This window comes from Mustela nivalis (assembly GCF_964662115.1).
Source record: "Mustela nivalis genome assembly, chromosome: 12".
Classification (NCBI taxonomy): domain Eukaryota; kingdom Metazoa; phylum Chordata; class Mammalia; order Carnivora; family Mustelidae; genus Mustela; species Mustela nivalis.
This window is the reverse complement of record NC_139031.1, coordinates 13,684,117-13,972,474: the sequence shown is the minus strand read 5'-3', so window position 1 is coordinate 13,972,474 and position 288,358 is coordinate 13,684,117. Positions and strand designations below refer to the sequence as shown.

Sequence of the window (288,358 nt, the reverse complement as noted above, 5' to 3'; positions counted from 1 at the left end):
GTTTCCTGAAGGAATACAGCTTCGCATTGGTTTTTACAGCTGGCTGATTAGACATTCAATGGTAGCAGTAGCTATATTTTGGTAAATGACCATCCATCCTGTTAGGTTTTTGTATCATCTCCATCTCTGCCATCATGGTTTCTCTGTTCAGGGGCCAATATGCAACAGTGAGGGTAGAGGGGCTCCGAAAAAGGTGACCTAGATTAACTGGCCAAATAATTTTATCTAGTTGGCCCATCTTCTGTATAGATACTTACCTATGGGCCTCAACATGTGATACAAACAACTTCCCATTTGTGTCCACTCCTACATGTTCATCCACATACCTCTATTCCAGGTTTTCTTGTCTCAGATTTTCCAAGGTCTGTCTTTTTTTTTTTTTTTAAGACTTTTTTTTATTCATTTGACAGCAAGAGAGGGAACACAAGCAGGGGGATTGGGAGAGGAAGAAGCAGACTCCCCACGGAGCAGAGAGCCTGATGCAGGGCTCGATCCCAGGATCCTGAGATCATGACCCAAGCCACAGGCAGATGCTTAAGGACTGAGCCACCCAGGCACCCCTTCAATGTCTTTCATTGTGATGCTCCACCCACCAGCCAGGTGGGTGGACTCATGACCACACACCTGTTCTAACCTTGGGCTATTTTCCTGCCACACAAAGTGAATGACTAGGCGCACATCTCAAAGCTCCTCCCACTGGAGAGAATTTCCTTCACCGCTATTTCTCAAGACCTCCCCCAAAGCGAGACAACACCACAGCCACCATTTCCAGCTTGTACTGAATCCTGAGATGATTCATTCATAACCTCCAACTTGGGCTTTTCCCCTCTTCCTTTAGCTGGTTATGTGGGACCTCCTCATGTGATCACAGGTGTAAGCTAGGAGTGGGGTGCCGGGCCAGGCACAGCGAGCAACTGGACAGGAGGGCTATGAGGGCTATGGACTCATGCAGCTCGCCTGTGCCCTCTGGTCCTGCTTGAGCTCAGTCCCAGAGAGGCCAGCTTTCTCTGATGATGGCTTCAATGCTAGGCCTGCCTGACTTTATGACTCGTCGTGTCCATGAGGACCTAGCTGGTGACAATGCCCTCTGAACCCATGATCATTTCTTATCTCTTCCAGGGCCCAGTGCCAAACTAGGAGCTGCTTTTCTGAAGGAGTGTAATTCTTCACCGCAGCTGGTATGAGCTTGTTCCATAACCCAAGGGCTCTACCTGGTGATTCTTCTACTGGGACTTTATAAATGCCACACTTACTCCATCACGGACCCCTCCAACATTACAGGCTATGCTAGATGATACAGTTCAAATCGAAGAGATGTTTGTATCACAGCCTGGATCTACTGTGGGGCTTCTTCCTGCTCTGGGTCCACTTAGAGCCAACGGCTTTTCATGGAACCCAGCATGTGGGCAGCAAGAGTTTTCTTAGGTGTGGAACGTGTTTCCTCAAGAATTCAAACATTCCTAAGAGGCTTTGGGCTTCCTCCCTTCCAGGAAGGGATAGGAGAGGCAGCAACTTGTCTTTGACTTAGGACATGTCCCAGCATGCTGCTGACCGTCAGGCTTCTAGAATCTTTGGGGAAGTGGCAGGTCACCAAATCTTGTAGGATCATCCTGCCTGAGCAGCATGGTATCATCTATGTAATCTGTCAACATGATGTTACATGGGAAGTCCAAATGCTCTAGTTCTCTTCAGGCTGTATCACAACAGAGGTCTGAAGAGTGAACGCAGCTCCATGGCAAACTGCAAATGCTTGTTAATCCATTCTGAGGGAATGGGAACTATTTTTTTTTAATATATATATATTATTTATTTATTTGAGTGAGAGAGAGAACACACGTGAGCAGGGGGAGGGGCAGAAGGAGAGAGAATCTTCAAGCAGACTCCATGCAGAGTGCAGAGCCCCACAAGGGGCTCGATCTCACCACCCTGAGATCACAACCTGAGCCGAAACTAGGGAGTTGGAAGCTTAACTGACTGAGCTACCCAGGGGTCCTGGGAACAGGAACTATTACTGATCCTCTCCCCCTGAATGGGATGGAAAGAAGACATTTGCCATATCAATGGCCACAAACCATGTATCTGAGGCTGCAAAGCTCTGCTCCAGTTAAGACCCCACACCTGGCACAGCTGGTATGGACTGGGATTTCTTCCTCCCAGTAGCCTGCAGTCATTCTCTGGGGTCCGTCTGGTTGCTGCAGGGTCAACACTGGGCAGCTAAATAGAGATAAGAGAGCAACAACATTTCTTCATCTTAGCAATATTTAAGAGTGGCCCTAATCTCTGCCGCCCCCCACTCCTGGAATGCAGGCTATTTTGTAGATACCATATTAACCTGGTGTGGGAGAGGTGTTGAGCGAGGTGTGGTGTCAGCTGCTTCCTCTTCACCTTCCCTTCTGTGATAACTCTTAAGCTACATGACAAGGAAGTAATGTGAGGGTTAGTCCAACTTCCAGGAATATCAATCCCAACTACACATTTAGGGATGAGGGAAATGGCAACCAATGAGTCTAGGGGCCCAGAGAACTCATCACGAGTTGGTTCTTTTCAGGAATCCATTTGCTCCCATTCTAACAGAGGGGCCTTGAGGTCCCCAGGTATCAGTCGACCTCTGATCTTGTGCACAAAAGTCATCCCAGTGTTGGGCGCCTGGGTGGCTCAGTGGGTTAAGCCTCTGCCTTGGGCTCAGATCATGATCTCAGGGTCCTGAGATCGAGCCCCACATCGGGCTCTCTGCTCGGCGGTGAGCCTGCTTCCCTTTCTCTCTTTCTCTCTGCCTACTTGTGATCTTTGTCAAGTAAATAAAATCTTTAAAAAAGAAGGGAAAAAAAAGTCATCCCAGTGTCTGCTATGGCCAGAGTGACTCTACCTTTGGCCTGTGATCTTAACTAGGCCAGTTCAATGGCCACTCCAGCACCCCTTGTTTCTGGCCCTCTACAGAATGATGTACATTATGTGATCACATCCTGCCGGAGAGCACTGGGATATCTGTCATGGTCCCCTGCTCATTAACAGAGATACAAACTTCGATAACCTAATTCCCCCCTCTTGAAGCGCAGAAGATGCCAGGAGCATAATTACTGTAAGCAGTTAATCATCTTCATGTATTCAATTTGATCTTACTGCTATGCTTTCCCTCACATCCTCTCTCTTTATAAAACCTGTGAATTAAACCTCAACTTCACAGAGAACAGCTGCTCAGCCTCGGATCCCCAGCAGCCCGACCCCTCGTCTGCAAGTTAGCATGCATGCTACTCTGTGAACCATACGGGGTTGCCTGCTTCATGTTTTGGTCTTAAAGTTTGGAGGTCACTTCAGGGTTCCTCCACTCTTCACAGTCTCCCCCAGTGTTCTGTCACCCACATAAATGTTGAGATCTCTTTGGGGAAGGATTGGATTATAGTTCATCCTTGCCGTAGTTTTTATAGGTTCTTCTCCCTGGGGATGGGGCCACGTCTTTAGTCACTGGCTCCTGTGTGTGAACACCATTCAGGGATGGAAACTGGGCAAGGAATTGTTACCTTTTATTGGGATGACTGTCTTCCTCCCTGTCTTGCTTATTAATCCTTGTCATCAGAAATTCCATTCTGTTCAAAGTCTCTGAAGTTCTCCACCAGTCGGGGCCACTGGATGCCACTCTGAATTTATAAACCTTTGGCTTCTGCCATTAAAGGCCATCAAGTGGGGGTATTTTATATCAAGGTCATATCATCCCCATTACTATCAGTAAGCCAAGTCCTAGAACAGCCCCTCCTTCCATCACTCATGTCCTATGGGGAAAGCACCACTGAGCTTCTTAGTGATGTTAGTGTCCCTCTCACCAGTGCATTCCCAGTAGCCCTGATAAATGGGATTCCACCGCAATGTCCTCTGAGTCTAATCATCTGCTGGGTCTTCTGCTGACCTAACACAATGGATCTATTCTGGAATGTCTATTTCTCTGAATTTTTTTAAAGATTTTATTTAAAGTAATCTTTACTTTTATTTAAGTAATCTTTTATTTAACTAATCTTTACATTCAACGTGGGACTCTAACTCACAACCCTGAGATCAAGAGTCACATGCTTCACCAGCCGAGCCAGCCAGATGCCCCACTTTTCTGACTCTTTCAATCCTTTTATCTATTGTATGCCACGAAAATTTAGGCATGTCAACATCACTCTTCATGGGCTATCACTTTCCTCCCTGCAAGCTTGCAAGTGCATGCTCTCTAAAAAAAAAAAAAAAAAACAAAAAACAGGGGCGCCTGGGTGGCTCAGTGGATTAAGCCGCTGCCTTCGGCTCAGGTCATGATCTCAGTGTCCTGGAGTCGAGCCCCGCATCGGGCTCTTTGCTCTGTGGGGAGCCTGCTTCTCTCTCTCTCTCTGCCTACTTGTGATCTCTGTCAAATAAATAAAAATCTTTATTTTAAAAAAAACAGAGACAGAGAGCTCATTTTATTAGTTATTTAAAGATTTATTTATTTGATTATTTATTTAGAGTGCAAGTGGGTGGAAGGCCAGAGGGAGCGGGAGAGAGAATCTCTGGTAGACCATGCTAAGTACAGAGCCCGTACAGGGCTTGATCCCAGATACCAGAGCAAAAACCAAGAGTTGGACGCTCTACCAACTGAGCCACGCAGGCACCCCTAGATAGCTCTTTTTAGAGGATTGACAGGAAAGAAGAAAGAAGTTGGGAGGAGATGGGGGGGGAGTGAGAAATCACTCAGGTAGCCCGAGAGAGAGATTTTTTGTTTGTCTATTGACTTGTTTATTGCTGCTGTCTTCCTGGAAGATCTGGGTAGATGTGAACATTTCAAAGAACTAAATCTGGGGAGAGTGCAAAGCTGCAGTTGCCGGGGCATATTAGCGTGATATCAGGCTACGTGAAGCATTTGAACACCAAGCAGAGAGGGAAGCAAAACATACACCAGGCAGCGATGAGTCAGCTGTGCTAAGTCATAGAAATGAAAAGTGCATAAACATCAGAGGGCTGAGTCAGGTGGAATGTCCAAAGTCCATGGCAAACAGATGTTCTCTAGGAGATGTAGGAAGTCAAGGGAGGCATTAGTCAGCCAGACAGGGGAGGGCAAAGGTATGGAGCAAGCAGAGGGGAGTTCCCTGAACTGGGAGGGATGGGCTGTAGGTACAGGTGGACGGGTCAACCTGAGGTTTCTGAGACCCACGTACAGAAGTTCAAGGCAGGACTGTGCATGGCAGGCAAAGAGAGGCCCAGCACTAGGCTGTATGTGGGTACCTTTAATGGCCTGGCTTCTTCCTTGGGTACAAGTCCACCAGGGATGGAACATGATTGAGGCAATGCCCTGAATCCCAAGGCACTGAGTGATAAGACCACCAGGTTCTAAGCCTTTATTATGTGTTATGTGCTTGAAATAATATGAAGGCTTAAACAAATGTGGCAAGTCCATACAAAGGAATATTATTCAGCTGTCAGGAGGAGTGAAGTACTACTACATGTTATAATATGGATGAGCCTTGAAAACATGCTACATGAAAGGGCGCCTGGCTGGCTCAGTTGCTAGAGCGTGCAGCTCTTGATCTTGGGGTCATAAGTTCAAGCCCCATGTTAGGTGCAGAGTTTAATTTAAAAATAAAAAGTAAAAGGCTGGGCACCTGGGTGGCTCAGTGGGTTGGGGCCTCTGCCTTCGGCTCAGGTCATGATCCCAGGGTTCTGGGATCAAGCCCCACATTGGGCTCTCTGCTCAGTGGGAAGCCTGCTTCCTTTCTTCTCTCTCTGCCTACTTGTGATCTCTGTCAAATAAATGAATAAAATCTTTAAAAAATAAAATAAATTAAATTTTTTAAAAAAGTAAAAGGTAAAAACAGACTTTAAAAAAAAAAGTGCTAGGGCGCCTGGGTGGCTCAGTGGGTTAAGCCACTGCCTTTGGCTCAGGTCATGATCTCAGGGTCTCTCCCTCTAAAATAAATAAATCTAAAATATGAAAAAGCAATTACTATTAATTTATATGGGAAAATTTTGAGTTCTGCCAGATCCAAATAATCACCTCTCAGGCCTTTCTGATACTTTGCTAACAGATGCACAGAATAAATCTAGATAAAGCACAGATGCTTATAGACACAATTCAAAGCTCAGATGGCTTATTGCTGGGATGCTGAGTGTGGTTCCCAGGAAAGGAAACTGACAGTGCCACTCTTCACTGCTCAAGCGTGAGCTGCCCCTCTAGATGCAAAATAAATGCTGCATGCTAGTTCCCCTTTTCTTTGTAAAAGTGAAAACACTCTTCAGATTTCTTTCAGTTGGCAAAAGCAACTACTAATGCAGCTTTTCCATAAAAGCAAAGGAGCCAAACTTCAACTTCCAAAAAGCAGGGAATATTTGTGCTTAAAGTCAGGGAATTATGTGCTTTAAAAGGATGAGTTCAATATTTGAATGACAGTGGAATAAAGCAATTACAAAAATATGTAGACTTCTTTAAAGAAGAGCTTAAAAATAATTTTGCTTCAGGGGCACCTGGGTGGCTCAGCGGGTTAAAGCCTCTGTCTTCCGCTCAGGTCATGATCCCAGGGTTCTAGGATCAAGCCCCACATCGTGCCCTTTGCTGGGCAGGGAGCCTGCTTCCCCCTCTCTCTCTGCCTGCCTCTCTGCCTACATGTGATCTCTGTCTGTCAAAAAAATAAATAAATTCTTTTAAAAAAATAATTAAAAAAATAATAATTTTGCTTTAAATCAACCAAAAGTAGACATATTTCTAACATTTGGAACCAAAAGAAATATAAGTATAGTGCTGGTGAATTTGTGCATTTCTTAAATCTACGCATGTTCCTATCTCTGAATATAAGGACCTATACAAGAGTGTATGTATCAGTGAATTATGGCATGTAGTCATTTACTTATTCTCCAAGTGATGTGTGGTAGGAGACAAGGGCTGGAGCATGAGGAGGATGCAAAAAAATCTAGGAAACCCCATGTGGCCTTTTTGAGCTTAAGGTATATAGGAGTCTCCACAGGGCCAGTTGTATAGAGTGGTCTGTGATGTAATTCAGCTATGCCACAACAACCTATACACTTGGGAGAATACTCCAGATGTTAGTTCCTTAGTCTGCTAATTTTCAGGGTGAAACGTGGGATGCAAGCGCTGACAGACCCCACAGTTCAGACATATTGCTCCCAGCTGCCTCTGACTAGAGTCATGTAGTCCTTAGGCACTGTAAAATTGCCTCAGGAAATAATGTAAAGTTGCCTCCCAAAAGGTCAGTGGGATACTGCTCTGCCTGAGATAACAAACATAATGTGACATGTATGCAAGAAGAAAAACAATAATTTGCAGCTTAGCCGAAGTTACGGGATGTAGAACTTTCGCCTTTGTACTCTAGAGATGACATCACCAATGCAATCTGCTCAGAATGTCTCGCAGTTCCAAGCCCCTAAAGCAGAACGACCAGGCCCCTGAAGCAGAACGACCACCTCGCTACAATCACACCGAAACCAGACTGGGAGACGCCAGAAGGGATAAGATGATCAAGAAGGGAAATATTAGGGCGCCTGGGTGGCTCAGTGGGTTAAGCCGCTGCCTTCGGCTCAGGTCATGATCTCAGGGTCCTGGGATCGAGTCCCGCGTCGGGCTCTCTGCTCAGCAGGGAGCCTGCTTCCCTCTCTCTCTCTCTGCCTGCCTCTCTGCCTACTTGTGATCTCTCTCTGTCAAATAAATAAATAAAATCTTTAAAAAAAAAAAAAAAAGAAGGGAAATATTATAGCTGGCCTAACCCGTAATCAACCACCATGACCCAAGGCCCTGAGACCCTTACCCTGGATTCTCGCCCTTTAAAAAACCCCTGCTTGTAAACTACTGTGGAGTTGGGGACTTTTGAGCATCAATTCCCTCCTTCTCCGGGGTGGCGCCCCATCAATAAATAGCCTTTCTTCACTTCTGCAGAAGCTCCGTGTCCGTTGTTCCTGGCTTGCTGCAGGTCGGGTGGACGAGCTCTCGTTCGGTCGCGTTACAAAGTTCGCACTGCAGGTCCTTTAAGATTCCTTCCAGCTCTGGCATTCCACGATGCGATGGTTTCGTCCTCCTGCAACCGTATGAACGCGGTTCAGGAATAAAGCCGATAAATTAAGTCGTCCAATCAACATGTATTTACTACAGTTCCTTATTATGTTTACGTAGGTAGATAAGGAATTGCATTTTGGTGAACTCCCGCCTATAAACGCCAACTCCTCGGTTCAGCGATACTTTCTAAGCTGCTCCGAGTCCCGACGCCCAGGATCACGTGCCAGTCAGCGCCGGGTGTTGCTATGGAGCCCAACGCGGTCCAAATCGGAAGTGGTCTTTCAAAATAACTTTCCCCGGGAACTCGTATTTGAAAAAAGGAATGCCGTTCGAATTCGTTTTTTCTTAAAGTAAACCCGTAAGTAGAGAAACAAACTTTCCCTCCCAGAACCCAGAAAGACGCCTCTCCTCCTTCATGAGAAGAACTTCCACTGCTTCAGCGACGGAGTCGGGCGGAACCAAATAGCCGCGGGCACCGGTTCTCCTGAGAGTGCTTCTCGTCGACGAACCAAACCCCACCCTCGCAGGGTTGCCGTGGAGACGAGGAGAGCTGTGTGCCTGCCATGAGGCGCTGAGGCTGGGCCTCTCCTGTCTGTCGGTCCCGGGAAGGGGCTCCCCGAACCAACGCCAAGATGGTTAGTGGCTCTGAACAGTGAGGGAGAACCTTGAGTGGAACCTAGGACCGGAGATCGGAGGTTCCCAGCACACGTCTGGGTGAAGTCTAGGAGTGTCAGCGGAGGATGCTTTCCCCGCCTTGCCCCGGTTCTCACGGGAGACCGGGATGCAACTGTAAACACCTCGCAGCTTTCTTCCCTCTGCTTCTCGGTCTCCGCGCGGGGGTGGAAAGCAGATCGAGGAAGGGCGGAGATGACAGAAGCTGCGCGAAAGCCTCGCTTGGCCCGCGCGAATGAATTGGTCAAGAAGATTAGGTGTGGTAGCCGTTGGGTTCCGCTCGAGCGCAGGGTGACGGCCCTTTTCGGTAAAATACGTGATCCCGAGAGCTTGAACGGGTTTCCCTGGGGTTCCGTTGGTAAAAGTTTGACTTGCAGATTCTGGGGCTGTCGCTCCAAGTTTAAAACTGACGGTCGGAGTTCGATGTCACAGCTGTCTTCGTTGCTTCCTTCACAGATGCTCTCAAGGGCCAAACCGGCTGTAGGCGGGGACCTACCGCACACCGACAAAAGAAAGAAGAAAGGGAGGAAGATTCCGAAACTAGAGGAACTACTTTCGCAAAGAGATTTCACTGGAGCTATTACCCTACTGGAGGTAATGTGCAAAGAAGGTTGCTTCTTAAAAGGGGGTGAATGCTCGGGCGAATGCCGCTTGTTGTGCTCTTGGAACAGGTGGGCGCTTTGGAGGGGGTGGGGGGTGGGCTTCCTGTAAATTTAGTCAGGCACAGACTGCTGATTCCGTGTTAATGATAGACCTGATTAAAGATGAACTAAGAAGGGGCGCCTGGGTGGCTCAGTGGGTTAAAGCCTCTGCCTTTGGCTCAGGTCATGATCCCAGGGTCCTTGGATCGAGTCCCGCATCGGGCTCTCTGCTCAGCGGGGAGCCTGCTTCCTCCTCTCTCTCTCTGCCTGCCTCTCTGCCTACTTGTGATCTCTCTCTGTCAAATAAATAAATAAAATCTTTAAAAAAAAATAAGTAAATAAAATCTTAAAAAAAAAAAAAAAAGATGGGGCGCCTGGGTGGCTCAGTGGGTTAAGCCTCTGCCTTCGGCTCAGGTCATGATCTCAGGGTCCTGGGATCGAGCCCCACATCTGGCTCTCTGCTCAGCAGTGAGCCTGCTTCCCCCTCTCTCTGCCTGCCTCTCTGCCTACTTGTGATTTCTCTCTCTCTGTCAAATAAATAAATAAAATCTTTAAAGAAAAAAAAAAAAAGATGAACTAAGAAGACAGACTTACTTCTTGAAGGACACTTTGGGTTACCTCTAGTCCCACTATGGTGAATTCAGCTAAAACTATGGCCGGACTGATGCTATCCCGAGTGCTGACCAACTTTTGTTTATTCCTATTATATGTTATAAAGTCTGGATCATTTATATAATACCACCATGCTTCATGCTTCTTGTCTAGAGCACTGTTTCTTCAGAAAATACTTCAAATCTCTATGGCAGTAGTTCTCAACTTCTGATACACATCAGGACCACCTAGGCTGCTTATTAAAATGTATATTCCCGGACTCCTGCCTTAGGGATTCTCATTCTTTCCAAATCGGTCTGCAGTGGTGCTCAGGAACCTGCATTTTTGACAAGTGGCCCAAGGGCTTCTGATGTAGGTGATCCAAGGATACTACGCTTTGAGAAGCTGCCTTGTGGGAATCACACGTTGTTGGAGGATGAAGGGGCACACCAAGGAATGAAGAGAAGAGTTTTGACAGGACAGTCTGGTTGTGTGGTGCCAGTCATTTCTCCAAAGCACTACTCTGGCTATATGTAATCTCAGTACTTGTAATCTATCAATAATAATTGTTTTAATTAGTTTTATATATTCCTCAGTCTTCCATGTACAGTCTTCTGTTTCTCATTAGCTCTGCTATCGAGAACTTTGTTTGACTTTTTTGGTGTCAGCATTCTCATCTTCAAAGTGGGGAAGTTGGGGGCACCTGGGTGGCTCAGTCGGTTAAGAGTCTGCCTTTGGCTCAGGTCATGATCTCAGGGTCCTGGGATGGAACCCCATGTCGGACTTCGTGCTTGACAGGGTGTTTTCTTCTCCCTCTCCCTCTTTCCCCTCCTTTGCCCCCTCCCAACTCATGCTCGCGTGCGCACGCTCCCTCACTCTCTCAAATAAATAAATAAATAAATAAAATCTTAAAGAAATAAATAAAGTGGGGAAGTTGACTTGGAAAGACCTTCTAGCTCTGTAAATCAGTGGACTAAGTGGTCGTTATATATCTAATTTGTATCAGTCCCCTTTCTCTTCTCTCTTGTCTTTGAGACGATGACCACATTTTCCTTACTGTGTAATCCCACACTGCTTTTAAGTTATCAGGGAGGCTCTGTTCTATGCTTATTCTTAGGTGAGTGGTTAAAGAGCCATGGTGTACAGGAGTAGGAATGGGTACTACTGTGCTTTGGGGGAGGGGGGCCTCATGAGCTTTCCTGTGGTTCCAGGCAATTCCTGAAGCAAATTCAGGGAGACTTTGAATAAGAATTTCTTCAGACTTAAGGCACTGTCCTCAGATCCACAGCGTTTTGTGTAAGGAAGTCTTGTAATGTTACGGTGTTAACTTTAGGAGTAAGTTCTTATCCTAGAGCAGGAAGTATTAATGGTTGTCTTCATCTTGTAACAGTCAAGGCACCAGTGTTCTGTAGGAATGCTCTATAAATAGGTGTTCACTCCCTATTTAATTTTTTTTAAAGATTTTATTTATTTATTTGACAGAGAGAGAGATAGTGAGAGAGGAAACACAAGCAGGGGGCGTGGGAGAGGGAGAAGCAGGCTTCCTGCCAAGCAGGGAGCCCGATGTGGGCCTCGATCCCAGGACCCTGGGCTCATGACCTGAGCAGATGCTTAATAACCGCGCCACCTAGGCACCCTCCCACTTAATTTTCTTTTTAACCAGTTTTTTGTGTATCAGCCTGTAGAATGGAAAACTCTCACCTTATCATGGGAGTTCAAACTCGTCCTTCAAGGCCTCATCGCTTTCCTCCAAAACAGGACTTCCGTTGGCTGGGATATTTTTTCACAATGCACATAAATGAGGCCAGTCTTCTCAATATCCTTAATTCTTATAGGCCCTGGTAAGCCTCTTTAAGAGTAACAGAATGATTTAATGGCTTATTCTCAGTGAAAGGTACCTATGAGTAAATGTATGTGTGCGCTAATGGGACAGGTGTGATGTGTGCGTTGGAAGGCAGTAGAGCATGGAGGGTGAGAACACAGGTGATGGAGTCAGTGGACTGTGGTGGTCCCTGCTACTGCCCTCCCTGGCTGTGGTGGTCTTGAGTTCATTGCTTAATCTCTCTAACCTTCAGGTATTTGGCATCAGAAACTTTGCATAAATCTTGAGTTTCTTAATAGCCCCCGGAATTGTTATGGGGATAACTCTTAAATACTTTCTGGAATAAGATGTCCGTTAATCCAGGAAAACAAAGGTGAAATATTTGAAAATATATGTTTCTTTCAACTGGAAATATTAAGTGAACTAGATTTTTCATCTTGTGAATATCTAAGAAATAATCTGTCTGTGCTATAGTTTTCTTGAGTAATGTACAAAGCAAACATTGAAATTCTTTTCATTCCTAACATTGAAAAGAATTGAGACCATCGGTACAGTTACACACATTGTTTCAGTATAGCCTGTTTCAGTTGCTCTTCAGCAGCCATTCTTCTAGCATTTGATGATACTTCCTGGAATAAGTGGAATGTATATTCTGTTAGTTTTTGCAGCATTCAAAAAAAATAAACGTTTCTGTGACCATTAGAAGGAAATTGTGCTGGGGCGCCTGATGACTCAGTCAGTTAAACATCAGACTCGATCTCAGGCCAGGTCTTGATTGCAGGGTCATGATTTCAAGCCCCGTGAGTTCAAGTTGGGCTCCATACTGCGTGTGGAGTCTACTTAAAAAAAAGTTTGGGAGGGGTAGTAATTGTGCTGAGTTCCCTAGGTATAGGCTTAATTAAACAGTATTGTTTTACTTCTGTTACTTGCAATTTCCTTGCTGATTTATCGGTAGTTTAACATAGCAGTGTTATTTGTTTGTTTTTAATTTTTTAAAAAATTTTATTTTTAAGTAATCTCTACACCCAGTGTGGGATGCAAACTCACAACTCCAAGATCAAGAGTCACACACGCCACTGACTGAGCCAACCAGGTGCCCCAACATAGCAGTTTTTTAAATAGATGGTTTATTCAACGTCTGTCTGTCTTTCCCTCCCTCCCGTCCTCGCTCGCTCCTTCCTTCTTTTTTCCTTCCCTCCTTCTTTCTTTCTGTCTTTCTTCCTTTCCTCCCGCCCTCCCTTTCTACCCCCCCTTCCTTCTTTCTTTCTTTCTTTCCTTCTTTCTTTCTTTCTTCCTCCTCTCTCTCTCACTCTTTTTCTTTCTGAAATTTTAACCTGAAGTTCAAACGTCACGTTGGGGAACAAGAAGAGGATACTAATCTGTGGATCGGATACTGTGCTTTTCACCTGGGTGACTACAAGAGAGCTTTGGAGGTTAGTTAAAAAAAAAAAAAAAAAATTGCAACACAAGGATTTTGAAAGTTATTAAGCTTTGTATTATAATGATACGTGCTCCTGGTAAAATTCAAACAATGCAGAAGGGAACAAAGTAAAAAGTAAAACATCCCCTCTTTGCCTTCCACAATCCTATTTCTTTGTTAACAGAGGCAACCACTGGCTCTTGTTTGATGTCTTGCTTCAGAAATCTTCTCTATAAGTTCAAATATATATATAGATATATACATATATATCAATATCTTATATATCTTGTTTACTCTTTGCTTTTAGATATATACTAATGAGATTGTTCAAAATATATATATTAGCATTTCTTAGGGAAATTTTCAGAAGAATAGAAATAAACCCTCTTGATAAAATTTCCATGATGCTTCTCTCAAAAGAAGTTCATTTTCATTTTGCTTGATTAATTTTATGCATAGGAAATGTTATCTTTATGTTTGTGCAAGTTGAGTTTTGAAAGTTGTTTTTCTTTGTTGTTGTAAACAGCACCTATGTAATGAGCAACCTATAGGAATATGAATCTAGATAAAATTATAGTTCCCTTTTGTCCAACAGTTTTTAAAGCATGGATGAAGTTGTTTAAACATTTCCACGTATCCTTACCCCCAACTGTAATCCAAGGATATTTATAGAGCATGCATAACCAAAATGAAAGTGTCCAAGATCACGTAATGAGGAGGTATGACGAAGAGCAAAAACAGCAAAATCTGTGAGGGCAAAGAGAAGATGTGAGGACAGAATAGAAGCTGGTAGAATTTGTGAAAGATATAGAGGAGAGAGCCCCAATGTAGTAAGAAAAAGAAACAAAGCTATTTGGTATGGACTGGTAAATAATAAGAGTATATGGAAAACATAGTTGACAAAGGGAATCTCAGAAGGTGTTCTTGGCAGGAAGAAAATGTCTTTTTAAAATGTAAAGCCAAATAAATAAAGCCAGAAAACAATTAGAATGAAGTGATATTTATAGTATATTAAGGTTATTAGATTTTAAGTTAACTGAACCTATGCATTTCTTGTGAGGTATCCTGCTTTCCTTTTTTTCTTTAATTAAAAAAAATTTTTTTAAAGATTTTGTTTATGGGGTGCCTGGGTGGCTCAGTCACTTAAGCGTCTGCCTTCAGCTCAGGTCATGGTCCCAGGGTCTTGGGATGGAGCCCCGCATGGGACTCCTGGCTCCATAGGGAGCCTGCTTCTCCCTCTTCCTCTACCTGCACCCTCACTCTCTTTGTCAAATAAATAAATAAAATCTTTTAAAAACTTTAAGAAGTAAAGATTTTGTGGGACACCTGGGTGGCTCAGTTGGTTAAGCAGCTGCCTTCGGCTCAGGTCATGATCCCAGCGTCCTGGGATCAAGTCCCACATCAGGCTCCTTGCTCGGCAGGGAGCCTGCTTCTGCCTCTGCCTGCCATTCTGTCTGCCTGTGCTCACTCTCTCCCCCCCCCTCTCTGATAAATAAATAAAATCTTAAAAAAAAAAAAAAGAAGTAAAGATTTTGTTTATTTATCTGAGAGAGAGAGAAATAGCGAGAGAGAGCACCAACAGGGAGGAGAGGGAGAAGGAAGCAAACTCCCTGTGAGCCGGGAGCCCAACCTGGGGCTCCATCCTAGGATCCTGGGGTCATGACCCCAGCCCAAGGCAGACGCTTAACAACTGAGCCACCCAGGCATCCCTCCTTTTATTTATTTATTTTTTAAGATTTTATTTATTTATTTGAGGGGATGGGGTGGAGAGGGAGAAGGAGAGAGAATCCTAAGCAGGCTCCATACTGAGCTCAAAGACAGATGCGGGGCTCCATCCCAAAACCAAAAATGGAGGTTTAACTGACTGAGCCACTCAGGCACCCCTTGTTTATCTCTTTAAGTTAGCAAAAATAAAATATTTCAGTTACTTTTCATTTCTGCAGTTTATTAGCCCATATCACTGTTAAAAGGAGGGTGCGGGAACAAGTTCAGCGTGGAAAACAGGTGCCTGGGTGGCGCAGTCAGTTAAGGGTCAGGCTGTGTTTCAGGTCATGATCTCAGGGTTGTGAGATCGAGCCCAGCGTCCAAGTCTGCACTCAGCTTGCTGTCTGCTTGATTCTCTTCTCCTTTTGCCCTTCCCCCTGGGTGTGCATTGCGCGCTCTCTCTCTCTCTCTCTCTTTCTCAAATAAATAAGTAAATCATAAGGAAAAAAAAAAAAGGTTTTGTGGACAACAGCCCCACTCCCCCACCCACCATGGGTAGAATTGATTTGTAACTTTAGTATTTAACCTTAAAGGTACAGGATAGTGGAGCTTACAGGATTCCCTAAATGTGAAGTTGCCCAATCTCGGTAAGAAATTCTGTTCCATTATAGAGGAATGGGTCCTTGATTGCTTTACTGCGGAAGTGAGATCCCTGCTTAATATATATTTCAGGAATATGAAAATGCGACCAAAGAGGAAAATTGCAATCCTGAAGTCTGGGTGAACCTAGCCTGTACCTACTTTTTTCTTGGAATGTATAAACAAGCTGAAGCCGCTGGATTTAAAGGTAAAATGGCCCCTTTAATATCCAGGATTTGTCACTAATGGTATGAGTTATTTCGTAGATTTTAAAACATATTTAATTCCTTTTTTTTACTGAGGAAAAACCAAGTATAATTAGAAAACTAGAAAATAGGGACACCTGGCTGGCTCACTCGGTAGAGCATGTGACTTTTGATCTTGGGGTTTGTAAGTTCAAGCCCCATGTTGGGTGTAGAAATTACTTTAAAATAAAATTTTTTAAAAAACTAAAAAATAGCCTGGGTGGCTCAGTGGGTTGAGCCTCTACCTTCGGCTCAGGTCATGATCCCAGGGGCCTGGGATCGAGTCCCGCATTGGGCTCTCTGCTCAGCAGGGAGCCTGCTTCTCCTCATCTCTCTCTCTGTCTGTCTCTCTGCCTATTTGTGATCTCTCTCTCTGTCAAATAAATAAATAAAATCTTAAAAAAAAAAAAAACTAAAAAATAGATTTAATCTTCAAAGAACATTGAATCTGAGCAATTTTACATTTAAAGAGAGTGTTAATCTCTGTGCTGCTTTCTGTCCCCACCCCGCCTTCCCAGAAGCTACAGCAGATAAGCAGAATGAAAGAAGCAAAAGAGCAAGTTCTCTTTCTTAGGCCCCCTCATGGTGTAGGATATTCATGCTGTTGTAGGAGTTGGAGGTAGCTGTCTAAGCCCTAGGGATGTGGATGTTATAGCTGTTTCCCCTGCTTCTGAATGAGAAACCAAGTAATTTCGGCTTGAAAAATCCAGACTAGTTGTCGTTTGCTTTTCTTGTCCTGACAGCTGTCTAAGAACTGGACATCAACTTGCAAATAAGAACAGGGCAAAGAGAAACAGGGGAGGAAGGATTAAAAATAATGAGAGTGTGCATCAAATTAAATTCACAGAAATGTAGAGAAACTGGCAAGGGACTGTTTGTTAGGAAATTTGTTAGTGAAGAATATATTCCAGGATAGAATTCTTAGAGAATTAACAGATTCATACATATTTAGGAACTATTCCAGTTCAAATTCAGGGATCACATGAAACTTGGACCCTTTCTTTTTTTTTTTTTTTTAAAGATTTTATTTATTTATTTGACAGAGAGAGATCACAAGTAGGCAGAGAGGCAGGCAGAGAGAGAGAGAGGAGGAAGCAGGCTCCCTGCTGAGCAGAGAGCCCGATGCAGGACTCGATCCCAGGACCCTGAGATCATGACCTGAGCCGAAGGCAGTGGCTTAACCCACTGAGCCACCCAGGCGCCCCCTTTCTTGATTTGTACCCAAACTGTGTCCATGTTCTGATACAGTTTTTCTTAATGTAGTTATATAGGCCTGTAAGTTACTTATTTTTCTTATGTTTCTAGACTGTGTCTGTGCCTATGAAATTGTCAGACACACAGAAAGTGATCACAGTAGCTACCTATCTTGCCATATAATTTTTTTTTCTTTTTTATGCTTTGAAGTATGAGTTTTTTCTGTAAGAAAAAATAAATAAATAAATGGGGGCGCCTGGGTGGCTCAGTGGGTTAAAGCCTCTGCCTTCTGCTCAGGTCATGATCCCAGGGTCCTGGGATCAAGCCCCATGTTGGGCTCTCTGCTCAGCGCGGGAAGGGGAAGGGGGGCTGCTTCCTCCTTTCTCTCTGCCTGCCTCTCTGCCTGCTTGTGATCTCTGTCCCTCAAATAAATGAATCAATAAATAAAATCTTTAAAAAAATGTAAGGTTAGGCATCCAGAAAATTCTTTAGCAGTTCAAACGGGATTTGGAACTTGAAGTGTTAACCTTTTCACCTGGTTGAGTGTTTAACTGTGGCCGATGATCATGCTCGAAGATCTGTGGAGTAGAGATTGAGCTAGTATCTAAGGAAATATGGCTGTGTAACTGTAGAAAAGGAGATTTCAGAAGGAATTGACAAAGAATACTTGGAAGAATAGCTAATGACAGGGATTTCTACATGAATTGGGATAAATATAACTTTATTTTCAGTGTTTGGTCAGTGTGTGAGTAGCATGGTGGTGGGCCGCTACCAGAACTGTGTGTGTGGCGTCCTGTGCTGTGGGTCACCATGATAGAAGCTAGTAGAACAAGTGCTGGGGAAGGAGCGAACTTTTTTTTTCTGGTTCCTGATGCAGTTGCTGCTTCTGCAGGTAGAGACCAGATGAAAATAATATATATTATAGTCGGGACATATCAGGGTCACATAGATAAGGATTTGGGAACATTATCTGAGTCTCATATTATTCTTGTAAAGGACTAAGTGCCTTAGACAATTAATAAGCAGCTTGAACGTCTTTTTTACAGCTCCAAAAAGCCGACTTCAAAACCGCCTCCTTTTCCACTTGGCTCATAAGGTATTTATGTTCTCATATCACATTTTTTGTTTTAAAATATTTTTTCATACTTCTTATTAAGAACAATGGTGAAAGATAATGAACTAGAAATGCTTATTAATAGTATTTCTAGAACAAGTAGAATATAGGTATTGACTTTATAGGATTTTCTTTTCTGAGTGTTCTTTACTAATAAGAGATGTTAGATTTTAGGTTTTTTTTAAGTAGTAGTCATTTCAGATTAGTTTGTTTCAATGATCCTATTGTCTCTTGGAAGCAGACTCTAAGACACCTTAACTCCTAGAAACACACACTTTTCAGAATTGCCTTATAGCAGCAAGTTTTGTTTTGTTTTGTTTTTAAGAGAGAGAACACACTAGCGTAGGGTGGGGGAGTGAGAGAGAGCATCTCGAGCAGGCTCCATATCTGGTGTGGAGCCTGATGCAGGGCTCGATCTCACAACCCTAAGGTCATGACCTGAGCTAAAATCAAGAGTCAGATGCTTAACTGACTGAGCCACTCAGGTACCCCCTTTTTAAGTTTTTGTTTATTCATTTAAGTAAATCTCTGTACCCAACAGGAGACTCGAACTCACAACCCTGTGATCAAGAGTCACAGGTTCTTCCAACTGAGCCAGCAAGGCACCCCAAATTTTCTTTTCTTTTTTTATAGTAAGCTCTACACTCAATGGGGCTTGAACTCATGATCTCAAGATCAAGAGTCACATTCTGTACCTTCTGAACCAATCAGGCACCCCGGCTTATAAAATGGTTTCTTAAAAATAATTTTCCATATTATAGAAGTTACACATTAATTCTATTAAATAAAATATAAGTAAGCAAAAGTTGAAAGAGAAAATAAAATCTATACCCACTAAAAAGGAGAATTACAGGCCAATATCCCTAATGAACATAAATGCAAAAATTCTCAATAAAATACTAATAAATTGAATTCAATACTACATTAAAAGAATTATTCACCACCATCCAGTGGGATTTATTCCTGGGCTACAAGGGTGGAATTTGTAAATCAATCAATGTGATACGATTTATTAATAAAAGGATAAAAACCATATGATCCTGTCAATAGATACAAAAAAAGCATTTGACAAAATATAGCATCCTTTATTGATTAAAAAAAAAAAAAACTTAACAAAGTAGGAATAGATAGAACATACCTCAACATCATAAAAGCCATATACAAAAGACCCACAGCTAATACTATCCTCAGTAAGGAAAAATTGAGACCCTTTCCTCTATGGTCAGGAAGAAGACAAGGATGTCCACTCTTACCATTACTAATTAACATGGTACTGGAAGTCTTAGCCTCAGCAGTTAGACAACAAAAAGAATAAAAGACCTCCACATTGGCAAGGGAGAAGAGAAACTTTCACTATTTGCAGATGACATTATACTCTACATAAAAGAAAACCTGAAAGACTCTGCCAAACAATTGCTAGAACTGATACATGAGTTCAGCAAAATCATAAGATATAAAGTCAATGTGCAAAAATCTGTTGGCATTTCTATACACCAAAGAAATTAAGGAATCCATCCCATTTGCAATTATATCAAAAACAATAAGATACCTAGGAGTAAATCTAACTAAAGAAATAAAACATCTGTACTCTGGAAACTATAGAGCACTTACGAAAGAAATTGAAGAGGGCACAAAGAAGTGGAAGAGCATTCTATGCTCATGGATTGGAAGAACAAACATTGTTAAAGTGTCTGTACTACCCAAAGTCATCTACACATTTGATGTAATCCCCATCAAAATACCACCAGCATTTTTCACAGAGCTAGAACAAATAGTCCTAAAATTTGTATGGAGCCACAAAACACCCTGAATAGCCAAAGCAATTCTGAAAAAGAAGAACAAACTTGAAGGCATCATGATTCCAGATTTCAAGCTTTATTACAAAGCTATGGTGATCAAGACAGTATGGTATGGGAACAAAAACAGACACACAGATCAGTGGAACAGAATAGAGAACCCAGAAATGGACCCATAATTGTATGGTCAACTAATATTTGACAAAGCAGGAAAGAATATCCAATGGAAAAAAATCATTCTCTTCAAATGGTGTTGGGAAAACTGGACAGCATCATGCAGAAGAATGAAACTAGACCACTTTCTTACATCATACACAAAAATAAATTCAAAATGGGTGAAAGACCTTAATGTAAGGGACGCCTGGGTGGCTCAGTTGGTTGGACGACTGCCTTTGGCTCAGGTCATGATCCTGGAGTCCCGGGATCGAGTCCCGCATTGGCCTCCCAGCTCCATGGGGAGTCTGCTTCTCTCTCTGACCTTCTCCTCGTTCATGCTCTCTCTCAAGTAAATAAATAAAATCTTTAAAAAAAAAAAAAAAAAAAGAACTTAATGTGAGACAGGAAACCATCGTGATCCTTGAGAATATAGGCAGCAACCTTTTTTACCTCAGCCATAGCAACTTCTTGCTAGATTCCTCTCCTGAAGCAAGGAAAACAAAAGCCAAAGTGAACTATTGGGACTTCATCAAGATAAAAAAGTTTCTACAGCAAAGAAAACAGTCAACGAAACTAAAAGGCAGCCTACAGTATGGGAGAAAATATTTGCAAAATCTACAAAGAGCTTAATCGAACTCCATACCCAAAAAACAACCCAATTGAGAAATGGGCAGAAGACATGAGTAGACACTTTCCAGAAAAGATACCCAAATGGCTAACAGACACATGAAAAGATGCTCAGTATCACTCATCATCAAGGAAATATATTTCAAAACCATGATGAGATACTATCTCACATGTCAGGATGGCTAAAATTAACAACATAAGAAGCAACAGGGGTTGGTGAGGATGCAAAGAAAGGGGAATTCTCGGGGCGCCTGGGTGGCTCAGTGGGTTGGAGCCTCTGCCTTCGGCTCAGGTCATGATCCCAGGATCCTGGGATCGAGCCCTGCATCAGGCTCTCTGCTTAGCAGGGAGCCCACTTCCTCCTCTCTCTCTCTGCCTGCCTCTCTGCCTACTTGTGATCTCTGTCTGTCAAATAAATAAATAAAATCTTTTAAAAAAAGGGGGGGGGATTCTCTTGCACTGTTGGTGGAAATGCAAACTGGTGCAACCACTCTGGAGAATGGCATGCTGGTTCCTCAAAATGTTACAAATTGAACTGCCCAACGGCACCTGGGTGGCTCAGTTGCTTAGGCATCTGACTTTGGCTCAGGTCATGATCTCAGGGTTCTGGGGTAGAGCCTAGAGTCAGGCTCCTCCCTCAATGGAGAGTCTGCTTTTCCCCCTCTCACAGCCCCTCCCCCGCTCATGCTCGCTCTCCCCTCTCAAATCAATACATAAAATCTTTTTAAAAATACAAATAGAACTACCCTATGATCCAGCAGTTGCACCACTAGATATTTACCCAAAGGATATAAAAATATAGATTCAAAGGAATATTTGCACCCCAGTGTTTATAGCAGCATTATCAAGAGTAGCCAAACTATGAAGAGAGCCCAAATGTCCATCGACTGAGGCATGGATAAAGAACATGTGGTGTATATGTACAGTGGGCTATAACTCAGCCATAAAAATAGAGTGAAATCTTGCCATTTGTAATGACATGGATGGAGCTAGAGTCTATTATGCTAAGTGAAATAGAGAAAGACAAATACCATATGATCTCACTCATATGTGGAATTTAAGAAAGAAAACAGATGAACATATGGGAAGGGGGAAGAGGGGAAAAAAGGAGAGAGGGAAATAAGTCATAAGAAACTCTTAACCATAGTGAACAAACAGGGTTGATGGAGGGAGGTGGGTGGGGGATGGGCTAGATGGGTGATGGTCCTTAAAGGGGGCACTTGTTACGATGAGCACTGGGTGTTTTAAGTAAGTGATGAATCACTGAATTCTGCTTCAGAAACCAATATTGCACTGTATGTTAACTACCTAAAATTTAAATTAAAAAAATAAATAATAAAGGAAACTGCATTTCAGTCTTTTGTTATCTTATATCTCCATTTATTTTTTTTTTAAGATTTTGTTTATTTATTTGTCCGAGACAGAGGGAGAGAGAGCGAGAGAGCACAGGCAGACAGAGAGGCAGGCAGAGGCTGAGGGAGAAGCAGGCTCCCTGCCGAGCAAGGAGCCCGATGTGGGACTCAATCCCAGGACCCTGGGATCATGACCTGAGCCGAAGGCAGCTGCTTAACCAACTGAGCCACCCAGGTGTCCCTTATATCTCCATTTAAGATAATTATTTTTAAGGGGTGCTTGGGTAGCTCCATTGGTTAAACATCTGCCTTCAGTTCAGGTCGTGATCCCGGGGTCCTGGGATCGAGCCCCATATCAAGTTCTCTGGTCAAGTTCTCTGCTTCTCTTTCTGCTTCTCCCCCTGCTTGTGCTCTCTCTCTCTCAAATAAATAAAGATAATTATTTTTATACACATATTTATATTTTGTTCATTTTTCTGTTTTGAAGAATGAGCCTTATGCCAAATATATGTTTTTGTATTCTGCCTTTTTTTTTAAACTTAACCTTTATACAATGAGCATATCCCTGAGTCACTAAATAGTCTTTAAGACTGTGCCTTTTTTTTTTTTTAAGATTTTATTTATTTTTTTGACAGAGAAAGCGATCACAAGCAGGCAGAGAGGCAGGCAGAGGAGGAGGGGGAAGCACGCTCCCTGCCAAGCAAAGAGCCCAATTCGGGGCTCAATCCCAGGAGTGTGAGATCATGACCTGAGCTGAAGGCAGAGGCTTAACCCACTGAGCCACCCAGGTGCCCCAAGACTGTGACATCTTAAAATGGCATTTATAACATTTCATTGTATGCGTGTATCATAATTTAATGTTTCCTAGTTATTTGACTTTCAGATTGTACATATGTATGTATATGTCTATTTGTTTATTTTTAATTTTTTAATACTTACGATACTTAAAAATACTTAAAATACTTAAAAATATTTTTAAAAATAAATATTATTTTTAAAGCTTTTAATTGATATTTCTAAATTATTTTATGGAAACTTTATCAAATCATCTATAGGCAGTATATGAAAATGATCATTCTTAGTACATTTAAAAGTTTCATAGTGTAATTATCCATCTCTGTTTGCTTCTTTCAGTTTTTGCATTACATGTATTTAATCCATCCCCCTACCCACCTCCCCTCTGGTACCATCATTAAGAGTTTGTTTCTTGGTTTGCCTGTCTCTCTCTCCTTATTTGTTTTATTTATTAAATTCTACATACGAGTGGGCGCCTGGGTGTCTCAGTGGGTTAAGCCTCTGCTTTTGGCTCAGGTCATAATCCCACGGTCCCGGGATCAAGGCCATCGGGCTCTCTGCCAGCTTCCTCCTTTCTCTCTGCCTGCCTCTCTGCCTACTTGTGATCTCTGTGTGTCTCTGTCAAATAAATAAATAAAATCTTAAAAAAAGAGATTTTGAAAATAAAATTCCACATATGAGTGAAATCATATGGTATTTGACTTTCTCTAACTGATTTATTTCACTTGGCATTTTACTCTCTAGATCCATCCTTTTGTCCCAAATGGCAAGATTTCATTCTTTTTCATGGTTGAGTTATATTCCATATATATAACATACATACATATATATATATCCATATGTATACACACACATTTTTACACATGCACAGATTCCCTCTCACTCTAAATAAATAAATAAATATTTTTAAAAAATTATTTGAAATTAAATTAAATATTTTAAATTAAAATATTTTTTAAATTATTTTTAAAAATATTTTTAAAAATAAATGTTATTTTTAAAGCTTTTAATTGATATTTCTAAATTATTTTATGGAAACTTTATCAAATCATCTATAGGCAGTATATGAAAATGATCATTCTTAGTACATTTAAAAGTTTCATAGTGTAATTATCCATCTCTGTTTGCTTCTTTCAGTTTTTGCATTACATGTTTTTCAGACTCTATCAATAAGTACATACAAATTTAGAATTGTTCTATCCACCAGTGGACTGAAACATCATTGTGCAATGTCTCTATCTCTAAAAATTTCTCTTCACATAAAGTCTGCTTCGTTATGTTTGTATACCTACACCACTCTCTTTTGTTTGGTGTTTGTCTATTATATCTCCTTATATACTTAAGATGAGATGCCCTAGTGCCCCTCTCTTCACATACTTTTAAACTTTCTACCTTAATGTGTCTTTATTTTTTAAAATGTGTCTCTTAAAAACAGCATATAAGAATGATAAAAAGACATAGGGGAAAATATAGAAAGGAAGGGGGGGTCAAGTAATTAATATTAGCTGTGACTCAAAGGCTTTGCCTCCAGAGGCTGTTTTCATTCTTACTCTGAAGGCGAGACAGGAGAGAAGACAAGGAACTGAAGGAAAATAGGGAGAACTGAGAGACCAAAACGGCTAAAAGAGGAGTTAAAATCTCTGTACCGTCGGTGGTGATTAACTGTACTCTCATGAATCTTTACATGTCTTTTTCCCTCTGTCAATTTTAGTTTAATGATGAGAAGAAGTTGATGAACTTTCATCAGAATCTTCAGGATATCACAGAAGATCAACTCAGTTTGGCCTCAATCCACTATATGCGATCTCACTACCAAGAAGCTATTGATATTTATAAGCGAATACTGCTAGATAACAGGTCTGTGTCCTTTCATGGCTACTCCAGATCTCATTTTGTTAGCTTTTTCTGTATCTGATTTGGCTGAGGACCTAGTGTTCTTTCAACCTATTATCACCATGTGTTCAAATCTGGTTAGCTAATAATGTGATCCAGTTAAGAACTCCTTATTCTCTAGATCAGGGTTTCTCCACTTTTATTTCACTATCACCCTTCCAAGGAGTCTTTTTGGTCTTCCCCCCACCCTGTGAAATTTTAAAACCACAGATACACTGTATGTCCATGTATATACTGAATGTATATCTATGCTTTATACTTAAAATGAATACAGTTTTCTACTTCTTCATAAGGATCTTTACCCCTTTGAGGATGATATGGCCCCTGTTGAAAATGCATGGTCTAAATTTGTCATTTCCGCATTGTATTAGGTTGCAGGGAACTTGCCGACAAAATTAGAAATAAAACATTCTGAAGAACTAACATTCCAACTTTATCACTGACCACTGGGTATCTCTCCCACTTCCCAAAAATATCTCATCCACCTGCCTTGTCCCCTTTTGCTTACCTGCACCCCACCCATTCCCCTTCCTAGTCATTGAGTCTGCTTGCTTTGTGTGTCTGTCCTTTGTCTGGTACATACTTATTTACAGTTTCGCCCAGTTAGAGCATGCGTTAGTTTGGTCTTTTTAACATGAACTGGTAGGAGTTGAAAGCTTCCCTTTCTCCTTTAGCTGTCATCTCTCTGTCTACTTAAATCACAACATCAACATACTATAATACAAAAGAAAAATATTGCACTGATGATACCTTGCCTTCTTTATTCAAAAGGCAAGTTCATGTCCTCCTCACCTGGCTGTCAGTTTGAGCCATTAAAGATGTCTTTGTAGTTTGACAACCTTACTATGAAGTAGATTTAAACTGTTAACCTTAATTCTTTATCTAATAGGGAATACCTTGCCCTCAATGTATACGTGGCCCTATGTTACTACAAGTTGGATTACTATGATGTGTCTCAAGAAGTTCTGGCAGTTTACCTTCAGCAAATTCCTGATAGCACCATCGCACTCAATCTTAAGGCCTGTAATCATTTTCGCCTTTACAATGGCAAAGCAGCTGAGGTAGTGATGGAAATGTGTTTTTTAATTTATTTAATTCCACTTTGAATAATCCTATACTTTTTGGGTTATTCATAAGACTCTATTATTTGTATCTCCTAATTAATACAATATCCCTTTGTTATTGCCAGGGTGATTCTGTAAGAACCAACCATATATGAATATTTATATTGATTAGATATTCTTAAAAAATGTTGATTTCTGAATTCTGTGTGTCTAATGTATTGGAGACGATCTTTACCTAGATGCTTTACGTTACCTTAAATATGTTGAAAGTGGACAGTTGTTCTTTTTCCTCTAAAATAGGTTTGTGGCTCTGTAGTTCATTGTCACCAGCATGTAAATCCCATCACAAACCTAAGATTTCCATCTGTCTTTTTCTTCAGTGCCCCATCTAAACATCTACCAGTTCCTCTCAGTTCTGCATCTTAGCTATCTCTTCTTCTCTACCACTGCTCTAGTCTGGGCACTCCTCATCTTTTATTTTGGTTCTTTAAATAATTTCCCTGCCCTAGTCTGCCCTCTCCCGTCTAGCCATTGATGTTATTCCACACACCATGCTTTCCTGCTATCGTGGCTTTGTGTATACCATTCTCATTTCCTGGAATGCCTCATTCTGCTTGGTACAATTCAGCATCTCTTTAGGGTTACCCCATGAGGCAATAGTGGTAAACGTTTTATAAATACTTAGAAATTAGCTAACTTCTAGGCATATGCAGAATGGTTTGTATCTATTATTTAGTTTCTCTGGCAATTCTGTGGATAAATTCTGCTACAGCTCTCTTTATATAGGAAACTGAGAGTGCATAGTAGGCCATACAAGGGACCCCCTTTTATTTAATGTTATACACACACACACACATACATAAGCATATATAGAGAGAGGAAAAAAAGGAGGGCATATTCTATACTATATGTATTTATAGCTATTTATTTATTTATGTGATAAACAGGTGATTTTTTAGAAGGTTTTATTAAGTACTATCTGCACCCGACATGGGGCTCAATCTTATAACCCCAAGATCAAGAGTCACCCACACCACCAACTGAGCCAACCAGGTGCCCTATGTAGGCTATTTTTAGATTAACAGTGTGAGAGGGGCCGTGGAAATTACTTCCTCAACCATTATTTTAGTTGATGTCAGAAACCATCAAAATTTGATGTAAAATTTGTGCATGTGTCAAAATTTTAAAATCCCACCCTTGTCCAAAAAACAGTTTCAGCTGGTATCATGCCACTGGGGGAGGAGGGAAAGGAACTGAAACCAGCAAACTAACTCTATCAAAGCAAAATTCACTATGTAAATGCCATAGCAAGGGACATTATTTCCATATTTTAGCTGACAGCAGACTCAGCTCCTGAGTGAAACAGTGTTTATTAATTGTGGGAGGGGTGGCATGGAAAGCATGTGCCCTTAGCATAGGCCCAGATTGACTTTTTGTGGCTTATGTTGATAAAAGTGATCTGTTGTGGCAATACAAATGCCCACCACTTCAATTGCTTAGTATGCAATCAAGCAGTCCATTTATATGTTATGTACAATACATTCTTGGGTGTACTCACTGCAACTACAAAGTCCCCCGGGTCTGCCTAATTGGCTAGTTTCTAGCTCCAGCAGTTTAATAGTAAACTGGTAGAGTTTATGGCCTTTGGTAAGAACAAATAAAAGAAATATATTCTTGCCTTTCTATCTTGAGTTAATCTTGGGAGTTCTTCCAAATTTTTTCCAGTCTATTAAATGTTTACATTTTGTCTGCACATGTTCTTTCCATAGTCTAATATGGGTAGCATGGTTAACCATATTCTGGAGGTCTAGCATGATGCAAGTTAGGGCACCAAACTGTATTACCTGTCACCCAAAAGACATGCTTTTTCATTTGAAATGGTGTCTGTGCAGGTTGCATATTAATTTTATGATGTATTTTAGCAGTCAACAACAATGTCAAATGTACCCTGACAAACTTTTTTTTGGGGGGGGAGGGTGTTAGCAATAGAATATAGTTTGTGTTTGCCCATAATTTTATTAAGCCACTTAAAAGTCAGGCATTCCTCCAGGAATTTGTATAATACATCCAATATTCTATGGCTCCTTCTCTCCATAAACACCAGTAGCACTCTGCCCTTCTGTAGTAAGCATGACATAATGTGTAATGATTCACTTAATTCTTGAGGTAATTTAAATAACTTGCCCAAAGCTTTACACCTAACAAGTGACAAATTCAGATCTCAAACCCTTGTCTATGTGACCTTATGTCCACAGACTTGACTGCAAATTTAGGGCTACTTTCTTCTTTTCTCTTATGTCTGATTATATATAAATAGATGAATGGATAGATAGATACATATAGGTATATATATATAGGTATATATACATACATAAAATAGCATGCGTACTATTTGATAGTTGCCTAATTATCTTTCATCTAGACAAGCTCATTGAGTATTGAAACTGTGTCTTTTGACATGTGTATCCTGGTACCTGGCACAGTGCACACACAAAGCTCTCATTCTTTTCACAGATATGTGCAATCATCAGCTCAGTTTTAGAGCATTTGCATTACCTCAAAAAGAAACCCCATGCTCCTTAGGAACTCCATCAACCCCCGGCCCCCTATCCCCCCAGCCCAAGCAATTGCATATCTGCTTTTTGACTCTAGATTTGCCAGTTCTGGATATTTCATATAAAAGTAATATACAACGTGTGAACTTTTATGACTGTCTTCTTTTACTTAGCATGTTTATAAATTTCATCATGTTGTAGCCTATATTGTACTTCATTCGTTTTTATGACCAAATAATATTCTATTATGCAGATACAGTACATTTTGTTTTTCCATTCATCAGCTGATGGACATTGGGTCATTTTCACTTTGGGCCTATTATGAATAATGCTGTTATAAGCGTTTGTGTACATGTTCTTGGGCATGAGTTGAACATGTTTCCATTTCTCTTGGTCTTATGCCTAGGAGTGGAATCAGTGGGTTATATAGAGTTCTGTATTTAATTGAGGAACTGCCAGGCTGTTTTACAGAGTAGCTACACCAGTTTACATTCCCACCAGCAGTGTATAAGAGTTTTGATTTCTCTACATCCTTGCCAGCAGTTATTATCTGACATTTTTTATTGTGGCCATCCCGTTGGATGTGCAGTGGAATCTCATTGTGGTTTTGATTTGCATTTCTCTGATGACTAATGATGCTGAACATCTTTTCATGTACAGTGAGTGCTGCTTTCAGTTCTGTGCCCTAGGCTTCTCACTTGGCCAGCCCTAGTTCCGGCTGGCCCTGCCTTAAATAAGAATTGTCCTTATGATATAAAAGATTTTGCCTTTTCACTTTCCTTTGCTCAAGTGTGCAGTGAAGCTTTCCAGAGATAGCATATTTCAAAATACATCAAATGCAGATAGAGACATGCTAATCTAGCTGTCCTCTTTTAAGCCAGACATTAAAGAGATTTGCAAAAATATAAAACAGTACTATTCGGGTGCCTGGGTGGCTCAGTGGGTTAAGCCGCTGCCTTCGCTCAGGTCATGATCTCAGGTTCCTGGGATCGAGACCCGCATCGGGTTCTCTGCTCAGCAGGGAGCCTGCTTCCCTCTCTCTCTCTGCCTACCTCTCTCTACTTGTGATCTCTCTCTGTCAAATAAATAAATAAAATCTTAAAAAAAAAAAAAATTTTTTTTAAACAGTACTATTCTTCTCACTAAGTTTTTGTTCCATAAATGCAGTTTTCTTAAATGAAAAATATTTATGTTAATGTGTAGTGGGCTTCTTATGTTTGATTAATTGAATACTTTAAAATTTCTTTTTTAACTTCTAATACAATATATATTATACTATGGGCTATTTATGTGGGCTGTAAGCCACGTAAACAAAAGCTCTTTGGGATCCTTAACAATTTTTTTTGTTTGTTTGTTTTTGTTTTTGTTTTTTTTGACAGAAATCACAAGTAGGCGGAGAGGCAGGCAGAGAGAGAGAGAGAGGAAGAAGCAGGCTCCCTGCCGAACAGAGAGCCCGATGCGGGGCTTGATCCCAGAACTCTGGGATCATGACCTGAGCCGAAGATAGAGGCTTTAACCCTCTGAGCCACCAGGCGCCCCGGGATCCTTAACAGTTTTTAAGATTGTAAAAGATATCCTGAGATCTAAAAGCTTGCAAACTGCTGATCTAGCCTAATATTTCCAAACACTTTGGAACTGCTGCTGTGGACAAGAGAAGGGATTAATGAAAATTTTGCTGAGGGGGCGCCTAGGTGGCTCAGAGTTAAGCCTCTGCCTTCAGCTCCATTCATAATCTCAGGGTCCTGGGATCGAGCCCCACATCAGGCTCTCTGCTCAGCGGGGAGACTGCTTCCCCCACCCCCACCTGCCTCTGCCTACTTGTGATCTCTCTCTCCCTGTCAAATAAATAAATAAAATCTTAAAAAAAAAAAAAAGAAATTTAAAAAATAAAAAGTTTGCTGAGGTAGATGCTCAATTCCATATGTGATCAAATAGAACACCTTTGTAGTGGTTAGTGAGAACAATCAAGAATTTAATTATTTTATCCTGAAAAACTTAGCTACCTAACTGATGGAAGTAGAAAAAGGAGGAAAGGAAGATAACTCAAAATTATAGATTGGCAGGTAGGAATAACAAAAAGCTGAGGGAGGATAGGTGAGTCTAGGGTATTAGCGAAGATGCTGGAAATGGCTGGCCATTTGTTCTACAGGGAGTGAAGGGGGTGAGAGAATACAGAAGAGATCTGATAGGTCTAATAAATGATAGAAGCTATTTTAATTGTGCTATATAACAGTGCAACTGAAAAGAAGTACTAAGAGAATTTGGGAGATGGGTGGAATGGTCAGATTGAAGAATCAGCCCGTTTTAAAAGTTTAGCTCCTTAATCACCTTTGACTCTGCAAGAAAAAATTAAGTGGAAGTCTTTAGACATGAGCTCACGCATTTCAAACTTGCTGCTTTGTGTAAGTTTCAAGTCATTTATTGTTTATAAACCTCAATGTTCTCATCTGTAAAATGAGGTTAACAATCACATGACTCTTCGAGTCCTGAGGAACAAATGAAATACGAATGAAATGGCATGTTAAATTCTGTGTAAACTATAAAACATTGTGCAAATATGTGGTATAAGTACTATACACTTGTCATTTTCCTAAGCCTTTCCTTTTTTAATTTCAGGCAGAACTCAAAAGCTTGATGGACAACGCTTCTTCTTCCTTTGAGTTTGCTAAAGAACTCATCAGGCACAATCTGGTGAATAGCAGTTTCCTGTCTTGACTGAATTGAGTCTTATAGTCTGTTTTGGTATATCTCAGCAGTTAGAAGGGGGAATGAAGGGAGATATTGCAAGAAATACTTCTCTACTCCAAGTGAACTCTTGCTATGGAGAAAAGAAAAATAAGTTTCAGATATCAGGTTCTTAGCTCAAGGAAACCCTTACTGGGAGGGCAGTAACACATGCATAATGTTTAGAAGTGCAAGGCAGTGCAGGGCCCAGGTATTCATTTTGTTGGCAAAGACCAAGAAACATGTATGCTTGTAGGCTACAATAAATGGGAAGGATTTTTCTGGTGAGGTCCAACTCGGGTTCACCTTTGAAGGATGGCTGAGATTTAGAGGGTTCACGGAAAACAAGGATATGGAATTAGAACAAAAATGACATAAAAGAAAAGTCATGAGCAGGCTAAGTTTACTAGAACAGGAAGTGTGCCTGCAGTATAGTGAAAAGGAAAATCTTAATGGAGAAGTAAAAAGGCGGTCAGGTTGAAAGCTGGACTGTGATGACCATTGATTAAAAAAAAAAGTGTTCATATTCAAGTTCAATTTAATTGATCATGCAATATTGTGGATACGGAGCCCCTTCTTTCAACTCGGACACCTGGGGACACTGGGAAAATGCCATGATATTGCTGAGTTTCAGATCCCTCATGTGAGAATGGCATCAATAATAGCTACACCTGCTCCTTCTGATTTCTCTGTTCTTTTTTTAGCACCAGTTCTGCTTTAGGCTCTCTCCTCCCCTTTCCCTCTGATTTCTGCTTGGTCACTTAATCCTGTTGATTCTTTCTTGGCAAAGTCTTATATTTATTCCATTCTTTCTCTAATTCAGGCCTCTATCACAGATATAATTTTTTCTGGATAATTTCTATTATGAGCTTCTGCCTCCTTTCACTTCTCATCTAGTTTATCAACTTAAATTTTTGTGGAGAGTGATGTGTTAGAGATAGTAGTCTGGAAATCAAGCTTGGAGAGAGATCAAGAATGGAGAGCAGATTTAGGAGTTTTATAAGAGAAATGATAGCTACAGTCCTGACAACTAAACATGGAAGAAAGCGAGTAAGTTGACTAGTGTGCTGGGAATAGGAGTTAAGCAGTGAGAGAATAATAAGCCACAAAATTTTGAAGTGTGGCATTAAAAGGAAAGAGAAAAATAGGGCACTCTCCAGGGGGAACAGTACACCAAGAGAAAGATTTTTCAAGAAAGCAAAAACGCTTGTGTATGTTTAAAGCTGAGAAGTAGGACCAGGACTAATGAAGATAGAATAATTAATAGAGAAACAAGATCCAGATTGAGTTAAAAGTTATGAGATCCATGGACTGGGAGAACAAACATTGTCAAAACGTTTGTATTACTCAAAGCAATTGGGTAGTACAAGCCCAATATCCAATTAATTAATTAATTAATTAACCCAATTAATACCCAATTAAATCCCAAATAGGGATTTAATGCAATGCCTATAAAAATACCAACAGCATTTTTCACAGAACTAGAGCAAACATTCCTAAATTTGTATGGAACTATAAGAGACCCCAGATAGCTAAAGCAATTTTGAAAAAGAAAAAAGAACAAAACTGGAGATAGCACAATCCCAGATTTCAAGATAGAATACAGAGCTATAGTAATCAAAATACTGTGGTAGTGGCATAAGAACAGACAGAACATAATAGAGAACCCAGAAATAAACACACAATTATATGGTCAATTAGGAAGCAAGAATATGCAATGGGGAAAATTCTCTTCAACAAATTGTCTTGGGCGGACTAGACAACAACATGCAGAAGAATGAAACTGAAACACTTTCTTATAACATACACAAAAATAAATACCAAATGGATTAAGAACCTAAATGTGAGACCTGAACCATAAATATCCTAGAAGAGAGCACAGGTAGTAATCTTTCTGACATCAGCCATGAAACATTTTTCTAGATCTGTCTTCTGAGTCAAGCACAACAAAAGCAAAAATAATATTGGGGCTACATCAAAATTAAAAACTTCTGCACAGCCAATGAAACAGTCAACAAAACAAAAAGACAACCTATTAAGTGGGAGAAGATATTTGCAAATGACACATCCCATAAGTGGTTAGGATCCAAGATGTATAAAGAACTTAAACAGGGTGCCTGGGTGGCTCAGTGGGTTAAGCCACTGCCTTTGGCTCGGGTCATGATCTCAGGGTCCTGGGATCGAGTCCCGCATCGGGCTCTCTGCTCAGCGGGGATCCTGATTCCTCCTCTCTCTCTTTCTCTGCCTGCCTCTCTGCCTACTTGTGATCTCTCTCTGTCAAATAAATAAATAAAATCTTAAAAAAAAAAAAAAAAAGAACTTAAACAACTCAGGGTGCCTGGGTGGCTCAGCTGATTAAGCGTCTGGCTCTTGATCTCAGTTCAGGTCTGGATCTCAGAGTCATGAGTTCAATCCCTGCCCTGCGCTCTACACTGGGTGTGGAGAAAAAAAAAGGGGAAAAAGAACTTCTACAACTCAACACCAAAACTCCTGAATAATCTAATTTAAAAATGATCAGAAGACATGAACATTCTCCAAAGAAGACAGACATAGAGATAGCCAACAGACTATGTAAAAATGTGCAACATCACTGATCATCAGGGAAATGCAAATCAAAACCACAATGAGGTATACCTCACACCTGTCAGAATGGCTAAAGTCAAAAACACAAGAAACAACAAGTGTTGGCAAGGATGTGGAAATAAAGGAACCCTTGTGCACGATTGGTGGGAATGTAAACTGGTGCAGCCATTCTGGGAAAACAGTAAGGAGGTTCCTCAGAAAATTAAAAATGGAATTACCATGTGATACACTAATTCCACTACTGGGTAATTACCTGAAGAACTTGAAAACACTAATGCAAAAAAATACATACATCCTTATGTTTTTTGCAGCATTATTTACAATAGCCAAATATGGAAGCAACCCAGTGTCCATCAATAGATGAATGGATACAATAGAGTCCAATGGCTACCTTGGAATACTATTCACCCATAAAAATGAATGAAATCTTGCCATTTGGGACAGCATGGATGGATCTAGAGAGTATAATGCCAAGTGAAATAAGTCCGTTAGACAAAGACAAATACCATATGATTTCACTCATACATGGAATTTAAGAAACAAAATTAAAAAAGACAAACCAAGAAACAGACTCTTAACTATAGAGAACAAGCTGGTGATTAGCAGAAGGGAGGCGGATGGGGGTAGGGGGAAGTCGGTAATGGGGATGAAGATTACACTTAGCATGATGAGCGCTGAGTAATGGATAGGATTGTTGATTACTATATTGTACATCTGAAATTAATAGAGCACTGTATATTAATTTGTACTGGAATTAATTTTTTCTAAGTCTGGAGATCAAGAAGACAAAAAAATTAACCTTAGCAAACGAAGGAAACATCTCAGACAAAGAAGAATCAAGAAAGCTGACCAAGTGGATATTTTTTAGTTAGAAAGGAGAGATTAGGTAGTTCATATCTGATGGCCTTGATTTCTGTATATTTACTTGTGAAAAAACTTGCTATGTGCTAGACACTGTCCTAGGTTCTGGGTATACAAGAGCACACAAACCTGCTTTACTGAATGGTATTTTGTTTTAGCTTTTCTCTATAGCATTTACTGTCAAATGAAGTAATACTTATGTGTTTGCTGTTTGAGGCTGTCTCCCCACTTGAGTGTAACCTATATAGTGACAGGAGTGATTATTCCTGCTGTAACCCCAATGCTTACTACAATCCCATGCATACAGTAGGTGCTAATGAGTGTTTACTGTGTTAATTAAATATTACCTACTATGTACCACACATTTAGCCCACTTTAACTCATTCAACCCTCATTAATAATCCTGATAGGTAGGCATCATTAATGCCATTTAGAGATGAGGAAACAGGCTCAGAAAGGCTATATAAATTCCTTCATAGAGTTTGTTCATTTGTCTTTAGAAAAAAAGAGACAAGAGAGAAGGGAGTGCCAGAGGGAGAGGGAGAGAGAGAATCCTTGGACTCCATGCCAGGCGGAGTCTGACGTCGGGCTTGATCCTACAACCTTGAAATCATGACCTGAGGCAAAATCAAGAGTTAGATACATGGGGAGCCTGGGTGGTTCAGTTGGTTAAACCTCTGCCTTTGGCTCAGGTCATGATCTAAAGGTGCTGGAATCAGGCTCTCTGCTCAGCAGGGAGTCTGCTTCTGCCTCTTCTTCCTCTGCCTCTAACCCTGCTTGTGCATGCACGGGCACATTCTCTCAGATAAATAAAGCCATTTTAAAAAAAAGAAGAATTAGATGTTTGACTGAGCCACCCAGGTGCCCCATTCTTGGAGCTTTTGATACAAAATATCTGTCTAGAAAAATGTTTTATTAATTTTGGGGTACTTTAAAGAGTTTTCTGCAGTTCTTATGAAAAGGAAATGTATACAGTAGGCTTATGCCTTTGTTCTGTTTTTTACACTTACTATAATTAAGATAATAGCCTGCTTTCAATGGGGTCAAGGTGGTGTGTATACTGAGAGCTTCAAAAATATATTGAAAATATAACTGAGTACCCAGTTATAAGTGGCAATTCCTTAATTAAACTTTTCCACCAATTAATATATTCATACTTACTGCCACAATAACTGACTTTCTCTATCTTTAGGTTGTTTTCCGAGGAGGTGAAGGGGCTTTGCAGGTTTTGCCTCCCCTGGTTGATGTCATTCCTGAAGCTCGGTTAAACTTAGTGATTTACTACCTTCGTCAAGGTACGAAAAATTTGTCTTGGTCTTGCTTATAATGAGATATTTTAGAGCATTTAACCTCTAACTGAACTACTTGCTTAACTTAAAATCCATAATACTTCCAAAAATATATTTGCAACAGGTTCGTAGGAGAGAACAAATTTATTGGTGCTTATTTGTTATGTCTTTTCTCTTTATCCTCTCTCTCCTCTTCTTTTGCTTCCAACCTTCTCCCTCATTGTTTTTCTTTCTTCCTCTTCTTTTTCTGTCCTTTGTTCTCTACCCATTCTATTTCAGTTTTTCTACTGTTTTTCCTTCCCCTTCCTTGTGGTTCTTTTTCTTTGTATAATGCATATCCACATTTTCTTGAGTTTTTGTTTTTGTTTTTTAATGGTGTTTGCTCTAATTGTCTGCCTTTCTGTTTCTTTTTTTTTTTTTTTAAGATTTTATTTATTTATTTGTCAGAGAGAGAGCGAGAGCGAGCACAGGCAGACAGAGTGGAAGGCAGAGTCAGAGGGAGAGGGAGAAGCAGGCTGCCTGCGGAGCAAGGAGCCTGATGTGGGACTCGATCCCAGGACGCTGGGATCATGACCTGAGCCAAAAGCAGCTGCTTAACCAACTGAGCCACCCAGGCGTCCCAAGCCTTTCTGTTTCTTTGTACTTCTGGCTTCTTATGAGAAATACTCTGATTCAAAGAGACTGGGATATTTACTCCCCCCAAGTAAGGTTAAAATTGTTAGACATGCACCTAAACAGTCTTGGCTCTAACAGTGTTGAGTACAGGATAGGAGCTAACATGCATTGGTGGTGGCACTGTGTTGTGGGCCCTGGACTAAGAGTGTGGGCCTTTTTAGGTGCCCTCATTGAGGAAAATGTAAGTGTATATTAAAATAACATGAACTTGCAAAGAGTTCTATTTGATATGTAAGCACAAAGAAATAGGCATTTGGACCAGAGTTAAATATTTTATATATTTCAGAAATTAATTATTATAAAAAATTTTTCAAACTAAGCAAAATACTATGAACACACAAAATAAATCATTCCAGATTCAGCAGTCTTCACAATATTGCCATTCTCTCATCCATCCTGCCTGTCCCTTTTTACTGCTGAAATGTCTTAGAGCAAATCCCAAACTTCATGTCATTTCACTTCTGCATTCTTCATATATATTGTCTTTTTTAAAAATCAATAGTTTTACTTATATAACTACAACACCATTGCTTTATAATACTCAGACCGTATTCTTAGCTTGAACATTTTTTTAGGTACTTCATGACTTACAGTTTTCCTAAGATACTTGGTTATCTTTAGGATAATTATTCCACATTGACCTTGATGGAAAGTTAGAGGACAGATAAAACAAATCATACCTCCCATGAATGTTTGAATGCTGAAGGATCTTTTCAGGACTGTTTCAGAAGGGTTTGCTGTGGAATACAGACTAGTATAGCTACTTATTTCTTGCATTTCAGATGATGTACAAGAAGCTTATAACTTAATTAAGGATCTGGAACCTACTACTCCTCAGGTAATTGAAAATGTGTTACCATGTTGCTAACCAACTTCTGTTGAAAGTACAATTTCAGAAGGACATCAGGAAGGCATGTTAGAGAAGATTCTGACTTGTAGAATCTCAAGAAAGACCATATATATTGATTTAGGAATGTCCTGTGAGACTTTCAATATGAGAATGAACATTCTGCACTTTTTCATGTTTTTAAATTCCCTTATATGTGGTCATTTCCTCTGAAGCGTTGAGGTTTGAAAAAACTGAAATCTAAAATGCTGATGGAACCAACAAGATATCAAAGCTTATCTCATTGGTATAATTGCAGCTTCTCTTTCTCTCCTACTAGATTGTTAGTCTTTGCAGTCAGGGCCTGTGTCTGTATTTCCAACACTGTGTACACTAAGCATGTAACAGACATTGCACTTACTAAATGAAAGACTGAAAATTTTCCAGACCCCATGAAATCTAAACAGATATATTTCTCAAGTGTATTAAAAGCTTCAGCATCTTTTGTACTGCTCTTTTTATGAAACCTCTTACATAAAAACAGTACCTACATAAAAAATTTATAAAGCTGCTAAGGAAGGTGTCTGTTAAAGAATAGAGCCAAGTCTGAAAGCAATAAAGGTGAGACTCCAGGGCTCCAAAAGAGATAATATCTTACAAATGGAGATCAGAGGATACTTTTTTTCTTTAGGAAAAGGATTATTAACAAATCAAAGTTATTATATGATTAGAAGTGGAAAATGATATATATGATGTGGTTATAAAGAATGGCAGTGGCTAATAAAGTGATAAAAATTATTACATAAATATTTTATTGTTAATTTTTTCCATTGAGTTGAAATAAAACTTAACTTCTCGAGGTTTCCATTGAGTTTTTCTGCTTAAGACTTTACAAATTTACCAGTGTGGTGAATTTACAAATATGGCGAATTCTGTTATATGGACACTTTCCTGAAAACCAAATGAAATTCTCCTCATTCTTTCATTCAAGCCAGGGATGGATCAGAGAAAAGTGACTCTGGGTAACTTTTGATAATATATGTAAAGCAGCAAGTTGAAATTTATTTGAAAAAGATTTCATAACTACATATTCTTTGGGAATTAATTAGTGTTATTCTATGTTGGCAGGAGTATATCCTCAAAGGAGTGGTCAATGCGGCCCTTGGCCAGGAAATGGGTTCGGTGAGTATGAAATCACTGGTAATCTATAGTTGCAGTTATAATGTATGGAAAATATCAAGATAAATGTTAAAATTTAATCAGCAGTGAGCTTACAAATAGGCTTATCTGCAGTTCCTTTCCTTCCTTCATATTCCCCAACCCAGGTTCCATTATAAAAAGAATTATGGGGGCGCCTGGGTGGCTCAGTGGGTTAAGCCGCTGCCTTCAGCTCAGGTCATGATCTCGGGGTCCTGAGATCGAGTCCCGCATCGGGCTCACTGCTCAGCGGGGAGCCTGCTTCCCTCTCTCTCTGCCTGCCTCTCCCTCTACTTGTGATTTCTCTCTGTCAAATAAATAAATAAAATCTTTAAAAAAAAAAAAAAGAATTATGTTATTTAAAGACAAAAAAGAGAGAGAGAGAGAGAGAAAGCTTTAACCCTAAGAATTGCTGCTTCATCTTTTAAAAGCCCAAATTTTAAGCAGCATTTATATCTAATAATAGTTGAAAATCGTTGCATAGCTTCATTCTTATTTTTAGTGAGTTTGGTTAACCTTGCAGATCCCTGAGCTATAATTTTGGCATCTGTAAAATGGAGATAATTGTTTCTTTGGCAAATACTTTATAAATATTTTAAAACGCTGTTTAAAATTAAGTTCTTATCCATCTGACTATGGCACATTAAGTCCTTTTGGGAACAAAGTAGATATAAATAAATATTTTTATGTTTTGCTCACTCTGCAGTGCCTCATATAATGGATAGGCACTAAATAGTTACTGAATAAGTGAATGAGTGTATTGAATTAATAGTCCTTGTTACAACCATGGCTCCTACCACAAGATCTGATGTATGATCAGATCATACATACATACAAAGAACAGTAAGTAAAAAAAAAAAAAAAAAGCAATAAGTATCTGTTGAATGTGTGAATGAATGACTAAATGACTGAGTCCTTTAATGAAGTTACTTTTTGGGATAGAGTTTGGGGAATCACATATTTTTTTCTTCTTTTTTTTAATCTGACCCCGGGTAGGTTTTAATTTAGTTTCAGGTTATGATTCTCTAGTTCTTATGCTAATAAGAGTTTATTTGGGAGAGGATGTAAGACAAGGATGTATCTTAAATCCTGGCACATATTTTAAAACTATAATGTGTGATACAAATAAAACATTTTCAGCTTCTGTCAGCTATCTCAGCTCTGCTTTGTTTTTCAGAGGGACCATATGAAAATTGCCCAGCAATTCTTCCAGCTGGTGGGAGGGTCAGCGAGTGAGTGTGGTATGTCTGAAATCAATACTCATTCACATGATTCATAATTGGAGTTGGTCATATATTGACTGGTGAAGTCTGAATCTCTGTTCAGGGTTACATGTGTCAGCCTTGAAAGCAAAGTATCAAAGTATCAAGTAGGAAATTCTGTGGGAGAGACAGAGGAGAGAAAATTGGGTTAGCTCTTCTCAACATCTCAGCTCAAGTGGGATGAGAGATTATATAAATAGAAGAGAATAAATGTAATCTTTACTTCATGTGGGTTTTTAAAATTTGATTCTGTTTTTTATTTGAAATTTTTTTACTTTTATTGATTTTTCAAGAGCTCTTTATATATTCAACTTTCATCATGTCATGAATATTTTTTCGTGGGTCATTTGCCTTTTAATTTTGCCTATGCTATCTTTTCAGATATAAAATATTTAAATCTTATTGAAGCTTATCTTTTTTTTTTTTTTTAAAGATTTTATTCATTTATTTGACAGACTGAGATCACAAGTAGGCAGAGAGGCAGGCAGAGAGAGAGAGGAGGAAGCAGGCTCCCCGTGGAGCAGAGAGCCCGATGTGGGGCTCAATCCCAGGACCCTGGGATCATGACCTGAGCCGAAGGCAGAGGCTTTAACCCACTGAGCCACCCAGGCGCCCCAAAGCTTATCTTTTTAAAATGATATTTTACATTGGTATCTATTTTAGAAAGTGCTTTCATGCCCCCACAGTTATATAATCTTCTCTTATATTTTCCATCAGTAGTTTGTTGCTTTATTTTATTATTAAAGTATTGATTTAATCAGTCAAGATTGAGTGTAAGATTTCAGGAAAGGCTATTAAAAGGGCTGATAGTGGGGCGCCTGGGTGGCTCAGTGGGTTAAGCCGCTGCCTTCGGCTCAGGTCATGATCTCAGGGTCCTGGGATCGAGTCCCACATCGGGCTCTCTGCTCAGCAGGGAGCCTGCTTCCTTCTCTCTCTCTCTGCCTGCCTCTCAGTGTACTTGTAATTTCTCTCTGTCAAATAAATAAATAAAATCTTTAAAAAAAAAAAAAAGGGGCTGATAGTTAGCCAGTATGAACTGGTATGACTGTTTGTACCAGTTGTCTAGGGCCAGCATCTATTCTGATGAACAGTATTTGTGGTGAACTAGTTGTGAAACATTTTTATCACCCCTGGATATTCATTTTCTTTCAGATGTTTCACCAAAACCATTTATTGAATAATACTTCCTTCTTCATTTGACTCATTCATACAACAAAAATTTATTGAAGTGTTGGGAATATAGTAAACAAAATAAGTCTTCCATCCTTGTAGACATACAGTCCAGTTGGACAGACAATAAATACAATAAAGAAAGCGGTTATATAGTATATCTGACTGTGATAAGTGCTACGGGGGGAAAATTGAACAGAGCAAGAATGAATAGGAGTGCCAGTGCCAAGGGTGAGGGGCTATACTCATTCTCTACTATCTGAAACAGTAATCTAATAACAGACAGGAAGTTGGACCAGATGGTTCCGTGACAAATGATTTCTCCATTTGAGACTGGAAGTGCTAGGTTGTCTTAGATGAGTGATGATGGAGACGAAGACATGATAGTTGAATGTGCATGTGTCAGAGTGGGTGGGAGACTCAAAGCCTTGGAAGAACATCTGAGGAATACTGTAGCCTGCATGGTGTATGTTCATTCTGGAGTCTGTGAGTTAGCCCCGAGAGAGATTATTGGTTACTCTCAAGTACAGTAACCTCCATTATATTGAGGTTTTGTCCCCTGAATAGAATCTATAATTTCAGAATCTGGAAAGATGTCTTGTAGTACATTCCTATCTCTAAATTATAAAGTAACCAAAATTTCAGCCAAAGAGAACTTTAAATTTCATGAATATACCTGAGTAAGTTTAATAATAAGTTTCTTTTCCCATTCCATTTCAGATACAATACCTGGGAGGCAGTGCATGGCTTCCTGTTTCTTTCTGCTGAAGCAATTTGATGATGTCTTGATTTACCTCAACTCATTTAAGGTCAGTATAGAATTTTTTAGATGAGTTTGTCTACAAAATACTATATATAATGTGTCAGAAGTAAGACATTTTTAGAGGGGGGGGCGCCTGGGTGGCTCAGTGGGTTAAGCCGCTGCCTTCAGCTCAGGTCATGATCTCAGGGTCCTGGGATCGAGTCCCGTGTCGGGCTCTCTGCTCAGTGGGGAGCCTGCTTCCCTCTCTTTCTCTCTCTCTGTCTGCCTCTCCATCTACTGTCAAATAAATAAATAAAATCTTTAAAAAAAAAAAAAAGATATTTTTAGAGGGATGCCAGGGTGATTCAGCTGGTTAAGAGTCTGCTTTCGGCTCAGGTCATTATTAGTCCTGGGATCAAGTCCCACATTTAGGATCCTTGCTTAGCAGGGAGCTTACTTCTCCCTCTGCCTGCCGCTCCCCCTGCTTTGTGCTCTCTCTCTCTCCCTCTGATAAATAAAAATCTTAAAAAATAAATAAATAAATAGGGGCGGCTGGGTGGCTCAGTGGGTTAAAGCCTCTGCCTTCAGCTCAGGTCGTGGTCTCAGGGTCCTGGGATCGAGCCCCACATCGGGCTCTCTGCTCAGTGGGGAGCCTGCTTCCCTCTCTCTCTCTGCCTGCCTCTCTGCCTACTTGTGATCTCTTTCAAATAAATAAATGAAATCTTTAAAATAAATAAATAAATAAATAAAATCTTAAACTTTTAGAGATGGCACTTTTACTTCAGTGGCATCAATGGTGTTAGCTAATTCCTTAAAATTATTTTTGAGTTTGTCTAGTATAACTGATATGTTATATTGGTATGTTAATATTCAATGTGACCTATTCTTGGGATGTTTTTCAGAGTTACTTCTACAACGATGACATCTTTAACTTTAATTATGCCCAAGCCAAAGCTGCCACAGGCAACACAAGTGAGGGTGAAGAGGTGGGTACATGCTTTTGATGCATTCAAATGTTTCTATTTAAAAACATGATTATCCTTTAACTTTTTGAGGAATTCCCATACTGTTTTCCAGAGTGAAACAAAATAGATGAACATAGAGGAAAGAAGAAAAAAGAGAGGCAAACCATAAAACAGTCTTAACAATAAAGAACAAACTGGGGATTGCTGGAGGGGAGGGGTGAGGGATGGGCTAAATGGGTGATGGGAATTACGGAGTGTACTTGTGCTGAGCACTGAGTGTTGTAAAGTGTTGAATCACTAAATTCTACAACTGAAAGTAATATTATACCACATATTAGCTAACTGGAATTTAAATAAAAACTTGAAAAAATATAAAAACATTTTTATCTTTTTCTCACTGAAATAAAATGTTCAGGGGCAAAGGATTATGAAAAGTTCCTTTGTCCTTAGGTTACATTAAGAAATACAGTGTGAGGGACATATAGATTTTTTAACCATATTACTATTTTCCTTTTTCTGCTATATTTTATAAAAGCATAACATACATTGAGAAAAGTATCCAAATCAAAGTATACAGTTTGATGAATTTTTAAAGTGAACATACCCAAATAATCCATCCTTAGATCATGAAACAGTATTACCTTAACCCTGTAAAAACCCTGTCATCTTACTGTTTGAGTCCATCCCTTTCTCCCAAGGCTAATCACTATGACTTCTAACTCCATGAATTGATTTTCCTGAATCATTCAAAGCAATTCCATTGAATTATTCAATTAGATTTTGTTATTATTTAGCAAGTTGTTCCTTTTATTATTCAAATTCTAATTTTTACCTTACATTATGTCTTCTTTGTGATTTATTTTAAAATGTGTGTCATAATTTTCAAATGTGTCCCAGACTATTTCATTTTGATTTATAAGTTAATCATATTGTGGTCATCCAGTGTGCTCTGTATTACACCAGTCCTTCAAAATTTGTTGAGACTTGCTTTACTGCCCAGTAACATGATTATGTGTCCTTGAACAAAGTAGGTGTTATGTGGTTGTTAATTATTCTGTTCATATCTTCTTTATCCTTACCAAATTTCTTCAGCCAGCTTCTGAGATCAGTAACTGAGAGTGGTGTGTCAACATCACCACAGTTTTGTCCTTTTCTTAGCAGCGTGAGGAGAATTTGACCATCTGGAAGGCAACACTAAGTATTAACCTAAGGCAAGCCGATAAGGTATTTTTACGACAAAAATATCTTCATATTTATTTCTTTTCTTTCTTCTTCTTGCAGGTTTTCCTTTTAATCCAAAGTGAGAAGATGAAAAATGATTACATTTACCTCAGTTGGTTGGCTCGGTGCTGTGAGTCTTCTTTTAAATGTTACAGAGGAATCCTCTTTTTCTTCTCTGTTGCATAATCTTCTGGATGGAAATTACAGTGAAGAGTTCTAATTTTGTTTTGTAGAATGAGTAAACACTGAAATTGAGCATTGTTCATGCTGCTCTGTGAGGATGGTCCTGTTCATGTATTATGTACATTTACCTTGTGATTAGTTCTACCATACGATGTTGAGCTAGCATGAACAGTCCTGAAAGATGCCAAGTTTTTCTATCAGCCCTGTTAAAGTTTCCAGAATGTCAGTTTACAGGGTTCTTTGTTAAGTGATCCTGTTGCTAATTTTACCTTTTCGTTATGAAGCAGGCCTGATAAGTGATAAAATGTCAAAAACATAATATTTTGTATATTATGGAACCTACGATCTCTTTCCCTCTCCCTTCATTATCTTTTCTTGCTTCTTTTTTTCCCCTTGCATTTCAAATGTTCACAGAGTGTTTAAAATCAGGAGCAAGCAGCAATTGGTGTTCTAAGTGAGGCTGAAACTAAATAAGTAGGATTGAATGAATGATACATGACTGTTAAGCAGATGAGCAAAGGGACCAACTGGAAATCAACCCAGTCTAGAAAGATATAATTATGTAAATCCTAACTTAAGTATTGTACATATGGTAGAGTTCTGGTGGAGAATCAGCTTCATGCTAACATTGCAAACTTTCTACGTGAGTGATGTTTACCATTTCTTTGTCTGTTTGGAAACTAAAACCAAAGCCAAAGAATAGCAAGATGCAGAATTAGATTTCCTATACATTTAAGAGGCAAAAATCTTTCCGTCCTTTTGTAGATATCATGAACAAGAAACCAAGACTAGCCTGGGAACTTTATCTTAAGATGGAAACCTCTGGCGAGTCGTTTAGCCTCTTACAGCTCATTGCTAATGACTGCTACAAGGTGAGTCTGAGTGAGAGCTAAAGGGAAAACTGAAGATCAGTGTCACATACTACACTAATTAATTATTAGGGAGAAGTGTCCTAGAGATTAAATGGCCATTGGTAAGAGGATTCACATAGAACTACCAGAAATGTCATCCCTGGGCTCCTAGCTGGCTCAGTTGGAAGAACATGGGACTCTTGATCTCAGGGTTGTGAGTTCAAGCCCCACGTTGGGTGTAGAGATTACTTAAAAATAAAATCTTTGGGGGTGGTTGAGTGGTTGAGTGGTTCAGTGGGTTAAAGCCTCTGTCTTCAGCTCAGGTCATGATCCTGGGGTCCTGGGATCGAGCCCCGCATCAGGGTCTCTGCTCAGCAGGGATCCTGCTTCCCCCCCACCCAGCCCCACCACCTGCCTGCCTCTCTGCCTACTTGTGATCTCTGTCTGTCAAATAAATAAATACAATCTTTAAAATAAAGTATTAAAAAATAATAAAATAAAATCTTTAGGGGCACCTGGGTGGTTCAGTTGGTTTGGTAGCTGGCTCATGATCTCAGCTCAGGTCATGATCTCATGGTCATGAGCTCAGGCCCGTTTTGGGCTCCATGTTGGGACCTTAAATAAATAAATAAAATTTTTTAAAAAATGGAATGTCATCCCTTTTATGAACAAAATGAGCTCAGAGATAGCATTTCAGGGTTTTACATGTATATCAAGTATGTATACATAAAAATGAAATATGAAACAATATATATGAAAATGATTTAGAGAGGTGGTTTTAGATTTCTAAAGGTCGTGTGTGAGTCTTTAGATACCATCCAAGTAGAGATATTCATCTGGTAGTTGGAAACTTGGTTCTGAAGCTCAAGAAGGATGTCTCCTGACATCTAGAGACTTAGATTTGGAGAACTCATCAGCATTTCAATAGTAATTAAAGCCCTGGAAAAAAGATTACCCAGGTAGGGTAGGAAAGTGAGAAGAGTATAGAGTTGCAAACCAAACCTTGGGGAATACTTAAGTGCGAATTATAGACAGGAGAGACAAAGGAACTAGAAAAAGAATAAAAAAGCAATCAGATTTAGTAAAGGACTGGGACTCTATGTGTGTATGCGGGAGTGGGTCTGTGTATGTGTGTGTGGCGGTGGGGGTGAAGTTGGCAAGGAAGGGAGAAGGAGGGAGGACTTTTGGGTCCTAACCTATAGATAAAAAGCTTTTTGACAAATTAGCCTCAAATTCTGGAGCTCAGGTATTCATGTGAAAGGTCAGGGTTAGAAATGTAGTTTTAGAAGTTAATAGGGGCACCTGGATTGCTCAGTCAGTTAAGCATCCAATTCCTGATTTTGGCACAGGTCATGATCCCAGGGTCGTGGAATTGGCTCCGCATGCTGGGCATGGATCCTGCTTAGGATTCTCTCCTCTCCTCTCCTCTCCTCTCCTCTCCGCCCTCCTCTCTGCCCCTCCCCTTTCCCCACCCATGTGTATGCGCTCTCTCTTAAAAAACAAAGAAAGAAAGAAAGAGAGAGAGAGAGAGGAAAAAGTTAGCAGTAGTTAATGGTGGAAGTGGTGATAGTACTAGAAGTAATAGGAGTAGCAGAAGCAGCAGAGGATGGGAGAGAATGGAGGTTAACCAGTAAATGGGATGAGGAACTACATGGACACCAGTACTTAAAGGATAGGTAGAGTGACAGAGACAGAGGGTGAAGATGGACATAAAAGAAAAAAAAGAACCAGGAGGGGGAGAAAAGTACTCTTTATTCCTGTTTTTCTTATTCCTGTTATATCAAAAGCCAAGGAAAGAGGATGTCAAATATGCAACCTGATGGAGCTGTATGAGATTTGAGAAAACAATAGTGGGTAGAGAAGAGAATGAGATTAGAAAGCAGATTCAGTGAGTATAGACCACAGTAAGGGAGAAATGTGTTGCTAACTTAAAAGGGAAAACAAGGTTATGGGTTTGGGGTTGGGAAGTATTTTTGCAGGTGGAGGGAGAGTTTTTTTCTTTTAGAATATAAGTTCAGAGTGTATCTTTATGCAGAGGAGCTGTTGAACAGTGAGTTTAAAGATCCAATAGAGTAGGAACATTTCTGATGGAGGAAGACCCTAAAAGAGATGAGAGGAAGATGAGGTAAAGATCAAAGGAAGATAACGACCTTGAAAAACAATTTAGCATAACCTACTGTCTCGGTGGTCCCATGGCCACCCACTGCTTTGGTGAGTCACTGGAAGGGTTCACATGACTCAAAGTTACACTTGTGGCTAAGACTTATTATAATACAGAAAAAGCAGGAAAAAGACATGTATAGGAGAAGACTGGAGAGGTCAAGCCTAGACTTTTTTGCCCTTCCTCTTTGCTAATTGCACAATCACATCTTTCTCCAGTTGCAAACTACAGAGACATGTGCAAGATATCTAGGAAAAACAGAAAAAGCAAATAGGAAAAAAAAAAGGCAGAATTAAGTCCTAACATGGCAATAATTGCATTAAATGTAAATGGTCTAAATATACCAATTAAAAGACAGACATTGACAGAGTGGATAAAAAACCATAACTAATCTATGTTCTTTTTACAGAAACTCACTTCAAATACAATGACATAGGTAGGTTGAAAGTAAAAAGATGAAAAAGATAATATACTGTGAAATAGGTGGTTTTGTTAACAAACAAACATATGCTTAACATAACAAACATATGCTTAACATACGATCCAGCAATCACTTTCCTGGGCATTTATCCCAAAGAAATGAAACCCTGTGTCTGCACAAATACCTATTCCCAATGTCAACAGCAGCTCTATTTGTAATAACCAAAAACTGGAAGTAATCCAAGTGTCCTACAGTAGTGAATGGTTAAACAAACTGGTTTGGCATGGACTACTATTCATTAATAAACAGGAATGGTGATGATAAGCCTGACTCCATTTCTCGATGTTTGACTGTTGACAGCTTTTAAGCCTCACCCTTTCCTCTTCCTCTTGTGCCCCACATCTGGACAAAGTGATAAGAAATGCTAGTCCCTTCTCTGATGACATCAAGTGGTTCAAACCACACAAGCCCCTGTTCCTGCTTGGGAACCTCATCCCAGCCCCACCCCCAACCACAATAAAAACCCAGCCAGTCTTCTTGCTTGCTCTCTCAGGCCATTTTGGACCTGCTTGAGAGGCCTGGCCTACTTTCCCCCACGGGCCTCAATTATATAAGTAATAAATCTTTCCATGCTCTCTGGGTGTGGCAATATCGCTCTTGGCATACAAACCAAACTTTAGGTGGAGGTCCCACCTGCTTTTTCAGAGTTATATAATAGGAGCAAACTATTGGTACACACAGTAACTCGGATTTATTTTTTAAAGATTTTATTTATTTATTTGAGAAAGAGAGCACCAGTCAGGGAGCAGCAGAGGGACATGGAGAAGCAGACTACCCACTGAGCAGGGAGCCCAATGCAGGGCTTGATCCCAGGACCCTGGGACCATGACCTGACCTGAAGGCATATACTTAACCAACTGAGCCACCAAGGCAACCCCAACTATCTTTTTTTTTTTTTTAAAGACTTTATTTGTCAGAGGGAGAGAGAGCGCACAAGCAGGGGAAGCAGTGGGTCGAGGGAGAAGCAGGCTCCCTGCTGAGCCTTATGTTGGACTCTATCCCAGGACCCTGGGATCATGAGCTTAGCTGAAAGCAGACACTTAACTGACTGAGCCACCCAGGCATTCCGTAACTCAGATTTTTCTTAACTGAAGTATAGTTATACACAATAGCACGTTAGTTTCAGGTGTACAACATAGTGATTCAACAACACTATGCTCACAAGTCTAGCTACTATCTGTCATCATACACTCTTATAAACCATTGACTATATTTCCTATGCTGTGCCAAAATAACCTGGATTAACAAGGAATAACAAGGACATTATGCTGAGTGAAAAAGCCAATCTCAAAGGGTCCTGTACTGCTTGATTTCATATATATACATATATATGACATTTGTGAAATTATAGAATTTTAGAGATGTAGAACAAATTGGTGATTGCCGGGAGTTAGGGCTGGTGAGCAGGGAGGGGAGCACACATGACTGACTATTTACAGGTAGCACAGCCTTGTGGTGATGGAATAGTTCTGTATCTTGATAGCAATGCTAGTTACATGAGTCTGCACATTTGAAAAAATGACAGAACTATATGCACGCACTGTAGCAATGTCAGCTTCCTGGTTTTGATCCTGTGATATTGCACTAATGTAAGCTATAACTGGGGGAATTGGGTGAAAGGAACATGGGACTTCTTTGTACTATCTTCATAATTTCCTGTAAATCTAGAATTGTTTCAAAATACAATGTTCTAAGAAATGAACCAACCAGAGTTATATCCAGCAATATAGATGCATATATATGTTAAGATATTACATCTTAACATATGTAAGACAAAAAAGAATATTTATGGTATTCTTAGAGATAAAATTTTGAGAGGCAAAATTTAATTATATTGTCTAAAGGTATATACATAAAATTGTAAAAAAAAAAAAACAACAACAACAAAGATTTTGACAGTCAAAAACTGATGACTATAAACGTTGGAATAGTAGTTGCTTCTGGAAGGAAGGAGAAGGTTGTGGTCTGGAAGGGAAACACAGAGCTTCTGTTTTGCTGTCAAAGTCTTGTTTCTTGACCTAGGTGATGGTTACATTTGCATTCAGGTTATAGGCACTGAACTGTACATTTGTGTTTCATACACCGTTCACATTGTTATTTTACCAAAAGTAATTTGAATAGATCATAGGAAGAAACCTTGAAAAGTAAAAAGAACACTTCTTCCTGTGAAATGGGCAGAAATGAGGGAAGGATCAGTGAGAATACAAATATAACTTGAATTGGAGGGAGGAAAGTTGTGTTTTCCCTGAAAGACAGAAAAACGCTAAGAGTGCAATAGAGATTTTCAGGAAATTGGCAAAGGTTTAGAACAACAGTTTACAGGAATGGAGAGGTGATTCAGCCACCCTGAACAAGAGGGATGGCCCAGTAGTTTGAAGCCTTCAGTGAAATGGCAACACTACATTTATAATGGCTGGTCAACAAAACTCATCTAGGGGCGCCTGGGTGGCTCAATTAAGCATCTGCCTTTGGCTCAGGTCATGATCCCAGAGTGATCCCAGAAACCCTGCATCTGGCTCCCTGCTCAGCAGGGAATCTGCTTCTCCCTCTCCCTCTGCCTGTCACTCCCCTTGTTTGTGCTCTCTCAATCTCTGTCAAATAAATAAATAAAATCTTTTTTAAAAAAGAAAGGAGGAAAGAAAACTCATCTAAAGAGAATTTAGTGGTATTAGACATGCACTATGAGGCCAAGGAAATGTGTTATGTATTTGGGAAAGAGGTCTGTCAAAATGAATTAAACATTTAGAAGATTTGGTGTTTAGTAGTATCCATCTAGGCATTTTGAGAATTTAGGAACAAGGTCAGGGAAAATAATGTTCTCTTGGGTTGAACATGATCAGATTAGCATAAAATGAATGATAGTAGTCATCTACAGAATGTATGAAGGAAACTGGAATGATACCCTGCTCAAGTCACAATTATCACTTTATCAAGATTATACTATAATTAGAAGAAATGATACATGTGTTGATTACAGCATAATTTGACTGTATGTAGAAAAAAATGTTATATTGTTGAAAACTGGATAAAGGTAAGTTGGTGTAAATCGAACCATGTCTCAAATTGTGAGTTTCCTTTTTGTTTTAATAAGAAATTGAAGTTCTATCTAGTTTGCTAACTGATGTTATCACTAACCATACACTTTTTTATACTGTTCTGTTTAACAGTATCTTTATATTTAGTTTCATTCCATGCAATCTTTTGAATATAAGTATTATCACAATATTTTCTTTTAATCAGATGGGCCAGTTCTACTATTCAGCCAAAGCTTTTGATGTCCTAGAGAGGCTGGATCCCAACCCTGAATACTGGGAAGGCAAGAGGGGTGCCTGTGTGGGTATTTTCCAGATGATCTTAGCTGGGAGAGAACCCAAGTAAGTAATCAGACAAGAGACACTACCTCTGTTCTTTTGCAGGTTTGTGAAGGAAAAGAATTGCTTTCTTGGATGCCATCCTCTAAAAACCCAAAGCTATAATGATGTTTATGATGAACAGAAGATTAAGATGTTTTATATTTCTATATGACCTTTTTGCTCCAGAAATTTTTCATGTTGTAAAATCGGGTCATTCTTAATCATATGTACTAGGGACATTGAACATACTATGGCTTTCAGATATAAAAGCAATATCTATATTTGGATCCAAATGAATTGTCATTTTCATAGAAGTCTTTTTCAATCTCTTCTATTCTTTCCTTTACCTATTGGCTTTTTCATGTCTTTTAATTTAAGCTTCAAAGAATTAGGGATGGAGTGGGTATGGTTGATAATTCTTTTTTCTTTCACCTTCCCATATTCCAGGAAGTACCAAGACAGTAGATTATATAAAATTAAATAGCATACAGCTCCATTTGTAACAAAAATGAAAATACTTAAAACTAAATTTGGTTTTCTTTTTTTTTTTTTTTTAAGATTTCATTTATTTATTTGACAGAGATCACAAGTAGGCAGAGATGCAGGCAGAGAGAGATGGGGGAGGAGCAGGCTTCCCTCATCGGGCTCTCTGCTCAGCGGGGAGCCTGCTTCCCTTTCTATCTCTGCCTGCTGCTCTGCCTACTTGTGATCTCTCACTCTCTCTGTCAAATAAATAAATAAAATCTTAAAAAAAAAAAAAAAAGAATTTCTGTTTTACTATGCCACCATAAAAATGGAAGGCTTGGAAGTTCATCACTGGCTTGTGAATATGTAGTGACATAGTCTATCATCGAAGACGTCCTGCTGGAAGTATGTGAGGAACAAGTACGAGTTCATTTTTCCTCTTAGTTCACACGCTGTATTGACACACTTTGTCCTTTCAAATCTTTTCCTCAGAGAGACCCTTCGAGAAGTGCTCCATTTACTGAGAAGCACGGGTAACACCCAGGTGGAGTACATCATCCGGATCATGAAGAAATGGGCCAAAGAAAACAGAGTGCCTGTCTAAAATAGCTCCAGAGTCTGAGGGAACCAGTCACCACTTGGATGTGTAAATGGAAAGCATTTTCCTCACGTTTAATATGAAACGCAGGGCTGTTCTCTGACATTTTCTTCCTTGCCCCTCGACCTTCAAGATCAGTGACTGACTTGCTTAGAACTAGCCTCCTGGCTGAACTAGCCACAGGTCTGCCCTGTGGCTCCTGTATGATCCGACTAGCAATAAGACTTTGGACTTGTCTGGTGCCTTTCTTTCAAAAATACTCAGAGAACTCTTACATAATTAACTGACTTTAAGGAGAATGGAATAATTTTTTTTTTAATATTGGCATTCTGGCATTTTCCTCTGGCTGCAAGGACAAATGCCTTTAATGCTCAAGAGTCACCATCATTCTGTCGTCTTCATCTTAGCCATTTGTACATTATCCCATTTTACTGGGGAATTCCATTAAGAATTTCATGATGCATTTTTGAATTGGGAGAGCAAAGGTTATAAATAGCGCTATGATTCTAAGAGGGCCAGTAAGATCCTTTATCAAACTCGTTAATAGATAATGGATTCTGGGGATTACTCTTGCAGTAATTCTGATGATAAATAACATGTTACAGTGGTAACAGGAGTAGTGGAGTTTTTTAAAAGGTGAGTACTATGAAAACAGTCTGTGTGGTACATTGAAAGGTATTCAAGAAATAGTATACAAATTGCATTAGTCACTTCTCCATTATATTTTAGGGAACAAAATAGGGACTTTTTTCATATATTGTGCTGAATAAATATCAATTTTGAAAGGAGGGCTACATAGATTATATGTATGCAGTGTGGCTGTTTATTAATGTAACGATAACAAAGCGTGAACTCTGCAGAGCTCTATGAGGAAGGTCCTCATGGCCGGACTCTGTCCTAAGTCATGGCATGTTCCAGCCCCATGTTTCGGAGCTCTCGCAACATATACCTATTATACAGCTGAGCAGTTTTAGACTCAACAACTGATTTTTCAGAAAATAGACATACATGTTTTTCTGTACCGGATTACCTTTATTCCTACACCATGTATTTTGTTCCTATGAGTTTAAGGTCCGCAGAGTTACAGGTGTACCAAGTATAGAGCCATCCCTATCCACCGTGGAACTGAAAGTCCGTCCTAGTTCCTGGAGCACAACAGACAGCTTCGAGACCTCACGTAAGCATTGCCTCGGTTGTTGGACCCACGCCGCGGCATGCTCTGTGGCTGAGCTGTACAGAATGGGGCCAGGGACAGGGCCAGGGGCGGCTCAGGAGACATCAGTGACTGCAGGTAGCCTCTACCTTCTGGACATTTGCAAGGGGTCCATTCAGTTCCTGTCTTTTGTCTTAGACCCAGTTCTAATCAGTTTAGAGCACAAGTCAAAACAAACTGGCGTGAATAACTGAATTTTAGAAAACAAAATTACATTATTTTTTGTATGCCAAAGCTTCTACTTTCTCATTAATGTTGTTCCTACTTTTTCAGTAGTTGGTTCTCGGCATCTAAGGTACTTGGTGGATCAGAGCTGGGCAGAACCTGCTCTAATTTTTGAATTATCTTGTGATTCTTACTTAACGCTCACTTAAAATACTAGTAAACATAGTAGTGGAAAAAGATAGAACACCTCTGTGGCTTTTGGCAATGAAATTTGTCTTCTGGTTAATTGCGATTATTTTCAAATCTCCTATACTTGATAAGCTTTTCTACTGATGGTGATTTACTTTTAAATGAGCTTTTGTTGAATTTAACACTCTAGCATCTCCCAGCCATTTCCCAGTCTTTTGAGAAAAGCAGATACTCCAAACATAGCAATTCCTGGAATTTTAAACTGATTTTTAGAAAGTGTTTAATCTATAGAAGTGAGCCAAAAAAGCATAAGGACTAGTTTAAGAGGGATACCATCCAATTCTGTAGTAAGGATAGCTACTCCTGAAACATGTCGGCAGAGTCTCAAGATTGCAGAGCCGTGTTGCCTGGCGGTTTTATTCTGATACGTGATGACTGGGCAGAGAAGAGGGTGAGGCTGAGGAATGTAGCGTCATGTGTACAGTTCAAGACATCCATGTACTATTTATAGTTGGTAGCAAAGATGAATTGCAAATGGAAAAACATTTTTAATTATTTTTGTACTTTAAAAGAATTATTATATTGTACTGTAATATACTCAAATTAAAGTTTATTATTTGGTCTTCTTACGGTATCCTGTGGAGTGCGTTGAATGCAGGTCCTGGGTGTGTCATGTGCCTTCTCCCCTTTCTTGACCCCAGACTGGAAGGAAAAAAAAAAAATAAAGTCTGGGGCTCCACAGATACTCCTTAAGAGAGAGGAAAGTAGGTATTTTTTTAGGAGCTTTCCACTAAGGCTGTGGTTCCTGCTGGGTCATATTAGGTTTGGCTGACTGCTGAGTCATAGCTCATTTCAAAAGTGTTATAGACAGTGCGTGGTACGACACCTCACACAAGAAAGCTCGCTGATACTTGGTCACTGAATAATCAAGCATACCGTAGCTGGTGGAACAAAGGACTTGTGAGACCTGACCTCATGTAATTCTGACTCATCTAATTATTGCTTTATTGTGTGCCAAGCATATCCTGGGAGTCAGGAATGCAGAGATAGATAATGAAAGTCCTGACTTAAGGAACTCAGTCCAACTGGACTATATACAACTAAACACAATAGTGTGTGCTTGTTGTCGGCAATAGGAACAAAGCTTTGAGAGAAAATAAGGCAGTGGATTGGGGCTCCTGGGCGGGCCAGTCCGTTAAGCATCCAACTCTTGATTTCGGCTCAGATCATAATCTCGGGGTTGTGGGCACATCAAGCTCTGTGCTCAGTGCGGAGTCTGTCCTTCCTCTGCTGTTCACTCTTGCTCGCTCTCTCTAAAATAAATAAATAAAATCTTTAAAAAAAAGAAGAAGAAGGTGGCAATGGAATGTTTGTGTCCCTTATAAAGCGACACCTCCTGCCTCACTGGGGAGCAGCAATCAGAATGGATCCTGAACCACTGCAACTGGCAAGATGCCCCGGCTTCCAGCACACATGCAGTGTGTGCAACATATATCCAAGCACATGGCAGCCCAAGGACCCGCTATCCCCCGCTAAGGCTTGGCACACTTAGGGGAGAGCAAACGGGCATTACCGGATCACAGTATTTATATCTACTTTTCTAGTGGCAAAATGAATTCGTGATCTACTACTTCCTCTATTTAGGAGGAATGATTTAGAGAAATGGTCATCTCTGCTTCTTCACCCTCTAAAATACTTCTGAGGTTTGTAGGTATCTGATGATAGTGTTCAAGCAGCGTTCTGCCTCTTTAGAGATGCCGTCAGAGAAGCAACAGTAGAGACCTCCTGACGTGCCTGGATCCCGAACCCTGGGCTGCAGGACTAAGTGAAGAGTGGAGACCCCACACCGTCACTGGACGAGTATGACCAGCTGATGCTTGTGTATTGAGTGTGTAGTGTACAGCCTGATTGATGCTTTTTGTTGCAACAAAACCATTCCTTGAAATAAAATCTGGATGCCATATACAACTAGGAGGGACCACCTTGGTGGTTGGGGCAAAGCAGGGGAAAGAAGCAGATGTAGCAGGGCCCCCACTCAGGCTGCCCCTCTCAGGGTGACACACAGACCATTTATGGAGTGAGGCACCTAAAATGTGCCTAAACTATGGCTACATCTAATTTTATTCATCATAGTTTTTGTATATCCATTTATGTATTCATGTATTTATTTGGTAAATTACTTACATCCCACTGTGTTCCAGGAAAGGTTGGTGATAAATTACCAAAATACATGCTACAGAGTATAAATAGAAGGCATTTGAGAGTAAAAGAAGCCAAGACTAGAGTTCATACACAAAAGGCATACTAGAATCACTAGAGATGGGCCAGAAGTTCACCTTTAGGGTTCCTACTGACTAAAGCAAAGAGTGAAATATAACCACATAAAAAACTCACAGTCCACCTATATGAATGAACTCCCTATTGGGAAGAAAAAGTTGGATTCTCAGTGATCTCTGATTGTTTATGGGATTCTAATTAGGGTTTCTGCACTCTGAGACATGACTACATACTTCACAAAAATTTCAAGGGAGTCCTATTGCTTCCTGAAATGTACGAGTCATTCCTACTATGTACAATTAAATAATTACACTTGCCCTTGTTTTTTATTTCCTCTAGAAACATATAATTATACTCTCCTTTGCCATTTTTTTTCACCAAGGAGTAGTTATTAATATGGTGGAGCTGAGACATGTTATTCACGTTTTTAAAATTACAAGTTGGAGTGCCTGGCTGGCTCAGTTGGTAGAACATGTAACTCTTGATCTCAGGGTCGTGAGTTCAAGCCCCATGTTGGGTGTGGCGCCTACTCGAAAAAAGAAGAAATTACAAGTGTGTTGGGGTGAAAATGTGGGTAACAGTGACCTAAAGAATAATTGCAAGGTACTGTAGAAGCAGTGGAATGATGGGATAGTGTAGCTTATACATTTACTGAGGGGATTCAATAAAGAAATTTAGGGGGGCGCCTGGGTGGCTCAGTGGGTTAAGCCGCTGCCTTCGGCTTAGGTCATGATCTCAGGGTCCTGGGATCAAGTCCTCCATCGGGCTCCCTGCTCAGCAGGGAGCCTGCTTCCCTCTCTCTCTGCCTGCCTCTCCATCCCTCTCCATCTACTTGTGATTTCTGTCAAATAATAATTAAAATCTTAAAAAATCTTAAAAAAAAAGAAATTTAGGGATATTTGTTTTCCCTCTTGTCATGTAAATAGCTACATAATATTCTCAACTTTGCCTCTTGGCCTGCAATGCTTAAAATATTTATGATCTGGACCTTTTCAGAAGAGGTTTTCAGTTGAGATCTGCTCTAGAATATTGCCTTATGAGCCTCAAGTGAAACTTCTTGCAGTGGAACATTTAAGAAGACAAATTGTTGGGACATAACTGAGCTGCCACACTCTATGTGCCCACTGACATGAAGTATCTAAAGTGTCAAATTAAGGTTGCCTGGGTGGCTCAGTGGGTTAAAGCCTTTGCCTTCATCCCGGGTCATGATCCTGGGATCGAGCCCCACATCAGGCTCTCTGATCAGCGGGGAGCCTTCTTTCCCCCTCTCTCTGCCTCCCTCTCTGCCTGATTGTGAACTCTCTTTCAAATAAAATCTTTAAAAATAAAGTGTCAAATTCACAGAAGCAAAAAGTAGAATGGTGCTCCCCAGGGACTGAAGAGAAAAGGAAAAGAGAAGTGGTTTAAGGGGTATAGTTTGAGCCCTCCAAGATGCAGAAGTTCTAGAAATCTGTTTCACAACAATATGAAGATTGATTAAAACATGATTAAGAGTGGCGCCTGGGTGGCTCAGTGGGTTAAGCCGCTGCCTTTGGCTCGGGTCATGATCTCGGAGTCCTGGGATGGAGCCCCGCATCAGGCGCTCTGCTCAGCAGGGAGCCTGCTTCCCCCTCTCTCTGCCTGCCTCTCTGCCTACTTGTGATCTCTCTCTGTCAAATAAATAAATAAAATATTTTTTTAAAGAAATGATTAAGATGCTAAGTCTTTTAAGTTATGGGGTTTTTTCAATCACAGTGAAAAAGTAAAGTTATGTAAAAATCTATGCCCTACAAATACTAGTTTTCCAGAACAAAGGTGGAGTGACTGGCTAGCTGAAGAAACAGACAAAGACGACTTCAGAACAAAGAGCCCAGGAAACCACCTGAATCGTTCGCCTCGGTTTTCAAGTATCAATGTTACTCCCAATATCCCCGGCTCTTTGAACAACTTTTCTTGCCAAAGGCTAATTTATTTTCTTTGGATACTTTCATCAGCTGCTGCAAGCCAACAGAATTTAATTAACTCACCATTAGTAAAAGGCTTTCCTTGCTTGTTTAACAAAGGAACTACTCAGAACCGGACTTTGCTTGAAGCCTTGGTCTCATTTATTCTTGTGAAGCAATTCCGTTGTGATTTTTTTGACCTTTGTTTTCCTGTGAGTTGGGATGGCTGTAATGAATGCTTTGTCTAGTCACGTGGCCTGTACTGCATTCTCTCCCCACTACCACGGTGTCATTACCTAGTAAGTAAGATGGGTCGCCTCCTAATTTGATACAAAAATACTTCACACCCCACAGTGCCTTAAAGGTTCTACTACCACAAGATGATTACTGGAGTTTCTCTAATTATCAAGTGTGTGGATCCTAATTATATATTAAATGAAGGGAAAATGTCCACTAGAGAGATCTGGGGACCCATGAGGGGTTGGCCTTTGGCCAGAACTGTATTTATTACCTGGGGCCCCCACTCCAACAGTGGGGTCATGGCACATTCTAGGACCCTGTATCTCGGAGTCCTCAAAAGAGCTGGGGATTCCTTAGTGTCCTGTCACCTGAGTAAATGGCCAAAAGTCCTCTGGGGGAAAGGACTGGAGAAATCGTGAAATATACATGTATATATGAACTAACAGTTCTATGAGTTTTAGCAAATGCATACAGTCATGTAACAAGCACCAGATAGATAGATAAATGATTTGGTGTTGTACAATAAAGTTATTTTTAATAAAGAAACCCAGATTTAAGTTTATGCTCACTCTCTAAGGTCACACACTATTCGGAGACTGGGATTTGACCTGGGCATCTTTCCAGGGTGGCAGAGGAACTAAAAACGAAAATTAAAGGAACGCTGATGACAAAGAGAACTAAAGCTGGGGCAGGTGGGGGAGGTGGAGACAAGTTGAGAACAGTCAAAACTCCAATCGATTAGAAAAAAAATCTGATCGATAAATGGCATTGGACTTCTCAGCAGCAGCTCTGGAAGCTATGAAACAAAGCTGCAGTGCCTTAAGAATTCAGAGGGAAAATTATTTCCAACTAGAAATTGTCATTTAAATATGTAGCAGAGGGGTGGCTCAGTGGGTTAAGCTGATGCCTTCGGCTCAGGTCATGATCTCAGGGTCCTGGGATTGAGTCCCACATCGGGCTCTCTGCTCAGCAGGGGGCCTGCTTCCCTTCCTCTCTCTCTGTGATCTCTTCCCTTCCTCTCTCCTACTGTGATCTCTCTCTGTCAAATAAAATAAAAATTAGGGGCGCCTGGGTGGCTCAGTGGGTTAGGCCACTGCCTTCAGCTCGGGTCATGATCCCGGGGTCCTGGGATCGAGTCCCACATCGGGCTCTCTGCTCAGCGGGGAGCCTGCTTCCTCCTCTCTCTCTCTGCCTGCCTGTCTGTCTACTTGTGATCTCTCTCTGTCAAATAAATAAATAAATTCTTTAAAATAAAATAATAAAATAATAAAATAAAATAAAAATTAAAAATAAATAAATAAATATGTAGCAGAACAAATTTCTTTTCAGACATTTTTTTCAGACAAAAATTATCTCCTGAATTATGTGCTAGACCAAGCACATGCGGGGAAAAAAAACAACTAAGGAAACAAGAAGACACAGCGTGTAAAGAAGTGAGGACCCCAGGTTAAGAGCTGGTGAAGGGAATGTCCAGGGTAAAGACGGAGACATACTTCAAGATGCTGGGCAACAGTCTCAGAGGTCAACCAGTACAGACCGGAGCAGGTCAGAGGCTCCAAAAAAGACTCATTCAGGATTAGGGGGTGCCCGGGTGGCTCAGGTGGTTGGGTGTCCTCCTTCAGCTCAAGTCATGATCTCCAGGTCCTAGGATCGAGCCCCACATCAGGCCCACCCACCCCATCAGTCCCCCACCCCCCGACCCCCCACCACCCCGGCTGGCTCAGCAGGGAGCTTGTTTCTCTCTCTCCCTCTGCTTCTCCCCCTGCTTTTATGTTCTGTCAGTCTCTCTCGCAAATGAATAAATAAAGTCTTTCCAAAAAAAATACCTCATTTATTACCATAGTGAGAAGAGAGTTTGGAAATCAGCTCCATAGAAAACAAAGCAAATGAGACAATCATTATTCAAATATGCAGGGAAGGAAAAGTAATCATAACCGACTTCATGGGTCAGCTGTAAAAAGCATTTATAGGTCATAAAACTATAAGCACTGAACACCGATCCAACAAAAAAATAGATCCAACAGTTTTAGGAGGAGAGGGAATAGAAAGTGACCATGTATGGGGAGGGGTGGGGGCGGGTGTGAGGAAAAGCTGGCTTCATATCTCATTGCACAAAGATAAAAGGGAAAAAAAGGCTATAATTTAGATCTAACAAGCAGGGGAAGTCAAGCAAACCAAAGATTCGCAGAGATGAGTCATATTTGCAGGAAACACCGTGTAATTTTACGGTGTAGCTGAGAAGATATCATTGAGAACTGAGCCACAGCTGGTCATGAAGGAGAAGAGTAAATCCAACCCTCCGGGTTATGTGCTTAATACCTGCCAGACGGACACATAGCCCTGGGGTCCCCGAATATACATACATATTCACCAAAATAGCGGGTCCAGGAAAACGCATCTTCTTCAAAGACCAGTAACTCATTGGGCACCTCAGTTGTTAAGCATCTGCCTGCAGCTCAGGTTATGGTCCCAAGGTCCTGGGATGGAGCCCCGCATCGGGCTCCTGGCTCAGTGGGGCATCTGCTTCTCCCTTTGTCTCTCCCCGCTGTTCATGCTCTCTATCTCTCTGTCTCAAATAAATAAAATCCTTTAAAAAGTTGTTAAAAAGAAAAAAGATGAGTAATTCAAATGAATGAATGGACAACACTGCTAAGGGTCTACAGAAAAATAACACAAAAGAAAAGGAAGGAAGGAAGTCAAATGGTAAACAAAAAATATCACCAGAAAATTGGTGAAATGTACATGAAAGCTGTAACCAAATACTTCGCTCTGACAGAAAGGTAGAAAGTAGTAGTAATTCACTGATATTTCATCTTTAAGGCATCATTAAAGGGAATAGATCAAATGTTACGTAACTGTAGTTTACAGTTCCAAACCAAACAAAGTATAGGGGCACCGGGTGGCTCAGTCGGTTAAGCATCTGCCTTTGGCTCAGGCTATGATCCTAGAGTCCTGGGATCAAGCCCCCCATCAAGCTCCCTGCTCAGTAGGGAAGTCTGCTTCTCCCTCTCTCTCTGTGATCTCTCTGGCTTTCACTCTCTCTCAAATAAATCAAGTCTTTAAAAAAAAAAAAATTAAAATAAACATAAAGTGGAACAAAGAGAAAATACTGGGGTACCTGGCTGGCTCAGCAGTTAGCGCATGTGACTCTTGATCTTGAACTCCATGTTGGATGTGGTGATTACTTAAAAAGTAAAATCTTAAAAAAGGGAGAGAGTGGGGGTGCCTGGGTGGCTCAGTCGTTAAGCATCTGTCTTTGGCTCAGGCTGTGATCCCAGGGTCCTGGGATCAGGCTCCCTGGTTGGCACAAAGCCTGCTTCTTCCTCTCTGACTCCCCTGATATGTTCCCTCACTCTCTGTGTCTCTGTCTGTCAAATAAATAAAATCTTTAAAAAGAGAGAAAGAGAAAATATTAAATTTCATCCTTGGTCATAGTATGGAATTAGAGACAATGTCAAAAAGAAATTGAGGATTAAGCGTATTATAAAATGACCTTACTAGAATAAAAATACAAACCTTCCAAATTATCAGAAGTAACATACACTAAACAAAGCAAACAGATCACTTTAAGGGGGATTTTTGAAGAGGCTTAAAGGAGAAAGCATGATAGAAAATAATGTGTCAGATCTATGCTCAAACATACCTCTCGTGTGGAAAATGTTAATGGGCTGCCCTCACCTATTATAGGAAAACGATTGGCAGATTAGATCACAAAGCAAAACCTAATGCTGCTGTTTACACATAAACATTGATAATAAAAAGATGGGCAATAGCATAATTGGGCAAATGCAAATAAAAGAGAGCAGGTGTCACAACCAAACAGGGTTGAATCCAGGTCACAATCATTAAGCAAGTCAAAGAAACACACAAATACACTTTGAATGACAAAAGGCCCGTTTCTCAATGAAGATATAACAGTTACGAATAAGCAATGAAAGAAATAGCATCAAAAAAAAAAAAAAAATAAGGGGCTTCTGGGTGACTTAAGTCAGTTAAGCCTCTGATTCTTGGTTTCGGCTCAGGTCATGAGCTCAGGGTCCTCATCTGAGCCCCAGAGCGGACCCCCCACTCCGCAGGGAGTCTGTCTCCCTCCCCCTCTGCCCTTCCACCGTTCACGCACATGCTCTGTCTCTCTGTCTCTCTCACTCACTCACTCGCTTAAATCAATCAACCTTTAAACAAACAAAAATGATAAGAGCTAAAGATTCCATTTGTTGTAAAAGATTCCATTTCACAGCAGTTGAAAAGGAAAAAAATGTGAATAAACCATATAGGTGGGGCGCCTGGGTGGCTCAGTAGGTCCTTCCGCTCAGGTCATGATCTCTGCTCAGCGGGGAGCCTGCTTCCCTTCCTCTCTCTCTGCCTGCCTCTCTGCCCACTTGTGATCTCTGTCAAATAAATAAACAAAATCTTAAAAAAAAAAATAAATAAAAGCATATAGGTAACTTATGTGTCACAACTAATAAAGAATATTGTTAATATAGCTCATGCCTTGAAAACAGAACCACTTCCTTTTCAGGGAACCCTAGAACATTCAGTAAAGCTGACTGTAAATTAGGCCACAAAGCAAATAACATCCATCAGTTACGTAAGGGCTTACCATGTTGCAGTTACCCATCAAGTCATGTCACATATATTAACTCATGTAATTTCGAGAACTTTAAAAAGTATGTACATCATCATTTCCATTTTACAAACTACCGCATGGAATGCTGAAGTTGCTTGCACCAAAGTCACGGAGTTAGTAAGCACGTGTCTGGAGAATAGAACCAATGCAGAGGTTTTAAATCACAATGTTTTAAGTAGAAGTTACCCGCAGAACTAAGAACCCTGCCACCTAAACATCAAAAAGGAAAAGAAAAAACAATTAAACCAACCAACTGGGGGGTGGGGGGGAACCCAAATAGCAAATTAAAAACCTAGACAAAAAACCCTCTCTTCATTTTGGGGTGAGACTCTCCAGACTGTTTTCATTAGAGATAAAGCTCAGAGGACAGGTGAAGGTCTTGAATCCGTATTATTAATAAACAGAAAAATAAAAAATAAAAACAAGTGACTTAGCATCTTATCAAGGAGTAGGAGCACCTGGGTGGCTCAGCCATTTTAGCATCAGACTCTCGGTTTTGGCTCGGGTCATGATCTCAGGGTGCTGGGATGGAGACTCACATCTGGCTCCCTGCTCATTGGAGAGCCTGTTTCTCGCCCCTCTGCCTGCCGCCCCCCCAGCTTGTGCTCTCTTTCTCTATGTCAATCAAATAAAATCCTTAAAAAGTCAGGGGGGGGGGCACCTGGGTGGCTCATCGGGTTAAAGAGCCTCTGCCTTAGACTTGGTTTGGGGTCCCAAGGTCCTGGGATTGAGCCCCACATCAGTCTTTCTGCCCGGCGGGGATCCTTCTTCCCCCCGACTCTCTCTGCCTACTTGTGATCTCTGTCTGTCAAGTAAATACATAAAATCTTTAAAAAAGAAGAAAAAGAAAAAGAAGAAGCAACATTGAAGTAAACATAAGGACTCCACAAGAAAAAACTAGTCAACTCTGAAATTAATTTAAAACTAGAAAAATGGCTACCACTAATAAGTAAAGGAGTTGGTTGGTTGAAAAAAAAGATTTATGTTTATCTAATGAATCAAAGTGAGGGTTGGGGTGGTGAACCACATACATACAAAATATTACAGGTCTTGTATAAACTCATAGAAGTGTAAACACGAGGGTGAAAACAGTGTATACTAGTATTTTCTCACAGACGCTGCTGAATTGCCAACCGCGGACGTTTTGGGGACTCTGGTCTCCGCTAGCAATGAGTGAAAGTGATCATCTCCCTGTTCCACAGAAGTGCAGTTTGGTATTATCCATTCTGTTTCAAGTGTGTCATCCTGAGAGATGGAAAACAGTATCCCTGCTTAGATTGTTAGTGTTTTTTTTTCTTTCTTTCTTTCTTTCTTTCTTTCTTTTTAAGAGATTTTATTTATTTATTTATTTTTAAAGATTTTATTTATTTATTTGACAGAGATCACAAGTAGGCAGAGAGGCAGGCAGAGAGAGGAGAAAGCAGGCTCCCCGCCGAGCAGAGAGCCCGATGCAGAGGCTTTAAGCCACTGAACCACCCAGGCGCCCCTTTTTTTTTTTTTTTTTTTTGACAGAGAGATCACAAGTAGGCTGAGAGGCAGGCAGAGAAAGAGAGAGGAGGAAGCAGGCTCCCTGATGAGCAGAGCCTGATGTGGGGCACGATCCCAGGACGCTGAGATCATGACCTGAGCCAAAGGCAGAGGCTTAACCCACTGAGCCACCCAGGCGCCCCAGTGCTTTTTTCTTTTGTGGGTTGGGTCTTTGCAGGATGTGGAATCAGTTTTGCTCCAGTCCTGAGAAGGAGCAGGAAGCTTTTCTCTTGTTCTCTACATTGTACCACTTTAAGTAACAGCAAACTTGTTGTTCTACAAATGCGTGGGTAGAGTTCCCCTGGGAAACTGGCTGGTCCTAGGCTGTTTGTGTTTTTGAAGTGAGGGTTAGTTCTTTGGGGATGTTCTTGGTTTCTTCTATGGCAATGGAAGTGTCTGGATTTTTGTCATTTCTGGAATTACTTTTGTTATACGTGACACTTTTTTTTTTCTCTCTCTCTCTCTAGGAAGCCATCACTATGATTCGTGGTGATTTTACCACAAAGCATCATCCACAGTTTTGGTCCGCGGCTTCATGACGTGGACATCACCTGGACTCCCGACAGCCTCCTTACCCTTTCCCAGAGCAGTGTCCTGTCTCCCTTCTCCATCTCCAGCTACCTCATCGCGAGTTCCTGGTAACCGCACCTTCTTCACAGTTGATTGATCTGGCGGTGGGCACCTGACCCAAACGAGGCCAGTCAGAGAATCCTCTCTACAATTTTGGAATCAAGTGGAAAGTTTTCCTGTCTTAGTCTGGGCTGGTCTCTCAAACAACAACAACAACAAAACTGGGGGAAGTATAACGAGGCCATATTTTTAATGAGATACCTTGGGGAGAGGAAGGCAGAGTGAACAGATCTGAGAGGGAAGCAGAAAGGAGACAGACTATGACCCAGGAGTCCATGCAGCTTTTCTAGTCCCTGGAACTAGCATCCTGGTTCCAGCTTCTTGGGGCCTGATTGCATTCCTTCCTGTGGGTTCTAGGAGATATTCTCCCATTGGCTTTACAAACTTCTCTGTGTATTCAGCTCACCTAGGCTGATTTCTTTCATGAAACTATAAAATGAAAGTTCTCTTATTATTCAGTTCTGATCCCCAATGTCCTGCTTTTAAGCTTGTTGGGGCAAGACAGCTCGTTCCATCCTCCCAGGGCATTTTAGTCTGCCTTGAAGGCTATGGTCGTGCCTTCCCTTGTCCTATGTATCCACATCCTCATCATCCTTAAGAAGTAAATCCCTGTTCCTGCCATAAAATTTTCCTAACTATTCCAGAGCTCCTTGATTTCTCCTTTCTTTGGATGTCCGTGTACCATTTGTAAATTTGGGGCAAAACTAAAAAAAAGGCTGGGCTGTGCCAAATAACACCTAAAGTCTTTTCCAACTCAAGTATCTGACTTTCACGCAGAATTGTATGGTTTTCCTGCTTCTGCAGTGTGAAATTTCCACAGCCCAGCCTCGTGGTTACGAGCTCGTGTGTTCGAGACTACATCTGCTATTAGTTTAGTATTTCATTATTTAAAGCACAGTTTGCAACAAAACCGATTCTGCCCAAGGGAAGCTTGCAACATAAATTCCATGACACTTCCCTTAAAATTGGAAAAAGAAAATGATTATACTTTATAAGCATAAAAGCTGAGCATACAGAAAGTTCATCAATACATTCACTGGGTAACAAGTTGTGGTATATTCTTAACTGAACATCTGACAACAAGAAAAAAAAGAGTAAACTATTGATAATATGCAATAACATGGGTGAATTTCAAAACCATTATGTTGATTGAAAGAAGTCGGTCATAATATATATGAGTACGTATTGTGTCATTCTGCATAATGTTCAAAGACAGAAAAAAGTAAATCTATGACGGGTAGAAATCAGAATGGGAATTACTTCTAGAGGATACTGAATGGCAAGGGACATGAAGTACCTTTCTGGGGTGAAGGAAATCTTAGGACTCTTCAGTGAGTACTAGGGCAAAGGGCTGTATACAAAAGGAAAAGTTCATCAAGTTGTATACATTTTCCTGTATGTTAAGAATTTCTTAATTTAAAAAAAGATGCAAATTTTTAGTTACCAGAGGTGGCTTCAAATCACAACAGGCACACACAGACTGTCTTCAGCTTCTGTAAACCTCTTCTGTTTCTAAAACTGGCCATACAGTGTCTCTCCTCCTATTGCTTTTTAGTTTTGTGAATATACACCCAGGGATATATTATGTATATATAAATAATACATTATTTCTTCCTTTTAACACAATGTTCTTCTTTTTACACAAATGGTAGTACACTGAAGGTTGTTTTACATATTGCTTTTCTCACTTAAGAGTAGATCTTAGTAATGAGATTTTTGGAAGAATTCCACTGTATGGCTTAACTCATCATAAGGGAGATGTATGCCAAAATCAAATAAATATATCAGTTTAGGGTCACCTGGGTGGTTCAATGGGTTAAAGCTCAGTGGGCTAGAGCCTCTGCGTGAAAGACTCGGTCATGATCTCAGCGTCCGGGGATCGAGCCCCACATTGGGCTCTGCTCAGCAGGGAGCCTGCTTCCTCCTCTCTCTCTGCTGCCTCTCTGCCTACTTGTGATCTCTCTCTGTCAAATAAATAAAAAAAATCTTTGAATAAAAATAAATATATCAGCTTGGCAAACAAAGATCAAAAAGTCTGATAACATAATATATTGCCAAGGGTACTGGGAAATAGGAACCCTCATACGGGGGCGCCTTTGTGGCTCAGTCGATTACCTTTGGCTCAGGTTATGATCCTGGAGTCCCGGGATCAAGTCCCATGTCAGCTCCTTGCTCACGGGGATTCTGCTTCTCCTTCTCCCTCTGCTCTTCCTCCCTTTCTCCCAGTTACCCTTCCCCATCCACTCATGTGTGCGCCCTCAAAATATCTTTTAAAAAGAACAAAAAATCCTCATACATTGCTAGCAGAATATACATTGACACTTCCCATGGAGGGCAATTATCCAATTCAAAAGACACATATTCTTTGATTCAGCAGTTGAGTCAGGTTGAGCACATTGCATTTGCTGAACAGTTGCTTCAATTTCCTTTCCTGTGAGCTAACTGTTGATATCTTTCTCCACTTTTCTATTAGGTTATTATTGTTGTTTCTCCTTGATCTGTAGGCGTTCTTTATAGATTAGGGAAATACACCCTGGGTGAAATATGTTGCAAAATTGTTTCCATTTTGTCATTTGTTTTTGACTAGTGCTGTTTTTCTGTCCTGCAGCAATTTATTTTAAATAGTTGAAATTATCAATCGTACTTGGACTTTCCCTAGCATGAGATTATTTTTTTCAGTCTTGGCAGATTTCTTCTTAAAGTGTTTAGGATTTCATTTTTTACCTTTAAGACTTTGATTCACTAGAAATGTATCCTTTCGTAAGGTGTGAGATACAATTATCTTCTTCTGTGGATGGCTGCCCAGTCGCCTTAAACTCTTCTTTCCTTACTGATTTGAAATTATTGTACATTCAAGAGACAGGAAATGGAAAATGCACAAGTGGAAAATGATTACAAAGAGGTAATTTACAGGAAACTTAAAAAATAGGTTATATGAAGCAGTGCTCAACTCCCTTAGCCAAGAGAGGGATGCAAATCAGAATAATAATGACTGGTTGGAGCACCTGGGTGGCTCAGTCAGTTGGGCATCTGCCTTGGGCTCAGGTCACGATCCCGGAGTCCAGGAGTCCCAGGATCCAGTCCTGCATTGGGCTCCCTGCTCAGTGGGGAGTCTGCTTCTCCCTTTATCCCTCAACCTGCTCGTGCTCTCTCACTTTCTCTCAAGTAAATAAATACAACTTAAAAAAATAATGACTGGCAAAAATTAAACTGGATTTGATGGTGGTGGTGGAGTAGAGGGCTGATATAACATAGGAAGTCACATGGACTCATGCAGCCATTCTAGAAAGCAGTCCCTTGATGTGTGTGTCCTAGGACTCAGTGGTTCTCACCTGAGCATATGTCTCCCAGGAATTTTCACACAGATCCAAAAGGGGATATGAGTGTGTTCATAGTTGCACTGTGGGGTGGGAGGTGAGGGAGCAAGAGGTATTATGAGTGTTCATCATTAAGAGAATAGGAAAAGTGCTACTATAGATTAGTACTCTAAAGTTGTAAACCAGTGGGGCACCTGGATGGCTCAGTTGGTTGAGCAACCAACTCTTGATTTCAGCTGAGTTCATGATCTCAGGGTCAGGAGACTGAGCCCCTCGAGTTAAGCTCTGTGCTTAACAGGGAGTTTGCTTGAGATACTCTCTCTCCCTCTGCCCTCCCCCTGCTCTCTCTCTCAAATAAATAAATCTTTAAAAAAAAGTTATAAACTGGTGTATTATTACAGACAGCAAACATGGGTGGATCTTAAAAATATGGTGTTGAGTGAAAAAGAAACAGAATGAGATGTATAATAATAAATTTACTGGGGCGCCTGGGTGGCTCAGTGGTTTGGGCTGCTGCCTTCGGCTCAGGTCATGATCTCAGGGTCCTGGGATCAAGCCCCGCATCGGGCTCTCTGCTCTGCAGGAAGCCTGCTTCCCTCTTTCTCTCTCTCTCTCTCTCTCTGTGCCTGCCTCTCTGCCTACTTGTGATCTCTGTCTGTCAAATAAATAAATAAAATCTTTAAAAAAAACAATAATAATAAATTTACTATTAAAAATATTTGCATATAAAAACCACATATTTACAAAGTCACATAGAAACAAAAAATGAAACTTTATAATTCTGTCACTGGAGATAAGGAATGATGATAAGGTGAAATTTCAGAGAGAGGCAGGGGAGAGAGAGAGAGAGAGGAGTCATCAAGGATGACAATGGGCCACAAACCAAGTATGAGTAATTCAATCTTCTTTGCCCAAACCAAACCAAACCAAACTCAAGGTTACCAATAATCCCTGTTTTGCCAAGTTTTGCCAAGTGCGGGAATCATCTCCCTGTTCTCATCATGTTAGACTTGGTAGCATTCAACAGATAGTTGACAAGCCACTTTCTAAGATCGTATTACTCTTCTACTTAAAATTTTCCAATGGCTCTGGTTTCAAGTATAATAAAATCCCAACTGGTTACAACATTCCATGTAAGCTGACTCCTATCTCCCTCTCAGATTTGTCTCTTCTATCTGTCCCCCTATTCACTCTGACCTTTCTTCTAACTCACCAAGTTTGTTCCCTTCACAAACTTTGCACTTGCTTTTCTTTCTCTGTTATATTCTTCCTTTGGATCTTCCCAAAATATTCTGGTCTTGACTCAAATGTGCCTTCCTCTGACAAGACTAACATAAGAAGGATTAACATAACATTGAACTGTGGTCCATTTTACCTTTCTATGTTTTCACTGTTATTGCCAATTGTTCAACTCCAAAAGGCAACCATCTTACTGCATTCATTTTGAGGAAGATGGGAAACAAGAAACTGGGGACAGCCCTGCTGTTCTGTCTCTAGGATAAAACATTAAAGGAGAAGCATTAAACAGCGGGGTTGTTTTTTACCTTTTCTATAAGTATATGTCTCCACAGGTGCAAGATTACCATACCCTGGGTTGAACATTAATCTTCAGCACAAGATTTGAGAGTCTGTAAAATTATAAAATTGTTGTGCTGAAGATGATGTGGATAGTAATTTTTCATGAAAAGGGTATGGAGCAGCTTGATCTCACAGGAGTTTTATATTTGTTGTATGTTTTATATAAGAAAACAAAATGGCTGACCTTATAGAATTATAGTTAAATAATGTGACTATCTTAGATATCTTTGATAATCTAAAATTTAAGGGATGCCTGGGTAGCTCAGTTGGTTAAGCAGCTGCCTTCGGCTCAGGTCATGATCCCATCGTCCTGGGATCGAGTTCCACATTAGGCTCCTTGCTCAGCAGGAGCCTCTGCCTCTGCTGCCACTCTGCCTGCCTGTGCTCTCTCTCTGACAAATAAATAAATAAAATCTTTTTAAAAAATCTAAGATTTAAGACAAAGATATTCTGACTTCGCACTCAAGAGGAGTTGACTTTGACCTCTTCACATCCTCCTCAAAGGCCCTTAATATTGAACAAGAGTATTTAGGATTCTCGAATTCCCAAGGTACAGCATAGATAGATATGCTGTACCCCTAAAAAGTCCCTAAAGCAACAGAATTAATTTTTCCTCACCTATTCAGTCTCTAACTGTTATGGTGGCTATCCATTCAATCTGGTGATTGCAACCAGTGAGAAGCTGAAATCAATTTTTTTTTTAAAGATTTTATTTATTTATTTGACAGACAGAGAGAGATCACAAGTAGGCAGAGTCAGGCAGAGAGAGAAGGGGAAGCAGGCTCCCCACTGAGCAGAGAGCCCGATGCGGGGCTTGATCCCAGGACACTGAGATCATGACCCGAGCCAAAGGCAGCAGCTTAATCCACTGAGCCACCCAGGCGCCCCTGAAATCAATTTTAAAGATCTAAGCAGCATTTTTTAAAAAATGAAATAGGCTACAACAGAATTTAATTGGGTTGAAAGTATCAGGGCACCTCCCTAATTCTTATTCAAGGCTCAAGTCCAGGAGGGAGAGCTAATATACTGGAATTTCTGGGTAGAATTTTTGGGCAGATAACATTGTACAGTCTAATTTTATTTCTCACAACTACTTCTACTTGTGATTTATGAAATTATGTACAGGGGAACTTTATTGCTGATAGAAAAATCCAGACTTTTCAACTGAGTTCCAATGAAGGACTTAAAGTATGTTTGGGGGAAAGGCGTGTCATCATTTATGATGTATGTATGCACTAAACTTATGGTGTGTGTGTTTGTGTGTGTGTGTGTGTTCTATTTATTAATCAAATCAGTGTAAATTGTTCCAAAGAAGTTGCTTTGTTATTAGAAGGAAAAGAAATAATAAAGTGAAAAATACAGGAACTGTGTTCAGGTGTATCTGCTAGATTTGGAAGTGCAGTGAAAAGACTGAGAAAAAAAATCTTCCTTTAATAATCGGAAAATAGGCTTTACATTTCAAAGAAGGAAAAGGTAACGCATTTCTGGCAAAGGAAAGATGAATATCTTCAAAATTAGAGGACATTTGAAAATATAACATTTAAGTCCCTAAACTAAGTTCTTAAAGAAAAAGGCATAAAGTTACTGGCACAATTTCTCAGTTGCTTCACAAATATTAATGAAAAAGACAATCTTTATGTTTAGTTGTGGCAGAAGAAAAATGATTCGCACTAAGTGCTAAGAAACTGCTTCCTCCAATATGTTGGTGCATATGTTTTTGGTGGCAAAGAGGCTGATAAATTCAAAGCTATGATTCCTGGCAATAGCATAGTATCAACTCAATTATCACAGAACACTGAGAAGAATCAATGATTATCATGCAGTTACAGTCCAACTTGATGGGAGTACTAATACTACGAGTTGTACTTTTACACCAGATATGTGTAGCAAGCCAATTTTATAGAGGAGTTATTTTCTGTATGGAGAAAAACATATTCACAATAAGAGAACAGCACTTAAGTCAATAAAAAAACCTTTGTACAGTTTATAATGGATAAAATATGTTATTCATTATATTAACGGATAATAATATAATGCACAAAAACCTTTATAAAATTTGTAATAGAATTGCAAGTGATAGGACTACAAATATGGTCAGGAAATTGTAGAGATACAAAAGAATTATTAAAAACTACTAAAAACAGAAGATAATTTGAAATATGAAATGAAAATCATAGTAAGATTCACTTGGTTTTCAAAACCTTAAGTAATTGAATTAAAGTTGATGTTCTATGAAGAGAATAAATTGTTGTGGTTTAGCACCTCATTTACACAGAAAAATGATTGCCATACATGAAATTTATCATTATGTTGGATTAAGATTAAAGATATTACCGCTAAGAAGAAAGTGGATTCATGTTACTATCCACAATGCCTATGTGAACTAGGATGTTCAATTTGACCCATTTTAAAAATAAAACAAGATCAGGCTCAAGAGTAGACCAGATGTACATGCGGCATTGTCCTCATGCATTCTAGACTGGAATAAACCTATGAACAGGCAGAGACTTCCATGGCTTTAAATAAAATCTTTACTAATTTGCTTCTGTACCACTTATATTAAGATTGGTTTCCAAATTGTATTATAAAATACCTTTACATTGTATTAATTTTGTTCTTACTTTATTTTACACAGAACGTTTTGTATAGCTTGTATTTCAAGACATGTATGTGTGTGTATACCGGGTTTCAGTGTAGAATCTATCTCTCACTGTGAGTTGTGGTTTAAAAGTCAGAAAAACACTCAATGCTTCAGAAGTTCGAAGAGGACTTTGGAAGAGTAACACACCTGCAGAAGGATCTGGTCCACAGACCACCTCTTTGCTGTCTGAGCTAAACTGTGGGTGATACTGACTATGCATTCTATATGAAGTACAGAATTTATTTTGTAGGTAAGTTACAGCTAGGACAAATACTGACATGATAAAAAGTGTTTTAGGGACACCTGGGTGGCTCAGTCAGTTAAGTGTCCCACTCCTGATTTCCGCTCAGGTCATGGTCTCAGGACTGTGGGATTGAGCTCGCCGCTTCACACCCCCACCCCAGCTCTGTGCTCAGTGCAGTTTGCTTCAAATTCTCTCGCTGTCTCCCTCCCTCTCAAACAAAATCTTAAAACATAAACAAAAAACGTGTTTTAGAAGCATTAATATAGACCCACTGCAAGACTGGCAGGAAGAGAATGGGGACAGAAAGTTTACTTAAATGCTGCTAAAACAACCTAGAAATGAGGCCACTAGTGCAGAAGCAAAATGGGAGCAACTGCAGAGAAGATAAGGGAGATAAAGCGGCGCGCCAAGGAAAAATGATACCAATTCAGAGCTGGGAGGGACCTTTGGAGACATCCATCCCATCGGTATCTTCATACAATTAGTAAAAGTAACAGTAAAAAATTTTGAGAATTTGTCTATGACGTCATACTGACCTAATCAAATAGTCCTCAGTAGGTGTTAAACACTGTTAATCCGGTTAATGAAATCAGCAGAAGGCATGGGTTCTCTTCAGGATGCAGAGCGCGGGCCCTCGAATTTGCTTTCTATTTAATGGATTAAAATGGGCAATAACTCCGGTCCTTTAAAATCTGAATTCCAATTAGTTTGCCACGGGTGTGCCTACAAGGCTTCCCCCGTCAAGGCTCCCCTCCAGCCCGAAATGGGTCGTGAAAGTTCTACTTTCATAGAGTATGTTCCCTAAAGTACCACCTAATCCTCCTGAGACGTTTTCCGCTAATTTCGGCAGTTTATGGACGAGCCCAGAACTATTCATTTACTGTACTCGTTCAATCACCCAACTTCAAAACGGTATTGTGCCTTTTACGACCGCGCCCCACACCGTCCCCACCGCGGCCGGGCGAGAAGAACAGGAGCCGGGCTAGGACAGGGAGGCCTGTGGGCGTCAGTGCGGCGCTCTGCGGAGAGAAGCCGCAGGGCGAGTCCGGCTGCAGTTAGCCATTTCCTTTCTTTCCCCGACACTTCACCGGCTGCGGGGCGCCGGGCCGGCAGGCACCGCGGCTGGTCCTCGCGTCCGTCACCCCTTTCTCCGTATCCGCCTCGCATAACCCGCTTGACAACCCCGATTCTCTAGAGCCGAGGGCGGCAGGCGTGAGATCCAGCGCCATGATTAGGTCAGTCCCAGGCACATCCAGACGCTCGCTCCTAGCTGAGCCCCACATGCGTCGCCGGTTTCCGGGTGCTAGTGGGAAGCTCGGGAAACCCCAGACCCCTCCCTTTTAGGAAGGGCTCAGACGGCGTCTCCGTTTCCAAGGAAACTGGCCCTGCCACAACGTCACTTCCGCTGACCTGTCTGGACTCCAGACTGTTGAGAGGAAAAGAGGAAAACTGAGCCACAGCCACGACGGTGGACGCGAGCGTCTCCTGTCTGCGCATGCGCCCGCTCAGCGGCCTGCTTCTATTTATGTGGGGGATCCAACATGGCGGCTGCGGCGACCCTGGCGATGGCGGTGGAGCCCATCAGAACATAGTGGCGGGGAAGGGGGCACGGTCCGCACTCACGGTGGCGTCGGCAGAGACGACTGAGGGCGGTGGAGGGAAGAAAAGCGACGGAAAGCGAAAGGAAGGGCGGGCAGGCAGACAACTCGGCGTAGAACCGAGCGCCGGCTCGAGCGAAGGCAGAGGGCCAGAACAGTGGGGATGGCGGAGCCACGCAGAGTAGCGTTTATTAGCCTGTCACCGGTGAGGCGGCGCGAGGCCGACTACCCGGGGGTCGAACGCGAGCCCGAATACCCTCGCGAGCCCCCCCGGCTGGAGCCGCAGCCGTACCGCGAGCCGGCCCGGGTGGAGCAGCCGGCCCCGCGGGAGGCTGCCCCCCGGTCGGACGCGCAGCCCCCGCCGCGGGAGAAGCCGCTCCCCCAGCGCGAGGTCAGCCGCGCCGAGCCGCCCATGTCGCTGCAGCGGGAGCCCCCGCGGCCCGAGCCGCCGCCGCCGCCGCTCCCTCAGCTGCACTTGCAGCCGCCCCCGCCACGAGAGTCGGCTTCCCGGGCCGAGCCGCAGCAGAGGCCGCCGAGGGAGACAGTGCGCCTGGAGCTAGTGCTCAAGGATCCCACCGACGAGAGCTGCGTGGAGTTCAGTTACCCGGAGCTGCTGCTGTGCGGAGAACAACGGGTACAGAAGATTCTCCCTCACCCCCCAGACCCTGGGAGCCTCAGGACGCGTCCGTTTCTCCCAGTGGTTCGCACCTTCCGACGCCGGCTTTGCGCGTCTCGGGTCGCCTGGGAGGGTGGGCTGGAGGGGGCAGGGGCCGGACGGGTGGACCAGTGGTTGGTGCTGCTTTTCCCCTGCTCCCCTGGGTTGGCCAAGGCTCCCACCCGGCTCTACACCCCTCGCCCTCCCCCCTACCCCGCCCGCCTCGTGCGCCCGCTCCAGTTGCCGCTCGGAGCCGGTTTTCCTCTGCACCTTTCGAGACCTCAGAATTTACACCTTTCTGCTCCCCGCACAGAATTTGGGGGCTCTGCAAGTTACGTGGCTGGGTTTTCCTTGTGGAGCTCCCGCAGTCGTTCCAGTAGAAAGGAAGAGAAAACCTTGGGGGACACGCCCCCCATCCGAAGCAGGGAGATAGTGTAACCCCTCCATATCCTCCTCCTCTTCATCACTATATGTTATGCTTGGCGCTGAGATGTGCTTATGAGCATAGGGTATTTCTCTTAATTTAGAAGTGTATTTGAAAGTAATCTTAAAATTTTCAGACTAAGGATTCGACTCTAGGAATGAAGAAGAAGCGGCTTGGTTATTTGGTTACTTATTTTTCTCTCTCACCTTGGTATTGGTACACCTACTTAGCTTTGTTTTCTCTAGAATTTGTTTTTACTGTAATTGAATGGGAAGGTGTCTCCTGTTTTATTTGGCGCCTGCTGTCATACTGTCTTATTTGAGTGTATACCATTAGTTTATAAGTCTAGGTTGGAGGATGTTGGACTAGCCATTGTAATTTTTGGAGACCGATGAAACACAGCTTTGAATTTTTAGGAACTGGTTGAAAATATATAAGTATGCCTTTGGTGGAACCGGTGAACAACAGTGATAGGAGAGAGGTTTGTTAGTAATTGTAATTTTTATTGTAGGTTTGGTGATCTTTAGAAGTAAACTAGAGAGGGAAATGATAGAGTAACTAATAAAAGAACAGTTTCCTCTGTTGTTTAGAGATTACGCTCTTAGGTTTTGCTCTAGCACAGGTCTAATGGACTCCAGAAGTCATTTGTTTTGTTTTCATTCTCAACTATCTTTGTACTTGGATGATTCTTAAGTTTAAAAATAATCATATTAAACAAGTCACTGGATTTTGTTTATTTTAAGGCCAATTAATCTTTTGATCATTATTTACAAATACTGCTGTGTGGCCAAATCACTACTATATGTTTGCAGCCACAATGAATTGTTAAGGGTAGAGATCATTTTGGCCATTTTCACAAACATTTTGTCCTTCAGACTCACTTTAGTGCCACTACTATTTATAAATGTGATGTTAGTTTTTTTTCCAAAAGCATTTTGAAAATACTAGATTGGAGCATTTTTCAGATTTGATCTAATCCAAGTGAGTGTGCAGTTTTACTCCCTAACTTTCTTTATAAATTACAGATGAAAAGTATCATATTTGGGTAAAAGTACATTATGGTAGCCAACATCTACTAAATTCTTCCTATATGTGTGCTAGACACAGTACTAAGTAAGGTGTATGGCTTATATAATTTAGTTCAGCAGTGCTCCTTGAGATTGGAACCATTATATTTCTACTTTACAGATGAGGAGTCTAAGGCACAAAGTGCTTGTACGTAATTTTATTAGTACTTCTTCCTGTACCAGTACCAATTCTTAGTAAAACAAAATTTCTTAAAATTGTATAGTTTAAATTTGGAGGATCCTGCCAAAATGGACAAAATTAGAGTTACAGTAGAAATACAGAGATTTCTATTATCCTCCTAATGCTATGATATTCATGCCGTGTTTAAGAATAGATATGTACCTTTTAATTATGGCAAAAAACTTAAATTTGACACCCTTGCTTGCTAATCTGATAATATCAGAACTACTAGTTTCATATAATAGGAGAAAAATAATTCAGTTTCGTTTTTCTGTTTATACTATCAACTTAGAGGTATATTGGTTGAATTTTCTTGTATATTTAGCTATATATCACTTGTATTCTGAACAAAAAAAAACCCCATTGTTTATACAATGCATCTTTGCGACCGAGTTTTGCCAGATTTACTAATGATTACTCCCAGTGAACATATTACATGAGGAATTGTAGAAGATATTTCTCTAAATGAAGTTGTATTTCCATGAAAGGAAATCCTAGTAGTAGAAACCAACAAAAAGCTAAATGAGATCAACAGAATTGATCTGCAGCGTGGCAATTCCCAAATTTGGTTTTTCTTCCCCTGAAGGAAAGTCTAGTTATTTTTAAGGATGTTATAATATTTTCAAAATAGTCTAAACTTTGAGTTGTTGTAATTGAACAACGTGTTACAGAGTTTGAGTAGAAAGGGGAGAGAAGGAGATGGTATAAAATGAAAGCAAAAAGATTCTGAATTTTGAAATAGCCATCTGTCACTGAATTAAGATTTTAGTTGATAGGTATAAGTATAAATCTGTCGCATGTGAATACCACCTATATTGGGGTGCATTTAAATCACCCCCTTCATAAATATGAGTAGTAAAACCCAGGTTAACTGAATGCAATCAGAATTTTTTGTATACTCTTATTATTTTTTTAATGAGGAAAAGCACAGTTAAGTAAGTGTATGCTGGCAAGAACAAAACCCATTCTTGTCAGTTTGTAAGGACACAGGTTAGCTAAACTTTTAATCTTGTTATCTCTCTAAGCTACTAAGCTCTGATTGAGGTAGTTCAAGATGATGACTGGGGCACTGCCATCCTCTCTATCCTCAAAGATTAATTTGTTCACCATTTCTGGCTAAAGAGAAATAGCACAGTTTAGTAATAAGTTCTGGCAGTAATTGATATGCAAATAATTTTTGTTTGACTCATAGTAAATCAGAGAATCAGTTAACCAGAACCTGCACTTGGGAATGTGATTAATTGAGCATTTACTATAAAAAGAATAAGTGATTATAGTGTCAATGTAGTTACACTGTTCGAGAATTCTGTGTTATTCCATTGTTTGTCATACTGCATATTTTTGATAACATCTGAAAGATCTGAAGATGGTGTTAATGAGTTAATATCAAAGGACAAAATTACAATAATGTTATTGCCTATGGGTAGTTGGCAATTTTGATATTTACTGATTTGCAGATTATCTTTTCACATGGAAAACATAAAGCTCACTTAGAGCCTTGATTGTGGGTAGGAGTTTATTTCTTAACTATGAGAGAAAAGTGAGTCATTTTTCTTAACTCTGTTTTTATAGACTGTGAAGAGTAAGAGATTTACTCTTGATTCCTCTATAAAGTCTATACAGAATGTTATATAATGACATTTAAGGTAATTGTTATTAAAAAATATATGTCCGTGTGTTTACACTTCACATATAAAATGGGACAGCTCAGTAATAAGACTTCACAGTGACATGAAGTAACAGTTGATAATGTCAAGGCATGGGGGTTGCACACTGTCCTTTAGTCTTAAGTTAAGGCGATCTCTTGAACATGCCTAGTATTTATTTCATTATCGATCTCTTCCCCCTGATTTATTTATTCCTTTCATGTCATATATATTCATTCCAAGGGTAACTCCAACTGGGACAAAGGATTTTGTAAATACATTACTTATTACAGTAGTTAATTTAAAACATTTATTCTAAGATTAATTTTTTTAAGCTTTAAGAATATCCCTTTAGGGTGCCTCGGTGGCTCAGTTGGTTGAGCAACTGCTTTCAGCTCAGGTCATGATCGTGGAGTCCTAGGATGAGTCTTGAGTCCTGCATCGGGCTCCCTGCTCAGCAGGGGGTCTGCTTCTCCCTCTGACCTTCCCTCTCTCATGCTCATTCTCATGCTCTCTCTCTCAAATAAATCAATAAAATCTTCAAAAAAAAGAGTATCCCTTTATTCTAATACTTTAGGTCTGATGAATTGTTTTGTATTCATTCAGTTCATATTTTTCTGTCATATTTTTAGACTAATTGTATCTCAGCTTTCATATCCAGGATGAAGTGTGTCATTTCCAAAGTGTGCCGATCTTTGTCCCCTCTGCATTTTTTTTCTTCAGGTTCAGCCAAACCTTTATCCAGTATTTCAGTTTTTTTTTTTTTTTTTAAAGATTTTATTTATTTATTTGACAGAGAGAGATCACAAGTAGGCAGAGAGGCAGGCGGGGGGGGGGGGGGGGGGCAGGAAGCAGACCCCCTGCTGAGCAGAGAGCCCGATGCCAGACTCGATCCCAGGACCCTGAGATCATGACCCGAGCCGAAGGCAATGGCTTAACCCACTGAGCCACCTAGGCGCCCCAGTATTTCAGTTTTAATATTCTTTATTTTTAATTACTTGAAGAAGCTACTTTATAAAAACACCTAGCCAAGATTAACTTTCTAGTCAGTTGTCCATAATTAGATACAGGTAGCATTTTTATTCATATGCAGCTCCTTGTTTTCCCTTTTTTTGTATTGAAAACCTGTGTGTGTATGAAAGGTGTCTGCTAAAATAGTAAACTTGAATAAAGGTTGTGATTTATCTTTTTGTTTGTTTTAGTAAATAGATGGTAAATGTGGGATCCTAGCTGTGTGTGTGGTTTTTTAAAACCATGTATTATGATAAACTTTCATTCTCCCCTGCTAGAAGGAAGCCATGGGAATGTAGTCTATTTGCAACTTTCAGTTTTCTAGCTTTGTTTAAAAGAAGTATGTACTCCCTGAAGGAATACTGATGGACAAAAAGGAGGTTATGTAGACTGAGGTGTTGATGCTGGGCCTCAGCAGAAGGCTATAGCAGCTGCAGATACCCTCATGGTAGCTAGGGCATATGGTTCAGGGTTGATGTCGGTTAATAACCTGGAGAGCCTTTGAGAAGCATTTCCTGACCAAAGCAGTTATTTTGAGGGGAAAGATCTCAAACGAGAGTTATAAGTGGGATTTTCATTTTTACCTAATTTTTCTTGGGGCATTTTTGGCCTTTTTATTTTGGATGGGGTGACCATAGATCATTTTGTAGGAGGAGACAATTTGATTTGTTGAGTTATGAACCAACGAAAACCTTGAGAGTGTGTAAAAATCCATTGAAACTGCAAGTATTTTTGCTACGAACCAACATTTCTTTCTAGTTTTAATGTGTCTAACTTATTTGGTTGTTTGTTTTTTTTTTTTTAGATTTTATTTATTTATTTGACAGACAGAGATCACATGTAGGCAGAGAGGCAGGTAGAGAGAGGGGGAAGCAGGCTCCCTGCTGAGCAGAGAGCCTGATGTGGGGCTTGATCCTAGGACCCTAGGATCATGACCTGAGCTGAAGGCAGAGGCTTTAACCCACTGAGCCACCCAGGTGCCCACTAACTTATTTGTTAATATTTGGAAAATTTGACTCTAATTATTAAATTTAAGGATGCATTCAACTCTGGTTAAAGTAATATTAATACTCACATTTCTTTTCCTATTTACTTTGAATCAGAAGAAGCCCATTCACACAGAAGACCCATTTAATGATGAGCATCAAGAGAGGCAAGAAGTGGAAATGTTGGCTAAGAAGTTTGAAATGAAATATGTGAGTATAATATATTCTTCATTTAGATAATTTTACCTTACTGACTTTTGTTTTTCCCCCCTCTTGGTGACTGGTTGGGAAGGCTTATAATATGCATTGCCCACCTTGTTTTGCTCTCATAAATTGAACCCAAATAAATGGTTAGACAAAGATTTTGATAGGTTTGTGGTGGCTAAAATAGTAACCGTCATTTATTGTACCCCTTCTAGAGCCCAGGAAGCTTGCTTAACATATGTTATCTTCCATCCTTCCTTCCTAAAACTACATAGTAAGTAATACTGACCACATTTTACAAATGAAGAAACTGAGGCTCTGAGCTCAAGGTCACACAGTGGCAGGAACCAGGCTGCATAGCCAGGTCTGTCTGCCTCTAATCCTTTGCCTTTTCTGCCTTTGAGAAGGCTGCTTTAATTCCTTTGATGTAGTATTTCTTAAGCCTTCCTGCCTCTTTTGAGTTTAAGAAAATGAACATGTATATTTCTAGCATACACATTCTGGGATCGGAATCAATCCGCAGCAGCATGAAATTTCTTTGACAGTATCTTGTTTACCTTAAACATTCATGTACATTTTATACCCTATGCCATAAGTAGATTGATACTTGTTTTAATACAAAAGTGAATTCTAATTACCTGATTGTGAAGTTGCTTAACATTTTTCTCACATTTTCTAGCATAATTGAGTTTATAGGAAAGCTCCCTCTTTCCCCATCTTTATCCTATGGCTTTATTCCGTGGCACTTTACTAAAATACAGCTCATGAAAAGAAAGACAACTTCTGCTTCCTGTCTGAGTAATGCGGAGTATCTCACAGAGATAGGAGGTCAGCTCACACTAGCCCTGTCATTCTTTTTATCTTCCCTGTGCAACTGGGATCTTGGTTGATAGGTGTTGGCTCCTGGTGCTAATGAATCTGTTTGGGGTCGGGGAAATGTATGAGAATACTTTGGAATGGAGGTCAGGTTGTAGGCCATACTTTGCCATCTACAAATTGTTCTTTGGTAAAGTGATTTAACCTTTTTGGGCCCCAGTTTTCTTTTTTTGAAGATGTTTCAAGTCTCCTTCTGCCTTTATATTCTGTGACTATATAAAAATTTTAGGGATGGATTGGTGGGTGTTTTGATGGAAAGAGTAGCAAAAGTTGTTACTTAAATTGTAGTGTTTAATTACAATAAAATGTTTGCAATTTCTAAATCCTAACGTACTATGGCTTTTTCTTTTTTTTTAAGGACTTTATTTATTTGACAGAGAGAGAGATCACAAGTAGGCAGAGAGGCAGGCAGAGAGAGAGGGAAGCAGGCTCCCCGCCAAGCAGAGAGCCCAATATGGGGCTCAATCCCCCTGAGATCATGACCTGAGCCAAAGGCAGAGGCTTTAACCCACTGAGCCACCCAGGTGCCCCACCCGGCTTTTTCTTTTTTAAGATATTTGTTTTTAAGTAATCTGTACACCCAGTGTGGGGTTTGAACTTATGAGCCCAAGATGAAGAGTCACATGTTCTATTAACTGAGCCAGCCAGGCACCCCTATAGCTTTTTTATATAAGTTAATAAATACATTGGTTAAATTTAATGTTTTAAGCAGGCAATATATTTACGTGGTTCAGAACTCAAAAATTAGAGAGGGAAAAATCTTTCATTCTGTTGTTCACCCACATAATCTCACTTCCTAGAGGCATGTAATGTTTTGGGGATCCTTTTGGAAATGTTTAGGTATATCTATGTATATCTCTGTGTATACATGTATTAACCCAAACCCCATATCTCTTTACACATTACAGAAGATGCAGTTCTGGTCTTTGCTTTTTTTCTGTTACTATAACTTGGAGAGTTTTTCACATCAGTACAAAGAGAGCTTTCTTATCTCTCTCTCTCTCTCTCTTTTTAGGGCTTCATGGTATTCCATAATATGGACATACCATAATTTATTTAACCAGTCCCCAGATGATCCAAGTTTCTAAAAATTGGCTTTTATAAGTAGTGCCACAGTAAATTACTTAGTAGCATGGCATTTCACATATTTGCAAGTTTATCTCTTGGACAGATTCCTAGAAGTGGAATTTTTAGGTCAAAATATTTATGCATTTATTTAGTTTATTTAGTTTGGTTATATTTTGCCAAATTACCAGTTCCTAAGTCACCAGTTTCCATTCCCTCCCGCAGTGCATCAGAGTGCATATTTTTCTATAGGTTTTAAAACTAAGGATTAGGATTGCCCTTTGCAAATGGAAAAATTCCTATCATATGATCCTATAAGTAATGTGATTCAGTATGTGATCTACTGCCTCAGAGTTAGCATTAAATCATCTTGGGGAGCCCTGGAATCATTCTTGGCATGGAAAAACCAATGTTCTGAAGAAGTTGGTTGATGTGTAAAATGGAGCTCCAAATAACTGGGATATCTCCAGGCATTGCCATTGTGCAGGGAAAGGTGTTGTTCTTGTTATAATTTAAATTAATGGGCTGTAATTCTTCTGTAGATTTTTATTTTGGCTACTCTCTTATTTCCATTCTAAGCAGAGATTTTAGATGTCCTGTGTCATGAAGTCTTTATATGCCATGAGTATTATAGGCATTAAGTGTGTATATTATAACAATTATAGGCATTATATGTAACAAATGATTTGGATCCTTGTAAGAAGGCCATCCAGCTAAAAGTGACTGGGAGACAGATGATGCTTCATCCAGCTCTAGGCTCTGGGGTGTCACAAAAGACAACTCCTAAACAACTAAGGGTTTTTTGGTGTTCTATATGTTTATTTATATTTATGCATATATTATATGTATATTTATATTTTAAGTAAATAGGCTTTTAAATGCTGCATTTAAAATCTTGCAAAATGTGGGATGCCTAGGTGGCTCAGTTGGTTAAGCAGCTGCCTTCGGCTCAGGTCATGATCCCAGCGTCCTGGGATCGAGTCCCACATCGGGCTCCTTGCTCAGCAGGGAGCCTGCTTCTGCCTCTGCCTCTGCCTGCCATTCTGTCTGCCTGTGCTCGCTCTCTCCCCCGCCCCTGATAAATAAATAAAACCTTTAAAAAAAAAAAAAAATCTTGCAAAATGTTAACGCACCAAGGTTACATTTCCCTTAGAAATTTTTTTTTGGCAGTGATAAAAAGAGGACTTCATTCTTGGAGACTTATAAAACATAAAACTAGCCACCTTTTCCTCTTGCTTTTGTTTCCTTCATATTATACTTTAGATGTTCTTATCATTATTTCTGAAAATCACTTAAGGTTGCTTCTAAGTCATTGTTTCTTAGAACAAGAGGTGCAGTTTTTGGTTAAGTTTTGTGTATAAAAAAGGATTTTGAGCATTTACATTGGACACACAAAGGGGCATGATAGTCGCTCTCTCCTGGAACTTTCCAATTAATTGGGAAAATGAGACATACATATGACTCACAAATGTAGTACCAAGCAGTGTCTATGGAATTGAAAGACTCTGGGGATTTGAAAGTGCATAGAAGGGCCAGTTGAGTCTTGAAATTTGAAGGAATTTTGGAGACTTTGGTGCAGAATCGTTGAATGGATTCTTCCAATCTCCTGTGGAACCACATTTCTCTGTAATCCCTGGAATAGTTTTTCTACCCTTTGTAGGCTATCCAGTGGATAAGAGGCAGCAACAGTGTATTGTAGTGGAAGGAGCACAGGATTATGAGTTAATATAGCTGGATTCTAATCCTGTCTTTGCCATATTAACTAGCTGGGTGACCTTAGTACAGGCTCTTGGCTTTTTTATGCTTTGGTATCTGAGGGGAGAACACTATCTGCTTAGCCAACTTTATATTTATAGCACAGGGGTTTTGTCAACATCAGATGAAAAAATAGATTTTTAATGTCGGAAATATTTAAAGTGCTATCTGAATATGAAATACTGTTTATTTAAACATATTACTATTGTAGAGAACTGCTTGTATTCTATACATGTCATAAATTCTTTTTTTTTTTTAAAGATTTTATTTATTTATTTATTCGACTGACAGAGATCACAAGTAGGCAGAGAGGCAGGCAGAGAGAGAGTGAGAAGCAGGCTCCCTGCCAAGGAGAGAGCCCGATGCGGGGCTTGATCCCAGGACCCTAGGATCATGACCTGAGCCGAAGGCAGAGGCTTTAACCCACTGAGCCACCCAGGCGCCCCTCATAAATTCTTTTTAACATAAACATGTATGGGATTTTTTTAACCTCTATTAATTGACCAGCCCCTTAATTTTGATCTTTTAGTTTAGTTCAGGCATTCTGTTCCAAATGGCCTTTTTTTTTTAGTCCTTCAATCACTATTTACAGGTTCTTCTTAATTATTAGGGTCTTCTTAAAGACCACAGTAAATTACTTGGAATCCTTTAAGAAACTCGTTGGGCCAAAAGTGATGTGGGAGAGTACACTTTGTTCAGTGCTACGCTCTCACAAAAGATCACTCGTAAATAATCATTGACGATACTTTACTGTCTAATAGTTCCTTTAGTGTTCTCTAGTTCAGGAGTAGCAAAGTCAGATGACCCCAAGATGCCCACCAAACTACCAGTGAAGCAGGCCAGTTGAACAGTAAAGTTGGGGATTTATTTGAACTAGGGGACAGCTGCTGCCCAGCTCCAGCCTTTGTCACTTCTCAGGGACCGGGCTAGGGTTGCCAAATCTTTACATTTCTCAAAAGAAGGCTGAAATATGGATTTTCTTCTTTCTTTTCTTACTTAGAAATGTTGGCTTCTAGGGAGCCACATCCAGCTCTCAAGGTCTAGTTGGAGACATTGGTATACTTGCTTCACTATTTTTTTTCTTAACTCATCAGTCCATCTGTGCCATTCTCTCTCTCTCTCTCTCTTTTTTTAAATTAATATTTATTTATTTATTTAATAAACATGTAATGTATTTTTAGCCCCAGGGGTACAGGTCTGTGAATTGCCAGGTTTACACACTGCACAGCACTCATTATAGCACATACCTTCCCCAATGTCCATAACCCCACCCCTCCTTCCCCCCTCCCCCCCAGCAACCCTCAGTTTGTTTTCTGAGATTAAGAGTCATTTATGGTTTGTCTCCCTCCCTATCCCATCTTGTTTCATTTATTCTTCTCCTACCCCCTAACCCCCCACGTTGCATCTCCACTTCCTCATATCAGGGAGATCATGTGATAGTTGTCCTTCTCCGATTGACTTATTTCACTAAGCATGATACCTTCTAGTTCCATCCACGTCGTCGTAAATGGCAAGATTTCATTTCTTTTTATGGCTGCATAGTATTCCATTGTATATATATATACCACATCTTCTTTATCCATTCATCTGTTCATGGACATCTAGGTTCTTTCCGTAGTTTGGCTATTGTGGACATTGCCGCTATAAACATTTGGGTGCACGTACCCCTTCGAATCACTATGTTTGTATCTTTAGGGTAAATACCCAGTAGTGCAATTGCTGGGTCCTAGGGTAGTTTTTTTTTTTTTTTTTTTTTTTTTTTGAGGAACCTCCAAGGTGTTTTCCAGAGTGGTTGCACCAGCTTGCATTCCCACCAACAGTGTAGGAGGGTTCCCCTTTCTCCACATCCTCGCCAGCATCTGTCATTTCTTGACTTGTTAATTTTAGCCATGCTGACTGGTGTGAGGTGGTATCTTATTGTGGTTTTGATTTGTATTTCCCTGATGCCGAGTGGATGTGGAGCACTTTTTCATGTGTCTGTTGGCCATTTGGATGTCTTCTTTGCAGAAATGTCTGTTCATGTCTTCTACCCATTTCTTAATTGGAATATTTGTTCTTTGGGTGTTGAGTTTGCTAAGTTTGTTACAGATTTTGGACACTAGCCCTTTATCTGATATTTCGTTTGTAAATATGTTCTCCCATTCTGTCAGTTGTCTTTTGGTTTTGTTAACTGTTTCCTCTGCTGTGCAAAAGCTTTTGATCTTGATGAAATCCCAATAGTTCATTTTTGCCCTTGCTTCGGTTGCCTTTGGCGGTGTCCTAGGAAGGCACTGCTGCGGCTGAGGTCGAAGAGGCTGCTGCCTGTGTTCTCCTCAAGGATTTTGATGGATTCCTTTCTCACATTGAGGTCCTTCATCTATTTTGAGTCTATTTTTGTGTGTGGTGTAAGGAAATGGTCCAATTTCATTTTTCTGCATGTGGCTGTCCAATTTTCCCAACACCATTTATTGAAGAGGCTGTCTTTTTTCCATTGGACATTCTTTCCTGCTTTGTCGAAGATTAGTTGACCATAGAGTTGAGGGTCTATTTCTGGGCTCTATTCTGTTCCATTGATCTATGTGTCTGTTTTTGTGCCAGTACCATGCTGTCTTGATGATGACAGCTTTGTAATAGAGCTTGAAGTCCGGAATTATGATGCCACCAACTTTGGCTTTCTTTTTCAATATTCCTTTGTCTATTCGAGGTCTTTTCTGGTTCCATATAAATTATAGGATTATTTGTTCCATTTCTTTGAAAAAAATGGGTGGGATTTTGATAGGGATTGCATTAAATGTGTAGATTGCTTTAGGTAGCATAGACATTTTCACAATATTTGTTCTTCCAATCCAGGAGCATGGAACATTTTTCCATTTCTTTTTGTCTTCCTCTGTTTCTTTCATGAGTACTTTATAGTTTTCTGAGTATAGATTCTTAGCCTCTTTGGTTAGGTTTATTCCTAGGTATCTCATAGTTTTGAGTGCAGTTGTAAATTCGATTGACTCCTTAATTTCTGTTTCTTCTGTCTTGTTGGTGGTGTAGAGAAATGCAACTGATTTCTGTGCATTGATTTTATATCCTGCCACTTTACTAAATTCCTGTACAAGTTCTAGCAGTTTTGGAGTGGAGTCTTTTGGGTTTTCCACATACAGTATCATATCATCTGCGAAGAGTGATAGTTTGACTTCTTCTTTGCCGATTTGGATGCCTTTAATTTCCTTTTGTGATTGTCTGATTACTGAGGCTAGGACTTCTAGTACTATGTTGAATAGCAGTGGTGATAATGGACATCCCTGCCGCGTTCCTGACCTTAGCGGAAAAGCTTTCAGCTTTTCCTCCATTGCGAATGATATTTGCAATATTTCATAGATGGCTTTGATAATATTGTGCCTTCTATTTGATAATATGTGCCTTCTATCCCTACACTTTGAAGAGTTTTGATCAGGAAGGGATGCTGTACTTTGTCAAATGCTTTTTCAGCATCTATTGAGAGTATCATATGGTTCTTGTTCTTTCTTTTATTAATGTGTTGTATCACATTGATTGATTTGCAGATGTTGAACCAACCTTGCAGACCTGAATAAATCCCACTTGGTCAAGGTGAATAATGCTTTTAATGTACTGTTGAATCCTATTGGCTAGTATTTTGGTGAGAATTTTCGCATCTGTGTTCATTAAGGATATTGGTCTGTACTTTTTTTTTTTTTTTAAGATTTTATTTTTATTTATTTGACAAAGATCACAAGTAGGCAGAGAGGCAGGCAGAGAGAGAGGAGGAAGCAGCCTCCCTGGCTGAGCAGAGAGCCCGATGCGGGGCTCGATCCCAGGACCCTGGGATCATGACCTGAGCCGAAAGCAGAGGCTTTAACCCACTGAGCCACCCAGGCGCCCCTGGTCTGTACTTTTTTGATCGGATTCTTGTCTGGTTTTGGGATCAAGGTGATGCTGGCCTCATAAAATGAGTTTGGAAGTTTTCCTTCCATTTCTATTTTTTGGAACAGTTTCAGGAGAATAGGAATTAGTTCTTCTTTAAATGTTTGGTAGGATTCCCCTGGGAAACCATCTGGCCTGGGCTTTTGTTTGTTTGGAGATTTTTGATGACTGTTTCAATCTCCTTGCTGGTGAGGGTCTGTTCAGGTTTTCTGTTTCTTCCTAGTTCAGTTGTAGTAGTTTATATGTCTCTAGGAATGCATCCATTTCTTCCAGACTGTCTAATTTGTTTGCGTAGAGTTGCTCATAGTATGTTCTATAGTTGTTTGTATTTCTTTGGTGTTTGTTGTGGTCTTTCCTCTTTCATTCATGATTTTATTTATTTGGGTCCTTTCTCTTTTCTTTTTGATAAGTCTGGCCAGGGGTTTATCAATCTTAGTAATTCTTTCAAAGAACCAGCTCCTAGTTTCATTGATTTGTTCTATTGTTTTTTTGGTTTCTATTTCATTGATTTCTGCTCTGATCTTTATTATTTCTCTTCTCCTGCTGGGTTTAGGGTTTCTTTCTTGTTCTTTCTCCAGCTCCTTTAGGTGTAGGGTTAGGTTCTGTATTTGACACTTTCTTGTTTCTTGAGAAAGGCTTGTACTGCTATATATTTTCCTCCCAGGAATGCCTTTGCTGTGTCCCACAGATTTTGAACCGTTGTGTTTTCATTATCATTTGTTTCCATGAATTTTTTCAATTCTTTTTTAATTTCCTTGGTGACTCATTCATTCTTTAGAAGGATGCTGTTTAGTCTCCATGTATTTGGGTTCTTTCCAAATTTCTTCTTGTGATTGAGTTCTAGCTTCAGATAATTGTGGTCTGAAAATATGCAGGGTATGATCCCAATCTTTTGATACCAGTTGAGACCTGATTTAGGACCCAGGATGTGATCTATTCTGGAGAATGTTCCATGTGCACTAGAGAAGAATGTGTATTCTGTTGCTTTGGGATGAAATGTTCTGAATATATCTGTGATGTTCATCTGGTCCAGTGTGTCATTTAAAGCCTTTATTTCCTTGTTGATCTTTTGCTTGGATGATCTGTCCATTTCAGTGAGGGGAGTGTTAAAATCCCCTACTATTATTGTATTATTATCGATGTGTTTCTTTGATTTTGTTATTAATTGGTTTATATAGTTGTCTGCTCCCATATTAGGGGCATAGATATTTAAAATTGTTAGATCTTCTTGTTGGACAGACCCTTTGAATATGATATAGTGTCCTTCCTGATCTCTTATTATAGTCTTTGGCTTAAAATCTAATTGATCTGATATAAGGATTACCACCCCAGCTTTCTTGTGATGTCCATCAGCATGGTAAATTGTTTTCCACTCCCTCACTTTAAATCTGGAGGTGTCTTTGGGTCTAAAATGAATTTCTTGTAGGCAACATATAGATGGGTTTTGTTTTTTTATCCATTCTGATACCCTGTGTCTTTTGATTGGAGCCTTTAGCCCATTAATTTTCAGGGTAACTATTGAGAGATAGAAATTTAGTGCCATTGTATTGCCTGTAAGGTGAATGTTACTGTATATTGTCTCTGTTCCTTTCTGATCTACTACTTTCAGGCTCTCTCTTTGCTTAGAGGACCCCTTCCAATATTTCCTGTAGAGCTGGTTTGGTGTTTGCAAATTCTTTCAGTTTTTGTTTGTCCTGGAAGCTTTTTATCTCTCCTTCTATTTTCAATGATAGCCCATTTGGATATAGTATTCTTGGCTGCATGTTTTTCTCGTTTAGTGCTCTGAATGTATCATGCCAGTTCTTTCTGGCCTGCCAGGTCTCTGTGGATAAGTCCGCTGCCAATCTAATATTTTTACCATTGTATGTTACAGACTTCTTTTCCCAGGCTGCTTTCAGGATTTTCTCTTTGTTGCTAAGACTTGTAAATTTTACTATTAGGTGACAGTGTGGACCTATTCTTGTTGATTTTGAGGGGGGTTCTCTGCACCTCTGGATTTTGATGCTTGTTCCCTTTGCCATATTAGGGAAATTCTCTCCAATAATTCTTTCCAATATACCTTCTGCTCCCCTATTTCTTCTTCTTCTAGAATCCCAATTATTCTAATGTTGTTTCGTCTTACGGTGTCACTTATCTCTCGAATTCTCCCCTCTTGGTCCAGTAGCTGTTTGTTCCTCTTTTGCTCAGCTTCTTTATTCTCTGTCATTTGGTCTTCTATATCACTAATTCTTTCTTCTGCCTCATTTATCCTAGCAGTAAGAGCCTCCATATTTTATTGCACCTCATTAATAACTTTCTTGTTTCAACTTGGTTAGATTTTAGTTCTTTTATTTCTCCAGAAAGGGCTTTTATCTCTCCAGAGAGGGTTTCTCTAATATCTTCCATGCCTTTTTCAAGCCCTGCTAGAACCTTGAGAATCATCATTCTGAACTCCATATCTGACATATTACCAATGTCTGTATTGATTAGGTCCCTAGCCTTTGGTACTGCCTCTTGTTATTTTTTTTTGTGGTGAGTTTTTCTGCCTTGTCATTTTGTCCAGATAAGAATATATGATGGTGCAAATAAAATACTGAAAGGATGGCAAAGACCCCAGGAAAATGCGCTTTAACCAAATCAGAAGAGACCCCAAATCGTGGGAGGGAGAAAGGGGATAAAAAGAAGTTCAAGGGGAGAAAAAAAAATTTAAAAAAGGAAACAGATAAAGAAAAAAATATAAAAAAGAAAAAAATATATATATATTAGATAAATTAGTTTAAAAACGTTAAAAAAGAAAAGGGTATAAGTTTAAAAAAATTAAGCAGAAGAAAAAAATTAAAATAATTAAATTAACCACAAGACTAAAAAATCATGGGGAGAAAGCCATGAGTTCTGTGCTTTGTTTTCTCCTCCATTGGAATTCTGCTGCTCTCCTTGGTAGGTGAACTTTGTCTTGGGTGGATTTCTTGTTGATCTTCTGGGGGAGGGACCTGTTATAGTGATTCTCAAGTGTCTTTGCACCAGGCGGAATTGCACCGCCCTTACCAGGGGCCTGGCTAAGTCATCTGCTCGCGTTCCCTTTCGGGAGCTTTTGTTCCATGAACGCTTTCTGTAGAGTTCAGGAGGACGGGAATGAAAATGGCTGCTTCCCATTCTCTGGCCTAGAGGGGCCGAGAGCTCAGGTCCCCACTCCTCAGTGCACCCTCAGAGAAAAGAGCCTAATCACTCCCGTCTCCCTGGCTTCTGGCCGCACTCTGAGCTCACCCAGCCTGCGACCGGTTCAAGGTAATCCCGAGCTGAGAGCTCACTCCTCGGCTCTGTTTCTGTAGCCGGCTTCCCCACTCTAATACTTGCGACCCCTGCGACACTCAGACACCCCCAATCTTTCTGTGACCCTGCGGGACCTAGGGCCACACTCACCCCACGTGGGCTTCACCTCTGTTTAGCTTCTGGAGCGATGTCCCTCAGTGGAGCAGACTTTTGAAAGTCTGGATTTTGTGCTCCATTGCTCTGCCGTTTGTTGGGAGCCGGTCCCTCCCCCTGTGGTCTATCTTCCCCTCGCTTTGGATTCACTTCTCCGCCAGTCCTACCTTTCAGAAAGTGGTCAATTTTCTGTTTCTAGAATTGCTGTTCTTCTTCTCTTTGATCTCCCGTTGAATTTGTAGGTGTTTGCAATGGTTTGATAAGCTATCTAGCTGATCTCCTGCTACCTGATGTAGTCTCAGTCTGCTACTTCTCCGCCATCTTGACTCCTCCCTGTGCCGTTCTCTTCTGTGAGCAGGGTGGTTGGTACAAGTGGGAGGGCATGCCATTTCCAATGTGGAGAAGAATGCATTTGCAGGAAGTTTCAGAGAACTGAGCAAGTTAAACTCCATTGGGGGTTTCCAGATACGGGGACAGATAAGGTGCAGTGAGGGGAGCCTGGGTCTATAAGTGATGTTAGCAATGAATTGAGTAGTTTGTTAGAGGGCTGGGAGGCCAGTTTATGGGCTTCTTGTGGTCCCGAGTATGTGTAGCCATTGCTTGTGCTGGAGAGGATGTGTGTGAAGTGGAACAGCCTCCACTTGCAGAGAAGGAAGGAGAACCGTGGAGCTTAGGACATGTCCTTTCTCTTGCAGCAATTGCATGGGGGAGAAGGATTTAGACAGTCCTGGTAGTTGAAATGCAGTAATAGAAATTATTAAAAATAACACCCTGTATCGAATGGGGTTTTTTTTGTTTTTGTTTTTGTTTTTTTCTCCCCTCTATCCTGTCCTGTTTTTATTGCCTGTGCCTTGTTTCCTCTTATGTTACTGTTCAGGTAATGTGACAGTACATGTTCACCATCAGTTGCTACATTTTTTCTTGGGAAAAGAGCAATGTAACTATTTGGTACTTAATTTTACCTGGAGCATACTAAATTGGTTTGGGTACATAAATCTTATTACAGAACTAAGTCCAACTTTGGACACTTCTCCATAGGCTCCAAATTGTTCTTGTTGGTTACTGTAGAAAGGAAGCAGGATACAGTTTGTAGAAGCTTGTGTTCTTTTCCTCATTGGCAATTTTAAGGCTCCAAATGTTTAGGCTAAATATTCTACTTTCCTGGATAGCCTGAATTTTCAGCTCAGTTTTTAGGTGATTTCTAGGTTGTGTACCCTTTTTCTGAGGCCGTATATACCATAGCTCAGTGTAACAAAAGCTGTTCGCACTTGTTCTCAGCCTTCTAGAGCATAGGGTAACCTGTGGTGGGTGGAAGATTTTTTTTTTTTTTACTGATTTTTCTCACTGTTGCCCAGCCATCTTGAAACCTCATGCTATTCTGGAATTGGATTTAAATTCAGTAATCTCGGGACGCCTGGGTGGCTCAGTTGGTTAGGCGGCTGCCTTCGGCTCAGGTCATGATCCCAGCGTCCTGGGATCGAGTCCCACATCGGGCTCCTTGCTTGGCAGGGAGCCTGCTTCTCCCTCTGCCTCTGCCTGCCACTCTGTCTGCCTGTGCTTGCTCTCGCTTCTCTCTCTATGTCAAAAAAAAAAAATAAAATAAATCAGTAATCTCAATGAAAGTGCTTAGCATAGTATCTGGTGCCTAGCAGTGGCTCAGCTAAGACTGTTTGAATCTGAATGACCTATGGTATAGGAAGACATGTGTTCTGCCAAGCATTTATTAGCATTTCTGAAATCATATTATGACTTTAAAATTCACTTACTTTACCATATAGACTTTGAATACCACATTTAATGCTTAATTCTATGTGATTTTAAACTCTTAGAGCCCTAATAGTTTCATATTTATTTTAAAAGAGAGGGTAAAAGGTATATTTGATGGTATAAAGTAATTCTGAGCAGTCTTCTAAATAAAGCAGTTCAAATGGAGTTATTACTGTTTTAAATCAGAAACAAAGTATATTTATAAAACGTCGATTTTCTTGTTTTTCGGCTTTTAAACTTGATTTTGTCCTGATAATGTTTTAAAGAATGGCAATATTTTTAAATTTGATTTTATTTCCAGTATAATTAACAGACAGTGTTATGTTAGTTTCAGATGCACAAAAAGTGATTCAACAATTCTGTACTTTACTAGGTGCTCATTTTGATAAGTTAATCCCCTTCACCTGTTTCACCCATCTTCCCTCCATCCCCACCTCTGCTCTGGTAATCATTAGTTTGTTCCTTTATGGTTAAGAATCTCTTGGTTTGCCTCTTTTTTCCTTTGTTCATTTCTTTTGTTTCTTAAATTGCACATATGAGTGAAATCATACAGTATTTGTCTTTCTCTAACTGACTTTATGTCCTCTAGATCCATCCATGTTGTCCCAAATGGCAAATTTCATTCTTTTTTTATGGCTAAGTAATATTCCTCTGTGTGTGTGTGTGTGTGTGTGTGTGTGTACATACACCACATCATCTTTATTCATTCATCTACTGATGGACACTTGGGTTTCTTCCATAATTTGGTCATTGTAAATAATATTGCAATAAGAAAATAGCAATATTTGGAATAACTGATAATTTCCAATGAGTGACTTCTTCAAACTAAATACTACTCAATTGAGTGGAAAGGAAATATGCTTTTACACTTGAAATAATTCTGGGTTGTTTAAAAAGTGTCCTCAAATATGAGACTGACACAAGTGGATGTGAGAAAACATTTATGCGATCTTCCTGGGAGGTTTAAGAATTCTCTGGTTATTCATATTAGATGATCATCTACAGTTGGTGAGGGGTCAGTGCTTCCTTGGGAACTTCCTTGGCTGGTTTTCCTCTGTATGTTTTGGCCTTACGTTAGGTCTGGTCCATAAAGATCAACATGGTAGGACTTCGAGTAAAACAGGTTGGATAAATAGTTGTTAACACCCCCACAAAGTAAATTCTACTTAATGAAGCACAAGTACCAGTGTACTTAGCTTTTATAGGGCAACTACATTACTATATATAGAGTGATACTACACATTCAGCAAAAACATCATGACCTTTTCAAACAAACTGAGGTTAGAGGGTTCTTAAATACAGTACAGGGGAAAATTCTTAAGTAATAGCTTTCTCTTTTGCAGTTATCAGTTGTAATCGCTTGCCATGACATGCCCTTTCAGTTCCTTGCCCTCTTTGAGTTGAATAAATTCTCTTCAACTTCCTTAAATCCATTAGGAACAATCGAGAATCAGCAGTTTTAGAGTATTTGGAAGGAAGGCCCTATATCCTAACGGGTGATTAAAGAAATCTGTTTATTCTTTATCTGTGCTGTTAAGTCAGCTCTTGGCGCTCTTTACACTGACTTAAATTTGTCCGCTTTTCCATCAGTAGGTTAAGGAAATCAGCGGAAATGGAGGATAAGGTTGTCACTGGGTTGGGACAAATAAGGAATCTTGATGACCAGGAGATGTTTTCTTCTCAGTTATAGGACTGGAGTCTTAGCATTCAGTATCATGTTTCCCCTGTCTTCCATAGGTGATCAATGAACATTGCTTATTAGTTAGGTTTCTTATTACCTGGAGGCATCTGCTGGGGGAGGGGGTGTCCTATACTAGGAACATCTTGTTTTTCTTTCTCTCCTTCTCTCTTTTCTTCCTTTCTAGATTATTTATTTATTTTAGAGAGAGAGAGAGAGCAGTGAGTGGGGAAAAGGAAAGAATATTCAAGTGGACTTCAGTGAGCATAGGGCGATGGGGGCTCAGTCTAACAACCCATGAAATCATGACCTGAGCCTAAATCAAGAGTCGGATGTCTGACTGATTGAACCACTAAGGTGCCCCTTGTTTGTTTTCCAGCTTAGTGTTATAGTGCAATCAGGCAGCATTGGCTTGAAACACTGATTATCAGGTTAAACAGGTACTAATGAGTCAGTAAGTCATTTTCTTTTGAGTCATAGTAAACCAGTACCCTAGGGGAATAGATTTAAAGGGGGTTGTTTTAGGTGTAGCAAAACTCAAGGTTTTCTTTTTTAATTTGGAAAATAAGCTTTGTGTTTTTATCAGAGGCATTTATCATGTAAACTGTGGAACATCAACAACTGCATTGGTCCAGGGAATTTATCAAGTAAGACTGTGATTCTACTGCAGGCGGTCTCCTTGCTAAGGCTGCTGGAAAAGAGAGCAGTCCAAAACAGGCCTAGTGGGGAGGACACTATAATACGATCCTTTGCCAGTCCATCTTGAGTTCCTTTAGGTGAAATTTTAATATTTGTGAATAGTCTTTTGGGCAACTCTCCAGCATCTGGTTCCAGTTCATACCATTTGCATATCACTGGACTTGAGCATAATTGGGGAGCTATAGGGTGGAGAATAGAAAAGAGGAGGTGTGGCAAAAAGAGCAAGCCAAGGCAGAAGTGTTTTCAAGATGGCCAGGAGATGAGAAGTAAATTGAGGCCAGAAAACTCTACTCTGCTGGCCTCTGTGATGAAGGAAGGGACTGTAATGTGCCTGACAGTAAATGCTTTGGCAGAAAGCCATTGATAGGTAGAGGAAAGGCTATTTAACCCTGGCTCTTGGGGAGGAAATTAAGAACAAGCTACTCAGGAATGAGTGTGTCAAGTACAGCTTGTCCAAACCTTTTTCCTCCACCATTGGACTAGGAAGCAGAACCTAATTTGGAGTAGGGACTAGTAAATCCCCAACATGGGTCTAGGAAGCGGAACCTATTTGGGAGTAAAAACCCGAATGGTATTGAACATTTGGTGATCCAGACCTAAGAAAATAAAACCCTTGAATAGGTGATATGTACTTAACAACAACTCAAAAGGTACAGAGGGAAGATGATGTGAAATAAATCTCCCTCCTGTTTTCAATTCCCAGCTAACCAATTCTGTCCTCAGAGATAATAATCACTGTTGGAGTTTATTTTCCTAGAGATAGATTTATGTAAGGATTTACATATTTCAAAGATTTTGTTCAATATAAAAGAATATATAAATACAGATAAATGGAAGGAAATAAAAATCACCTAATCTGTAATCCCACTGCCGGCCGTTAACCACTATTAATGGTTGGATGTATATCCTTTCAGGGTTTTTAAAAATGATTGTATGCTGGGGCGCCTGGGTGGCTCAGTGGGTTAAAGCCTCTGCTTTCAGCTTGGGTCATGATCCCAGGGTCCTGGGATCAAGTCCTGCATCGGGCTCTCTGCTCAGCGGGGAGCCTGCTTCCCTTCCTCTCCCTCTGCCTGTCTCTCTGCCTACTTGTGATCTCTGTCTTTCAAATAAATAAAATCTTTAAAAAAAAAAAATGATTGTATGCTTACAGATGTGCTCTCTTGAACTTAAAAAAATTATTTTTAAACATCCCAGTAATACATGGATACATTCCTGTTATTTAAAATGAATTCAAAGTGTTACAGCTCTTTTACAGTTTGTCTAGGAGGTTTCCAGTTCCTGAACCAAAGGGGAAAAAAATCCAAATAATACATATTAAGACAAAATCTTCCTTTACCACTGCCTCCAATTGTATCCCCTTCCCTATTGGTAATAACCATGGTGATCTGCTTGTTAGAATTCATTGAGCATTTTATATACATTTATAGGCACATATTGCTATGTTGTGTTTCTCATAAATGAGATCCTTCTGTTTGTATGAGAATTAAAAAAGCAAGATCTTACTATTTTAATATCATCTCCACAATTACCAGTTAAGTTGAACACTGTCAAATGCTTATTGAATATTACCTTTTCTGTGTCTAGGCTAACTGTACATAGAATTTGGTAATCTGCTTTTGTTGCCTTCTGTATTATTGAATATTCCTCTTCCGCCTTATTTTTAAATGGCTATTAACGTTGAATGCATGTGTCATAGTATATGTAATTTATACCTTCATTATTGTTATGATGCTATAATTGATAGGATGCTTGGTAAAGATCTTAGACCTGTAAGATCTTTTTGAAAGAATTATTATTGAGAGTAATACTGTTACTATTAAGTGAAGCTTTAGCCATTTTGTTTACTATCATTGATTCACATTTACTTAATTAGCCATTTCATTGCATATACTAGATTATGGACTCATAACTAACTGTTAATAGCAGCTACACTTTCCAGTGGTAACTGCTGATCACCTTGACTAGACTTAAATGTTCCTGAATCTCTTTAGTTTTGCATTAAGTTATTTGTACTTCTGCGTATGTGTGATTGTGCCCATTCCGAGAGAACCTGTTTGCATTTTAGTTTTCCCTAAGTAAGTCTTACAGGCAGCTAGTTATGCCTAGAAAAAAAAATATATTAGGAGAGCAGAAAAAGATCATTTTGATTTTAAGTAGAAAGCATCAAGGAGAAAAGGTTTAAAACTTACTAGCTAGGAAAGGTGGGAGAATTCAAAGAGGAGTAAGAAATTATTCACAGTAAGGGGAAGGCAGAGGAAAGATAAGCATAAGTGTGTTTAGGAGGAGAATGGACAGAGAGATTGAATGGATCAAAGTGTTCAAGTTGGAAAATTGTAAGAAAAAGTTGGAAAGGTAGTTTAAATCAATATGTAGAAGGCATTTAATTAATGCCATATTAAGTGTTTTGGATTTATTTTCTAGTTGAGATGCTTCTGAAGCATTTTGAGCAGGGGAATGATAGGAACTGGTATTTTATGATTATATTATGCAGGATAAGTTAGGATAAATGAAGGAAGAGAGGCTGATTAAGGCATTCATTGCATTTAAGTGAAAAACAATGGCTGACATAGCAATGACAGATGGAATGGAAAGGAAGTTTTAGATGTGAATGTTTACGTGAACAAAGGTTTGTGGGGAGAGAGTTGAAGTAGAAATCATTTTGAGGGGTTCTAAAAATCAGAACTATGGAAGATAATTTAAGTACATACAATTAATTCATTTTAATTGTACAATTTTATGGATTTTGACAAATGACAGTCGTATAACCACGGCTAGAAACATGTAGTACGATTTCATCTTCCCATAAAGTTCCCTTTTGCCTCTCTACAAATAGTTCTCTCCCTTTACCCCTGGTCCCTGGCAATCTTAGATCTCCTTTGTGTCTGTATAGGTTTTTGTTTTCGTTTTGCTGTTTCCAGAGTTTTCTAAAAATGTGAATCTTAAAGTCTTTTGTGCCTGGCCCCTTACACTTAGCATGAATTCAGCCTTGTGTTGCATGTTACCAGCAGTTCCTTCCCTTGTATTGCTGCGTAGTAATCCTTTTAAATGGATGTGGCACAGTTTATCTGTTCACTGGATGATGGATATTGGGTTGTTTCTAGTTCTTGGGTGCTATGAATAAAGGTGCTCTGAACATAAGCATACAGGTCTTTGTGTGAACATATGTTGTCATTTTTCTTGACTAAATAATAAGAGTGGAATTGTTAGGTCATATGGGAAGTGTATGTTTAACTTTTAAGAAACTGCCAAACTGTTTTCCAGAATGGCTATTTCCATTTTGCACCAGCCATGTAGGAGAGCTTATTAGCTCCACATCCTTGTTAACATTTGGTATCATCAGTCTTTTTAAATTTTAGCTAATAGTGGAGTAGTAAGGCAGAAAAATAGGATGAATAAAGTTGGAATGTCAAGTGGGAGAAGCTAATTTGGAGGTGACTTATAGTGGGGACACCAGTTTCAGTTTTTGGTATTGAGTTCAGGTGTCTCCAAGTGGGAAAATGACCCCAGAGGTGCTATAACTTCTCTTATAGAACTTAAAAAAAAAAAAAAAAAAGATTGATTTAGAGAGAACAAGTACGAGTGGGGGTGAGGAACACAGGAAGAATCTCAAGCAGACTCCCCATTGACTGCAGAGCTCCCTGCTTGGTGCTCGATCCCATCACCCTGAGATCATGACTTGAGTCAACATCAAGAGTCTGACACTCAGCTGACAGAACCACCCAAATACCCTTCTTTTGTAGAACTTTTAATAGAATGACACTTTGAAGTCAGATAGTCATGAGCTTGAAGATTGGCTCAGTTACTGTCCCTATGGTCTTAGGTTATTTGCCCTTTCCACGCTTTAGCTTTTCCCATTTGCCAAATATGAAATAATAGGTAGTTACACTTAGAATAGGTGCTAATGCGGGGCGCGTAGGTGGCTCAGTTGGTTAAGCATTTGCCTTCAGCTCAGATCATGATCACAGAGTCCTGGGATCAAGCCCCGGTTGGGCTCCTGGCTCAGCAGGGAGCCTCCTTCTCCCCTCTCCCTGCATTCTTTCTTTCTCTTTCTCTCTCTCTCTCTCTCCCTCTCTCAAATAAATAAATAAATAAAATCTTAAAAAAAATAGGTGCTAATGCAAAGTTAGCACTTGGTGAGTAGTAGCTGGCAGCATCATCATCATCGTCATCACTGGTACTTAAGTATACTTTTAATCCCCCTGTAACTTAGGATTTTCTTGCAAATCTCTTGAATCTTTTCCCTGCCTTACTGATTTCCTTCCTGTCTGTGTTCATTCCCCACCACAACAGTGGGATTCATTTTGTCAAGCACAGACCTTGTCAGGTTACTTCGCTGTTCTAATCCTTTCAGTGGCTTCCTCAAGTGATTACTTCCGTTCATCTTTATCTGGGCATCAGCATCTCAGGAAAGCCTTGGTTAAGTCCTCTGTTAAAAAGATCAGTACTAGCTATATTTTCCTTTCTACTATTTATCATTACAGTAATTATTTGTTTAATCTTTCTCCTGTCTGCAATAATATAAAATCCATGAAGAGTGGCACTTGGTAGGCACTTAGTTAATTTGTTGAGTAGGTTGTCTTATTTTAAGTTTCTTCAGGATGGGAATTTCATACTTAAATTTCAATTCTTTTTTCTATCGATATATTATATTTTATTTTTATTTTTCAAATTTGAATTCTCATTAGTTAACATACAGAGTAATATTGATTTCAGCAGTAGAATGTAGTAATTCATCATTTACATACAATACCCAGTGCTCATCACCAGTTCCCTCCTTAATGCCCATCACCCTTTAGCCCACTTCCTACCCACCTCCCTCCATCAACCTGCAGTTTCTCTGTCGTTAAGAGGTTCTTACAGTTTGCTTCCCTACATCTTTTTATCTTAAATTTAAATACTTTCTGATATTTAATATATTACTTTTTTTCTTTTAATTTTAGTTATTTAAGTAATCTCTACACTCAGCGTGATGCTCGAACTCATGGCCCCAAGATCAAGAGCCATATACTCGGGCGCCTGGATGGCTCAGTGGGTTAAGCCGCTGCCTTCGGCTCAGGTCATGATCTCAGGGTCCTGGGATCGAGGCCCGCATCGGGCTCTCTGCTCAGCAGGGAGCCTGCTTCCCCCTCTCTCTCTCTCTCTGCCTGCCTCTCTGCCTACTTGTGATCTCTGTCTGTCAAATAAATAAATTAAAAAAAAAAAAAAAAAACCATATACTCTTCTGGCTAAGCTAGCCAGGCACCCCAACATACGACTTTCTGTAGCATAAGTTCTTAACAAATATTCTTGGATCTAAGTAGTGGTTCAAAATAAGCTTACATAGAATTAATCAGGTCAAATAAGGTAAAAGGTTTTAAAAATTATTTTAGTATATTTCCATTATGACGTTAGTACTTCATAGGAAGTTTGGAAAATAAAGAAGCAAAAGAAGAACATGTGAGAGTATGGCAGAATTCTTGGCAGATTCTTTCAGATTGCTTTCCAGAAGAGTTTCTGGTATAATGTTACTAGCAGTACTTGAGCAGCCCTATTTCTTCTCCATTTTACCAGAATTTAAAAAGTTTATAATTTGTTAGATGATATAAATATCTTTAATTCCATTTATTTGATCTATTAATTACTCTGCACTGAGTTGTAATGTTGCCTTTCTCATGTTAAATTCTTACATACTAGCGTAAGTTTCTGAACATTGTTGTGCATCTATGTTTATTCTTATATTCTTGGTATAATGATTTTAACTCCCATAATTTATTTTTAATTTAATTTTTAAATTTTAATTCCAGTATAGTTAACTATATAGTGTTACATTAGTTTCAGGTATACAATATAATGATTCAATAATTCTGTTTACTGTTCAGTGCTCATCAAGATAAGTGTACTCTTAACCCCCTTCACCTATTTCACACCCCTCCCAACTCTTCTCTGGTAACCATCTGTTTGTTTTCTATAGTTAAAAGTCTATTTTTTGGTTTGTCTCTCTCTTTTTTTTTTTTACCCCTTTGTTCATTTCTGTTGTTTCTTAAATTCACATACATGTGAAATCTTATGGTTTTCGTCTTTCTCTGACTTATTTCACTTAACATTTTGCTCTCTAGATCCATCCATGTTGTTACAAATGGCAAGATTTCATGCTTTTTTATGGGTGAATAATATCCCTCTGTGTGTGTGTGTGTGTGTGTGTGTGTGTGTGTGTGTGTACACACACACGTACGTATACACTACATCTTCTTTATCCATTCATCTACTGATGGACTCTTGGGCTGCTTCCATAATTTGGCTATTATAAATAATGCTGCATCAAACATAGGGGTGCATATATCTTTTTGAATTACAGTTTTCATGTTCTTCGGGTAAATACCCCGTAGTGGAATTACTGCATCAAATGGTAATCCTATTATTAATATTTTGAGGAACTTCCATACTGTTTTCCAGAGCGGCTGTAGCAGTTTACATTCCCACCAACAGCGCACAAGGGTTCCTTTTTCTCCACACCCTTGTCAACACTTGTTGTTTCTCATGTTTTTTATTTTAGCCATTCTGACGGGTGTGAGATATACGTCATTGTGGTTTTGATTTGCATTTCCCTGAAGATACATGATGTTGAGCATCTTTTCACATGTCTGTTGGCCATCCCTATGTCTTCATTGGAGAAATGTCTGTTCATGTCTTATGCCCTTTTTTTTTTCTTATGCCCATTTTTAAATTGGATTATTTGTTTTTTTGGTGTCAGGGTATATGAGTTCTTCATACATTTTGGATAGTAACCCCTTATTGGGTATGTCATTGCAAATATTTTCTCCCACTCAGTAGGTTTTCTTTTGGTTTTGTTGGTTGTTTCCTTGGCCTTGCAGAAGCTTTCCATTTGGTTGTAATCCCGATAGTTTGTTTTTGCTTTTGTTTTTCTTGCCTCAGGGGACACATCTAGAAAAATGCTGCAGTGGCTGATGTCAGAGAGAATATTGCCTGTGCTCTCTTCTAAGATGTTTATGGTTTTACATCTCAACACTGTCTAATCCATTTTGAGTGTTTGTGTGTGGTATAAGAAATTGGTCCAGTTTCATTCTTTTGCATATTGCTGTCGAGTTTTCCCAGCACTGTTTGTTGAAGAGATTGTTTCCCACTGTATATTCTTGCCTCCTTTGTTGACGATTGACCTTATAACAATGGGGTTTTTTCCTGAGATTTCTATCCTGTTCCATTGATCTATATGTATGTTTTTGTGCCAATACCATACTGTCTTGATCACTAGCAGTACACAGCTTTGTAATATAACTTGAGATCTGGGACTGTGATACCACCAGCTTTGTTTTTCTTTTTCAAGTTTGCTTTGGGGTCTTTTTGGGCTTCCGTACAAATTTTAGAATTATTTTTTCTAGTTCTGTGAAAAATGCTGTTGGTGTTTTGGTAGGGTTTACATTAAATCTGTAGATTGTTTTGGGTAGTATAGATCTTCTAACAGTATTTGTTCTTCCAGTCCATTGTTTATCTTTCCATTTGTATCATCTTCAATTTCTTTCATCAGTGTTTCATAGTTTTCAGAGTACAGGCCTTTCACTTCCTTGGTTAAGTTTATTCCCTGGTATTTTATTATTATTGGTGCAATTGCAAATGAGACTGTTCTCTTAATTTCTCTTCATACTGCTTCATTTTTAGTGTATAAAAATGCAAGGAATTGGGGTGCCTGGGTGGCTTACTTGGTTTAGTGTCCAACTCTTGGTTTCAGCTCCAGTGGATTTCATGGGTCACGAAATCAAGCCCCCTGTCAGACTCTTTGCTCAGTGGGGAGTCTGCTTGAAGATTCCCTCCCTCTGCTCCTCCCCCCATTTGTACCCTTTTCCTCACTCTCTCTCTATCACAAATAAATAAATAAATCTTTTTTAAAAAAAGAAACAAAAAAAGGAAATGCAGTAGATTTCTGTAAATTGATTTTATTTCCTGAGATCTGACTGAATTTGTTTATCAGTTCTAATAGTTTTTTGGTAGTCTTCAGGGTTTTCTTTTTTTTTCTTTTTTTCTTTTTTTTTAAGATTTTATTTATTTATTTGACAGAGAAGCAGGCTCCCCTCTGAGCAGAGAGCCTGATGCAGGGCCTGACCCCAGGACCCTGAGATTATGACCCTAGCCGAAGGCAGAGGCTTAACCTACTGAGCCACCTAGGTGCTTCTTCTTCAGAGCTTTCTATATATAGTATCATGTCATCTATAATAGTGAAAATTTTACATCTTCCTTACCAGTTTGGATGCCTTTTATTCCTTTTTCTTGTCTTAACTGCTGTGGCTAGGACTTTCAGTACTATGTTGAATAAAAGTGGTGAGTGTGAATTTCCTTGTCTTGTTGCTGATTATAGGGGAAAAGCTCTCCGTTCTTCCTGTTGAGGATGATGTTAGCTGTGGGTTTATCACATGTGGCTTTTTTCATGTTGCTAACTCCCATAACTTTAAATATATTTACTATGTGGCAGAGCTAGTATTCTTCATTTGTTTTTGTATTTTTTCATGTGCTAAGATATTTTTGTATTAGTTTTTATGCATCTTTGGGTTTTTGTATTCTTTTTAGAGCTCACTCTCTGTTTTTTGGGTGAAACAGTCCCTCATGTACTTAATTGCTTATATGTGACTTTTCTCAACAGAATAACTCCTATCCTAGAAATACCTCTTTCTGTCCCCTGACTTCTGATTTTGGGTTTTGTTGGAAGGTTTCTTGTTTTGTTTTTTTTTTAATTTCTGATTCTAACGGTAGTTCTATAACCTAGTTGTAAGGGTTACAGTTTGCAGACCTGACAAATGGGAAAAATAAGAAAAATTTATTATGTGTGTTGCGTATAGGCACACACATGCTGTGTATATGTGTGTATATGTATATATGTTACATATGTGTCTATATGTTTAAGGTTGCCAACTAGTATTTCTTAAGAAGGATTATTGTTGTGAGCTTATGTCTTTAATGACCTTGCTTAGCAAAATGAAACCAGGGTTGTCACCCTGTGTCTGTCTTCAGAATTGTTCTTGAAATGTACCTGACTTGTAAAATCAAAAACATGGGAACCCACTACTTTATCTCACACCATAATGACTTTCTTGGTGGTAATGATCTAGTGTTGTTTTGTCCCCCAGAAAGAATACGATGAAGTCATAGCTTATGGGGGTTAGGTTTTTTAACATCTGTATGTAACACAAATGTAACCTGTAGTCTGAAATATTTTTACAAATTATTGAGAAAGGGATGGTTACCATGTTGGTGACATCTCTCAGCAGGTCCAGCATAACCATTTTTTCCATCAAACACTGAAGCAGATTATTTCTTTTCATGGAAAGAAGATAGAGCAGTTCTTTTTCTTTTTTTTAAAAAGATTTATTTATTTATTTATTTGACAGAGTGATAGAGAGCACAAGTAGGCAGAGTGGCAGGCAGAGAGGGGGGGAGAAAAATGCTCTCTTCTGAGCAGGGAGCCCAGTGTGGGGCTTGATCCCAGGACCCTGGGATCATGACCTGAGCTGAAGGCAGCCGCTTAACCAACTGAGCCACCCACATGCCCAGAGCAGTTTTTTATTTAAGGGCCGTGTTGCACACAACTTAACCCATCTTTCACCATTAGAAGAAAGACACACTGAGAATTGAAACCGAGTAAGAGATTCACATCTTTTATCCCATGCTTTCTGGTGGACTTACTCTGGTTCCGTGGTGATATGTTGGTAGACAGAATCCTTACAGCTTACTACTGTTTTCTCTTTCTGAACATCTTCTTCCCCGTGGCCCACTACTGTGCTAATTAAAAAAAAAAAAAAAGTCAGGGGTCAAGGGGTGTTAGGGAGGAGATGCTTAGAGAGTATAGTTAAATTCAAGTGAGTATATTTGAATATCTACATTAAGTCTTAAAGATAGAACTAAGCACTTGTTTTAGTAGTGCCACAATAATAGTCCTGCTCACTTAAACTACTTATAACAAGCTTATATAGAACTTTTAGCCTACGTGTAACATTCATACCTAAGATAAAATGAGTTCTTTGTAAATATTGTAAAGAATTCTAAACTATGACATGAATAGGGGTGCCTGGGTGGCTCAGTTCGTTAAGTGTCTGCCTTCAGCTTAGGTCGTGATCCCAGAGTCCTGGGATCAAGTCCTATGTGGGGCTCCCTACTCAGCGGGAGTCTGCTTCTCCCTCTCCCTTTGCTGCTCACCCTGCTTGTGCTCTCCTGCCTGCAATCTCTCAAATAAAATTTTTTAAAAAAAGTGGGACATGAATAATGGGATGTACCATAACAGGCTCTTTTTGTTTTGTTGTTGTTTTACTTTATTTTATATATTTATTTATTTAAAGGTTTGCTTATTTATTTGAGAGAGAAAGAAAGAGAGAAAGAAAGAGTGGGGTGACAAGCGCAGAGGGAGAGAATCCTCACACTCCCCACCGACCATGCAGCCTGTCACAGGGCTCAATTCCATGATCTGTGAGATCACGACCTGACCCAAAAGCAAGAGTCAAACACTTTAAACAACTGAGCCACCCATTCGCCCTTATTTATTTATTTTTTAAGTAGGCTCCATGCCCAGCATGGAACCCAGTGGAGAGTTTGAACTCACAATGGTAAGATCAACACCTGAGCCAAGATCAGGAATTGGACGTGTAACCAACCGAGCCACCTAGGCACCCTAAATTGTTGTTTTTCTTTTTAAAAAAAAAAATTCTTTTAGTTTTATTTATTTAAGTACTCTACACTCAGTATGGATCTGGAACCCATGACCGTGAGATTAAGTCACACGTTCTACTGACTAAGCCAGCCGAGCGCCCCTAAAATACTTTTATTTAAAGAGATTATAGACACAGACCTGTACCCCTGGGGATAAAAATATATGTTTATAAAAAATAAAAAATTAAAAAAAATAAAGAGATTATAGACTCACGTGAAGTTGCACATATGATACAGAGAGGTCCCCTTGTACCAATCACCCAGTTTCTCCCAATATCTTACATAGCTGTAATTACCAAGAATAGGAAATTGACATTGGCCCAATATAGTTAACTAGATTTCAGATCTTATTCATGTATACCATGTACTCATGTTTCATGAGTATATATATACTCGTGTATATACATGTACTCATGTTTCATTTTCTTTTATGCTTAATGTGTATAATTCTGGGAGTTTAAAAAAATTTATGAGTAGTTTGTACAGAAGAGTTACAAAGATAATACAGAGACTTCCCATATATTTCTTACCCACTCTCTCCCATGATATCCTAGGTTTGTATAGTAGATTTGTTACAGCTAACAAAACAACATTGTCATATTACAATTAATTAAACTCCATGTTTTATTTAGATTTTACTGGTTTACCCCTAATGTTCTTTTTAGGTACTGAATCTCTTTCAGAATACTGTATCACATTCAGTTTTTATGTCTCCTTGGATTCACCTAGACTGTGACAGTTAATCAGCTTTCTCCTTGTTTTTAATTATCCTTATAAGCTTTGAGGAATACTGGTCAGTTATTTGTGCAATGTCCCTCAGTTTAGTTTGCCTGTTTTTTTTTTTTTTAAAGATTTTATTTATTTGTTTGACAAACAGAGATCACAAGTAGGCAGAAAGGCAGAGAGGAGGAAGCAGGCTCCCCACTGAGCAGAGAGCCCGGTGTGGGGCTTGATCCCAGGACCCTGAGATCATGACCTGAGCCAAAGGCAGAGGCTTTAACCCACTGAGCCACCCAGGCACCCCTGCCTGTTGTTTTTTTTTTATGGTTAATTTGTATGATATTTTCTCGTGGTTACCTGGGCATGTAGGCTTTTGTGAGAAGACCACAAAGGTGCCATTTTTATCGCAACCTACCAAGGGTACAGTGCTATCGACATGACTTACATGATGTTGTTGCACTTGATTACCTTGCCAAGGTCATGTTGGCCAGGTTTTTCATTATAAAGTTACTTTTTCCCTTCCCTTTCATACTCTACTCTTTGAGAGCAAGTCCCTAAGCACAATTTAATATTCAGAGTGTGTGGGGGGGGTTAAATTCAACCTCTTGGAGAGGGGGATTATCTATAGAAATTATTTGGAATTCTTCCGACAGTTATTTTTTTAAATTTATGGAAACAGCATGAATACTGATATCAGTCTGACATATCTGTTTTTTGCAGGGTGGGAAACCCCGTAAACATCGGAAGGATCGGCTTCAAGATTTAATTGATATAGGCTTTGGCTATGATGAGACAGATCCATTTATTGATAACTCAGAGGCTGTGAGTAATGTATCTTTAATATAGCAGCAATTCTTTGTTTGGGATAGAAGTCAAGGATAAAGTTACTAAAATAGTTCAGTATTTGTTTTTACTAACCAGTCCTTTGTTGATGTACATCTGAATTGTTTTCACTTTTATGTGCTTACAAACAGTTGAGCATCTGTGTATGTTTATCTTTGTGTACTTGAGTAAATATGTAAGATTAATTATAGAGTGCAAATATACGTATAGGATAAATTTCTAGCAGTGAGATTTATTGATCGAGGGTATTTACATCTTGAATTTTTATGGATATTCCCAAACTTGGGCAGGTGTATTTTCTTTCTTTTGGGGGGCGGGCAGGTGTATTTTCAAATGGCTTTTAGATAAGAACCATATGAACTTGAAGATTGGAGCTACTAGGTTGAAGTTAATCTGGCAGACATTTTTAAAATGTACTTCAATTTTGCTGCTGCTGCCAGCCCTTTCTGCACTGGTGCTGATTGAATGCCAGCCTTTATTGCTGTCTGTTTTGATCAAGCCCTACAGCTTTTCCTCTGGAGTCCTCTTTCTCTTACAAAATGAAGAGGAATTTAGGAAAGCATTTAAGGACTGTAGCAGTCCATTGATCACATAGCAAGTGAAAGTAGACGTACTGTGTTTGGGAGTAGATAAGGTATATGTTCTTACATTCTTCTCAATGCACTAGAATAATCTAAATCCTGGACTTATGGTATCCTCTGCATTGTACAGTGATTTCTTAGAATATACAGAAAGTGACACCAGAGTAAGCATTAGAGTACTACCCACAAATTAGTATTTCTTTTTCCTGTGACTACACTGCTTGGTTATACAGATGAATACAAGGCATTCAGTAGTAGGAAAGTGATAGGTAGAACTTCCAGCAGGAGACATAATGCGTACCCTATCATATTCATGAGTTACTTTAGTGTCCTGACATAAACTGGTTTACCATACCAGACAGCCTGGTCTATAGGAGTAAAATACTGACAATGCTCTTTGGGGTTGAGAAGTCTTGTTACCAGAAAAGTTGACAAACCTTTTTCTAGGTTGAAGGATGGAATGTTTTTAAGAGTTTTGACCTTGATATGAAACACAAGTCAAAATTCCTAGATTCTAGACCTGACTAGGTTTCTAAAGATTTCTAAGCAGATCTTTTAACATTACCCAATTTTCTCTGCTATGGTCGGAATATTTGAATACAGTGTTTTTTCAGACTGATTTTTGCAACCCATAATTGGATTATGTATCAATTTATAGAGAGTGTGGCCAGTATTTTCAATGAAAATGAAGTAGACTAGAATAGGAGCTATCATAGCAAATCATAGTAGATTATGTGAGGTTTTTAATGTGTGTGCTTGTGCATGCACTGGGTTTTGATGTGTATTTTCCTCTTGGGTGGTGGTGAAGAGAATTTGCAAGCTACTGCTTTAATAAATAAGGACAAAGTTTGTAGGTATAAGTTGTTTAAAAATTTTAGAATTAATTGTTGACATTTAGAGGACGAGGTAGTTTCCTGTTTTGTAAGAAGAAATTGAATTAGAATACAGCCTGTTTATTGACTTGCTAAATAATTTTGTATTGTTATCTTTAACAGATTATTGGGTTCTTTTTATGAGATAATTCAGACAGACAATTATAATCCAACCAAATGACTTTTTGTTCTTTTCATTGATTGTATTACCAGTAAGCTTTCACTGTTTGTAATTATTTGATAGAGAATTAAATAATCTGGTTCTAATTAATTGTCAGAATCATGCACTACTTACTGCTATAAATACCTGAAAATAAATTTTTTTGAAGATTATTTTTAGTCTTACAGATATTGCCAGATTCTCTAAAGACTGAAAGAAAATGTTTTTCTTTATTATTTAATAAATTATAATACCAGGCATGAATAACACTTTTATTTAGGTTGTTTCTTTTAAATTTCACTAGAACTTTCTGAAGTAAGTAATGTTGTCACTGTTACTCAACCCCAAAGTATTAATGTTAAATGATTTCCTCTGGGTCACAATTGCCGTTCATTGCCAAAGGATCTAAATCCAGGCCTTCTGATTTTCAAGTTCAGTATTCCATTGCCTCTTAACGCATTCTACTTAAAGGGCTAAATTAAATATGCATAAAGAGCTTGTTCTCCTGAAGAGTGTTCCGATAGGGGAAGCTTAGTAAAACACTGCAGCATACAGATATGGACAACACCATGTTGCCCTTTAATGTAGTGATGAATGTGTTTCCTGTCAGAAAAGCTGCTTGATATAGTGGATAGTTTGAAATACAGCCAGAGCCTCTACTATAAGCTTTAAAAAATTATTCTGGCAAGGTTCTTAACCTCTAAATTTGGTTTTCACTTATAAAATGGGAATAATACTTGTCTTTTTTGGCCTCAAAGGTATTAGGAGGACCAAGTGAAATAATTTATATGAAGAAGCATTGTAAATTATAAAGCAGTGTAAACAAAAAGTACAGATGTGTTTGTTGCAATTACACATTTCCAGAAAATAATTACTACAGAGTCATTTCACTTTTCATTCTCTACTCTTCACATCACTTTTTTGCTTACAGATAGTACTGGACTCTTTCTGAAGGTTTTACCCATAGATCTTTATAGTAGCCCATCAAATGAAGCAATAAGAAAGCAATTCATTCCTTTTTTCCCCCCTGCTTCATTTCTCTTTGATTCAATGTGATTAAACTGGAAATTCTTTCTTTTTCTATTCACTATTTAATTGAAAAGGATACAAGTTAAAAGCAAAATTTTTGTACTTAGCCTTAGGATTCTTAGAGTAACTAGTACATGCTGTATATTCCTTGTCCATGGCAAAGGATTCTCCTTAAAAATCTGACTTTCTTAAAAATACTAAATATGAAGAGCCTGTAAGTAGAGTTTTGGGGTAGCAGGTATGTAGCTCTGTTAGATAAGTAGTTCCTTTTTTCTCAACCACCTAAGACCCCATTATTTGGTGAAGATTGACCTTCATTTAATGTTTGCTTTTGTCCATTTTCATCAGGTGAGAAGTGATAAACTTTAAAATCCAAGCTTAGAGGACATCAGCTTAAGTGATATTTTAGGTCAGACTTTCAGTCTAGTTTAGGTAATTTTCATCTCTTGCTCAAGCCAAGTACCTGGCTCTTTATACTGTATGCTTAATGAACTGGGCAGTTAGTTTTCTCCTTTTTTAAACACATACTCTGCTGTTTTTGTTTTTAAAATTTCTACCTAACAGCTTAGAGCTAAGACAAAAGAAGTAACTTTGTTATTCTTTATAATCTTCTTATGAATAAAATTATATACTGATATGTTGGGAAATGAAATTTATTCTTTGCCTGTTTAATCATCTGTTTTAACTTGATTTAATTTCTCATCACAATCATTTGTTCTTGGGGTGCCTCGCTGGCTCGGCTGGTAGATAGAGCATGTGACCCTTAATCTCTGGGTTGTGAGTTTGAGCCCCATTTTGGGTGTAGAGCTCACTTAAAAAATGCATAAGTAGGGTGCCTGGGTGGCTCAGTGGGTAAAGCCTTTGCCTTCGGCTCAGGTCATGATCTCAGGGTTCTGGGATCAAGCCCCGCGTTGGGCTCTCTGCTCTCTCTCTGCCTGCCTCTCTGCCGACTTGTGATCTCTGTCAAATAAATAAATAAAATCTTTAAAAAATATATATAAATAAAGATTTATAAAACAAAAAAAGAATAATTTATCATTAAGAATAGTAGTAGTGATCTTTAAATTTTTCTCAGCAGATGATAGAATTTGTGCTGTTATTCCAGAATTTCCATTATTTATAAATACTGAGTAATCCAGGCTCATTTTTATCTCAGATACTAACTTTTTCTCAATTTATTCCACCAACATCTTCATTGTATGCAGTTTTGTAGTTAGGATGTAAGGAAGGTCCTGACAAGTGATTGATTCTTTGATACATTTATAGAATTAATAATAGGATGTATCTGGGGCGCCTGGGTGGCTCAGTGGGTTAAGCCGCTGCCTTCAGCTCAGGTCATGATCTCGGGGTCCTGGGATCGAGTCCCGCATCGGGCTCTCTGCTCAGCGGGAAGCCTGCTTCCCCCTCTCTCTCTCTCTGCCTGCCTCTCCATCTACTTGTGATCTCTCTCTGTCAAATAAATAAATAAAATCTTTAAAAAAAAAATAATAGGATGTATCTGAGACCTTTTTTTTTTAATACAGTATGACGAGTTAGTTCCTGCTTCTCTAACAACAAAATATGGAGGCTTTTACATCAACACTGGCACACTGCAGTTTCGCCAAGCTTCAGATACTGAAGAAGAAGATATTACAGACAACCAGAAGCACAAGCCACCCAAAGTAAGTTTATCCAGCATTGCAGTAGTAATGAGTGTTCAGTTAATAGGGTGTACTTTTTTATTTACTTGTGAATATAAGGAAAAATTAAATGCTAACCATTGTTTAATGAATCTGTAGTTATTTACATGCTTTAAGGTAAAATTATGTAGTTAAGGGGAAATTGATAATTACATCATAGGAGAATTGTATTCTTTTAAAACTTCTCTCTCCATATGTGGTCTTATAATCTGCTGTTTGGGGGATAACAATAAGTTTCTAGGATAAGTTAAGACTTGGTATAGAAATGATGAAAAGCGAAAACAAAAAAAAAAAAAGGAAGAAAAGAAATGGTGAAGAGCTATTACGTTTTCTAAGATGTCTTTTATAAAGCTAATTGTATGGAATGTATACCTTGTTACAGGAAATGAAGAGTGTCCTCAGTTAAGTGTTTTTTTTTGTTTATAAAGATTTTATTTATTTATTTGATAGAGATCACAAGTAGGCAGAGAGGCAGGCAGAGAGAGAGTGAGAAGCAGGCTCCCTGCCAAGCAGAGAGCCCGATGTGGGGCTCGATCCCGGGACCCTGGGATCATGATCTGAGCTGAAGGCAGAGGCTTTAACCTACTGAGCCACCCTGGCGCCTCTAGTTAAGTGTTTCTTGAAGTGTGATCAAAGGACTTACTTGTACCAGAATGACCAGAATGTTTGTTAAAAACCACGCAGTGCTCATATACCCCAAGTATCTGCATTTATTACAAGCACTTGTAATGTACACTGAACCTTGAGAGAAAACTACCCTGGATGCTATATTGATACCATCAAAAGAGTAAAGCATTGATACTCAGATAAGTGATACATTCTTCTATCATTTGCAGATTCCCAAAATAAAAGAAGATGACATTGAAATGAAGAAGCGGAAGCGGAAAGAGGAGGGGGAAAAGGAGAAGAAGCCAAGGAAAAAAGTACCCAAGCAATTGGGGTATGTAAAATTAAACATCATAGGGTCATAGATGACCAGCTGCCCTTTTAGAAAGATATATTTAGCATTAATTCATTCAGCTTTGCTGGGTCTAATTTAATACTCTATTTATACATGTCAATGATTGTTAACTTATATTTAATAATATTTATATGTATTTGATGTAAGTATTAGTAAGTAGAAAGTTTTATCATCTTAGGTTTTGGGGGTTTTTTTGCACATGTATTCTTTACTAAATTTTACTAGTATTCTTTAAGGGGAAACACACAGACAAGTACATTGAAGAAATCTTATTTTTATAAGAGATTTAAGAAGCCTTTAAGATATTTCCAGGTATTTAAAAAAAAAAAGATATTTCCAGGTAATATCTTCAGTGATGCTTCTTATCTTTATTCTTGGACTCCAGGTAATATTCAGCTCCTACAGCTACCACAAATGCAGCAAATCCCCATTTGAATTCTTTTAATAATGCACCAACAAAGAAAACATTGTTTGCAAAAGCACCGGTGTATCTCCAAGCTTCATTGTGGCCCCATGGGTCCGTGCAGCCAGCTTCTCCTGGACAGTTTCTAATGGTCTTCCTTCTGTCCTCCATTGTTTATAATCTGGAAGTTCCAGTTTGCTATGGCCATGTTCCTGCCCATGTCTGTGGGCCATGTCTGACAGCAGTTGGACCTCTCATGACACTCAATATTCAATCTGTCATCTTCAATTTTAGTTAATTAATATTTATTGATTGATAAGTAGAAGGGCTTAGCATTTTAGAGATTTACAGTGCTTTAGATCAGATTTACACATTCATTTATTAAGTACTTTGCTCATTACAACTTCTTACCAACAAGAATCAGTTTGAAAAGATGGTATAAGCCGTGAACAGTTGTTTTGAACTTTCTGTGCTAAAACTAAGCTTATTAGATGCCTGGGGATTGAGGATTGGCAGTAGTCTTTGTGTGAACAATTTATAGTTGTTTTACTATTTAAAAAGGCATTTGTTTAGCTCTTCATGCTTATAATTTGGGGTAATGATATTATCTCTAAAAATCAAGTAGAATTTCTTAAAAAGACTTAAGTCATAAGAATAAAATGTTTATACTATGCATTCATAAAATTACCATTTGCTCTTGCTTCTCTATGACTCTTTTTGGAGAACTAAGGGACAGAAACTACGAGAGGCTGGATTTACTTCCCCTCCTTGCCAGGGGAGGTGCATCTGCATTTTGGCCTATCAGTATTCAAAAGATTGATGTAGGGAGGTATTTACCCTCCTGTAAAATGAGATTTTAGTGACCTTGGAGTCATTAAGTAATTAAGGAAAAACATACAGATTACTAGTGAATATATTAAAAGGTCATTATTTACAAGTAAACTTCTTTGGGAACAAAGTCTATAATGCCTTTTATTGAATTTGTCATTTTCTCAAATTCATAACTTATACATGCAGCAAATCTTTATTAAGTACCTGTTGTATACCAGGTATTGTTCTATTTGTATTTGGAGTATGTAATGGTTAATGAAACATGGGCTTGCCTTGAAAGTACAAATCATCTTTTTGATTCTGTAGTGCATATAGAAGCATATAAGCCATAGAATGTAGGAAAGATTTCTAGAGAGAGTAGTAACTAAACTGAAACCATCTTTTCCCCATGGTTTCTCTAGGGAGAACATTGTCACAGGAAATTACACGTATATGATTGCCTCACATGGCTGTTCCTGGAATGGAAAGTGAAAGTGATCAGAACGCAGCAGCAGATAGAATAGGGTCTAGAAAGATTTTGCATTTCTTTGGCAGCTTGTAGCACAAACTACCTGGAGTATCAGTTTGAAGTTGTACTTGTGTGAGCTTCTCTGGTTGTAAGGCAACTCTGTTTTCAACGAAAGTGCATTTCTTTACTTGGTTTATTTCTTAGGCGACCACTTTATAGAAGTGCTTAAGAATGTGAACATTCCAAAAACAGTAGTAAGTTTAACTTCATATTCTCTAATAAACCTGAGCTACATTCTGTTTTGTTTCTTTCTGTTAACTTCAGTCCATTCATTTTCTTCACTCTGATGACCATTTACCTGTCGACCTTTCCTCAGTGCCCATCATCCAGATGATGAGAAAGACTCTTTGATAAAAGGATAATTTAATAAGAAATTTGCTCTCCCACATATCAAATGATTGTTTTAATGATCTATGCCTGCTTATTTATATGGGGCTTTCAACTTTAAAATTCTACATAGCCTAATGGATGACTTTTTTCTTCACAGAGTTGTGGCTCTAAATTCCCACAAGTCTGAAAAAAAGAAGAAACGTTATAAAGATTCTCTTTCTCTAGCTGCCATGATACGAAAATTTCAGAAAGAGAAGGATGCATTAAAGAAGGAGCCTAACCCCAAAGTCCCAGTGAACTTAACATCCTCCTCTCTGAATAAACCCCCCTCCACTGCTGTAGCATTGGGAAATGACGTCTCGGACTTAAATCTGAACAGTGCTGATCCGGACCTCCCTATTTTTGTTGGCACAAATGAACATGAACTGTTTCAGGAAGCTGAAAATGCCCTAGAGATGCTAGATGATTTCGACTTTGACAGATTACTGGATGCTGCTTCTGATGGTAGCCCCCTCTCCGAGTCAGGGGGAGAGAATGGAAACACCACCCAGCCAACCTATGCCTCTCAGGTTATGCCCAAGGTGGTGCCTACACTCCCAGAGGGTCTACCTGCTCTTCTTGAAAAACGCATTGACGACCTCCGTGTAGTAAGTGTAATAATGCCCTTGTTTCTTATTTGCCACGTAAACTTAACAATAAATGCTTTCTATAAGACAAAAGTAATAACCCACAATCCGAGCACCCATATAAACAACTTATGATTTTCTGTATTTCCTTTTAGGCATTGGCTGTATGTATAGGTCTTAGATTTGAAGTAGGAATAGTTACAGCAACATATATGGGTGACTGTTTTATTATTTTATTTCATCTTATAAATTTTTAAAAAGATTTATTTTAGAAAGAGTGAGAGGATGCTTGCAGAATTGAGTGTGAGGGGGAAGGAGCAGAGGAAGAGGGAGAGAATCCTCAAATAGATTCCAACTGACTATCCTGGGGTCATGACCTGAACTAAAATCAAGACTCGGACACTTAGGGGCGCCTGGGTAGCTCAGTGGGTTGAGCCGCTGCCTTCGGCTCAGGTCATGATCTCAGGGTCCTGGGATCGAGTCTGGCATCTGGCAGGCGGGGAGCCTGCTTCCCTTCCTCTCTCTCTGCCTGCCTCTCTGCTTACTTGTGGTCTCTGTCTGTCAAATAAATAAATAAAATCTTTAAAAAAAAAAAAAAGAGTCGGACACATAAAGGACTGAGTCATCCAGGTGCCCCTTATCTTATAAATATTTTTCAGCATGGCTTTCATAAATAACAATTTTTATTGTAAAAAAAAAGTCACATAAAGACAATAGAGGGAAGGGAGGAGCAAATAGTAACATTACAAAAGCATACCTGAACTTGGTCCAAACTATCAACATCTAGTTATTTTTTATTTTTTTTTATTTTTTTTTTAAAGATTTTATTTATTTATTTGACAGATTGAAATCACAAGCAGACGGAGAGGCAGGCAGAGAGAGAGGAAGGGAAGCAGACTCCCTGCCGAGCAGAGAGCTCGACACGGGACTCCATCCCAGGACCCTGAGATCATGACCCGAGCCGAAGGCAGCGGCTTAACTCACTGAGCCACCCAGGCGCCCAACATCTAGTTATTTTTTAATTGATTTTTTCAGCTAATCACATTTAGTAAGCGTGCATTGTGTTCCTATTAGGCCAAACTTGAGGGCTGAACCTTAGCATGTCACATTAGATACCTCTCTAGGTTGACTTGGATTCATAATGTTTGTTTAACTAGCTGCAGATCCAGATAAGTGTCATCACACTTCATTTAATCTCAGGGAGATAGTATTTTGACTTAAAATAACGTGCCAGTGGACGCCCTGGGTGGCTCAGTTGATTAAGTGGTTTGCCTTCAGCTCAGGTTCCTGGGATCAATCCCCACAGCAGGCTTCCTGCTCAGCAGGGAGTCTGCTTCTCCCTTACCCTCTGTCCCTCCCCCTGCTTATGCTCGCTTGCTTGCTCTCAAATAAATAAAATATTAAAATAATATAACATGCCCAACCTAGCTTAAAAGGCCCTTCTTGAGTACTTTAACATCTTTTTTTGAACCCATGCCATATTTTAGTCCTCATTTTTTTTCTTGACTACAAAAGTAAATTGCACAGTATTAAATGTATTTTAAATGTACATAGGGAAAAATCCCCCATAATCTGACATTCCCCACTCCCAGCGGAAATAACCACTATTAAATTATTTATTTTTTTGGATTTTAATCCATTCATTTGCAAATGTTACAGCATTATAAAAAATAATTAATGGGATGATAATGTATGGACTATATAGCTTGCTTCTTTCTCATGGGATTGTAGTACCCAACTTATGTCACATTTTAAAATTTACTAATCATCTTTATATTGTATTTATTTTTCATAACTTTTCCTGAAATTTAAATACCTGATTATGGGAATATTAGATTTATCTAATTTTTCTAGTAACTGGCCTACAGATTTTATTTAGTAATTCTATTATTTTTTTCCAAATTTTTTATTCTTTAGCATTTCTTCTGAAGTTGTGACTTAATTTTGGCTCATCTGTATTTTTACTTATTTTAATGTATTTCATGTTGGGTCCATGGTCAAAGGAGCGAGACTGATACAAAGCAAAGGTCAAGCAAAGCTTTATTTCATGCCAAGCATCGAGAAACAAACTGACCAGCCAGGGCCGTCTCTTGCAAAGAGGCGACCTCTCTCTCCTTCACAGTTAAGGATTTTAAGGGCAAAGGCCATGTGGTTGGGCCTGGCCACGCACAGGTGACCAGTGAGATTGTAACAGAGAAAGCTGCACAGTCCTGCTAGGTCACACATAAGTGACCAATTGAATTACAGTTTACCCTATAGTAGATATTTGAACTAGCCTGTCACCTTGGTCAGAGTTGGCGCCCAAAGGGCGGGGCCCATACTCCTTTGTAGCTAGGGAGACAGTATGTGCCCCCACCGATTGGATACCTCCACCTGGCCTGACCCACGCCTGTATTTGGGCTTTGTTACCTGGGACTGGTTTCTGGAACTTGTTTTTAAGTAAGTTCCCTGAAGGGGGTGGGGGCAGGGGCAGTAAGGAGCAGCTGCTCTGGCTAAATATTAGGCCCTTACATTTCATTAGTATGGAATTTAGAGAAGTGTGTTAAAATATCTTATTGCCAATATTTCTTAGGTTATGAATTGTGTTTACCATCATTTTTGCTTTATTTCCATGCTGTGTTGTTTGACCCATAAAATTCTTGATGGCTAGATCTTCTTTGTGGTGATTATCATTTGAAGGTGACTTTTTGTGCTGTTACTGCCTTTTACCTTGAATTTAGTTTTGTCTGACTTATTGTAGACTGTTTTCTCTTTATTTCTACATCGTAGTTTTTTTCATCATTTACTTTCAACCTCTTTGATTTTATTTTAGCTCTTTTTCTTATAGATAGTGTTTAATTTCTTTATTGGCCTCATCTGAGTCCTTTCTCTTTTAACAAATGATTTTATTTTTTTACAGTTGTTATAATTATATAATTGATCTTTGTCATTTTCTTTTTTATCCTGTTACTTATCTCTTTTGTTTTCATTGTTCTGCTATTTTCTGTGCTTATTTTTTGAAAAGTATACAGTCTGTAGATTCGGTAGTAAGCAGTTTTTATTTAATCTTCTCAGCTACTCTGTGTAGGAAATTATTATTTCCTTTGTTTCTTATATGTTTTAAAAAGTGTTAGTGATGTGATCCACATTTTGCAAGATATTATTAATAATAATAGTTCTTGGGGTGCCTGCATGGCTCAGATGATCTCCAGGTCCTGGGGTCGAGTCTCATATCAGGCTTCCAACTCATTGGGGAGCCTGTAACTCCCTCTCCCTCTCCCTCTCCCTCTCTCTGTCTTTCCCCCTGCTTGTGCTCTCTCTATCTCTCTCTCAAATGAACAAATACAGTCTTTAAAAAAAAAATAGCTCTTGTTTATTTAGCAGAAACCTGTACTCTGTATTGAATGCATTGTTTCTGTGTCTCACATAGCATTTACCATTCGGGGGACAGTACCCTGATTGGGTTTAGTGTGCTTTACCTACTGTGTAGTCTGATCCTCCAACAGTCACGTGAAGTAGGTAGTGATCTTCCATTTAATAGATGAGGAAACTACGGTTCAAAAGGTGAAGTGATTTGCCCAAGGCCACATAATTTTTAAATGGCTGAGCCATGATTTAAGGTCAGCATTTAAAGGCAGGACTGTGGAGTTCCATTGTAGGCAGTCTGCTATGTTATATGCCATTCATTTTTACTTACTAAGCAAAATTGATTAGTAATGAGTGTGGTACAGTCTTGTAAAAGCTTTGTCATATCATATATACCAGAACGTATTTCTCTTTCTCTCTCTTTCTTAATAGCCCTGCCAGGGTTAATACAGGTGCTCCCTGACTCCTTGGTAGGAAATCATCAGTAAGAAGTTTGATTTCACTTGCTGGTATCTATGACTTCTCTTTATGTTTTATTTGAAATATGAGTATGGTATTTTTTTCTTTAGGAGGTGAGAAGTCATCCTTAGCTTTAAATGCTTGTGTCTGTGTGAGAAGGAATTGCGTCTTGTGGCTCTTTTCTTAACTTTGTAATATTCTTCCACTGTTCAACCTCTTGACTTTTTATTATTTTTCTTGAAGTTTAGTTTCCCTGTGCCTTTCATATATTTCCACCCCCTACACATACCCAGTTTTCATGCTAAGAAGTACTGAAGCACATCTTAGAAATTTTCTTCTACTTACTACATGTAAAGTCAAGTAACTTGGTGTGATGGCTGAGTCAGCATATGGCTTGCTCAGATTATTAGATCAGGCTTCTTGGTGTTTTATACCTCATGGACCTCAAGTACATTGTTTGTGATTTTCCCAGTGTATTTTCCTTCTGGTGGGTTTTGCTGATAACTTGGTTTCCTGTCACCTGGTTGAGGTGACAAACATAGCAATGAAATTAATCTCATTGTATTAATTTTTGCTTATCCCTTGATAATTACCTTGCCTACGTTTTTTGGTTATAAGTAATTAGGTGGAACCTAAACAGGCTGCAGGAAGCCAGGTGTCTGTACAGGGTGACGATGTTGTGCAGTCGAAGTCAGAAAGCTTGTGTCTGAGTCCTGGATCCACCACTTATTAGTGGTGTGATTTGGGGGCATGTCATGTAACCTCTGACAGATTTAGCTTCCTTGTTTGTAAGTGGGGGCAGTCATGCCAGTGTCATTGGCATGGTATTAACATGGTAATTTAAACATGATAATGAATATAACCTGTAGAATATCAGGTAGATTCTTTGTAGACACAGTAGAAAGTGAGACATCCGCTTGTTGTTATCCTGGAGATCACAGCAATAATTAATAAACCTGTGGATGGTCAAGTACACAAGATACCTAAAGCACTAGGAAGTCTTGTATGTATAATTTTGTTAATTTAGTTAGGATTAAGAAAAATTAAATACAGAGGTAATAGGAAACATTGGCATATATGCTAAATTTGTTACACTCTAATTTCCTACTCACGCCATGTACTAAGCTGGGTATTGAGGATACAAAGTGAAGTAAATCACAGTAGCCCCACCCTCAAAGCTTATCCTTTAGTAAATAAATATGGAAACAATGTGTTTATTAAAAGTGATTGGCAGGGCGCCTGGGTGGGTCACTTCCTTAAAGGTCTGCCTTTGGCTCAGGTCATGATCTCAGGGTGTTGGGATCGAGCCCCACAGCCGTCTCTGGCTTTCCCTCTGCCTGCCACTCCCCTTGCTTGTATGTGCCACTCTTCTGTCAAGTAAGTAAGTAAAATCTTAAAAAAAAAAGTGATATTGACAATCTTGTGTTTCTCTAGGCTGCCAAACTTTTTGATGAAGAAGGAAGGAAAAAATTCTTTACACAGGATATGAATAATATTCTTCTGGAGTAAGTAATTCTCTTCTTTAACTAAAAAGCCTAGAAGTTATTTATACTTTAATTCATTTAAACATACAGTTGGTTACAGCTTTACAGGTTGAATATTACTTTAGATTTAAATGTGGTTTTTTTTTTTTTTGTCACTTTGTATGAAAATGTCTTTCTGGAACAGCTCTGAGTATTCTTATTAAATTGGTATAATTTTCCTTCTATTTTCATTCGGATTTGAGAAGAATAATTCCATTGGCATCTAGCAAAATTAATTCATACAAACATTTATAACCAAATGGAAAGTATGGTTTAATGAAGAAATTCTGGTTGTGAGGTAGGAGAGAGGCAGTGTGGAGAAAACAAAAGGAAGAATGGAAAGGGGAGGCTGAAGGCTAAAATAGGATACAGATTATTTAAATTAGTGAGTTTTTCCTCTTACCTGGTATTTGATGCTAAGGAAGCTGCAGGTTCTAAGATTGTGGTCCCCTAAGCTGTTCTCGTAAACCTATTGGCTTTTAAATTTTGACCATTGGTTTTAGAAGTGGAGTGTATAATTGGCTGCAGGCAGAACTGGGTAAAAAAGGCAATCCTGGAGAAAGCAACAGATTTTACTCCTCTCACGTAAAAATAATGTGTGCCTGCTCTTGGTGGTTCGATAGTATTATATACGAAGAAACAAGCAGTGTTTCCAATACTGTGTGTTGAGTCCTGTCTTTTAAATGTGTGTTGGGGGTAGTTTCTCATAAGACACAAAGAATGATTAATTGGTTTGCTTTCGTAACTATTTTCTTTTTTGTTTGTTTTTTCCCTCTCCCTTTTGATTATTGTTTGAATTAAGTGCAATCTCTCTTTCTCCAGAGTACTTAAAAAATCTTTTTGGTCCCCTGCAGACCCATGAAATATTTAACGTAGTATGCTACTGGTTTGGTGACAGAGGAATTTCTTATTCCTATCTTTATTTTAGCCAGAGATTTTCAGATTGATTCTCTCTGCCTGGAAGCAAGGCAAATGCTTCCTGCCTGCGCCAGCTCCTTTTACACCCCAGATTCAATAAACAGTGTAACCATTACTAACCAGAGCTGTCCCAGATTCCCTAATCAGGAATCTGACTGGCTGCATTTTCTTTCTACCGGGAGAGCCCCAAGTTTACTGGATCAGGTCCTTTTCCTATGATTAAGACAGTGCTTTTTTATTTTACTCTTCTGTAAGAGGGACTGACTTTTCTCCCCTGAGAGAAAGAAAGGACCATCCTTGGGACATAACATCTCAGATAAGCAGAATATCAGCATTCCACTAACAGGCTTCTTTCTTTCTTTTTCTTCTTCTTCTTTCTTCTTTCTTCTTATTCTTCTTTTCAGTAATCTCCACACCCTGCAAGAGTGTTGAACTCTACTGACTGAGCTGGCCAGTTGCCCTCCTGCCCTCTAAAAACTGTTTTTATTTTAAAAATATACTTTATTTATTTTAAAGTAGGCTCCATGCCCAGTGTGAGGCTTGGACTCATGACCCTGAGATCAAGAGTTGGATGTTCTTTCAACTGAGCCAGCCAGGCATCCCCCTGCCCCAGCAGACTTCCCTTAATCTTCCCTATGTCTATCTTAAATCCTTGAGTTTTGTTAGAGCCCATCTATTTTTTATTTCACAGAGTGTGCCTCCAGTACTATAAAGCTATAGTGTTCAGAGTTTAATGTTTTCCATTTTAATCACTTATCTATGCCCTTAGTCTCCGTTTCCACTTTCCTAAACAAATATTCCTTGTTTCTCTAGACTGAGAGCCCACGGTACATGATTATTTTGGGAAGTAAATTCTTAAAGAAATTATCCAGGTGTATTGGCTCTGCCTCACCACTGCCTCATTATGCTGGGCAGAAAGGGGTGAATTTGTTGGAATAGGAACACTTTCTCTTTTTGCTTAATTGATTTTGACTTGGATCAGCAAATATACAATTTGCCAGCTTAACCTCTTTTCCCTGTTTCCTCCTTTATCTCATGCATACGTTGCTAATAAAATCTTGATACTCTTTGCCCGTGATCCCAATCCAACCTGAGTTGTGTTCAACAGATACTCTTAAGTTGTTTAGGGTTAGGAGGAATTTACTTCTCTCTTGTGTGTTATCAATCAACAGGCTTTTGAATTCTTTTTTTTTTTTTTTTAAGATTTTTATTTATTTATTTGACAGAGAGAAATCACAAGTAGACGGAGAGGCAGGCAGAGAGAGAGGAAGGGAAGCAGGCTCCCCGCTGAGCAGAGAGCCCGATGCGGGACTCGATCCCATGACCCTGAGATCATGACCTGAGCCGAAGGCAGCGGCTTAACCCACTGAGCCACCCAGGCGCCCCAGGCTTTTGAATTCTTGCTATAAAATAAGAACTATTTTGGATTTTGTATTTAGATTACTGCTCCCTAAATCCTCAGTTACTGATTTTCAGTGGTTCTGTTATGTGGACAATGTTGGTACACTAGAGGAATAATTCAGGAAATTAAGTATTCACTTGGAGATAGTTGGCTTTTCTTTTGCTAGTATTTTTTAAATGATTGAATGAGATATATATTCTGGGTTTCTTTTTAAGACTTTATATATTTATTTGAGAGACAAGGCATGAGCGGGACTGGGAGGACAGAGGAAGAGGGAGAAGCAGACTCCCCACTGAGCAGGGAGCCTGACTTGGGGCTGTAGCCCAGGATTCCGAGATCATGACCTGAGCCAAAGGCAAACAATCAACTGATCACCCAGGAGCCCCTATACTCTGTTTTTTAAAAAGAGGGAGAAGGGTATCTGGTTGGCTCAGTTGGTAGAGCATGTGACTTGATCTCAGTGTCATGAGTTCAGGCCCCACGTTGGGTGTAGAGCGTACTTAAAAAAATAATAATAAAAAGAGGGTTGATAGGATAGGAAGATAGTCATATATCAACTGTGGGGAAATGACTGTTTCTGGAATTCTGTGTGAAAATACAAATAAGACTAAGTATTCCTGAGCCAGAAGAATCTTGTTTATAAAGTTGACCATTGCTTGAGCTAAGGATTCCTATGTTTCATTTCTTGGAGGCTTCTTCAGAGGCAAGTAAGAGCCTTGTAAAGAGAGAGATATAAAAGTGGGTTTCAGGGGCGCCTGGGTGGCTCAGTGGGTTAAAGCCTCTGCCTTCGGCTCAGGTCATGATCCCAGGATTCTGGGATGGAGCCCCGCATCGGGCTCTCTGCTCAGCAGGGAGCTTGCTTCCTCCTCTCTCTGCCTGCTTCTCTGCCTTCTTGTGATCTCTGTCTGTCAAATAAATAAATAAAATCTTTAAAAAAAAAAAAAAAAAGTGGGTTTCAGGGGCGCCTGGGTGGCTCAGTGGGTTAAGGCCTCTGCCCTTGGCTCAGGTCATGGTCCCAGGGTTCTGGGATTGAGCCCCGCATTGGGCTCTCTGCTCAGCGGGGAGCCTGCTTCCTCCTCTTTCTCTGCCTGCTTCTCTGCCTACTTGTGATCTCTGTCTGTCAAATAAATAAATAAAATATTTTTTTTAAAAAAGTGGGTTTCACATACCCGTTTGTGGGTTACTCAAAACCCAATGTTTGTCCTCTAATGCATTGTCAGCAGATGATCCCAGTATATTTTTATCTGTTTAGAACGTGTAGCGATCATGTGTTCATAATTTATTATTAGAGGTTTGAGACCCATCCGTCATAACTTCCATGCATGGATATTTGCTTTGGGGATAGACTTCACTTAAAGAAGTGAAAGAACCTGGTAGATAGAAGGAGACAGGCTCAGGGAAAGTTTGTTGCTTTAGGGGAACCTTTATTTTTTTGAAATGTGAAAATTACTGAAATTCAAACTTTTCATTACCATGTGTTTTAGGTACTTCTTAGACCTTAGAAGATTGGAATTCTTAGTGAGAAAAAAAAAAAAGTTAAATGTGTGAGGGATGTGTGCTAAAAATATAACTGCTCTCAGGTAGGAATTTGTATATATTTGTGATAGACCAATGTTTTGGTAACCTTCAGGGATAATATGTTTCTCTAATTTTTACCTGGTATTGGCATAGGAGCAGGGAGTCAGCTCTTTGTGTTTTTGAGTTTCCCCTCTCTTTGGAAACCACCGATTTTTATAAGTGTGTATTGAGTCACTCTGTTCTTACTTGGAATCTCTTATTACTTGGAGTTTCTATTTTATTTTCAGCCTTAATTAATCTTTAATTATGTGGCAAGCCTAGAAAGCCTCCTACCCAGAGTCTAGACTTTTAATAAAGATTCCTCCTTTAATGTTATTTAAACCAAATGTTTATACACAGAATTCATGACCGTAGTGATTGTATCCCATATGATCCTCTGCATTTGACCTTCTGGTTCTTTTTTTTTTTTTTTTTTTTTTTTTTTTTTTTTTTTTTTTTTTTGACAGACAGAGATCACAAGTAGGCAGAGAGGCAGGCAGAGAGAGAGGAAGGAAAGCAGACTCCCTGCTGAGCAGAGAGCCCGATGCGGGGCTCGATCCCAGGACCCTGGGATCATGACCCGAGCCGAAAGCAGAGGCTTTAACCCACTGAGCCACCCAGGCGCCCCGACCTTCTGGTTCTTATAGATTCTAAACATGTTTCCATTCATCTATGTGTTTGACTTCTCTAATACCAAGAATTTTTATTGCCAGTGCTAAGAGCATAGTTCTCCACATTTTGTTGTTTCTGAAATTGCAGTGTATCTTGTAAGTGATGGATATACTTGATATGGGAGGGCTTCTTTCCTTCCCCAGATGCTGTTAATTGACTCTTTGGATTCATCTTATATTTGTGAAAATTATTTATTAAATATATCTGCACCTTTTCCTATAAAAGAATGGGATGATTTGGACATAGTTTTTGCCAAGAGCCCCAGTTTGGTCTTGGCCTTCCAATCAATATGCGTTCCTACCTTCCTACAATAGCAGCTGCCAGATAGATACGGTGTCTTTCATCTTAGTAGAAACCTCAGTTATTGATTAGTAGACTTGTCCTGCTGAGAATATATATGGTAGCTGTTAAAACTCTTCTCCTTTTCTTATTTTTTATTTTTTAACAACTATTACATTAAATATCCATTTAACAATTTATTTTTGGTCTAAAAAACAAATTTACAAATGGAAACAGGAAATGAAGAATTGGAATAAATTGAACAAACTACTAAATAACTAGCTTATGCAGTGCAGGCATAATGGAGGAGACAAAGATGGATGAAAAACAGTCTGTATATGTATCCCGAAGGGTTTCACCTCTTCCAAATCTGAAATTTTTTTAAACACCTGTAAGGAAAAAGTACTCTAAATTCATCAAAACTGTGTAACTCTCTAGCGTAGCAATTGCAGTGAGGGAGAGAGGATATGAATATCTATCTGAGGGAATAAGGTTTTGGTTAATTGAGTTCCTGTGCTTTATCCCAAAATGTAGACTTTACCCCTGTTCATAAAAAAATTATTCACCCGTTTATTGTTGTATAAATTCTTTCTATATTTTCTCCTTGAAAAATACTGTTTGGGAAATCATGGAAAGATAAAACGAGGGAAGAGTTACTGCCTTTGCCTCCTTGCTTGTGTCAGTACCTGAAGGAAGCTCTGTACTATTTATTTGTCATTGTTTTTGTTCAGCATCGAGTTACAGCTACAGGAACTAGGCCCTGTCATCCGTAGTGGTGTCTACTCCCATCTTGAAGCTTTTGTGCCATGCAATAAAGAAACACTAGTAAAACGTCTAAAGAAGTTACATCTCAACGTCCAGGTAAGACAAGGAATAATAATATCCATATCTCAGGTTTTATAACCTATAAAGAGACTGGTTTCTTTTGGGGGCTTTTGTCTGTTAGGTGCTTTATAGTCTTATTGTACATATGGAATAACTATAGGAGTTGTCAAAGGCATATTGGATCTCTTGAAAAAACTTACATTTTTTAACAGTTGATAAGTCTAGATGAGAATGTTTTCTAAGACATAGATTCTTGGACTGGTAAAATAACTTCAGTTCCACAGCTGATACAGTTTTGCCCTCAAGAAATATATGACAGATTTAGAACTCCGTTTTTTCATTACTGAGCTGGATCTATGCAGATATGTTCACACCTACTTTACACAAACCAATGGAAAGAATCCCAGGGTAAACTTAGAGATTTTTTGGTGTAATCATCCATGTTTTGCTTAGAGTCTCCTCCCCTACAACCTCATTAGGTAATTGTCTAAGTTTGAATGCTTCCAGTGGTCAGAAACATATTTCATTGTAATATCAGAAAATTCTTCCATGCACTGAGACAAATCCAGGTGCTTTCTACCCCATTGGTCCTAATTCTACCTTTGAGTCTATTCATAAATATAATTGTCACCTTCACAGCTTTCATGTTTTTGAAAGCTTGTATTGTGTCCCCTTCTTCACTTCATGTAAAATGGTTTTTAGTATCTTCATTGCCCGGATTACACTTCCCTTAATGATTTATTTGATTATATATTTTAAAAATATTTATAACTTGCAAGTAAAGGAAAAGAACTTAAATGTAATTTAAGACCAAAAATGACATTTTTTCTATTAATAAAGGTATTTCATGGAATTAAAAATACAGCCAGGAAGGGATGGGAACTAATAATTTAGATTAACTCTTATTTCTCTCTACGTATCTCCCCATGTCTCATTTTTATCCTTGTAAGTCATCTGAAAATAAGATTACTTTAGTCTCAAGGTTTTATATTACAGAAAAGCCACACACAGAGACTGATTTAGCCCTCTCATCCCAATCCAAGTTCTTGGGTCAGAAAATCTGATTATACTATATCTTGGGTCAACCAAAACTTTTCTGGCCAGAGGTTGGGAGTCACATAGCACAACATGGCTGTCTAAAGCCCCCCATGGCTCTAATGGGAGAATGAATGTGGTGCCCTGGACCACTTGTAATGTGATCTGAGAGACATAGAACTGTTTATTATAAGTATTATATAACTGTTAATAAAACAGCCTGACTCTTGGTTTTGGCTCATTTCATGATCTCAGTGTTTTGAGATTGAGCCCTTCATCAGGCTCTGAGCTGGGCATGGAACCTGGTCAGGATTCTCTCTCCCTTTCCCTCTGCCCCTCCCCAACTCCCCATATGCATGCGTGTGTGTGCTCTCTCTTTAAAAAAAAAAAAAATCTTCTGAATTGGGAAATCTTTCTCAGTTTAAAGCAGAGAAATAAACAAATGAAATTTACTTGAGATCACATATTTTGTGTCTGTGCCTGGCTCCTTGAGACACTGGCAGTTGCAGCTAACTGCCATACATTCACATGACAGAGTGGGTACCAGTAAAAAAATATCTAGAGGCAGGAGAACAACGTTTTATACATTATCAGATGTTTTCTAAGGAACATATCAGATTTGATATTTGAAGTTATTTAGTATTCCTCTTGGCTGTAAAAGAAGACATTTATCTTAGCCCTTGCTTTTCTTCATATGGTTTTAGCATGTGTACTTTTACTCCCTAAGTACTATATTGTTTGATTTTATATATTTTTGAGCTTCGTATAAATGGAGTCACACTGTCTCCATACTTTTCTTCTGCGACTGACTTTTTTACACTGAACATTATGCACCTCAGATTTATCTGTGTCTTTACATGTGGTGAACTCCCATTTTTTGAGTACATTTGCTGTACAGTGTGTTTGGTGTTTCATTCTATAAATACATCCTAATTAATTTATTCATGTTACTGTTGATGGATATTTGGGTTGTTCCAGATAGTCTCAACTACATAATTAAGAAGTGATCACCTAGGATCCATGATACTGGATGTTTCACATTTCTTTTAATGGAAATTTTATAGCAGACAGTGTCATATGTGCTGTTATATTTATTAATTGGTATGTATGAAAATAGTAAGAGTCTTCCAGTTTCCTCTTTCTCTTTGGCCTTGACCTTGCATTTTTGCTTGCAGCATAAGTCATATTTAGTAACAATTTTAAATGAAAGAACAGGATGCCAGCATCCTGTTTGTAGTTTCCCAGATCGAATCCTATGTTCCAGTGTTGCAAAGCAATATTTCCACTTATGGTACTGCTTCCTCTTCATAATAGTGATCAACCAGTAGTAGTCTGCATATAGATTTTGATCTGTATTTAATCTTAAAGTGTCCATATAATTTATTGGCTGGGGCATTTTTAAGAATGTAAAGGAATAAATTGTGTGTCAACTAAATTCAAATAAATCTTAAGAAAAAAATGTCAGGAACACTTAATTATGCTGGGGTACCAAGCAAAAACTGGGATTCTCGTTGGCGGTCTGGGAAGTATGGTCATCCTAATTTTTTATCCGGTGTGCATTATGAAAGGTCAGTGTGGTAGGAGAAGCATCCACATTTAAATATGTTTACATTAAAAAAATGGGTTTTCATTTCAAATCCATAATCAGTGTCTTTTGTGGATCTGCTTTAATTCTCGTAAATGTGTTTTAAAAAAACTTTTAGTATACTTTCTCCTCAGGATGATCGTTTAAGAGAACCTCTGCAAAAACTGAAACTGGCTGTTAGCAACGTGATGCCTGAACAGCTATTTAAATACCAGGAGGACTGCCAAGCTCGTAGTCAAGCTAAGTGTGCCAAGTATGTACCTCTTCTGTTTGGAGCGGCTTTTGCATTTGAGAAATATTTTTAGCTCTGAAGGATTGGTCTTACGTAGATGTTACCACCAAGTAGAAATCCACATGTACCACTGAAGTGGTGTAATTGAGTGTTTTCTAAATGACACAACACTCCCCCATTCAATTGCTTTTGTGTTAAAAGCAAAAGGTCTCTTGACTTAGTGTATGGGAGTGATCAAAGCAAGAGCTGGCACTGGTCACTCATTTCACACATCAGCCAATTTGGCTGAAGTTGGACACAAATATTTTCTGAACTGAAATATAAGTATTCATGGCCTTATGTTACAGTTTGAAAACCTTATATACCAAACCACCTTATAACACATTTCAAAGTATTACATATAAGGTAGATGCCCCCTTCACTTTTCCCTTTGAGTTAATATTCAGTTAAGCAGTTTATTAAGTGTTTCTGGAGCATATCATAGGCACTGTTGGGCTAAAACTCCGCCTCCCAGGACACCTGGGTGGCTCAGTTGGTTAAGTGTCTGCCTTCAGCCCAGGTGGTGATCCCAGGGTCCTGAGAGTGAGTCCTGAGTCATCTCCTTGCTTTGTGGGGAGCCTGCGTTTCCCTCTGCCTGCTGCTTCCCCTGCTTATATGACTCTCTCTCTCTGACAAATAAATAAAATCTTAAAAAAAAACAAACAAACAAACTCTGCTTCATAAAATCTTTTTCATTTTTAGGTTGCAAACAGATGAAGAACGAGAAAAAAATGGATCCGAGGAAGATGATGATGAGAAACCAGGGAAACGTGTCATAGGACCAAGAAAGAAATTCCACTGGAATGACACCATCAGGTAAAATTTAACCAAAGCCTTCACTTTTAACCAAATAGATAATGCAGAACTAAGGTTTCTAATAAAAAAGAATATATAGTAAATGAAAGAGTAGATTGGAAACAACCAAAGATTAGTCTGTAGGAAAAATTCATTCAAAGGAAGATTGATTTGATCCTAATATTCTTAGAGTGCTCTCACTTTTATTTTCATATCCTACTTTTTATAAGCTAATCTTCTAATAATTAAGTAAGTCATACTGGTTTCAGAAGGTGAAGTACTCCATATACTTGTTTAATCAGTCATCTTTTTTACCAGTATTTCTGTACCCAAGTAGAGGGTTTGGCTACAGGACTATCCCTTTCAATCTTTGGTGCCTAGATGAAAGGTATCAAAGGAAATCGTTGCATATTGGGGATTTGGCTGTAGTTGCAATGAGTGATGTGTATTGGAAATTATTTATCTTCATGTCATCTGAATTCTTGAGATAATAGTCTTTATTATTGCTGTCAGATTTATGTGCTTTTAAAAAAATCTGTTTCAAGCTTAATTTTCCACAATTTTGCAGTCAGATTTATATATAAATATATATTTTTAATCTGTTTAGAACTTTGTTATGTAACCTTGTTGAGATCAAATTGGGATGCTATGAGTTAGAGCCAAATAAAAGCCAGTCCGCTGAGGATTATCTTAAATCCTTTATGGAGACAGAGGTGAAACCATTGTGGCCTAAGGGCTGGATGCAGGCAAGGTAAGAAATATGACATCCTAGATTTTACTTTACTTTTCTTATTATTGCTGTTATTAACGATACATATATACGTATATACACCCACACACACATATATGACATTCATTTTACAAAGAACCTAGTCATCTCAGATGACCTCTGCTTTGAAAACTTCAAGCACTTAAAAGACAAAATAGTCACATGGATGTGGAGATACAGAGATAGACATGAAGGGTGGTTATTTGTTTTTTTTATTTTTTATTTTTTTGGCCAACTGCTTTTTCTTTTTTGCACCTAAATTTGCTAATAGAGAAATGGGAGGAGTAGAAGATGGTTAGGAACTTTGGGAGGGGAACTTCGCATGGGTATTGTGAAGATAAGGAACTAAATACAAAATGGAGAGTGTAGAAAAGGCAGTCCCAACCTTAGGTTCTGTTGAAAATAGTCAATGTGGAGTGGTATCTCAGAAGTTAAGAGTAGCACAATTTAAAGTTTAAAGAGTTAAGAATGTTGAAATTAATAGATGTGGCTATCTCTGTCATCTTAAAGCATTCCATCTTCAATTTAAAAAAAGGTCTGTTAAAGATTTAAATAAATAACTGTGCTATAAAACTGACCATAAAATAGATTTTTGAATTTACTGTGCCATTATAACTTTCATTTGATAAATAAGCGAGTAATAGACTGCTGAAAAACCGTGTAACTAAAACGACAAATTGGCTATAAAGATCTGTTACACAAAAATAATCATGTCTTTTTAACTTTTGCAGAATGCTTTTTAAGGAGAGCCGGAGTGTACATAATCATCTTACTTCTGCTCCGTGAGTAAAACAGACTCCAGATTTCTTCATTTATTTTTGCTCACCTTATGTGCTTTAGTAAACAAGGGCTGGTGAAATAGTACTTAAATGTACATTTGAATAGTCTCCCATTTTACTACTGCCTTTAAAAAAAAATCATTTTTACTATTTGTGTAAACCTGAGAACACATTTATTATCCAGAAAACTGAATGTGTGCTGGCCCAAGATTTGTTAGGTAGGAGCCATGTAAATAGGAAGGTTCTGATGGTTTCCTTTGTTCCTGGGCCTTCCTCCCTCCAGTTCTGTGGTCCTTTTTCTTTCTCTCTTAGTGACCATTCATGTAGCTAACCTATAGCCTTGTGCATTCCAAGATGGTTTCCTATACATACCTACCCTGCCTTGCCTTGCAGAGTGTTTCATTCCACAAAAATTAACCTATTCTTCATTTCCTTCCCTTCTCTTCAAAACTGGGTATTTCCTTAGTGATGTGAGTACTAAAGAAAGGTCTCTTAAGCTAAGAGGGAAAAGTAAAAAGCTGGAGTTTTCGTGGTTATATTTTTGGGTGAATACTGGTTGACTTCAGGAATTTTATTTTTACCTACAACTTAGAGCTATTTCTCTGTAGCATAGAAGTATAGCAATAGTTTATAAAATATTAAATTAGTAAGTTGCTAAGAATTTATGGATCACTGTATTTCAGTATTCTAAGAGGTCTGGCTAACAGCTGGGTAACCTTACAGAACTCTCCGTCTCCTTGCATACAATCACAATGGAAATGTTTGCAAGGCTTAGGAAGGACACTTTGTTAGCATACTGTCAGGGTTGTATTGGGTTGGTTATGGCTTTCAGTTCTTGCCATTCTTGTTTACTGCTGGTGGTTTAGTTATCCTGGGGCAGGGGATACATATATATTGGTGTGAGTAATATTTCTGGCCTTTAATTTCCCCACTGTTATAAAATCAAATTTATTACAATTCAGGGTAGAAATAATTAATTCCTTTAAACCTAAAACTGATGTTTACGTAGATCCTCTTCCCCAGTTTTTTTTTTTTAAATAGCTTTATTACTATGACCAACTCGTGTTTTTAATATCAGAAAGTGGAAACCAATGGGATATGTGGGCCCCAAAGGTCTTTATCAAAAAAACTTTGAAAATTACTGTTCCCTTAATGAAGTTGTATATTGACCATTTTAATCATGATATTTGTTAATTTAATAGATGACATTTTCAACTCATTTTCAACTCAGTGAAATGGAAGTACTCAGTGTGAGGTATTTTGGCTTGTTAACCCTTTAATTCAACATTGAATACTTCCTCTTATTATGGAACTGTAAGGTTTTTTTTGTCTTCAAACTTTTTCACACTGGTTCCCAAAGGTTTCCAGGCTCCATGGTATTTTTCTTGCCTTTTTTTCCTGTCATTTTGACATTTTTAATTGGAATTTGTATATTAAAATAATTTTCTCTAAAAACAAAGATTTGTTTTGTTTTTAAAATGTTATCTCGGGACGCCTGGGTGGCTCAGTTGGTTAAGCAGCTGCCTTCGGCTCAGGTCATGATCCCAGCGTCCTGGGATCGAGTCCCATATCGGGCTCCTTACTCTGCAGGGAGCCTGCTTCTCCCTCTGACTCTGCCTTCCACTCTGTCTGCCTGTGCTCACTCTCACTCTCTCTCTCACAAATAAATAAATAAATAAATAAAATCTTTGAAAAAAAAATAAATAAATAAATAAAATAAAATGTTATCTCATTTACAACTTCTTGGCAGTGGTTCTCCTCAAATTATGGTTTAATTTGAACTGAAAGTTTCTTGAGGCTTTATTTTCCTATAAACAAATTCTTACCAGTTGTTTGAAGTGAGTCTCTTAGGAAGCTTTGTTACCCTGTCTTGAGGGGTTTTGTTTTTGTTTTTAATTTTGAGCATTTACATTTAATTTTTAAAAAACCTTTGTCTATAATTGGTATTTTGCTAAGGGTGTGGCCTTTCTTCCAGTTGATTGAAATTAGAAGAAATGATACTGTATATTCACATATAAACTGAGCATTTAATTATAGTTCCTTCCTTCATAGAGTTTTCCAAATAGCATAAGAAGTTACCCACGTAATGACAAGATTATGTTATAATTTCCTAATGGTGACCTCTAACTGCTACTGAAGTGGCCTTTTTTTTTTTTTTTTTTTAAACTCTTGTTTTAGGGCAAAGAAAAAGGTGATTCCTGCACCTAAACCCAAAGTGAAGGTAAATATTGAACCAAATCTTAATTAATCATAATTGGGGAGTGTTGAAATATATTCTTAAAATGCAAAGAATATATGTATTTGGCACAGGTGGATAGATTCCATACTTTTAAGAAGGGTGTTTTTAAACTTTGTAAAACTCCTAGAACCATTGTATTTCAGAGAATTAAGTTGTAAGAGTTAACCTAATATAAATTAGAAGTGTTCTGTAAAAACAAATATCCTTTGATATAACAAATATGCTTTAAATGCATAGTTGAGATTACAGAAATGTAAGAGAAATCCCTAAGGCCTGAAACAGAGAAAAAGCTGCTGGAGTGTTAATCTGTCACTGAAACTTCGGTTGCCTTTAGGTGCATTTGCTGATTTTCATCCATCACTTTATGGTTTATTTTTAAATTTCTTCTCAGACCACAGCAGATAGGGGTTTCTTGCCTTACATAGGTTAGGAATTAGACTGAAACTCTGCATAAACCTGGGACTTTCAAAGGATAGCATCTTTAGTAAAAGGAAGGACTTGAAAAAAAAAATCCGTTCACCAGCAGAAAGATTAAGAAACTTTGGGTGTCTTGGCCCGAGTTCTAGATTAGGGGAAGGAAGTCCTTCCTGAGAATTTTCCCTGGTTTAGGAGTTTAATTTATACTGCTTCTGCAAGATCTGGGGAATCCTCAAGCGTTGAAAAGAATGTAAAGGTATTAGATTAGTTATTAATACAGGGCAAATGGCTTATCAAATTCTCTCTGGAATAATGCAGTTTCATCCCAGGCCCCAAAGGCTTACCACATATATACCATGTCAAATATGAGTTTAAAATATGAAAACACGAGGAAATAAGTTGCTATGAGTGAGAGCCAGCGGAAACATCTGACAGAATTAGATCCTTGAGAAGGGCAAGTGATGGATTTATTGGGTTTAGAACATAAAGGAATTTAACTTGTTTAATATTTAAAGAAGGAGAAGGGACAAAAATACCAAATAGACAAAGCAGAGTTGAAAAAGAATCATGTATAATCTATAGAAGTGAAAATTATAATCATGTGAAAGTAAAATTGTAAAGAAAGCCAACAGCCTTTAGGTTTTAGACTTTCCCCATAGCTTTCATCTCTTTGAATAGATGAGTTTCTTGGCTTATGAGGTTATAGCCAGTAGGTCAGTATTCGTTACTCTGTGGCCTTCTTAACTTTTAGCATTAGAGGCTCTTTGAATACAGAGTAAATAGTCTTTTTTCTTACCTACCTCATTTGTCTTCTAATCCAAATAATAATGAGCCAGTATTGCATCACATGTGTTGAGTTCTTGCTTTGCTTTGACACTTTATTTGTACACTCCTAATACTCGCCATAGAGTATTGGTTAAATTTTGATACATCTATTCAAGCATATGTTTATCCGAATTCTAATAATGACTAGGGTGGTGTAGGGGAATTACCTATTTTGTTTGTGTCTTTGTGATTAAATTACTCTCCTTTTCCCCAAATAGAAAAACTATATTGCTGATTCGTGTTTGCCCTACCACCCCTCAAATACCTATTTTAGTTACAAAGGTAATATAAGGAAATACAGTAGAAAATGGAAATACAGAACAGTAAGGAGAAAAGTAAAAGTCTCCAGGAAAAAAAGCTCTTCCTTTCTGGTACACAACCACCATCCCTCCTGGATCTCTGTCCTTGCCAGCCCTCCTTTGAGCCATCCAAACAGTCATTCATTTATTCAGATTTAATTACCATTTTCTAAATGGGATAACCTGCTTTTGAGACTCATTTATATACTCTCTGGACAATTATCTCTGCTAGTATAAATTTATATAGTATTTGTGAGTAGATTTAACATTAGAAGAAAAAATTAATTTAGGGGCACCTAACTGGCTCAGTCAGAAGAGCATATGATTCTTGATCTCAGGGTTGTGAGTTCAAGCCCCACATTGGGTCTAGAACTTAAAATAAATAAATAAATAGATAGATAGATACATAGAAAGGAAGAAAATTAAAAATGAAACCAGTTTATCCTTTAAAAAAAAATGAAAAGTTACTTTAAAAAGCAGTGTTCTATTGGTAGTGTTACCATTATTATTCCAGGACATTCCCCACCCTCGGTTTCTGTTCTTTCTAAATAAAAATGGTATTTTCACTAATCATAACTCGGATGGATGGCATGTCAAAGCAAACGTGTCTCATATGTATTACCCATTTATCTTAACAGACAATTTTGAACTTAATGCAGATATACTACAGAATTCTGAGAGGTAGTGGAGTTTTCCATCAGGGCTTTTAGAATAGCAGCTTAGAAAAATTGCTGAGGAAGTTAGAGTTTAACAGCCTTCTTAACAGCTTCTTTACTGTAATACCTTAGAAGGTGATGGTAAAGACACTTCCTCTCCATTCTTTCCCCACTATGGTTAAGGTGAGTGCTGTGGTTATATAAACTGATGTGGAATTCAAGACTTCGGGTTTAGGTTTACTTGGATTTCTTTTTAAGAAACTAATCAAAGAGGGACGCCTGGGTGGCTCAGTTGGTTAAGCAGATGCCTTCGGCTCAGGTCATGATCCCAGCGTCCTGGGATCGAGTCCCACATGGGGCTCCTTGCTCGGCAGGGAGCCTGCTTCTCCCTCTGCCTCTGCCTGCCATTCTGTCTGCCTGTGCTTGCTCTCTCCCCCTCTCTCTCTCTGATAAATAAATAAAAAAAATCTTTAAAAAAAAAAAAAAAGAAACTAATCAAAGAAATTTTGAAGTGGTTTTTATGTAATAATTGTATTTCTTCATTATCTTAAAAATGACGAGTCAAATTTATATTTGCCTTTTAAGGGAGACAACATTTTTTTTTTTTAAGATTTTATTTATTATTTGAGAGAGACGGAGGATAAGGGAAGGAAGTGCAGAGAGAGGGAGAGCTCTGCTCTGAGCTCGGAGGCCCATGCAGGCCTAATCTGAGGGTTCTGAGATGGGAACCTAAGCTGAAATCAAGAGTTGGAAGTCCATCCAACTGATACATTAGTCCCAGGCACCCCGAAAAAGTTACTTTTCAATTCTTTTGCTGTTTGAATATTTTAAACTAGGTTCTAATTCTCTTTTCTCTTCCTTGGAACTTAAATGTTTTGAAAAAAAAAATTATCTTAGGTATTCATAATTTTAATTCCCATAACCTTGTTTTCTTAGTGTACAGTGCCTTGCTCATAGTAGATACTTTAGTAAATATATGTTGAATAAATTAAAATGACCATAATGAATAGAAGACATAGTTGAAGTATGCTTGGATTGAGTCCCAGTTTGAATGTACCATTTTCTCTATGTATTGGCTCTGGGTGGCTAGGGCACCCATGGACAGGGCATACAGAGGCAGAAATACAAGGAGCAGAAAATGTGGGTCAGTATCCCAGCAAAAACCATACTACATTAGGAGGGTAGAGTCTTAGGATAAAGGCAGAATTTCTCCTAGGTACGAGGAGAATAAAAAGAGTATAGTCCCTGAACAGATGGATTTGGATCAGTATCGGATGCACGCAGGGTGGGGTGAGGAAGGATTTCACCAGTGATGCAAGTAGTATACGAACGTTCCTTTGGCTTGGTTTCACGTCTTCTTAGAAGAGCTCACTAAGGTATGGCAGCTGTGTGCAATGTATCAGATGCTTATGGCCTAAGAGCTCTGTTCTCAAAACCGTTTCGGTTTTTTCAGTCTAAAGATTTCCAGTAGAATTTTAATCATTGTGAGAAGTTCTTTGTCCTTTTAAGACTTACACTTAGTAGTTTATTTAGACTATACTTAGTAGTTTAGTTTATTAATCATTTAATTTGTTCCACTATAATGCTGTTTATGCTAGGAGTATAGTCCAAAAAAGGACCAGAAAACTCCTGCATCCTTGGCGGCTTCCGTTGGTGGTCCCTCAGTGAGCTCTAGCACGTCTGCGGTGGCCTCTGCCAGCTCTGGCTCTACACCAGCCCAGGAGACCATCTGCCTTGATGACTCACTAGATGAAGACCTTTCTTTCCATCCACCTGCACTGGATCTTGTTTCTGAAGCTTTAGCTGTTATCAACAATGGGAACAAAGGCCCTCCAGCTGGCTCAAGGATAAGCATGCCAACTGCAAAACCTCGCCCAGGACTGAGAGAAGAAAAATTAGCAAGTATCATGAGTAAGTTGCCGCTGGCTGCTCCTAAAAAACTAGATTCTCCTCAGACTGCACATTCATCCAGTCTTATTGCCGGTCACACAGGGCCAGTACCAAAGAAACCCCAGGATTTAGCTCATACTGGCATCTCTTCAGGCCTTATCGCTGGTTCTTCAATTCAGAACCCTAAAGTTTCCTTGGAACCTTTGCCAGCCAGGCTGCTTCAACAAGGACTACAGAGGTCGAGTCAGATTCATGCTGCTTCCTCTTCACAGACCCACGTGTCCTCTTCTTCCCAAGCCCAAGTTGCTGCCTCTTCTCATGCTCTGGGAACACCTGAGGCCCAGGATGCTTCTTCGTTAACACAAGTAACAAAGGTGCACCAGCATTCAGCTGTCCAACAAAACTATGTGTCTCCATTACAAGCAACCATTAGTAAATCACAGACCAACCCAGTGGTGAAATTAAGTAATAATCCCCAACTTGCCTGTTCATCCCCGCTTATTAAGACTTCGGAGAAGCCACTCATGTACCGCCTTCCCTTATCGACTCCCTCACCTGGAAATGGTTCTCAAGGGTCCCATCCCCTGGTTTCTAGGACAGTACCCAGCACCACTACCTCCAGTAACTACTTAGCCAAGGCTATGGTGTCACAGATGTCCACGCAGGGTTTCAAATCTCCCTTCTCAATGGCTGCATCCCCCAAACTTGCCGCATCTCCAAAACCTGCCACATCTCCTAAACCCTTGCCCTCGCCTAAGCCTTCTGCCTCGCCTAAGCCCTCTCTGTCAGCTAAGCCTTCAGTATCGACTAAACTTATTTCGAAATCCAACCCTGCTCCCAAGCCTCCTGTACCCCCAAGCTCTTCCAGTCCAAATGCACTCGTAGCCCAGAGTAGCCACTCCAGCGGTAACAACCCAGTCCACAAACAGCCCAGTGGGATAAACCTCAGCAGACAGTCGCCCACCTTGAATTTGCTGCCCTCCAATCGCACTTCAGGCCTTCCAGCCACAAAAAATCTTCAGGCCCCTTCAAAGCTCACCAACTCCTCGTCCGCTGGAACTGTTGGGAAGAATAGCTTGAGTGGCATCGCAGTGAATGTACCTGCCAGCAGAGGTAGCAGCCTAAACTCAAGCGGAGCAAATAGGACTAGTCTCTCTGGGGGAACAGGAAGTGGAACACAGGGTGCTACTAAACCGTTGTCTACTCCACACAGACCATCCTCTGCCTCAGGGTCTTCCGTGGTAACAGCCAGTGTGCAGGTATGTATGTTACATACGTTCGTGGGATAAAGTGTAAGATTGTGTGATCTTCCCTTTGAGTCTGTTCAATAACTGTGCTTATGGGTTGTCCCTAATAGCTTATTACAGCTTGTGGCCAAGGAATTTCCTGATGTTGACATCACAGTACTGGGGATAGTTGGTGGGTGAGGTTTTTGTTGGGATGTGGATTTTTTTTCCCCCCCGGTAAAGTAACACATACGTACTTCCGCAATTTTTGAAAAACACATAATGCATAGTTAAAATGATATGTTGTCAGAGTCCAGAACAAAGCAGTAACTTACGAAGTTAACATACCCTCACTTTCTTCCTCTCTCTAGTCCCCTTTAACATACCCTCACTTTCTTCCTCTCTCTAGTCCCCTTTCCCCTGCCAACTTTTTGATTTTTGTATTTAATCAAATTTGTTTGGTTTTTCTTCTTTAGCCATTTGTCTTCAAATAAACTTTTTATTTGTCATGAATTTTGCAGTTACTCATATATAATTCTTTATGTCAAATTACCATCAATAATCCTTTTATTCCACCGTTTCCCCATTTTAATTTGTTTATCTCACAGTTAGAGGGAGTGCCTCACTCAGAGTCTTTCAAGAAGGCTAACACATACCTATTTTACCTTAGCATTAGCATACCTGATAATTTCTGACTGTCACCCTTAAGTATATTGACTTCTTGGGTTCATTAACTGTCTCCCTCCCTATGTTGTATAAATACTGTTCCACTAACCTTTGCTTAGTATTGAGGATTATAGGAAGTCTGAGGCCATTCCAATATTTGTTCCCTTGTTTGTGTTTTCTCTGCCTAAATGCTAGTAAGGTTTTCTCTTTTTCGTTGAATTTCAAATATTCTCGAATTAGGCTAGATTTTAATCTGTAAGTTTATAGCTGGTGGCTTTTTCAGCTCAAGAATATTTTTTTCAGTGATTGTTTCATTATCATTTCTGATCCATTTGCCCTAGGTTTGTTGAGAACTCTTTATCCTTCATGTTTTGTCTCTCTCCTTTCCATGTCATCTTCTCTGCCATTGTTTTCATCTTTCTGCCACTCCCTGTATCCTGAGACTTGTCAGATTTGTCCTTCATGTGACCAGTTTGATTCTTAAAGATTCTTCTTCCCTGTCCCCCATCCCAAAAAGTAATACATATTCACGGTAGGCAAATACACAAAAAAGAAAAGTCCCCCATTCCTGGTACTTTTTGGATTCTTGTCAAGAAAATGGGTTTCACATAATATGCTGTTTCATAACAAGCTTTTAAAAAAAATACATAACATGTTATGATGTGTTCTTAGGTTCCAAAGTGTTTTTTGAAAACATGACTTTTGTTGATTTGTGGAATTCCGTTGTCTTAGAAAGTGTTCTTTTTACTGCTTCCTGTTGATGTGGAATAGGAACATCTAATGAAAGAATTTTTACCTTGGTGTTTATAGATGTTTTCTGCTATTGAGTACAAACAAAGCATTAGTATTCATAAACATATGAAACCCAGATCATTACTCTGCCATTACGGTAGGCTTAGTAATGAATTCATTTATTCCAGAACTCTAATATTTTGTTTTTAATATTTTATTTATTTATTTGATAGAGAGAGATCACAAGTAGGCAGAGAGGCAGGCAGAGAGAGAGGGAAGAAGCAGGCTCCCTGCCGAGCAGAGAGCCTGATGCGGGACTCGATCCTAGGACCCTGAGATCATGACCCGAGCTGAAGGCAGAGGCTTTAACCCACTGAGCCACCCAGGCACCCCTCCAGAACTCTAATATAAAACAAAATTCAGTTAACTGTTACTTTACTAGTTGGAATCTAGTACTCACTGATGTTTTATCTGTGTAATTTTACTTTCATCAAAAATGAAATGAAAAAAAAAAATACTGATTAGGGATTGTATGTTAAAATTTAAGTTATAACTTATGTCTGGAAGTTAGTTCACATTCCTTTTTGTATCACCTTTATTAAAATGTTGACCATGTTTAATGTTAATCCTCAGTTTGAGTAAAGGAGAGAATTATAACAGAAATTCAGAATTATAACATTCCTGCCACATGGGTCCTCCTTCCCAGCATCAGTTACTTCTAATTCTCATAGCTTTTTCTGTGTTTTTAAATATTAAGAATGAATGGAAGACAATTATTCATTTTACTATTATCTCTTGTCATGATAAAGCTTTTAGCTGTGTTTATACCTTTGCCATTCTCCTAAAAGAATAAAATTACAACTTTCAGTTAAATCCATGACTATGTAAAGTATTATCTCTGTTGAGTTAAACCATAAACTGTGGTTTCATTTGCTTTCTTATTTTAAGTTTTTGGCTTTTTTCCTCAAGAAAAATGCCCTTTTCCCCCCTTCACTTTGAATTGAACGTTAAATCTTTATCCTTTGTCATCTCCAGAGTCTCTGAGTTCTGTCCCCCCGTTCTGCTGCCACCCCTCACCCTTCCCCTTCCTGCCAGTCCTTCTTGTATTTGATCATCTACCCCAGGAGAACCTAGATGCTTAGCATACCAATTCATTTCAGCAGGGAACCTATATGGCAAAATTTGTATTTCCAAAAAGTTAGCTCCTTCCTTCTGGTTTTCATCCTTTCCAAAATGACTATGATTTGAAGGCCTTATTGATCCTGCCTTCAGATCTGATCCTTTTTGTTCTGTCTTACTGGTTTGACTGAAGAAAAGATCAGTAATTGAATAAGGTTTTTTATAACTTTGGGAGAACCTGTGGTTTGTTTTTTGTTGTTGTTGTTTTTGTTTTTTTAACATAGCCTCTCATTGAAACCTTTTGGTCTCTAGATCGTGTCTCTCTAGAACTCTAACACTAAAAGAAGATTCCCTGTCTGTGCCGGTAAAACATTCAGCACCTGTCTGAAAGACATCTTCAGCTATCTGTTGTTCATTTGCGGAATGAAAAGGACAGGTTTAACAGAAGTTAAAATCTTTCCGGGTTCAGATTATTACCTTTCCCTGCTTTGTATTTAATAACTTCCTGCTCAAGGCTTTCCTCTTCTTTCTTGCCCTTCAGCTTAACTGATGTTCTGTGAATCCTGTCTTTGCCACTTTATAATTCCCAAAATAATTCACTCCTTAAGCAAATGTTTCTGAGGTATTTACTATGTGCCAGGCACTCTTCTAGGTGCTGGGGAGCTAGGGTAAACCCCATACTCAAGGTCTCTTCTGTCAGGGAGCATATATTCTAGGTAGAAAGATAAAAACAAATTTTCTTTAAAAATGTTAAGTGTTATGAAAAATTAAAACAATAATATGGTAGAGTGCGATTGCTGCTAACATAGGTAAGGGATTTGGGGACAGCCTCTTTCAGGTGATAACATTTGAGCTGAGAATTGAATAAACAGTCATTTGGAGATAGGAGGGAACAAACAGTCCAGGCTAGAGAGGTGGTAGGTGTGAAAACATGGAGATAGGAAAGAGCCTGACATGTAGGTATGCATGGTTGGACTAGGGAGAGATGGATAGGTGATGGGGTCTGAGATCAACCAGAACCATGTGATGGAGGACCTTGCAGGCCACAATAAAAACTTGGGGTTTTAATCTGTGTGCAGTGGGAAGCCATTGGAGGGTCTTCATAGATTTATATTTCAAAATATCTCCCTGGTTTTTGTAGAGAATGGGGAGGTGGTTTTTTAAAATTCTCTCTCTCTCTCTCTATATATATATATATGTACATGCATATATATATATACACACATATACATCCATGCATAGATATGTAGAACACCCACCATAGGAAGAGCATGGTTTTCCTTCATTTTTTTCCCTTGGAAATGAAATATGTAGGTCATGGAAGTATGTTTGATTATGGAGCATTATCCTGAACTGTTTGCCTGTTTTTGGTTGGCAGCTTCTCCTCTAGGCTTCTTGATGATATCAACAGTAGGATACCCGACCAACTTTTTTTTTTTTTTTTTTTTTTTTTTTTAAAGATTTTATTTATTTATTTGACAGAGAGAGAAATCACAAGTAGGCGGAGAGTCAGGCAGAGAGAGAGAGAAGCAGGCTCCCGCTGAGCAAAGAGCCCGATGCGGGGCTCGATCCCAGGACACTGAGATCATGACCCGAGCCGAAGGCAGCGGCTTAATCCACTGAGCCACCCAGGCGCCCCCCCGACCAACTTTTGAAAGGTCTCCATCTTATAGGGAGAGAGAAATTTATGAACGCTATGTAATATTTAGATAGTCTGATGTTTCATTTTGGATTTATAAACAAAAGTGGACATGGGAGTTTTTTGAAAATACAAACTGTTACACAGTTATGGCATGACATCATTTTTGATTACTCACTTAATTTGGAAAGTTGCCCTAATTTACATTTTCCAGCTATTTTAATACTTCACTTAGCCTTCTCCAGAAAAGCTTGAGTTCTCCTTCTTAGCAGTACTTAATGTTCCTCTGTAGGGGCCTCCACTTGGGGCACATGGTCTTAGAGTGTGTGCTTCATCTTATCCTGAGATTATAAGAGAATTATGATTTTAAAAAAGTTTTAATTCTTAAATTGATGCAGGATCCCTTCTATCTAAGTTGCTTCAAAGTGTCCTTATTTCTAATTTAGTAATTCTTTCCAGTGAATCCATTTTGTATATCATAGTTGGCTCACTAAGGGAAAGACTAGAAAATAGAAAAGTGGCCAAGTCTAAGCATAAAGTGATGAAAATTTGTACTTAAGTGTTGGAGGAAGTGGTGGTTAAAAAAAAAAAAAGAAAAAGAATGGGTATGTTGACAGTAAGTTCATCTTGTCCATTTTTTTATGATGTCTAAAAACTAAGGTTTTAAGCCTTGATGCCCAGAAAGAACGAGACTATTAATGATAGCTGTTGAGCTATAAGGTGGGGGTCACATGATTACAGGAGCTGCTGAGTTCAGTTGTTGATGAGTGTTCCATAGCCAAGTGCCATTCCTCCCTGAGCTTTTAGATTTACAGAATTGAAACCGAGATGAGGATATAAATTTGAGAGCTAACAAAGGAAATAAAGGAAGGGAAGGCTATTAGAGAAAGAGTAGTGAAACCAGATTTAAAGCCTTCCGGAAGGTGTTCTTCATTTTTTGTTTAGCAGTGGCATGGACTGTTCGGTATAAGAAATATATATGCTGTGGCATATAGGTACGGGAGGATCACTTAAATTTTTTCTCATATATTAACTAAGAAATAAAATGATAAGCCCTTTACTAGTAATGTTTACTGAAGAGGAGTGAGCACACAAAATAAACCTGATGATAGTTAACATCGATTACTGACTAAAATTCGAAGAATTCAGTATTCTTGACGGAATTTAGAACTGTAAAAATTTCGGCCAGGAAAACTTAGAATTGGTAAAATAAGACTACAAAAGAAAAGTCACAGTTGCACAAACTATCATAGATAATATCTGATACTGAGACAATTTTATTGTAATGTTAGTTGATAATAATAAATGTTAGTTAATAATAGTTAGATAATAATAAATGTTAGTTGATAATAATAAATGTTAGTTTATTGTAATGTAGAAAAGAAAGCCAAAATGGGAAAAGATTATTGCTGAATAGAAAATTGTTCAAAGAATTAAATTAGCTTAAGGAAGTGTACGTAAGTAATTTCTTAGGGAAAGTTAGTTAATGTTAGCGTATTTCTGATTTAAATGTACTTTTCTTACACATGGCATCAAAGCCCAGATAGAGGAGAGTTAAAACACCTTTTACTGTAAGGAGTCTTTATGTTCAGAAAAGTAATGACATGGAAACCAGCTTTCAGGGGTTAAGGAGAAACTAGGTAATGTGGGGAATGGAGGGTATCATTTAGTAAATTTGATTAACAAAAGGAATACAAATAAGGTTGTTTCTAGGGGGTGAGGAACAGCCAGGAGTAACTGTGGTTGTTTAAAAAAAAAAAATGAGGTCTCTGTGTATGACAAGGCAGAGGCAACTTGGAGAAAGGTATAATACTCGATATTTGTACCAGAAAGTTCAGCATAGGAGGATTCATGGCATAGGTCAGATGGTTAGTTTTGGAGGAGAGGCAGTTAGAGCTAATAAAGGAATAGGAAGAACATCTGGATGGCCTCATTTCTTTAAGGTGTTATGATGAAAGCAGTGGGTATTGTGTTACAGGCTCTGAGAGGGTCCTCATCTAGAACACTAACCCCATGAGTTGTATCAGGAAAGATGGTAAAACAAACAGTGAAATTACCAAGCATTTTCAAAGACCAAATTGAAATTGTTATGGAATTAATGACCCATAGTTCAGATGGAGGGCTTAGGAGCAAAAGTGGAAAAGTGGAAGTCTGAGGTGAGGTATGAATGAACGAGTGGTAATTCTGGCTTTAAAATAAGGAGTTTAAACTGGCAATGAAGAGCCGAGTAGAGAATGAATTTCTAAACCAATATGGGTAGCTCTTAGAAATGTATTTTTCACCTCAGTCTTTATTTTCTGTCTCCTAACGTTTCTGTTAGATATAGGACACAGTCTTGCGCCCATAAGGATATTAGATAAAATAAATCAATTCAGGTTAAAGATTTGATTTCTTATGTATTTTGACCCCTGGTTTCTGCAGTCCACAGCAGGAGCGTCATTATTGGCTAATGCCTCACCTCTGACTCTCATGACATCACCTTTGTCTGTAACAAATCAAAATGTGACTCCTTTTGGGATGCTGGGTGGCCTTGTTCCAGTGACCATGCCCTTCCAGTTTCCCTTGGAGCTACTTGGCTTTGGAACGGACACAGCTGGAGTGACAACCACCTCGGGATCTACCTCAGCCGCTTTCCACCATAGCCTAACTCAGAGTAAGTGGGGCTCTTGGAGTTACTGGGCTTCCTAGTGTGACAGAGCAGGAAACCTCATGACTATTCCCATTGAGAATAGTCCATGTGGAGTTAGTGAAGATGACAGAATTTTTTTTTTTTTTTAAGAAATGCGATTTATTTCATTTATATGTAAGTCAAATTACTGGAATCAGATTTTATTAACAGTTCTTAAAGGAACCATCTATACCACATTTCTGTCTTAATGAAACTACTAATAAAAGGGAGTCGTAGTTGCTGGGTTATTTGCATACACATATTTTTATACATATAAATTTTTCAGTGTGCTCTAGTTTAAGAAAGACTCTGAAGTCAGGGGCTATATCGTACATTAGATAAATATTTTTATTTTTGATCTAAGAGGGCTCAAATCTTAGGTTGAAGATTACTGACAGGTCTGTTTTTCTCTCAGATTTACTAAAGGGTTTACAGCCAGGAGCTCAGCATGCAGCAACACTTTCCCACTCACCTCTGCCTACACATTTACAGCAAACATTCAATGGTAAGAAAGCCACCTATTTTTTCATCTTTTAATATTTATATAGATTTATAAATCGGATTACATACCTTTTTTGAAAACTGAATGAGATGACAAAGGTTGGAAAAAACAGATTTTCATATGATTAAATCCTTATTAACAACAAACTCCTTATAAGAAAAAGGAAATAGGTATGAGACCTTTCATTACATGTGGGAAAAAAAAACCTTTTGAAGACATGTGTTTGCTATATGGAAATGAGGACAAAGAAGAGGATTCCTTAAACAGTGTACAAAAGTCATGTCCATTGATTATAATAATTCATATGTATCGAAGGTTTACTAAGTGCCAAGTGGTCCTGTGACTACTTAATGTATTAGCTAATTTAATCCTTCTAACAGGCCTGTGAGTGAGCTAATGACAGCCCCCAGTTTTATAGATCAGGATAATCCTAGGAAGTGAGCTGAAATGCAAATCTGGACAGTCTGACTTGACCGTCTGTATTCTTTTTTTTTTTTTTTTTTTTTTTTAAGATTTTATTTATTTATTTGCCAGAGAGAGAGAGGGAGAGCGAGTAAGCACAGGCAGACAGAATGGCAGGCAGAGGCAGAGGGAGAAGCAGGCTCCCTGCCGAGCAAGGGCCCGATGTGGGACTCCATCCCAGGACGCTGGGATCATGATCTGAGCTGAAGGCAGCAGCTTAACCAACTGAGCCACCCAGGCGTCCTGATGGGCTGTATTCTTAACCATTCAACTTTTCTGCCTTTTAGCAGTGATTCAGTCTATATGATCCAAACTGTATGCATTAGATACTTGCCGGCCAGCTAGATCCGTGTAATTCTGAGATTAGGGAGTAGACGCTGGACATCACATACTGGCCTCAAGGTTCTTGCTTTCACCAGCAGTTGACCTTGGTGGACTGTTTATACTATTCTTGAAGACTATTTTCAGGATCTTTTGAACAGAAATAACTGTTCAGCTTTGGGGGTTGATTGGGACCTCACTATTCTTTTTGGCCACTGCATTTAAAATGATCTTTGAACAAGTTTATGGTTGACCACATGCAGAAGTGGGAGCTGTGTGGCAATCTCAAGGCAGCGGGTTATAATTAATCCTGTAAAAGACCTAAGTGGTAAGCTGCCCCAGACTCAGCCCTTGAAAGAATGACTATAACTTTTATATAGTCTTTTTATATAGCATATAAACTTCTTGTAAAAAGGCCTAAATAGTAAATATTTTCAGCTTTGCAGGTCACGTAGTTTCTATCACAACTGCTTGACTGTGCCATTGTAGTGCAAAAACAGCCGCAGACAAAAACATCAACATAAGTGTGGCTGGGTTCCAGTAAAACTAGAAAGCAGTGGTGGGCCACATCTGGGCCTTGGGCCAAACCTTGGTCTAAAGAATCTCACAGTTCATTTAATATGAATATTTTATTTTGCTAATTTACCAGTACCTCTTTGAGCATAGTCATTCCTTGCTATTTTAGGAATTTAATTTTATATGTCAGGTCAAAATTATTGTCTCTACAAACACAGGCACATAATATCTCATTATAAATGGAAAAGCCAATTCCTTAGATGTCACCAAAATTATTTTAATAGTGTTCCATTTATACAGCTTTTGAAACAATTATCCTGTCTCATTGATCTAGCTTTTCTTCAATAGAGGCAGTTTTTTGTTTTGTTTTACGGGAGTAACTTAGATATCACATGAATGAACCTAGCAATGTGACTTTCATGGTCTCCTCCAGCCTTAGGACAGATCTTACAGTACAGTAATTTATTCTTTCTCACCTGTGTGTTTCAACCATTCATGCCTTCCCCCGACTTTTTCTCTCAGGCCTAGAAGACGGAGGCTTCATTGTCCTTGCTAAGGCAGGATTTTTTTTTTTTTTTTTTTAACATTCTGTTAGCTCTCAAGCTTACTGCGTCCTACTCTCGCCCAGTTTAAAAAGAGTAACCAACATCTTCCCAACAAAAGTTAAAAAGCCGTATGTAAACCTAGAAACCATTGTTCGCAGGAGCAGACTTTCCTTATCACTTACAACTCTAGCCCAGTTAGGACCAAAACAAAAGCTCAGCTGGATTTTTGCAGTGTGTTGCATTCATTTATATAAATAATTGGGAATTCATTATCAAATGCTGTGTCATGGCAAGAAATTTAATTTCACTCACAGGAAAATGGAATTGGCCTTGTCTTCTAAAGGGATTGAAAGATGTGGTAGGTTCCTTAAACATGAGGATTATGTCTTTTATATTCCTTTATAATCCTCACAGCATTTGTCGCAGTTGGCTCCAAGGTCAATTATAAATACTTGTTGAAAATAGTATTTCAGCTGAAAACCAACTAAACCACAGTCACTTGAGATAAGAGGATCATTTTTGTTGAGTTAATTTATCTCCTTTATGTTACGTTTCTCAACCTAATGCTGTACCATGTAAGATATTAAAGGTTCTCTTTTTAGCAATGTCCTTCACATGCAGATTAAAAGTTAATTGTTCTCTTTGTTTTATCTTTTTTTTTTTTTATAACATGCCAACCCATGCCAATTAAACACCTCTTTTCTCAGATGGAGGCCAAAGTAAAGGGGACACTAAATTACCACGGAAATCTCAGTGACTTCCCAGCAAGCAATGGAGATGAGACATTCAGCTGGCTGATGGAATCTACCTGATGGGAAAGTCCTCTTGTGGTCATAGGGCTGCTGTTCTGTCGATGTTTACATTCTCTCGTCCCAAGCACTGTGGTGAGGAGGAAAAAAGGAAAGAGAACGTTACTTGAGTAAAGCCAGGTGCAGGAGGAAGAAATGCATTCGTGCAAAGTTAGTGACCTTTGGTCTCCTCTAAAGAAAGACAAAGTTATCATATTAACTGACTTGAAAGAGACTCAGTTGTCAAACCCACAGAAGTACAAATTTGATTTTTTCCCCGGCGGGGGGAGGAAGAAGGAATCTGAGGATTTGGGTATACTCCATCCATCCTGGGGGTTGGATCTGAACACTTGTAGATATAATTGCATAATAAAAGGCAATATATCTGGAATTAGGCCAGTTTGTCAGGAGTAACAATCATGTCTATTTGAGTGGACTATGCAGCAAATTGCCACACAAATTTTAATGACCCTGTGTCTGATACAGACAGTAGCTGAGTAAATATCATACCCTCACACAATCCTGAACAAACTTGAATCTTCTCCAGTGTGTAGCAACTCCCCGTGTAAATCAGTGGACTAAAGAGGCTTCAGGAAAGTTATTTTAGCACAGTGATATATATTATTAAATCATCAAGATTTTTAAAAGTCAAGAAATTGAGCCTGTTGCTCTTAACAGACGAAACTTAGATGCCCCCTTTTTGTAAAAGGGTCAATTTCGTCTTCCATTCAGAAGCAGGTACTTAACTCTTCTTCAGGTGATTTGTGCATCTGGTATTGACTGGTTAATTCTTATTTCTATTCTTGATGTTAAAATGTGACTTTGTTCACATTTTTCTCTTCAGAAATGGGGATCTTTGACGTAGGGCTGCAACTTTGGTGCTTCTAGCCCTTGCAGGCCTACCGCTCTGAACTGTAGATTTCCCCAGCTTCCCCTCAGTTCACAACTTCTCCTGGTCTTTTAGCTAGTGGTACTTCAGGTGATATAGACAGGTGTAAGTGTGTACTGCACATGCCTCTTCATTGGTCATTCAAATGGCATATATTATATTTTTGGAATTTTTAAGATAGTATTTTAAAGGGAGGAATTACATTAGATCATGTGTACAAGGGATTATTTTTTATAACAATCACAATGTATTTTTACTCCCTGTATCCAGTGTAGTGAAATGGATTTGGAGCATTTGGGATCTTAAAGCTTTATTAATATTTACTGAGAATATTGATACATTAGTAAACCTGCAGACAGTAGTAAGACTGCTTAGTTATCATCGCTTCCTTATGCAAATACATCTTCAACAAAGGATGTTAAGGGAGAAATTTATGGTTCTTTTTGGATACATTTGATTTTTTTTTCATCATCATTGGTCTTGTCTCTATCAATCTCTCTCTCTCACTCTTTTTTTCTCCCTATTTAGACTTCTGAATGTCTTTAAACCGTACCCAAGATTGGTGTAAGCTTGATCCATTTATAACAAACTCACCTAAAAAAACGGCATCAGATTGGTAGTAGCAAGATTTGCATGTTTTCATTACAAGTCACCCTATACCTTCAGATTTATTTAAATAAGTGCATTAATGTGGCCTTTTTTTCCTTTTTAAACAAAAGTCCCAAATAACCTACAGGACTGAATGAGTTACCACAGATCTGTTCAGATCTGTGTTACCTGTATTTTGACTTCAGAGTCACATTGGCTTGCTTCATAGTAAAAAGTTAACAAGTAACTGAAAACTTTATTTCCAAAATGTTACAGTAAGGCAGAGGACTGTTTCAGAGAAATCATTGCTATAATTACTTGCCTCTAAGAATTTAGTTTACCAGTAGAACAAATAAGAATGTTGTGTCCACCCCAGAGGATGCTTCCAAAGGATATTGCGATGTTGCCTAGATGTTTGACTTGAATTGAATATGTTTCATTAAAGATTGTTTGGTTTATTTAATTAGGGAAGCTTACCCAATTCTTGAGTTATTCCAATGTATTATACCTGTTGTTCTTACCTAATGTGGGGAAAAAAAAAAGTCTTTGCTAATACTGTCTGTATAGGGAGTTTGCCTTTGGGAAGCTGACCTTGGTCTCACTTCCCGAACCAAGAGTCAGAGTGCATATTAATCTCTCTTCCTGCTGATAGTTGTGCACGTGTTCATCTGTGTGTATACATAAATTTATTTCTGTATAAAAATGCATCACTAGTTTAGGTCAGGGAATAATTTCAGTTTCTGAAATCCATCAGTTCTGAATCCTGCCATGTGAAGGTCACTGATGATTCTTTTGTCTCCGTTAGAGAAGAACAGGATTATCAATTCTTCCCCCAAGTATTATTTTGTAACTAACCAGTAAAAATATCTGAAGGCCCTTGGCTCTGAGAAGTCCATATACAGGGAGGTGATATTCTGTTCTCTTCGGTCTTGATTCCGTGAGGACTGCTGCCGGATCCTGCCCTCAGCCCCATACCACATTTTCACTAACTTACGTCCATTTCAATCAAGTCTACCCTTTTGTGTTGTACAGATGAAACAAGCATCCTTTTATTTTTAAATAGATAAGTATGATCAGAGAGCTCCTACCTGTAAATACAGAACTATTTCTTTTCTAGATCATAACATTGAAAATGGTGTCCATACTTTACCGGCACCTGTCTTTACAGTTTTTCTTAATAAATACAGACATATAAATTGGTTATTTTTTAGCCCAGAGACTTGTGACCCATACTGTATTTTTGCACTTAAAAGTCAAATTATGTTATTTTTTAAATGGTGAGTAGTCAGAAAGGATATAGAGCAACGTGTATTTCTGAAGAGCATTAGCAACATCCCAATGCAAAAATAATCAGCACACTTGATTATGTCCCACTTGGCGGGACTCTTGATTCAGGAAAATTAAGCTGTTCGTTTTCAACTGTCTTGTATTTAAATTGCCTTCACTGATGTATAAGCTGTTACTGTACATACAAGTTAATCCTCAGTATTCACAAGCAATAACGGTCAGCGGAGTTGTCTTCAGAGACAGCCGTGCTGAGCCTCGGTTGGAGACTGTTTGGGAGCAAAGTGTCAAGCTCATTCAGAGCCTCCAGAATCAATGCAAGCAATAATTCCACTATAACTCAATGATAATTCTTTCTCATATGCTTCTGAGATCAGAGGGTAAAAGAAATCAGGGGTTTAAGATCAGCCTGAAGAAAAACGTTTGGGAAAAAGAAGTGAAGTTAATCTGAAGTCGCAGAATCCTGATATTCTGAGGAAATCAGAGGCTCGTGTTCATACATTCTTTTATGCCTTCCACCCCTTTGATGGATGTTGTTAGCCCAAATTACGTTTTTTTTTAATATCACAGAAGTTAAGTAGGGTTTCTTGCATCACCAAGGTAGGAGGAAGAACCGGGCATATACTTGTTTGGATACTGTGGGTTTGACACCTGTTGAAAACAACTTACTGGAAAAGATTTTTAACCCAGGATTTTTTTTTTTCCCCCTTCCCAAAGCAGATCTAAATTGTTTACTACCCAGGGTTGGCAAGGGCAGGCCCCTCTAGTCTTTCTTCTCCGGTTGCCCTTACCACACCCCTTCCCTCCTCTACTTGGTTCACGACAGTTTCTGAGATGGAAACTCTACTGTTATTCCAACTGCCATTGATTGTGAGAACTCTCTGTCCCTTGGGACAGTCTCCTAGAACTCCAGTTGTCTATCATATTTGCTGCTACACTTGTATAATGAACTTTGCCTGTATTGGTCGATTATAATCTGATTTACAGTTCTTTATCTCTAGGAGGTTTTGTCATATAACTTGACCCATACATAGAGTTAGGATACTTTATTTTAGGAGTGTACCATAAAAGCACACTGGTCCCGGAATTCTTTTTATTATCATGTAGGTTTTGAATTTGTGTTGGCTTCTTTTCTTGTTTGTTGCTGTTTTGTTTCTCTTTGTTTTAAATTAGAAATAGCAGAGTGAGAAAAATCTATAATCAGGCCGAACTTGAGAACTTTACCTTGTGCTTCAGCACTGTAGTTTCTGCTGACCATATGTTCTCAAAAGGGGCACTTGTACTTTCTATTGTGCATGTATGATTGTTTTGTTTTGTTTTTTTGCTTTTGTAATAATGAAACAGAAATGCAGTAGTGGGTAAATGACCGATTACAAACATGTTATACAGTTTTATTTCATAAAATTGAAGGGGAAAAGTTTAACTCTCTGTAAATCATTTCTTAGCTCTGGTAAAATGCTTATATTACTCCTCTAAAACATGCTCAATTCAGGCCTTTGTCTTTGTTAAGTGCCTTTTTTTTCTTTCTTTTTCCCCCTCTTAAAAGTGTTCTCAGATATCCTAAGTACAGGCTTATAAGTCAGGGGATTCAGGAGGAAGAATCTCAAACTTGCCAACGTCATGTCATGCTGTAATATTCTTCCTTTTCTTTATATGTATAAGGATATATGTGTAAGATACATAATACATATATATGTGTATATATATGTATACATATGTAATATATATATATATATATAACTAGTAGCTGCTGTACCATTGCATCCTTTCCAAACACAGCCCTTTCGATGTTTGCAAAAACTTCTGGCTTGTTTATTCCATTGCTTTTAGTCAATTAAAATGGGTAGATTGGGAAATTGTCTTTACACAAGATGCTATCTTCCCCCTTTGAATATCTGTTTGTAGACATTAACAAAAATACATAAATAGAATAAGTCATTTATTTCAATTTAAGTAAATTTAGTGGACTCATTGACTATTCCTGGATGTAACCATCTGCTCTCTGCCCTTCAGACTTGGCATGAGTAATCCTGGAGAAAGCATTGGAATAATGAGTCTTTTGAGGGTCAGGTTGATAGAGGTGCACTGTGGCAGGCAAGTGTAAAGACATGGGGGAGCCAGAGTTAGGAGCTCGGTGTTCTATCTGAGTACATTTTGAAGGAAGTTACCAGCTTTGTCCACATTCAATGTGCATCGTATTTGCTTCTGGAAAATGATTTTCGAAGAATTCATACAGCTGCACATCTGTGAAAAGGTTAATAAACAGACTTCAGATACTCACGTAAACATTCACATAACTATAGCATTCTTGAGAGGTCTTCGGTTTTCTTTTCATTTGCCAGATAATTACATTTGGCTTAATCTGATTTTATAGCTATTTAGAGTTCTCCCTGGAGTGGAATAGTGTAATCTTCAGTATCTAAGATTCATCTGTTTCTTGTTGAAAACAGATAGGACACACAAAGGGAGACTAAGCTGAACCAATCCTCAGAGACCAGTACAAATATATCTAGTAAGTGCCCCCTTTTAAAGACATTTAAATTGGGAAGAGGAGACTGGTGGTTAACAGAAAGCAGTGGCTCCTGGTAGAGTCACCGGATAGCAGAAGCACTATCAGGCAGCCTCAGCTCAGACGCGTTACTCTGGAATTACTGTATTTAACAGGGGGAATATCATTTAACCTTCGTGCCTCAGATTACCCATTAGAAAATTGGGTATAATAATATTCACCTACCTCCCAGGGATATCAGAGACTTTACTATTTCAAAAATACTTTGAGTTTTTCTAAAATGTCCTATGTAATTAAAAAAGTATTACCATCTTTCCACAGAGGCTAAAAAATGTTTCCCTGTGATGGGTATAAAAGTACCATAAGATTTTTAATTTTAAAGAAAAATCACTGGAATTCTACTTTAGATGCATATTATTTAAACATATTTGTGGTGGGATTAAAATGGTTAGTTTCAGGTTAACAAGGGTTCGGGGGAGTAACACAAAGTTTCTTAATTATAAGTAGGTTTGGGGGTTTTCTTTTTAGCCTTTTATGATGTTAATACACGTGTGATTTTTGCCAAGGTTGTGGAGCTACAGCTAGGTAAAGTTTGGATGATTGGCTTTTGGATTGATAAATGATCCTGCAAGTTTTAGCTGCCTCACTTTTCCATCTTCGCAATTTAATTTCCTTATGTCACTTGTCTGGTGATGGACAGCCAAGCTTTTAACCTTCGAGGAATGAATGCGCGTCTCCTCGGCCTTGTACATCAGAGACTGTGCACTAATCCTGTCACTACAGGTTTATCCACCTTTGTGCCGTTGGGGCAAGCACTACACACAGCTGGGTAGATACTAGCTGGTCTACCTTTGTGTAACTCCGGCTTCTTCCACCCCTTAAAGAGTTAGAGCCATCCACTGCTCAGGTTATAGGAAAATATGAGAGAGGAGGCAGGATTCACTTCTTAGCTGGGACGTGGGGTGGGAAGGGGAAGGGACAGAAGGAAGCGTGTTTTGCCCATCTCTAAAGAAGAAATGAAGCTCCCCCTCTTGATCCCCCTCTTATCCTGGCATGTTAGATAGTGATACTTAGAATTTTCCTTTATCGTTTCAACAACAGCAACAGGAAAAAATGGATGCTGTGTTTGTAGTTAGTGCTAAATGCTAAGCAAAAATTATTAGAGAGTGTGTGTAGATTTAAATTATAGCACATATTCAGGGTCAGGAAAGAGAATGTAGAGGATGAGGAACAAATTACCCAGCTCAAGTGAGTCCAGAGAAAGCCCCAGGCCCAAGCAGACAAAGCATCTGTGTTAATTCCCACAATGGGCCAAGGCCCATTTAATCTAGTGATAGGATGTTTTTGTCTTAAAAATCACCTTTTGGCTTTTTATTGCTTTTTTCAAGATAACGCCTTAGTTAGTAACCTCTAAATATCAACTATGCAGATAAACATACTCTTTATTTTTTACATTTTCCCTCTTTTTCCATTCTTCAAATACAACTGTTAAATGACTTCTACCCAAAGAAATAAGGCATAAGGGTTTATGTGTGTTTGTTCCTCTAGAGAAAATTAACAGAAGCGTAAAACAGATATTTTGTGTGTTCATCTATCCTGAAATGTGAACTTTATATTGAAAAACTTAAGTACAGATCCTTTTACTAGTGCAAAACTGTAGTGAGAATCATGGAATGTCTTTGGGTTGTTAAGAAGAAATCATCCCAATGTTCAGTTCTGAGAAAGTTCTAGATTCTGTGGCACAGTGTTCAGGTTTGTAGAGCTGAACAGTTGGTCAGACTCTAATTAAAAATGGCTTTGAATATTTAATGTTGAATTCCTTTCTTCCTTCTTCTTACCTCTAGTTTGAGCCCTTAAGTTAACCATTTCATCACCCAGTTGCTAAGAGTCCCGAGAGGAAAGACTAGACTTTCACGTCCTTTTCTCACTCACTCTGGCGGTCTTTCCTGGGTCTCCACTGCATTCAGAAGTGAAGACTGCAGGCACAGTCCAGGACAATGTTCCTGTCCTCGCACAGACTCAGACAGGGACTTGATGGAGGCTTATCATCAGACTGCCTTTGAACAACTTTGAAATGAAAACTTAACATTTTTCTCAGATACTCCCAAAGTATCATTGGCTTAAAAGTAGCTATTTGTGATCTTTATTTAATTTCTTCATACTGTTATTCTTTAACTTCTCAATCTTTCTTACATATTGCCATTTATGGTGAACCATTAGCAGTTTTCCAAACTGTATCCCCAACAGGTCAAGGATACTTTCAGAAACCTCAGTAGTCTAATTAAAGGGGATTCTATGTCCAGGATTTGGCATCAAGTTCACTGGTGACTGGAATTGTTTTTTTTTTTTTTTTTCTTCTCCCTTGTATTAAAAACTAGCTTTCTCTACCACTATACCTTGTGGTTGCTACAATTCATGGCTTCCTCTTGATATTTTTCAAGGTCATTCAAATGAGATGCAGACCTTTGTTAAGGGCTCTTATTTCTCATAATACTCTGCCTTGCTTATTTTCATATCCTTCCCCTGGAATAAACCTGCTTTGCAAAGGTCTGCTTCACACGGGCCATATAATTTCCTAGAACCAGTTTTATGTTCCTTAGAAAACTCTGTATGTTATTTGCTCCCATTTTGCTAATGATAATATAATTCTATTTTATCTTAAATCTAGTTTTAAAATATTTTATAATAGAGTGCTAATGGAAACCTAATTGAAATATAAAAAAGATAACTATTACTCAAGATAACTTGGAAATACTTCTGTTTTTGAAGTTAACAACTCCATCTACCCTCTAAGCACATTTAAGAGTCAGCAGTAACCAAGACCAGCCAGTCAGCATGTTTTTCTTTGACAACCTGCCCTTAATTTGTCAGACCTTGCCTATCTTGTATTTTCTGTCCTTGTGGCCATAACCTTTCCTCATTTTTTTGCTATTTTGTGCTGTTTGCAAGGTTAGTGTGCCCTGGACTGGCACATAAGAGTTTTTCTTTCCCATACCTGCAAAACTACCAAGGATTACCCTGATTTTGGCTAGGGGCACTAAAAGACAAAGAAGTTATTCTCAGCTGATAAAATCTATTGCTGTTTTATATAGTTAGTTAGAAAGTTGGCCATCTTTGGCCGGCTTTTTAAATCCTGGCTCTGCCTACATAATTAATTACATATACCATCTGAGACCTTCCCATAAGCAAGGGGCCTTTTTCACCAGCAGAGGCAGGTTTCCAGCCTACAAATAATTTCCTCTGATCTACATCCAGCCACAGAAAAGATTCAAACTTTGTATTGTCCTTTTGTTGGCTGTCATTAAAAAATTATAGAAAGTATCAAAAATCTCAAATTGTCCTTAAGAAAGGTATGTTATCTGGGGCTTGCCCTTGTGTTTTGCTCACGAAACATTGTCAAGCTTAAAAGGAAAAGGAAAAGAAATCTCTGGCTGGTGAGAATTTTGTGCCCCAAATAATACGCTAATCAGAGTTTACCGAGGTAACTAAGGGATGGGTGTTCTCTCTCTTTATTACAAGCAAGAAAGTTTATTTGCAGTTGTAAAATTATTGTGGGACTGCAGATCTTTTTGCTATTACTGATTGGGAATAAGGATTCTGATTTTTAGTCTGGGTGAGCACATATTTCCAACATTTGGGGTATGAATTTTGATAAGGGAAAGACTTTTGTTTGGTAACAGAAGGAAAAACAGGACTTAACCAATACAGTGAACGTTCACTCTCTAGAGGAACTTCCCTCCAGGTACACATCTTCCTCTTTAGCCGCCTCCACACTTGACAGAGATGCCAACATGTTCCACAACTGATCTCGAAGGAAGGAGCCTAAAGAATTGCAGCTCCTCTGGGTAAAGGGCACTGATTACTGTCTTGCATTTGTTTCTAGGGAGGTGCGTTTTTGCTAACTTGAAGGGATATACTGTATTTTAAATAAGTGTGTGACTTAATATTTTGGGATTTTTTTTTTCCTCCTTTAAAACTGGACCTGAACACAGCTTTGAGTTGATATTTGTAATAATCTCAGGACCTGAAAGATTGTAGCATTTAGTGTGTCTTAAAAATTATGTACTGTACCAGCCATGGATTTTTGTAAATATACCTGTCTCCCTTTTTTGTATTATTTTAGTAAAAAAAAAAATAATAAATTTAAATAAAAGGGGGTGGTGAGGACATGTGAATGGGTGTGGGTATGTATGTGTGTGTGTTTGTATAAGGCTCTTTTGAGACGAACTGGTGCTTGTTTAATTTCCGGCTCTACTTAGAGCAGGAATATGGACAAACTGCTGCTACTGACCCCTGCACTGAGCCGAGGTATTTCCATTTTGTCTTTTCCACGGTGGATTGAATATGGGCTGCCAGGACATGACTGAGAAGTTAAATTCTTCCCACTGCCATCTTGCCTTTGCATTCTCTGTTCTGCACACCCTCTGAACTTGAATGGTAAAGCTTTCCAAACTCTGGGTGGTTTGGTGGGTCTCTAGTTTTTAGAGAGTTCTTGTCACTGTTTTCTAAGCAGAAAGAAGGACAGGTAAATTTTTTTAACCAAAAAAATAACCACACATTTCATAAAACCCTGATGAATTTTGGATATGTGAGAGGGCTTAAACATTCCTAAATATGGATCTGTGAATTTAGTAAATTAGCCCTATGGATATACCCCTTCAGTGCAGGGAATTTTTTTCTTTTTTTTTTTTCTTTTCTTTTTGTTTTTTTGCAACAGCCTTGCTCATATTCCAGGTATAGCTAGCAAACCCCTGTTTTAAAGCAGGAGCCTTATTTGATTCAGTGTAGATGTTTCCTGTCTATCCTTCTGTGACAGGACCTTTTACATGAGTGTTTTTTTCTTTTTGTATGTGTTATGTGTTGTATTAAATAAAGAGGAATGTACATATTATTCTCGTGTCCGTTGTATTATTTGGCTAACTTGGGTTTTAATACCTCATTCTATCAGTAGTGTTTGAGGATCTGTTGTCTGTATTGTACTGTGCCGGGCGCTATCAGAAACAGAAGTAAAGGGCAGGGTCCCCACGTCAGTGTATTAACAAACACTTTGCTATCTCATGACGAGTTAAAAGATTACAGTTCAAAATTTGTCACAAAGGTGTGGTCCGTTGCTGCCTGACATATGAGTTTAGAGCAGGGGAGAAACAAGACTGGAGAGAGCTGAGAAGACTTTGTCAGTGGGATGGCACTTGAGCCGGGTCTCGGGATACTGGGATTTGGCTAGGAAGAAGGAAAAAGGAATGTCCTGAGCAGAGTGAGCAGAGTCAGGAAGAAGCAGGAAAGAGACTGGTCTGGTATGAGGTGTGCACTGGGATTAGTAGAAGCCAGGCTGGAAAGCCTAGAACACAGGCCCACTAGGTTCTTCTTCCTTCAGGCTATAGGGCGTGTGCATACGTGCATGTGCGTGCGTGTGCATGTGTGTGTGCGCGCTGCCAGGCTCAAGGTTTGAAATGTAGACGTGAGAATTATCTGCAGAAGTGATCTTCCGTGGGGTTGGTTGGCTGGCTGGCTCAGTCGGTACAGCATGTGACTCTTAATCTTGGAGGAGTGGGTTCAAGTCCCACAACGGGTATAGAGATTACTTTAGAATTTTTAAAAAAATAAAGACCAAAAAAAGGAAGCGATCATTTAAATCCTTACTTGTAGAAGACTTCTAAAAAAAGTGCAAGTAAGATAAAGGGTGGAAAAAGAAGTCAACCTTAGAACTCTGGGGAAGGGGTGGGGAAAGGATAAAGAGATAGAAAGGAACTTGTTGGAGAAACAGTTTGTCATTTGTGTATGTATATACACGTAGAAAATCCGAAAAAGGACATATACTCCAAAATATATAAAGAGTGGTTATATAAGTGCTTTTTTCTTTTTCCTTATACTTACATGTATTTTTGGTGCTTTATCATTAACATGAACTTTTAAAAGGGTTGGTCCTTGTGCGTGGAGGAGAATAGGCTGCAGTTGTTTTTACTAAAAACATGTTAAGGACAGACTTGCCAAAGCCAGTTCTTGGGAAGTAATAACCCTAAAGATAATTATTGTTATTTGACTACACTCAACTATGTTGTCACTGTCTTGTAAATGCGTATTAACAATGGAGCCCGATACAGGGCTTGAACTCATGACCCTGAGATCAAGACCTGAGCTGAGGTCAACCAACCAAGCCACCCAGGTGCCCCTGTAAGCAAGATATTTTTAAATCTATAATTTCCCCAAGCTTATTTGACCACGGAATTTTTTTTCATGTAACTCCAATTAACAAATTATGTAAGGCCTGTAATGCACCCAGCACAGTGACCCAGGAATCTGCACCAGGAAAGCTTAGCTCTTACCATTCAAACTCGTTCTGTTTTATTATGTATTATATTCTGTGGTTTGAAAAGTTTCTAAGAAGATAACCTAGCTCCAGGAGTTAAGGACTTCAGAATAACCTTTAGAGAGCCAGCAAGTAATCAGGTAGAGAAATGCAACCCATCTTCTAGAGCTGAATGAAGGTCAAGCGTCTGGAAGGTAGGGTTTTCCAAGGGAGTATAGAAAGATATATGGAGCAGGAACTATGTTTTACACTGTCCACGTGGGCAGGAAATGGTGTCAGACCTGAGCTTTTAGGACAGGAAAGTGGTTGTCTAGGACATGGACACAGAACGACCACTACAGATGGAGCTCTAAGGCCAAATTAATGGGCGGTAGAGTTACTTTCCTTTTATAAGTTGATTCTAAGGGGGAAATGGATTGTACAAAAATTCTGTGCAGGGACCCCTGGGTGGCTCCGTTGGTTGGACGACTGCCTTCGGCTCAGGTCATGATCCCAGAGTCCCGGGATCAAGTCCCGCATCGGGCTCCCAGCTCCACGGGGAGTCTGCTTCTCCCTCTGACTTTCTCCTTGCTCATGCTCTCTCTCACTGTCTCTCTCAAATAAATAAATAAAATCTTAAAAAAAAAAAAATTCTGTGCAATGATGTAAAAGTTTGAAATAGTCTAAGTCCATGTTAGGATTGGTTAAGTAAATTAAAAATATATTAAATAAAATATTTTTAAAATAAGAAATGGCAAAGATGTCCAGGCATTAAGAAAGAGCCATTATATGTGTAAATGCACATAGGCAAGGAAAAATAGAAAAACTTAACACTCCCCAAATTTAAAGAGTGGTGGTATGAGTGCTTTTTCTCCATCCTTTTACCTGAAAGTATTTTCAACAAACATGGCTGACATGAGAAAGGTTTTTTTTCTGTTTGTTTTAAAGAAAGAAACAGGTGGCCTTGGATGAAGAAAGGGAGAGAGATGGGAAAGAGGCTCTTCCTTGTGTCATCACTGGGAGAAGGGAAAAGAAAAGACTATTTCTTCTACTCAGATCCTATTAGATCCCAAAATTGGATTTGTTTTGGAGAGAAGACAAAATGAACTGCTTGATTTAAGATAAAGAGTTTTGGGGGCACCTGGCTGGCTCGGTAGAGCACGCAACTCTGGGTCACTGGTCTCAGGGTCATGAGTTCAAGCCCCACATTGGACATGGAGCCTACTTAATTTAAAAAATAAAATAAAGGGCGCCTGGGTGGCTCAGTTGGTTAAGCGACTGCCTTCGGCTCAGGTCATGATCCTGGAGTCCCGGGATTGAGTCCCGTATCGGCCTCCCTGCTTGGCAGGGAGTCTGCTTCTCCCTCTGACCCTCCCTCTTCTCATACTTTCTCTCTCTCAAATAAATAAAATCTTTAAAAAATAATAAAATAAAATAAAGATTTTGGGGGGGCGGGAAAAGATTATCCTTGCACTTGGGATAGGAAAAATAAAAAAGTACCAAGTACATAGGCATACAGTGAGTACAAAGTATGTCTTTCGAAGCCATGGTTCTATATCCTTTTCTCAGAGGAGCCAGTGCTACCAATTTTTTCAGTTAATAAATATAAATACATACCTAACTCTTAAGCACAAATTTAGCAAATGTACTTTTTTTTTTCCGTTATTTTGGAGGTTATTCCACATCAGTACATGGGGGTCTGTGTCATTCTTTTTGACAGCTCACAGTATTCCAACTTGTGGTGTCATCACTATTTATTGTATCTGTTTTTAACTGATGAGCATTTAGATGACCGTCACAAGGCTGACTGTGTTATCTGTGGAGGCATATAGAAGTTCATCCTGGTGTAGGTAATAATGACCTGATGTACCAGAGGTGAAAGTCAGTGTCTCGGATCTTTGACGTTGCTTCTTATCCAAGTAAAGCTTTGAGAAGTACTTGATAAACCATTTTTTTAAAGGGTTTTGAAAATTGGAAAGCGAAGCAGAAAAGCTGATTCTGGGTGCACCGAGGGTTGAATTACATGGCAAGTGAGATCATGTGATTTTTCAAAGGACGGGTCCCTCTGATGCCAGTATGCCCCGGTATGTCATGAGGATCCTTACCTCGAAAATGATGCTCTCCCCCATTGGTGTGTGCCTTGACGTGCCTTGTTTTTTCTGTCTGTATAATTACCTCTTCTGTGTCCCTGTGTCTGTCCCTCTGCCATTTCACCACTCTTTTTTCTAATAGGTGGCATAGCATGAAGGAGAACACGCTGACATTAGACAGATGGGTTCCCAAGTCCCTACTATAAAGCTGTGGCCCTAATTTAGACAAGATGCTTAGCTCCTTTTAGCCTGTTTCCTTATATGTACAGTGATGATAGCCAATGGTGGGGGCGTGGCTGAGTTAGAGACTAGATATGGAAAGCACCTAGCATAGTGCCTAGCACATACAAGCTAATGAATGGTGGCTACGTTATTCTCGCTCTCTGCCTTTTTTCTTAAATTCATTTCTTAAACTCATGCTTCCTCTTGTTCTCTTAACTTCCAAAACTGCAGAGGTGAAGCCGTAGTGTTTAAAAAAAAAAAAATCTTTCCCTTTTTTAATACTTAAAGTACAGAAGTGGATAAACATCAGAATTCTTTGATCACAGGTGTCAAACCCCTGGCTTAACAAAGAGAATCTTCTCTAAAAACTAGAGTCTGTTAAACAAAACAGTAAAGGGCATCTTTTGGTTCATGTAACTAATAGTCTAGAGGTGAGCGTGGTGTAGGTGAAAGCTTTACCCAGTGGTTCAGTGTCCTCAACACTGTCTCCGCGGGGACAATCAAAGGGTCAGATTCCATACAGTCTGACTTCAGGCTCTCCCTTTGCAGCCACATGGCCACTCCCACTCTAAACAACATGTATGTGCTATGTGTAGTTTATTTTTGCTTTATTGTACCTCAAATGCAAAGCAATGCGTTAATCAGGGGCCTCAATTCATAGCACATGGTCATCACCACTCAGTACAAAAACTCATTCCCTCTCTTTATTATATAAGATTCAGTTTCTCCTTCCTTCCTTAGTCCCCAGTCCCCCGTATCTCATAGGTGCCCACTTGATACATGGCCCTTCCCATCCATGTATACTTCTAAAATAGTGTTATTTTGTGTGTGTACACCTTTAATTCATACAAATGGTCTGAGGCTATAAATCTTGCTGTTTCCTCCTTTTCTCACTTTTCTTAGATTTGTTTGCGTTGCTATGTGGGCATCCTGTGTGTTGCTTATCTCTGCATGGTTTTCCATACTATATATCCACCACAGTTTTCAGAAATTTCTTATTGGCTACGGATAGTCTTCTGCGAGGTGCCTGTTCATCTCTGCTCATCATTCAATTGCATTTTATCTTTTTGTTGCAGATATCAATCTCTTACCAGGTTGAGATGTGTGTGATATTTTAGGATTTTTTTAAAAATCCTCTATAATCTCTCTTTTAACTTTGCCCATGACATCCTCTGTTGAACAGAAAATCTTTATTTTTAATGGTCAGATTGATCCATTTTTCTACAGATATGTGTCGAGGGGTTTGTTAGGAGATACTTCCCTACCCTTGGGTCACAAAGATCTCCTCTTACACTTTCTTCTATTAACTTTATAGTTTTAAGTTTGATCTATAGAGGTATTGTTCATGCATTGATTCTGGGTACTCTACAATTGCTTTTATGAATGGCACGCTATTCTCCATTATACACTCTAATAGTGTTCACTAGTATCAGGGAATGCTACTGATTTCTGAAAGTTGAGTTTGCTAAACTCTAATTCAAATAACTCATGATTATTTTATTAGCTTTTCAATGGAGATGATCATATCATCTACAAAAAATGACAGGGGGTGCTTAGCTGGCTCAGTCAATAGAGCGAACAATTCTTGATTTCTAGGTTGTGAATTCAAGCCCCATATTGGGTGTAGAGATTGCTTAAATAGATAGATACATAGATACATAGATAGATACGCTAGGGGGAGGGGACAGTATAATTTCTTCTCCCACTTCTTTCACTTTTGTCTTATCTTAGATCATTACACTGGCCCTTCAATACAGTGTTAAAGAATAGTGGTAAAAGTGACATCTAAAAAAAACAGTGACATCTTTGTTCCTTACCTCTATTTTCTCCGTTAAGTGTGGTGTTTATTCTAGATTTTTCGTATATAGTTTTTATGAAGTTAAAGTTCTATTCTGGGATGCCTGGGTGGTTTAGCTGGTTAAGTGTCTGCCTTCAGCCCAGATCATGATCCCAGGGTCCTGGGGATCAAGTCCCAATGGGGTTCCTTGCTTGGCAGGGAGTCTGCTTCTCCCTCTGCCTGCCACCTCCCCCTGCTTGTGCTCTCTCTTTCTCTCTCTCTCCCTCTCTGATAAATAAATAAATAAATAAATAAATAAAATATTTTTTAAAAAAATCCTAAAAATCGCTAAAACAATTCCTAAAGAGCCCTTAAAAAATTCCTATTCCTGGGGCGCCTGGGTGGCTCAGTGGGTTGAGCCGCTACCTTCGGCTCAGGTCATGATCGCAGGGTCCTGGGATCGAGCCCCACATCAGGCTCTCTGCTCGGCCGGGAGCCTGCTTCCTTCTCTCTCTGCCTGCCTCTCTGCCTGCTTGTGATCTCTCTCTGTCAAATAAATAAATAAAATCTTTAAAAAAAAAATTCCTATTCCTAATTTTCTGGGAATGTTGGTCATAGGTATGAGTTGGATTATATCAGGTGCTTTCCCTATAAGACCAATAACATGATCTACTCCTCCAGAAAATTTCTTAGAAATGTATTCATAATTTTTTTATTCTTATAATCTTTAATGTATCCTTGATTTCCTCTTTCATTCTTGGTTTTGTTTATAAGCATCACTCCCTTTTTCTCCTTAAGTCTTGCCAGTCTTATTCAATCTTCTTCAGTCTAATTTTTCAGGAAACCATGAATTTTATTGGGTATATCCATGTTCATTATGGTTATATCTTTTTGATTTACTGTTTTTTCCACCAATATATAATGTCTCTCATTTTTCTTTATGATGTGTTTGCCCTATTGTTGTTTGATATCCCAGGTATCTATATTCTGAATAATATTCCATTGTATGACTATATCACATTTCTATTTATCCATTTATCAGTTGATAGACACCAAGGCCATTTGCATATTTTGGATAGGATGAATAATGCTGCTATAAACATTTTTGTACCGTAGTTCCCCCTTATCCAAGTGGTATATGTTCCAAGACTCCCAGTGGATGCCTGAAACCACTTTTAGTAGAGCCCTACATATACTATGTTCCTATCATACATACCAAAGATAAAGGTTAATTTATAAATTATGCACAATAAGAGATTATCAATAATAATGAATAAAATAAAACAATTATAATAATATACTGTGATAGAAATTATGTGAATGTTGTCTCTTCCTCTCAAAATATCTTCTTGTATTGTACTCACCCTTGCCTACAAAATGCCTACATGATGAGATGAAGGCAGGTGAATGACATATGCATTATGATGTAGCATTAGGCTACCACCCACCTTCTAACGCTGTCGGAAGGGAGATCATCTGCTTCCAGACCATGGCTGACCATGGGTAACTGAAATTGTGGGTCAAGGGGACTACTGTACAAGTTTTTGTGTGGATGTATGTTTTCACTTCTCTTAGGTATGTACTAATAATATCTGATTAGGTGTGGAACTGCTGGGCCATATGGAAACTCTCTGTTTAACTTTTTGAGGAACCACAAAACTATTTCCCACAGTAGCTGAAACATTTTGCATTTCTACTAACAATATAGAAGAGCTTAAATTTCTCTGTGTGCTTGTCAACACTTGTTATTTTCCATTTTTTTTATGAGGGCTATTGCAGTAGGTATAAAGTGAAACTCATCCTTTTGATATGCATTTCCCTAATGACTCGTGGTGTTGAGTATATTTTCAAGTGCTTATTAAGTACTTAGTATATTGGTATAATTATAGTAGATAGCTAAGTATATTAAGTATAAAAGTACTTCTTCAAGGAGAATTTCCAAACTTTGTGACTTTGTACTGTAACCTTTCTCAGGCCTTGCATGTTTGAACTTACCATTTTTACTTCCTCACATTTATAGACTAGTTTAGCTGGATATAATATTCTAAGTTATTTTCCTTCAACATTTAGAAAATATGACTCGATTGCTTTTTTGTCTCCAGTGTTTGTTAGAAAAACTAATGTCAATCAAATTCTAACTCTTTGGTGGACTATCTGCTCCTTCTTTTAGAACTTTGTTTTTGTCTTTGGTGTTCTTTAATTTCACTATAATGTGTCAAAATTTAGTTTTGCCATATTTATTCTGCTTGGTGCTCCATGAGACCTATGTATTAGAATCTTTTTTATCTTTAATTTTTGAAAGCTCTTATGATTTCTGTAAATATTTTCTTCCCTAAATCTATTTTCTCTCTTTCTGGAACACATATTGTACAGATATTTACATCATCGTTTCTTCAATGTTCTTTCATATTCCCCATCTCTTTCTAGTACCTTCTGGGAAAATTCCTTGAGCTGATCTGGACCATTTTATTCATTTTTCAGCTATGTAGCTGTTCTTGTTTTTATCCAATCTATCAGGTTTATTCACTATTACATATATCATACCCAGTATTTCCATTTGGTTCTCTAGAGCTGCTTATTTGTCATTATTGTCCTCCTATCTCAGGAAGGATCTTTACTATGCTTATCTTAAATTCTTGATTTGTTCCATTCTGGTTTGTCTAGTACAGTTTGTTCCAGTTATTGTCTCTTTTGGTGTGACTCTACTCCTCAAATATCTGATTATTTTCACTTGTGAGGTTGTTTTTTCCAGGTTTTATAAACAGCTTTCTTAGCTGGGAATGTATACTAAGGACAGAGGCCAAGGTGGGGCCCTAGCATGTGCTTTTAAGAACCAGGATGGGAGCCTCAGAGGGCATTTCTCAAGGCCAAGTCCCAAGCACCAGAGTCAGATCTTGACCCAAACTGTAGGTCCAGTCTTGTTATTGTTTTCTGCTAACTTGTTCACAGTGGCTTATCTTTGTGTTCAGTGATTTTTTATTATATATCTCTGCACTTTTTAGCTTCATCTATGGGCATTCTTTGAGGCCTAGGTTTAAAGTATATCCCTCTAAAGAGTATTTGAGTTTGCTTTTTCCTTGCTCCTAGGAACATTACCAACCAAGGACCACACCAAACTAAGCATTAGCTTAAGGATTTCAGGGCCTCAGAGACAGGATGAATTTCAGCCACTAAAGCATGTGACAGGTTATTGCTTTTGGTTAGGAACTCTTACAGAATGTTCTCCACCCTGCTAGCCCACCCTGAGCTGAGATTAAGACAGAAAGGTCTCGGGGTGTCTGCCTGGTAGAGCATGTGACTCTCAGTTTCAGGGTTGTGAGTTTAAGCCCCATGTTGGGTGAGTGTAGAGATGACTTAAAAAATAAAATCTTGGGGCACCTGGGTGGCTTGGTGGGTTAAAGCCTCTGCCTGCAGCTCAGGTCATGATCCCAGGGTCCTGGGATCGAGCCCCACATTGGGCTCTCTGCTCAGCAAGGAGTCTGCTTCCCTCTCTCTCTCTGCCTGCCTCTCTGCCTATGAATGATCTCTGTCTGTCAAATAAATAAATAAAAATCTTAAAAAAAAATAAAATAAAATCTTAAAAAACAAAAACAAAAACACAAAAGTCGCTTCTTAGTGAGATCAGGGATATTTTTTTCATTCCCACCAATGAGGTCAATTTTGGGGGTTCCATCATTTTGTAAGAGTTTTTTAATAATTCTTTCTTTAAAAATATTTTATTTATTTATTAGAGAGAGAGCAGAAGCAGAGGGAGGAGTTGGGGGAAGGGTTGGGGGAGGGGTATGGAGGGGCAGGCTCCCCACTGAGCAGGGAGCCTCACACAGGACTCCATTCTGGGACCTTGAGATCATGACCTGAGCCAAACACTTAACCAGCTAAGCCACCCAGGTGCCCCAATTTTTAAGACTTTTTGATCTGACCTTTCCCATGCTAGTCTGAGGCCTTCTTTGCTTCTGATGGCCTATGGCAAATTGAAATCCAGACTCTAGGCCATCAGGGAATCAACAGATCTCTTCAGGGCAAATGCTGCTTCATACTCACTCTCCTATTCCTCTTCCTTTGCCATCTCTGGCTATTCTGACTCCTTTACTGTCAGCTCTGTCACGCTTTGAAAAAGTGTTTTTTTTGTGTGTGTATTTGTTAAAATCTCACCCAGCGCTTATGGTGTTTTATATTTAGAGAAGTCTCTGCACATCTCATCTTTCATAACGTCAAAAACAAAATCCTATAAATATTTTGTATAAAATAGTTTATATGTAAATATGTAATATGTACATATTAATATTTAATATAAAATTATATATGCTCTTTAGTATTTCATTCTCTATTAACTGTACCTTCACAGCCCAGTTCATAAGTCAGACTGTTGTCTGTCACCCCCAGTGCATCAGGTCTCCTGAGGAGAGGACAGGCGTTCCATGAGGAGGAGGGGTTGACCATAGCCACTTCACTTACTAAAATAGGACTCTTTCTGTGTCAGTTTCACCAGAAACCCCAAAGGCTGAGAACAAAACAGTAGGCGCCAAGTCTGTCCACATTCTAAAGAGAGGAGGAGCTAGGTCACCTATGCCGCCCGTGCTAAGAGACTGTGAAATGGATCCTGGGAAGCACTAGCTCACTATTGGGAAGGATTAGCTCGGCATCCACCCCAGGAGATGTAAGAGAATGTAAGAGGATTTCTGTGGACATCCTTGTCAGTATGCTGGATGTTTCCCGAAGTCTCCCCAACCAGGAAAGGGTGGGGCTGCTTCCTCTTTGCCTCGTGCCAAATGAGGGGGCACTTCAAGAGGACCGTTTGAAGAGCTTGACACATCCTGTGGAGTCTGAGGGACACAGGGACCGGTGTCTGACTCCCTCCTAAAAGCCTAAAGACAACCCGTCGGTGGCCAGCTCCTTGAGAAGACGAGCCTGGGTTCAGAATGGAATGGCTTGCACGCCCAAAGCTGCTGAGTTCCTGTGGGCCTGATGTAGTTCTCAAGAAAGGAGTGAAGTTCGCTCATTTTAAGAAGGAATCCAGCTGAAGGGAACCTCTGGAGGCTGGAGATGACATCAGTGGCGGGGAGCCTGGGGTAGGAATCCGAGTAACTAGAGAAGGTGTGGCCTACAGAGGAACTTCAGGTGAGAGATGGCGGGGTTGGATAGAGTCTGGAGAACCCAGGAGGAAGCACGTGTGAGGAAAGCTCCTCCCAGAGGACACTAGCACCAGATGGCAGGTCTGCCACTTGAGTAGGGACAGCAGGCCCAGAACAGCCGCCGCTGGGAAGAGGAAGTGTGTGTGGCAAATCAGAATGGCGCTGACCGTGACCCCCGTCCTCCCTCAGATGGGCCATGCTGGGGAAGGGGAGAAGTTGGAAATTAACTGACATTTGAAGTTTTACTAGATGACTGGGTGAGACTTGCCGATGCCCAGGAAGAGAGGCTATTTCTGAAATGACGAGGGGAGGCTGGTCTCTTTTGCAGAGGCTGGAAAAGCCGGAGCTGTCATCCAGGCAGAAGGAAAAAACAAAGCATCACAGCAGGCTTGTAGGGGCGCTCTTGAGAGCATAAAGTGGCTGTCTCTTGAACCCTGACAAGTCTAGCTTGTTCCACAAACAGGCCGTGTCTGAGGAGCAAAGAGCAGGTCAGGGAGACGGAGAAGCTGGCCGTGTCCTCCACCCTTCTTGGCCCAGGGAAGCCGCAGCCGACAACGGGGAGAAGTTCTATGGGTGAAGTTTGGAATTTTAAATGTCATACAGTCTGGATTTTCTTAAAACCAAAGAAAAACAGCTCATCGTCCTGTTAGCTCTTGGAATAGCTGCGTGAACCATCACAATTTTATGCTGGCGAGGAGGAATTCAGCCAGGAGGTTTGCGAGCCACGGTGGGGAGAGGAATAGATGGCTGCTCTCTGCCTGCATCGGGCATGTCGGCTTGCTTGTTCATAGTCCCACTTACTTCTTTTACAACATGTAGGCGACAGGAGGTGATTGGTTAGGTTAACGTGATGAAAAGTAATACCTTTCAACAGAAGACATTACTATGTAATGCAAAGTAGCCGTGAAAATCCTATAAACTGCCAAGAGACAGTGATTATCTTGTTGGGAAGTATTCACAGGAGTTTTACAACTGAAAAATTAATTGCTATTTTTCTTTTACAAGAGAGGCAAGTGTTTCTTAATTGCCTTCCTTTTCCGTGAGGATGAGACACGATCGGGGGGACGCTCCTGCGGGGTCCCCAGTCTTTTGTTAGCCAGCATTCACCCCCGCAGCCGTGTGTGTTGCTCTCGCTCTCCGTGGTCCAGGGACCGGAATTATGGGAATGATGCCTCCCATACTCCTTTGCCTTCAAGGTTCTGGATGTACTTTCTTTCTGCTGGTATATGCAGGTGAGATTTTTGTAGGTGGGAGGAAAATGTGGTATTACTTTTTTCTTTGGCAGCACCTAGCAAAATGGGTAGGTCACGGTAGACTTCAAGTTCTCCTCTAGGGTCTAGGTGATCTGTGAGCCCTCATGTTGGTAACTGGGGCAGATCTGATCAGCAGTGGGGGTTCCTTGCATTTTTCTGACCTGGGTGACCGCCCCAACCTCCTAGTAACTGCTTAGACCTGCTGAACCGTGGTGGCAACTTCCCAAAACTCGTCCAGTCCTCCTAAACATGCCCTAAGCTTCTTAATGCCCTGTTTGCTTGGAAGGTCTGCAGCGGGCTCTCTCTTGCTGATGGACCCCTGATGGTCACAGCGTCTAGTAGCTGGTATTGTGAAGGAAATGAAGCTGAATGGGTCCCTTAAGTTAGAAGTCATTTTTTAAAGCTACAAAGGAGGTATTAACTGCTTTTTTTTTTTTAAAGAAACGTATGAGATGAAGAGAGAAATTTGAAAATTGGTCTTTAGAAATACTTATCACTATGTGATTCTGTTGCCCTAAATGATGTGTTAAACCAACATTTTCAAAATACTGAAAAGTACTGAGTTACATTGTTTTCAATAAAATAAACACTACTCTTTCTTTGCTGAGAGAACGTAGAACTTTTTTTTTTTTACCATTAGTAAATAAAATAAAAATATTTTCCAACTGTTGTGTATTTCATTTTTAAAAATAGCCTTTTAATTCTATTTTGTGCATATTTTTAACATATGTACTCTATGTCTCAGTAGTGCATGTATAGAGTTTAAAAATAAATGCAAACACTTAAAAAAAATGCAAACACTTATGGGGTAGATGCAAGATTTTTACCACTGTCCACCTAATCAAAAAAGTTTAGGGGGGCATCTGTCTGGCTCGGTCAGTGAGCTCAAGCCCCATGTTGGTTGTAGAGTTTAAGTGAGTAAATAATGAAATTATCCTCATTAAAAAATGAGATCACCGCTTTCAGACACACATCTAGAGTGTCACAAGGGATGGAACCAGGGCCTTCACGTGTATATTCTCTTAGATATGCCCTCTTCCATTAGTCCTGGCGCTTTCCCACCAAAAACTCCCCCAGATTCCCATGTGACTGGCCAGGTCGCTAAGTAACTGCTGTAGTTGGAGAGTTAAGACTGAATCCTCTGGGTCTGTTCCCTCAGTTTCACTGGGCATAGAACACTTGTCCCAGAGCACCTCCTCTTCCCTTATGGGGCTTGAAGGACAGAATGGTGGTCTTGTGATTGTTGGGAGAGTGGAGACTGGGTATCTCTACTTAAATGTACGGCCACTGTCCCACCCTGACATATGCACACACACAGGCTCAAGACACTGGATCCTTCCATCAGCTGGATCTCTGCCCAAATGTCACCAAATCGGCAAAGACAACCCTGAATGTATATGAAGCAGGAGGTTGCAATCTGCTGCCCCGAGCTTTCCTTTTCTCCGTAGCACTCACCACCGGTTGATAAATTTGATGTTTGATCTGATTACTGTCTTTCTGAATGGAAACTTCACGAGTATGGAAGTTTCACTTTTGTTTGCTTTTGCTTCCCTAGCATCTAGAAGAGTGCTTGACTCATAGCAGACGCTTAATAAAAATTCACCGTGTGATCAAATAGTTGCTTTCCCAACCACCCTTGACCAAAACCTAGGAATAGGATCCAGGCCATGCTAATGAGAAGTCCTCACCCAGAATGTGGCGCTTAGGTAAAGATGTTATCTGTTGTAGTCCAAGTAAAAGCACAGAAACCACAGGCTATAGCCAGTGTCCTGGAGCAGCAGCTCTGGTGTCCTGGCACCCAGTTCCTGTCCACTGTCATTGTGTCTGACTTGCAAGCTATTATAGCAGTTGTTTTCACTGGATCGGATCGGAAGCAGGATTCTGGGTGAGATCTTTGTCTGTGTGGCTTCTAAGTCTGGTCTCTGGCCTTATCAGGAGATTCTGAAAATTACCCTGCATTGTTTTAATAAAAATCCATTTTCTGCTATAACTTAAAAAATATATTTTAAAAAATACGCTTTGGTGTTAGATTGCCTGGAGCCAAATACCAGCTTTCCACAGACGGTTGATCATGCTGACTAAACCACGAAACTATTCTGAGATTGTTCCCACATTTGTAAGTGGATAAAATGAGATACTATCTCATAGGATTGTGGTGAAGGTCAAGTGAAACATTGCCTGTAAAGTGCTCCGGGATGTCATCATTCACACACTTGCAATCCTAGGTTATATAAGGCCAACAGAAGGGTTTTATTTGATAAACTGTTTTTTAACATGATCAGTAACATTTAAGAGTTAGGGCATTTCATAAAAATGCTGGATTTACAATTATTGAAAAGTCAGTGGCTCTGGCAACACTGGCAACACTTTCCTACTTTGCAACAGAGATTGAGCTGAAAAGCAGCTAGCTCCTTTGCAGGATGTAGGAACCCATCTGGCCAGTTTTACTTTTGTATTACCCGCCTGGTCTTTGCTGTAGGGTTTTGAGTTTGTAGCCTTGCAATTAGGAACCTAAAGACTTTCCAAAGCTGCAAAACTAAGAAATTTGGCTAAATTGTTCCCACAAACTTTTTCAGACTGATTTGCTGTTTTGTTGTTACAGAGTAATTTCAAAACTTAGCGGAATCATTCCCAAACAACAGCCTCTTATCACCTTTAATGATTCTTGGAGTTAACGGGGCTTAGCTGGGCAAGTCTCTGCTCTATCCGGCAGAGACTGTGGTCTTTGCAAGTGCTGCTGGATTAGGAAATTCAAGATGGTTTACACATGCCTTTCTTGGGGTGCCTGGGTGGCTCAGTTAGTTAAGCAACTGCTTTTGGCTCAGGTCATGAGCCTGGAGTCCCAGGATTCAGTCCCACATCAGGCTCCTTGCTCGGCAGGGAGTCTGCTTCTCTCTCTGACCCTCCCCCTTCTCATGCTCGCTCTCTCAAATAAATAAAATCTAAAACAAAAACAAAAAAACTCAGCAGAGAGCTCACTTGGTGCTATCTCAGTACTCCTCCACAGGCCTTGGGGATCTTGCAGCCTGGTAGCTAGATAAGACGCAGAAGTGAAAGTTGCTAGTTTTAAGGCCTGGTCTTGGATAGATGGCCTAGAATTTCACTTCTGCTGTATTCTGTTGGTCAAAGCTAATCAGAAGGCCCGCTCAGATTCGAGAGGGGGAGGGGTGGGTGGGATGGTAAACAAGCTTTACCTCTTTTTTTTAAACTGGTGAAATTTTATTTTATTTTATTTTATTTAGATTTTATCTGTTTATTTGTCAGAGAGAGAGAGAGTGTGAGCACACAAGTAGGGGGAGCAGCAGCCAGAAGGAGAAGCCTTGCAGGGAGCCCAATGCAGGACTCGATCCCAGGAGATCATGACCTGAGCAGAAGGCAGACACTTAACCCACTGAGCAACCCAGGCATCCCAAGCTTCACCTCTTGATGTTAGGAGCAAGTTATGTATAAAAAGAGAAGACTCTTAGAAGCCCATCTTTGGAGGCTAGTGGCTACAAATAGCTAACATTTCATGATTATTTACTCTTTGTGTAAGAATGGCTTAGAGCAGAAGAAAAGGGCCTCTTGGCCATTTAGTAAAAAGGAATTGAGAATTAGTAATTACTCTGTACCACAACATATAAAGTTATAGAAGGCCTATTTCCAATAAATTCTCCCACTTCCTCAGAGCTGGCTTAAATTTGCTATATCTTAGAAAGCTGGTTAAACAAATTTATAGTTTAATAACAAATATTCAGCTGACTAAATTTGAAAGATTTAATTGGCTTTATTAATCAAGTCATAAAACAGGAAGCACCCATCCAGCAAGTATAGGGGAGCTCCAAAGGGCTACAGAAAACGAAAGGCTTTTTAAAGATAGAAATAGTTACAAAAAGGGAATTATTAGCTAAGAATCCATTGTTTTAAGCAATGCTGCCTTCCTGAGGGTAATGGAAGGAGTCTATCAATTTCCTAGTGCTGACCAGTAAATTTCCATACTGACTGGTTATAGGTTCAATTCCTTTTCTTTCTTTTCTTTTCTTTTCAAATTTATTTAACAGAGAGAGAGAGATCACAAGTAGGCAGAGAGGGAGGCAGAGAGAGAGGGGGGAAGCAGGCTTCCCACTGTGCAGGGAGCCTGATGTGGGGCTGGATTCAAAGACCCTGAGATCATGACCTGAGCCAAAGGCAGAGGCTTAACCCACTGAGCCACCCAGGTGCCCCATAGGTTCAATTTCTGAGGGTTTCTAACTGCAGTCGGCCCCAAGTCAGTAAACCAAGAATTAACAGGTTGTATTAATTCTTGGTTTACTGACTTGGGGCCTTAATCTAAGTGAAATCAGCCTGTGGTTTTCTAGTTAACAATATTAAGAAATGAATAACTGATAACATTCTCCCCAAACCCTAATTCATTCATATTAAGTCATTCTAGTCTGGTCTCCTCTAATGTTCATGATGTAAGTGTCAGGATTCTAGCCGGATTATGAACTGTTCCCTCGAAACTGGCCACAGCTAAATCTGGTGAACCCTGGCAAGGACCCAAGAGGAGGGAGCTGTTAGAAGTGGGAATTCATGATCTCAGGGGCTGGGATCAACCCCCCCAGTCAGGCTTCCTGCTCAGCGGGGAGCCTGCTTCTCCCTCTTCCTCTGCCCCCTTCCCTCCACGCTCTCTTTCAAATGAATGAATAAAATCTTGGAAAAGGAAGAAAAAAAAGAAAGTGGGACTTCAGGAATCTGAGCAGTTGCTTCGTGGCTCGCGGGGAAGACGACGGAGAGGAGACACAGGTATCCTATGTGTAAGAGGTGCGATTCACACGTCATCTAGAGACCCTCCAGGAGCGCGGAGGTTTTAACTTTACCATACTACCCACAAAGGCCTAGGGCAGTTCCTGACCTAGACTTGAAAACGAGGAAAACTGGAAGCCCAAAAGGTAAATAGGAATGTTAACACAAAATGGTTCAACCGCCGGCGGAGAGAGCAACAGGAATGGAGGAAAGACAACGAGAGAAGCTGGGGCGCCAGGCGCGAGAGAAGCTGGGGCGCCAGGCGCAAAGGCGTGAGGAAACGAGAGATGACGGTTACGACACAGGAAAGGGTCCGAAAGTTTCAGGGGCAGGAGGGAGCCACTGCGAGATTTTAAAAGACGAGTTAAGGTTGCTGATAATGAGAGGTGACTTGTCCAAGCTGCACAATTAGGACCAGAGCCAGAAAAAAGTGGTCCTAATTATTTCTGATTAGCTAATTTCCAGCGAATTAATAAATTCCCGCTGTCCCACGTTTATCTTACACCCGGCAACTCTAAACGTCACACACACATCCCCGACTCGCCAATGGCTTTGCGGAAACGGCCTCAGCGCTTCAACCGGAAACAGAAAGTGACCGATGCGGACGCCACCTAACGGCGAGTTGGGGGCAAGCGAAATCCGGAAAGCCGCAACACCGGAAGGGGCCGCCTGTTTCCGGTAAAAATCCGACGCCGGAGAAGCTCAGAGGGCGAGTCTCCGAGCTTCGACCAGTGTACCCAGCGCGCTCTGCTCCGCGACATCGCTTGCCCACTTTTGCGCAGGCGCAGGGGTACGGAGCAGGCAAACGCGGACGCAAAACCGTGCGCGCGCCTGTTGTCCGTCCGGCTCAGCGGTGCTGTTTCGAGGGTAAAGCCTTTGGAGCTGGAACGCGGGCTCTTGTTCGCTGAACTACAACTCCCAGCATGCCTCACCCCTCATGTTGGTACTAGGTGTGGTGTCTTAGGATAGGTTAAAAGGCGTCCTAGATGACGATGACGTACCAAAGAGGAAAAAAGAATTGAATACGTTGCTGGAGCACCTCGCTCACAGAAGCCCCAGTGGCCTAATGGATAAGGCATTGGCCTCCTAAGCCAGGGATTGTGGGTTCGAGTCCCATCTGGGGTGGTTAGCTTTTCGTCCTCAAAATAACTTCCACCGTTTTTAGAGAACTACATCGAAATATGCTAACTTAATTTTACTTTCTTAAAAATGGGAAGGATATGTGTGGTTTTCCTAGGTGATGGGCTACAGTTTGAGAGAATAAGAATATTCCCATTTCCTTCTTCCGAGTCGTATAGTGCCGTGAGATTTCTGGGAAGTCAGTACTTTGAATTCTGCTATCCCCTCTGGGTACCAAAACGTATCTTTCGTGTTCTGTTTCAAATCAACACCCACTCCCACCAGGCGCACTTATTCTCGAGACTCAGCGGTCAGCTAATGACGTTTTAAATGACGCAGTCAGCAAAGAACCTTTCCCCTAGCCCAGCCTTTCTCGCTTTTTCTTACGGACCCGGTGAGTCAGTTAAACTCGGCTTTCGTTTGCTTTTCCCTTAACTCCTTAGGATGCCACTCGGTGTTTGATTAGTAAGGCCCCTCAGAGAAGGGAAGTGAGACACTCCACTAGTCTGCATTCGATGGGGGGGACCCAGTAGTCAGCGTCCGATTGTACCATTTAGCGGCTGAGCTGGGGGGGAAAGAGTTAGAGGGGGCGTAGGGCGCCATTGGGCATCGCGCTCCGAGGACGGGAAAATGGCGGCCCTGGGGTCCCCTGCGCGCACTTTACGAGGTCTTCTACGGGAATTGCGCTACATGAACGAGGCCACGGGCCGACCCTATCGCGACACCGCGGCCTATCGGTACCTCGTGAAAGCTTTCCGTGCACATCGGGTACGGAAGCCTAGTCGGGTTCCTGAGTCCAGCGTCCTTTCCACTGGGGGTGGGAGTGGGGCTGGGGGTGGGAGTGGGTGGGGAGTATGGGCAGGGGTTGGGAGCCCTAGGGCTCCGCGCCTGCATTTCATGGCAGCGACCCTCCCACCCAGCCCGGGTTCTGGCCAAACAGATCCAGGCCCTAGGCCGGGTCTCCCAGGAACTAACCAAGGACCAGCCGAACAGGAAAGTGGCCGTGGAATGGAGACGTCCCGAGGATTTTATTGGCTGGTCTTTTGCAGGTGCGGAGGAGAAAGATCAGTGAAGTCGGAGAGATGGGGGAAAAGAAGAGATGTACTTGGAGAGTGTAGGGTTACGAGCTACAGCGTTTATCCACCATTCTCCTCGCCCTTCCTCTAGTAGTTATTCTGAAAACCAGTGTTTGATGCAGAAAAGAGAACTGTAATAAGATGAGGAATATTAGCTCGGCAGACACTGTTGTATCCCGTACCCCATTTAAGGAAATGGTGCCTTGTAGAGATGAACTAGAAACCTGCCATGAGATTGTGCTGCCCCAACATTAACGTGATTATCTGACCAGATACATTTTTTTCCTTACATAGCAGATAAATTTGAACATATGGGAAGCCATCCTTGGGAAATTCCTTTGTGAATCCCACACTCCATATTCCCCTTAGGCAAGAGCAGGTGGAAGCGATTTTATTTTTCAAGTGGGACAACTGAGGCTCAGGGACACTGACCAGTGAGGGTACATGCATAGGATCAGCTAGAACCTCCGTTCACAGATAGAGTTCTTTCGTTTAATTGTTGCCTGTGGAGTTTCGGATCAGGCTTCGAAGGAAGTTGAAAGGAATCTCTGAAATATAGGTTAGAGAGTCATTTTGGGCTGTAGGGTAGGTGGCCTACTGTCATTTGAACAATGTGGGGAAAAAGGAGAACCAGCATCTCGCTCAATCTTTTGAGCCATGGAAGTTAGAGTGCAATATTTTATTTTATTTTATTATTTATTTATTTATTTTAAAAGATTTTATTTATTTATTTGACAGAGAGATCACAAGTAGGCAGAGAGGCAGGCAGAGTGAGAGGGGAGAAGCAGGCTCGCCACCGAGCAGAGAGCCCGATGCAGGGCTGGATCCCAGGACCCTGGGACCACGACCCGAGCTGAAGGCAGAGGCTTTAATCACTGAGCCACCCAGGTGCCCCTAGAGTGCAATATTTTAGAACTAAAATTCAAAAATTAAAAATAGGCATATATTTATGTGGGTAAACTCTATGCCCAACATGGGACTAAAATTCAAAATTTTCCTTTTTCTTAAGATTTATTAGAGAGAGAGAGTGGGCAAGTGGCGGAGGAAAAGGGAGAGAGCAAGAGTCTCAAGCAGACTCCACGCTAAGTGTGGAGCTGCCACTGGGCTTGATCCCAGGACCCCAAAACCATGACCTGAGCTGAAAAACCAAGTCTAATGCCTAGCTGACTGAGCCACCCAGTCACCTCTAAAATTCAGAAATTTTAAAAAGGCCAAAATGGTAGGGACTTTAGGAACTTGCCTAAAATTATGAATAAGATGCACATGAATCCTGTCTTTTAAGACAAAGCTTGCAGTTCAACTGAGGAGCCTTACAGCAAAGCACTTAATAAAAATAGGAGGTCCTCCTATAAAGAAGTAGTGGGATTTCAGGAGGAAAGTCAAGGGTGGGGTTGCGGGGCAGAAGGAGAGAGAGAAAAGAGAGAAGCAGACTCCTCACTGAGCAGGGAGCCGGATTCAGGACTTGATCCCAGGATCCTGGGATCATGACCTGAGCTGAAGTGGATGTTTAACTGACTTGAGCCACCCAGGCACCATCATTCTAAGATTTTTAAGGTGACATGATTATAGTTGCACTTTCTGGAGGCAACATTATTCCCTTGAGAGAGGCTTGGTAATGGCTCTCAAATTCCTTGGAGGCAACATTATTCCCTTGAGAGAGGCTGGGTAATGGCTCTCAAATTCCTTGGAAATACATTTGAAATTCATGCCACAAATTCCAGAAACACCATTCTGTGGAATTCATATGAGGCTATGGGGGATGCTTTCTGTTTCTGCTGGCTCAGAGCTAACTCAATAACCATCTACACTCATTTTCTTTATCTTTTCTTAAACTGAAGGGGTTCATTTAGGGAAGAACCTCTGCTTTCTCCTTAGAGAAAATACAGTTTTCTTTTCTTTTTTTTTTTTTAAAGATTTATTTATTGGAGAGCGAGTGAGATGGGACAAGCAGGAGAGGGAGAGAGATCTCAAGCGGCCTCCGCACAGAGCAGCACTCTATGCCAGGACTCAGATCATGACCTGAACTGAACCCAAGAGTCGGGTGCTTACCTGACTGAGCCACGTAGGCGCCCTGAGTTTTCTTTTTCATTTGGTCTTTTTTGGTCCTTTTTAGTACTGTGTATACTTTTTTTTTTTTTAAGACTTTTAAAAATTAATTTTTGAGAGAGAGAAGACGACTCCTCACAGAGCAGGGATCCCGATGCAGGACTCAGTCTGAGGACCCTGGGATCAAGACTTGAGCTGAAGGCAGACACTCAATCCACTAAGCCCCCTCGGCATCCCACTTTCTGTTTATATTGTTGACCCTTCACTTCTCACTCATGATTCAAGCTCAGCTGCGTTAAAATCTGTGTTCTCCTACACTAGTGCAGAATTGCTGTTTCAAATCCTATCAGTTGGGCTTATATAATAGACATGGATATTATCATTTGTTGATATTTGACACTGGTGTTGGTTGCTCATAAATTTTTAATTATAAAAAGTTAAATGATTAAAGATGAATTCTGGGGCGCCTGGGTGGCTCAGTGGGTTAAGCCGCTGCCTTCGGCTCAGGTCATGATCTCAGAGTCCTGGGATCGAGTCCCACATCGGGCTCTCTGCTCGGCAGGGAGCCTGCTTCCCTCTCTCTCTCTCTCTCTCTCTCTCTCTGCCTGCCTCTCCATCTACTTGTGATTTCTCTCTGCCAAATAAATAAATAAAATCTTTAAAATATATATATAAAAAAAAATAAAGATGAATTCTTTTCTCGAGCAGTTGGAGTGCCATTTTCACATATGTGATCTGCACATCTCTGTGTGGGCTCTTCAGATCTTAAACCACAACTTTCTAATTTTCAGATTTTAACCCTACATATTCAAATAAAGAAACGTGAAAGAAAGGGGTTTGCATAGGCACTGGTGCCCAGAGATTAATCTGCAGTTAGATATACACGGGCCTCAAGTCACTTGAAGCCATGCACACATCTGTTTCACCTTTCCTGCCCTCTGCTCACAACCTCAGAACACAAAACTAGTCAAGTAAAGGACAGTGTACTAAATCGAGATTAATTATGAAGAAGAGAAAACAAGGTTTGGAGTCATTGGGGTCTTCTGAAAGGATATAGTTTCCAGCTACTTACAGTCATTGGAATCTGGATTTGGCAGATGGATAAGTATATAGAAAGTATAATTAAGTGGCACCTGGGTGGCTCAGTGGTTTAAAGCCTCTGCCATCAGCTCAGGTCATGATCCCAGGGTCCTGGGATCGAGCCCTACATTGGGCTCTCTGCTCAGCGGGGAGCCTGCTTGCTCCTCTCTTCTTTGCCTGCCTCTCTGCCTGCTTGTGGTCTCTCTCTGTCAAATAAAATCTTAAAAAATAAAAGAATAAGTAATATAAGTATATGCATATTACTTTTATGTGTAAAACCTTCATTTTGTTACTGTTGAGGACAAAGCTATTATTTCCAGACAAATGGTTTTACTTTTCAGTGAAATGAAAGACCTATACCACATTAACCAAAGTCAAATATATAAAGTATACTTTCATTTGAAGAGCAGGAAGTTCTATATTTTATTCCTTAGGTGACATTAATGATTATAGTTCCCCATCTCTGCCAGTAGCCAACCATTGAAGTCTCTGGGCTTTAGTTTCCTTATTTGTAAAACATTTGCAAGACAAGGGAGTTGAAATAACTTTTTTTGGGTATTAAAATCTGAGGACCTCAAACTCTTCAGTGATACTCCGCGTAAAATTCCTCTTCAATTAATTGGAGGTCAGCTTTCTCAATCAACTACAGGGTGTCTCTACATATGTAATTAGAATACACATACACATGTTGATATTTCCTCTCTGCATTTACTTTCACTCTAGAGAATGCTTATGAAATCTTTGTGGCCATGTATCTTGGCTGGGCTGCTAATAAAGTCTGTGACCTTGCTACTTTCTAGGTTACCAGTGAGAAGCTGTGCAGAGCCCAACATGAGCTTCATTTCCAAGCGGCCACCTATCTCTGCCTCCTACGCAGCATTCGAGAACACGTGGCCCTTCATCAGGAATTTCATGGCAAGGGTGAGCGCTCAGTGGAGGAGTCCGCTGGCTTAGTGGGTCTCAAGTTACCGCAGCAGCCTGGAGGGAAGGGCTGGGAGCCGTGAGAATGGAGAGAGTCCTTGGATGCTGCCATCATACAAGAATTTAATCATCTTTCAATATGTATTTATCATTAAATTTTTGTTTAAGTTTAGGGTTTTTCTCTGTAATTTTGTTGACCGAGTGTTTCTTAGGGAGGTTTCATCCTTTCAGTGAATTTACTGAACTTCTTGTATTAGGCTGATTGATGCTTCTGATCTACATTTAGAACTATTATTTTTATTTTCAAAGTATGCAAACTTACTGTTTTAAGTAACTCAAATGGTACAGAATATAAAATAAAAGGTGTCTTTTTTCTTATCCCTTGTCCCTACCCTGTTGCCTCCCCATTACCAGGTAGAAGCTGTTGCTAACAGTTTGGTGTGTATCTTTCCAGATATTTCCTATATACGAGCATACAATTATATACGTACATACATGCATACATACATATATACGCTTTATTTAAAAATACACAAATATATGTTTAAGGTTCCAACAGAAAGGAGTAACAGATAGGGTTACTACAGGGAGTTAATGAAGGGGTATAGAAAAGTGTGGGCTGAATTACAGTCAACAAGTTGTGAAGCCTCCAGGGGCTAGCACCATTTGGGGACTATTACCTCCACAGGGTGACAGAATTGACCCTTGTCAGTATAGGAAGATGGTCACCACTCAGGCGGCAGGGAGGGAGTCTACAGAGAGGGAGATGGACTGAGCGTACTGACTTCTGCCTTCTAATCTGTGAAACTGCTCTTCCTCTTGAATTGTCTGTCAGTGTGAAAGGCTCTACCATGCCCTTGGCTGACCAAGTAAATGCTGACTTCATTCTGTGTTCTTGTCTCCCTCCTCTCCATATCGAATCGGCACTTTCTGCTTCTGCGGTGTCCTACTGTCCTTTCCCCCACCAGTCCTCATTGCCTCTCTCCTAGTTCAAGCACTGATGATCTTTTGGCTGAACTATTAAACTGTTCTCCTCAATCTTCTCTTTGCTTCTAACATCCTCAAACAGGAATTACTCTTTCTGTCAATCAGCAGCAGGCTTTGTACCCACTTCGTGGTCCATGTCAGTGTCTCATAGGCATGTCTTAAGACTTCTTTTTCCCTGGACTGCAGGGTGCTAAAGAGTAAGGATCATGTCTGATTCATCACTGTGGTCTCCAAAGCACCTTCCACAGTTGACTGTACACGTAGTATTTTGAATACACGGCTCAGTAAGTACTACTCACACGGAGGCGTCCGATCTGAATGGATCTATTCATAAAGCAGTTCAAAACACCATACGAGATTAAAATGAAAACAGCAGTATTATGAGGTCAAACAAGCATTTATTCAATTAATGGATCAAAAAGATAGAAATACTTAACATTTTTTCGCTTGCTTTATTTCATGGGCATGAGTAGAATATTATCTGAAGATGTTTTACTTTGGTAAAATGAAGAAAGCAGGAGGATTAGAGTAGGTTGATGCTTTGATTTCCTTTATTTATTTTTTAAAATTTTATTTATTTATTTGACAGACAGAGATCACAGGTAGGCAGAGAGGCAGGCAGAGAGAGAGGAAGGGAAGCAGGCTCCCTGCTGAGTAGAAAGCCCGATGCCATGCGGGTCACGGGTCTCGACCCCAGGACCCTGAGATCATGACCTGAGCCAAAGGCAGAGGCTTTAACCCACTGGCCACACAGGTGCCCCATATTTATCCTAGGATCCTGAGATCATGACCTGAGCTGAAGGTAGAGGTTTAACCCACTGAGCCGCCCAGGTGCCCCTGCCACCGCCTTTTTAAAAGATTTTATTTATTTATTTGAGAGAGGGAGAGGAAGCAGCAGACTCCCTGCTGAGCACAGCACCCAACTTTGGGCTCAGTCCTGGGGCTCCAGGATCATGACCTGAGCTGAAGGCAGACGCTTAATCCACCAGACCACCCAGGTGCCCCTCTGGAATAAATCTTTTTATAAAAAGATAAAGATGCTTGGGTGGCACAATTGGTTAAGTGTCTGACTCAGCTCAGGTCACAATCTCATGAGTCATGAGATGGAGCCCCCACACTGGGTTCCATGCTCAGCAGCGAATCTGTTTAAGGATTCTGTCCCTCTGCCTCTCTCCCACTTTCTCCCAAAATAAATAATAAATCTTAAAAATAAATAAAAACACTCAATTTTTTACACAAATACCTTTACAGCTACTACCTCTTCACAAATTAAGTCATTTAATAAATTGTACTCATTTTCTACGTTTTCGTGTTTTTTAAAAGTTTTTTATTTAATCTCTTCACTCAACATGGGGCTTGAACTCAGAACCCCAAGATCAAGAGTCACATGTTTCTCTGACTGAGCCAGCGAGGCACCCCTCATTTTCTACATTTTAAAACATGAAATAGGCTGTAGTGACGTATACTTTATATAATAAATATACCCATTTTAAATGTGCAGGTCAGTGAATAATGACAAGTGCATACATCTGTGTAATAACCCCATTAAAACTATAGAACATTTCCATCAGACCAAAAGTTGCCCTGTGCCCCTCTGTCGTCTATTCCCCTTCCCCACCCCTGGTTGCTGTCAGCATAAATTAGTTTGGCCTGCTTAGGAATTTCATCCAAATGCACTCTATAGTATGTACTCTGGAGTAGGCTTCTTTTGCTTAACATACTAATTTTGAGATTAATAATCCGTGTTGCATCATTTTCTGCATTTTTCACTGCCCAATCATCCTCAGTCCACTGTAATCTGGTTTCTGCCCCTCCACTCTACATGAACTGCTTCGCAAGGTTACAAATGACCTTCAGGTCATTAAACTCAGGGATCATTCCTTACCTTGCTTGATCTCTAGGAAGGATTTTTTGTTTTTGTTTTTTAATAAACTCTACTCCTATGTGGGTCTTGAACTCATGATATCGAGCTCAAGTGTTCAATGCTTTACTTACTGAGCCAATTCGGTGCCACTCTAGGAAGCATTTGACACTACTGACCATTCTTTTTTCTTGGCTTTGATGACATCACATTCTTGTTTTCTTCTCTTGCTCTAGCCATCTGTCTTCAGTTTACTCTCCTGCATGTCCCTAATATGTTTGCATTGTTCAGGTTCAAGTCTAGGTTGTTACCTCACACGTGATATGCTTTCCCTGGGTGAAATCACCTCTACTTCCCAGGCTTCAATTATCATGAACAGGCTACCTCCAGTCCAAGCCCTCCTCTAGCCCTCTATGTCCAGCTGCTTCAAAGACAACACCACTTAGATGATTCAAAGGCATCTCAAATTCAAAGCATCCAAAATGGAACCTCATCATCTTCCCCTATAAGTCTCCTCTGATACTGACACCTGTACTCAGTCATTCAAAGCAGAAAACAGGGTCATTCTTGACTGCTTTCTCCTTCATACCTTCAGTTAAATAATCACTGAATTAATTAGATTCTACTTCCTAAGAATCCCCTGAATCTCTCTAATACTCTAGTCCAGACCTCTTATCTCTTATTCCTCTTCCTTGAACCACTTGCTTGTCCCTTGTAAATGTAGCACATAAAGGCACAAATTTGGCTTCAGGGCACTTGCCAGTTGTGTAGGTAATAGCTTTGTATTGAAACTGAGCTACACTTTTGGTGGGTTTTTAGGGTTAACACAAAGTCTAGGGCCCACCAAGGTAGGCACTCTAAAAAATCCGCATCCACTTGAATCTAGAACCCTGAAGTTCACTCTCAAAGATGAACTGTAAGTAAAAAAAATCCTTGCCAGATTCTCGGCTGATTTTTTTGTCATTTTGATGGTCAAGAGGAATTGAGGCCTTGAACCTGTATTACAGTGGTCCTTGACTAGTAAGGTCTACAGTTACTTATCAGAAAAATAAAAAGCTTTGGAGGAACATAGCATAATATCCTACTTCGATTTGTATTATTCCTGTATGTAATTTTTTAAAAAGATTTATTTGTTTATTTATTTATTTGACAGAGAGAAATCATAAGTAGGCAGAGAGGCAGGCAAAGGGAGAGGGGGAAGCAGGCTCCCCACTGAGCAGAGAGCCCGATGCAGGGCTTGATCCCAGGACCCTGAGCCCATTACCTGAGGCAAAGACAGAGGCTTAACCCACTGAGCCACCCAGGCACCCCTCTTATATGTAATTTTTCAAAAATATGGCTCAACATATAAAGATAACCAGACATACAAGAAAACAGAGTCCATGAGTGAAAACCAGCAGAAACAACAGGCAACAGAAATATAACTACAAAAAACTTCAGATAATTGGATTTAGCAAACTCAGATTACAAAGAAATTATGTTCAGTAGCGTCAAAGAATAGCCAGGCTTGGAAATTTTACCAGGGAATAAAAAACTATTAAGAAATGACATAGTAGACTTGAAAAAGAAACCAATAAAAATTCTAGAACTGAAAAAATAAATAATTCAGTTGATCTATTTAACAGCAGACTAGATACAGCTGAAAGGAGACTAATGAACTATCACATTTGTCAAAATATCAAGAAGACAGCTTGACAAGACAAGGTAGAAAATGGAGACTAAAGAGATTACAGTGAAAACCGTCTAATAAACACTTACTTGGAGTTTCAGAAGTGGATGCGTGAGAAACAATATTTAAGAATAGCTAAACATGGGGTGCCTGGGTGGCTCAGTGGGCTAAAGCCTCTGCCTTTGGCTCAGGTCATGATCCCAGGGTCCTGGAGTCAAGCCCCGCATCGGGCTCTCTGCTCAGCAGGGAGCCTGCTTCCCTTCCTCTCTGTCTGCCTCTCTGCCTGCTTGTGATCTCTGTCTGTTGAATGAATAAATAAAATCTTAAAAAAAAAAAAAAAAAGCTGAATGAATCCTAAAAACAGAAAAAAAACTAATCCACACCCAGATACACCATAGTAAAATTGCAGGATACCCAGAATAAAAAGAACAGAATTTTAAAGCAGCCAACTATCTGCAAAGGGGTGACAGACTTCACAGGAGCAATGGAAGGTAAAAGGCAAAAGAAAGGTGGAATGAACATGCTGAAAGAAAGTAAATTCAAACCTAGAATTTTATACCCAATAAAAATACCCACCTAGAATTAAGAAAGGGAAAAGAAAGATAGTTTCTGATCAACAGGAATGGGACAGTTTCCCATTAGCAGACCAATGTAAAAGCAAACTCTGAAGCAGATTAGGCAAACTTCTGTAAAAAGCCAGATAGTAAATATGTCAGTCTTGCCATACAGTATCTGTCACAACCACTCAACAATGCTGTGGTAGTGCAACTGCAAAAGCAACTAGAGACAATAGTAAATGAATGAGCCTGGAGGCAGTCCAATGAAACTATTCAGAAAAATGGGCAGTGGGCTGGATTTGGCCTGTGGACTGTAGATTGCTGACTCATGTCCTAAAGTTTAAACTTCAGACAAAAGGGAAGTGATCTGAGATGGAAAGGCAGAGATTCCAGAAGGAATAAAGAGGAAAAAAAAAAGTGGCAAATGAACAGTATATGAAGTTGGGTTTTAAAGAACATAGAACTAAAACACATGATAATGGGTATATAACATCTATAACATCAGGAAAGGTTAATTGGAGTTAGTTTTCTAAGTTTTTTGTATTATCTGGGGGAAGTGAAAAGGTACTGGTTAAGAATGCCTATTATAACTTTTAGGGTAACTACTAAAATAAGAATAAAACTTCCAAACTACTAGAAGGGTGGAAAATGGAATGATTAGAAAGCAGACAGGAAAGGAGAGAAAATTGAATTGTTGAGACAAATAGACAAAATGAACTTTAAGCCCAAACATGTGAGTAATTACATGGATATAAATGAATAAAGTCAATTATAAGTGAATATCGGATTAAATTAAAAAAAAAAAGTATGCTGTTTTTAGGAGACCCATTTAAAATGTAAGCAACCAGAAAAGTAGGAAGTAAAAAACTAAATTCTCTTCATTAACACATTATTCAACGTGTGGCTCTGCTTTTCACCTAAGGATATTGTCTCATACTGTATATATGTATATATACTATACCTCTCTCTAGGACAGAATAATCTGTACACTTTTATTTTTATTTATTTTAAGATTTTGTTTGACAGAAACACAGCAAGAGAAGGAACACAAGCAGAGGGAATGGGAGGAGGAGAAGCAGGCTTCCCACGGAGCAGGGAGCCCAATGTGGGACTCAAACCCAGGGCCTTGAGATATGACCTGAGCTGAAGGCAGACGCTTAAGGACTGAGCCACCTAGGAACCCCAGTTTACTGTAAATTGTTTTTAATGATATTAATAGTTTTGGAGTTGTTGGAATTTTGAGTTCTTTGAATAATTGGAGGGAAACTATTTTGTCAGCTACAAAAGACAACATAGTTTAAGAAATTTTATTGGCCCAATATGCATTTTAGTTATTTACTTTTTTTTTTCCCCTAGTAATCTCTACACCCAATGTGGGGCTTGAACTCACAACCCTGAGATCAACCTCTGAGTCAGCCAGGTGCCCCTTGGCCCAATGTGCATTTAAACGGATCTTGGGACTACAATTATTACTTTGTTTTTTTCTTGCTAATAGATTATAAGTTCCAGGTTGATGCACATAAATTTTTTTTTAATATTTTTATTTATCTGACAGCAAGAGAGGGAACACAAGCAGGGGGAGTAGGAGAGGGAGAAGCAGGTTCTAGGCCAACCAGAGAGCCTGATGCCATCCCAGGATCCTGGGATCAGAACCCAAGCCAAAGACAAACGCTTAACTACTGAGCCACCCAGGCGTCCCTGATGCACATAAAAAAATTTTTTTTTAAAGATTTTATTTATTTGACAGACAGATCACAAGTAGACAGAGCAGCAGGCAGAGAGGGGGAAGCGGGCTCCCTGCTGAGCAAAGAGCCCAATGCGGGGCTCGATTCCAGGACCCTGAGAGTGGGCAGTGGGCTGGATTTGGCCTGGGCTGAGATCATGACCTGAGCCGAAGGCAGAAGCTGAACCCACTGAGCCACCCAGGCGCTCCGCACATAATTTTTTTTTTTTTTTTAAGATTTTATTATTTATTTACTTGAGAGAGAGACAGTGAGAGAGAGCATGAGCGAGGAGAAAGTCAGAGGGAGAAAGCAGACTCTCCATGGAGCTGGGAGCCTGATGCGGGACTCCATCCCGGGATTCCGGGATCATGACCTGAGCCGAAGGCAGTCGTCCAACCAACTGAGCCACCCAGGCGTCCCTCCGCACATAAATTTTTATAGAATTTTTTAAAAAAAGATTTTATTTATTTATCAGAGAGAGCGAGCGAGCACAGGCAGACAGAATGGCAGGCAGAGGCAGAGGGAGAAGCAGGCTCCCCGCCGAGCAAGGAGCCCAGATGTGGGACTCCGATCCCAGCACGCTGGGATCATGACCCGAGCCGAAGGCAGCTGCTTAACCAACTGAGCCACCCAGGCGTCCCCGGCACATAAATTTTTAATGAAAAAATGTTACCATTACTTTTCCAAGTATCTAGGAAGTACCTATGTCTTATTTTAAGTAATTAATATTTTATAAAAAAGTCAAAATATCAAGCTCAGCATTTTCTGTTAGCTTATTTAGTCCTCACAACAATGTTAGAGGTATGTGTGTTTAGATCTATAAATATGAGATTAAGGAATAAATTGCTTAAAGTTCTAGTTAGCAATCACTTGACTAAAATTTTAAATCCAAGGTGATGGCAAGCTATGACCACACAGGCTTTCCCCCCCACTGTCCGTGCTGCCAATACACTGAAAAGGCCTTATTCTTCAAACTTATCTTTTAAGCAGGAAAAAGAAACTTTCTACAAAATCACCTTTCCTGAGGATACTGCTGAATTTTTATAGTTCCAAATTTAGCCCAACAGCTTCCCGTTAAAAATGATCATAATCAGTCTGAATGGGTTAGATCATGTTTCCTAGTGTATTAATTTCAGGTGATATTTCTGAACTTAATTTATCCTAATGGGGTGGGGAGTGCTGTTAAGCCTCTATGCATAGAGGAAGGGAAATGACCCGGATTTCACATCTCGAGGGCTCCTTTTGGAGGAGGTCAAGGCAGCAGTGAGGAAACGTGGAGCGTACAGTATTCTGGGTGAGCCCCTGAAAACGAGTTAATTGGGCAGCGAATAATCATTAGAAATACGCCTCTATTAGCTACTAAGACTGCTAACCTCAGTCGAACCAACGGGCAAGGTCTCCACGCACTTTCGACTCGGGATAGCCCTCTGGCACATTTGCTAATCTGGGTCTGTTTCGCCAGCACAGCATAGTGCCGCGCAGCCCTGGCCCACTTGCAGCTGGTAGCGTGAGGTTTGCCGCCTCGGGCGGATCCGGCTCGAGGGTCGTTTGATAACCAGAGTCTCGCGAGATCTGGGGGGAAGGGGCGGGAGAAGTTCGCGTGCACGCGCCCCAGAGCCGTTAGGGTGGAACTCTCTCCTGGGCGGGGCGGGTGGAGCAAATACAGTTGGACGCCAGTTGGTGGAGCCCCCGCGGGAAACAACTAAGCGCGAGGAGCGTGCGCGCTCACGTCCCGACGACGGCGGCGGCGAGCGGCGTCAGAGCTTGAAGGGGGGGCCCACGGCTTCTGGCGGGTGGCGGTGTTGGAGGCGAGAGCTTGCTTAGCACGTACCGCTTCTATCCCAAGAGCCGACGGAGAGTGAGGGAACGAGGGCTGCTTTCGGGGGCTGCTGCCTTCTTCTTACACATCGTCGTGAGGAGCGCAGTCGGGACTCTCCTACAAGCCCTGCGGCTCCGTTTCCACACGCCTTGAGGCGGCGGCGGCGGCGGCAACTGAGACAGCGTCTCACCTTCCCCCACCCCTTCCCCTGTCCCCCCTGCCCGAGAGGGCCCGGTCTGCGCCCCACCCCCGCCCGCTCGCTACGCCGCCGCCATGTCGGCGCAGGCCCAGATGCGCGCAATGCTGGACCAGTTGATGGGCACCTCCCGGGACGGTAAGTGTCTGCCAGTGCCCTGGGGGTGGGGGAGGGGACGGGGAAAGCGAGAGGAAGGGGCTCCTCGGGCGTACCTGGGCTTGCGTGTGTGGCTGAGTAAGGGGCTCCCAGATTGGTAACACGAGGTCCCGGCTCCCGTCCCATCCAATCAGGGCTGGGCAGGCGGGCTTGGGGGGCGGTGACCGAGCGGATTGGCGGGAACCGCTGCCAATGGGGTCAGGCGGGGCCTGGAGGCAGAAAGGAGAGTTTGAGATTCAATGTTGACTTGTCTGGGACGGCAGAGTCCTCGTCTCTCTTGGCGTAGTCGGTTATCCCGTTTTGTGGCTGATTAGGTACTGGTGAACCGCTAAGGCCTCCTCCCCCTGAATTCCTTAAGCCTGAGCTTTGGGATCGTCCCTCGCCGCCGCCCTCCAGAGCATGCGGAGAGAATTGCCCCACCCCATCCCCCCGCCCCTTACCTGGGTCCGGAGAGAAGCTTCACTAGGAACTCAGTCCCAGAAGTGTACTCTCGCTCCCCACAGAAACAATCATTATGGAAAAATCTGACCCAAACCATGGTTTCTTGAAGTGGGTGTGTTTGGCCCCATTTTGTGAAAAGAAATGTTACGGCTTGTTTTTTTCCGAGAGACCTCCATTTTGTTAGAGAATTTAATAAAAGCTTTGTTCAGTAAATATTGACAAATCTTGCATGTGCCCCCAAATAGAACCATTTTGAAAATGTGCCCAGTGAAATAGAATTGAGGGAAACAACGGTCCTTTTAGACACTTAGGTTAGAATTTGTGTAGAAAATTACTAATTGCGGATATTTTTGTCTTAAAGAGAATTTCTAAGTAAAAAGATGAAATGCTTTTGCTTTTTTGGTGATGATGACAATGTATTATCAAATTGAGCTCAAATAATGCTAATACAGAGGAAAGGTCTAGTTCAGTACTTTCTTAAAAGCAAAACACTTGCTTATTTTTATGTTGCTTGTTTAGCAGATCGTTTCTTAGCCATTAAACAAATGCTTTTTTCTTGAAAAGTTATTTAAATTGCTTGGCGTAAGAAAAAAGGCACACTTATATTTTTAAGTTGCTCTTGTAATTTTCTTGAATACTTTGCAGCAAAATATGTGAGTAGATTTAAAAAAATGTACTGAATTGAGGTATTTTTCGCAGTGCATACAGAGAATGGCTTTTCAGGATTCACAGTTCAGTTTTCATAAAAGCCCATATTGGGAATTTGTCTTAAATAGGACGTACAGACAAATAGGTGGAGTTGTGGCAAACCTACTTGTGGTTGTGTAGAGAGGAGGGGAAATTGGGAAGGAAATGAATTTTGTGTAGTAAACCCTTGAAAGTTAACAATTAAAATTGCCCCTGGAACTTTTTACATGTTCATTTTTCACTGTTAGATATCTAAGAATGGTTATTTTATAACTACAGCATGTCTTAACATTGCTCCTTTTCCATAATGGAAGACCGTATTGGGAAGGGACCTAATTCAGGATTTTAGCCGACAGAGTAACTAATTTTTGTAATAAAAGTAAGAAAATCATTTAAGATTTTAATCCTAGATGGGTACCATTTTTGGTACCTTCTGTATGGATTGAATTTTCTAATTTCACTGGGAGGGTAGTTGGATCAAAGTAATTGCTGTCACCTGATATCATCTGATACATTTCCAAATGAGGTAGCCAATCTAGTATTGCAAAGCTACATTAAAAAAAAAAACATATATATATATATATAAATATATTCTTGTGTGTGTAGTCAGCAGAAACATGGATTTCTTAAAATCCATTCTGCTTTGTATACAGATAAATTTACATTTTTTATGTGAATGTTACCGGATTTTTTTTGCCTCCAGACTAAGAGGATTTACCAATGAACTCATGTTAACGAGTCCACGATATTATTTAGCTGAAATGACTGGATTTTCACTGCTGTGTTGGGCCAGAAGTAAGAAACCTACTACTTTGAAGGAAAAGAAATGAATGTTTTTTTAGATACCCATATTAGTTCTTTTATGTATACAAGATAAGAATCAGAACATTCTTTTCCTGACCAGATAATGAGTTTACATATTTCATCTTACGATTCAGGACCTTTAAATAATTAGGATTGTTCTTCTTTAGCATACAGTCAACTTCAAGTTATCCAGGGGTAGGAGAATACGTTCCTGAATAACACCATATAATTTTAAAACCATAAAATGGAAAGCTTTGTATTGGACAAAGGAACAGCTTACAGGGAATGCTGTTGGGTGTCTTTGGCACTAGAGGTGAAAATGGGGATCCAAGAGGTGGGAGAGAGATGGAAAAGGTAGGTAGGGGAGGGTGTGTTTAAGGCAGTTATGCCCCCCCTCTTTAAAACAATCATTCCAGAGACTGACTATAAAACAGCTACTGTCTTCTGGGACTGTGTGACTCAAGGTTGTAATAACCCCTCCTCAACCTTTAGTGTCCTGTCTCTGAGGGAATCTGAAGTGGCACAAGAGGCCTAGGGCACTGGGAAAACTTTGTTTCCCTTTCACCTCCCCGTCTCCTCCACCAATAAAAATACTTATTCCTTCTCCCCTTTTCCCAACTCAGTTTTTATTAAGTTCTTTTTTAAGCTCTTTGGAGATGTAAGTCTATTAAAAGTACCTTATTTTGAGTTACTTAATTCAGCTAATCCTGTAGATTACCTAATCTTTATTGAAATTCTCAGAAATAGGACTTTTAGTGTCAGGGAAATGGAGAGGTAATTTTGGATCACTGGGCACTCCCAGAAAGGACAGTCTTGGGTGAGTGGTGGAAGTGGGGGGCGTTGGACACCAGAGGGCAGCATGATGGTGCTGGGAGGCTGGGCAGGGGGTTGACCAGGTGGTGGGAGAGGAATGCATAAGGGTGGTGGGAGGGCCAAAGACAAACTTTGCCTTCTTTGCAATTTTGCCTAGGGCCCTGGTGGTGGCAACCGCCTGTGTGCCACTGAAAATCGTGCCGATGCCTGGCATACTGCATAAATGGAAGCAGGGTACCGCGTGAGTTGAAACATTGGTCACACTATATAAAGTTTGTATATGTGAATCAGTGTAACTCATACCCATGTAACTGGGGGTCTGACTGTATTTGGATTTTTCTGATAAGGCATCATGGGCTAAGGAAAAAGAGCCCTGGGCTGAGACTCAGGAGACCTGGTTTCTAGCCCCAGCTGTACCTCTAATTGTAACCTTGGGTAAGTCACTTAACCTTTTTTGCCTCAAGTTAAATCAATAATCTGTTAAATGGGAAACCAAATAATTTCCTATGTTACACTCAAAAAATGTTGAAAAATAAGTATATTTTAAGTTTCTTTAGGAGAGAGGAACCATAAGTAGATATAAATTAGTATGTTATTTTATCTGAAGTTCGAGGTAAATTAAACTTTATAAATACCTTTTTGTTGTAGTTGTTGGCATTAGTAGAAGGGAGAGGGATAATGTTTTTTTTTCCCTGAGTATAGTCCATTTGAAAGGAGGGAGGATCAGCAAAGGAGAATTCAAGCAGCAATTTGAGAATTGTCTATGTGACAGTTGGAGGAACTCGTGTCCTTGCATAGACTAGTTATTTTTTCTGAGTTTGGTTAATTGCAGAAATGTCCCTTAGCTAAAACTTTTGCCAGCAAATAGACTTTGGTTATAAGCCTCTGGTCCTGACCCCTAAAAGGCCTGGCAAGGTACAAGGGAGAGGAATTAAATAAAATTGTGGGCATGAATTTAGATTATATCCTAAGTTTAGAAACCAGGGAATTTAGAGAAGTAGTTTGAGGACTCCATGTTTTTAAATTACTTACAACCTTTAAATGGCAGAGGTCATCTTGGAAAGGTTAAAACAGGCCGGGAATGACAATCATCCCCAGCATCTTCTCTTTCTGTAGTTCATGTCCCAAGCGACCAGTGAATTAATAGAATGTGGAAAACAATAGAATTTTATTGCAGTATTAGTTGCCCATTATGGTTAGGGAATGTCTAGGGCAAGTTAAAGCTTTCAGATAACCTATTTTTTAGGGTAATCCTTCTAAACATACAGTGATGTGTTTCCTTAGTTAATAGAGTACATTTAGTCATAATTTGTCAGTTACATTGTATAGTAGTTTTATAGAATGTAAAATAAAAGGTACTACTCATCCTAGGAGGTAACCAGGAAAATAAAGTTCAGTAAATCATTTACTTGTTCCTAATATAAGTTTAGTGATACGTAACTTGAACCTGTAGGATAGTATGACATTGCTGCCTTTCTGCAAAATAAATCATTGAATCAAAGATAGCAGTGTTATCTTCAGTGGATTTTCTTCATAAAGTCATCTTTACTGTAATCTGTGTTTCTTGACTTGTCATCAACATTGAGAGCATTTTTTTTTTTTTAAATTTTTCTCATTAGCATAATGAGCCATATTTATTTCTTGGTCAGTTGTAAACCATTCTATTCCACTTGGATTGTTCATTATAAGTGAAGGAGGCATAGCCTTTAATGTATAAGCACACATTTAAAAAAATAATAATGGGGTATATCTTACTCCAGAGCTTGTAATTCTTTTAACTTAAGAAATTTTGGCAAAAATAAGGTTAAACAGTAGTTAAACATCAGGCTAAATAAGAGTTCTGCTGAATATTTGACTTAGAGGTTCAGGCATATCAAAGCAGTGAAAGCCCTGTTAACATCCATATGGTGAGTCTATTTTAAACAAAGTTTAATTCATTTTACATTTTGAACTCTGAATATTTGTCTGCAAAACAGCCCAGAAAATAGTAATGGTATCATTTCATGTAATCTTGTTTTCTTCTTGGATTCTCTATAGTCGTTTAGCTTTCCTCAAGGAAGCCTATGCTTGTGAGATATTCTTTTACTTTGGGTAAAGAATAAAGAAATAAATGGAAACCAAAGAAAAATCATTTTGTTTATCACTACATAAGCTCTGTAAGCAACAAATAAATGCTTTGATTTGGATAAGATGTTACATGAGGAAAAATGGTGGTGAGCTGCACGTTCATCATAGGTAGGAAAGGTGTCATGGATCATGGTCTTAATGAGTCAGATAGTGGTGTTGAGTACTCGGTGGTTTATACAGACATTAAAGCTTGAAGTTGCTAAGAGTTCAGGCAAGTGATGGGGTTGCAAAGATAGGTAGATGGCTTAAACTGAAGGTCACCTAAGTGTGGGCAAAACTAGATCAGTGAGGGAAATGCTCCTCAAGGATGGAATTCTAGAAAGGTACATGAGTGCTCGCTTCGGCAGCACATATACTAGAAAGGTACATGAAATGGATTGAATCCTACAAACCTGGGGCTATTAGTATAGTCTACAGGGAAGTACCTTATAAACGAATAAAACGATTGTTTTAACCACTCAGTCAGTCAACTAAGAAATTGTAGACAAGTTGAAGAAAGTTGGAACATTTTGCTGGAGAAGGAATGAGGGAGTAAGAGGGTACATTTCTGACAGGAATCTTGTGAATTCACCTGCAGAAAAGTCATTCTGTACCTTTTTGGTTTAAATTCTCATGCAGTAGTAGCCGCTAGGGTAAAAATTGGAAGCAAGGCCAAAATACATCAGTTAATCAGTTTTTGTAAGGTGACTGAGGTTATAGAGTAGTTTTGTAAAAACTGAGTAAATGGGGACGCCTGGGTGGCTCAGTGGGATTAAAGCTTCCACCTTCGGCTCAGGTCATGATCTCAGGGTCCTGGGAGCCTGCTTCCACCTCTTTCTCTCTCTCTGCCTACTTGTGATCTCTGCCTGTCAAATAAATTATAAATAAAATCTTTAAAAAAAAAAACTGAGTAAATGTATTTTGCTCTTTTAACATGGGCTAGCGAAGGGGGTCTTTAAAAATTTTTTTTATTAAAAAAACAAAAAAGTTCACTAGATATTGATCCATATGTTCTAATTTAGTTGTGAACCATGTGCATTGATGTTTGACCTGTGTGATTCAACATGAAAAGAATTTAACCAGATGCCCTTGCTGAGTCTTTTGTCATGTCTCTTGAATGCATGGTAAATTGTTTTGTTTTTATCTTCTTGAGACTTCAGTTTTCTCTTTCAGAGTAAAACTTTCCAGAGTTTTACCTTTTAATAAAATAAGTTGGATATTAATTGGTTATTATCTATGGGATACTTAACTGTTCACTGCCTCTTTATTTTGTCTTGTTACTAGATTACGCAGTATACCCTTTTTTAGTTATTTGAAGGTATATTTTAGATCAGGATTGGTACTGTGGCCCACCTGCTTTTTGTAAATAAAGTTTTATATGAATACAGTCATGCCCATTTGTGTACCTACTGTCTTTTGCTGCTTTTCCTTGAAACAGCAGAGTTGAGTAGTTGCAAGAGATATCTATAGCTGGCGAGTTTGAAATGTTTGCTGTCTGGCCCTTTAGGAAAAAGCTTGTTGACCACTGTTTTGGTGAGTGATTCTCAAAATGTGGTCCGCAGACTTTAGCAGTACCTGGAGACTTGTTAGAAATGCAAATTCTTGGGCTGACTCCAGAAATTCTGGGGATTGGAGCCAATAATCTGTGATTTAAACAACCTTCTACCTGATTCTTATGTGCAATAAAAGTTTGAAAAACTCTGTTCTAGATAAGTGTTTCCCAAGTGTTCGTCTCACATACCACCTTGACTGTTTTTTAACCCTATTTTCTGTTTATTTAATATTTTCTAAACATAAACTCACTTTCTAAAAACTTAATTTTAAAATGAAAATTTATGTCACCAGAAAAATACAAAGAGAACAACATGATATTTTTTTTAATATTTTTTTTTCAAGATTTTACTTATTTATTTGACAGAGAGAGGGAATACAAGGAGGGAGAGTAGGAGAGGAAGAAGCAGACTTCCTGCTGAACAAGGAGCCTGAAGCAGGGCTTGATCCCAGGACCCTAAGATCATGACCTGAGCCAAAGGCAGACACTTAACAACTGAGCCACCCAAGCTCCCCAACAATATGATATTTTAAGAGATAAAACTTAGGCTCAAAAAATTTCAAGAAAAAGCTTAGACTCTGTTGTCACACATGCTAAACATTACCTTATTAGAGGTATGGACTTGATCGTGTACTTCTAAAGTTAATCATGATGATAATCACTAAATAATTCAGTGGTGCTTAAAATGTTGGTGAAATCCTGTTGGTGAAATTGGATAACACCTAAAATCATCTTTTGTATAAATCTCATGCTTTGGAAAATACCGTTCTAGTGAAAGAAAAAGCTGTTTTAACTACATACCCAAGCCCTGAAGTAGAAATGACCAGAAGAAGCACATACCTGTGAGATGGAGCGATCTAGTATCCCTAGAGGTTCGTCTAGTCCTCAAGGGTGAAATTACTTTATTTAGCTTGAATTCTCTCTCCTCAGTAGTGGTTTGGCCAATGGTAGCCAGCAGTTCTGCAGGACTTCACCAACCTGTTTCACAAGGGGCATGTGGAAAGGTGCCTGGCTCTGGGAAAGGCTACTTATAAAAGATTAACCCCTGGACTAGAAACTGTGGGTGAGGTGGCTGTGGTTTTACCTTGCAGATAGGGGAACAGCAGGACAAGCTTGCTAGAATAATAGTTGATTCTGGAAACCATGTGGTCGTATTTTGAGAAATTCCCATGTTATTTTACTTTCCTCATGGTATTAAAAGGATACTTCCCTGGACATAGTGTTCTCTTTATTTACTGGCTGATGTGTTTTAGAGTATAATAATTGTTAATAGGAATAGAATCTTTCTTTCCTGAATATCCCCAGGTTGCTGATTTGCTTTAGTTACTTCTTTTCCTTAGAGATTATGGACACATGGGTTTCTGTTGTCTTTTGTATCTGCAGTAAAGTAGTGATGTAGGACTCTAAACTGACAGGCTAGTGGGAAATGAAGGTTTACACATGAACAATTATGTTTATTTTTAATTGATGAATTCTATGATGTTGATTGTATGGGTCTTATTTGGCAAAAAAATGCAAAAGACTATCAGACACCTATAGGAGTGAACAAGTGTTACTTTGTTCAAACTAAAAACAAAATATTGCAAATGAGGTTCTTCTCTCCACTTCACAGTCACAGTTCTTTCCCTAGAGGCCATCCTAGTGAATTTGGTGTGTATTCAGCGTGACACAGTATTTCTGCTGTTGTTTCAGTAGTTGCAAGGCTCAGTCTCCTTCATTGTAATCTGTTTTTCATTTTAACTTCCTTTATCATTGAGTTGTCTGTCACTTCTGTCCTTTGATATTCTCATTTCTTTTCTTATTTCTTTCCTTCACTATTTTTTGATTTGGGGAGGCTAAGCCTTGAGGAGGCTTAGCTTTTATTGCTATAGCCGGCTGACAAGAATTTGTCTTTTTGATAAATCAACCAATCACTTTCTCTTTGGTTCTTTTCAGCTATTTCTTCATAGCCAGAGATAGCTTTCATTACTTCTGGTTTTGTGTATAGAAAGTTCTGGATGATAGAGGGCACCAGATATTCCCAGTATAAGTGTTACTGTATCAGAATTTGCAGCTCTGCAAGTAAGTATCAAAATGGGAAATTTAGCAGGCTGCAGCTTTTTAATGACCATCTTTCCTGTCTGACATATATCATAAAACACATTCTATATAATCTGCTTTTAGAACTTCATTTTTAGGTAACAGTTTATTCAGGCTTTTCTGATATATCTCTTAAATCTAAAAGGAGAAACATGTTGATAGATATCGTAAAGTGCCTTTCCACCACCAGCCCTGCTGTGGCCAAGAGTCTTTGCTTGTGTAATGAGAGAAGATTAGGGCTGGAATAGAACCCTTGGAATGTAGCTACTTTAGTATTCCTGTTCTCACATCTCCATCACCATTGTTAGTTCTTAAATATCCTGTAAGCTTTTTCACCTAATATCCAGGCTGTTCCTCTGTCTCATTGGTTACAATTCTGTTACATGGTTATTCTTTTCTTTTTTTTCTTTTTAAGATTTTATTTATTTATTTTTTTGACAGAGAATCACAGCAACAGAGGGAACAGAAGCAGGGGGACTGGGAGAGGGACAAACAGGCTCCCACTGAGCAGGGAGCCCGATGTGGGGCTCCATCCCAGGACCCTGGGATCATGACCTGAGCTGAAGGCAGCCGCTTAATGACTGAACCACCTAGGTGCCCCTACATGGATTTTCATAGATAAGCAGGCTGGTAGATTTAAAAAGTTAACTTTAGCATTATTAATCTTTGATCATATTCAGTAAGAATGAACTTGTTCTAGCAGTTTCTACAATGGGCATTGCAGCTCTACAGTGGGCATTGCCTGGGTGTGTTTTGGGGGTTCTCATAGGGGTAATAGTAGTACTTATTTGTGATTATAAACCTACAGAACCCTATGGAAAGATTAAGAGGGATAGCTTTCTGGACCATATAGTACCCTTATTTTTGCATTTTCTGGGGATAAATAAATTTGCTACTACTTACTTGGTATGGCTTTTGTAAGTTCTGTTAGATAGAAGTGACTTAATTTGGAAGGGACAATGCCATAATTGGTTTTTTCCTCTGCCACCTTTGAGTACGTAATAAATACATTCCTGAAGAGTTTGATATGTATCACGTTGTGTTAACTGTTTCAAAACCCCTCTAGTCACAATATATTAAGACATGGTAATGAGTCATTTTACAAAACAAATTGTGTACTTTCAACTGTATAAATATTCAGTGAATTAAACTAAGTGCGTAAACAATGCATGGAATAATAGGTTTTTTTTAAAAGGATAATTACAGATCATTCTTATAGATGAGCTTTAGGCTGAATTCTAAAGGAACAGCAAAGGTAGGTGAGAGAAGTTAGTGGAGTTGATGTGAAACTTTGAGAAGACTATAAAAGTAATCACATGGGTTTTTCAGTGTAGCAGTCATGGTGCAGCAGGAATCTCCTTTCACCCCTGAAGACAAGGGCTTCCTGGGACAGGCTTCCTGCCCTGTATGAGACTAGAAATTGGCCACCAGTCTTTATAGAGTTTCTGTGTTACTAGGTGGACTCAGTAGCCGATATATTACAAGAAGTGGTAATAAGAGGGTGAAACATTTCTCTACATTCGATGATTCCGAGGGCACAGGGAAATGAGAAACTAAGCTATCGGTATATACCTCTTTTTCTTGCTCTCCTTTCCTTTCACTGAGGGGTATGGATTTTATTTCAGAGGGAATGTACCTATCCTATCTTAACCCAATGGTGACACTTGGCTCCTAACAAGTGTACCTGTGGGGAGGGGTTTGGTTGTCACATTGGAGAATATGGGAGGGCTTTCTCTCTCCTGGCCCCATTTATAAGCTAGGGGTTGCTTCCATTTGCTTTGTGTGCTATTGAGTTTTTCTCTGTTTTCCCTAAGCTAAGTTCTAAGCTAATTCTATACGAAAGAAATACTAATTAGTTGTTTTTATAAATTGCTTGCCTTAATGCCTGATAATATGCAGTAAAATAAGGATTCTGCATACCATTATATATGTCAAATATTACAGAGTTTAAGGTTCTTTTAATTACAATACTAAACTCAGTTCACTTTTGCTTAGCCTTCACAGTTGTTGATCACATAGCATGGTCATCCACTCACAGCTTAAAAAAATACAGGGAGCATCGGAGAGAATGGGTAAAGTAAAATTTTGATGTTTTTAAAATAGCACCTAAATCTATGAAAGTTTATTTGATTTATTGTTTGTATGGGAGGGAGAGGGTGGTGGCACTGGGAGGGGGGTGGGTATTGGGAAAATAGCATGCACCATGTAAAATGATGTCAGATACCATCTAGGCTGAAGTTTTAAGTGTTACTACTACTGTTGAAGTCTAAGTCAGTTTCAAAAGAGACAGGACCATAAAATAACAGTGTTGGGATTTACAGTGGGCTTATTTTTCTCTCCCAACAAACTGAAGAGGATTTTGAGCATAGCAGTATTTGAGTACATTCTGGGCTGGAGCTGCCTTTTCAGAGTGGCCTATCTGTATTCTCCAAGTGAAACTGCTTCAGTACCATGTTAGGCCCTGTTAACTCATGGAGAAACTTTGAGAAGAATAATAGGCATTCCAGTTTTTGTTGGTATACTTGCAACTCAGGTATTCCCAAATACAAATTACAAATGTATGCAACTCATGAAGGGGTTGAAGCAAAGAGAGAACTAAAGAAAGTTGTTAGTCTGAAATTAGTTGCTTAGTAGTAAATATTAAAGAGAAATTTTGATGCTTTCATTCAAATGAAGAACACTTTGCCTACCAAAGTTCCAAATCAAGTTACTAATTCTAAAAACTTGGATTGTAGTTATGTACAAAGCCTAATTAATAATTGTAGAGGTTACAGGGTAGAGAAACCTCCATGTTTTTATGGGTAGGACACTGTATTGCTGTAACTCAAATAACTTGGTTTAATCTCTGTCCTGTTATTTTTAAACTTTTAAAACTTTGTTTACACATTAAAAATCTGGATTGAAGAAAAAAATTAAATCAGATTTTACTCAGAAAATGCTATTCTGGCCCTAGCTTTGCTATTCCTCCACATGTAGCCATTTGCCAAAGCCAAATTTGACTTGGAGTATTTACTATTCCCTAAATCTTTCTGCCTACATAAGGTTTGTTAAAGATAATACTCCAGTTTGAAATGTTCTTCTTCTTTCTTGTGGTCTGAGTCCTCTATCTTTTCTTTAAATTTTGGCTTCTGCTTTTTGTATGAAGCCTTTTCTAACCTCTCCATCCTTGGTGGCCATTCTACTCTTAGAATTCCTGAAGTACTACTGTTAGAGACATCCATTTGGCTCTTGGGTCATGCTACCTTTATTACTTGTTATTTCATTTAACTGTCCTGTTTCTCTATCAACATCATGGATTCCTTGAAGGTAGAGAGCTTGTAATTCTATGCCTATTTGTAACCCCATTGACTAGCACAGAGGGTATGTGCACTAAGAAGTTTGATTCTATCATTTGGATTCAGTGTTAGTGTAAGTGGGTAACTGTTTTTTTTTTTAACTCAGGTTATTTTTATATGAATATGTGCCCAGAAAATCCAAAGATAAAAGATTTGAATTCATAAAGTGATTCTTTTTATTAAAAGATTTGGTTTATAATTATTTTCTATTAATTGTAGTCTCCCCCCCCCCTTCTTTTTTTTAAATGGGCACTGCTTTACCTAGTTTCTTTTGAAAAACATGGTTTGGGCCAGATACCTTGATAGAAACCAAAATTACCAGTATTTTTATTTTAAAATTCTTTGTTGGTTTAGCTAAATTAAGCGTTTCATGGCATAAGCCCAAATAAGTTTATTAAGTACTGCATGGTAATGTAGCCAAATTATTTTAGGATGTTAACCTTAAAGTCTCTTAAGTAAAACTTTAAAAATATCAGTTACCAGATACTTAGTTGCTAATCCATCTTGGGATATTTCTGTATCTGAAATTATTAGCGGTTTTATTATTTCTTGGTGTTAGAGGTTTTCGTAATGTGTAAGCTGATATTTGATAGCTGTATTTATTGTGTTTGCACTTATCAAATGTTTATAGAGCAAGCACTCTTTTTTAAAAAATATATTTTATTTATTTGACAGACAGACGGAGAGAGATCACAAGTAGGCAGAGAGGCAGGCAGAGAAAGAGAGAGAGGCCCCGCCAAGCAGAGAGCCCGACTCGGGGCTTGATCCCAGGACCCTGAGATCATGACCTGAGCCAAAGGCAGACGCTTAACCCACTGAGCTACCCAGGCGCCTCTAGAGCAACCACTCTTAACGCAGTGAGAAGTTACTTTAAAATGCTTCTTGACATTTATAGAAATAATGCTTTTTGTAAGAGCTCAGTAGGGATAATGTTTGCTAAATTCGTATTTGGAATTGTTTATATTGTACCTAATAGCTGTGTCTTCAGGGCACATATATCTTAATGTTAGACTTAATGTTGTGATTTCTGAAGCAAAAACAGTCACCCTACTTCATAAAATGTTTGACTAGTAAAACTTCTAAGAACCTTGGTATTATTCTAAGGCCTGGTTTATAATATTACTGAGCCATTAGTTTGACATAGCATTGAAATAATATTGTTGTTGCATGCTAAAAAGCTTAGATATTGTAGTAGTTAGAATCCTAGATATGTAAGGGTTTTTTTCCCCCCTATTTAAAAAAGTTACATCATGTTTAAAATTCTTAACATAATTTGGGTACAGTTTAAAAATAAGACATTTTTTCTTACATACCAGTAAGCAAAAAAAAAAAAAAAAAACCAAGACTCTAATATATAGCATTGCCCTTATGGTGCTGCTTATCATAGTACCATTCTAACGTGAACTTACGCCCGGCTCTCACCAAAGTTTTAATGACATAAAATGTTTAAAAATGCATTTTTTTAAAGCCCCTCTTGGCCCAGAGACCATTTCCCAGAGTTTCCGCATTGGACTTTTTCCTATGGTCAGTCATATTCTTATGTAGGGTTACACTTGTTAAGTCAATATTTTGAAAAAACAAAACACCCTGATTTTGTTCACTTTTGTTTTCATATACAAGAATCTTTACAGTCAACATGTACTTCTAGATGCTGTATTGAAATTGCTGGCAGAGTCTATTCTATACAAACTGAACAATCTGGCCCCTTGTTTTATTTGTAAAGGTTCAATGTATCTATGCCTGCCTACTTCAATCTGCAAGGGAGTGTCAGAAAGGCCCCGCATTCGCCGAGCCGTGAGTTATCACTAACTTTTCAGATGTGTTAATGAATGTGGAACAAAAGCAGTTGTGTTTAAAAGGAAAAAAGGACCATCAAAATAACCTTTATTATAGTAGCAGGCGTGAACACTAAATGATTTATTCCAAATTGTGGTGTCAAAAATAACCTACTTTAACTAGAGATTAGCCTCTAGAAAACCTATTGTTGAACTGCTCTGAAGCTATCATTTTAGCTATAAATTACTTTTCTTAAATTTTATATACCGTGATTACAAATGAGAATTTTCTTTAAGTCTCTTTAACGGAGTTAAAACAATTTGAACAAAATCTTACCCACCTAAAAATGACATATTTAGTTGACTTCGCATTAAGTTCTTCAAAGTAATGTCATGTCCATGTGAAGTAACGTCAAAGTCCATGTGAAAGGGGCAAAGGTTTAACCTTTCTGTTATTCACATGTGAAAAACAAATTGATTTAAATAATTGAATCACCTCTAGATGAGTTTTTGGAGTGCCTCAAGCATCATGTTAAGTACAGAGGTATTTACAATCTCTTTTGGTACCAACAGTTCTCGCTTCAGTAATTCATCAGTAGGTTTTCATTGATCAATGATGATATCAATTTAAGGCTAAAATAAAACACCTACATTTCTTAGGGCTTATCATTCTACATAGAAAAAATGTCCTTAAGAGTTTTTTTTTTTCTTTTTTTCCAAAGAGATTCTAAGCAAAAAAATTGTAACTAACATCTATATATTGTTACTAGAGCTAGTTACCTTTCTTTTTCTTAGACTCTTTAAAGTTTGAGTTAGATAGGCATATTTGACTAGGAGCTTGGATGCTTCTGTTGCTTAGGAGGTGTATTGTGTTACATGAAGACAGAATAAATTTAAATGTACCAGGTTTGGCCATATGTAGCACAGATCACCTAAAATTTGAAGGTATGGTACCTTTGGAGGCATTAAAGTTAACGTTTCATTTGGGCAATGTGCCTTTGTCTGACTGGTGTGTAAGTCCTTCTTCCAGGTTTGTACACTCTTAAACATGCTATTCTACCCTCTCTAACTCATCCCAGCAGCAAAAGGGAGACACTTCAGCTGGAACAAAATAGTGGAAGAAATGGCGTCTGGGGTTCAGTGGGGATTCGCAGTGTGTATGCAATGTTTGCAAGATTACTTTTTATGTTTTTCAATTAATGTAAATAATTACAAAATAAATCTATGCTTAGCGTCAAGTAGGGAACCCTGTATACCAGTAGAAACTTCCTTGTGGGTCTGCTGCAAGTCACTTAACCTCTTGGGGCCTCAGTTTCATCATCTGCAATGTAAAGGAGTTGGACTCCATAATCTTAAAAGTCCATTCCTGCTCTGTATCCTGTGCTTTCCTGAAGTACTCTGTTTAACAGAATGCATTGCTTTCCCACTTTGACTATTTGAATTACATGTGCAGTACACATACTGCAACTGCATGTCTAAGATAGTTTTTCTGTAGGATATTATATAAAAAACTAATCCCTCTTGAGCTGATTTATAAATAAATATATGTGTGTATAGCCACACAGAAAAAGCTAGCGATAGTAGGACTCTCAGAAAATAAGTATTTTCTAGTTGTCTAACCTTGAATGTTATTAACTTTCCTATATTACAGGAGATACTACTCGTCAACGAATCAAATTCAGTGATGACAGAGTATGCAAGAGTCACCTTCTCAACTGTTGTCCCCACGATGTCCTCTCTGGAACTGTACGTATTTATTAAATTTACTGTTTGATTATTGATATCCTACAGAAATGAACTACTTGAAAAAGACTTAATTCCTTGTCACCTTTTAAAAAGGTTTATAGGAGGGCTTTGCATCTCTTATATTGTTTATTGAAGTTGATGATTTAAATCTGCAAAAATGGAATTCCTCCAAAAAGTCTTGTTATCCTTTGCTTTATAATTATTTCAATTCTTCAGAGAAATTTTTGAAAAAGCACTTCTTATTTGGAATATAGAGGCAATTTTTATGCTGTAGTTGCACTTTCAGTTCTGAAATTATAGAAACAACTTTCTTTTTTTTTTTTTTTTAAAGATTTTATTTATTTATTTGACAGAGAGAAATCACAAGTAGATGGAGAGGCAGGCAGAGAGAGAGAGAGGGAAGCAGGCTCCCTGCTGAGCAGAGAGCCTGATGCGGGACTCGATCCCAGGACCCTGAGATCATGACCTGAGCCGAAGGCAGCGGCTTAACCCACTGAGCCACCCAGGCGCCCTAGAAACAACTTTTAAAATAGTTTTCTTTACTGTTGATCAGAATAGACTTATGTCTAGTGCATTACATGTTTAGATTTGTGCACATTATATATTGTGGAAGTCAGAGAGGAAAACGTCGCAAATACTTAAATTCATACAACTTAATTTGCTAGTAGTGTCACTTAAAATGCATTTATATTTCTGACTCCTAATAATGTAAAGCTTACTTAATTAGATTCTATATCTAGTGATGTTGGTTGACCTTGGAGTATTGTCATTTTAATTTGAAAGATAAATCACATGGTGATGGACCTATTTAAATGGAAGAGAGGATCTGATTTTCTGACTTTGGGGTTTGGTTGAAATGATTACTCAGTGCAAGAGCTTTCCTTCACAGGCTACATGTGGTGGTGGTGGAGGAGGACTAGTAGGAGCTAAACATTTAGCTGGTTTTATTTCTCATTTGCCTGGAATGACTGAAATGAAGAAAAGATTTCTTGTCCATTTTCAGACATGATGAGTTCCTGTAGTTAAAGTATTCTAAATGAGTGGTTTCTTCTGGATAGGAAAAGTTAAATAGCTCTAACAGAAATCAAGGGCATATACAATAGGAAACACCTCTGTCTTTTTCCAGTAGGAAAGACTGTAAAACTGTATTAGGTTAAAAGAAAGAAAAGAGGGGCGCCTGGGTGGCTCAGTTGGTTAAGCAGCTGCCTTCGGCTCAGGTCATGATCCTAGCGTCCTGGGATCGAGTCCCACATTGGGCTCCTTGCTCCGCGGGGAGCCTGCTTCTCCCTCTGCCTCTGCTGCCACTCTGCCTGCCTGTGTGTGCTCGCTCGCTCTCTCTCTCTCTGGCAAATAAATAAATAAAAAATTAAAGAAAGAAAACAACCCTGCATTTAAAAGCATATGTGATAGCTAATTTTTTTTCTAAGTGCAATAACGTAACCCAGATTCTGGGCACTCAGCTTAGAACTATGATAAGATAATTGACCCTAATTTCTACTCTATTAAGAATGTATTATTGAGTGTCCATAAAGTATTTTCTGCTGTACTTATAAAACATTTGAAATCTGTAAAATGTATAATTATCTGTAGTATACTTTGATTCTCCACATTTACTATTAAATTTAACAGTCATTTTAATTAATGGCTAAATTATCACTTCAAGTAATTTTTGAGAACAGGATTAATTAACAGAGTGACAAAGTTAGTTTTTTTTTATTTTTTAAAACTATAAAACCAGGGGCGCCTGGGTGGCTCAGTGGGTTAAGCCTCTGCCTTCGGCCCAGGTCATGATCCCAGGGTCCTGGGATCGAGCCCCACATCGGGCTCTCTCCTTGGCGGGGAGCCTGCTTCTCCCTCTCTCTCTGCCTGCCTCTCTGCCTACTTGTGACCTCTCTGTCTCTCTCTGTCAAATAAACAAATAAAAATCTTAAAAAAAAAAAAAACAAAAAAAAAAAACTATAAAACCAGCCATAGCAAGTGTTATATTCTTCAGATTTGCCATTAATAATAAAAATCTGACATTACAGTAGTGCTTTATGTTTTATAATGTACATATGCATTTATGCTCATTTCTTTCTTTCTTTCTTTTTTTTTTTAATTTTATTTATTTGAGAGAGAGCACAAGCAGGGGGAAGAGCAAAAAGGGAGAGAGGGACAAGCAGACCCTGCACTGAGCACTGAGCCCATTGTGGTACTCGATTCTATGACCCTGAAATCATGACCTAAGCCAAAACCAAGAGTCAGGTGTTTAGGGGCACCTGGGTGGCTCAGTTGGTTAAATGTCCAACTCAGGTCATGGCACAGGTCATGATCTCAGGGTCTTGGGATTGAGTGGTGCGTCAGGCCTGGTGCTCAGGGCAGAGTTCGCTCCGGATTCTCTCTCTGCCTGTCCTCCCACAGCCACACTCCTTTGCTTGTGTGTGTGTGCATACTGTCTCTCTAAATAAAATAAATAAAATCTATTTTTTTTAATTTTAAGATTTTTATTTATTTATGACAGAGAGTGGAGGGAGGGAGCATAAGCACAGGGGAGCTACAGAGGGAGAAGTGGGCTTCCCGCTGAGCAGGGAGCCTGATGCAAGGCTTGATCTCAGGATGCTGGGATCATGACTTGAGCCGGAGGCACAAGCGTAATGACTGAGCCACCCAGGTGTCCCAAAACAAATGAAATCTTAAAACTGTTTTGTTTTATGATCTACAGTTAGCTTTAATGATAGTAGGTGAGTATTCAAATTCTCATAGTTCTATTGATTTAAAGTTCAGTTGGGACCATGTTTTACTCATCATGTTTTCTACTCTGTAGGGAATCCTTAATTTTTTATTATTTTAAATGAAAAAGGATGAGTGATTGGTCTTAGACTTTCCTTCTTTTAAGTTCTTGCCTGGTGGATTTATAAAATGCACATTTTCTCAAATCTAACATCTCTGAAACACACATTTTAAAATGATAGAAAAACATTAATTGGTAACATTTTCTTATGGTACAGAATTGAATATTGTGGCTTAAAATTGTCAGTGCTTGGATTATATTAAAAACGGTTATTGAAAACCCTTTTATAGGCACTATGCCAGGGAAACTCTGGATGAAAATACCTCCTTTTGTCAGTGTAATAGACCTGAGATTGCCTTATGTAAAGATGGTATTAAGAAGTTATGAACCTCTGTGAGAATTGAAGCAGAGCTGAAGTAGAGATGGCTGTGGGACTTTGTTAAGACTTAAGTGTTAGAGAGTGGTCTCCTTGATAACTCAAAACCATACATGTTGTTACTTTCTCATGACCCTTATTAGGAAAAAGCTATAACAGTTCATCCTGTGTACAAATGCTTTATAATTACAGACTTATGACTTAGCAACCAGTCTCTCTAGGACTTTTTTTGGCACAGTCTAACAGTTCATACCTCTTTATGTTGAAATGTCTGTTTCTCTTTTTCTTTCTTTTTTAACATGATAGATGAAAAGAACTGAATTGTAACTTGATTTTATAATGTTTTTTTCTTTGTTGTATAAGTAAGTTTACCCTTTTCCTGAGATCTGTCACTTCCAGCAGAATATGACTCACCAATACACTAAATTATTTAGCAGAAGAATACACAGAAGTGTATTTTCTGGCATTTTTGGAGATGGAAAGTCTGATTTCTAAAAATGCAGTCATGACTAACTATTGTATGAAGTATTTTTGGAATTCAGTTTGATGAAAAATGCTCCATAATATTTTACATTTTCATTAGTCTGATACTCTGGTATAACTGATTCATAAGTTAATAAGTCAGGAGGTTAGATGTAGAATAGAGATTGAAAATAATTGTACATATGTATTTTTGGGTTATGGTTTTTATAAGCATGACTTTTCTTGTAACTGAGGAAGCTTCTTTATTTCAAAGGCTTGTGTTATTCCCTTAGTCATTGAGAATATTGTTTTAAGACTCATTCTCCTCCTCCTTTTGGCACACTTAGTTTCTTATTCTAGTCACTGTGCAAAAAGTAGGTAGCACCCCTTTCAGATTTAGCTTCTTGTGATCTGGGAAAAAGGTATGTAGCAGTAATACAGTTATTTACTTACTTATTATTTATTTATTTATTTATTTATTTATTTATTTATTTTTAAAGATTTTATTTATTTGACAGAGACCGACACAGTGAAAGAGGGAACACAAGCAGGGGGAGTGAGAAAGGGAGAACCAGACTCTCCACTGAGCAGGGAGCCCAATGCAGGGCTCCATCCCAGGACTCTAGGATCATGACCTGAGCCGAAGGCAGACGCCTAGCAACTGAGCCAGGTGCCCCTGTAGCAGTAATAATTTAGAGGCATTAAATATAAAGCAGAGATCGTAACAGAAGCTTGAAATTGAGGTCTGCAGAGGTGAAAATGTATACTCTCATGATGTGCCTGTCCTGAAATCAAAAATGGCCACTACTAATTTTATTACAGCCTTCATCAAGTATAATTGGAGGGTTGACAGACCATCATGTATTGTAATGTAAGGTCATCATTTCATGGGTGGGAAAAATTAAGGCTCAGAGAAATTGTGCTTGTCAGATGTCTTACAGAGAATTACAGTATATTATATAACACAGGAATCTTAGAGGTATTTAAATCTAAATACTTTAAAAAAATGTTTTTGTGGCTTTTGTTAGTTTTTTAGATAGCACAGTTACTTAGGTCAGTGACTTTCAAATGTTTCTGACGTATCCTTGGATGTATTTCATGCCTTATGGGGACTGGCCAGTCTTTCCTACTTTAATAGGAATTTTACACATTACAGGTATAGGGATTTTCCATGAAATTTTGTTTAAAAAGAGATTCTGCTGCTCAGAAATTGAATTTGAAGTTTAAAATTGAGGGACACGTGGGGGTGGTTCAGTCATTAAGCATCTGCCTCTGGCCCAGGTTATGATCCCAGAGCCCAGGGATTGAGTCAGAAAGCCTGCTTTTCACTCTCCCACTCCCCCTACTTGTGTTCTCTCTCTCACTTTGTCTCACACCATCAAATAGCTTAATAATCTAAAAAAAAAAAGCTATAAAAAAATAAAGTTTAAAATTGAGAAATCGAGACAAAGATAAAGTAAAAATTTTTTCTGCCTTTTTGAAGTGATTGAGTAGGAATATTAGTTGTCAAAAATTCTCTGTTGATTTTATGTTGCCCTAAAAGGTTCTAGTTTTTAGCTGAAGTGCAGTTTTTACTAACTGTTCAAAGACCCTTATTGTTTCTCTAAACTATTCTGTTTAAGGGCTGGTCTAAAATCGGTTACTTGGATACATACAAGCCTGAACTTTCAAACTGTTGGAAGTCTCTTTGCTAGTACATATGTAAAAGAGCCGTGGGAGTATGGAGAAGCAGAATAAGTATAAGAAAGAAAGAAACCACAGAATTTTCTCAACCAGACCCTAGAATGTAAGTTTCATAATAAGGGCAGGCATATTTTGTTCAGTGCTAGGTCCTCAGCATCTAGAACAGTGTCCCTCCGTTGTGTTGAATGAGTAATCAGTCCACCCAAAGTAAAACACTAAATAAGTCTGTTATAAAACTAACCTGGGTTTGAAAAATTAACCATTGTTAGTGGGAAATGTGTTACTTTTAACACGTAAGGTGCTGGAGAGTGTCTTGGGTTTGTTGAGTTGCTTTTCTAATAATGACAGCAGTAGGGGTGCCTGGGTGGCTCAGGGTTAAAGCCTCTGCCTTTGGCTCAGATCATGATCCCAGGAGTCTGGGATGGAGCCCCACAATCTGGCTCTCTGCTCAGCAGGGAGCCTGCTTCCTCCTCTCTCTCTGCCTGCTTCTCTGCCTACTCGTGATCTCTGTCTGTCAAATAAATTAATAAAATCTTAAAAAAAATAATGACAGCACTAGTTCCACATGAAGATGTGAAAGAATTAGTCTTTAGATACTTTCAACTCAGAATTTCTTCCCCCAAAATGGCTTGTTTCGGGCTAATTTGTTTTTTGTTTTTTAAGATTTTATTGATTTATTTGAGAGGGAGAGAGAGAGAATGAGAGGAGAGATATTAGTGGGAGAAGCAGACTTCCTGCTGAGCAGGGAGCCAGATGTGGAACTCCATCCCAGGACTCCAGGATCATGACCTGAGCCGAAGCCAGTCGCTTAACCAACTGAGCCACCCAGGGCCCCTATTTTTGTATTTTTTAGCAGTTCTTAGCATCAGTCCAGATAACTGGCTTCATTTTTTTTATTCCTTTTCAATTTACATGACAAGTAAATTTCCAGAGCCCCCCCAATTTGTAAAAATGCCAGTTTTTTTTTTTTTTTTTTTTTTTTTTTTTTAGTGTAACAGTATTCATTGAAAAATGCCAGTTTTAATGCACCCTAAGTTTTACCAGTTTTGGCTTTTTCTTTTTTTTTTTTTTTTTTTAAGATTTTATTGTTTTATTTGTCAAAGGGAGAGAATGTGTAAAAGCAAGGGAGCCCCAGGATGAGGGAGAAGCAGACTCTCCGCTGAGAGTCTATTCTAGGACCCTGAGATCTGACCTGAGGCAAAGGCAGACTCCCAACTCACCGATGCCACCCAAGTGTCCCTAGTTTTGACTTTCGAAGTATATTTTATGTCCTTTTATTAAGCAGATTTTGTAATTTGTGTTTTATTCTTCAGTTACAAAAATGCATTCCTTTAATAAGCATTTCTAGAGATTAATTAAACCCAAACACCTTTGGTGTCTAGGAAGTCAGAGGCACAGAAAAAGCTTCCCAGTGAGTAATTAAACTTTGCTGCTAAACGTTAAAAACCAAGCCCTCAACATTGTTGATAGCATTGTTGGCAAATTGGCACACAAATACCCTGAACTGTTCAACTTAGGGTGCATATGCCCTTGGGAAACTTTTTTCTGCCCTACCAAATAATCTTGTAGTCATTCATTTTATATACTTCAGGCTTATGGAAGTGATATTTTTAAAGGTTTTTTTTTTTTTTTTTAAGATTTTCTTTGTCAGAGAGAGGGTACGTGCTTAGGGTGCACACAAGCAGGGAGAGTGGCAGAGGGAGAAGCAAGCTCCCTGCTGAACAAGAAGCCTGCCAGACTCAGCACCCTGGGATCACGACCTGAGCCAAAGGCAGAACGCTTGATGATTGAGCCACCCAGGCACCCCGAATCTTTAACTTCTGTAATAGAAAGTTTTGACTATAAGTAGAAGTAGAATTGTATAATGAACTTGATGTACCCATACACCAGCTTCAGTAAATCTTGGCCACAAAGCTACCTTATTTATAATCACTTAACCTCCTTGTTTGGTATTTTGAAGCAAATTTTAACTCTTGGATCTGATAGATGAATCTGGAAACAAAATAAAATAGTAAAGACCAATTACTCCCAGGCAAAGTAGAATAAGTTCTGGAAGTCATTGTTATATAAGGCAGATTGTTTTTCATAGTTTGATACTTCATTAACATATTTTGGTGTCATATTTGTTTTTCTGTACAGTGATTCTCAATAAATGCTCATTACCTGAGAACCTCAGATCGTCCTCTGAGTATTCCCAGAACTCTTCAGAACTGTTTTAGAGATGCATACAGTTTTATAAACTGTGTTTTAACAAGGCTGAAGAAACTAGTATGTCTCTGAGGCTATTCAGTGAAAAAGAGAGAGTGGAGTAGTTAAAAATGCATCATTTGGAGGATGTAAACAAGGAACACAGAGCAAGCACATGATAATAAACGAAACCTTAAAACAAATATTTTTTGTTACTGTACTCAAGCAGAGTCCCAGATTCTCTATCACTGGATATATATATATATATATTTTTTTTTTTTTTTAATATTTTATTTATTTATTTGACAGAAATCACAAGTAGGCAGAGAGGCAGGCAGAGAGAAAGGGGGAAGCAGGCTCCCTGCTGAGCAGAGAGCTGGATGTGGGGATCCATCCTAGGACCATGGGATCATGACCTGAGCCGAAGGCAGAAGCTTTAACCCACTGAGTCACCCAGGCGCCCCTGGATATATTTTTTAAACTGATGAATTTTACCTTGATGTACAGGTGGCAAGACAGATGACTTACTGAAATACTTTTTAGTTTGATGATTCTCACTCATTAAGGAAACTTTTATTTTGACCCATATACAGTAAAACATTGTGAATGTTTATTGTCCCATAGACATTACTAGTCTGTAAGATCAAAAAATATAGGCATTTATATTAATGTATTTGGATAATGTAATTTGTAAAATTTCCACATTTTAGTTTTCATGTTTTTTTTTCCTTTTATGGTATTTATTGTAGTGTTTGGAATAATGAAATTTAAGTAATAACGAAATTAAGAAATAGAAAAAGAAGATGAGGAAGGTAGGCTGAATGGAGAAAGTAAAGAGAATTCACAGTAAAAGTTAACAAAGAATTTCTTTTCAAAAAGTGATTTGTTTGAGGTGCCTGGGTGACTCAGTGGGTTAAGTGGCTGCCTTTGGCTCAGGTCATGATCCCAGGGTCCTGGGATCATCAGGCTCCCTACTCTGCAGAGAGCCTGCTTCCTCTCCCCCTGCCTGACCCCTCTCCCTCTGCCTGCCTCTCTGCCTACTTGTGCTGTCTGTCTCTGTCAAATAAATAAAATCATTTTTTTAAAAAAAGGTGATTTAGTTTTTCATCTCTTTGGGAGTGGAACTGATGGTTGAAGTCAGCATTCATTGACTCATTCACTCATTCATTCATTCACTTCACAAGTACTTAGGACCAACTGTGTGCTGTGTTGGGGACACAGAAGTGAACACGGGTTTTTCCTTTAAGTGGTGGGAGCTAGCATTCTGCTGTCAGAGACAAACAACAAAATAATGTGATTTTAGGTCATGATTTAAGTTTCTAGGACCAAAAAAAGCATGATTAGGTAACTTAGGTAACACCTGAAAGGTGTTAGGTAACACCTGAAAAGGTGGTCCAGGGTGGTTAGACAAAACTGTTCTGATGAAGTGACATTTGAAACTTAAGCCAGTCACTTCTGAGCAAGAATGAACTTATATGTTGCTTCCTTACAAAACATTTGGTGTTTTCCTACTTATTGTACATATGGCCCCAAATCCAAAATCCTTAGCCCATTCTGTCTCTTCCTTGAATGAATAAATCCTTGAAAAATTCCTGTTTTTTACCAGACTGATTTATTCATTGTTATCTCAATGTTTTCCTTCCCTAGCATGATTGTCCCTAGCATGATTGTTGTTTTAGGTTACCTCTTTTTCTCTTGCTGAAGTAACTTTTTTCTTTTTTACACATTTAAATCCTGTCTGGCTTGCTATATGTGATTGTGTGAGCCTATATAGCCTTTTAGCCTCTGAACCCCAGTGTAGCGCCTGCTCTCCATCCTACTGAATAGGCATTCGTTACTTTTACTTTTTCTTGTTTATATATGTGTTCTCTCTCCTCACTTAGCATTGTCTTTCTAGGGCAAGGACTTTTTTTTTTTTTTTTTAGATTTTATGTATTTGAGAGCATGCAATGGAGAGAGCACAAACTGGGTGGAGGGGGAGAGGGAGAGAGAGAGAGAGAGAGAAGCATACTCCCCACTGAGCAGGGAACCCAATGCTGGGCCTGATCCCAGGACCTTTGAAAGACCAAGCCAGGGGCGCCTGGGTGGCTCAGTGGGTTAAAGCCTCTGCCTTCAGCTCAGGTCATGATCCCAGGGTCCTGGGAGCCCCACGTCGGGCTCTCTGCTCCGCAGGGAGCCTGCTTCCTCCCCTCTCTCTCTCTGCCTGCCTCTCTGCCTACTTGTGATTTCTCTCTCTGTGTCAAATAAATAAAATCTTAAAAAAAAAAAAAGACCAAGCCAAAGGCAGATGCTTAACCAACTGAGCCACCAAGGTGCCCCAGGGACTTTTGTTTTAATGTTATCTAGATATCTTTGCCTTATCTTGGTTTGGGATGAATAAGAAAATATCTCATGCTGGGCGCCTGGGTAGCTCAGTGGGTTAAGGCCTCTGCCTTCCCGCTTAGGTCCTGATCCCAGGGTCCTGAATTGGGCTCTCTGCTCGGCAGGGAGCCTGCTTCCTCCTCTCTTCCTGCTTCTCTGCCTACTTGTGATCTCTGTTTTGTCAAATAAATAAGTAAAATCTTAAAAAAAAAAAAAGAAAAGAAAATACCTCATGCTATGTTCTTCAAAAACAATATTAAAAGCTAGAAGAAGAGCTTTATTGTTCTTTATCCACTCAGGGGAAAATGGACTTGGAAGTGGAACATATAAATGGGAATGAGCAGTTAATAAATGGGAAGTGGCAAAAAGCAGGAACTAATCTCTTCATGCCCAGTGTGCCGGTTTTCCTCTTCATCCATCATTTGTGTTGGACTTGTTCATTTGAATGCCAGGATTGGAATTAGGAAAGAAATACCATAATTTCTACTTTAAGACAATGTGGCGGAACTTGAATGCGTACTCAGGTTTTATTATTTCAAGGCTTTTTCCATATTATATTGGGCTTTCTCTTGTTATTGAGCCCCAGGCTTGAATCAAACATTAGAGATTTTACAAATAGGAGGAAAGTTAATGATGGCAATAAGTGAGAATTAAAGTGTGGGTGACTTGTGATTTAGAAAATAGCATTGGCATTGGAGGGCATGTGGAAGGAGTCGCGTGGTCAGCCAGGGCTTTGTATTTCCCATGCTCTGTCCTGCTGTCATGTCATTGTTTCACTTTTTCTCCCAACTGGTGTGCATTCTTTTTAGTACTTCACTAATATTCACTATCCTTCGATTACTTGCTATTTTTGTACTGTGTCTAAATTATTGTTGTATTTTGATGTCTTTCAACCTTTTCTTGAGACTCTTAAAATAGTGTAAGAAAACAATAAAACAGCATATGGGAAGAATGACTCTTTTAAACAAACTAAGCAGTATAAATAAATAAATAAAAGAATTAGGGGCTCTCTGCTCAGCAGGGAGCCTGCTTCCCCTCTCTCTCTGCCTCTCTCTCTGCCTACTTGTGATCTGTCAAATAAATAAATAAAATCTTAAAAAAAAAAAAAAATTAAAACCAGGTTAGAGAACAGTGAAACTGTTGCTTTAATGAAAGTGGTTTTTAGAAAGTTAAAATTATGAAGCAGTAGAGTATGTTTTTTGTTTTTTGTTTTTTTGTTTTTGTGGGGTTTGTTTTTAAATCGTAAATATGATAATAGGAATTTATACTGTTCCTCTCAAGTATTCTTCCTCATCTTCACCCTCATTAAATTTCCCTCTGGCAGTACACTGTGATCTTACAGGTGGTACTGTTCTTTAAAAATACTTTTCTATTCTTTCTTTCTGTCTGTCTGTCTTTCTTAGGTTCTGTTTATTTGGGTGACTGGGTGGCTCACTTGGTTAAATGTCTGCCTTCAGCTTGGTCATGATCTCAGGACCCTGGGATGGAACCTTACATGGTACGGGCGTGGGGGGGGTGGTCTTTGCTCAGCAGGGAGTCGTCTTCTCCCTCTCCCCGACTCTCTGCCTATTTGTGATCTCTCTCTAGGACAAATAAATAAAATCTTTTAGAAAAATACCTTAAAGTATTTCCATTGTTAATAAATTGACTTAGGAAAGTCAGATTTGGGGTTCCTGTATAATTTGTTAAAGAGGGGCTCCTAGAAGAATACTCGAGCTGTAACTCTATAGAGAAATATGTAAAACTGTCTGCTTGGAAAACTTAATTGGATAAAGCAAGCCTTTACTGAATGTAATATTATATGTACATATATCTATATATTATATCTATATATAGGATTATATCTACATATATGCCATACTGGACACTGGTGCTTAGATTTCCTGTTGTTACATCACCTTCAGCATGTCCAGAACAAAACATTTCCTTTATAGACCAACTCTTCCATTTGATTTAGTCATTTCTCTTGGTGGTGTCATTGTTTGCTCATGCTTGAAGTACTCCCGATCTTTTTCCCTCTGCACTTCATTTCCAGTTAGTTAATGGGTAGGCAGTAGCTCCATTTAATTAGTTGATTGAGAGGATATTGAACTATATTAAGGACTGGATTTAAATTTTTACTCTGCTCCTGGGGCTGCCTGGGTGGCGCAGTGGGTTAAGCCTCTGCCTTTAGCTCAGGTCATGATCTCAGGGTCCTGGGATCCAGTCCCACATCGGGCTGTCTGCTAGGCGGGGAGCCTGCTTCCTCCTCTCTCTCTCTACTTGTGATCTCTCTCTGTCAAACAAATAAAATTAAAAAAAAATTTTTTTTAAATAATTTTTACTCTGCTCCTGCCTGCTTATAATCTTAGACTTGTGATCTTATGACTTCTCTGAGCCTTGACTTCCTTGTTGTAGAAAGGTGGTGGAATTAATGATTTCAGAGATCTTCCCATCTTTAAAATGCTTTCATTATTCTGTAGCACTCTCTTTTACCTCCACCTGCTTTCTTTTTCTTTTTTTTTTTTTTCTGATTTGACCCTATGACTTTATTTCTGGCTTGTCCTAGTAGCCTGTTCTGCCCTTGACCTCTTTCTTCTTGTCAGTCCATCCAGTAATATGGTGTTAATGCTTCTAAAATATAGATTTCATCGTATAGATTTCTGCCCAAATAGTCAAGCATTCTTCTTTGCCTTTAGAGAAAATTCTGCATATTGATACATGTTCAAAATCTTTAACAATCTGGTCAGAATCTGTAATTTGATTGGTGCAGCAGTCCTGAAATATTTGAGAAAAGAGAAGTTCAGAGAAATTAAATGAATTTCTCAGAGTTAAATGGATAATAAGATGTTAAGGGAGGTCTTCTGAGTTGCTAAGTACCCAATCTGTCCTTACTTTATTATTTAGACAATAAAGTTTTCAAGTAAAAGTGGAAAAAGCATAAAACATGAATATTTTCCATTATATATCATCCCCCATCCCAGACATAAAGCCTGTCAACAATTTAATTTACTTTTCTACTCCCCTTTCTGTGTGTGTGTGTGTGTGTGTGCATGTGCAAGTTTTAACAAAGGGTATTATGTTTGATTTTTTTTTTTCACTTGTCTTGGAGAAGTTTCCAAATCAGTGGTTGTTATTATTATTACAAAATAATATTTTGTAATATGGCTGTTTCCTAATTTATTTATTCAGTGACTATTATTGTGTTAACAGTTTTTGGTTTTGGTGCACAGTCTGGCAAAATCTTTGCATGTGCATCTGTATTATGTATTTGCAACTGTTAGTTTAATGTCTCCATTTTTTTCATTGAGAATATAAACTCCTTGATAGCAGGGATTATCTTCTTACCCTGTTTTATAATTCCCTTTAGGATCTAGCTCATTGATCTGAGTAAATATAACAAAGCAAGAATATTTGCAATTTTTGAAGTAGTTATAATGCCCAGTTTCTATCACTGCTTTATTCATTAACATACTACTGCCAGTAGTTTATAACTGGCAGTACACTCAAATGTGTAGGTCAAGCTTTTGATTTGGTGTACTCTAATACTTTACTTGTTGATTTTGATTTATAATTTCTGCATGCCGCTGTTCCGTTACTTAAGTTTTTTTCCTCCAAAATCAAGTGGCTTTATTGATATTTTTTTTGAGTGTAAGAATAATACGACCAATATCAGACCAGCTTCACAGCAGTGTCTGCATGAATCTGAAAATCTGTACCTGAAAAAAATGGCATTTTATTATGTTTTTCTTAACTCTCTATTTTCTCCGGTTAGTATCAAGATGATAATTTCTAACGGCTAAATAATGCGTTGTATGACTATTCCATGATTCAGTTAAAATCCTATGCTCTAAAACATCATTGTTAAAGTTTTGTCCATTTACCTTTGTGTACTGTACTTCATTGTTTCTTCAGGTTCTTAGAAGTAGAATTCCTTAGTTAAATCATCACATTTATTTAGTGGTGATGGGTTGTATAAACCTGGTCTTTTATGTAGGAGGGAAAAAAATAAGAGAAACTATTTTCCTTATGAAGCTTAAAGTCCAGTTTGAGGAGATAATGTTCATTTTTGAAATTTCAAAAGAACACTTAGAAAAGCACTTAACAGAATCAACTTTGTTAAACAGTAAAATGTAATACAAAATGCTAAGAGACTTTAAGAGAAGTTTTCAGAATTAGACGACTTCACAAGGGAAATATATTTAGGATGGAGAAGACAAAAATGCAGAACTGAATTTTTCCAATTAAAAATAAACATTTTTGGGGCACCTGGGTGGCTCAGTGGGTTAACGCCTCTGCCTTCAGTTCAAGTCATGGTCCCAGGGTCCTGGAATCGAGTCCTGAATCAGGCTCTCTGCTCTGCGGGGAGCCTGCTTCCTCCTCTCTCTCTGCCTGCCTCTCTGCCTACTTTTGATCTCTGTCAAATAAATAAATAAATAAGTAAATAATCTTTTAAAAAAATAAACATTTTTGGGGTTCCTGGGTGGCTCAGTGGGTTAAGCCTCTGCCTTCAGTTCAGGTCATGATCTCAGGGTCCTGGGATCGAGCCCCGCATCCGGCTCTCTGCTGAATGGGGAGTCTGCTTCCTGCCCCCCACCTGCCTCTCTGCCTACTTGTGATGTCTCTCTCTCTCTCTGTCAAATAAATAATATCTTAAAAATAAATAAATAAACATTTTCCTCATTTACAATCTAAGAATTTAGATGTCTTTTAATTAAAATGCCATAAATAAACTTGTAGGAAGAATGTAATTATGAAGTAAATTACTTATTAAAAATTTTTTTTTATGATTTTTAATTTATTTATCAGAGAGAGAGAGATGGGGAGAGAGCAAGCACAGGCAGACAGAATGGCAGGCAGAAGGAGAAGCAGGCTCCCTGCCGAGCAAGGAGCCCGATGTGGGACTCGATCCCAGGACGCTGGGATCACGACCTGAGCCGAAGGCAGCTGCTTAACCAACTGAGCCACCCAGGCGTCCCGTCCCGTAAATTACTTATTAAATTTAAAAATTCAAAAACTCTCCCTGTGACTTTCATTAGAAATAGAGCCATTATAAGTTAAATAGACAAACATTGTATTATGTTCTGTTTGAAGCTCATTTATTTTACAAGAGAAGCAGCAGCAAGTATCTATGCACTGAGTGTTCAAAGCACTACTTAACCGTCAGTGATAAAAGTCAGGATTGATTAGGCTTTTGAGGATTGGTCCATAATTGGTCATAGTGTGGTTCTATCATGGTTCCCTTTGTGGTGGCTTTTTAATTAGATGACCGCAGTCTTGAAGAGCCTTAACACGGACACACTTACCCTTCCCTCACTTTTTACATTGGCAGGTAGTTGTGTTTACTTTGGCTTTCTTGTTCTTTATTTTATTTTATTCTTTTTTTAAAGATTTTTAAAATTTTTTTTAAAGATTCCATTTATTTATTTGACAGACAGAGATCACAAGTAGGCAGAGAAGCAGGCAGAGCAAGAGGAGGAAGCAGTTCCCCGCTGAGCAGAGAGCCCCATGTGGGGCTCGATCCCAGGACCCTGGGATCATGACCTGAGCCGAAGGCTCAGGCTTTAACCCACTGAGCCACCCAGGCTCCCCATTGTTCTTTATTTTAAATATTCCCTGTGTTTATGACAGTGCCAGAGTATGTGTTTAGTCGCGGTGGTATGGACAGAGAGGAAAATAGATGGATGACCAGTATTTAGAATTCTGAACATTTGTATATACGTACTGTCCTGCTAAATCCCCAGTGAATAAGCACTGAGGCTATTCCAGGCCAAAAGAAAAAAAAATTATAGCTAGGCCCTTCCTCCTAGGATTTTGGTGCCCTGCAAATCTACTTTTGTAAGCTAGTCTAGACTGGACTGCTGCAGAGCTCATGGCCCAGGGTAGTGTCAAGTCCATGGAGGAGAGTAGCATAAAATACTTAGGAAGGAAAGAAGTCCCAGCAAGATTGATAATCCATGGAGAAGTGAAGAAGACCTTCCCCTCCAGAACTCAGATCAGTTTTGTACTCAGTTGGATCTTGACCACACTTGCTTGTTAACCTCAGGGCCCAGTATGCCACATGTCGTTTGGCCTCTTTTACCAGTTTGAGTCTTTCAGCAAATACGTCTTAAACATCTTGTATACCAGGCAAACTACGTATAGATAAAACAAACAAAAAAAAAACACTTTGGTCTTTGTGGAGCTCACATTCTGGTGAGATAGTAAAACTTTCCCCCTTGTGAAAATTCCCCTCCAAGGCATATATCCACCCTCCCCCTCTAAATTTCATCCTCTTACCAAAACTCCACCCTTAACAATAGTGGTATAATTGTGAGTTGTGTCCTTTTTGGTGTTCATTTTGTTCTTGACCCAAAGAGTTGAATTTTTCCCTTTGGTTGGTTGTATGATGGAAGTTTAATGGTAAAGCAGAGGAAAAGCCTAGAATTCCTGCCAGTATGGGTGGGCAACAGTAATGTTTAGGTCAAACAGACAAGATTTATATATTCCTTTTAGAGTTTTGTTGTTGTTCTTGTTTTAAGGTTTTGTTTATTTATTTGACAGAGACACAGAAAGAGAAGGAACACAAGCAGGGGGAGTGGGAGAGGGAGAAGCAGGCTTCCCGCTGAGCAGGGAGCCTGATGATGGGGCTTGATCTTAGAGGACCCTGGGATCATGACCTGAGCTGAAGGCAGGCACTTAATGATTGAGCCACTCAGATGCGCCCCTCCTTTTAGTTATTTTATTATTATTTTTTTAAATTTATTTTTATTTTTTTTTAAAGATTTTCTTTCTTTATTTTGACAGAGATCACAAGTAGGCAGAGAGGCAGGCAGAAAGAGAGGAGGAAGCAGTCTCCCTGCTGAGCAGAGAGTGTGATGCAGGGTTTGATCCCAGGACCCTGGGATCATGACCTGAGCCAAAGGCAGAGGCTTTAACCTACTCAGCCACCCAGGTGCCCTCCTTTTAGGTTTTTATTGAGAACAGATTGGAAATCTAGTTAAGCAGGGGATAAAGATAAGGTAGTTAACTGGAGGAAAGGCAGTTAGACAACTGCTTTGGGTATCTATGTGCAGAACAGAAGTCATATCTTGTGTTAAACAGAAGGGGCGTTAGACCTAGAAATCAGTGTAAGCAGATTTCCCAGTAAGTATCTGGAATAAGTGTCTTTCTGGGCTTCGGTTCCTTTGTCTGTAGATTAGGAATAAAACTGGATCAGTGAGTGGTTCCTAACACTGTACATTAAAAACACCTGGGAGGCTTTTACAGCTCTGTCTTTGGAGGGTAGGCTTGGATCTATTTCCAGAAGCTTGCATCAATATTATTACCCTGGGTCTAGGTTAAAAACCACTGTATTGGATCAATGGCATTCCCAACTGGCATCATAACATTTTAGGAAATGAGTGTAGCTTCCCATTACCAACTCTAACTATAGAAATACATGTGTAGAGGGAGTTGTTGGAGAGAGTATTAGATACCAGTGAAGAGACACACTTGCTGGGGCTACTGGTTGGCTTCTGTTGGTAGAGTATGTAACTCTTGGTCATGAGGTCATGAGTTTAAACCCCACTTGGGGCATGGAGCCTACTTACACACACACACACACACACACACACACACAGGCTGGTAGCAAAGATGGTAACAATGTATTTTGCAACTCTTTCATTACTATCTTATTTTCCTGCATATTTTAGGAGCATTACATTTTAACTTCTTAAAAATGTTGCTTAATAAGCAGTTTTGAATTTCCACACATCAATAGCAAGTTTCACTTGCTGCTTAATGTCACTGGAAGACTTATTTAATCCATAGACTTATGAGAGGAAGGAGTGGGGCCTGGAGGAATCTCAGCATACTCAGCAACAGTGATACATGAGAGCCATTAGAGGGATGATAACTTAATACTGGGGAATATTCCTTACTATTCCCAGAGGATAACTTTGAAGACATTGTCTATATTCCCACATTCATTCTTTTATGTGATTAGTAACCCAGGTAGTAGAGTTTAACAGAAAAACTTTTTTTTTTTTTTAATTTTTTTTAAGATAATCATAAAATGTCAGAGTTGGAAAGAGGAAGCTACTTTAGCAGTTCAGTTCTCTGCTCAGTGTCTTAGAAAAATGGTTGTCTAAACTGTACTGGGATCTTCCAGTTATCTGGGAATTCACTAACTCTTCAGGAAGTGTATTCTGTCTTTGGAAAGCTTTGATCATTAGAAAGTGGGTGGGGGTTTTTTGTTTATGTTTTTAATTTGAGAGAAAGTTAAAATCTGACTTTGAAGTCCCTTGGAACAATATTAAGATCTGTTTCTGCTTCATGTTGAAAGTTCTTTAGTTAAAAAAGAAAGAAAGAAAGAAAGAAAGAAAGAAGAGTTCTTTAGTTGTTTGAGGTCTAGGTTCACATTTTGATTTTTCTTGGCTAATTGCATCTGTCCTCCGGCTTTTTTTGTATAGCTTGGTTTTGAAATACTTGGTCTAACTTATTTATATCCCTTTGAAATGTGTAGCACACAGAATGTATCTTTTGGAAGAGAGGTGTTTGCCAGCCTTCAGCAAGAGATTCTTACTTTGTTCATACTATGTCCTGTAAGTTAATTTATCTCAATCATGCCACATTATAACTCTTATTCTTGACTAGTATGTTTTCAAATTTGTCTTAATTTTCTGCTCATAGCTATTTGTAAATTTGTCTTCTTAGATATGACTTCATATTTTTGAGAAATTTTATCTGATCTGTCAATTCTTTTGAATCTTAAAATTTTTTTTGAAGTTTATTTTTAAGTAATACCTACATAACTTGGGTCTCAAACTCACAACCCTGAAATCAAGAGTCACATGCTCTTCCAACTCAGCTAACCAGGTGCCCCAATTCTTTTGAATCTTAATCCAGTGAATTCACTTTTTTTTTTTAAGCTTGGGATATTGTACAAAATAGATTTTCATATCTTTTGTTGTATCTAGGTTGTTGGCCAAAAAGTTAAGACAGAGTCATTTCTAGGTACTTATATAACAAAGCTTAAGGCCCAGACCTATGTGCCAGTGATTGTCCTATTCTGTTTTTTGCTGCTAGAAACATCCCTCTGCTTGACACTGGCTTTTTTTTTTTTTTTTTTTTTTTTAAAGAGTAAATCTTCTGTAAAACCTCAAGGATTCTTTTCTTAGCTTTTCCCAAGGTTAGTTTGCTTCCTCACACATCTTAAATCCAGTTTAAATGTATCCTCTTCAGAAAGACCTCCTCTGACCTCCAAGCAGCCTCCCATCATAATGGGAGGGTTCCTGTTTTATTAAACCTCTTAACTGTATTCAGAGACACAATCATGGTTAATTACTTATTTCCCCTCTTCTAAATGTCAACTCCATGAGGTCAGAGACTGTATGTATCTGTGTCAGTTAGCTCTGTGTCCCTACCACATGGCATAAATGGGTACATAGTTAACTGAAGGAATGACTTTACTACTATGTTTGTCATACTTTATGCATAGTTTGTATAACAAAACCAAAGGCCATATTTACTGTGCCTATTCAAATTATTGTATTCTCTTTTTACCAACCTTTGAGCAGTTCTGAGACATTCTATTTGATAGGATAGCATACTTGCAGTTGGAAAATCTGTTTTACTTGGATCTCCATTACAGATATCCACATCTGTAAATATCTTTGCATTCAGCCCAATTCCCCCCCCCCCCCCCAATTTTCCCCTTAAAGGATTTCCTGAAATATCAGTTGCCCAGATAATGTAAAAATGGGTGGATTTTTAGGAATTTTGGTCTCAGGAGAAAACCTAATTTGGTTAAATAATGTCTAATTGGAATTCTAAGTAGGAGGATCCTAGGTTCAATGGGAGTATATTTTAGATCCCTGATACATGCTTGTAAATAGGATTTTAATTTTTTGTAAAATTATATTGGGTGTTAATAAATTTCTTTTTGCTAGTTCACCTAGAGTCTTATCTGGAATCCTTATCAAGTTTAGTGGTCTTATGTTTGAGAACTCCATCTTTATTTGAAAATCAGAACGTTCAGAGAATATTGATATAATTCAGAAATTTGATTTACATATTCTTTTAGTTAATTTTAAACTAACGTTATCTTTTCTGTGTTAATAGGTTAAGTGAAATTTGATTTGATAAAGAAGCCGGAAGCTTTTTCAGATTTTTAGTTTTTCTTGTCTGTCTGTTCTTAAGTACGAAAGTAATCACTGTTGCCATCTGTTGATAGACAGAATTGATGTGGATTTTTTTCTGACATCAGCTTTTATGCTTGTCCATGAAATTTTGTAATTTGAAAGTCCATAAATAAAGAAGCATCTGTAAGACTTAATATGTATTTTGAAGAGAACTGTGGTGATTAATGAAGTTTTGAAAAATGTGTTTACTGTTTCAATAATATGTCTTTTTTCTACCCCCCAGAGAATGGATCTTGGAGAATGTCTGAAAGTTCATGACCTGGCTTTAAGAGCAGATTATGAAATTGCGTCCAAAGAACAAGATTTTTTCTTTGAACTTGATGTATGTAATTTTTCTTTAATGGGTTAGATTATTTTTTTGTAGTAAATGTTTTGAATGTGGATTAATATCTCTATAGGAAAAGGCTCTTAGCAAATTATCTTCTTTGTGTTTATTTGAAGGTCAGTTCTAAAGTAAGATCCTGAATTTTCTTGACTAACAATATTTTTTTAAAAATATAAGGTGAAACTGGGTAGTTTAAAAAAATGTGTAAAAATCCTTGCAGTGCATATAATCTTTTGAAAAACTGTTCCAGTAAAGTTGTGATGATAAAGGAAACCTCAATTTAAGCACATGTAAACAACAAATTTCTAATGTATTTTAGGCCCTTTAATAATCTACAGAACTTTTATGTTCATTTTTGTTTGTATCTATGAATATGTATAGAGGGAAAGAGGATATTGAATACAGTGTTTTTTATGTAAAACTGATAGGAGAAATATTAAAAGGTACCACTTACATATCTTAAAGGCCCAAGATGTGATTTATTTATACAAACAGAATCGTTCATTATAAAAATAGGGAAACTTTTTTTATATTTATATAAAACTTACCAATTAGTATTACATAAAAGATACTAATGAACACACATCTTCTGATTGTTTTTCCAGTAAGGTATAATAGGTATATTACTTGGTTTGGAAGGTAAAGCAGTCAATAGGCACCTCCATCTACTTCTCTCCTAAGAATTTCTGCTAATAGAAATGAAAATTAGGAGTGCCTGGGTGGCTTAGTCAGTTAAGTGTCCTACTTGGTTTTGGCTCATATCATGAGCCAAAAAGCATGTGAGATCAAGTCCTGCATTGGGTTCCATGCTGGGTGTGGAGCCTGCTTAAGATTCTCTCTCCCTCTCATTCTCTGCCTGCCCATGTGCATTCTCTCTCTCTGTCAAACAAAACAAAAAAACAATATCACCTATGTAAACATAATTTAATATGGGACTGGAACAGTTGGGGGAGACATGTTAAATCAACTAGATTGATTAAAAAAAATAAAAAGGCTTAAAATAAAAATAGATTTATTTTATTTGGGCATAAAATAAAGCAGAAACCATCACCTAGATATAGGGATATGGATAATTAAGTCATTTTCCATATTTAACTGTTTTTCTTTTAGTGGTTGTGGGCCTTGCAGAATGTTTTTATAGTCGTCTCATATGTCAGTGCTTCCTTGTTCTGAGGTGTTGAGAGTCTCTCATGGTTTCTCCTGGTATTTTTTATGGCTTCATTCTATACACTTAGATCTTTCAAAGAAGTTAAATTAATGCTGGTCTAAGGAATTGAGGTACAGATTTAGCTTTATTTTTCCAGATAGCTACTTAGTTGACCTAACAGTACTGATGAGTACATCTTTTTCCTCTGACTGCTTTCAGATCCCCCTTTAAGCTTCCCATAAATAAATTTTAATAGACCTATCTTGTGAATTTAAAGATGAATTTTAAATTAAAAGAGCTAAATAGGTTTTTGTTTTTTTTTTTTTAAGATTTTTATTTATTTGAGAGAGCCTGCACACACATGAGCAGGGTGGGTGGGGAGGGGCGGAGGTTGGTGCTGGTTGTGGAGAAGCAGACTTCCTGCTGAGCAGGGAACCTGACATGGGGCTCCATCCCAGAACTCAAGGATTATGACCTGACGGCAGGCAGGCAGACGCTTAACCAACTGAGCCACCCATTTGTCCCTAAATACCTGTTTCTTTATCATTACAGATAAGAGCTTTTAAATGAACCTGTTGCTTTTTATTTCCAAGAAATTCCTAGAATCTGCTATGTGCTGAGATTTTATTTTTAATTAAACATTTGTATTTTAAATTAGTTCTCTTTCTGTACAGTAAGATATGAAAGTCCAAATTGCTTGACTTGGGAATAAACCTTTAAAGTTTACTTTTAAATAAATTACTATTTTATTATAGTCATGCTAATACATGCCTGACAAATGTTTTTAATGTATTTATTGAATTGGATTTTTACAATGTAGATGTTGCTAAAATTCTCAGTGGTTTATTCTTTGAAAAGAAAGCAAGTTTTCCTGATTGTAACATTTTCATTGTGGAAAATCTGAGAAGCATGGAAAAACTAATTATTGAAAATTTTGCATATACTCAAGAAGAATTGCTAAAATTTTATGTATGCTCTCCTTTTTTTCTGTGCTTTATTTTTTTTTTTTTAAAGATTTTATTTATTTATTTGACAGAGATCACAAGTAGGCAGAGAGGCAGGTAGAGAAAGAGAGGGAGGCAGGTTCCATGCTGAGCAGAGAGGCTGATGCAGGATCCCAGGACCCCAGGATCCCAAGCTGAGCCGAAGGCAGAGGCTTTAACCCACTGAGACACCCAAGCGCCCCTTTTTCTGTGCTTTATTTTACAGAGTTGGGATTTTATGGCATATGATACTGTGTAAAATCCTTTTTATTTACAAATCATGAACATTTTCTTGTATCATTAAGTATTAAAACCTTTTTTTATTGGCTGAAGATCAAAATTTCTACATTACCTAGGTATTTAGGGTATTTACAACTTAAAAATAACACTGTGAGGAACATCTTTGAATATTAAGCCTCCTGTATATTGGATTATTTTCTTAAAAGGTATTTCTGGAAGCAAAATTACTAAGTCAGGAGACATTTTTAAGTCTTTTGATACCAGTTACCACGTTGTCTTTTTTAAACACTGCACTGTCTCTTCAGCGGAGTATGAGAGTGGTAGTTTCCTTACAGTTTCACTTTTCTGGGAACTGTTTATGTTTACTCTGCTAATTTAATAGGTGATGAAGTTGTATTTTTGATTCATAATTGAACGTGCTTTTGTTTTTTTACTACCCTATTAGCACTTCAAAAAATAAAGTATGGGGTCCCTAGGTGGCTCTGTTGGTTAAGTGCCTGACTCTTGATCTCAGGGTTGTGAGTTCAGGCCTTGTATTGGGCTCCATGCTGGGTTTAGAGCCTCCTTTTAAAAAATAAGAAAATTATGTATAATTTTTGAGTGAAGATATTCCTCAATAAAGTTGATTTTTCTGGCAGTAATTTTCTTTTAATTAAATTTTGCAGGCTATGGATCATCTTCAGTCATTCATTGCAGATTGTGATAGAAGAACAGAAGTGGCTAAGAAAAGATTAGCAGAAACTCAAGAAGAGATCAGTGCTGAAGTGGCAGCAAAGGTAAGAATTTCGGTTATTTCATTAGTACTACAAAATACTGTTTCAACTCACTAATTTCTAACTTTTTTTTTTTTAAGATTTTTATTTATTTATTTGACAGCGAGAGATCAAAAGTAGGCCGAGAGACAGGCAGAGAGAGAGGAGGAAGCAGGCTCTCCGCTGAGCAGAGTCTTGTGCAGGGCTCGATCCCAGGACCCTGAGATCATGACCTGAGCCGAAGGCAGAGGCTTAACCCACTGAACCACCCAGGCGTCCCTAATTCTAACTTTTTATTTTGAAATAATTACATCCACAGATTGCAGTCTTTGTAGGGAATTCTCTGAGCTCTTCCTCTAGCCTCCCCTAATGTTCACATTTTTTTCTTTTTTAAAGATTTTATTTATTTACAGACATATCACAAGTAGGCAGAGAGGCAGGGAGAAGAGGAAGCAGGCTCCTCGCTGAGCAGAGAACCCGATGTGGGGGGCTCGATCCCAGGACCCTGGGATCATGACCCAAGCCGAAGGCAGAGGCTTTAACTCACTGAGCCACCCAAGCGCCCCTGATGTTCACATTTTATACGGCTACAGTACACAAGGAATTGATACTGGTCCAATCATGACTTTTTACTCAGATTTTTTTTTTTTTTTAAGATTTTATTTATTTATTTGACAGAGATCACAAGTAGGCAGAGAGGCAGGCAGAGAGAGAGGAGGAAGCTTCCGGCTCCCTGCCAAGCAGAGACCCCAGTGTGGAGCTTGATCCCAGGAGCCCAGGATCATGACCTGAGCCGAAGGCAGAGACTTTAACCCACTGAGCCACCCAGGCGCCCCATTTTACTCAGATTTTGCCATTTGTGTGTGCACTTGCATATGTGTATATATGGCTCGGTGCAGTTTTATTACATTTGTAAGTAACTTGGGTAGTTACCACCATAGTTAAGTTACTTCACTATAACATCACGATGAGAGTCCCTCATATTACCCTTTAGAGCCACATCTATTTCCCCTTTCTCCTGTCTTCTGGAAACCACTAATGTATTCTCTGGCTCTATAATTATCTTATTTTACTGAATATTACATAAATGGAATCAGGTAACCTTTTGAGATGGTTCTTTTCACTCAGCACAGGTTCCTTGATTCATATAAGTTGTTATGTGTATCAGTTCATTCCTTTTTGAGTAATATTTCATGGTATGGCTACGCCACAGTTTAACCACACATTGAAAGATGTTTAGGTTGTTTGCACTTTCTGGTTAACACCAGTAAAACTGCAATAAATATTTCATTTCTTTGGGATTAAGAAAAAAGGAAGGCAGTTCGGGGTCATGTGGTCATATTATAAGTCCATTTTTAGTTTTGAAAGCAGGTGTCAAACTTTTTTCTAGAGTGGCTGTATGAGATTCTACCAGCAATGTGTTAGTGATTTAGTTTCTTCACATCTATGCCAGCATTTGGTTTTCATTTTCATTTTAGCCATTCTTAAAGGTGTGCAGTGATATTTCTTGGTTTTAGTTTGCATTTCCCGAATGCCTAATGATGCTGAACATATTTTTGATGTGTTTATTTGGCATTTAGGTACCTCTTTAATGAAATGTCTTGTCTTAAACCCATTCTCCAGATGGACTACTCAATTTTTTTTTTTAATGTTGATTTTTTAGTGTTCTTTAGATGTATGTTTTACCCTCTGTTTTTAAAAAGTACTTCTTCATGGGAACATGTGGTGGCCTGAGTTGATTAAGCATGCAAATGCTGATTGCTCAGCTCAGGTCTTGATCTCAACAAGCCCCGTGTTGTGCTCTATGCTGGGTGTGGAGCCTACTTAAGGAAAAGAAAAAAATTTTTTTTATGTGAACTTAAAAACAAAAAGGGGAAACAGGGGTGCCTGACTGACTCAGTTGGTAGAACATTCAATTCTTGATCTCTGGGTTGTGAATTTGAGCCCCATGTTGGGTGTGGGGATTACTTAAATAAATAAATAACGTTTAAAAAGACAAACAGAAAACTGGAAAGAAAAGTACAATAAATCCCAGTGGATTCATAGGTTTTTGCTCTTGTTTCGTTGTTCTATTTATTTATTTAAAAATTTTACTTACTTGAGTGAAAGACAGAAATGGAGCAGGGGAAGGTGCTGAGGGAGAAGGAGAAGGAGACTCCTCACTGAGCAGGAAGGCCAACATGGGGCTCAATCCAGAACCCTGGAATCAAGATCTGGGCTGAAGGCAGATGCTGAGCCACCCAGGCGTCCCTGTTTCATTATTTTAAAAGCAAATTCCAAATGTCACATCGTTTCACCTCTAAAGCATAACCATAATAAATCACATCCAGAAAGTTAATAATTTTTTAACATTATCTAATATCCTGAACGTGTTCATTTTTCCTATATAGAGTTGGTTTGTTCTAATCAGAATCTAAAAAAGTCCATTTATTGCATTTTGTTGATTTGATGACTTAACTACTTTGAAATATTTTGTGCTGTTCAATATAGTTTTTACATTTTTTAAAAGATTTTATTTGACAGAGATCACAAGTAGGCAGAGAGGCAGGCAGAGAGATAGGAGAAAGCAGGCTCCCTGCAGAGCAGAGAGCCCAATGTGGGGCTCAATCCCAGGACCACACACAAACATACACAAGTATGTACATAAGAGTGTCATTAAAGATAAAAAGATGGCGCAAAGGAAGGTTTGGGTCTCTGCTTATGTTTAAGTGGGGGTGAAATTTGGTGACTGATGAAGAATGTTTCACAGAATAGTTGAATTTGTTGAATGAATATGCATTCATGAGTTCAGACAAGGGAGGTAAGGGACAATGTCCGAGGAAGAGGGATGACATCCCTCTGCAAAGTCACAAATGCAGAAAACAAGAGTAAATATGGGAAACTAGCTATAACTATAGATTGTGTTGTGAAGTGGGGGAACACAAGAGATGGTTTGCAAAGGTAGATAAGGGCAGATAGTGGAAGAAACGGTATTTTATGCTTGGAATACATTGCCAATGCAGAGGTTGTAAAGTAATAGTTAAATTGAGGTCAGTTGTATTTCCTGATCTCCCTGTAATGAGAGGGCAGGTAGGTTTAAACACCCTCATCCCACCAGTTCATTTATGATATGCTCAGAAAGCATTATTTATCCTCATATTGCCTTGAGTCTTTTTTGAGCATTTATGAAATATTTTGAACTCTGATAATTTATTCTGCTTTTTATTCATGATCTTTTCTGTTTATTTCTAGGCAGAACGTGTTCACGAGTTAAATGAAGAAATTGGTAAGTTGTTGGCCAAGGTGGAACAACTAGGGGCTGAAGGAAATGTGGAAGAATCTCAGAAAGTAATGGATGAAGTAGAGAAAGCACGGGCAAAGAAAAGAGAAGCGGAGGTAATACAATTTTTAATGGTAATATGTTCAGTTTTACTGTCAAAACATACTTGATTGGAAATTATTGAAAACTTATTGCTAGTACAGGAAATTTAAACTAATTATAAAATTTAATTAGTCTATCCCATAGTAATGGATTATATATCAAAGTTGGGGGGTTTTTGTTTTTACTTTAGAGGCTTTGATCTGTTGAAGTTTTTAAGTAGAAAATGAAATCAACTAGACTAGCTGGTCATACACAGAAGTCACATACAGAATGCATTTATGCATTTCCTGTGATATCTTCCCTCCCTTGACTTTACCATCATGCAACCATAGCATTCTCTCTTCACTTCACATCTCAGTACAGTTCTGCTAGTACTTCGGGAGACTTCTCTCATTCTTTCTCTGTAGTAGCACAAATCAAAATCTAATATCCTACAGCCAAAATTCTATTTTGTTTGGCCCACCTCGTGTGTTCTAAAAAATCGGATGCCTTCAGATGGGGTTGTATTCTTCCATTTTGCCATAGTCTCCTTTGCTCTTAACTGTATCACACCTCTGTTTAATTTGTTCTTATTCTGCCCTCTTTTAAAATGGAAGCCTAGATAATTGATTTTAGCCCATTTGATGCTACAGATTTTCTTCTGGCACAATTGTAGCTGGATCCCACAGAATTCCATATTTTGTTCTTATTTTCATTCAGTTCAGATATTTTCTAATATTCTTTGTGATTTCTTCTTTGATCTATGAGTTACTTAGGAGTGTGTTTTTATATATTTGGTGTTTTTTCCAAGTAGTTTTCTGATTTTAATTTACATATGTTGCAGTGGGAGAACATTTGTGTGATTTTAGGTCTCTTAGATATTATCAGTACTTATTTTGTGCCCTGCATGTGGTCTTGGTGAAATGTCTGCCTTAAACCCATTCTCCAGATGGACTACTCGTTTTTGTTTTTTTTTTTTAACATTGATTTGGAAAGATGGAATGGTCCATCTGCATTTGAAAAGAATGATACTCTGCCTTATTAAGTGGAGTGTTCATAAATGTTAATTGAGTCAAGATAGTTGATTGATTAATCAAGTTCTCCATATCAGATAGATTTTCTGTTCTGTTTACTGAGAGGAGTATTAAAGTCTCCATCTCTAATTGTGGTAGACTTAAACCCAGTGTACTAGTAATTAAGTTAAATGTAAATGGTCTAAACGTTCCAATTAAAAGGCAGAGATTGTGAGACTGGATTTTTTTTCTTTCTTTCTTTTTTTTTTTTTTTAAGCAAGACTTAGGGCACTTGGGTGACTCAGTTTGTTAAGCACCTTCTGCTCAGGTCTTAGAAAAATAAAAGCAAGACTTTACTATATGCCAGGTACTTTAGGAGCACCTGGGTGGCTCATTGGGTTAAACCTCTGCCTTTGGCTTGGGTCATGATCTCAGGGTCCTGGGATCGAGCCCCGCATCAGGCTCTCTGCTCGGGGTGGGGCCTGTTTCCCTCTCTCGGTGCCTGCCTTTCTGCCTATGTGATCTCTCTGTGTCTAATTAAAAAAAAAAAAAAAAAAAAAAAGCTACTTTAAATACAAAGATGGATCAAAGGTAAAAGGATAGAAAAAGATACACCATGTAGCCAATTCTTGTTAATTTTATTTAATACTTAATACTTAGGATTTCTTTAAATGTAATTAGTATCATTCCAGAAAGTAAACACTATGAATTTTAGTATTTTTAAAAATTTTTAAGACTTTATTTGTTAGAGCACTAGAGAGAGAGAGAGCAAGCATGAGTAGGGGGGAGAAGGAGTAGTAGGCTCCCTACTGAGTAGGGAGCACAACGTGGAGCTTGGTCCTGGGATCATAATCTAAGCTGAAGGCAGACCCTAATTGACTGAGCCAGCCCTGTGCCCCTGAACCCTATGAATTTTAAAATGCAGTGTATTTTATAGCTAATTTCCTAAAAGACTCAAGTAATGAACCTTAGTCTTTGTCTGACATGATCTTGACAGTTTTGAAAAGTACAGGCTTCATTTTATAAAATGTCTTCAGTTTCTGTTTGTCTGATTTTTCCTCCTGGTTAGATTTTTTTTAGAGATTTTATTTATTCATTTGACAGACAGAGATCACAAGTAGGCAGAGAGGCAGTTAGAGAGAGAGGAGGAAGCAGGCTCCTTTGCCGAGCAGAGAGCCCGAAGCGGGGCTCAATCCCAGGACTCTGAGATCATGACCTGAGCCACAGGCCGAGGCCCAACCCACTAAACCACCCAGGTGCCCCCCTGGTTAGATTTTTGACAGTACCGTTCAAGTAATGTCATATCTCATTAGAAGGCACATGTTAGTGATTTGTCCCATTTTTGATGATTGGCCTATTTTTCTACTGTGAAGTTAGAGTGCTTTCTTTTTGTAATTAATAAGTATCTTGGTATTGACATTTTTGAAACTGTAAATATTGTTTCCCATCACTTTCTCATCTGTAGGTGATAGCAGCCATTGGTGATTTTTTTTATTTCAGTCTGTTAACTCCCTTTGAAAGGACTTTCTATAGATTCCATCCAGCAATGTCCACTTGAATATCTCCTTAGCCAAAGGTCTGTGGAGGCTTGGGAATGTAATATCTTTTAGCTGGACATACCGCTGGCCTCAAACAAAAGGAGTACAGTGAATCCACAAACCCACTAATACTTGTTATTTCATTACTGAACTTAAAATCGTTTTGTGTAAGACCTCTTTTTCTCATTAAGGCACCTTTCGTTGCTTATCTTACAGAACTATTCCTCTCAGTAGAAAGAAAGTCTTATCATTTATATGCCCTGTCCACATTTTCAAAGGAGGAGAAAATGATCTGTGGGAGAGAAGGCAAGGAAACTTAACAGTATCAAAGACATGCATTCTTTCTTTCTCTGCCAGTGTGGGTGACTTCTTCCTTGGTCCTTCACTGATACACAGTTTCGGGGTTGCTGCATCTCATTTTTTTTTTTTTTTTTTAAGATTTTATTTATTTATTTGAGAGAGAGACAGTGAGAGAGAACATGAGTGAGGAGAAGGTCAGAGGGAGAAGCAGACTTCCCATGGAGCTGGGAGTCTGATGTGGGACTCGATCCTGGGACTCCAGGATCATGACCTGAGCTGAATGCAGTCGTCCAACCAACTGAGCCACCCAGGCGCCCAGCTGCATCTCATTTTTAACAAAAATCATAGAAAACAAAGCATTGTAGAACACTGAGAAAATTTTTTCCAGAAGTCATATTCTGTGGTAGAAGTCAGAATTCATGGTAGAATTCTTACAGTAGTTCTTCGCAAAATGCACTTGTGTCTTGGATCTTTTACCTCCTAGTAGAAGAGGTCCCAAGGACGGAGGATGAGAATATGAGGAGTCCATCATTTTTGTGACAAAAATAGCCGTACTTTAATTATTCATTAGAAAACATTTTTTAATATAAACATAATGTATTTTGTGTAGCGGTATGACTCAGAGATTTATATAAACATTGTTTTTCTCACTCTTATTTAGGAAGTTTATCGGAATTCTATGCCAGCTTCCAGTTTCCAACAGCAGAAACTTCGAGTCTGTGAAGTCTGCTCTGCCTATTTAGGTCTTCATGATAATGATAGACGACTGGCTGATCATTTTGGGGGTAAACTGCACCTGGGATTTATTGAAATAAGAGAGAAGCTTGAAGAATTAAAGGTACATTGGTAAATTAATATCATGTGCTCTAATTTAACCACTCATTGTTTTGATGTATATTGGTTAGCTTTTTGTGTAATTTTCTTAACTATGATTCTGCTAACAGTTCATACTGAATAGTATAGGATTATAAATGGAGATAGTAACTGGTTTAATGGGTGATGTTTGAGAAACAGACTTTTTAAATAATGTCCCCCTTATTCTAGGAGGCAGTATTTTGTGTTGAACATGTATGACATTAAATTAGGAGTCTTAAAAACTGGGTTCTTTAGTCTTAAAAACTAATTCTTTCTGGGGTGCTTAGGTGGCTAAGTCATTAATCATCTGCCTTCGGCCCGGCTCATGATCCTGGGGTACCGGGATTGAGCCCTGTGCCAGGCTCCCTTCTTCTCCCTCTCCCTCTCCCCTCTTCTTCTTCTCCCTGCTTGTGTTCCCTCTCTAGCTGTCTCTCCCTCTGTCAAATAAATAAATAGAATCTTTAAAAAAGAATAATAATAAAAACTGGGCGCCTGGGTGGCTCAGTTGGGTAAGTGACCACCTTGGGCTCAGGTCATGATCCCGGAGTCGCAGGATCAAGTCCCACATTGGGCTCCCAGCTCTGTGGGGAGTCTGCTTCTCCCTCTGACCTCCTCTCCTCTCATGCTCTCTCTCTCTCAAATAAGTAAATAAAATTAAAAAAATAAAATTCTTTCATATAAATTCCCCCCAAATTTTTATTTTCTTTGAATTAAAATTAACAGTATAATATTATTTTAAAGGAAGATTGAGAAAATGAGACTATTATTTATTTGAAGTATTTTGCAGTTCTTCACTAAATAGCAAGCTTGTATGTAGATCTCTAGTTCTACTTTCTCTTGCTTCCATCTCAGAAAGGAACTAGAATGAAACCTATCTTTTATTTTTTATTTTTTTTAAAGATTTTTATTCATTTTATTTGACAGAGACTGAGATCACAAGTAGGCAGAGAGGCAGGCAGAGACAGAGGGGGAAGCAGGCTCCCCGCTGAGCAGAGAGCCCAACGTGGGGCTCGATCCCAGGACCCTGAGACCATGACCCGAGCCGAAGGCAGCGGCCCAATCCACTGAGCCACCCAGGCACCCCTGAAACCTATCTTTAAAAAAAAAAAAACCCACATATGTGGCTATTATAAGAAAGCCAGTATACAGATCTTACTGTATCATGTGCTGAATTCTTTTGAAAAGATAAGGAAACAGCATAGGGTATTTCTAAAGATGTAAACAGAATTAGTAAATGGATATAACCAGTTCCTTTCCAACAGTCTGATGTGGCCTAATTTTTTTAAAAAATTGCGGCACTGTAGCATTTTGTTGTGAATGAAAGAATGGCTCAGCTATGGCAAACACTAGATAGTGACTTTTATTGCTGAAATTAATCCAAGATCTGTAGTTTGACATTTAAAATAATGAGTCAGAAACACGTAGGGACATCTCCATATTTATATCAACAGTGAGGTCTTCTAAGAATTCTGAGTAGCTAGGATGGTTTTGGGTAAGTTTTTATTTAAAATGACAAAGTAAGGGGTGCCCGGGTGGCTCAGTTGTTACGCTCTGCCTCTGGCTCAGGTCATAATCCCAGAGTTCTGGGATCACCCTATATCAGGCCCTGCTCAGCAGGAAGCCTGCTTTTCCCTCTCCCACTCTCCGTGCTTGTGATTCTTCTCTTGATGTGTCTCTGTCAAATAAATAAAGAAAATCTTAAATAAGTAAATAAAATGACAAAGTAAGTTTCACTTTATCAAATGGTTACTGGGCCCTGAATTAAAACTCAAAAATGGTACCTATTTGGGAATCTTTGCAGATATAGACCTAGCAACAAGACTTTTTAGCATCTTCCTGGTATTTTTTGAAGCAGTGAAATTAGGATGGTAATTGGAAATGACAGAAGACATTTTCATTTTGGAAATCAGAGAATAGAAACTTAGAGTGATTTATAATGCTTAATGTCCTTTAAAAAATACAAAATAGGTGCACCTTCCTGGCTCAGTTGTTAGAGCTTGTACCTCTCGTTCTTAGGGTTGTGAGTTGGAGCCCCGCATTGGGTATAGAGATTACTAAAAAAAAAAAAAACTTGAAAAAATACAAAATAATGTTAGAAAGCATTCATAGGAGAAGATCTTACAGAAATGATTTTGGAATATTAAGTCATGAAGAAATATGAATTTTTACAAGTGTTCCCCAGAAGGGGGAAAGATTTTGGAAATTAGACTTGTAAGTGTAATGATTTTACCCAGCAAAACTTTTAATTAAGTTGTTATTAAATAGATTTTGATGTTTTTTATACTGTATTGGGAACCAGATATGGTAGAGTTTAGAATAATTCTTGTTAATGGGCCCAATAAATAATGCTGCTCATTTTTTATTATTTGACCTGTCATTGTCTTTTATAGAGAGTTGTAGCTGAAAAACAGGAGAAAAGAAATCAGGAACGCCTGAAACGAAGAGAAGAAAGGGAGAGAGAAGAAAGAGAGAAGCTGAGGAGGTATGGAGTGATTCATTGAATAGTCCAAGTATGTGAAATTGAAGGTCCCTGGCTCTAAAAAGAGATGTGATTGATACAGGATTCTAGGTGTTAATAAATCTAGATATGGGAGATTTGTTTGCTTTTGAAAATATTACCATGTGAAAGTGTTTATACAAATACATTAAGTTATGGCCATTTAAGTCAAGGTGATTTCCTTCAAAATGTATGGAAGGCTAAATAAAGAGTGAGTCACATCCTTATTTTTTGTGAGATTGACTACAAAGTTTTTCTAGCCCTCTGATTTTCATAACAGCTAGATTTGTACCAGATGGGTATAAAACTTCTCATTTTTGTGATGTATTTTATTCTTGATGAAAGATTTGAGTTTTGGGGTACCTCGCTGGCTTAGTTGGTAGAGCATGTGATTCTTAATCTCAAGGCTGTGATTTGGATCTCCACACTGAGTGTAAAGATTATTTAAAAATAAAATCTTAGGGATGCCTGCCTGGGTGGCTCAGTGGGTTAAGCCTCTGCCTTCAGCTTAGGTCATGATCTCAGGATCCTGGGATCTAGCCCCGCATCGGGCTCTCTGCTCAGCGGGGAGCCTGCTTCCTCCTCTCTCTCTGCCTGCCTCTCTGCCTACTTGTGATCTCTCTCTGTCAGATAAATAAGTAAAATCTTTAAAAAAAATAAAATCTTAAGATATTTTAATCATATTTTGGTTTTGTAATTCTTCAATTTTAGAAGCTATAAACTATTAAAATTGTATCAATAATAGCCAAATGTATGCAATTCTTTTTATATTGGTATTCATTAGGGGATAAATTTTTATTTTTCATATTTAGAATGCTTAAATGTTCTGAGTGACTTTTACCCATTGACAGTAAATTGTATGGCATCATGATGGCAATCTTCTTTGAACTCAAGTACATAACTTTTTTTAACAACCTTACAATGGATAGCTATGCCACAAAAGAATTAACCTGCAGTTCTAATTTATAATGTTCCCTTAATTGTATTCCACATTTCTGAAACTTAAATACTTTATCCCCAGCAGATTTTGTGCCTAGTTAAAACCCTTTATAATATGTGACTTGGTCACACCAGCTTCCCCTAAGATTCGAGCATGTTGTATTTCTTCTATTTCAAAATATTTAAACTAACTTTGTTACATGGCTTGTAGCAGGTAATATTTTTGTAGTATAATGAAAAATTATTTTCATGTGGCTATTTTGCCTTTTTAGGGGAAGTGCTGTCTTACATACATTGATAAATATGTTCTTCATTTACCATAAGTTTTACCTCATAGCTTTATCAGTATTCTCTTTTGTGTATACTGAGTTTCTTTGGGAATAGTGCTCAGCATGGTAATATAAGACCATATAAGTGGCATTAGAAACCTGTTTTTTAAAATTCTGTATATATCGGGCGCCTGGGTGGCTCAGTGGGTTAAGCCGCTGCCTTCGGCTCAGGTCATGATCCCAGGGTCCTGGGATCGAGTCCCGCATCGGGCTCTCTGCTCAGCGGGGAGCCTGCTTTCTCCTCTCTCTCTCTGCCTGCCTCTCTGCCTACTTGTGATCTCTCTCTGTCAAATAAATAAATAAAATCTTTAAAAAAAAAATTAAAAAAAAAAATAAAATTCTGTATATAGTGCCACTGGTTTATATGATTCAACTGAAGTGATAGTTGAATGAGAAAGAAAAAATTCTTTGCCTTGACTACATTTTCAAATCTATAGGTGACAAGAAAGCATATCACTCTTACTCCTTTGCTGTCAACTGACAGATTTCTTTTAACATTGGTTATAAATGCAGTGTTATTTCAGAAATGTGTTTAAAATTATTTTTAAACTTGTGAACTTGAGGTAGTAATATAACCAAGAATGAAAGATGAAGAAATTACAAGCAAGTACAGAGTTAAGCAAGGTGGGATTCCAACTATGGTATTGAAAAAGATAATGATAAAAATCACTGTCACTTATTTAAGTGCCTATTATGTATCAGGCATGGTGCAAAGAATTTACCTACATTAGTTCATCTAATCCTTATAATTGCTTCGTGAAATTTCTGTTACTGTCCTTCTTTGGCAAATGACAGGGAAAGCTTAGAGAAAATTTATAATCTGTCCAGGTCACAGATAGTGGTGCAGCGAGAGTTTTAAAACTTAAATCAGGCAGGGGCGCCTGGGTGGCTTCGTGGGTTAAGCCTTCAGCTCAGGTCATGATCCCAGCGTTCTGGGGTCAAGCCCCACATCGCATGGCTCTGCACTCTCCAGGGAGCCTGCTTCCCTTCCTCTCTATCTGCCTGCCTCTCTGCCTACTTGCGATCTCTGTAAAAAAAAATAAATAAAATCCTTCGGGCTCTCTGCTCAGCAGGGAGCCTGCTTCCTCCTCTCTCTCTCTGCCTGCCTCTCTGCCTACTTGTAATCTGTCTCTGTCAAATAAATAAATAAAATATTAAAAATAAATAAATAAATAAATAAAATCTTTAAAACAACAACAACAAAAGCTTAACGTTAGGCTGAGTCCAGAGCCATCCTTCAGTTGTGCTTTATATTCACCACGGAAGACACCTGTTTCCTAGTACCCATAATGTTAGCCATTACTATTTATTGAGTGTTAATTATGTGCTAGGAAATGTGAAGAATGCTTTAATAAGGGAATCGTGTCTTGTTAAGAAACAGATGTTGTAAGACTGAATTGGGTGTTCTAGGGATTATACTATGAGGTTGCTGTTTGAAAGTGAATACGTGTTTAAAAAAAAAAAATACATCTCAGAAAAATTTTTTTCTCTTCCCAGAGGGAAAGAAGAAGTAACAGATAAAAATAACAAATAATCTTTCCCAGGTTGGGAAGTGATTTCTGGAGAATTACTGAGTGGTGATGTACCATGTTCTAGTCTCCTAGGAGCATATTCATTTTTAAGAGCCAAGTATCTTACTTAGGGGATCTCCTATGCCAATCTGTATCTCCTGGAAATCTGTATAGTTTATGGTGTATTTTGGAAAAATTTGTGTGCATTTATATGTACCTTATATTTATAGAATTAATAAAAAGAAATCAGGAAGAGTAATTTTAACAGTACTTTATCTCACTTAATTCTTTTTTTCTAAAAATAGATATTCTTTTTTTAGGTCTCGATCACATAGCAAGAACCCCAAAAGGTAAGTATACACAAAACATATGAGTAGTGAAGTTGGTTTGTTCTTCAGAGGTAATCTTTATATAAGATTAAATGTCTTTTAAAAATGAATGAGAATTGCTAGTTTAGTACTTTTTAAATTCTTTTGTTCCAAGTTTGGGCATTGTGTGTTAAGATGTAACTGGTTAGAAGGTACTTATGAGGGGCGCCTGGGTGGCTCAGTGGGTTAAGCCTCTGCCCAGAGTCCTGGGATCGAGCCCCATATCAGACTCTCTGCTCAGCAGGGAGCCTGCTTCCTCCTCTCTCTCTGCCTGTCTCTCTGCCTACTTGTGATCTGTCTGCCACATAAATAAATAAAATCTTAAAAAAAAAAAAGAAAAGGTACTTATGACTATATTTTATCAAGGATATATACAGTACTCTGGAGGTAAGGGTAAAACTGAAAATACTGGGGAGCGGTGCCTAGCTGGCTCAGTTTGTGGAGCATGCAACTTCTTAATCTAGGGGTTGTGAGTTCAAGACCCATGTTGGGTATAGAGCCGACTTAAAAAAAAAAAAACAAAAAAAACTTAAGAATATTTTAGAATATTTAAAAAAAAAATCTTTAGAAGCGCAGGTTAACTATATATAGAATTTATTTTTAAAATCATTTTGGGTGGTGCATGTCAGAGACGCAGGTCTAAGAAGTTAATATCTGTTGAAAATATAAATAGGTTAAATCTTTTTGAAAGATTTTATTTATTACAGAGAGAGGGCATTGGGGTGTGGGGCATAGGGCAGAGGCAGAGGGAGAAGCAGAGCCCTCCACTGAGCAGGGAACCAGGTGAGGGGCTTGATCCAGGGACTCTGGGATCACAACTTGAGCTGAAGGCAGACATTTAATGACTAACCCCCCCCCAGGCAGCCCTAGTTAAATACATTTTTGAAAGAGGGATCCATAGTGGGCTGTTGAAGAGAAACTTAAATGTTTGTTAGTTTTACATCTTGATCTTCACTTTCTTTCTTTTTTTTAAATTTTAAATTTTTAATTTTTATAAACATATATTTTTATCCCCAGGGTTACAGGTCTGTGAATCGCCAGGTTTACACACTTCACAGCACTCACCAAAGCACATACCCTCCCCAATGTCCATAACCCCACCCCCCTTCTCCCAATCCCCCCTCCCCCCAGCAACCCTGGTTGATCTTCACTTTTTTTTTTTATTTTATTTTTTTTAAAGATTTATTTATTTATTTATTTGACAGAGAGAGAGAGAGAGAGATTACAAGTAGGCAGAGAGAGAGGAATGGAAGCAGGCTCCCTGCTGAGCAGAGAGCCCCATGCTGGACTCGATCCCAGAACCCTGAGATCATGACCTGAGCCGAAGGCAGCGGCTTAACCCACTGAACCACCCAGGCGCCCCAAACACGCGGCGGGTGATCTTCACTTTCTATGAGTTTATTACTTTATTCCTTGTACATAGATGACAACTTGAAAGGGGCACTTACAGCCCTAGTGAGGATAGAACAGTTTCTTTTGAGTTGTGGCATTAAAATTTGAGGGCTTTTTGAAGATTTTCTTTACAGTTTTTACTAGTTTCTGGTAATTTTTTTCTGAGAAAGGTGGGGAGACATGGTGTACGTCATCATTTTTAATATTTCATGTGCAGTTCCCATAAGTCCATCCCCATCTAGAATGTCCTTATTGTCAAGTGCTACCATTTTCCCTGTACAGATCTTTTTGAACACTTCAAAGTACTCTTACCTCTAAAGAGTATTTATTTCTCAAGAACTTATCCCTATAAAACTAGAGCATTTGTTATGAAAGAAAAACCTGCCCAGTTGTGTCAGCCATTTTATATTGTTGTTTCTGACATCTAGGATGAGAAGTAGAACCATTCGGGCACCTGGGTGGCTCATTTGTTAAAGCTTTTGCCTTAGGCTTAGGTCATGATCCCAGAGTCTTGGGATTGAGCCCCATGTCGGGCTCCCTGCTCAGTGGAGAGCCTGCTTCTCCCTCTCACATTCCCTTTGCTTGGGTTCCTTCTTTCGCTGTCTCATTCTGTCAAATGAATTAAAAAAAAAGAGGATACATTAATTGGTGATACTATTCTTATTTACCATTGATTAATACAAATTAGACCCTTTGTTGGTTATTTAAACTGTGTACCTAGAACATATTATTACTATTATTGAGGCCAGAAATCTAATTTCTACCGTTCTGCTCCCAGCCACTTGCCTGGTGATTACAATAGCTTTTTCACTGGTCTCTTAATTTCTGTACTTGCCCAGTTCCCTTCTCCACCTCACTCTGGTTTTTATGCATCGGCCAGAATGAGCCCTTTAACAAGTGAAACATTACATCAGCCTTCTGTTCAGACTCTCCAGAGGTATTCCATTTCACTTAGAAGTGGAAATCCTCCCAATAGCTTTTAAGTAGAGTGATGGATCTGAGAGTTGGGGGTAGTTACCGGTTTATGTCTTGGGTCAGCATATTAAAGCTTCCCCGTGTTCCTCATGTAATTGATCATTGACAGGATCCTGGTTTGAATTATAAGGTATTTGGTCATCCTGCCTGTAAGACCCCTGAATTACTCCCCTTGTCACTTCATTCCAGCCAAGCAGCTCTCTTTTAGTCCTTCAACATTCTGAACTTTCTTCTATCTCAGGGCCCTTGCATCTGTGCTCCCTCTACCAGAAGCATCCTGTTTTGCGATGGCTGATAGCTGATTACCTTCTGTCATCTTCGCTTAAAGGCCGTTTTACCAGAAAAGCCTTTTCTACCTATTCTTTATAAAAATTACCATCTCATTTCTGTCCATTTATAATATATAATTTCTTAATATATAATATATATTATATATATATGTAATATATAAATTCTTAATATATAATTTCTTTACTAGTTGATATATCTTTGTTGACTGCCAGCGTATCTGTGGACTTCTTTCTGGAGCGTAACTTTCATGAGGTTAAGGATTTTGCTTTATTAGCTGCTCGGTCTGTTTCTAGTACTTAGAGTACTGCAGTGTGCACCCAGTAAATACTTAAATTTATTTGAAAGGAGAGTGAGCGAGAGAGCAGGAGGAGGAGGAGAGGGAGAGGCAGATTCCCCGCTGAGTAGGTAGCTGATGAGGGCATGACCTGAGCCACCAACTGAGTCACCCAGGTGCCCCTAAGTACTTTTAAATGAGTAATTGTCTAGAATTTTTAAAACGATGAATGAAATTACACATTGAAAGACATAGATTTATTGTAATTGCTCAAAATGAGTGACTAAACAAAAATACCGTTTAATAAAACTTGAATGAATTTTATGTCTGTTCCTCTGTTGGTTTTCAGAGATACTGTATTCAGTTGTTGAAATACTCAACTGTGCTTGGTGCTGGGCCCACTAATTATGCTTTCTTTGAATATAATGTTGACATAAGCTGAAAGCTTTCAAACTTCCTTTAACAAAATCATCACTTGAAAATGAGCTGTTTGTAAATTGTATCACCTGAATATGCTTTTGAATTTATCAGATTATGAGAAAATATCACATTCTTAACATGACTCAAACTTTTTAACAGCTTTATTAAGGCATAATTTACATACCATAAGTTCACCCATTTAAAATGTACAAGTCAATCATTTTTAGTGAATTCAGAGTTACGGAATTATCAAAGTCAAGTTCAACTCATTGCCATCACTCTTAAAATGACCTTGAGAAAAATGTTGCGTTATCTTCTTGTTTGTTTTCTCTCAAATGTCTTGTGTCTCTGCAAGTGCCATTCCAACCCTCAGACCACACACACATCGTTAGTTTTGTGACATAGAGGTGGCTAGGCAAATGTTTTTCACTTGCTGCTGCTGCTGCTTCTTTGGAACGTTTTTCCTTTTCTGTATTCATACTTTTTTCAACTCCAATAAAATTCTCTAAACTGACTTATATTAGTTTTTTCTCCCAAATTAAGGACTGCTTTAATAGAGAATTCTGTGTTGATCATGACTAAGCATATTATGGGTATTCAGACTTATTCTGCTGGTCCTGTCACCTTTTTAATTCAATTAGTCACTTACAAACAATACTCTGTCTTCTGCCTTACTTTTATCCATGTCCATCAGGTACCTACTTTGTTTCTGAAGTATCCCAGAAATATTAGAAGTTTAAATGAAATACAAATCCATAAAACATCTGGAGAAAACAATCCCTAGCATGGAGTAGTGGTATGGATTGTTGTAATTTTTGTAATATTCTTGATGTAAATCTGTGCAATATTGATTGGGCCCTGAGACTAGTGTTTCATTTGTATTTTGGAATTTCAGTATATAGCTAATATGCCAGCATTTTATTTTGGTGTAGGTTGAGCTGACTTGATGGAACTGGCATTAAGTCATGTTACTCAGATACCATAAAAGAGAAGGCTTTAGTAAAGGAGAGTGCATTGCTGAGAAAGCTAAAAACTAAAGCAAATGTTTTGTTGTAGGTCCAGGTCCAGAGAGCATCGCAGACATCGGTCTCGCTCCATGTCACGGGAACGGAAGAGGAGAACTCGATCCAAATCTCGGGAGAAACGCCATCGCCACCGATCGCGCTCCAGCAGCCGCAGCCGCAGCCGCAGCCACCAGCGCAGTGGGCACAGTTCTAGAGACAGGAGCAGAGAGCGATCCAGGAGGAGGTACTGAGGTGTCCATAAGAGGATATGGAACTACCTTTATGGTTTAGAGTTCAAATACTATTGGTTTGAAACTTGCATCTGGTCACATGTACACATTTGTGTGTGAGTGTATAACATTTTTCCCCTGATTATGTGGGTAGTTAAAGAATACACTTAGGAGCCAGAGTAAGAAATTGGAACCAATATGTGCTGCAGAGGCTATTGCTTTTTCTCTGCTTAGTTTATTTTGAAAAAAAAAGTACTTTGTGGGCAATTTTAGGTACCAGTACTCCATTTTTTCAGTATGTATTGGTGGATTAGGGGTTCTGAGAAGCCCTTTCATTTAAAGAGTTTAGCTTTGCTTGACTTAATTGTTTTCCAAACTTCTTTGAGCTGGTGCACTTTTTCAGAGCAGACACCTTCTGGTATATTGTTTTATCTGCACTATAGGTATACATTGCTACATACAGTTAGCTTGGTGGGGCGGATTCAGAATCTTGAGGTTGGACTTTCTCAGCATGAAAATTTGAAGATGCAAGGAGCGCAGATCTAGGGTGTGGTACATTGCAGGACCTGAATATTTTTTCAGGACAAAGGATTAGAATGTGTGATAGCCTTAGCACTCAAATCTACATTGACCAAGCTCCCAAAACTTCTCAGGTCACAAGATGGTCCTTAAGCCAGTTCATTTCTATGAAACCTATAAACCATGCTTATAATTGCTTTTTTCATTACAACTCTTCTTAAGCATATGTGTAATCTTTTTTGAGTGCCTAGCACCTACTAGTCTTAAATTTTCTATCAATTACTCTCCATAAAGCCCATGATAGAATTCACAGAAAGCTGATAAAAATCTTTTGGCGGGGGTGGGGAGAGGAGGGAAGCCTTTCCTTGAAACCACGCACACGCAGAGTTGGTGAATAGGGTTTCACTTGAGTATTTTCTTTATATTCTTGCCTTGTTCCAAGTAGATCCTTTTCCCTCCCCCAGCTTTACTGAGGTATAATTGACATTTTAAGATATTTAAGGGGTACTTTGTGGTGACTTGATATATATATATATAGATAGATATATCTATATATATGTGTACACACACACATTATGAAAAGGTTCCTGCCAGTGATTAATGAACATATCTTTCACTTCAGGTGTTTATCATTCCCCGCTCCCTGCCCCAGAAAACATTTATGTTCTCTTAGTAGCGAACTAGTTCAAGTAACTCTAGTAAGAATTGTATACTTGCTTCAATACTAGGCCTAGTAAAAAATAACCAAAAAGTATATTATAGTTGAGCAACTTTGTTGTAGTTGAGCAACTTTATTCATGTTAGAACATAAGACTAACATCTTCTATAATAAACAGACTGGTCTAATACTTAAAGTGCTACAATGCACATCCAGAGTAGTATAGAAGTTTAGATGAAGGAAATACCAGAGAAATTAAGAAAGGCTTCAGATAGTAGGTAAAACCAGGTAGTAAAAAGATAATTCGAGGTGGAGTAACTATCACAGACCAATGCAGAGAATGAACAAATTCCCTCTGAGATTTACCTGCACTGTGTATTTTGAGAGAGTCACACTACTGATGAATGGAAGGTATGGAGAGTTTGTTTGTGAACCTGTCCACAGATCATTGTTTCTGGTATCTGTGAACTCTCAAATGTCTTTATTAAATGGTGGTGGGGGTGGAAGGGAGGGGCATGTCGCCTCACCAGGGTTATGTTATCCTAGTCCCTAATGGTTCCTGCATTTATGAAGTTGTAGAGGAGATACTTCTGCTGTCCTACATGACACACTTAATATTTTCAGCATGTTTATAAGCAGGTTTATTTTTGTAAAACTATTAAAAGTTTTTGCTTTTCTCAAGAGCACTTATAATCTCGACAACTTATTCTCTTTCAAAGCAGCCTTCTGTGTTTTTACCAAAAATAAGTAGGCAATTGCTATATATTTCAGTTTAAATTTCAAGGTAAAGATCCTAGTCACAAGTTTCATGATTTTCTTTTTCCCCAATTGTGAAATATTGGTCTGATATGATTCTGTTGGTGACATTTTCCTGGCAACAGTTATCTTAATAAATGAGGACTTAACTTGCATTTTTCTACTTCCTGGTATGTTGAAACACCTAGTGGAGTCTTGAGAGTCGGACTACTTGGGTTTAGTGGCCTCGGCCAAGTAATCTCACTATCCTGTCTTTCCCCCCATCTTCGAAGTACCTCTGTTAGGATTAGTGGTAGTTTGAATGACATAGTGTAAGTAAACTGATTGGATGGGACATTGTAATCCCTCACAGAATCGTAGTTGATGCTCATCTCATGGTTATTTTCCAGTTAGTACTGACCTCTGAGACTTCCCTGCAATCGTGTCCTTAATTCTTAGGCATCATCTCTCTCCATATTCTATTCTTAAAAAGATTGTGGAGAGGATTACACTGTGATTTTTTTTTTTTCTCACATCTTTTTAAAATCAGTAGAACATGCTCATAGCTGATACTAACTTTTGAACCTTTCTGCTTGAATCCTCCTTATTTCTAAAACTGAGTATCATATTTTTTTCCTGCCTTAGAAGTTCAAAGTATTACTTGACCTATGTTCAGAATTAGGATCTGAGGCCTGGTTAAGTGAGAGTATATAAAAAGTACCATGTCACTTGTAAAGAACCAAATAAATGTGATATATATTACTGATTCATTCTAGATGTTAAAAGTATAGATTTTATATTCTGATCCCATAATAGCCTTTGATTTTCCTTCTTACTGAATCTCTGCTGTGAGCCTGTTATCACTTACCTTTCTTAAAGAAACTGGGAATGGAGAGATAGTATCCAGAAATGGTTATGGTTATGGTTAATCAAGATATAGGGTGATGATCATCTTTCTGTGTCTTCCATTCTTATTTTTCTCTGTAAGCTGAATGAGCTCACTCAGGAAGAGTAAAGAGGATTCAAAAATGATAAATTATTATTTAAAGCCATGTCATTGACTGGTTCCCTAGTATTTAAGTCGTGTGGGCAAACTGTTGCCTGCAGGCCAAATCCAGCCCCATAGCCTGTTCTTTGAATAGCTACTGAGCTATGGGTGGTTTTTTTCAGTGTTAAAGGGTTGATAAAAAGAAAAGGAAGAATACCCCCTAAGTAATTAGTCTCTGGCCAGACAGCAAAGAAAAAGAGGTTTGCTGACCCCCATTCTAAGTTCTTAATTTCCACCCAATTGGGAACCTGTACTGTTTTTGTTTTTTAAGAAAAATTGATTAACACTTACCCTTTTTAAAGGTATTGTCTATATACTATTTTTTTAATATTAAACACATTTGCCATGAATTGGAAAACCTTTATGATTACCTCTGAGATAATAAGAACATACTCCATTAAGTCATTATTTTAGCTTATGGTTTCTGACCCTTAATTTGTTTTCACCCATCTCCCTTGTCAGATTGGGTAATGCTCTTTTTGGTCAGAAAACTGGCTCCTCTGTCTTCCTTGGATGTATTCTGTATAACTTCAGCTGTCCGTACCTTAATATTTATCCGATTCTTTCATTTGGATATTGGGTTTCCCAACACATTTTGCTCCTCAAATTAATATTTTTCAGATCCTCAAAAGAAAGATTCAGAGACCAAGACTTAGCATCACGTGACAGAGACAGGAATTCAAGAGACAGATCACCTCGTGACAGAGATCGAAAAGATAAGAAGCGGTCCTATGAGAGCGCTAATGGCAGATCAGAAGACAGGAGGAGCTCTGAAGAGCGCGAAGCAGGGGAGATATAATTAGCTGTGTACATATCCTCAATCCTTAAGCTTCCTATGGAGTTACATACTATTGTTTAGTTTACAGCTGTTGGGGGTAACAGTGAGCAGTTCCAGACTCCGATCCAAATAGGCTAGATGCGCAGTATCTAACTTGATCTGAACTGAACTTGTTTCCCCGATGAAGCCTAAAACTACATCCATAGTTTCTGGTGAACCTGTAATGCGATTCTGAAAGTACAGTTTTATATAATAAGATGCTGATATCTTTATTCTTTCTAGTAGGAGTGATAGTGAACGAATTGTGTTGCTTGCCTTGGGATTTTTTGAACATTTGTAAAATGCTGTCTTCCTTTCTAGTCCACAAACAACAGCTTTCAGGATTTTTCTTTTTAATTCTTCTTCCTCTGACTTTTGTATCCCCTAATACCTCCACCCTCTATCAGAGAAAGGGGGAGCAGGGAAGCAATATAACTTCTGTTCTAAGGTTCTGTTCCCATTTATTACTAGCTGATTACAGAGCATTTATACTGGAAAGTGTGCTGGAGAAATTTAAATACTGAGAGTTTTTGTTTTGTTTTACGGTGCCTATTTAGAGTTGGAAGTTGAACAGCTGTTGCATTACCTACTTTGCTTTTTTAATTGAAATTTTGAAATCAAACGTCTAGATTTTTCTGTTCTATTGAATTGCTATGTTCAGGATGTTTTGGAAAGGGGGGTGGGGGCAGGGACTCTTTCATAAGCACTTGTTTTATTTTGTGTGTGTGGAGTATAAAGGCTACAACTTTATTGTAAAAATTAATAAAATGAAACAATCACCACCACCATCATTAAACTGTAACTTGTCTAGTAAATTGTCACTAGAACTATTTGCTGTGGGCATTTCTTCCATTCTGTTTTATCATTATTAGTGCCTTACCGTGCAAGGCACCAAAGGAAATAAACACATACTTCCAAGATGAGCTGTTGCTCCAACGGGCCCCGTGGTGACTGTATTCCAGCTGCTCCAGGGCTAACAACTGCTATGGAGAAGGACCAGACCTGCAAAAGAAATTGGGTTTTTCTGTGTTGATTTTTTTTTTTTTTTCCATTCAGCAAACTAAAATAAAAACATGGTGTAATCAATGTAACGAGAAGAACTTCTCCACTGAAGAACTGTGTACCTACTAGGGATTTTAAATAGTAGTTGGGAGACACCCCTTTGTGATTCTAGAAAATATAGAAACAAAAATACTGCAGGAAAGTTAGTGTCTGTTTAACTAACATCACCTTCTAAGAATTGTCTTTGGATCCCTGAGTGTGACAACTTTAATATGACTGAGGTACATGGGCGACAGAGGCAAAGAGAAATTAATTCCAAGTCACAAATTTACATCTAAAAAGGGACACTCAGCAAGTTTACTAAGCTGGGTATCATTAACGGAAGGTTTGCTGCCATATTTAGTTCCACACACTCCAGTTTATGCAGAATTCAGGCTGAGAACCATTACCCTCAGTGGCCCATTTTCTTTTACTCTTGGTTTCTGAGGTGTTTTTTTTTTTTAAAAACTCCTTTGGATTTAGTACCTTGGGGTGTGGAGTAAGACCAAACAGGTTAAGTTGGCAGATAAAAGGAGACTGTGACCAAAAACTCCAAAACGTTGGAAAATGTCTTCACATTGTTTAAGTGACGCTCACTACCTCTCTGCCTAATTGCATAAGTGCTTATTAGCTGTTAATGCAGTTCTGATTTGTAGGGCAGCACAGGCTACACGACCATCAGCGGGTTAGCAATAGCCAGTGAAGAACATCATCATCTGTGGCTGGGCTACCCTGTTAGAGTGCTTCAGCTGCCTGGCTCTCTAAAAATCTCATTTAAAAAACCCTTTTAGAACAATTCTGTTGCTTAGGTACATCTAGTATTTGGACTTTGGGATAAGCAATCTACATTTTTAATCATCACCCTTAAGCCAGGGCAGCTACTCTGAATAGTAACCTTAAAATCTATCTGTAAGAAGGTGGAAGAGTATCTTCCATACTGAGAAGGACTTTATTGTTTAAGGTTTTGTCAGAAGGAAAGTGTGCACAAGCAGAGGAGGGATAGAGGGAGAGAAGCAGGCTCCTGCTAAGCAAGGAGCCAGGTACATTCTGAGAAGGATCTTAAGACCGAAGGTGATCAGGGCATTGTGCAGCTGTCTTCTGGGAGAGGGACCTACAGTGAATACTGCCTTTGGTCACACTCGGAGAAGATAAAATAACCCCCCCCCCCCCCCGGGATTTTTTCTAGGCTGTGTTTTCTGCAGCTCTCTGGACCTTAATCCCGGTATCTTCAGGAGCAAGGAGCATGAAGGTGAGGTCACAGCGTAGTTACCTAAAGTAGTACTCCTGGTACGGAGGGGAAGGCAGAGGACCCTGGCTTCCCTCCCCCCACAAATCCGACTATCCATTCATCCTTAATCCCCCCCAAATCAGCCGCAAGACTGGCAGAACAGACTCCACAAATAAATCCAAAGCATAGAGATGGAGTTTGTGGAGAAATGGGTCCTGGCAGCTGCAGAGAGGAGGGATCCCTGGTTATGGAGAAGGCTGAGAAGGAGCGAGAGAGAAAGGAGCACATAGGGGAACGGTAAACGACAAGGTTTCCTCATAGCCATTGGTTTGGAAAGTGAGAGGAGCTGAATTTGAGTTTGCAGCCAGTGAGAGTTAAAGCCAGAAGTTCTGTTAGCAGGCCGGGCTCCTGCAGAGCCCAGTCTGGAAACATGCAGCTGCTGTTGGAAAGAAGGCAAGCAAACAACCTGGGGACAAATACCGCAATCTCAGCAGTGCTAGCGGAAACGGGGGTGGGGGGGATTATTTTATCTTCTCCGAGTGTGACCAAAGGCAGTATTCACTGTAGATCTCTCTCCAAGAACAAAGAAGCTGGCCCTGCCCTTGTCTGCACTTGCCCTCCCACGTCCCTCAGCATGAACACAGAGCCACCTGCAGGAACTGGCTGCCTAACTTGCTTACAGTAAGCCCCATACCTCTGCCTCAGCAGAACTGCCCTTCTCAGTCAAGCCTGCTCTAGTCCCAAGTGTGGTGAGCCCTCTCATCGAGAAAACCAGCACAACCCCCAACCCCCCCCCCCTCCCGTCCATACCACGTCTCCCAATCAGAGCCTCATTGAAAGTTTCATCTCAAGCATATCAAAGCCCACGCAACTAAAATTCGCCAGCTCAAAACATTTCAGGCCAGGCACCAAACACTGCCCATGGCAGGGAAGGAGAGGTTCTGCAGATGAAGGACTGGAAGGATAGAGGAGCTGAAATACAACAGCAGAAAACATGCAGCGCACACAGAGACACTCGGGGAAGGACCAGGACCAGGGCACTATAGGACTTCTTCAGACCATTTCTTCGGGAAGCAGGAGACCTAATTGGCTAACCCACAGGAGCAGGCAGAGACTTAGACAACATAAGGCAGGTGAATTTATCCCAAATGAAAGAACAAGATAAGGCCATGAGATCTAAGTGAAATGGAAGTAACATGCCCGATGGAGAATTTAAAGCAATGATTTTAAGGATACTCATGGGGCTTGAGAAAAGAATGGAAGACATCAGTGAGACCCTTACCATGGAGACAGGAGTTAAAAAAAAAAAAAGTGCAATAAAGGAGATTAGAATTAGAAGTATTCATGATGCAATGAACAGCAGGCTGGAAGAAAGGCAACAAATTAATGACTTCGTATAGTAAAGAACAACAGGAAAAAAGAATTCTACAAAATGAGAATATATTTAGGGAACTCATCAACTCCTATCAATGTAGTAACATTCATAAGAGTCCCAGAATAAGAAAAATGGGGACAAAATTTACTTGAAGCAGTAGCTGAAAACTTTCTTACTCTGGGGAAGGAAACAGACATTCAGGTACAGGAGACAGAACGGCCAAACAAAACAAAAACAACAAACCCCACAAGAGCAGGCCAACACCAAGACAATTAAATTTACAAAATACAGTTATAAGAACATCTTAAAAGCACTAACACAATATAAGACCATTTCTTATTAGGGAAAACCCATAAGGCTATTGGCAGATTTTTCATCAGAACCCCTGCAAACCAGAAGGGACTGTGGCATGATCTATTCAAAGTGCTGAGAGGGAAGAATCTGCAGCCATCAATACTCTACCCAGCAAAGCTAACATTCAAAGTAAGAGAAAAGAGTTTCCCAGGCAAAAATTAAGGTTTGTGACCATTCAACCATCCCTGCAAGAAATATTAGAGAAACAGAAGAAACAAAAGGTGATAGTATGGAGGTAGGAAGCAAATGCAGTAAAAATGACTTTATTTAAAAAAAAAAATCCTTCAAGGAACTCAAAAAAGATGCAAAATATGAGAACATATACCTAAAATGTGGGGAGGATAGGAGTCCAGGGTCGGTTCAGATTTAAGCAACCATCAACTGAATACAGACTGCTGTATGTAGAAGTTATATGCAAACCTAATGGTATCCACAAATCAAAATAGAAATATGCTAAGAATAATGAGAAATTCAAATTGCTTTAAGAAAACCAGCAAACCAAATGACAGATAAAGGGCTAGTATCCAAAATCTATAAAGAACTTAACCAAACTCAACACCCAAATAACAAGTAATCCGATCAAGAAATGGTCAGAAGACATGAATAGACATTTCTGCAAAGAAGACATCCAAATGGCCAACAGACTCATGAAAAAGTTTTCTTCCTCACTCAGCATCAAAGAAATACAAATTAAAACCACAGTGACATTCCACCTCACACCAGTCAGAATAGCTAAAATTAACCAGTCAAGGAACAACAGGTGTTGGAGAGGATGCAGAGAAAGAGGAATCCTCCTACACTGTTAGTGGGAATGCAGGCTGGTGTACCCACTCTGGAAAACAGCATGGAGGTTCCTCAAAAAGTTGAAAATAGAGCTACCCTATGGCCCAGCAATTGCTCTACAGTATTTATCCCAAAAGTAAAAATGTAATGATCCAAAGGAGTGCCTTCACTCCCAATATTTATAACAGCAATGTCCACAATAGCCAAACTGTGCAAAGAGCCCAGATGTCCATCAACAGATGAATGGGTAAAAAAAGAGGTGGTGTGTGTGTATGTTTGTGTATGCACAAAAAATGGAATATTATGTAGGCATCAAAAATGAAATCCTACCATTTCCAGTGACGTGGATAGAACTAGAGGGTGTTATGCTAAGTGAAATAAGTCAGAGAAAGACAATTATCATATGATCTCACTGTGGGGTTTGAGAAATAAGGCAGAGGATCATAGGGGAAGAGAGGAAAAAATGAGACAAGAAAATAGACAAACCATAAGAGACTCTGAACTCTGGAAATAAACAGTCGTTGGAGTAGAGGGAGGTGGGAGGAATGGGGCGGCTGGGTGATTGACACCGGGGAGAGCATGTGTTGTGGTGAGCACTGTGTAATTGTTTTTAGCTGACTAATCACAGACCTATACCTTTGAAACAAATACATATGTTTAAAAAAAACAAACCAGCAAACCATAAAAGAAAAAGTATCAGAGAAAGTCTCCCACAAATCACCACAAGACAGTAAAATGAAAAGAAATGGTTGTCAATAATTACTTTGAATGTAAATGGACTAAATGCCCTAATCAGAAGACATAGGGTGACAGAGCGGATTAAAAAACAAACAAAAAAAGCAAGACCCATCTATATATTCCTTACAAAAGACTCAAAAAAATTTCTAAGATTTTACTTTGAAGTAATCTCTTCATCCAACACTGGGGTTGCACTTACTACCCCTATATTAAGAGTCCCATGCTCCACCGAGACAGCCAGATGCCTCAAAACACTCTTTGAGAACTAAGGACACTTGCAGATTGAAAGTGAGGGGATGGAGAAACACTCAAGAGGATGTCAAAAGAAAGCTGGAGTGCAATATATAGGACCATCTGGGCTTTAAAACAAAGGCTGTAATGAGACCAAGCCACTATATAATAGAGGGGACAATTCAACAAGAACATAGGACAATTATAGATTTTTATGCATATAACATGGGAGCAGTGAAATCTATAAAACAAAGAAAGGAACTAATGAATAACAGTATCAGGTTAGTAGGGGACTTTAACACCCTAGATCAACTGACAGATCATCTGAACAGAAAATCAAGGAAACACTGGCTTTGAATGACACATTGGGCCAGAAGGACTTAACAGATAAATGCAGAACATTCCATCCTACACCAGAATGCACATTACTTTTAAGTGTACGTGCAACATTCTTTAGAACAGATCACCTATTAGCCCACCAAACAAACCTCAACAAATTCAAGAAGCTCCGAAGTCCCACCATGCACCTTTGCTGACCACGTTATGAAACAGGAAGTCAACCACAAGAAAAAAGTCTGAAAAGATCACAAAACACATGAAGGTTACCTAGCATGCTACTAAACAATGAAGGGGGAGAGAGGAAGGACAATGAATGGGTCAACCAGGATATAAGAGTACATAGAAACCAAGTAACGTTACACCTGAAGGAGCTAACAAACAAATGAAACCAAAAAACAGCAGAAGAAAGGAAATAATAGAGATGAGAGCCGAAATAAAGGATATAGAAACTTAAAAATCCCAGTAGGACAGATCAGTGAAATGAGGACTTGGTTCTTCTAGAAGAACAACAGAATTGTAAACCTCTAGCCAGACTTAAAAAGACAAAGGGCCCAAATAAAATCATGAAAGAGAGGAGAAATACTAACACCACAGAAATACAAGAGAATACAGTGAAAACTATTCTCATAAGAGAATACAGTGAAAAACTACATGCCAACAAATGGGACAGCCCAGAAGAAATGGGTAAGTTTCTAGAAACATCAACTGCCAAAATGGAAATGAAAAAATAAGAAAACTTACAGAAAACAGACTAATAACCAGCAAAGAAACTGAATCAGTGATCAACTCCCAACAGACAGAAGTCCAGGGCCAGATGGCTTCATAGGCAAATTCTACCAAACACTTTAAAGAAGATTTAATACCTACTCTCAAACTATTTCTAAAAATAGAAAAGGAATAACTTCTACATTCATTCTATAAGGCCAGCATTACCCTGATAGCAAAACCAACACTTTAAAAAAAGAGAGAAAACTACAGGCTGATATCCTTAATGAACATATATACAAAAGTCCTCAATACTAGCAAACCAGATACAACAACGTAGTTTTAAAAGTGACCACAATCAAGTGGGATTTATTCCTGGTTTGTAAGTGTGATTCAATATTCACAAATCAATCAACATAATAAACCACATCAGTAAGTTCAAGAACCATATGATTATTTTGATTGGTGCAGAAAAAGCATTTGACAAAGTACAAACATCCATTCATGATAACAACCCTAAACAGAGAAGCTTTATAAAATCCATATATGAAAAACCCACAGTTAATACCATTCTAAATACAGAAAAATTGACAGCTTTTTCTCCTGGGTCAGGAATAAGACAGGGATATCTACCCCCACCGCGTTATTCCACAGAGTACTAGAAGTCCTAGGCACAGCAGTCAGATAACAATAAGAAGTAAAAAGCATACACATTGGTAAGGAAGAAGTCAAACTTTCAATATTTGCAGATGACCTGATCCACTATGCCGAAACCCGAAAGATTCCTCTGAAAAACTGCTAGGAATGATAAATGAATTCTGTAAAGTCGCAGGACACAAAAACCAGCGTACAGAAATCTGTTGTAACAAAGAAGCAGAAAGAGAAGGAATTAATCCCATTTACAGTTACACCAAAAATAGTAAGATACCTAGGAATAAACCTAACCAAAGAGGTAAAAGACCTTTACTCTGAAAACTCTAAAAATACTGATGAGACAAACTGAGGCTAACACCAAGAAATGGCAGGACACATGCTTACAGGTTGGAACAAATTTTGTTAAAATGTCTATACTGCCGAAAGCATTCAACACATTTAATACAATCCCTGTCATTCAGCATTTTTCATGAAGCTAAAACAATGCTAAAATTTGTATGGAACCACAGAAGAATAGCCAGAGCAATGGTGAGAACAAAGCTGGAGGCATCACAATTCTGGACCCTGAGTTTTGTTTTAAAGATTTTATTTATTTGAGAGAGAGCAAAAGTGGCAGAGATCACAGAGGGAGGAGAAACAGGCTCTTTACTGAGCAGGGAGCCTGATACGGGGCTTTATCCCAGGAACCCGGGATCATGACCTGCATTGCGGGCAGATGCTTAACTGACTGAGCCACCCAGGCGCCCCCGGGGTTTGAGTTGTTTTAGAAAGCTGTAGTGATCAAAACAGGATGGTGCTGGCAAAAAAAAACAGACACATAGATCAACAGAACATAATAGAAAGCCCAGAAATAAACCCACAATCCTCTGGTCAGTTAAGCTTCAACAAAGGAGGTGGGAATATTCAGACCGGAAAAAGATGGTCTCTTCAACAAATGATGTTGGGAAACCTGGACCAGCAAGAGGCAAAAGATGAAACTTGACCACTTTCTTAACATCGTACACAAAAACTCAAAATGGGTTAAAGACCTAAATGTGAGACCTGAAGCCATAAAAAGCCTATAAAAGAGCACAGGCAGTAATCACTCTGACACTGGCCATAGATAGCAGTGTTTTTCCAAATAAGTCTCCAGAGGCAAAGAAAAACAAAAGCAGAAATAAACTACTGAGACTATATCAAAATTAAAAACTTCTACACAGCTGAGGAAACAGAACTAAAAGACAACCTACTGAATGCGAGAGGATATGTGCAAATGACCTATCCTATGAGGGGCTAGTATCCAAAATTAATAAATAACTTATTTAACACCCCCAAAATAAATAATCCAATTTAAAAATGGGCAGAGGACATGAAAAGGCATTTCTTCAAAAATGGCCAACAGACACATGGAAAGATGCTGAACATCACTGTCAAAGAAATGCAAGTCACAGCTACGAGGAGACAGCCCTTCACACCTGCAGAATGGCTACAGTTAACAACACAGGAAACAAGAACTGACAAAGGTGTGGAGAAAAAGGAACCCTCTTGCGCTGTTGGTAGGATTGCAAACCAATGCGTTGTGGAAAATACTATGGATGTTCCTCAAGAAAAAAAATAGCACTATCATTGGATCCTGCGATCTCACTACTGGGGATTTTCCCAAAGAATACAAGGACAGTAATTCAGATGGATACATGCACCCGGTGCTTATAGGAGCATTATTTACGACGGCCCAATTACAGAAAAGTCCGAGTGGCTATCGATGGATGAATGGATAAACAAGATGTGGGACAATGGAATATTAGCCATAAAAAAAATGTTATCTCCACCACGCGCAATAGCATGCATGGATGGATCCAGAGCGCAATGCCAAGTGACTTAAACGTTAGTCCCGGACAAGTACCATGTAACTGCACTTTTACAGAATTTCAGAAATGAACCAAGCAAAGGGAAAAGGCAGGGAGGCAAACCAAGAAGCAGACTCTTAGCTGTAGAGAACAAACTAATGGTTATCGGAAGGGAGTGGGTGTGCGGATGGGGTTAAGCAGTGTACTTGTGAGGAGTACCGGCGGATGTCTGGGAGGGATTATGGAATCACTATTATTCCATGTGTATGGAAACTAATAGTATACTATGTTAACTGAAATTTAAAGATTGATTTATTTTAGAGAGCAAGCAGGGAGGGAGGGGTGGGTGGAGAGGGAGACTCTTAAGCAGACTCCATGCTGAGCGTGGAGCCTGGACAGAGCACTTGACCTCATGACCCTGAGATCACCACCAGAGCAGAAACCCAGAGTCGGATGCCTAAGTGACTGCACTACTCAGGCACCCCTAGAATTTATTTATTTATTTTATGAATTAATTTGTTTTAGAGACAGCGCAAGCAGTGGGGAGGGGGAGAGAGAATCTCCAGACACTCTACACTAAGCCCAGAACCTGATACGAGGCTCGATCTCACAACCCTGAGATCATGTCCTAAGCCAAAACCCAGAGTCAGACACTCAAACTGACTGAGCCACCCAGGCATCCCATGTTAACTGGATTTAAAAACAAAACAAAACAAAACTGTTCCTGCCTGTGCGCCAGCAGACAGTGCAAGATGGAAGGCCAAAGATGGAGTCAGTATTGTCAGCACTCCTACACTCCACTTCCAGTATCTTTATGGCCTGTGTAACATCTGTGTGCCATTCTTCTATGACCCAAGAGCCAGCTATGGGGAAATGAGTTCCAGACCTAAGCCACAGCAGCAGTCTGAACAGCAACAGGAGATGCCCCAGCCACCTGATGAAGAGGTCCTCTCCGTACCCAACAGTGGGAGGGACTGTGAACTTCAGCGTTAAGTGGCGATCCATGACAGGAAGATGGTTCCTCATGTGACAGGAAGACATTTCCTGATGTAAGAGGAAGGAACATCCATGCAAGCCTAGGGACACAAATGTCTTACAGGGGTGCCTGGGTGGCTCAGTGGGTTAAGGCCTCTGCCTTCGGCTCGGGTCATGAACCCAGGGTCCTGGGATCGAGCCCTGCATTGGGCTCTCTGCTCAGCAGGGAGCCAGCTTCCCCCTCTCTCTCTACCTGCCTCGCTGCCTCCTTGTGATCTCTGTCAAATAAATAAATAAAATCTTTAAAAAAAAAAACAAATGTCTGAGTCAACAGACCTGGCAAATCTTTCTTGAGCAGCAACACAGTAAGTGTTTGGTCCTCATTAGTGAATACCAGCCCTGGCTTTTCAGCACATTCTTCATTGTTGAGGGGTAGGGGCTATGGCCACTCTCCCTCTGCTGGAAAGGGGCACCCATAGGATTTGACAAGCGAAGCTGCTGCCATCTAATTGCAAACATTCCCTAGTACTAACTTGAAGCCCCAGCCTTCGTGGAGCCATTATTTCGGAACTCTGATGTATAGACTGACCATCTTCTGCATTTCAGAAGGGAAGTCATTTCCGGAGGCTGTCCTGCCAGTGGGCTTTCAAAGTCCAGCCTGTAATGTGCAACTGGGTAGAAAATCAGCCAGATCTGCAAAGAAACCAGAGGAATTCAGGATCCAGCCTCATTTTATAGGTAATCAATCATTCAGGGATAATCAGAACTAGAATATTTCTCCCATAAAGGCGTTTTACTTTACTCCCACTCTAAACTCTGTCAGAGGTACCTAAATTAAGAATTTCTTATTTGTGAAGCAAATCGTCTTAACAAACTTGGCCCAATTACCTATGGAAGTGCAGCAAGAACAGTAATTGGCCATACAGATTCCTTTAAATCCAGTTTGCGAGAGCATCTCCTAAAGAATTTCAGTTTATGCCTGTAACAGCTTAAGAGCCAAGCCATACACTGGCCGTCAGACTTGCCTATGAATACCTATAGAATTGGGTTACATTCTTCTCGAGGTCCCCAAAATATCCTTAAATTCCTGAGCCTGCCAGGAATTGGCAATCTTACTCATCTGGTAGGGCTCCGGGGAGTCTCTGTAATAAGCAAGGTGCCAGACCCATTATTTCCACAGGGCTTTGTGGGTTCCATAAAATCAACCTCAGTTCCTTCATGCTCTCTGGTCATACTTGAGCCTATGCAGGTCTCTCTCAAATAGGACATTCCAGTCAAAGCCTTGGTCATATAACCAACATTTCTAGTGGTGTTCTTTTATAGAGAGAACAGATTCTCATCAGATTTATTCGATTTTCTGTTTGGTCATCACAGCAGGCCCCAACCAAACCCTTCTGGATGTTAAGTTCATGTAATTCACAGCTCACACTGGGCATTAAAGACCCCCAGGATCTAGTTGTTTGACTACGATTTTTTTTCTTCAAGGAAGCCTCTTTTGGGGGGCGCCTGGCTATCTCAATGAAGCATGGGACTCTTGATCTCAGGGTTTTAAGTTCAAGCCTCACATTGGGTGTAGAGATCGCTTAAAAATAAAATATTTATTTATTTATTTTTAAAGGTGTTATTTATTTGACAGAGAGAGATTACAAGTAAGCAGAGAAGCAGGCAGAGAGAGGGGGAAGCAGGCTCCCTGCTGAGCAGAGAGCCCGATGTGGAGCTTGATCCTAGGACCCTGAGATCATTACTTGAGCCAAAGGCTTAACCCATGAGCCACCCAGGCACCCCTTAAAAAAGCCTCTTGTTGTTTAGCAACCAAATCCAATTGGCTTCCCTTCTTAACGAAAGCATACAAAGATTGAAGATTTTTTATTTTTAAGAATAAAAGTTTTATTTTTTTATTTTATTGAGCTCATGAGTCGCATGCTCTACCAACTAAGCCAGACAGGTCCCCCTTAAAGGCCTTAATAACGGCATCAGCTGTTATCATGCAGGGCCCCAGTAACCCAGCAAGCCAACAAGCCTGCAATCCCTTTATTGTTTGAGAGACTGGAAAGGTTTGTATTTTATTGATGACCACCTCGGTCACACTTTTGCCTTACCCGACCAGGTGATGGTCAGGAGATTGACTGACACGCCCATCGAATCCTGTCGGTATTTAGCTCCCATCCTAGCAACCAAGTACGCAGCTGCTTGGGACGGAAGATAAGTCAGCACAGGTTAACGTCATCCACATAAGGATGAAGCCCCAAAGCCTGGGCTGTGTGCATTCTTCTTCCTCTCTAGGGAACCAGCGGCTGTATAGCACAGGTTCCCATTTTGCATGACCCACGAGGCTCGATTTCACTACTCAGCTACACAACCAGAATTCACCTGTGGTCTTTAGAGACCGGTCAGGAATGGGGGACATGTGTGCAAGAAAGCACGGGGGAGGAAGTCTGCTGATCTTGGAGGTAGAGACTAATTTGTTTGACCTTAATAACTTGTTCCTCCTAACTATCAGTACTCTATTTCTCCCCCAAATTTCGAGGGGTTTCCGTACAGATTAGTGTGTATTTAGCCGTATTGTCTATTAGAGCATGGTCTGTTTGTGCTAGACCAATAAATGGTTAATTCATCCTGGGGTCTCTGGCCCACACCTATTTGGGCACCAGAGGACAACGCTAGCCTAATCCATACCTCTAGGGAGAGAGGGTTAGCAGAGGGACAACTGGCGACACCCCTGGCTTTTTTGAGCCTTCCTTCTAGGGAGTAAACTACTTTCTTAGGCAGTGCGTCCTGTAGGTGTAGCAAGACTGAATTGGGTTGTATTTTCTCTTGGAGTACCAGATACTAGATCTTGCCACAGTTGTTCACAAGCAACCTGATGGCACTCCTCTCCGCCATTTTGTCGTAGGCACACGGTCCTTTTGTTTTCACCCTATTTCCTTTGGGGGGAGGGGATTCTTTCAGTTTCACTTAAGTCAGTCACCACGAAGCTACTGGGAAAAGGCGCTGATTAATCACAGCGGCCAGGGCAGGCGCCGGAGTCCTGTACCATATGTCGCTGGGGCCGACTACCAGACCCAGCCCTCCATGCCAGAGGAACATTCTTCAGCCTCTGAACGCTGGGCGAAAATGGCACGTTGCGTTCCCGCCTCACCTGTCATTGCTTCTTGTAGTTCTAGTGAGCCAGGTTACCTTGATTCTAGTGTTTATCTGAGCAAATTAGCTAAGTGCCTGCAATCCTCACCCATGGCCTGGAGCATGTCTTCCATGTTGCAAGACTGGTTGAGCAGTGACTCGCATTTTTTTTTTTTTTTTTTAAACTTGGCAAACCCAGTTAACATACAACCGTCTCCCCCAGGGTCCCACAGTCTGACACCCAAGCTGCCACCCCTTCCCAGCCCTTCTGCCTGCCCCCCATCTCAGGGAGCGTACCTAACAACTCCTTGGGCGTTTTTTTTTTTTTTTTTTTTAAAGATTTTATTTATTTATTTGACAGAGAGAGATCACGAGTAGGCAGAGAGGCAGGCAGAGAGAGAGAGGAGGAAGCAGGTTCCCTGCTGAGCAGAGAGCCCGATGCGGGACTCGATCCCAGGACCCTGAGATCATGACCTGAGCGGAAGGCAGCGGCTCAACCCACCTAGCCACCCAGGCACCCTCCTTGGGCGTTTTTAAGGTGTCCCCGAACTCATGCGCTGGTCCGAAATGCTCCGAAGACCTGGCCAGGTCGCCCCACGGGGTCGCGGCTGGCCAGCGTGGGATTCTGAACCAGCAGCCAGGCCTCCTCCAACCCCTGCCGGCCCCCGTTCCCCCCGCCCCAAGACAACCGGCTCTCCCCCAGCACAGACCCTTATCTGAAGCTGGTTTTGTCCTCAGTACCCTGCTGACTAAAAGTGACTTAAAGGTGGAGGAGGGTCACTAACCTAGCCTCCAGCGTCAGAAGACACTGTCAGACCGAATAAACGAAGCAAGCCACCGAGGTTTCCGCAGGCCAACTCAGAGACAGGAGGGCGTGCAGGGGACCACGCAGCTCTCCGCGCCGCACTCCCGCGCTCCAGACCTTAATCGCCAGTGTTTACGGAGCGAGGAACGTGAGGAGCGTGCGGGGGAGGTCCCGGGGCGTGGAGCCACCTGTACGCCTGAGGGAGCCCCCCGCCCCGGGAACAAGATGGCGGCCCAAAGATGGCGCCGGTGCTGCCAGCGCGCCCACGCCATCTTCCTCCTCTACAGTTCTCCGCACTGCTGTGTTTTTGTTTTTTTAAGATTTTATTTATTTATTTGACTCACAGAGATTACAAGTTGGCAGAGAGGCAGACAGAGAGAGGAAGCAGGCTCCCTGCTGAGCAGAGAGCCCGATGGCGGGCTCGATCCCAACACCCTGGGATCATGACCTGAGCCTAAGGCAGAGGCTTTAACCCACTGAGCCACCCAGCTGCCCACGCAGTGCTGTGTTATCTGGCCCGTGTGGCAGAGGGTGTAAGTTTAGTCACATTCGCAAAAGCCTTCGGTCCTCTGGGGACATCATGCGCAGTGTTTCCTTCCTTGAGGCCTTTGTTCTCCTGTCATCAGGCATTTCCTCCAAAGCTGAAGCTCAAAGGGGGAAAAAACCCTCTATTTCTAAGTAGGCTTGTTTTTTCGAGAAAGACTTCCTCACTCCTCTGATAACCCTAAAACTAAGGTTTACTTTTCTTTATCATTTCCAAGTTCTTGTTTTTTCTCTCGAAGTCTCATTTTAAGCATCTACTTAAAAAAAAAAATTCTTTATTTTCAGCGTAACAGTATTCATTGTTTTTGCACCACACCCAGTGCTCCATGCAATCCGTGCCCTCTCCAATACCCACCACCTGGTTTCCCCAGACCTCCGCCCTCCGCTCCCCCCTTCCCCCCCCACCTCCCCCCTCACCCCGCCCCTTCAAAACCCTCAGATTGTTTCAGAGTCCATAGTCTCTCATGGTTCACCTCGCCTTCCAATTTCCCTCAACTCCCTTCTCCTCTCCATCTCCCCTTGTCCTCCACACTATTTGTTATTAAGCATCTACTTTTATAACCTGTTTAATAACAGCTTCCAGCATTACCCCACTGGGCCTGAGCCAAGTGTGTGCCGCCATTTCAACGCTTCCATCAGTCACTGCTAGTTTGTCCTTCCGGGTGACAAATGAGGTAATTTCTCAGTCTGTGTGGTACCTTGTAAAAATGAGGGTTTTTTTTTTTTTAAAGATTTTATTTATTTATTTGACATACAGAGATCACAAGTAGGCAGAGAGGCAGGCAGAGAGAGGAGGAAGCAGGCTCCCTGCTGAGCAGAGAGCCCGATGTGGGCCTCCATCCCAGGACCCGGAGATCATGACCTGACCTGAAGGCAGAGGCTTAACCTACTGAGCCACCCAGGCACCCCTAAAAGAGACAGTTTTAAGCAATGGCCCATTTTAATGATGGTAAGTTTTTAGAAATGTTGGTGACAGTTTTAACAATTAGAATTCTTTATAGGATTTTTAGCATTAAAAATCCAAGTAAAGGGGCACGAGAGGGAGAGTGCCAAGAGAACTGGGTTTTCATGGCAGAGGCGATGCCGGGGGGGGGGGGGGGCACCAACCAGGCAAGGCCCACCAGCAGCAGGGTGCAGGGACCTCAGGTAAGAAGGGCCTTGTGGGGTGCTGGCACCAGCGCAAAGGATGTCAGATGTTCTGGGTCTACAAGTCCATAAGGAGATCAGACCAAACTCCTGGCCAGCATAGCAGGGCTGAGAGTGAGGCACCCAGCCTCGTGGAACGGGGCTCTCCATCAAGGAACCAGCAGGACGAGGCCACACAGGAGAAGCCAAAGGCTGGCAGCAGCACCAGAGTCTCCTCCAATAGGGCTTTGGAAGAGTGGCTCTCGAGGTCCCCAGTCAGTGCTGTCCTGTAGCTGGAGACTACAGACCATCCGTAACATAACATCTGACTCAAATGGGCTTAAACAGGGGTCTCTTGTTGGCTCCTGTGACTGAGTTCCAAGTGACAGCTCCATCCCCAGGTTAGCACTTAAGCCTTACACCCAGATGAAGGGAAACCATTCCATTCTGGACCTCAAAAAGCACGGCATCTTTTTCTCCCGTTTCTGTTACACAGCCTGGGTTGTGTTCCCACCTGGGATCTAAAGTGAGCAGAGCCAGGACGTCCTTGACTGGCTGGGCTCTGGAACCCAACACTGGCCAGGGGTCTGGGACTGACTCCTTTGCTTGAACATACACTGTGGAGTTGGCAGCCGGATCAAATGCTGGGGTAGAAAACAGACCTTGTTTTCTGTGTCCTCCCGTGAGCCCGCTGCAGAGACACAGCCGGTGTGCCATAAACGTGGAATGAATGAAGTGCCTCTTTAACCAACATGATTTCAGTGGATTCATACATCACTTTATCGTATCACTACAGCCATTTTACAGGGTAGGAAGCTCAGCCATGCTAAGTGACTAGTTGAAGTCACAGTGGGAGGCACCTGGGTGGCTCAGTAGGTTAGGCGGGAGACTCTTGCTCTCAGCTCGGATCTTGATCTCTTGTGAGTTTCAAGCCCTGTGTCAGGCTCCATGCAGGTGTGGAGTGTATTTAAAAAAAAAAAAAAAAAAAAAAAAAAAAAAAGGCGCAACAAAGTTGACACGTTTCTGTTGGTGAGCCTGAGGCTCCTCTTGGCCTAACATGACAGGTATGTCCTGGGCTGGGAGAGGGAAGAGAGGACGAACCAACATCCCAAGAGGGAGCAGAAAAGGCCCAAGCAATCGAAGGTGAAGTAATACACAGCCCTAGGTATAGGACTGTGTCATTTCTGAAACCCTTTTCATAGTGTCATAGTCTTATTTTACTTTGATACTGCCTCCAAAGCTGAGACTAACCAATGACAAGCCAAACTGGGATATACAAATTTGGTCCCCTGAATTTTTTGAGAAAATTTTGGTACAAATTGCTTGAAATCAGTGTTAAAAATCTATCGAGTGATAAATTAAGAAGAACCCCGTGTCACAACCTATTCCTGTCGAAAATGTTTATAGTGAATCTAAGCCTAACTCCTGCAGCTTACAGAAAATGAGAGAAATCCAGAATATCTGTCACTCTACAAGACAACTGGCCTTGTCTGTTCAAAAAGTCAGTGTTTCAGAAAACCAGCTCCAGGTTTAAAGAGATTAAAGGGATCAGTAACAGTGCTAAGACCCTGGCTGGATCTTTGTTTAAAATACATGAGTGAAACAAGCAGGACTATTGGAACATGGACTGAATGTGAATTTAACAGTAGTTTCATTAAGTGTAATAATGGTGGAATTACAATTACACAGAAAAACACACCTATTTTTAGGAGATGCGTGCCGAAGCACATAGGGATGAAGTGTTGAAGTCTACAACTTATTTTCAAATGGTTTAGCCAATTTATACACACACACACACACACACACACACACACACACACACACACACAAAGAGTAAATACGGCAAAATGTTATTTCGTTAGATCTGGGTAGAAGGCATACAGGACTTCATCCTTTTTTCAACACTCCATTTTGAAAATTTTCACAAAGTTGAGGGATATCTTTAGGTTTTCCATTTAAATCATCACTTTAAAAATGCTCTGTCCTTCAGGCAGGGTTTTAAAAAAATATGGTCTCTCATCATCAATAGGAGAATCACAAAAAGAAAACAGAAATGGCCAACAAGCAAATGAAAAGAAGCTCAATGTCAGGCATCCAGCAAAGGCCAATTTTACAGACTTGTGGTATCACTGCCATGTGCTGAAACTAATGGGACGTGTGTGTCGATGACACTGGATAAAAACAAACGCGAACAGAAACCACACGGAGCCAGCACTACACACCCGCGTGAATGGCGACACCGAAGGAGACTGGCAACCTCGGGGCTGATGAAGGTGTGGAAGGGCGGGAGCTCAGCTCACACTGTGCCGGGATTATAAAATGGTACAGCTACTTTGGAAAACAATTCAGCAGTTTCTTACAAACATAACCTTACCACACAACCCAGTAATCCTCTTAGGTCCCTAGAGAAAGGAAAACCTACCTCCAAAAACCTGTATGTAAACGTTCATAGCAGCTGTATTCCTAACAGCCCAAACCTGGAGATGACTGTGATATCACCAACCAGAGCAGAGAGAAACTGGGCTCTATACATACAGAGCAAGCAGCTACGGACCCCTACGGCAACGCAAGCAAGTCTCTGAAAACAAAAATACATACTACACGCCTCTTTTTTTCTACGAAATCCTAGAACAACTTCAGCATACCTGTAGAGACAGGCCACATATTCACCTGGGACTGGAGGTCAGGGAGGATTGGCTGCAGAGGGACACAAGGGAACTTTCTGGGGCCTGTGGGACCTATTCCATATCTTGTTTGGCAGTGGTGACACAGGCAGCTACATTTGTTGGAAGGTACCCCCAAGATCGGTAGATTTTCTTTTGGGCAACTCTATCTCAATAAGTTGATTTATTTTTAATTTTTTAAAAATATTTTTATTTATTTGAGAAACAGAGATCACAAGTAGGCAGAGAGGCAGGCAGAGAGAGAGAGAGAGAGGAGGAAGCAGGCTCACTGCTGAGCAGAGAGCCCAACGTGGGGCTCGATCCCAGGATCGTGAGATCATGACCTCAGCCAAAGGCAGAGGCTTTAACCCACTGAGCCATCCTGGTGCCCCTCAATAAGTTTTTTTTTTTTTTAAGATTTAATTTATTTGACAGAGATCACAAGGAGGCAGAGAGGCAGGCAGAGAGAGGGGGAAGCAGGCTTCCTGCTGAGCAGAGAGCCCGATGTGGGGCTTGATCCCAGAACCTTGAGATCATGACCTAAGTCGAAGGCAGAGGCTTAACCCACTGAGCCACCCAGGCGCCCCAATAAGTTGATTTAAAATAGGTTTACAGATCCACCCCCCCACCTCCCTGCCCCACCATGGGCTCTTTTAGACAGGGTTTCTCAAAATGTGGCGTCTGGACTATATGCATCAGCATTAAAAATGGTAAATGGTAAAAATCTGATCCACTGAAGCAGAATCTCTTGATGGGGCGGATGAGGAGTCAAATACGCCTGACACTGGTGGCTCTTCCACCACTGGATGACCATCTGAATGGACCTCGGAGGCTGCTGGGCACACCCATGCCAGCAGCTGGTCCCCACAGCTCCGTGACCCCAGCCAGTGCCGCCAGTGACACAATGATGTGTGGATTTGACACACTAGCAGCTGGTGGCACCTGGTGGGAAGAGAGACTAGAGAAACTCCTCAGGAGGAATTCCATGCCGTCCAGACTGCTGTGTCATCTCCCCAGCTTCAGTTTTGTACAAAGAGAAAGATGCACTCTGAACGCCTGGCTGGAACCTGTGAGAAGGCCCCTCAGCAAATGAGGTAATGGCAGGCTGCAAAGAAGGGTGGCCCCAGGACTCACTTCTGAAGCCAGCAATTCTCAAGCTGGGCTGTGCATCAAGATCTTGTGGACTTTTTAAAAAAGTCTAAATCTTCTTTTCATCGTAGTAGTATATAAATGTGGGCTCTTAAAACAAACAAGAAAACCAACCAATGAAAACAGCTTTAGTAATACTAAAGTACACATATTTAAACCACAAAGATTGGTCCCTCTGTAATCTTATTCCTGCTCCTTGTAAACACTGGAGTTTCTTAATCTTAAGTATACAGCTTGATGAACATTTATGTCTGTGTCCACCTGACCCTGTCCAGATCCAGACCACTTCCAGCACCTGAGAATGTTCCCTGGGGACCCTTCTCAGTTTATATTTCCCCACATAACTCCTATTCTGACTCCAGGCACTATCAGTTAGTTTTAAGGCAATCACTTTAAATTATTTTTGCCATTTCTTCTAGTACTGTTTCCGTATTTCTTTTTCTTTTCTTTTCTCTTTGTTTTAAGATTTTTATTTATTGAGTCACCTGGGTGGCTCAGTTGGTTGAGCGGCTGCCTTTGGCTCGAGTCATGATCCCGACATCCTGGGATGGAGCCCCTTATCCGGCTCCTTGCTCAGCGGGGAGCCTGCTTCTCCCTCTGCCTGCCACTCTGCCTGCTTGTGCACTTGCTCTCTCTCTCTCTGACAAATAAATAAATAAAATATTTTAAAAAAAGGTTTTTATTTATTGGGTGGGGAGAGGCAGAGCAAGAGGGAGAGAACCTCCACAATGAGTGCGGGGCCCGAGGTGGGACACAATCTCCTGACCCTGAGATCCTGACTTGAGCCAAAACCAAGAGTCAGTCATTTACCTACTGGAGGTGCCTCTCCATATTTCTAAATAATATGGTTACACTGCTGTTTCTTGGTCTGCCTACTTTGGACAGGAACTAGTAGCTTCTTAGGACCTAGGTCAAAAGATCGCTCTTGTTCCAATTCCTCACCAGGTGGAGCCTAAAAACTTTAGGACTTCCAGGCTTTGGCACCACCCACCACACCCTGGCCATCTGTACCCCAGGTGTCCCCCACCTGTGGTTCCTGGCCTTGAGCTAGGAGCAGCCAGACGGCTGCCAGTGTCGGACACACCTAACGAGCCAGGCTCAGGACCTTGCTGAGCGGGACTGTGAGGTGTGAGTGGAACATGTTAACAAGCTCTGGGGTTAAATGGTAGCGGGAGTGAGAAAGCCAGGAGGAACACCAGAGCATTTCTAAGATTTTTATTGCTTGTCCAGTGTAGGACCCCACCCCTCTCCGCCAGCCAGCCCGTGCGTTCTGTACCAGAGACTGGTGTGAACGGATCAGTAAAGGTTTCTGTTCAAGAGGAAGCTGAACGCATGGCCTGCCCCTGACAAGGGAGGTCAGTGGGCCCAGGACAGTCACGTCGAGTGCTTGGCACCAAGGGAACATGCAGGTACCATCCCCGGTCACTGGGAGAGAGATCTGGACAGCCTGCACAGACTAAACCAGTCCTCCGGCCCCCCCGCCACTCCTTCTGGCCTGAAGGCCCCTCACTGAACCCCAACACAGATATCTTTGGGCTGGTGTCCCCACACCTGTCAGGGGAAGAGCTGCCTCGACCTCCCCCACAATTCTGATTTCCTTCCTCTGGACCCTGTGCTTTGCAGCTCCCGGGTTTTCCTGCCCGGGGCCAGGGGTGGGGGTGGGCGCCGGGAGCGTGCTCTGCATCTTCCCAGCCTTGGGCATCAGCTGCTCAGAGGCCCCGCCAGTGCCACACACTGTGAACCTTACCCTCTGCCAGCTCGGGGCCGGGAAGGACACCCTCCTCTTTCCTCCGGGGACAACCACTGCTCACTTGCCATCTTCCAGCACTGTTGGTCAGCGGTGTCGGCCGTGCACCCAGCTGCCACATTCCAGCCTCGGTCCCTGCGCTCAGGGGAGAACTGCCCGGCAGCACCTGGGATCGCTAAGGCCTCCCGGTCCTCCAAGACTTGGGGGCGGGGGGTGTGCAGATGGAATTTAGCAGGTGAGGGAGAGGATGGGAAATGGGCATTTTAATGAGGGAGAAACCTAGGCTCAAAAAAGCGAAAAAACAAAAACAAAAACAAAACCACACAGCATCCCAAGGTAATCGAACAAATCTGCTCCAGAAGCTGGACACTCACAGAAAGCCTCCTTTCCCTTGGACGTGACCCGCCTGAGCCGGAAGTTCAGTCCCTTATGGCTCAGAAAGGGCCCCTGTTGAGCACAGAGCAGGGAGACCTGGAAGTCTGGGTCCAGGGAAGAGGCTACCTCAGCCGGCAACCTGGCTTCCCCTGGGGTGGCTGCAGGCCCCCAAGTCTCAGGATGGGTGGAAGCCAAGTCACTTGGTCCCCTTGGCGCAGACCCACGGTCTTGGAGAGGCACAGTCCAAAGCCACCAGCTTGCCTCCCTCCAGGCCCCCGCACTTGAGATCTGGCTGGTCCTCCTCTTCCTCCGGGAGTCTGGGGAAGGTGAGAAGAGGGGACAGAGCTCAGAGTGACAGCCCCTGCTGGCCTGTGTGCCTGCTGCCAACGCTGGCGTGGGTAAGGCTTCATCCCTGCACGAGGTCGGGGGGTCCGGGAAGGGGCCTCAGATGGGAGCCGTGAGGATGCGCCATAGCACACTAGAACCACCCAGATCTCTCTGTGCAGCCCCCTCGTCTACAGAACAGGGCAACGATCCTGCCTGGGTGAGTGCTCTGGGGGCCCGAGCAAGGGATGGGGTGACTGGGACAAGTGAAACTAAGGCTCCAAGCCAGACGGGCCAGGAGGGTGGGGGCGGAACAGGGGGCCGAATCTGGGAACACGTGGAGGCTCCAGATTGGGGTGGGGGGTGTCAGCAGAGAGGAAGGCCCCAGCCCCTCTGTGGCATGTGCTGTGATGTCATTCTGGTCCTACTGGAGACAGAGGGGCCACCCATCCCAGCCCATGGTCACTCACAGCTGGGGCGACAGTGGGGCCCCGTCGATCCAGTGCCAGCCCTGGGGGCCTCGCCGGGCTCCCACCCAGGAGTACTTGGGGACTGGGTATCTGCTCAGGAAGTCCTGAAGGAGAAAAGCAGCGGGTCACCCTTCTTCGGACACTAGTAAGAGTCACCGGGGGCTTCTGTGGCCCCTCATCCCCGCCGGACCTCGGGCAAGTTCCCAGCTCACCCAGCTGTCCCCAAACACCAGGAACTGGAAAGCTGTATTGGATGCTTGCCGGTTGCCAGACACTGGGGACGGGAAATGGGGGGGATCCCCGCTCAGCCTCAAGGAGAGAGAGCATGTTAAGGCCAGTCCCCACCAAGCAGTGTGGGCTGGGTATCGAGGGGACAGAGCAGAGGGCCGGCAGGGCACTGATCAGTGACATTGTATCAGCTCAGCACGTTATTAAGAATATTTTTTAAAAAGATGAGAACAAAGACCATGGAGCCATAAGAAGCAAGTTAAGGGACATCAAGGGTTATGGTGGGTAAAAATGCTGATTCCGAAGGTGGCACGATTACAGTCACGACAAAATGTGTTCGCACAAGAATGCAGACGCACAAGGGGAACGAAAAAAACCCCAAGGATGTCCGAGAGCTGTTAGAGATGATCTTCCTCTTCAATATTAGTCCTTGATGTCACACATTAAAGGAAAAAATGGCATTTAAAAATGTTTAACTTGGAAAAAGATGTTTTAATGTTGTACGTCCCGGCACGAGGCCGGGAGGCTGGCGCGGTTTCAGAACTTACTTTGCCCCCACTTTGCACACAAGGTCACACCCTTCCTTCCACTCCCACGAGTGATTCCACTTTGGAGAATAAATCCAAGAACATAAAGGGGAGAAAATGAACTTACTCAAAGATAACACAGTGCTATTTAGAAAGGAAAAATGGAAACCACCCAAATGCTCGGCAATCAGGAAATAACTGGGCCCGTTATGGGATATCAACATGATGGAAAGTTACAATGCTGTTCAGGATGCCAAGTACGTAGAAGATGTAACTATGAAATCACACTGAGTGAAGAAAAGCAGACCGCAGCGGGAAGTACACTTTGCTCACAACATCCAGAAGCCTCTATTCATGAGTGAAAATTAGGAGACTGTCCTATGTGAGTTTAGGGTTTGACCAGCTCTTCACAAGAAAACTTGTTTAAGTTGAGAAATCCCAAACCTCGCTATTTAACCCTGGTTCTTAGAGAGTAAGCACGAAAGTAATGCCTGTCCCCTGAAGGGACGTGTGCAGACCCCGTGTAAAGCGAGCTGCTCTAACCGGACTCCGGAGTTTGGTGCACAGCGTGTCGCTTTCCCAGAACCTGGCGAGGACGGGGAAGGCACACCCACGGCCACACGTCGGGCTGGACTGCAGGCCGAGGCCCGCCAGCAGGACCAGGCACAGGGCTGTGCAGGGGAGGACAGGGAACCCGGAGGCGGCTGGGAGCCGAGTCAGTGGGCAGAGTAGCTCTGGGCAGTGGCTACAGCAGAGGGGGGCCCCTGCTGGCCGGCACCCTCCTCCTGGGAACGGGGAAGGAACACGGGGGCACAGGGCTTCTCCCAGCACGGGGACACCTCCTATTCAAATTCTGGTCCTGGGGGACCTTAGGCAAGGACACCTTTCTGAGCTTCCATACAGGCCTCTGAAGTCGGGGCACGTTGGGAAGGAGACCCGAGAGGATCTGTATAAAGCCAAGGGCATAGCATACACACTCACTACAGGAGAACTCTGCGGTCTGGGCCGGAGGGTGTGCAAACGCAGCCCCCAACAAGTTGCCAAGAAGCCCCTGTCCTCAGTTCTGGCCCCAGGCCACCTGGCTTGCCCTGACTTCCACCTCTGGGCCTCTCCGAACAGGAGGCACGGCCGGTCCCTGAACACTCACTCCTTTCCACCCTTCCTTCCTCGTAGTGCTGACGCCGTGCACTTGTTCTCACAGCTAGCAAAAACGACGGTACGGGAAAAGCATCATCCACAGATGGAAATTCCAGAAACTCAAGAATCACTTGAGTTCAAATCAATGCTCCCCTAATGATGCCGCCGGCATCCCGGGGCCTCCACGGCCTCCAGAGGGCGCTTCTCCAACTTGGCCACGGATGTCGGGGCCCATGGGAATAGGATCCCGAGCAGAATGTACTTGAAATCCCATATCTGGCATCTTCAAGTGGAGGTAAATTATCTGCTCTGTCCTCAAACATTTCTTTTTTTCTAAAGTTGTGGTAAAATACATATCATGGAATTAAGCATTTTCACCATTTTTAAGTGTCCAGGTTGGTGGCATCGCGGTTGTCCACGCTGTTATATGACCATCGGGGCCGTCCACCCCCGGAACTACCTTCCTCGAGGGAAACTCCCTGTACCTCCAACACCCACCCCCCAACCCTACCAGCCCCGCTCTGCTTTCCGCCTGTGTACATTTCCGCTTTCATATGCAAATGATCAATTCGTTAATTGGCTTAATCCTAGGATGGGTATTTCTTCCTGTCTCTTTTCACCTTCCTGCAGTGGGTGCGTGAGGCTGACAGTCATGTGCGCACCTGGAGCTCCCTGCACCCCAGGAGACACAGCTGTGTGAGACCAAGGGCACCGACAGCACCTCAACTTTCTCCCTTTTCACTAATCTGGAGCAAACCCAGCTCTGCAGGAGGATGAGACCTGCTTCTCCAAGGGCTGGGCGAACCACTGGTACCACCACAACGTCCCTGGGTGTGTGTCCCAGCTCCTGGAGCCTGGCCTTTGCCCACTGCCCCTGCCTGCCTCGCCCTGCCCCAGTGCCTCCTGGAGCGTCTGGCCCTCGTCCAGAGCGCGAAAGGATTCCAGAATTCCAGTCATCGTATTCCAGAATTTAACTGCCTGGGACCCAATCCTCTTTAGTAAGGAACTTACTCAGACACGTATGTCCCAAATAATTGATCCTGAATGCTTAGTTTTGAAAGACTTCTTTATCTCAAGCTTGCAGTTTGGTTGGTGTAAGCCCATCTGCCCCCTGGAGGGTGCACCTGCCACGGACCAGAGGGCTGAGGTCATTCTGAACTGAACCCATGTCCTCAGGGGCTGGAGGGCAGAGGCAGGCTTTCCGAGGATGCTTGCTGGGCTCGGTGGGTCCCTGCCAGGCTGGGCCCTCCCCCAGCGCCACCACTGTCCAGGGACCCACCTCTGCTCCTGTTCCCACTGGCTTTCATTTTGCGGACGCCAACAGGGAGGGGCCTGGGAAGGTTCCTCAACGCAGCTGGTTCTTATTTGACAAGTGTAAGAACTCCAGGCCTGCCCAGGCCTCTGGCAAAACCTTTATAAACTGATCTTCTTCATAGGCTACTGTCCCTCTGGCATTTCCTCCAAATTATACACAGCACATATTATTTGCAGAACATTTAGAAAGTTAAAAAAATAATAATTAAAACTTTAAGGAAGAAGAAGAAAAGACCAGTCATAAATCTTGCCCCCAGGGGTAACCACAATTAGAATAACGAGTATACATATTTCCTTCCTGTGTTTTTTCTTTGTGTGTATCTTTTTATCATACTGAGATCCCAGATTTGGTGTTTTTCAATCTACACTGTATCTTTTTCATTTCCCCATGTTTTTTGAAACAGAGTGTTATTCCTGATGATCAAATAACTCACTGTATTTCCCCACTCAGTGTTCTATCCACCTCCAGGAACTCTCTCAGAGAGATTGAAAAAGGCAGGGACCCTCTTCCCTGTTGTATGGTGCAGAATAGCTTTCAGGTCAGGACTGGGCAGAACAGTCCAAGAAAACCAAATGTCATGTATGAGAAGTCCTAAGTAACATATTAACAAGTCAAATCCAGAAGTCCTGGGGGGAAGAAAAAATCCTGGCTAAGTAAACCATCACAAGAGCCCTAGAATATTTAAAAACAACAACAATGTAATTCACACAAAAAGAAATTCGGGAAGGAAACAAAAAGATATCATCTCAACAGACACACAAAAATCCATCCAATGAAATTAAACTCATTCATGTTTAGAACTTTTAAGAAAACAGGAGTAGAAAGGAATTTCTTGAAATGATAACAGAGTGGGAACATAAGATACCAGCACGGGAGATGATAGCAATGAGAAATTCCCAGAGCACTTGGGCAGCTGGCCAGCCGTGACGGGCTGAGCAGCCCCAAGAAAGTGCTGCGTTTTTTTTTTCCAAGGAAAAGGTCAAGTGAGAGGAAGCTGAGAAAGATGCCAGTCTGAATTGAGAAGTCCCCAAATGCTCAAATATTAGAGGCGACAGGTCCTTCTAGAGGCCAAGATACAGGAAAGGGGCCTGGAAAAGTCTGGTGACAAGTCTATAAAAGCAGCAGCGAAGGCCCCTCTCCTACCTCTTCCCACAAAATCCACTCACCCCTCCCATTCGGCAGGTCACCAGGAGAACTGAGAGAGAAACCACAGGGGACCAGGGACCCAGAGCATCAAGTCTGGCTGAGGGTTGGAGGAAGTTAGACTAAAAAAGGAGAGGGATTAAGTGCTACATTCCTCCAAGTGAAACCTTGGCTCCCTTTCCCCACTGCTCCTGGAATGCTGACATCTTAGCACTCACTTAAAAAAAAAAGAAAAAGAAAAAGAAAAAGAATAGTTGAGGCCCAGTGTGATGTCCCCATTGCAAAGCCTGCCCCTGCTAAAGCCCAGTGCAGCCCCTCCCCTCTACCCCCACACAGAGCTTCCAGCCTGTTCTCTAGTGCCTCACTCTGGATTATAACAGCTAGGGGTTATCAGACATTTCAGGACATTTTCTAACATGAAAAGACAAAAATCCCCCACAACTCAGTACATAGAATAAAAAGTACTGGGACACCTGGGTGGCTCAGTTGGCTAAGCGATTGCCTTCGGCTCGGGTCATGATCTTGGAGTCCCGGGATCGAGTCCCATGCTGGGCTCCCGGCTCAGTGGAGAATCTGCTTCTCCCTCTGACCCTTCCCCTTTTCGTGCTCTCTCTCTCTCTCAAATAAATAAATAAAATCTTTAAAAAAAGAAAAAGAATAAAAAGTACTTACAGAAAAAAAAAAACAGATATAGCACAGGGAGCAGAACAAATTCCAAAACAAAGTTAGCTATATCTATTATCTATAATGAGATAAGAGAGAGGCGCTTGGGTGGCTCAGTGGGTTAAGTGCCTGCCTTCAGCTCAGGTCATGATCCCAGGGTCCTGGGACTGAGTTCCATGTCGTCCGGCGGGCTCCCTGCTCAGCAGTCTGGTTCTCCCTCTCCCTCTGTGTGCATGTGCATTCTCTCTCTCAAATAAATAAATAAATCTTTATAATGAGAAAAAGAAGATATTGCATCCTTGAAACAAATAGGACACCATAAAAAAGGATATTTGAAGAATATCCTTCTTCAAATTTAATTTTGAGTTCTCAAAATTAAAAATAAGGAAGAAATAAAAATGAAGAAAAACACCAACAAAGGGATAGGATTGTTCAATTTCAGGACAGAGGGAGAAGAAAGATGAAAGCCCTGAAATTTGGAGTTGGGGGGAGTCACACACAAAGGATCAGAGATCAGACTTATTAAATGGTAACACTGAACACTGGAAGATAATGAAGCGAAACCAGCACAATGCTAAGGGAAAACTGTTTCCACCCTAAAATTCTATACCCAGCCAAGCTATCAATCAAGTGAGGTTAGAATAAAAGCATCTTCAGACATGACAGGTCTCAAGAAATTTACCAGGCACACACTTTTTTCCAGGAAATTTACTGTGTATGTGCTCCACCAAGAAAAGGCTATAAACCAAGAAAAAGTCTTGAGATCTAGGAACCAGGGATCCCACCTAGGAAAGTGTTAAAAGCATACCAAGGACAGAGACAAGATTCCAAAACAACGTATACCTTGAGCACTGTGCACCTTCCCTCCCTAAGACAGATCGATATAGATTAAACACACATTTCTGTGGTTTCTTGATTAACGCCTGCCGCACTCATGGCTCTGTTGGCCATGTAAAGGTGAGGCTGGGTGTTCCAGCTTGTCCTTAGTCCCCAGTGTCAAACACAGTGTAGGTGCCTGACAAATACTTATGAAAGCACCAGCAGAAGGAATGCTCCCTGTTAACTGCTTGGCCACAGGATGGACAGGACCGTCCCTGCCCCCATCTTCCCTGCTCCGCCTCTACTTCTTGGAGGGAAGAGTAATTTGAAGACCTTGAACCCCTGAGGTCTGGTCCTCTTGCATGTCACGTTATCTCCCCAGGCCTTGGTGATTTTCTCTGTAATGCAGAGATGCACTAGATCTTTGCCAGGAGTCTGTGGTCTGTGACGATGCCCACATCCTCCCACTGCCCACTGCCTCCGTCTTACCTGGGTGTGGCTCAGCAGCGGGAGGGTAGCCTGGTGAGCTGAGCAGAAGGCCTGGCTGGCCTCCCAAGCCTTAGCTTCGGCAGAGAGGTAGTAGCAGTTCTCCTCCAACCACATCCAGCCCCGGGGACATGGCCGGCACCTGGTCCCTGCAAGCAGAGAAACCACTATAAAGAACTGAATGTACACACATGAAAAAAGTCAAAATCTAGGGCTCAGTCGGTTAAGCAGCTGCCTTCGGCTCAGGTCCTGATCTCAGGGTCCTGGGATCGAGCCCCCATCAGGCTCCCTGCTGAGTCCTCGCCCTTCTCCCCGTCCCTCTGCTGCTTCCCCTGCTTGTGCTCTCTCTCTCTCTGGCTCTCACTCTCTCTCTCTCATAAATAAATGAAAATCTTTAAAAATATATATAAATAAATAATCAAAACCTAGGCACTGTTTTGAGTGAGGGGGCAAATCTGGAGTGTGGAACGGGTGAGCCCTGGGAGAGCAAGCAGGGCGGGCAGGGTCCCGGGCGGGCTGTGGAGTCTGTGCAGGGCACAGACCGCTCCCACAGGTGGGGTCTGCCAACCCCCTGCTTGTTAGAGCACAGGCTGTGTCCAGCGGGAGGTAGGAGCTCTTTGTCCCTCTCTTTGCTCAACAAGCCCGGTGGGGATGTCATTTTCTAATTCTCACAAAGCCGCCATAAGGAGGAGACGTCCCAGGGGTGGACAGGGGAGGAGAGGGACCGGGAGGAGGCACCGCACCTGTTCTAGACGCCAGAGCCACGATGGCGACTGCGGACATGGCCAGGAACACGGCCATGACCGCCAGCGCCCAGCGCAGGGACTTCATGTACATAGGCAGCCCTGGAGGAGCAAACAAGCGGGAGAGACGGGTTAGAAGGAGACGACCCAAGCCACACCTGACTTGGAACCACACTGACTCACATACCAGCACCCAACCCCTTGGCCCAAGACACCACAAAAAAACCCACTCAATTTAGGACAGAACTTCCTATTTGGGAGAAAAATGCTTGAAGATATTCTGCTTCTTAAATAACGAGAAGACCTAAGAGTCTGTTCAAGAAAGGGAACAAATGAGTGGCTGACAACCGTGTGCTGAGCACTGGATGGGCACGAGACACAGGGCACAGACCCCACCAAGAACAGGGCCAGGCCTTTGCACTCATGGAGCTACGGTACCGGGATCAACCCCTCCAAAGAGAGGGATGCGAGTTCCGTTGCAGCTTGGACAGACCTGGGTTCAGGTCTGGCCTCCACAGGGCCCCCCCATGTGTTTTTGGTCTTTTCTCATTTTGCCAGTGAAATCACCTGCCTCTTCTATCTCCCTAGGTTACTGGAGGTCACTGGAGGCCACAGTGAAACATTGTGCAGGGCGTGCTTTGCAGGCAGGAGAGCAGGAGACAGGTGTGAGGCTGCCCGTAGCTCAGTAGCTCACCCGAGAAGGGCAGTGAGGCTGCGGGGGGGGGGGGGGGGGGGTTGGGGGAGCGGGGAGGAGCTCCGGAGATGGAGCAGGGAGGGAGGAAAGGCAGTGGCAAAGGCTCGGAGAGAGAACTTGTGCGATTGTCAGATGCTGCCCCGATGACAGAGTGACCGTGGAGACCAGATGGGAAAACGGGAAGAAGAAAACACAGTAAATGGTTAATCACAGCCATCGGTGGTTGTAAGCAGCTTTCCACCCGGAAACATCTAAAGTAACTGCGCGCTCCTGAATTTGATCTCTGCCTGGACACAGAGGTATGAAATCAATTAATGCAAAGAGGCCTCTCTTTAGATGCGAGTTCAATTTAAACTTCCCAATGTAAACACCCAGGTGTCTGGGTGGCTCAGTCGGTTAGGTGTCTGTCTTCAGCTCGGGTCATGATCTGGGGGTCTTGGAATCGAGCCCCACGTCGGGCTCCCTGCTCAGCAGGGATCCTGCTTCTCCCTCTCCCTCTGCCACTCCTCCTGGCTTGTGCTCCCTCTCTCTCAAACAAATAAAATATTAAAAAAATTTTTTTTAAAAAGATTTTATTTATTTATTTGTTAGAGAGAGAGCACAAGCAGGCAGAGTGGCAGGCAGAGGCAGAGAGAGAAGCAGACTCCCTGCTGGACAAGGAATCTGATGCGGGACTTGATCCCAGAACTCTGGGATCATGACCTGAGCTGAAGGCAGCTGCTTAACTGACTGAGCCACCCAGGTGTCCCAATAAATAAAATATTTTTTAAAAATTTAAGAAATAAACTTCCCAGACACCTGCTGCCAGGGGCTGGAGGACCCACTCACATCTCGGGGCCAAAGGCTGGGAATGCCACATGTCCAGCGTAAGGGTCCCAAGAACTCAATCATCATATTTTTGCCAAAACTCAGAACAGCGGAGGTTAATTCTCCAGCAAATATTTTATTATTTTGAAGAGAATGATTCCATTTTTAAAACCATATGCCTATTCATATGTACCTCCATATGAATACACACAACATGTACACAGAGAAAGCTGGGACACATTTCCAAGGTTTTTCATAAAACATGTTTTCAATCATAACTCAACTCTAAAAGCACTTTTGAAGTCCTTGATTTCCAATTTCCATTAGAAAAAAACACTTGCTTCAAAGACTGAAAAGGGAAGTGTGTTACACAGATATATACGAAGAGTCACATTCCATCTGTGACCTTTTTGGAGTTTGCTTTTTTATTTTTAATTACATAATCTGCTTCTTAAAGGGGTTTGACCCAAATTTTCATCAACTGATAAATGGATAAACAAAATGTGGCATATCCATACAGCAAAACATTCAGCCATAAAAGGCAGGGCTGGTGGGGGCTGGGCTGTGGCTGAACAAGAGAACTTTATGCCAAGTGAAAGAAGCTTGTCCCAGAAGGACACATATGAGTCCATCTATGAAATGTCCAGAATAGGCAAACCCACAGGGACAGAAAGTGGCTCAGCGGTGGCCTGGGAGAGGCTGGGGGTGTTGGCAGCTCAAAGATACAGCATTTCTTTTTAGAAAACATGCTAAAACCACCTGTGTGATGTGTGATGACTGTGCACATCTGGGAATGTGAAGACCACCAGACCACGCGCTTGGAGTGGACTATGCGGTTACATGAATTATAACTTGATAAAGCTGTTACCAAAAATTAAAAAAAAAATGACTTGAATATGCTTGGAATCAAAGACACATATAAATTGAGAGTCTTACAATAAAAGCAGAACTAAAAAGCCTGGAGAAGAAAAGGAACACAAATCTACCAGTCCTCTCGGTCAATGCAACAACCGTGACTGTGCGCTCTGGCCTTTCAGAAAAGAATGCGTAAAAGAAATAGAGCAGGTGACACAGCCCCACCCACCTTCTGCTCAGGGCTGCATGGCTGCCCTTGGGAATGGCCCCCGACAGAGCCAGAGTCCTCCCAAATTTCCAGACAGAGGAAGTCCCGCCTACCCCTTTCCAAGGCAATTCCTTTCTTTTTTTTAAAAGACTTTATTTATTGGAGAGAGAGAGAGAGCGAGTCAGAACGAGTGGGGGAGAGGCAGAGGGAGAGGGAGAAGCAGACTCCCCATTGAACAGGGAGCCCCACGCGGGGCTTGATCCCAGGACTCTGGGATCATGACCTGAGCTGAAGGCAGCCGCTTAACTGACTCAGCCACCCAGGTGCCCCTCCAAAGCAATTCCTAATTACACATGTAACCCCCAAACATTCTCCTTACAAAAAAAATGAAAACACACATAAAGCTAAAGCCCCTCTAAACCTGTCTTCACCCCACTTCCAATTCTGGACCGCCTTAAACCGAATCCTCTCGTGTGTGCAAACACACCCAGTCCCAGGTGGCAATAACAACACACACTCCTTTCTCTCTGGCACCTTCCCCTCAGCTCCACTCTCTAGCTTCCACCCAATTTCCCTTCCCCCATCCTGGAATGACATCTGTGATGTCACATCCTCTGTTCACTCTCCAACTGTGAGTCCCTCTTAATCTGCCACAGTTCCTACCCGCAGCTGATGCACTGTCTGCTTCCTCCTAGTCAGATCCACTCGCCTGGGCTGGAACCAGGTTTTGTGGGGCTTAAAGGTTATTCAATTTGAGGGGGAAATCTTAAAAAAACAAAACAAACAGAAAAGAAAAGAAGAGAATGGAAAAAGAAAACTTCCAAATACAAAGCTCAGAATAGGACTGACTCGGAGGGCTCATGCCCATGAGTGTCCCTTTTGTGTCACTGCTTCAGGTAAAGCTGTTACAAACGTCCTTGCCCCTCCAGCTCGGCCTGACCGTGCTGGGCATCACCCTTCCGGGCCCCATTTCCTCCAGGTCCCCAGCACCGAGTACATTCTTCCTGCCCATCCCACCAAAATTCGAACTACCTCTGGACTTCCGAGGCCGCCCCACCTTCTCCAAAAGACACCTCCTGGGGCGCCTGGGTGGCACAGTGGGTTGAGCCTCTGCCTTTGGCTCAGGTCGTGATCTCAGAGTCCTGGGATTGAGCCCCGCATTGGGCTCTCTGCTCGGTGGGGAGCCTGCTTTCCCCTCTCTCTTCTGCCTGCCTCTCTGCCTACCTGTGATCTCTCTCTCTCTCTGTGTCAAGTAAATGAATAAAATCTTAAAAAAAAAAAAAAAAAAAAGACACCTCCTCCCCCAGCCTCGGTTCTCTCAGCTCCAGAGTCCTCCCTGCCCAGACCCGTCTGGCTCCAGCCCAGGCTGACCTGTACTTGTACTTTTTTTTAGTCCTAGACTCTTTAATTACTCCGACAAAAAGCTGTAAACTCATTGTGGTGGAGAGAATATCGTCTGTCCTTGCCCCAAAGATGCGCATGACTTAATCCCTGGAACCTGTGAGTAAATTAGGTTGCATGGCAAAGGGCATTTCAGGTTTTGGTTGGAATTAAGGCTGCTTATTAGCTGACCTTAAGATGAAGAGATTTTCCCCGGTTTTCTGGGTAGGCTCAATGTAAACAACATGGGTCTGTATAAACAAGAAGGAGGCAGAAGAAGAGGAAAGTCAGAGGGCAGCAGAAGGAATCAGCCCAACATTGCTTGCGGGCTTGGAATATTCTGAGGGGACTGAACTAAGGCATGCAGCCTCTTCTAGCTCCAAAAGGCAAGGAAACAGAATCCCCCCTTGAGCCCCCAGGAAGGAACACAAGGCTGCTGACAGCTCAGCTTTAGCCCATCAGACTTCCGACCCACAGAACTGTAAGATAATAAATTTGTGTTGTTTCAAACCACTAAGTTCGAGGCAATTTATTAGGGCAGCGATAGGAAATACATCTTTGGGGAGCCTGGGTGGCTCAGTGGGTTAAGCAGCCGACCCTTGATTTTGGCTCCAGTCATGATCTCAAGGTTGTCGGATGGGCCCCATGTGGGGCTCCACACTGTGCCTCAAGCCTGCTTGGAATTCCCTCTTCCTCTCCCTCTGCCCTGCCCCGTTTTAAGGGAAGAAAGAAAGAAAGAAAGACAATATACCATTATTTAGAAAATGTGCTCACGCCAAACTGCAAAATCCCAATCCCGAGTGATTTGTGTCCCTGAACTCTCCCCGATACTAAGATATGGCTAAGATATACTAAGATATTCCTCTAACCTGGCCAAACTCTTGGCACACTGCCTCCTGAGCTTTCCAGTTGGAAGGGGCCTTTGCCACCCCTGAATCCTACTCACTTTTCAACGCTTATTCCAGGAAGCTTTCCCATGCTCCCAAGCTCACCAACCACTCCCTCCTGGCTCCTGGTCCAGGATTGTTTATGCTCCTTCATTATTATTAGTTTTTTAAGAGAGCGAGGAGAGGGAGGGGAGAGGGAGAAAGAATCCTAAGCAGGCTCTATGCCCAGCACAGAGCTGGGGAAGGGCTCCGTCTCACCACCCCGAGATCACGACCTGAGCTGAAATCCAGAGTCAGGGGCATCACTGACTGAGCCGCCCAGGCGCCCCTCCAGGCGCCGTCTTGTCCCCTGACGAGCCCCCCGCCCCCAAGACGGGCCCCTCCCCGCCACACACCGCCTCCAGCAGTCTGGTCCCCAGTCCCCCCGCAGTAGCTGATGAATGGGGGAGTGTTCGGGGCTCGATGCTCCTCAACAGAGGCGGAGAGAGAAGGGGAGTCCGGGTCGGGAGACCCGGTTCCCGGTTCCCGCTCGAGCCGCCAGCGCCGTCAGGTGATCCTGGAAGACCTCCCTCTCCGGGAAGCCCTCCAACCTCTGCTTCTCAGCCACGCGGCGCGCACGAAGAGGGCAATGTGGAAGTTCTCGCGCTGGGGAGGCGGAGTGGTGGCGGAAATAGAGGTTTTATTCTCTGGGCGCAGACGAACGCGGTACAGTTACCTAGCCCCGAATGTTACGGATCCCAGGCCGGACAGGCCAGGTGGGGCCGGGGCAGCGGCCGCAGTGGCCCCGGCGCTGGGCGGCTGTGGGGGGCGCTCAGGCGGCGTCGCCCCCTCCCGGCCGCGCGGGCTTACCTACGAGCTGTATGGCCCGGGGCAGCTTCTCGTCGCCTCCGGTCTCGGCGCGGTGCAGCAGCGCGCCGGCCTCCTCCTTCTCCAGCCCCAGCTCCCGGCAGCGGCCGCGGCACGTGGGGGAGCCCGGGCTCTCCGAGCGCCCGTCGGCGGGGCTCGCCCGGCCCTCGACGTCGAGGCCGCGCTCCGGCCGGGCGGGGGTCCGCGGCAGCAGCGGGTGCGCGGGGAACGCGTGGCGGGAGAAGGCCGGGGACTCGGGCACCGGCACGGTGAGGAAGCGCGGGGACGGCGCCGGCGAGGGCGCGCGGCTGCCGCCCGCCACGCCCACGGACTTCACGCGCACGTCCACCTGCAGCTCCACCGGGGCCCAGGCGCCCTGCGGCGGCTCCCCCGGCACCAGCTCGGCCCCCGGCGCCTCGCCCGCCCGGGGCTGCTCGGCTGAGGCGGGGCCGGGCGACGGCGGCTCGGAGCCCCCGGACACCTGGCGGCGGAAGGCGCCGTAGCCCAGGCTGGGGGGCGGGAGCCGCAGGAGCGCCGGGCGAGGCGCGGGCAGCTTCTTCCCGCCGGAGAGGTCCTGGCCCGCGCCCGCCGCCTCCTTTGCGGCGCGGGCCAGACTCGGGCTGCTCTCGGGACTCTCGAGCTGTCGCTCCTCTGCGGGGACCTGCGGCTGCTCCGGCCCCGCGACCTGGCTCTCCAAGGGCTCCATTGGGAACTCGGCTCCAGGTTGGTCTCCTCCGGACCCTGCTTGGGCCCGCTCCATCCGGTGAGCAGAGCGACCGAGAGACGCAGAGCGAGCGCACCTGGGTGCAGGTATGGAGTCGGCTTCACCAACTGGCTCGGGATTGGTCCAGCCTGGTCCCTGAAGTTTTCAGGCCACGCCCCTCTGCCCCGCCCACCCGAAGGGCCCCGCTGGGATTGGCAGTGGTTGGGATTCTGTTGGCCACGCCCGCTCCGCGGGGCTGCGGGAGAAAGAAGCAGAGGGCCGGCCTGCGGGGTTACCGAGAAAGAACTGAAAGCAGAGGCTGAAGGGCGAACCTAGAGTCCCACCTGACTCCTTCCTCCTCTTTGTCCCCAGTTCCACGGTCCTCTGCCATTGCGCTGATTTTGAAAATTACAGTTTGGGCTGAGAGCGGTTGGCCAAGTCTATGAGATGCTGAGACCTCAGGAAATCAAAACAAAACAGCGGGGCCAAAAGAAATTCTGTGGCCTGGGGAAAAGTAGCAGAGCTGGTTGTCCTGCTAGTGTAGTGGGGGAAGAGACACCACACCTAAAAGACTTCCCTACAGCAGAAGTCCCAGGGACAGCCGTTCTGGAGGGATGACTTAGTACCCTAACTCATTAAAAACTGAGGGATGGGGGCGCCAGGGTGGCTCAGTGGGTTAAGCCGCTGCCTTCAGCTCAGGTCATGATCTCAGAGTCCTGGAATCGAGTCCCATCGGGCTCTGTGCTCAGCAGGGAGCCTGCTTCCCTCTCTCTCTCTCTCTCTGCCTGCCTCTCCATCTACTTGTGATTTCTCTCTGTCAAATAAATAAATAAAATCTTTAAAAAAAAAAAAAACCTGAGGGATGAATAAGCATGCCCGCTCGTTTTCACAGGGAGAGGAGCCTGGCCCCAGTCAGCCGGTGTGGTGCAGTGCAGGGTTCCCAAACCTGGCTAGTGATCTGAATTCAAATCTCGAATTTGAACCGCCGTTGGCACCAGCATCGACCAGGGCTGAAAGTGCAGCCAGCACTGGCAGCAAGAAGGGGGAGCAGAAGCTGCAGTGGACCCAAAATGTGGCCCTGGCCAGTCCCTCCAACATGCTTTCTGGATTCTGTCCCCTTTGTGTGCGGTCACACTTTGATTTCACAGACACTTAATGAGCAGGGTCCCTAGCCCGTGGGCA

At 40.3% G+C, this 288,358-nt stretch overlaps 5 protein-coding genes, 1 long non-coding RNA gene and 1 pseudogene across 37 annotated transcripts; 4 read left to right on the top strand and 3 right to left on the bottom strand.

Moving 5' to 3' along the window:
* Nucleotides 1-369: 369 nt before the first annotated feature.
* LOC309845689 lies at nt 370-8,233 on the bottom strand. Of its 2 annotated transcripts, XR_014301424.1 has the most exons (3): nt 7,764-8,233; nt 2,333-2,410; nt 370-2,214 (listed from the first exon to the last, which is right to left on the bottom strand). It is a non-coding gene; the product is annotated as an uncharacterized lncRNA (long non-coding RNA). The 2 variants fall into 2 exon arrangements; XR_014301425.1 differs by lacking the exon at nt 7,764-8,233 and having other exon boundaries at nt 2,333-7,323.
* A 286-nt stretch (nt 8,234-8,519) lies between these two features.
* Nucleotides 8,520-54,087, top strand: IFT56 (intraflagellar transport 56). Of its 7 annotated transcripts, none has more exons than XM_082693899.1 (18): nt 8,521-8,643; nt 9,137-9,274; nt 13,075-13,167; nt 15,591-15,705; nt 17,983-18,032; nt 24,488-24,633; nt 25,559-25,730; nt 30,905-30,979; nt 35,649-35,751; nt 37,203-37,258; nt 38,375-38,428; nt 39,621-39,684; nt 41,596-41,684; nt 42,520-42,603; nt 43,864-43,933; nt 44,752-44,858; nt 50,720-50,853; nt 51,790-54,087. In XM_082693899.1, exons 1-18 carry the CDS (start codon nt 8,641-8,643, stop codon nt 51,899-51,901), a joined length of 1,665 nt encoding a protein of 554 aa, XP_082550025.1. In that variant the 5' UTR covers nt 8,521-8,640; the 3' UTR covers nt 51,902-54,087. The 7 variants fall into 7 exon arrangements, with proteins under 7 accessions (XP_082550027.1, XP_082550025.1, XP_082550029.1 ...); XM_082693903.1 differs by having other exon boundaries at nt 12,748-13,167; XM_082693901.1 differs by lacking the exons at nt 50,720-50,853; nt 51,790-54,087 and adding an exon at nt 50,896-51,125 and having other exon boundaries at nt 8,520-8,643.
* Nucleotides 54,088-71,670: 17,583 nt separating this feature from the next.
* Nucleotides 71,671-172,036, top strand: UBN2 (ubinuclein 2). 4 transcript variants are annotated; one of them, XM_082693871.1, is made up of 17 exons: nt 71,671-74,697; nt 80,154-80,243; nt 107,515-107,616; nt 111,803-111,940; nt 112,795-112,898; nt 115,149-115,638; nt 120,856-120,926; nt 126,504-126,633; nt 129,352-129,470; nt 130,191-130,304; nt 130,891-131,034; nt 131,784-131,834; nt 134,010-134,052; nt 137,866-139,416; nt 145,961-146,192; nt 146,623-146,712; nt 149,261-159,502. In XM_082693871.1, exons 1-17 carry the CDS (start codon nt 74,227-74,229, stop codon nt 149,308-149,310), a joined length of 3,990 nt encoding a protein of 1,329 aa, XP_082549997.1. In that variant the 5' UTR covers nt 71,671-74,226; the 3' UTR covers nt 149,311-159,502. The 4 variants fall into 4 exon arrangements, 3 of the variants coding, with proteins under 3 accessions (XP_082549997.1, XP_082549996.1, XP_082549998.1); XM_082693870.1 differs by having other exon boundaries at nt 80,151-80,243; XR_014301400.1 differs by lacking the exons at nt 145,961-146,192; nt 146,623-146,712; nt 149,261-159,502 and adding an exon at nt 139,793-139,896 and having other exon boundaries at nt 80,151-80,243; nt 137,866-139,753.
* On the bottom strand, nt 113,065-113,982 carry LOC309844956 (NADH dehydrogenase [ubiquinone] 1 beta subcomplex subunit 3 pseudogene; annotated as a pseudogene). The gene has a single exon. The product of its transcript is annotated as an NADH dehydrogenase [ubiquinone] 1 beta subcomplex subunit 3 pseudogene (transcript).
* A 5,682-nt stretch (nt 172,037-177,718) lies between the features above and the next one.
* FMC1 (formation of mitochondrial complex V assembly factor 1 homolog) lies at nt 177,719-182,755 on the top strand. Its single transcript, XM_082693970.1, has 2 exons — nt 177,719-178,022; nt 182,257-182,755. The coding sequence occupies exons 1-2, from the start codon at nt 177,885-177,887 to the stop codon at nt 182,458-182,460; spliced, it is 342 nt and encodes a 113-aa protein (XP_082550096.1). The 5' UTR covers nt 177,719-177,884; the 3' UTR covers nt 182,461-182,755.
* Nucleotides 182,756-190,513: 7,758 nt separating this feature from the next.
* LOC309845665 (putative RNA-binding protein Luc7-like 2) lies at nt 190,514-251,995 on the top strand. 19 transcript variants are annotated; one of them, XM_082693936.1, is made up of 13 exons: nt 190,514-191,328; nt 194,249-194,332; nt 201,824-201,900; nt 204,887-204,957; nt 206,590-206,684; nt 226,889-226,987; nt 230,026-230,136; nt 233,344-233,487; nt 236,965-237,141; nt 239,549-239,640; nt 242,755-242,784; nt 247,211-247,402; nt 250,970-251,995. In XM_082693936.1, the coding sequence occupies exons 4-13, from the start codon at nt 204,900-204,902 to the stop codon at nt 251,145-251,147; spliced, it is 1,176 nt and encodes a 391-aa protein (XP_082550062.1). In that variant the 5' UTR covers nt 190,514-191,328; nt 194,249-194,332; nt 201,824-201,900; nt 204,887-204,899; the 3' UTR covers nt 251,148-251,995. The 19 variants fall into 19 exon arrangements, with proteins under 19 accessions (XP_082550062.1, XP_082550072.1, XP_082550070.1 ...); XM_082693941.1 differs by lacking the exon at nt 250,970-251,995 and adding an exon at nt 224,988-225,066 and having other exon boundaries at nt 190,702-191,328; nt 247,211-249,476; XM_082693947.1 differs by lacking the exon at nt 201,824-201,900 and adding an exon at nt 224,988-225,066 and having other exon boundaries at nt 190,710-191,328.
* On the bottom strand, nt 238,620-287,317 carry KLRG2 (killer cell lectin like receptor G2). 3 transcript variants are annotated; one of them, XM_082693954.1, is made up of 5 exons: nt 286,477-287,317; nt 280,797-280,898; nt 280,057-280,202; nt 252,078-252,167; nt 238,620-238,833 (listed from the first exon to the last, which is right to left on the bottom strand). In XM_082693954.1, the coding sequence occupies exons 1-5, from the start codon at nt 287,231-287,233 to the stop codon at nt 238,753-238,755; spliced, it is 1,176 nt and encodes a 391-aa protein (XP_082550080.1). In that variant the 5' UTR covers nt 287,234-287,317; the 3' UTR covers nt 238,620-238,752. The 3 variants fall into 3 exon arrangements, with proteins under 3 accessions (XP_082550080.1, XP_082550081.1, XP_082550079.1); XM_082693953.1 differs by lacking the exons at nt 238,620-238,833; nt 252,078-252,167 and adding exons at nt 272,023-273,258; nt 273,736-273,839 and having other exon boundaries at nt 286,477-287,315; XM_082693955.1 differs by lacking the exon at nt 238,620-238,833 and having other exon boundaries at nt 251,285-252,167; nt 286,477-287,316.
* Nucleotides 287,318-288,358: the final 1,041 nt, after the last annotated feature.

Bases quoted from the DNA above. Each gene is read 5' to 3' on its own strand.
- IFT56 (XM_082693899.1), top strand. The intron at 13,168-15,590 runs GTTAGTTAAAAA...TATATATTTCAG, and splicing joins ACTACAAGAGAGCTTTGGAG to GAATATGAAAATGCGACCAA. The intron at 15,706-17,982 runs GTAAAATGGCCC...TCTTTTTTACAG, and splicing joins TGAAGCCGCTGGATTTAAAG to CTCCAAAAAGCCGACTTCAA.
- UBN2 (XM_082693870.1), top strand. From the start codon at position 74,227: ATGGCGGAGCCACGCAGAGTAGCGTTTATTAGCCTGTCACCGGTGAGG. The intron at 80,244-107,514 runs GTGAGTATAATA...TGTTTTTTGCAG, and splicing joins AGAAGTTTGAAATGAAATAT to GGTGGGAAACCCCGTAAACA. The intron at 130,305-130,890 runs GTAAAATTTAAC...TAATCTGTTTAG, and splicing joins CACTGGAATGACACCATCAG to AACTTTGTTATGTAACCTTG.
- FMC1 (XM_082693970.1), top strand. From the start codon at position 177,885: ATGGCGGCCCTGGGGTCCCCTGCGCGCACTTTACGAGGTCTTCTACGG. The intron at 178,023-182,256 runs GTACGGAAGCCT...GCTACTTTCTAG, and splicing joins AAGCTTTCCGTGCACATCGG to GTTACCAGTGAGAAGCTGTG.
- LOC309845665 (XM_082693944.1), top strand. From the start codon at position 191,268: ATGTCGGCGCAGGCCCAGATGCGCGCAATGCTGGACCAGTTGATGGGC. The intron at 191,329-204,886 runs GTAAGTGTCTGC...TTATTTGTAAAG, and splicing joins GATGGGCACCTCCCGGGACG to GTTCAATGTATCTATGCCTG. The intron at 230,137-233,343 runs GTAAGAATTTCG...GTTTATTTCTAG, and splicing joins GTGCTGAAGTGGCAGCAAAG to GCAGAACGTGTTCACGAGTT.
- KLRG2 (XM_082693953.1), bottom strand. From the start codon at position 287,233: ATGGAGCGGGCCCAAGCAGGGTCCGGAGGAGACCAACCTGGAGCCGAG. The intron at 280,203-280,796 runs GTGCGGTGCCTC...CTCTGCTTGCAG, and splicing joins GGCTCTGGCGTCTAGAACAG to GGACCAGGTGCCGGCCATGT. The intron at 273,259-273,735 runs GTGAGTGACCAT...CACCTTCCCCAG, and splicing joins GCCCCACTGTCGCCCCAGCT to ACTCCCGGAGGAAGAGGAGG.